General features: G+C 40.4%; 1 protein-coding gene across 2 annotated transcripts; it reads left to right on the top strand.

Annotated features, from left to right (window-relative positions):
• Positions 1-46,124: 46,124 nt before the first annotated feature.
• On the top strand, positions 46,125-156,175 carry lmx1b.1 (LIM homeobox transcription factor 1, beta, gene 1). 2 transcript variants are annotated; one of them, XM_002937873.5, is made up of 8 exons: positions 46,125-46,734; positions 49,427-49,613; positions 148,424-148,656; positions 149,413-149,591; positions 150,102-150,179; positions 150,770-150,836; positions 152,276-152,416; positions 155,268-156,175. In XM_002937873.5, exons 1-8 carry the CDS (start codon positions 46,596-46,598, stop codon positions 155,423-155,425), a joined length of 1,182 nt encoding a protein of 393 aa, XP_002937919.1. In that variant the 5' UTR covers positions 46,125-46,595; the 3' UTR covers positions 155,426-156,175. The 2 variants fall into 2 exon arrangements, with proteins under 2 accessions (XP_002937919.1, XP_002937918.1); XM_002937872.5 differs by having other exon boundaries at positions 46,127-46,734; positions 152,276-152,437.
• The last annotated feature ends 132,183 nt before the right edge of the window (positions 156,176-288,358 follow it).

Below are 288,358 nucleotides of genomic sequence, written 5' to 3'. Positions count from 1 at the left end.
ATTTAAATTCCATATAATGGCTTCAATTCTGCATTTTAAATCAAGAACACAGACGAGGTTGTAGGAAATGCAGCTGTAATCCAAACCATTTGTTTTGTGCCTTATATTGCTGAATTATTCTGAATTATTTGGAAATTCCCCCAACTACCATGTGAAAATTCTGCTGTTTGTTTGGAAACTAATACATTTTGTTCCGGTTCATTTTAAGCTATTAAATGTGTTCAGTAAAACTAATTAATATATATATATGTGTGTGTGTAAGTACAAAAACAGGCTTAATTGTAGGCATAGGGGAAACCTGTTACATAAAAAAAAATATATATAATATATAAATATAATAACAAACATAATAACAAATGTTTTTAACCCAAATACCCAAAAGTTGAGTATATTTGTATGTAGAAAAGTTTTTTTTTATTAAAAAAAAATATATATAATATATTTTCCAAGTATATACTGTATTAACCAGAATGTTAAGGACCCAGGGTTTTCTGGATAAAAGATGTTTCTGTATTTTTCTGGATCACCATGCCTTAAATCTGCTGAAAAACATTTAAACATGAAATATACTCAATAGGATTGTTTTTCCACCACTGTACTGTTTTATTATTACAGAGTAAAAGGAAATATATATATTTTTTAAAAATGATGATTATTAGTTTAAAATGTACTCTATGTGAGATAGTCTTCCTGTAACTTTCTGGATAATGGGTTTCTGGGTAAGAGATTTACATGTGTTTGTGTATGTATATAATTTATATATATATATATATTTTTTTTTTTTATATATATAAATATATATATATATATATATACATATAATATAAGCATACATGTAATATAAAATATAATAAAAAAATATAATATACATGTATTATATAAATAAAAAAGTTATTTATTTTAGAAAGTGTTTTTAAAAATATTTATAATCGGTTTGATAATAAGACTAAAAAAGTTTATATAAACATTTTTATAGTAATATTCTTCTTAGTAGTGTTAAATATAATAATTTAATTCAATAAATCTCACGTTAAAAAAAGAAAAAAGCCTAATTTGGTAGCAGTGACCCAACATTTTCAAAGCACAAAACTTACAATGTCCTGCGTGTGTCAGGCTGGGTCTCTCTGCTCAGTGGTTTGTGTGAGTGTTTACTGAACATAGCGCACAATTACCCATGTTTGGTAATGGGGAGCCCTATAAAATGTGAGCAATTAGATACTTAGCTCCATGGACCAGGAATGAACCCTTATTGGAGGCTCACATACTCAACATGTAGAAAAAATCCTACACTGTATTTATCTTTGCAATATTTAATTACATGTCTGTATAAATAAAGAAATATCTAAATGTGTGTTTATATAGGCATGGAGCCACATGCCCTCTCAGGCTTTAGCGTAGATAATAAAATTCCTATTTATTCCCAATCTAGTTTTTTCATTAAGATATATAAACATGCCACTGACTTATAAATATGTAATTAATGAGGGGGGTTTTGCAGAGGTAAACATGTTCTACGTTTTCCTTTTGTCTATCAAATTTATATTTGTAGTTGCCTTGGTTATACAGATCTTTTATCCAGAATGTTTGGGATTTTCCAGATAAGGGATTTTTTTTTATCATCTTTAGGACTGTGCCTTAAGGCTACTACCATTTCAACCACTGTGGATTTATGCAGCTGAGTTACCAGCAAGCACACAATACTGTCTAATTACTACAAACAAAAACAATTATTTGTTTAAATAGGACCTATGGGAAATGACATTCCTGTACATGAAAGCTTTTGGGATAAACTGCTTATTCGAGAGAATTATAGCAAAATATAGCCAATATTTTCTGCTCACTGTGTATAGTGTAGGTTAAAGAACAGAAATCAACAAACTATATACAGGTATGGGACCCCTTATCCGGAAACCCCTTATCCAGAAAGTTATGGTAATAGGCCATCTCCCATAGACTCCATTATAAGCAAATAATTCTAATTTTTAGAAATTATTTCCTTTTTCTCTGTAATAATAAAACTGTACCTGTACTTGATCCCAACTAAGATATAATTACCCCTTATTGGGGGCAGAACAGCCCTATTGGGTTTATTTCATGGTTAAATGATTCCCTTTTCTCTGTAATAATAAAACAGTACCTGTACTTGATCCCAACTAAGATATAATTACCCCTTATTGGGGGCAGAACAGCCCTATTGGGTTTATTTAATGGTTAAATGATTCCCTTTTCTCTGTAATAATAAAACAGTACCTGTACTTGATCCCAACTAAGATATAATTACCCCTTATTGGGGGCAGAACAGCCCTATTGGGTTTATTTAATGGTTAAATGATTCCCTTTTCTCTGTAATAATAAAACAGTACCTGTACTTGATCCCAACTAAGATATAATTAATCCTTATTGGGGGCAAAACAATCCTATTGGGTTTATTCAATATTTAAATGATTTTTAACAGACTTAAGTAACAGAGATCCAAATTACGGGAAGATCCCTTATCCGGAAAACCCCAGGTCCCGAGCATTCTGGATAAGAGGTCCCATTCCTGTATAATTATATATATATGTCCATAAAAGCCAAATCTTTCTATACACGTTCCCTAGTAGCTGCATCTTGGGACTCTTGTACACAAATTAAAAGTAAAAATCACAGTGAACGATAAAATAACAGAACATTGGGGTTTTAGATATTAACAAGGGAGACACACATTCTGAAGGTAAAATGAGAATATGTTATGGCTCTGATGCTATAACGGTACCAGGCTGGCAGAGTATTAGCAAGTGATCCTGTTTAAGTGTCTGGAAAAGGCTGTTGGGAAACACAGGCTTTAGGAGATCTGCACCTGGTAGTTGCGGGTTTTGTAAGAAATATGAGGGTCATGTGTCAGCCAGCAGGCTAGGCTGTGAGTAATGGGTCAGTCAAGCTTTTGTTAGCCACTCCCCTTTTAAAGGGACACCAAAGCTGAAACAAAAACTAATCCTTAGGGGCACATTTACTAATCCACGAACGTCCGAAAAGCGTCTAAATGCGTTTTTTTCGTAATGATAGGTACTTTTCGACTTTTTCGAGCCCTCAATACGAAAGTTGCGACAATTCGCGAAAGTCGTAATGGCAATGAAAAAGTCGCAACAATTCTCCAAAGGCATAATGGCAATGAAAAAGTCGCGACAATTCACGAAATTTGTTATGGCTATGAAAAAGTCGCGACAATTCGCGCAAGTCGTACTGGTTACGAAAAAGTCGCGACAATTTACGAAATTTGTTATGGCTATGAAAAAGTCGCGACAATTCGCGCAAGTCGTACTGGTTACGAAAAAGTCGCGACAATTTACGAAATTTGTTATGGCTATGAAAAAGTCGCGACAATTCGCGCAAGTCGTACTGGTTACGAAAAAGTCGCGACAATTTACGGGAAAGTCGTAACGGCGACGAAAAAATCGCAAAAAATACGAAAAAGTCGCAAAATGTTCATTTTCCAATCCGAATTTTTCTCATTCGGATTCGTGGATTAGTAAATCAGCCCCTTAGTGTTAGTCAGTTAATCACTGACAAGTATTGAATACACAAGCAAAATATATGGGACCTATTAACCAGAATACTAAGGACCTGGGAAGTTCCAGATAATGAATCCTTCTGTAATTTGGATCACCATACTTTAATTGTACTAAAAAAAAAAATAATTTAAACATTAAATAAACCCAATAAGATTGTTTTGCCACCAATAAGGGGTAATTATATCTTAGTTGGGATCAAATAAGGGTGTTTTATTATTTTGATTGGAAAAGGAAATGTGTTTTGAAATGTATGATTTGATTAAAATGGAGTCTATGGAAACCTTACCTGTATAGTTATTTAGAAATATTAGGTGGACTGTTTTAAATAATACTGATGCCAAAATAAGATTATTTTTAGAAAGTCGAGGGAACTGTTGTAGCTTTGGAGCTTTAGCACACCATGGCATTAGGATACCATAGGATACTTCCATCTATAGGAAAATGGGAACCCCTTCCAGTAGCACTGGGACATGTAGAAGTCATCAAACCCTTGTTTCCTATAGCTGTAATGACTGAGCCCTTTCAAATGTACACCCCAATAACACCATGATTGAGACTAACATGGGGGACACTACATTGCCTCCTGTGCAGGGAATGTCTGCCACTTCAGAGGTGGCAGCTGATTTCTGTATATATTTACATCACTGTGTACTTGTTTGTAGGTAAACTGGCCATAGGCATATACTGCAAAGTATGGACAATGCAAAAGGAGTCAGTTTGACCCTTTATTCAGCTCTTCCCCACTGTAATTTCAACTAGATGTACAGGTATAGGATCCATTATCCAGAAAGCTCCAAATTACGGAAAGCCCGTCTCTCTTTAAACAAATAATTCAGATTTTTAAAATTGATTTCCTTTTTCTCTGTAAAAATAAAACAGGACCTTATATTTGATCCCAACTAAGATATAATGAATCCTTATTGGATGCAAAGCAATCCTATTGGGTTTAATTAATGTTTTATTGATTTTTTAGTAGACTTAAGGTATGAGGATCCAAATTACGGAAAGACCCCTTACCCGGAAAACCCCAGTTCCCGAGCATTCTGGATAACAGGTCCTATACCTGTATAATATTGCAATCAGTGGCTTTCACTAGATTAGAAAAAAACGTTGGATGTTGACAGACAGACTGTATGGGCATTTCTGTGCCTAACTACAGTCAGTGAGGGCATAGGTTGGCCCAGGTTATTAATATGGATGACAATGCTGGTACAACCAAACCAGAATTTCATTCACATACAACAATCATCATACTGATCATTTGGAGACTATGAAAAAAAATGGCAACCAATCATGGCTTACGTTACCAAGCAAGATGGCATTACATCAGTCTTCTTGGATTCAGCGCCACTCTAGCGCAGATTATTTGCTCAGTAGCCCTGATAATTGCCACATATATTTGCTGTTACCTTGGCTTGCATTTGATTTATTAGATAGCCTTGTTGTTTGCATCAGTGAAAAATCAGATCTGTATGGCTGCCGGTGGGGTGCCATAGTTTGCCTTAGCAATTAACCTGCTGACTAGAAAGGGAGCAATAGAGTTAACAGGAAAAACTTGCCATTGGCCAAATGTTCAAAGTGCCATTAACTTCAACAAAACCTGGCAAGTGCTATAGACGGCGATGGTGACTGTTAGGAATTCCTTTTTCAACATTTTTCAAGTTAGAATTGTTATCTAATTATTTATTATTAGCATCAGAGCCGTACCTGTTTTATGTAATGCCCCTAGCCCAGACAGCTGAAGGCAACGCATTTCTTGCACCCAGAGGGCTCAATAGGGAGCATTAATAGGCTGCTGCCAGGTGATGTTTCTATAATGTACCAAAAAGTCTGCCTTTTTATCCATAATGCCGTGTAGATAGAGATAATTGTTTCAATGCTTCGTCTTGGTATTAAATCAAAGAATTAAGTGCAGCTGAAGATAACACCTGCCAGTGTCTGCATGAAAAATGGTCCCTTTTATTGAATAAATCAAGCAGTGCTTTCTCATTTCTGTTTAAGAGCCGGCAAAAAAAAGACCCTTTATAAACCAGAACAAAATGACCTTGATGAAATGTTACCAAGATCACAGATACATATTGCCCATTTAGGGGCACCTGCGTTCAGTTTTTGATGTGCAGGTTAGAATTCTATTATGCATTCCATCAAAGCTAAAGTGGAAAATGCTATGAGTCAAAGCAAAACTGATGGATTCACTGCATCCCTATAAATATGGTGGCGAAAAAAAGGGCTTTTAAAAATGCTTCTATTATCCAGAATGCTAGGGACCTGGGGGTTTTCCGGATAAGGGATCTTTCTGTCATTTGGATCTCCATAACTTAAGTCTGCTAAAAAATATTTAAATATTAAATAAACCCAATAGGATTGTTTTGCCTCCAATAAGGATTCATTATATCTTAGTTGGGATCAAGTACAGGTACTGTATTATTATTACAGAGAAAAGGGAATCATTTAACCATTAAATAAACCCAATAGGGCTGTTCTGCCCCCAATAAGGGGTAATTATATCTTAGTTGGGATCAAGTACAGGTACTGTTTTATTATTACAGAGAAAAGGGAATCATTTAACCATTAAATAAACCCAATAGGGCTGTTCTGCCCCCAATAAGGGGTAATTATATCTTAGTTGGGATCAAGTACAGGTACTGTTTTATTATTACAGAGAAAAGGGAATCATTTAACCATTAAATAAACCCAATAGGGCTGTTCTGCCTCCAATAAGGGGTAATTATATCTTAGTTGGGATCAATTACAGGTACTGTTTTATTATTACAGAAAAAAGGGAATCATTTAACCATTAAATAAACCCAATAGGGCTGTTCTGCCCCCAATAAGGGGTAATTATATCTTAGTTGGGATCAAGTACAGGCACTGTTTTATTATTACAGAGAAAAGGGAATCATTTTTAAAAATTAGAATTATTTGCTTATAATGGAGTCTATTGGAAATGGCCTTTCCGTAATTCAGAACTTTCTGGATAATGGGTTTCCAGATAATGGATCCCATACATGTACTACAGCTATGATATAGTGAATACATACTGGATTGCAAGGTGCAGGCTTGAAAGCAATTACATGTATGGGTAAATTGAAAAAAAAGTTCAAATTTCTATACAAAAATATTTTCACAGGAAAAAAATATACAATCAGCATTTACTATTACTGACCAATATTTTACAAATGAAAACATTTAAGAATAATGGTGTTAATGGTAAGAATGTGAGGTTATTTTATGTTTTTTTACATAAACTGAAAAGAAGCCCTGGAGATATATCAGGTATTTTTTGGTTTCAGTCTATTTTTGACGGTAAAAAAATAGATTCAAATGGGGCAAAAAGGTACAAATTATTGCTGGTTTCTTTATTCTTTGGGACAGATTTATCAAAGAAAGTGTAAAATCAGAGCTTGCCACAGAAAACTTTGCCCCCTTTCTATTCATTCCTAGAGGATTTTTAGATGCATTTATCAACTGGTGAAAGTCAGAGTTCACCATTTTATAACTACGATTATAAAAATCACACAGGAATAAATAGGAGGTGGGTGGAATTTTCTGTGGTGCGCTCTTATTTCACGCTTTGATAAATCTGCCCCCTTTGCGTTCATTTACCTGGTAAGGACCTGGTTTATTTAAGAATTTTTTTCTGACAAATTTTAACTCCCAACATACCAGTATAATTAATTTGAACAAAAATATATTGTAGCTAGTAAACTAAGGCAACCTATTGGGCATTTGCTTTCATTATTTTTTATTATCATTCATCAAGTAAAAGCTAACTGCTGATTGGTTAGTGGGCAAATCCAAACATTACTGTCACCGCCTAAGCCTGTATTATTCCTGGGGCTAAATGCACGAGTTTCTGTCTGTTGCAGAGTAATACTGGGGGGGGGGTTCCTATTCACTCATATTTGACAAATATTTAAAAAAAAAAATCTGTTTCAGCTAATGTGGTACTCAGAATACAGTATCCGTTAAAAATATATAAAATCTGCAAAAACACAATCACACCCAGTACACATTTGTAGACAAAATTTTTGTTTTTTAAAGATACAGGTATAGGACCCGTCATCCAGAATGCTTGGGACCAAGGGTATTCCGGATAAGGGGTCTTTCTGTAATTTGGATACCCATACCTTATTGATACTACAAAATCAATAAAACATTAATTAAACCCAGTAGGTTTTGCCTCCAATAAGGATTAATTGTATCTTAGTTGGGATCAAGTACAGGTACTGTTTTATTATTACAGAGAAAAGGGAATAATTTAACCATGAAATAAACCCAATAGGGCTGTTCTGCCCCCAATAAGGGGTAATTATAACTTAGTTGGGATCAAGTACAGGTACTGTTTTATTATTACAGAGAAAAGGGAATCATTTAACCATTAAATAAACCCAATAGGGCTGTTCTGCCCCCAATAAGGGGTAATTATATCTTAGTTGGGATCAAGTACAGGTACTGTTTTATTATTACAGAGAAAAGGGAATCATTTAACCATTAAATAAACCCAATAGGGCTGTTCTTCTCCCAATAAGGGGTAATTATATCTTAGTTGGGATCAAGTACAAGGTACTGTTTTATTATTACAGAGAAAAAAGAAAATCATTTTTAAAAATCTGAATTATTTGATTAAAATGGAGTCTATGGGACAAAGGCTTTCTGTAATTCGGAGCTTTCTTTAAAAAAAACAATGTGATTGTGCCTTAATGTTGCTTCCAACACTCCCCCAATTATCAGCTTCTTCTGTGAATGTTGTGAAATTGTGTGTGTATATATTCTGTATATATATATATATATATATATATATATACTGTATATATATATATACCAGCTTGCATATTAGCATATATCTTGATTTTCTATAGTCTATAAGGCTATGGAAATATTGGCATATGTAACCTGTTTTGCAGAAGCAAAACTTAGGTTTTTTTTCCGGCCCCTAAAGACAGACAAAAAAACACCCCCACCCCCATGTGATCAATTTGGAAGGGCCCAGCAACACATTGAACGTATAAATGAGTGGAGCGTGCTATGTTAAATGGCTTGTTTGCAGAGTAAGGTATTAGATATTCTAAACTCAGGCTGGTGTCAGACTTGGCAAAGGGTTTTTTCGGAATTGAAAGCTGCTCTTTTGGAGAGAAACGCTATTTATTTTATACAGAACATCCTAACCACATCTGTGCCTGTGTTTTATATTAAAGAAACATCTTCCAGCCGTTTATTGCCCATGGTACACTTTTCATTTCCATAATCAGGGTAAAGTAATTTGGTAATCATTTTTCTTTCAAACCTCTACCACCCTGGTATTATTGCTCAATGCCATATCACATTAAAATGATAAAAAGATTATTTTATAGTTTTTCTCTACTCTTTTTTTTTTTGTTTTAATTTCATTTTTTCCTAACAAGGCAGTGAAGCTTGTTTCCATCGGCATTATATACATATATATTTGTAGAAAGGCAATCTGTATTTTGAAAGCAAAGTATTTAAACTCTTGCAGATCACCCTTGGGGCTTGTTAAAATGAAAATTACATTCTGCATTATTTATCATGTTGGAATATTGTTGTGTTTAGATTATGGGTATCGACATTTTATAACCTAAAAATTCTGAGCCAAACAATATTATTCCTTTATAATTAGTACATTTAATAGATTGCTCTGGCCTTTGATGTCCACGTTTCTTGGGTTTATTCTTAGAGTGTAAAAAAAATATATTTGTTAGATCAAAGGCTTGTCTTTTTTATTTCCAATTCCCCTCTGCCCATCCCCCCGACTTTAGTGTTAAACGAACGGGTTTCCTTCTAGATATTTGATTTCTCTTTTATACGCTTTTGGTTGAAATACTAAATACAGGTATGGGATCCCTTATCTGGAAACCCGTTATCCAGAAAGTTCAGAATTACAGAAAGGCCATCTCCCATAGACTCCATTATAAGCAAATAATTCTAATTTTTAAAAATGATTTTCTTTTTCTCTGTAATAAAAAAACAGTGCATTGTACTTGATCCCAACTAAGATATAATTACCCCTTATTGGGGGAAGAACAGCCCTATTGGGTTTATTTAATGGTTAAATGATTCCCTTTTCTCTGTAATAATAAAACAGTACCTGTACTTGATCCCAACTAAGATATAATTACCCCTTATTGGGGGCAGAACAGTCCTATTGGGTTTATTTAATGGTTAAATGATTCCCTTTTCTCTGTAATAATAAAACAGTACCTGTACTTGATCCCAACTAAGATATAATTACCCCTTATTGGGGGCAGAACAGCCCTATTGGGTTTATTTAATAGTTAAATGATTCCCTTTTCTCTGTAATAATAAAACAGTACCTGTACATGATCCCAACTAAGATATAATTACCCCTTATTGGGGCAGAACAGCCCTATTGGGTTTATTTAATGGTTAAATGATTCCCTTTTCTCTGTAATAATAAAACAGTACTTGTACTTGATCCCAACTAAGATATAATTACCCCTTATTGGGGGCAGAACAATCCTATTGGGTTATTCAATATTTAAATGATTTTTAGCAGACTTAAGTTATGGAGATCCAAATTACGGAAAGATCCCTTATCCGGAAAACCCTAAGTCCTGAGCATTCTGGATAACAGGTCCTATACCTGTACTAATTTCCTTATCACCTTTGTAGGAATAATGCCATCCCTTCATCCCTTTTATTTAATTTGTTTTATACTAAATATGTCACAAAATGTCATATTAAACTGCTGAGTTGTTTCTTATCCCTTGCTTAGCATTCTTATGCTAGTTAATTCTATTATGGTTCAACATCTTGCTTTAAAACAGATGCAATGTAGAGTGTATATTGGCATATTTCATGAATGCACTTGCATCTAGGGATGCTCTATATCCTAGATCCAGCCTTAATTTGGGATTCAGTCAAATCCTTCATGAAAGATTCAGTATTGTGCTGAATATCAAAAAGAGTGGATCCAGTGCAGCACTACTAGCAACCCCAACAGCCATGGTTGCCAGTGCATCCATCCTGCCTCTTCTGATAAAACGTATGCACAGCGCCGGATTTCTCTTTAGGGTGCACAAACTCCACCCCCATTCCCCGCCCCCTCCTATCCCCGCCCAGGATCATGTGCCGGTGCATCCTTGTAGCTCAAATACGGAGCACTGGGGATGGGACGCACTGACGTTTTCTGTGCTCAGTGCTCCGTTTGTGAACAAATTTAGGCTGCCCTAAATCCGGGCCTTTGTGGCCTCGCCAAAAATTCAGGCCAGGCTATGCACATGCGCTTATCGCTACTGGCGGCAGCTACAGGTAGTATTTTTTTGGCAGGCAAGGATTCGCAGCAAATTTCCACATTTTGCCATTGGCGAATTGTTTTGTGAAACTTTAATGAAAATTCGCAACGGAAAAATGTGTCGCACATCAAAAAATTGTGTTGCGCGTCAAATTGGCACAGGCGAAAAAAAAAAGACGCAACATCACTAGCTACAGGTTCTCATAGCGGGTTACATCACCACCCGATTTAGAAGTGAGGCAAACCTTTACATTTACCCAAGCACAATCATATCTGTTTTGATAAATTGGACTCAACTGGGGCTTACTCAACTCAATTCCGCTGGAATTATAGGGACACAGCTGCATTGTGGGTAAAGTAAAGGGAAATTGCACTTTGCACATTGCAGGTTTGAAAATGACCCCTAATATTTACAAAATCGTCACAGGCAGTATGCTGCTGGTCTTAACCAATTGAAATCAGTCAGCAGGAAGATGTCCTTAGCAGTGAAAATGGCTGAGGGTAACAGACTTTGCAGGATCTCATTATTATAGATATAAAGTAGGACTGTCAGACCAGCCTAAGGCTAACCTCCATGCCACACCATGCTCAGGTTTAAGCAGCCCGAATGCCTATTCCCCAGTGCTCTGGAATAAATGCAGATGTGCCTGGGCAGCATGCTGAACCCTAACATTTTGATGCCATAGACCTTTGTGACCTTCAAATGAATCCCAGCCTGAAAAATTGTGATCCTGCTGCTCCCTGCATACTCCAACAGCCTTTGGCTCTTATTGGCTGATGTTAATTGTCCATTAATAGGAAGAGCCACATGTTATGCAGCACTTATGTAAAAGGTGTTATTCTGCCATCTTTGATTCATATACAAGTATGGGATCCATTTTCTGGAAACCCACTATCCAAAAAGCTCCAAATTACAGGAAGGTTATCTCCCACAGACTCCAGTTTAATTCCTTTTTCTCTGCAATAACAGTTGCTTTTACTTGATCCCAACTAAGGGGGTTGATTTATCAAAGTAAGAAATTCGGACTTCTAAAGTACGTTTGGAAATTTTTTTATAAATGCGATAATTTCTGATGTGCGCTAATAGCGCCAAGATTTTGTAACATGGTTGTATGAAAATATCGTGGTACGATCTGAAACTTCTTCTGAAATTTTCGTATCCGAACGATTGTAAACGGCACAAAAAACTTCCTGACTTTGATCCTTCAGTGCAGGATTTTGGAAGCCTCCCATAGGAATCAATGGCACTCTGCAGCTACAATTTTGCCCAAGGAAAGTCACGATAACGAAGCTTTAATGAATCCGAAACTTTCGTACTCGTTGGGACAAGTACGATTTTGTTGCACAAATCACAAAGTACGAAAATGTGCACAGTTCTAAAACTTAGAAAAAATACGAATTTTTAGCATTTGGACCAATTCGTACATTAATGAGGCCCCATAATATATCCATATTGTAGGCAAAACAATCCTATTGGGTTTAATTAAAATTTAATTAATAAAAAATTCTTTAGTAGCCTTAAGGTGTGGTGATCCTTTGAGAAAATTAAAGATCCAGTCCAAGTCTCCTTCTCCAGATCTATAGCATAACTAAGCATGAATATAAATCTATAAAATAAGGCCTTATTAGAAAAAAAGCATTTAAAAAAAAATATATTAATATTACATATAATTTAAATAAAGCTGTTTTAAGACCTTTTCACCAAACCTCATGAATTTGTATGCCTACACCAGGTGCCTGGCCTTTGGTGGCCTCAGCTCTCAAACTGTTAAACAAGCAGTGGGTTGCTGCTCCGGCTCCATTGTTATTGGGGGCAATCAGTTATCTGCTTTTATTGCCATGTCAGGGGGGTTAAACAGATATTTGGCTTGCCACAGTGGGTATCCTTTCAGCTGCATGTACTCTGGATGCTCCTTTGCCATCAAACAGCTCTTTATTTTGTCGTGAGTTTGCTGAGGGACAGCGCACTGCAGGCAGCAAGATCACAAAGGCAGGGGGGCGACACAAATGCAAAAATCTGCCGACAGAGGTTCCATGAACCCCCAAGAGACTATTATGTTGTCACAAACCAAAGTGTTCACAACCCTGCAAAAAAACTCTCTAAATAGGTCACTAAAATATGCCCCAACCTTCCCAACGTGTTGTGATAAATACACAAATAATTTAGTTTTGTTTCCTTTTCCCCCCCCCCCCTCCCATAAAAGGCAGCTGCCGGAGTGAAAGCGGCGCGTCTGGCAGCAAGTGAAACAGGAAAGCCTTTGGTTTATTTAGCGAGGTGAGAAGAGGGGAACATTTGAAAAATGAAAAGGTGGGGTGGGCTGGTCTTTTGATTGAGACAAAATTCATGGCACTTCCCTTACGCCGGGGTAACTTCTGGCCATGGGCTGTGTGGCTGAGCTTGCTGCTTGTACAAATATATTCTTTTCGGTTCCTTTTTTTTTTTTTTCTTTCTGTCTTTTGAACATAAAATTGATTGGTTGTTAAGGAACATTTCCATGTGCACCTCTTTATGTGTGTGTATATGTGTATACAGTATATATATATATATGAACATATCATTCTGTACATTTTAAAGGACATACAGAGCAGTATTTACTGTATTTCATACTCTAGGAAAACAAAGGGACATAGATAGAGTCGGAATGGGGGCAGGCACACCAGGGCTACCGCCCCAGGGGCCCCGCACCCCCAAGGTGCCCCTGCTGTGCCCATGCAAACCCCAACCCCCCCGCACTGGCCCCCGCCACACACCTTTTTGGATAGTGGGTTTCCACATAATGGATCCCATACTTGTATATGAATCAAAGATGGCAGAATAACATCTTTTACTTAAGTGCTGCATAACATGTGGCTCTTCCTATTAATGCACAATTAACATCAACCAATAAGAGCCAAAGGCTGTTGGAGTATGCAGGGAGCAGCAGGATCATATATTTGAAGGCCGGGATCCATTTAAAAGTCACAAAGATCCTCCACTGAGGTGCCCTGGCGGCCCAGTCCCATCCTGGACATAAACAATGCAGAAATAAAATATTGTTTTTATTCATGCTCGAAGTCCAGGGGTGCTGGAGCCATAAGGCAGGTTAAGAATCTTGCCTCAGACCCCACGGGTGACAAAAAGCCGATCCTAGTAAGTTTAAAGGGGACCTGTCACCATAGGAAATAATGGTATGTATGTATGTATGTATGTATGTATATCTTTATTTATAAAGCGCTACTTATGTACGCAGCGCTGTACAGTAGAATACATAAATACAAACAGGGGGTTAATAAGATAATAGATAAATACAAAGTATAATAATAAATACAGATAAATACAGTTGCAATAAGTTGAGTCAAAGACACAAGAGGAAGGAGGTCCCTGCCCCGTAGAGCTTACAATCTATATGGGAGGGTAAGTTACAGACACAAATAGGCAAATATAAGTGCTGTAGGTCAGTGGGAGACACTACAATATAAGTGCCGATTCCCAGATTAGGTGCTGGGCGAGTGCTCCAAAATGTAGTCTGTCTTACCAACTGCGGGGCGCAACTGGAAACATTTTCATGGGGCCCTCTTAGTACATTGCGAATTATGCTGCCATAGTTTTATAGTTTTTCAGGCTGTTCCTGCTGAATTGTGATTAATACAGGAATACCTCCCAACATTTAAAAAATGTAAAAAGGGACAAAAAACATGCCCACTTTTGTGGCCACACCCCCAAATACCACACCCATATACTAAAAATACTAATGTTTGTAACAAGCTAGGAGGGCAGTAACTGCTGGCTGCTGCTGCATTCCAAATCCTTTGCTATCATGTTAGTAGGACAAAATAAACTTTACTTACACTATATAAATTGTTTCATTTCATTTCCCTTCAGTCTTGGAATTTACAGTCACAGCCAGCAGGCAGCCGCCATTTTGTGAACACTGTTATTAAGGGAAGCTTAAAATCATATGCATTTGCCATCTAGGTGATATCTAGGAAGTGCTGAATGGAAAGTTAAGGTAAATGTAATTAAAAATCTGAGCTGTTAATCATTTATTGCCTGCCCCGCCTCTATGCCTGTGGCATAGAGGCGGGGCAGGCAATATATGATTGACAGCTCAGATTTTCAAATACATTTATAACACGTATGGATGATGTAATTAAAAAATAATTTGGGTGACAGGTCCCCTTTAAGACCTGAAATTCTGAATTAAATTGGACACACAATAGCCGCTGTTAAGGTCATTGTGAAATGTTTTGTAAATTAAGTTGTTTTAAGTGAAAAATACGTGCTGAAATGTTAAAAAAAATGTTTTTTTCTATGAGGCTGTTTAATGAAATAGCTAAGGGGCAGATTTGTCAAAGTGTGACAGAGCTCACCATAGAAAAACTCACCCACTTTCTATTCATTCCTATAGGATTTTTACAAAACTCTAACTTTCACCATATGATAAATACGCTTCTAAATATATATAAATAATACAGGTAATCCTATTGGGTTTAATTACTGTTTAAATATTTTTTTAAGCAGACTTAAGGTAGGAGATCCAAATTACAGAAAGACCCCTTATCCGGAAAACCCCAGGTCCCGAGCATTCTGGATAACAGGTCCCATACCTGTATTATGCTTTTTATGCACTGAGCTACATCCGGTACACACCTGGCACAGTTCTATGGGTGCCCAGTTGCTTCACATTGGATAGTACTAACTGCATCAAAGTGGTGCTATGCTGCGGCACACTTACGGGCAGATTCATCAAAGTACGAGTTTGTATCCCGAAGTGGGTAAAATTCGGATTAGATACAATCATTTCTGATGATTGGAAATGTCACGAAAACGCTTACGAAAAAAATCGTATTAGTCACGATTATATCGTATTGGCGATCCGAAAGTCATAAAATTTTCGTATCCGAACAATCGTAAACGGTGGGAAAACCTTTCTTATGTGCATGATTTTGGAAGCCTCCCATAGGGCTCAATGGCACTCTGCAGCTCCAACCTGGCCCAAGGAAAGTCTCCCATAGGGCTCAATGGCACTCTGCAGCTCCAACCCGGCCCAAGGAAAGTCTCCCATAGGGCTCAATGACACTCTGCAGCTCCAACCTGGCCCAAGGAAAGTCTCCCCTAGGGCTCAATGGCACTCTGCAGCTCCAACCCGGCCCAAGGAAAGTCTCCCATAGGGCTCAATGGCACTCTGCAGCTCCAACCTGGCCCAAGGAAAGTCTCCCATAGGGCTCAATGGCACTCTGCAGCTCCAACCTGGCCCAAGGAAAGTCTCCCCTAGGGCTCAATGGCACTCTGCAGCTCCAACCCGGCCCAAGGAAAGTCTCCCATAGGGCTCAATGGCACTCTGCAGCTCCAACCTGGCCCAAGGAAAGTCTCCCATAGGGCTCAATGGCACCCTGCAGCTCCAACCTGGCCCAAGGAAAGTCTCCCCTAGGGCTCAATGGCACTCTGCAGCTCCAACCCGGCCCAAGGAAAGTCTCCCATAGGGCTCAATGGCACTCTGCAGCTCCAACCTGGCCCAAGGAAAGTCTCCCATAGGGCTCAATGGCACCCTGCAGCTCCAACCTGGCCCAAGGAAAGTCTCCCATAGGGCTCAATGGCACTCTGCAGCTCCAACCTGGCCCAAGGAAAGTCTCCCATAGGGCTCAATGGCACCCTGCAGCTCCAACCTGGCCCAAGGAAAGTCTCCCATAGGGCTCAATGGCACTCTGCAGCTCCAACCTGGCCCAAGGAAAGTCTCCCATAGGGCTCAATGGCACTCTGCAGCTCCAACCTGGCCCAAGGAAAGTCTCCCATAGGGCTCAATGGCACTCTGCAGCTCCAACCCGGCCCAAGGAAAGTCTCCCATAGGGCTAAATGGCACTCTGCAGCTCCAACCTGGCCCAAGGAAAGTCTCCCATAGGGCTCAATGGCACTCTGCAGCTCCAACCTGGCCCAAGGAAAGTCTCCCATAGGGCTAAATGGCACTCTGCAGCTCCAACCTGGCCCAAGGAAAGTCTCCCATAGGGCTAAATGGCACTCTGCAGCTCCAACCTGGCCCAAGGAAAGTCTCCCATAGGGCTCAATGGCACTCTGCAGCTCCAAGCCGGCCCAAGGAAAGTCTCCCATAGGGCTCAATGGCACTCTGCAGCTCCAAGCCGGCCCAAGGAAAGTCTCCCATAGGGCTCAATGGCACTCTGCAGCTCCAACCCGGCCCAAGGAAAGTCTCCCATAGGGCTCAATGGCACTCTGCAGCTCCAACCCGGCCCAAGGAAAGTCTCCCATAGGGCTCAATGGCACTCTGCAGCTCCAACCCGGCCCAAGGAAAGTCTCCCATAGGGCTCAATGGCACTCTGCAGCTCCAACCCGGCCCAAGGAAAGTCTCCCATAGGGCTCAATGGCACTCTGCAGCTCCAACCCGGCCCAAGGAAAGTCTCCCATAGGGCTCAAAGGCACTCTGCAGCTCCAACCTGGCCCAAGGAAAGTCTCCCATAGGGCTCAATGGCACTCTGCAGCTCCAACCTGGCCCAAGGAAAGTCTCCCATAGGGCTCAATGGCACTCTGCAGCTCCAACCCGGCCCAAGGAAAGTCACCATAGGGCTCAATGGCACTCTGCAGCTCCAACCTGGCCCAAGGAAAGTCTCCCATAGGGCTCAATGGCACTCTGCAGCTCCAAGCCGGCCCAAGGAAAGTCTCCCATAGGGCTCAATGGCACTCTGCAGCTCCAACCCGGCCCAAGGAAAGTCTCCCATAGGGCTCAATGGCACTCTGCAGCTCCAACCCGGCCCAAGGAAAGTCTCCCATAGGGCTCAATGGCACTCTGCAGCTCCAAGCCGGCCCAAGGAAAGTCTCCCATAGGGCTCAATGGCACTCTGCAGCTCCAACCCGGCCCAAGGAAAGTCTCCCATAGGGCTCAATGGCACTCTGCAGCTCCAACCCGGCCCAAGGAAAGTCTCCCATAGGGCTCAATGGCACTCTGCAGCTCCAACCCGGCCCAAGGAAAGTCTCCCATAGGGCTCAATGGCACTCTGCAGCTCCAACCCGGCCCAAGGAAAGTCTCCCATAGGGCTCAATGGCACTCTGCAGCTCCAACCTGGCCCAAGGAAAGTCTCCCATAGGGCTCAATGGCACTCTGCAGCTCCAACCTGGCCCAAGGAAAGTCTCCCATAGGGCTCAATGGCACTCTGCAGCTCCACCCTGGCCCAAGGAAAGTCACGATAACGAAGCTTGAATGAATCCGAAACTTTTGTACTCAAATACGATTTTGTCGCACAAATTCGAAAAAGTCACAAAAAAATACGCACAGTATGAAAACTTAGAAAAAATATGTTTTTTTTGTATTCTGATTCAATCACACTTTAATGAATGTGCCCCTTAGGGTGCAATGTAATAACGTTCACATTTTTTTCCTGCAGTTTGTTTGCGCTTATAATCAGGCTTTAAATAATGGTTTAAAAAACAGGAATTTTTAGATATTTATTAAATGAACAATAAATAATGACATAGATAAACTGATGGTTATTACCAGCCAGGACCACTCCACCGAAGCCACAAGTTTTCCATTGTATGACTTAAGGCTAGACAGAGAGAGAGTCTCCTGTAGCTGCCATGTTGCTTACATAGCCACAGACATTATACTTAGTACTGAAATCTGTTTTTGACCAACAAATGTTTAAACATAACACGCTGGACAAGGAAAGAGTAAGGGATCTGGAAATAAGTGCACTACTGTCCCTTTGTAAATTGGTTTTGTCCTACTTTCCTTTAAATGATAGGATCAGAGACATAAATAGTCCTCTGCTGTGCAATAAATTCTACTATTTTTGTGGCACAGGCATATTTAAGGTTATGTAAATGCAATGCTACCATTGCTCATATCTGTCTAATGATTGTTTAGAGAACATGTTTGGTACAAGAGCTAAAAGTCAAGGCCAAGTAATGCCTCCCTGTACTCTTTCTAAAGGCAGTTTCCTGGCCCTTAGATATTGCTTCATTTTCAGCATACCGCATTTTTCTCTCTTTATTTCCCCTGTGCAAGTATACACACATTTCCAGCGACCTGATCTGACTCCAGGTTCTTGAGACAATCCAAACGGGTTTGTTAATTCCAAATCGTTTTATTCCATGCAAAGGAGAACCAGATCTTTAACCTGTTCAAGGATCCAGGGACTGGCGGCTGCCATGGAAACTATACAGGCAGGCTGGAATGTGCAGCTTTCAATGGAATATGGGCCAATGACTGTACCTTGAGTCACTGCTGTTAGTGGGCAGGTTCTATCAGATGTGGGATGTCATATTTCCCCAGATGTGTATTATATGGCATATAGAGCAGTGTTAAATAATAGTGTCATAATGCATATCTCTAAGGCTAATGGCACAAGCAACTTTTACTCCACTGCCAGGGGGAGAATATGCCAATGTCTTCTTAACCCAAGTTTTTGGGTCTTTTTGCACTTAATAAATATCAGACATTCAAACTTTTGGACCATAATTCAAATATTAGGAGTTTTAGCGCAAAAAAACCTTGAATCATGGAATAAAATTGAATTCGAATGTTGATAAATCACCATTCTCTGTGATCAGAGAGACATGGTAGTAGCACTAAGGTATATCGTACTTTTTATGTTTGACATATACCTTATTGTGGGTTTGGTGCAGAGAAAAAGCCCTTAGGGGAGCTTTAAGCCCCTTTCTGGTATGGCGCTCAGTCATTAATGATCAATGGCATTCCATTGTTGCCCCATAATAGTTTAGAGTTGTAACTTTAGGAAGTCAGTGGCTGACAAGTTCTGTCACAACAAGTGGAATGGTCAAAATTGTAGGATGAAGCCTTTACGTCCCCACCAGAGACCCCGACACTAAGGGGCACATTCACTAATCCACGAACGTCCGAAAATCGTCCGAATGCATTTTTTCTGTAATGATCGGTATTTTTGCGATTTTTTTTGTCGCCGTTGTGACTTTTTAGTCGCCAGCGCGATTTTTTAGCGAATTGTCGCGACTTTTTCGTCGCCGTCGCGAAAAAATCGGATTGGTTTTTCTGCCGTTTACAATTGCTCAATACAGAAAAATCGCGACGGTGACGAAAAACTCGAGCAAAATACGATAAAGTCGTGATGGCGACGAAAAAAATTCCGCAAAATACGAAAAAAACGCGTCGGCGATGAAATTTTCGTTTCCCATACGATTTTTTCCCATTCGGGATTCGGATTCGTGGATTAGTAAATGTGCCCCTTAGGGTCCATTCTGACAACTATTATAAGGGGGCTGTGGTGGGTATCATATAGTCAATGGTGCATTCAGACCTGTGGTGGAATGGCTGATGGAAATGGACCTTGGCTAGGGCCCACTGGGAGATCCTCTGGCACCATTGCAGGCCAGTCTGTTCCCATTGGTCAATCTTCTTGCAATATGTGTGGCCAGGAATTAGAGGTTTCCCTTTATTTGGGAGAGATACTTCACTGATTTATCCCAATGTAACAAACCTTCTTCCCCACGCGTTGTGCACACACATGCACTTGGTTCACTTTAATAGCAAATCCCACTTTGCAAAGCTGAGCGTTGTAAAAAGAAAATGATTTTTATGACTTCAATACAGAATTTACACACCCCAGCCAACAAGAAGTAAAACAAACCCCATAAATGTTCTATTCATAAATAAAAGCAGCCAAATAACTTTCCTTAGGACAATCCTACCGTGTATTTAAAGTTCATTTTTTTGGCAGGGCTGATTAATGATTAGATCAAAAAGACTATTTGCCAAAAATGGAAATGGTTTTTGTTTTAATTTTCCTGGAAATAGTCTTTCATGGACATTGCATAAAACGGATTATTCTGGCACTTATTGTGGGTTGTATAATTCTATTGGTGTGCAGGGCTTCTCCCTAATTAACCTGCAAGGTGGGTAAATGGAAGGCCCCCAGTCTTAGGGAATGGATTCCAACACAGAGTTGTGCCAAACTTCTTGCTTTTGGAAGGAACATATCATATGGTTTATGTTGCTTGTTAAACTGTCTGCACACAAGCACACACACTGAAGTCAGTAGTTAGGCTTGGGCCCCAACTATGCAAGTCTAACTTCCAGCTTGCTAGCTGTCATTGGACCACAGATCCCAGGAGCCCTTGAGGTGTTAGATTTGCTGGTAATATCAGCCAAGGCCAGATTATCCATTAAACCAGTGTTTTTTTGGCTTTAACCACGTAATATTTGACCCGGGTGCCCCTTAGCTAGTGACAAGGCTACAGATATATACAAATTTCAATGTACCTTAAGTCATAGTTACAAGAACGTCTAGGGCAGCAATTCTCACTCTAGTAGGCCTTCAAGAGTTATCCTTGTACAAGTTGTTCTGAATTTAAATAGCCAGTCAGATGACTGGTGAAATATCTTCAAGAAAAAAACAGCAAGGCCAGTTGATATGACGTATTGCTACTCATATACCATGACCTGGATGAATAAGAACCTTCACAGACATATAGGCATCTGTATGACATGTATGGGACTGCAAATATGGGAAGAATAAGATGTTTTCTGACCAACCTCTGGCAGAGTCCAGTGATGACTGGATTGGAAATGGGCGAATAAATGAGATGCAGTTAAATGAGCAAGTAGGGGATGGAACTGCAGGGTGTCTGGTCCACAGCTTAATCTAGATTATTGAGAGGACTTGGTCTTGGTATACATTGGTATAATGAAAAAGAGGAAGGGGGGCAGTCTTAGTAATAATTTTGGAAAAATAGGTGAAAATCCAAGGGGTGAGGGGGATAGAGTTTGATGGAGTTTTAGCTTTTAGTACAAAGCTGATACAGGAACTGGTCTGACTGCCATCTTGAAGGCAGGAATAAAACTCTCCCTCCTCTTAAGACAAATTGGAGAGACTTTAGAAGGGGTTTTTTGCTATCTTTTGGATCAACTGTTGCATCTTGTTACATTGAGAAACCTTCTTTAGTTTAGAATAGTGCCCAGTGGGTGGGTGCAGTTCAGGAGGGGTGGAAACTTGAAAATATAAAGGTTTCTGCCTGTGCGTCAGACTTGACCCTAACGAGTTGCCCTCCACCTACCATTGCTTGAGGGAGCTATAGTTGACAGCCAGCAGCTCTAGGGGATCCTGCTGTTGTTGTAGTTTGTATAATGTGTTATGTTTACTGGAAGAAATGGCCATGAACTTGGTATGCACCAAGTGTGTGAAGGCCACTATATGGTTATACATGGTTTCAGTTTAACAATAGCAATTACTTTCATAGTGTAGTAATTATCTTTCAGTGAGGCCGAGGGGCCACAAAAGAGGCTATATTTTCCCTTTTCTAAATGAGACTGAGGACCCACAGAAGAGGCCATCTCTTCTCTTCCCTCACCATAATGTAGAGAAGGATCCACAGAAGAGTATATGTGTATCTCCCCCGCCCTCAATGAGGCTGAAAGCCCACAGATGGGGGCCACAGAAGAGGCTATGATTTTTTTCCTTCCCCAAATGAGGAATGAGGCTTAGGAAACATAGAAGAGGCTATGACTCTTTCCCCTTCACTTAATGAGATTAAGGCTCATAGAACTGACTATGTATCCAGGGTGTACCTTGATATAGTTGGGCCCCCCCACAAAGAAATCATTGAGGGGCCCAGCTTGCACCCACAAGCAGGCACTCTCTCCTTCTTCTACCCCACGGCTGACTTGTTTGTGAAAGGCAGGCTATTACAATTGAGGGGATGGAGTGGGGGAAACATATTACACCACTATGTGTATCTTTTCCCATACTTATTGAGGTTGAGGACCTACAGAGGAAGAATACCCTGTGGTTGCAGGGGGCCCTTATTAACAAGCAATTTTAAGACACTGTGGTGAAAATGACAAATTACAATTATTTGGGGGCCCTACATTTAATTCAACTAACTAAAGTTAGTCAACCAATTTTAGTTTAAGGTAAAGCAAAATCCTGTTTAAAGTAAATTTCACCCAAAGATGTACAAAGAAAACATGAAATAAAACTGATAGAAAAGAGCATCTGATATTGGTAAACACCTGCCTCTCTGGGTTCTTTGTACTTTCCTTTATACGATGTGCTATTTATGAAGGCATAGTCCCTCTCTTATCTCTCCTTTTCTTTCCCTTTTGCTTTGAGACCCTTTCTGTGGGCTCTCGGTGATATCATCTGTTCCTCTGCCTGGTGTGTGCTATCTCATGCACTAAACTTCTAATAAAACTTGATGGTTTGAAAAGAAAGCGCACAAATGTGCCGGTATCCTTCCTCAGCTACAAAAAGGGCTCTGCCCGGCAAAAGACAACTGTGGGACACTCGCACAATAAAGCAAGAAGTGGTTGTGTATGGATAACATTAAGGAGACAGGAAATTAAACCTTTCGAGGGATCTAATCTGTCTCTAATGAACTTTTGAGGGCCATTCAAATAACGTATTCTGCTCACTCTTAATAGCTGTGTGGGGGGGGGGGAGGTCTGTTTAAGCAGGTTGATGTTACCACATCAGTAATGTAATTTTGCCCGAAATGATTTTGAGTAATGTGTTGGGAACTGGGTAATTACAGTGACTGCCATTTTTTAAGCTTTACTTTTATAGTGCAATCTGCTAAGTGTAAAGGTAATAGCATGCAAGCCGCTGTCTGGCATTCGCTCTCTGCCAGGGAAACGTTGCCAAGATAAATGTTACCAAGTATTGGTTGAGAATGGCGACGCTTATGGCACACACATAGAATTGCCACGTTGCTGCGTGGGATGAATCCACAGACAAAACACACCCAGTGCCATATGCATTTTCCCCATATGCAATAAAAGGCACTAAGTTTTCCCAGGTGTGATATTTTAAGGTGAGCAGTTAATGCTTCTGATTGGTTGCTATGAGTTACTGCACCAAACTTAGTGTCAGATTATCATTTACGTAGTGCAGTCCACAAAGTGCAATTTTCAGATGCAAACTGCCCAAAATAGGCTGGTTTTTCTCCATCATTTCAGCATAATTGTGGCTGAACTTTAAGTTGCATCTGCTGCAACTGAGTACCATGCATCAAAACAGGCACAAATGCATTATTCAGCATTTTCAGGGTTGCATCACTTTTGCATGCTTCTGCATTTATATACAAAGCACTAGGTGCAAGAATGGTGCCCCTATTGACACGACCCACTGTTGGATCCTGGAGCTAACCCAAATCCAGGGTGGTGATAGCTCCATAGTTCGTTGGCATCAATATGTGCAATTGCACACTATTCATCAAAAGAGGCTGGCAGCAGGTCTGGACTGAGATTCAAAACAGGGCCTGGCATTTCAAGCACACAGAGGCCCAAACAGCCCCCACAGGCCCAATAATTGTCTATGACATCTTACAGCAGCCCCTGACAGTCCAGGCCTGGGTGGTAACATACATTATATGGTGTAAGTACCTTAAATAATATGCTCTCTTCATTGCATCCATTTTAGAGAACCAATATTCGCAGGTGGCGTTCATAAATAATCCCTAATATATACAGGGTCGGACTGAGGGGTGCAGGGCCCACCGGGGCTCCCACCCCATGGGCCACCCGACGTCCTCCCCTGAACGTGCGTAAGTTTAATGGTCGGGCAGGGGGAGTGCTGGCAAGGGCCGGGTCTGGGCCACTGGGGCCCACCGGAATTTTTCCCGTTGGCCCAGTCCAACCCTGAATGTATAACACCATTTAGGCCAACTTCTTGTAGCGGCTACCGTTTGACCTCTTCCATTGAACATAAATTAGATGTCCTGCTGGGCAATCATTTAGATATTGTGAGACAGTTTGTACTTGGATTTCATTTTCTAAGAGTTGGACATTCTATAACATATCAAAGTTAAATTAAGGGTGAACTAACCCTTTTTAAACTGACCAGGAATCATATTATCCCCTTTATCAGAGTTGAATTAACTCGCTGGATAGTGTAAATCTGTGTCCAATATATTCTCTGTTTGTTTGCTTGATCGTTTACTTTTTTATAATAAAAAATGTTGTACTAGTGTAAATTATTAAAAGTCATTAACACATTATATAATACAGGTATGAGATCTGTTATCTGGAAACCTGTTGTCTGGAATGCTCCGAATTACGGAAAGTCCATCTCATACAGACTCCATTTTAATCAAATAATTCAAATTTATAACATTTAATTCCTTTTTCTCTGTAAAAATAAAACAGTGCCTTGTATTTGATGGGAATTCAGCTGCACAAATCCATGTTGGTGGCAAAACTATCTATTGGGTTTATTTAACATTTAAATTATTTTTTGGTAGACTTATCAGTATGGAGATCCAAATTATGGAAAGACCCCTTATCCGGAAAACACCAGGTCCTGAGCATTCTGGATAACAGGTCCCATGCCTCTACAGCTTTTTGTGCAGTCAACTGTTTCTTTTTTACCACAAGAGGCCACTGTTTCCCTGGACTCTGCACTGGACTGGCTGTTGTACTTGATAACTAAACACAGATTTGCAGTTAAATGAGGCTCTAATAGCAGTATATTTTGTATCAATATATTTTTATGAAAATAACAGCGCAGGCCATGAAAGCTCCAGTGCAGTCCAGCATTATATTGTCAAATGAAATATGTGATGGGCCTGGGAGCTACAATACGATACAGCAAATAGTTGGTAGCTCTGGACTGATCTTTTAAACACAAAATGAAAACAATGTGCAAATGTGTGGCACCAAATCCAAGCTGCTGCTCTATCTGGGCGGAGGGTAAGGTTACCACCTTTGCTGGGCTTTAAACCAACATCAGCACCGTGCGTTGCTGACATCGTCACGCAAACCACCGATGTCATCTCATGATGATGTTGCACGTCGTTTGATGACATCAGGGGTGGGCTTATTGCATCAGATGGATGCAATTCCAAGGGTTTCTGCCTGGTTTTCAGAGCTTTGAAGACTGGGCAGAAGGTTTTGACCTGGACAGTCCTTAAAAAACTGGGCTGTCTGGGTAAAAACTGGACAGGTGGCAACCCTAGTAAAGGGAAAGTGTTTGTACTGGGTTCTAGCTTCACAATGCCCTTTCTGGTTTTCCAAAGCAAGCCCCCCCCACCCACCACAGCTTTTGGAAGGGAGAAAGGTGGAAACCATATCTTCTACTAATGATGATAAAATGTTTTTATATCAAGTGATGGTTTTATATCAAGTATCAAGCTCTCAAAAGGAGCAGTAATTTATATAACTTTTAAAGTTGTGGTTCAACTACAGGCTAATTTTTGGTATGTTATAAAATGGCCAGTTCTTACCAACTTTTCACTTGGTCCTCATTTTTTTATTTTAATAGATGTTGAATTGTTTGTCTTCCTATTCTGACTCAACAGCAAAAACTGTTGCTCTGTGGGGCTAAAATTTTATTGTTACTTTTTATTACTTATTTTTCTGATTAGGTCTTTCTCTATTCATAATTCTGTCTGTATGTCAAACCATAGCCTGGATGCTAGGGTAAATTGTACCCTAGCAACCAGATAGCTGCTAAAATCCCAGACTGGAGAGCTGCTGCACAAAAAGCTAAATAATTCAAAAACTGCAAATAATTACAAAATAGTGCAAATTGTCTCAGAATAGCATTCTTTACATCATACTTAATATTACAAAGGTGAACAACCTCTTTAAAGAGATACCGACACCTGAAATGAAACTGTTTTTTGAAATATATCATTACTCTGTCTTTGCATGAGCTTTAAAATTTTGTCAAAAAAGTATTTGTCCAATGCTTTAACATAACCTAACTGATCCCCATTGTTCCTCTATGAGGGGGCGGCCATATTTGTGTAGCAGTAGTACGTTAGCATTAGAAGCTATAACTGACAGGCTGAGAGGGGACAGTCAGGTTGGCAAAACAGTCACGTTTAGGGACTTCAAGTAACAATTACTTACAGAAACATTGAAAACGATCAACATGACCTATGGGTAACTTTTAGGGGCACATTTACTAACCCACGAACGGGCTGAATGCGTCCGATTGCGGTTTTTTCGTAATGATCAGTAATTTTGCGATTTTTTCAGCGTCTTTACGATTTTTGCGTAAAAACGTGAGTTTTTCTGCGTCTTTACGATTTTTGCGTAAAAACGTGAGTTTTTCGTAGCCATTACGAAAGTTGCGCAAAGTCGCGATTTTTTCGTAGCGTTAAAACTTGCACGAAACGTCGCGCCTTTTAAGTTTTAACGCTACGAAAAAGGCGCGACTTTGCGCGCAAGTGTTAACGCTACGAAAAAATTGCGACTTTGCGCAACTTTCGTAACAAATCGCAAAATGTTCGTTTCCAATCGGAATTTTTCCAATTCGGATTCGAAATTGTGTCTTAGTAAATCAGCCCCTTAATGTACATGAATATTTTGAAAAGTAGTTCAGAATCAGAATCACTTTAAGCTTATCAGCAGTTGTGCAAGTGTGGCCAATAGAGAGTTCAGGAACATCTTTTGGCAGTCTCTCCAATAAAAGGTGGGATAACCCAAAGGAACCAAGCAGCTTCCTCATCTGACAGCCAGTTAATTGGGTTATTGTGTGCCCTCATCTGTCTGTTAATTTTGCATTTATTTGTGTTTGAAAGAGCTGCCATATGGTTATATGGAGCAACAGAAGTAGGTATGGGGAGCTATTTGGAACAATAGAAAGAATGACAAGGAGTGCTTATATAAAGCCGCGGGAGGCTTTATAGGTAGGGGTTATGTAGATCACCAGGAGATTGTAGGGTAGGAGCAATATTAGAGTTATAAATGAGGGGTTAACACGAGGAAGGACTGCAGAAGAATAGCAAGGTTTCACAAGGTTGCAGTTGGAGGATAAGCATTTGCTGGAGTTGTCCAGCTTCTCTTGAGTAAATTATGATACTTGTTTCCTGTGACCGATACAGACACCGCACAACATTTTTCCCATTACCTCCTACACAGCACATCTTTCTCGTTTCGAGTACATAGACCCGAGGAAGGGTTGCCAATAACCTGTCCGTCCCTGTCCCAAACATACGCAGCTACACTTTATAAATCTTCCAGGAGAATTTTTGTTGAAAATGAGTATGTGTAAGTGTGCATTGAGACGTCTCTTTAGTTATTAAAAGGCCACTGTGCACTTACATATTTTTTCCTTCAGAACTCAGCTTTAAAGTAAGGGAATGGCTCACTTGGCACGGTTTTGTGGTACCTCTCTGTGCAGGATATGGCAAAGTCTAGAGAGGTGTCCCTATGATGGAGAGTTCCATTTGCCTGTTTGGTTGACCACACCGAATGCTATCCTTCCATGTCCCTTGCATCGATGGACCACTACCCGAATATATCCCCATTTATAAAATAGTTAACATTTACATCTATAAAACACTTTGCCATAGGATATTCTGCACAAAGACCCTTACATATCCATTTATATTTGTTCATATGAGCAGAAGATGTAAAACGTCAGGTTAATAACTGGGGAGACACAGGTTGGAGTTTTTTTTCTAAAGTATGACCCTAGCCCCCTCCACTCCATCTGGCAGTGGCATTCCAGCCTTATTTCTGTTACCCACACAGACACATAGTACTGCTGCTTTGTGCTTCTTTATTTACCAGACTCTAAGAAGACCTGGACTGACAAGATAATATAATGAAGAACACTGACTTACGGTAGTTAACTTTACATTTTTGCTCATAACCAGAATATAGGGCTTTGATGAAACAATGCCAGCAGACTATTTGTCCCTCAGTTTGTCCCTCCTTCCTTGATTCTTCCTCGATGGTCTTCCTCCACTTTAGGGTGAGGTCACACAAGGCGTTTTTACGTTGTGTTTTTAAATACGCGGATTTGAGTGTAAATACACCAACAAAACCACACGTGGCTGATTATATGCGTTTCTTAGCCTGTAGTTTTCTTTTCAAATTTTTCTCGTTCACCATGATTCTGCTGTTGCACATTTATGTAACGACGCAATACATGTGTACCATAGATCTGTACGCCATCATTTACACAGTACCACGTCTCCTTCCCCTGTACAGTCACATGCTCTGTACATGTTCCATATAAAAAAAAGCCTTGGAGAAAGACATCACAGAAGAATTTTAGTAAACGTTTGCAAAAAAAAGGCAAGTGGGAAAGAAATGTAAAAGTTACCTAATGCCATCACTAGTATACACCGATGCAAATAGGTATATGCAGAATCCATATTGCAAACATGTGGCATATTTCAGTTAAGTGTATTTCCAAACCTGTGGATCCCAAAGAGTTCAATGGTATTGACGTACAGGTATGGGATCCCTTATTAAGCTCCGAATTACGGAAAGCCTGTCTCCCATAGACTCCATTTTCATCAAATAATTAAGAATTTTAAAACTGATTTTCTTTTTCTCTGTAATAATAAAACAGTACCTGTACTTGATCCCAACTAAGATATAATTACCCCTTATTGGAGTCAGAACAGCCCTATTGGGTTTATTAATGGTTAAATGATTCCCTTTTCTCTGTAATAATAAAACAGTACCTGTACTTGATCCCAACTAAGATATAATTACCCCTTATTGGGGGCAGAACAGCCCTATTGGGTTTATTTAATGGTTAAATGATTCCCTTTTCTCTGTAATAATAAAACAGTACCTGTACTTGATCCCAACTAAGATATAATTACCCCTTATTGGGGGCAGAACAGCCCTATTGGGTTTATTTCATGGTTAAATGATTCCCTTTTCTCTGTAATAATAAAACAGTACCTGTACTTGATCCCAACTAAGATATAATTACCCCTTATTGGGGGCAGAACAGTCCTATTGGGTTTATTTCATGGTTAAATGATTCCCTTTTCTCTGTAATAATAAAACAGTACCTGTACTTGATCCCAACTAAGATATAATTACCCCTTATTGGGGGCAGAACAGCCCTATTGGGTTTATTTCATGGTTAAATGATTCCCTTTTCTCTGTAATAATAAAACAGTACCTGTACTTGATCCCAACTAAGATATAATTACCCCTTATTGGGGGCAGAACAGCCCTATTGGGTTTATTTAATGGTTAAATGATTCCTTTTTCTCTGTAATAATAAAACAGTACCTGTACTTGATCCCAACTAACATATAATTACCCCTTTTTGGGGGCAGAACAGCCCTATTGGGTTTATTTAATGGTTAAATGATTCCCTTTTCTCTGTAATAATAAAACAGTACTTTGTACTTGATCCCAACTAAAATATAAATAATCCTTACCAATCCTGCATACCAATCCTGTTGGGTTTATTGATTTTATAGTAGACTTAAGGTATGAAGATCGAAATAACGGAAAGACCCCATATCCGGGATACCCTTGGTCTTGAGCATTCGAGGTCCTATACCTGTATTGGTGTTTCTGCTGAAAAAAGCAAACATTGGCATCAGGCGCCCCTTGGAATTTCTATGGTACATTTTTTTCAGTAGGGCTTCATTTTGGGCATATTTCCTCTCAAATCTACCCTATTTATCTCCTATATAAGTGCATATTTGTATGTACAGTATGTATTATTATTATTAACATTTATTTATAAAGCGCCAACATATTCCGCAGCATTGTACAATAAGTAATTGATACATTATGTTGGCACTTTACTGCATAATAACATTTTAATAATAACCTTAGTATAAGAACAGTGGAAAATGTCAGAGCTTGCATTTTTCCAAAAGGGTGGGTTGATTATGTCGATGGGCATAGCAATGACGATGGGTGGGCTGTGGGGGCAGATTCTGAGGGACCTTCCTCTGACCCAAAAAAAGGTCTGGACTAGGATTTAAAATAGGCCCTGGCATTTTAGGTACACAGAAACCCCCCACCAGCCCACTAAATAGTGACTGTCTATAGCAGGGATGGCCAGAATTTTTTTGTCCGAGATTGACCAATGACCGGGGAATGCGGAAGTGCGGCGTGACTGCGTATGTACGCATTCACGCAGCACTGCTGCATCCCCAGCTTCATTGCGGTCCACCAGAAATCCACAGGGAATTGACTGGTGGACCGTGATTGACGTATTGGCCACCCCTGGTCTATAGCAGGCGACTAATCTCCATGAAATGCCATCCCACCGGCTAGAATGTAAATCGCCGGTGGGATGGCATACGTGGAGCAGTGATTTGACAAAATCGGCGAAGTTGCCTTGAGAGGAAGCCTCTGCAATTTCGCCGCCGCGTATGCCATCCCACCAACGATTTGCATTCTAGCCAATGGGATGGCATTTCTGGGAGATTAGTCGCCCGCGAAAGGAATATTTGTCGCGCGGTGACTAATCTCCCCGTCTGTCACAGCCCTTACAGAAGAACTCATGGGTTGTAAGATGGTCTGGTTCTAGTGCTTTAGGGCTGAGCTTCTAACTATCTTCATAACAAAGCAGTGGCCACAGATAAAGTGGATTATACCAATCATTGTATTATACCTGCTGCAGGATTTGAAACCTTTATACAATATAAATATGTGAGTAAAGTAAGCAGCTTAGCAAGATAGATGAATCAAAAACACATCAATTGTATAATGAATCATTTTATAAAAATTGGAAGACAGAATACTAGCTAGACATGCATAAAAATAGAAAGGAGTCTGCCGTTTATCTGCCCATTTTGTTTGTGACGAGAGTTTAAATGGCACACTCAAGGAGGCCGGCCTTCACTTTGAAGCAGGACAACTGCTCGGTTCATTATAACAGGGCTGTAAAAAAGCAAAGAGAGCTGTAAGCACAATACAAACCCATAGTTCATAGTACATTGGAGATAATGCAGCTTCACATGGCCAACATTAGGATTCCTTTAAACAAATGCCTTTTATAAAAGATCATTTAGCTAACGTTTATCAATGTTCAGAATCCAGTCTCTTAGATTTAAAAAAAAAAAAAAAAATGACCGTGAAGCCTTTGAGGAATAGATTTCAGTGGACCTCTAGGATCATATTTTTGTAATAACCCACACAACCTTATCTTAACCCCCTATGTAATGTATCATGGGCTCTTTGGCAGCCAAAGGCTTAAGAACTGAAGTGTATGGGGGATAATAATTACAACAATATTCACGAGTGTGTATGTGTGCAGAAATTCATATAGCGAAGGCAATATACTCTTATCATAATATAGAACTTAAAAGTAGATCCAGGGTGCTCTGCCTCTGATTTGAGCACATGTGCTTTAGTTTCCTCTCTGGGTGGCTACTTGCCTTGCCCCAGGAGTGCCAGTTTAAGAGAATTGGGATTGAATTTATAAGTAAGGTTTAGATTAGTTGTAATACTTTTCCATATATGTTGATTGCTTATTCTGCCCAGGGAGCCCTATTTTATCTACTTATTTGCCCATAAATTTGTCAGAGAAGCCAGTTAAGCATCTTCCATAGATTCTAGTGAAACAATGGTCTCTGGTGGTCATATGATCAGGAAACATGGGCCTTGTTAATATAGTAAGTTACTGTATATTGTAAAATACATAATACGTACCTGCTTCTTAAACCTAACTAACTAAACCTAAGACTAACTAATAATCTGTTTCTTATATATACCCAAATATAATTATCTCATGTGTCCATGTACAGTAAAGCTAACCAAGAACTAACTTATAGTTTTGTTTGCAAAAAAACCCCATCTGAAGCCTCTCTAATTTGCCGCAGAGGGGGGAAAATTCCTTCCTGACTCCATGATGGCAATCGGACCAGTCCCTGGATCAACTTGTACTAAGAGCTATCTCCCATAACCCTGTATTCCCTCACTTGTACTGAGAGCTATCCCCCATACCCCTGTATTCCCTCACTTGTACTGAGAGCTATCTCCCATACCCCTGTATTCCCTCACTTGTACTGAGAGCTATCTCCCCTACCCCTGTATTCCCTCACTTGTACTGAGAGCTATCTCCCATACCCCTGTATTCCCTCACTTGTACTAAGAGCTATCTCCCCTACCCCTGTATTCCCTCACTTGTACTGAGAGCTATCTCCCCTACCCCTGTATTCCCTCACTTGTACTGAGAGCTATCTCCCCTACCCCTGTATTCCCTCACTTGTACTGAGAGCTATCTCCCTTAACCCTGTATTCCCTCACTTGTACTGAGAGCTATCTCCCCTACCCCTGTATTCCCTCACTTGTACAGAGAGCTATCTCCCATACCCCTGTATTCCCTCACTTGTACTGAGAGCTATCTCCCCTACCCCTGTATTCCCTCACTTGTACTGAGAGCTATCTCCCATACCCCTGTATTCCCTCACTTGTACTGAGAGCTATCTCCCCTACCCCTGTATTCCCTCACTTGTACTGAGAGCTATCTCCCCTACCCCTGTCTGTTGGAAGCACATGCTGGTAAATAAAGCACTGCATGTCCCCTTATGTATTTCTACATAGTTATCCCCACTTTTCCGCCTTTTCTCAAGCATAAACAACCCCAACTTGGCCAGTCTTTCTTTATAATTTTCCATACCCTTTACCAGCTTATTGGCTGTTCAAGACTCATGTATGTCATATACACAGACTCATATATATAGATATATATATATACACACACACACACAATATAGCTTTTAGAAGCAAAGTTTATATTCCCTTAAGGAGAACTAAATCATAAAAAATAAGAAAGCTAGAAATGGTACACGTCATGTTTTGTCCAAGATGAGCAACATGTCAAGATCTGTGCCTCCAAATATGCCTTCAGTTGTTCACAATATTCTTTTCTGCAGATTTTCAGTACATGATGTTTGCTCCATCTGTATATTTTAAAATGAAATTTATTCAAATGCCTCAATTTTGTAATATGTGAATCTAACAGATACTGGTAAGTATATCTCTAACAAGACCATTCTTGCATAACCCTCACAATGTCTATTCCCCTATTCCAGAACCGTGACCAAAATAGCCTTATGTATTCTGATATGGTCCTAAAATATCAAGGCAGAAAATGAATATACCAGGGCAGAGCGACTGGTGGGCAGCAGAGGCACCTACCTCAGGAAGGGGTGAAATTTCACAGGTACAGAAAATAATACAAACTTACCAACTATCATAATCACAATTTTTCAGATTAATAAAGCCAATTTACCTGCAATGTACTTGCCAATAGCTATGTAATTTACCTGTCCTTTGCTCTCTATCCCCACCACCTACAATTCCCCTAATCCAGCCATTTGTCAGTGTGACATCACAGCGCCTTTCCTGTAGGCCAATAAGGTATGACTGAGGCTGGCACCTTAGCAGCTGGTAACAAAGGCTATAGGCTACCAAAAAAAACCTATTCTTTCTGGAAATTGTTAGCTACAGGAATCCTGAACCTGGATGAAATATCCTCAAATCCTATTTTGGAATTAAAATTGCTAAATTAATTTTCTGTTAATGTTTCTCCCAGTTTCAAACATTTTTTTCTCTGCTAATGTGGCTAAACGGAAGAAAATCCATTTCAGCGCAACACGTTGGGGTCCTTTTTTGTGTTTTTTGTTTTTTTTTTTTGCTTGTGCGTCTTGACAAATTGCTTTTATTTATAGCTAACTCTGTTCCTCCTGGGACCCAGAAACGCAGGAGGCTGAAACAGAGGAAGGTTATAGGGACTAAACCAAAGAACAAACTAGCATGAAAGGATATGGAAAAATAAAATAAAAACTGCATAAAGGAGAGGCTTTTTTATGAGATTCAGATCTTATTAATCAGTTGTAGCCGTCTCATAAGGGGGATTCTGTTCTGTTTACATTGCTTGGGGCATATGAGTTCTGCAGGTCTTGTCTCAAATAAAGCAGGCTCAGACAATATTACCATCTGATGCTTGGTTTAACCCCTTAATGCCAGGCCGGCTTTGGAATCTGACGGAAATTGTTCAACAACAGCCACATAAATCTAAAGCACATATGAAACAAATATCCGTGTTCTACAAGCGCCGGTAATAATAGAAGCATAATGCGCTAAATCTGGGTTCTGCTTTGTTTTATATATATAAATATATATTTTTTGGAAACACTTATTTTTCCTTTAAAGGAAGGGGCTGGTTATTGCTGCGTTCTAGACCATTAAGCAGATCATGTGAATAGGAGCGCATTAGTGCCCGTATAACCAAGTACATACAGCGAACACTCCCACTTGAAATTTCCGCTTCGTTTTGAACCATTAAAAAAAAAAGTGCAATGCTTTTTAAAAGCACAGGTGGAAACCAGAGCAGGGTTTGCGCATAGGAGCTATAGAATAGGGGATGGGGAATGGCTTTTTTCTTAGATAAATTAGAAGGGGGGAGGGGTGGTTACCTTTTAATGGCAAAGAAAAAATATTTGGCAGTATCACATAATGAAATACAGTCTGTAATACCATGATATATTCACCTAGGTACAAACATTACATTTCAAGGCTTAGACCAGATTCGTGGCTAGATAAGACGTAGATATGTTGGTAGATAGTGAAGAGCGAATTTTTTCGGCAGGCAAGGATTCACAGCGAATTGCCGCATTTTGCCTGAAAATGCGCCACGGAAAAATTAGCCGCACGTCAAATTGGGCACGGTTGCGTCAAAAAGGGCACGGTCACGTCAAAAAAGGGTGTGGTCACGTCAAGTTGGGCGTGGGCAACAAAAAAGGCGTGGGCGACAAAAAAATCGCGCAACAAATGCGTTTGCAAATTTTTAGACGTTTCGCAAATTTTATTGCCGTTTTGCAAATTTTATGGCGAAGTGAAACGGGACAGATTCGCTCATCACTATTGGTAGACAGATGTGAGATTAGAAAATGACAGATAGACACATGCAGTGGTTCTCTAGTTTTCTATATTTTTATATGAACGTGACCAAAAACCTCATCTGATTTTCTAGTAAAATAAATGAAAAATTACAAAATTATTATATTTGGTAATGTATTTATTGAAAAATAAATGATCCAATAACATTTATGTGTGTGGCAAAAGTAAATAGGATTATCATATAATTTAAAGGTGAAATCAGAGTATGGTGGTTTCAGTCAATGGGATGACAATCAAGTGTGAGTGAGGGACCCTGTTTTATTTAAAGAATAGGGTTCCAGCAAAGCCTGATCACTCATACAACACATTTGTGAATTGGTACCATGGTTCAAACAAAGGAGGTGCCTAAGGACCTCAGAAAAATAGTTGCTACTGCCTATAAAGCTGAAAAAGACTATCTCTTAAGAGTTTGGACTCCACCAATCAGTAGCAAGTAAATAGCCACTGCTCCATCCCAAAAATATTTCTGACTGTCTACAGTTTGCTAAAGACCATGTGGCCAAACTAGAAGGATACTAGAAGAATGTTTTGTGGACAGATGAAGCCAAAATAGAACTTTTTGGCCTAAATGAGGATCGTTACATTTAAATAAAGAACAACAATGCATTGCAGCATAAGCACCTTTATCATCTGTAAAATGTGGTGGGAGTGTTCTGGTTTGGGCCTGTTTTGCTGCAGCTGGGCCTGGACGGATTGATGGACCAATGAATTCTGAACTATACCAGAGAATTCTAAAGGAAAATGTCAAAATGTCTGTCCCTGAACTGAATCTTAAGAGACAGTGGGTCATGCAGCAAGACAATGATCCTACCAATGATCGTTCTACCAAAGAATGGTTAAAGAAGAATATAGTGAATGTTCTGGAATGGCCAAGTCAAAGTCCTGATCTTAATCCAACTGAAATGTTGTGGAAAGACGTAAAGCAGTGTCATCCACTGTAACCTACAGCACTTATATTTGCCTGTTTGTGTCTGTAAGTTCCCCTCCCATATAGATTGTAAGCTCTACGGGGCAGGGACCTCCTTCCTCTTGTGTCTTTGACTATTAACTTATTGAAACTGTATCTTGTATCTATCTGTATTTATTGTTATACTTTGTATTTATCTATTATTATCTTAATAACCCCCTGTTTGTATTAATGTATTCTACTGTACAGCGCTGCGTACATAAGTAGGGCTTTATAAATAAATCTATACATACATACATACATACATATCCAAGAGTTAAAGCTGTTCTATATGGAGGAATGGGCTAAAATGCTGATGTCGATGTGCAGGACTGATTACCAGTTACTGCAGTTATTGTTGCACTAGGGGGTCACACCAAATACTGAGAGCTCCATTCACTTACTTTTACCACATGTAGATACAGTATGCTATTGGATCTTTTTTTTTCAATAAATACATGACTAGATATAATATTTTTTTGTTTCATTTGTTTAACTAGGTTTTCTTCATCTACTTTTATGACCTGTTTAAAAATTAGAATCTAATTATTAGATGATGTTTTAGGTCACATTCATATAAAAATACAGAACATTTTAAAGGGTTTACAAACTTTCAAGCACCACTGTACATAGATGAACTGACAGGCTGATAGGTAGGTAGGTAGGCAGACACATGGGCAGGCAAATAGACTAGTACATACAAGGGTCAATACCAGTAGTAAGAACAAGAAGACAATTGAGAGGGCAGTAGGCACAAATGCAAGGAAATTTTAAATCCAGGTAGAAAACTGAATATGATATTATAATCAAGAGTAGGGGTATAATGTGATGGTGCCTTATGAAGAATTAATTGGAAATCTAGGGTAGGCTGAGGTCCATAGAAAACCCTTGGAGAGCTCCCATTTGGACAACCCTGCCATATAGGGTATACTGGAGTAGATTTTCTGTAGGGCAGATTCTACATAGACACAAATAAAATGTGCAGTAGTTATTAGAGAATGCATCTCACAGGTTATGGGATCCAATATAAATAAGCCTGTTATCTTTTTAAATATTTCTTTTTCTCTGTAATAATAAAATGCTAGTTTGTAAATGATGGGAACTAAGCTGTGTGAATACATACTGGTGGCAATACAATCCTATTGGGTTTATTTCTTGTTTAAATGATGTGTATCAGAATTAAGGTATGGTGATCCAAATTATGGAATAATCCCTTATATCCCAAGCATTCCGGATAATAGATCCTAACTGTGAGTGAGCCATTATAATTAGAATGCAGATCAGAAGGATACTGGGTTGCACAGTCTTGGCGCAGACAGGGTTAATCTGTTTATTGGAGTTCCTCTGTTATTATTAAGAACAAATCCTTCATCAAGGCAGGGAATCAATTCCCCATACCCTTTCTGTTTCCAAGCCGGGATCAAGGCGTGCCAGCCTCTAGGGACCATATCAAATCTTAATATTGTTCTACCCTTTGGACGAGTAATTAAGGACAGCAGACGAGGATGATATTATTTTTCGAACCATGCAATCCCCATAGCAGTGCACAGCCCTCAAACCATTTTACCAACCCAATATTCTTCTGGTCTTTAGGGTGGAAAGAAGAACAAAATTAGAATACTTCTTCCATTAAGACAATTAAAGGGAGACGGTGCAGCGCAGATGACTATATTCCAATCACCCAATGAGTTTATATAGTAAGATACTAGATACTAAGCAAAATGCAATATAGTTAAAATTTTCTGGAGAAATGAATTTTATTCTGAAAAGGACCAGCAGGGGGCGCAGTTCCAACATAGTATCTCTGTCCAAAAAGCTTAAACATAAAAGCATAGAATTCACTTTAACCTACAATTTTGGGGTTGGCCTCTAATAAACCTTATACATGGTAAAAACCACTTATACAGGGAAAAACCCCAAATCTGTTTATGTTTTAATCCCTCTACATTATTAGCAAAATAATATTATAGTCTCATAATATTCATGTTGTAATCCAATTCCTTTAGACTCTGCAGCAAAAGTCAACAATATAAAACAAATGAATAAAAAAACACATGATAATTCTTCCGATTTGCGGAATATCTGGTTACTCCTGAAAAGAAAAACTTTTTCTTTATTAATAGGGATTGGGTTACGTTTTTTTTGTCGGGGGAAAAAACAGTGGGTGTTAATTTCCTAATTGCTCATCTGCAAAAAACAGTTGCACATTGATGCACAAGCGCAGGGAACAAAGTGCATTGAGATTGTGTTAGTAAATGGAGGAAATAATTGTCGATCTGCTTGGTGCAGGGAAATGGTTATTGTGCCAATGTTAAATGAGAAGCAGCTTTCCCTAACCCAGAGCAATGCAAAATCCTGAGTGTATGGGACTGGGGCTCAGCCTGGATTATATTGCCCACCTTGCTCCTAAACACCATTTATCTTGATATTGGTTGTATTTTTTTTTCAGCTTTTGGAAAAAAATCTGGGAATAGATCTGCATTAAATATACATCTAGTAAAACCTGATAACCCTAAAATTAATTTGTTTGTACTGGACTTCATATTGGATCAGCTGCATTTGTTTTGGAGTGTAAGATTTTATTTGAAACATTTGCCTGTCACACAGACACACAGACAGGCAGGCAGGGCTCAAGGTGCCACAGGGGGGAAGGGGAAAAAAAAACCTGGTGGAAAGATCCATTTGGTATGTACATATATAGTTCTTCTGTAGCCTACCAGTGAGTGACTGTATTGTGTGTATGACTCCTACAGAGCCTTACTATATAGGGCTTATATTCTCTACTAGATTTTTTATATTGCTTATGGACAGTACTCATTCATCAATGTAAAGGTCCCCATACACGGGTCGATTATAGCTGCCGATATCGGTCCCTTGGACCGATTGGACAGCTAATCGGCCCGTGTAGGGGCAGGAACGAGGGGCCTGCCCAACCGATATCTGGCCTGAAATTGGCCAGATATCGATCGGGCAGGTTAAAAGATTCAGTCGGATCGGGGACCGCATCGGCTAGTTGTTGTGGTTCCTGAACCAACTACCTCATTTCCGGCAATATAATTCATTCGTTTGGCCCCAGGGCCATCCCCCTGCAGAACAATTTTCAGGGCCCCCTCTGTTTGTTTTACCACATGCCTGTCCCCCTACAGTTCGCTGATGCAAAGTTACACCACTGTACTTGTTAAAGGGGTTGTTTACCCTTAAGTATGTTACAAAATGGACAGTTCTAAGCAACTTTTCTATTTGCCTTCATCTTTTCAGCTTTCAAAAGTGGGTCACTGACCCCAGCAGCTAAAAAAAACTATTTCTCTGTGAGGCTACAATTTAATTGTTACTGTTGCTACTAACCTCTCAAATTCATATCCCAGTCTCTCACTGAAATCAATGGTTGCTAGGGTAATTTGAACCCTATCAACCAGAGAGCTGCTACATAAAAAGATAAATCATTCAAAATCTACAAATAATAAAAAAGGAAACCAATTGCAAATTGTCTGAGAATATAACTCTCTAGCTCAGTGATAGCCAACCAATGGCTTATGAGCATCATGTTGCTCCCCAACCCCTTGAATGTTGCTCCCAGTAGTCTAATATGAAAAGCTTATTTTTAAATTCCTGGCTTGGAGGCAAGTTTTGGTTGCATAAAAACCTGGTGTACCACCAAATAGACTCTCATGTAGGCTGAAAGTTCCCATAGAGGCTATCATATAGCCAATTCTAAAACTTATATGGCATCCCAAAATGATTTTACATGCTTGTGTTGCTCCCCAACTCTTTTTACATTTGAATTTGGTTCATGGGTAAAAAAGGTTGGGGATCCTTGATCTAGATCATACTAAAAGTTAATTCAATAACAAGGCGATTAACCCCTTTTACTAAACAAGTGCAAAAAAAAAAATCATGACAATTTTTTTTTTACCCACAGGGCAATATTGTTTATTAGAATACAGCATAATGGCTCCACTGCAAAATGTGGCATCATAAACCATAAGTAGGGCAGCCACCTACATTCCTATATTTGTTATTAATATCATTGGCATCAAACATCATTCTTACCAGCCAGGCAGCCATCCTAACTATATGTGAAAAAATATGTGCCTGTTTTTAAATAGTTTGCAATTGGATGCAGCATGTGCCTGGGATGTAAGGAGAGTATTTACACACAATTATGTGCAATTTAACTGCAGCAATAGTCAGTGCCTATAGGTGCAACCATCAAAGTGGTGCAGTACTTTGTATACACCATTTTAACTGGCACAAATCTGCATTCATTTTTGCCCCTAGCAATAGCACTAATAGTAAAAAAAAAAAAACTCATAAAGCAATTGTAGAGTTTATAGAGCTTAAAAACCCCAGCTATAAACCTATAATTCTTGTTAAATATTCTGCATATTCTGTACAGTGCATTATAGGCTCTGTGCTTGAGTGCTATAGTACCTATAGATCCTTCCTGTTATATATATATGAAGCCTATGTATGTGAGTATGGATTGAGAATAACTGGATTCATAGTCCCAGATATACTGGTGATATGATTATCACCGTGCCCCTCCAGCATTCATATAAACTGCAATTGCTACTGCTGGAAAAGTAGATTCTTGTGGGAAATATCTTGATTCTTTTGTAATTTATTCCTATTGTCATCAAGCTGCTCTTGCCTGCTGTAATGATGTACAGGGATGGTTCACTTTATCTGTAAGAGACAAAGAGGTGATGAGTTTGGGGAGACAGGGTGAAATTAACATTTGTTGGGGAAAGAAATAGGCAAGGGAAAGATACAACAAAATAACTGGGAAAGGAGGAGAGAGCTGGGATGAGAGAATGAATCAGGAATAGATTAAAAATAAATATTGGAAAATAAAAAAAAGACTGAATGGGGAATGAGAGAAAGATTAAGAGGACAGAAAATAATGTAGGTTGAAAATTAGAAAGGTAATTGGGGAAGGGAATGAATAGTGTAAGAGACCAAATAAGGTAGGAAAAAATGAATGGAGGCAATGTATACTGAATGAATTTGGAGAGAGGAGCAGAAGAAATGAGAATGGGGGGGAAAAACAAAATGAAGAATAAAGAGAATAACAATGAGAAAATAAGTGAGTGGAGAGAATGAATGTAGGAGAATAAAAGAAAGGGTAACTGAATAATGGGAGGTTATGAAAAATGACTTGAGTATTGACAGACAGCTCTGTAACATTCTGTCCCTTCTGTCCTTTATTGGCTTAATCTGTGTCCCAAAGCATTGCTTATGGGTGCAAGGTACAGAGAGGGAATCTGGGATAGAGAGCAGAGTAGAGTAGAAATGAATAAGGTTAGAAAATGAGGGAAGAGCTGAGTCGAAAAGCAGAAAATGAGATTAAAGTGGGGAAAGAATGTCTCGAGAAGGTACAGTGAATGAATGAGGAAACTGGGATAAATGAAGGATAAAAGATGCAAACTTACAGGGTGGGATGAATGGGAAGAAAAATAACTACAAGAACGAGAAAATAAACCACAAAAAAAGAAGTAATAATAAAAATAATGAATCAATAGGGGACACATGAAAATGGAAATAAGGAAAGCAAAGCCAAGAGAGCAATGGCAGAATAATCGAAAAAAATGAGTGTATTATATATTATTGTAAATGATTATTAAATTAAGGAGATAATTAGGCAGGGTGTAAATACAACCTTATGAATGGAGAAATTGGATTAGGAGAGATAAATCATTGATGGGGGATAATAAGATATGAGGATAAATAATGAGAGATGACTGATGATGGGGAAGAGAGGTAAGTGGATAAAGTGAGGAGGAAAGTAAGTGTAGGAGAAAAGACAATACTATTTAATATTGCCCCAAATGCAAGTGTGCCACTTAGGAGCTAAAGATATGGCAGGCTGTGGTCAAAGAAACAATGCAGCCCTATACCTCATGGTCCCTGGCACTCCTGGAATGACGCACACACTAGGGGGATGTCTTGTGCCACTCACCTACTGCCCACTTTACATACTGAGCTACTAAATGCAGCAGCATTCATCAAGGCACAGCACCCTTTGGATAAAAAGAAAATATATGTGTGTGTATATATGTATATAAAATGTTTTTTGTCTATATATATATATATACTAAGATAAGGCTGCCCAAGATACATAGCATATTGAGTTTGCTAAGTGACCAGCTAGTCCCATCTGATTGCAGACTAAAGGAATTGGAAGTGTTCATCTCCAGTAATTAGCTCATTTACACTCTATTTATCCTGCCTCCCCTCTCCCTCTCTCTCTCTCCTCTCTGATTTTCTGCTTGGAGATCCAGAGCTTTTGCAAAACTCAAAGAAACAGGCAGGCTTTGAAGGGTCCCTTTTCAAAGGGATTCTCCTTCCAACATTACCCCCGTGGCAAAAATTCCTCTTCCTTAAATACCTGTTAACAGAGCCCAAATAAATGAAAGGAAAGAACTGGGAAGCACAGGGCTCAGATATGGGCTAGAAAAAAAGGTGACAGTTTTCCAAATGTGATTAAAATCATTATCTAAATTGTAAATAAATTAGAGATTATTTGAACACAGGAAATCCCTTTAGCCTGGCCAAAAAAACTTTTTTTTTATTTGTTTTCTGTTTTCCATAAATAATAAAAACATACAATTCTAAGCAACCTTCCATTATACATGACATTTCAGTGCTTTTATAGTTATTTGTAATTGTAGTTAAAACCAAGGTTTATTTTCCTCTTTCTGTTCTCCAGTTCTGAAGCTTGAAACAATGCAGCCGAAATTGGTTTCTCTCCAAGTCTATGTGTCGGCTGCCTCCTGCATTGTTTCTGGAATACGAATGTATGCTGCTCTTTGTATTGCAATTTTTGAATAACTTATTCATTATTTAATATTTGTAATGAATAGCTACTAGAAACTTGTTTAGAATAACATGCAAAAAGAATCCCTTTTCCTACAATAATTGTGACCGCAAAGAAATTCTTATTAAAATTGTAGATTTGCCAGTCCCTTTGCCCAGTCTGCAGTTTCCCTGTGTGCAGTCAGTACCCATCAGCTACCCATTGTTCACCCCCAAAAGTTCAGATATTTTCTCTCCCTTCCATCTGCAGGACCTTTAAATGGTTAGACCTTTGGGTGGGTGGGTGCCTGAGCAATAACTGATGATATAAAGGGGATTTTCTGCTGAGGGATTTTTCCCCCCTCCTCTCAGTGTGCAGAATATCCCTCTGTTGTGGGATGAGCTGCTCCTTTCCAACTCACCCCACTGAGCAAGAATTACAATTTCATGCTTCCCAATTTAAATGAAGAGCCCATTTAGAGCCTTGCCATCCCCTGCCCACTCTAAGCCAGCGGAACGGATTGGCTCACAGCACACAAGGATGTCCTGCCACTTTAACAAGCACACAAGGGAAAGTTCCCAGTAATAAATACAAACAGAGGATAATTGCGCCTGTATGTATCTGTATTACTGTATATATTGAGGCATGTCACTGTGTACAGGTAGATATATAAAGGTATAAGAATAGGGACACATATAGACATATTCATATAAATTATATATATGTGTTATGGTCATAGAGATGGTCGTTCTAAAATAGTTTTGTGTACTGTGTATTACACACATACCTTTTATTATACATTACATATGGATATATAGCCTGGCAGATAAAATATATATATTTTGTGCATAATATATGCTTATATGGTGTAGGCATTAAGTATATATAAGACACAATATATAATGTACATCCTGTAGGAAACTGTATGCACATTTGTGTGCTAAATTGTAAATTTATAATGAAAATATATACATGAAAGAATCAAAATGTAAGCAACACAATTTATTCCGTTTTCATGTAAATATTTGATACAAATAAATGCAAAATCTGAGGCATTATGTGTGTTATTTATATATGATATATATTTGTTTATGTTCTATAAATGTATTTACACACACTTAACTTTTATAAACCCCTTGAAGAATAAAGAACCATTAATTGCTTATTTTTCCTTTGTAACAGAATAAATCCTACCCACAAGATTATATCATTTCCACCCCAGAAATGATAGAGTTAAGTTAAACACACACATACATTTCAGCCACTTAACCCACACACATTTTACTGGTGGATGGAGGAAAAGTCATTCAAAATATACTTACAGCAAACAAACCTATATTAATAATAACCGTGAATTGAAATTGTAATTTAACATGAAAATATACTGGAAAGAAGGAGCAAAATTCAAGCAACCAATTTTTCTTGTTTTTGTATAAATATTGGATACCAAAGAATACAAAATTGGAGATGTTATGTTTGTATTATATATGTATTATAAAGACAGCACTCACTGTAATCGTTAAAAAAGAATTTGTACTTGTGTTCGTTAACAATCGGTATATTTCTTTCTGTTACCTAGTCCAGCAGGCAAGAAATAATTTGGCTCCATATCCACATAAAATTCTCCGAACGAAAAAAATTGGGATTGGACAGAAAATCTGGATATCTACTATTAATTGTTGTAGAAATTGAAATGTAGAAATAAGGGGAGAAGAGTAGAAAATTAGTATGTGTCTCTCCGGTGGGCTGGAAGAGATAAATGGTTTCATTTGGGATGCAGACATATCAGGCAGAGGGATCTAGCGGCAGCGTTGGAACACAGGATATTAACAGGACCGGGCTGGGATATTGGCACCCAAGCTCTGTACAATGGGTGAAGTATCTGCACCGGCCATCCTTGCACTATCATTGCACTGATCACCAGGTGCATAGGAAGAAGAGCCACTATTGAATCTGGAAGCCTTTGTGTTTGGACACAATAAGGACACACTTCTTTAACTATCATCATGCAGAAACCCATTCTGCCCCCTTCCCCCCCCCCCAAATAAATTAAGAACCACTAATTGCTGATTTTTCCTTTGTAACAGAATAAATCCTATGTATGGGATGATATCATTTCCCCCGAACATGATTGAGTTAAGTTAAACACATATGAATTTCCACTACTTAACCCCTAAAAAAATAGTATTTTATATGCAGATGGGGAGAAAGCTATGAAGTAATTTGAAATACTGTATAAAAATTGCCAAAACAAACAAACAAAAAATTCTTTACCCCCCCACCCCTGATTTTTTGTCACACATCAGTTTCACAATTACCCTGAAATTTGCCTTTTTATATATATATATATATATTTTATTAAAAGGCATATTTCACAATCATGCACTTAAATCCCTCATTGTAAGGGGTAATTTCACTCTATAAAATCTCCCACCATTAGCACAGCAGCATAAACCTCCCCCCCCCCCCCCCCCAGCCAGAGTTAATGGTTACAAAATGCACTATATTTGAACACTGAAATGGAAAGAAATCAGAAAGAGAAGGATTAAAAACAGTCATTTCTACCTACCCCACATTCGCAGGTGTCCTTAAGCACATTTATCAGCTACATAAAAATATCTCATTGCAGCCCTGATATGCCATAAAGAAGGCAACTGGCACCCTGGTCTTATTGACTCAGGTGTCAGTCCCATTAAAAGATCTGTATTTTTTTTTTTTAATTATAACCTGAGTATTTTGTTTTTTAATTCCTTGGGAGAAGAGGGGGGAATAAAAAGAGCCATCGGGAATGGAAGGGACAGAGAAATAAGGACTGGTTAAAGCCCCGCCCCATTTCCATAAGTTATTGGGAATAGATGGGATCTGGAATCTGGGCACTATTTCATTCGCAGAAGGAGCCGGAACACGGGCGGCGGAAGGAGACGCGCAATAGAGTTTAAATGTCAGCAAGTTTGTAAAAGAGCGAAGGAGGGGTGGCTGGGGTGGAGTATCCCTCCGCCTCCCAATCTCTGCTGGATCCCGGATCGCTGTATCTGGCACACAGACTTGGGAGCTGTGGCTCTGGACATCCTACAGGGAATCTTCCTTGGGATTTCTCACCTCCTGGCTTTTGGGAAGCACTTGTGTCCCCATTCACCCCTTCAGCTCCACTGGTTCTCCCCTCCCATTGCCCTTATTTCAGGCAGGTGATCATTAAACCCACTCCCCCCCCCCAGCTTTTGTTTTGGTGAATGTGCAGCAATAGGGGACCATCCTTCACCTCCAGTCATGGACAGAGACCTGTGAAGATCGTCCCCATGCCGGATTTGGGATAAAGCCCCTGCTTCTTCCTTTGCAAAGCAGCTGGAAAAGTCCTGAACTCTTTTTTTCTCCTTCAGTTGAATTCTTTCTTCTCCCTGCTGCTCTGGGGGGGACTGAACTGCATTTGGCACTGAGTGGCATGGATATTGCAACAGGTCCCGAGTCATTGGAGCGCTGCTTCACCAGGGGCCCCAGCGACTGTGCCAAGATGCTGGACAGTATTAAAATGGAAGATCACCCCCTACGCACTGGCACTGCCACCTTAGGAGTTCTGCTCGGTGAGTGTTGGGTTGCGCTGGGGCGCTTACAGGCGCAACTTCATACATACCCCTTCCCCTGTGCGGCTGCAAGGCATCTCCGACTCTGCAAGCGACTTCTCTGCTCGCAAAAGCGAACTTTCTCGTACTCCAGCCTAGGGAGAGCGATAGGGCTGCGGCTAACTCTGCCCAACTGCAACCAAATTATTCACTATATAGAATAGCATGCAGGTTAGAATGGATAATGTATAGCTACTTATGCCTAATATTGAGCTTTATTTACTGGTGATTAATAGAGGGGGAGATTATTATTTAGAAGGCAGTTTTAAGAAGTAAATGACAACTATGACAGCTATGTGTATGTGTGTATATATATAATGTGTATATATATACAGGTATGTGTGTGTAATATGTATATTATATAAAATAGTATATTCACAAAGTGTATACACTCAATTAATTATGTAGACAATGTGTGTATGGGCAAATTATTATATATTCAATCAATATATATATATTACTGTTTGTGTGTATGTATATATAAATATATTAGCATCATAATCATAATTTTTTAAATAGTGCCAGTAAATTACGCACACACCTCTTTACATTAATTTCTAGCAAACAGGGGTCTTACAATAATTTAGAAAACAAGGGTTTCAAAATAAAGATAGGATCAGAGGGCCCGTCTCATAAGAGCTTACAATCTAAGTATATGTGAATATACATAGACTAACATATTATTTCTAGATGTCTTGTGCTTTATGTCTGTGTCTATGTGTGTATAAATAAATATGTATATAATATGTGTGTATGTATATATGTATACATATTGAGTTAAGATTAAAAGTATTGCACACTGTGCGCAATGCTGTTTATTTTAACACTTTATTATACTGTATATATATATATGTGTGTGTATAAATATATATATTTATATATATTGAAGAAAAGACCAGCAACACCGGATCTATTGCAAACAATCAATTATATATTGAAATATTATATATATATATATATATATATATATATATATATATATATATATATATATATAAATATATATATATATATATATTTATATGTATTATATATATAAATTTCAACAATTGACACAGAGAAAGTGAGTGTAGATGTGTAGAAATGTGTATGCATTTGAATGCACAATTTAATTAGGAAGTTATGGGAAGAATTATAGCCAGGATGATACTGGTAAGGGCAGAGTAAGTGACAGTATGTGGGTCAGTATGTGAGAAGTTTCAGTGGTTGAACCCAGACAGGAAGAAGTTCTATTCATTTATATAAAATATTAGTAGTTGCTTGAGGTGTAACCTTTAATGCAATTTGTTTGGGCAACAGGAGAAGTGTTTCAAGTGAAATATAATTATTGTTTATGACAGTGTGATTGCAAATACACAATAGAAGTTTGGAGACTCTGTACACTCCAGACATAGCTTATATAAATGTACTGGGCATGGGTAGTTTTATAAACAGTCTCTGCTACACTGTGTCACTGTGTGACGAATACTAAATATTAGAATTGGGACAGTGTGTAACAATATTGGGAGAAACACTGATAATTCCAATGTACATTATTACATGATAGAGCAGATGTCCTTTATTAAATAAGTAGCACTATGCATATACAGGCTGGCTAATGAGAAGGGTGCAGATTTTATAGTATATTGAGCCAGCTGCTGTATTATATTTTGTGCAGTAAGATACATGATTGATATGTCGTACATAACTGTATATTAGATGGCCAGGGGATAGTGGGTTTCAGTGTGAAGATTGAGGCACTTATTTTACAGTTATATATAGAGACATTATTATCATAGAAAAGAAGATTATATTCTATATACACAGAGGGATACATGCACTTAATGGTATAACAAAAAATAATAAAAAAAAAAAAAAATATATATATATATATGGTAATAAGTGCAGGATGGGGGGGTGGTCTCAGTTAATGTACAGTAGTTTAATAAACAGTGTGAGTAGTAAGACAGAATCTATCAGATCTGCAGGGAATGTATTGTGTATTCTAATAACACCCTGTAAATATAAATTCCCATACCATAGGGGTTCAAACACTATAGTGTATATATCTGTCATAGTGTATCCCTATGCATTAATATTCACAGGGAGTGTTTTTTATTTAGCACTGAATAAATGGCAGACTCGGTCAATTAAAAAAATGTGTGCCTAAATATGTTAAAAAATAATATAGTAGATGTTTGAAAATACATACCCAATTCACTTGCATGCCCCCATGTTTATATAATTACCCAGCATTCTCCTTGGCTTAAAGTGCCAGGCAGTGTGTGTATTTCCTGTATATAAAATATATTCATAGCTGGAGTACCCCAAGACCAGAGGGCCAGGCAGTGTAGGCATAAATGTAGAACGCTTTGCTTGTATATTCTGACATACCCAGGCCGTATTTGTTCCCTAGGTAGGGTAACTGTACAGGTAGAGTTTACTGTGTATACTTCTAACAACCAGTGTGTAAGATCTGTATATATAACCCAAACGCAAGACAGTGTGGGGCTTAAGAGAAGGATTTACACACTGTGTATTTAATACAGTGTGTGGGTGCCAGAATCAGAGTATTATACTGTGTAGGCATGTATATGTATTTGTCTTCTAGGATTAGAATGCCGTGCAGTGTGGGCATATGTATGTAATATATAACTTGTGTGTGTGTGTGCAGGGTCGGAGTGCCAGCACCAGGCTGTATGTGAGGGCTGCCAGCGACCCATCTCAGACCGGTTCCTGATGAGAGTCAATGAGGCTTCCTGGCATGAGGAGTGCTTGCAGTGCACTGTGTGTCAGCAGCCCCTCACCACCAGCTGCTACTTCAGGGACAGAAAGCTCTTCTGCAAGCAAGACTACCAACAGTAAGAGCCCCTCTATGCTGGCATATAGGCTTGTGCTTGGGAAGGGTCATTCTCTGTATTCTTTATTGGGGAGGGGCACTGTCGTTTCCCTTCTCTTGGCCATCCATTGGGCATCTCATCAGATTTACCCTAGGATCACTTCATTTGCAAGCAATTTATCCCTGGATTATCTGTTTAATACCTACTCAGCCATTCAGCTGCCCTAATGGATTTCCCCCTAAAATACACATTACACACTCTTTCTTCCACATTTTGGGCTCCCTTGCAGCACCTCTGCTCAGTGTAGTCCCGTGGCCGTAGCTGTGCTGTGTAGATGCAGGCAGCCTACAGGCCAAGGTGTTATAGGGAACAAAATCCCTTTAATGGAAGAATCTATTCAACAGGGTTCATCTTTAAGGGATTTTTATCTGCCAATTTCCACTTGGCATTTCACTAATTACCCCTGTGAGTGATTGAAATTCAGCCCATGTAAATGAGAAGATGGGAGGCAGATCTGCCAGATAAACAAGAGGTAATTGTTCTACTGAGGTGAATCAGCAATGAGCTCTGTATTTACTCACCTGCTGCCTGCAGCTTGGAGCAGTCTACTGCCTGGGGGAGAGGGGGACACAACTAGACTCATATCTGTCTATCTATATACAGCAATATAATATATTTAGATATTGTGTGATTGCTATATAGTCTCAGGCTGATGCAGAATAAAAATCTAAAGACCCAGCCTGCTCTCAGTGGAGGGGTTGATCAGAATCAGATCAGTGTTTTGTTTCTGTATAACACCTGATATCCAATGACTTTCCCTTCTCATTGCAGACTCATTTAGGACTCAAAGTAAACAGAAAATCAATAAAGCATTCAGTAAAAAAAACCCAAAAACTTTTACTACAGTAATGCCCCTAGTATACATCTACATTATATATATATATATATATAGATACATATATATATATATATATATATATATATAGTGCTTAGTGCACACCACCAAACTATATGTGACCAGTTACTTTTTTGTGTCAATACCATGCATTACTGGGCAACTGGCAGGATCCCAGATAATATATATATTATAGTGTGTGTATATTTGTTTAATATATATTTGATATATTCTTTATATATTTGGAATGTATAGAGATGTTTTATATGTTATGATATATATATATATATATAGTAATACATATATAAGTATATATATATAGAGAGAAAAATATTTTAATATATATATATTTGATATATGTATATAGATATATGAACATAGATATTTAAATATGGCTTCTGCAAAGATGCAGAAAAATATCGTTTCTACAAATTCACTCCTTTGGACACAGAGTTGTTATTGATATTGTCATTAAACTAAATGCAACTTTTTAGCAAATCGAGGAAATCTATGGATTTAAATCGATTAACTTTTGTTGTAGGACTGCGATGATGTACATTATATGATTTCTTAATCCACGCTTTGGTTTAAGACCAAACACTATGCCATCATAATATGCGATTATATATATATATATTGTACTCGAATAATTATTTTTTTTATTCCAAATCTATACATACACACAAATGTATATATATATTAATTAAAAAAAATGATTTTTCTTTAATGCAAGAATAATAGAGTTGGAGTGAACGCTCCGTAGGTACACAAGGAGTCCATAGAATAGTAGCGGGTTGCGCCGCACAGATATTGCGCCTGGAAGGGCAGATTTTCACTGCAGGGTGGAAGTGGCTCCTGGATGAGTAGTTATTAGTAGCCCTTTGATGGCTGATCCCAGTACAAAGCAGGCATTTACAGCAAATACTTCCATCCACAGGAAATTGAAATCAGATTTTCAGTTGAAGTTATTTGCTCCAGAAAAATCTGCGCCCTTTCCTTTATCGTGCGACAAATCTGCCAGGGAAACGAATTGGGCGATTTTGTTGTTCAATAAATACCCCTGTTATGTATTGGGGGGGGGGGGGGATCAGTCCATCTCCAAACTAAATAGCTGACTTTCCTTTTCTTATAGATTTAGATGAAAATGTATAATAATATGAAGATGTATACTTAGCGTCGGACACGGGCTAATGGGTCTCTGGTGTATAACGCAGCCCCTAAATTATTCATCCCTTTCTGCTCGGGTTTTATTCTGTTGATCAACAAGAAAGAGTTGGGATTTCGGGTTGTAAAAAAAAAAGAAAACAAATATATACAAATTAACCCCTTCCACCAAACGCACGCAATTCGATTTTATAATTGCAAATTCTATGAGAATGCGCTAAGGGTTTCGTGTTAGAAGTTATTATTTAATAGAAATATTCGTTTCCTATGGGTTAACAACGATTTGAAAGCGCAATTGAACCCCCTCCGTTAGGCAGAAGCAGGTAAGCGCAGCGCTAGAGCCAAGGCGGGTAAGGAGAGCGACTGCTTGGGATGTCAATGCGGAGAGACAAGGGCTGCGATTTACTGCGTTCCCTTCCCCTGTACAGAAAGCGCTAGCGGGACGCTCGCTAAGTGCGGCTGTAAAGAGGCAGAGCCGTTTCCAGTGTAGGTGCCGGTATAGTTCTACCTACATGGCTGTATGCCGGCAGAGCTTGTTGGTAGTACTTTGCCACATATACAGACATTATATATTAAATATAGACGGGTGCCATTCACACCTGCGCTGTGTGGTATTGTTATTTCTGTAGTGTTCTGTATGTATAGCTATGGTGTGCAATACAGGCACACACCTACCTACTATCTACCTACAGTCTGTGATTATTATGTGTCTTAATACTGTGCATATATACCCTATAGAGACTGTCCTGTGTATGTAGTGTAGTTTTATGTGCTGGAAATACCCATATACACAAATATTTATATTATATGTGAGTGTAGGTGTGCATATGCATGTGGGCATGTTCACCCCATTCTATCACTATACATACATACTTACAGTGTTCCCAAGTAGAGTGCATGTATATATTTGTACTATTTATTACATTTATAATCCTACTGTTAGGGAAGCTGTAATGTACAGTTTGTGCTAAGGGAATCTGGGATCACGCCGAACAAAGCTAAGGAATACGGCCATGCTCTCCAAACAAAACACAAACATTGTATATATTGGGGGGGGGGGGGGGGTTATGTTGCTATATAGGATTGTGGCGTCGCTGTCCTGTTTTTTTTCCTCTATGATGTGTCCACAAAGTTTTTGGATTTTTTTTACTAACAGTAATATATCATGGGGGGGGGGGGGCAAAAAAAAGAGACTCTTAAATGTCCTCTCCATGCTTGTCAGTAAAATTTAGGATCTTTTGTGTAGTGGGGTGAGAGCAGCGACTTCAATCACTCAGACATAATATGTCTCTGCTAGAAGTCTGGCACAATACAAAGAGAAACATCTATTGCTTCGCCTTAGTCTTTGTCAGGCGCTCAGAAAGCCCCCGAACAGGCCTGTAGTCATTCCTAGCAACAATATTTATGTCGTACCTACAGCATAAAATCCTTCTCCTTGGAAACCCAGCACTAAATGCTAACATGACATGCTGACTGGGAAGATTTGGGGAGGTTACGGCAGCTTGGGGATAATGTTTTTTCTTTCTTTTCCTCTTCTGTTTCTGCCATCAGATACCCAGAATTTCACCAGAAACAATTAATAAGCACATTTTTATTAGGGCAAATACTCTTCAATAGCCTTCAATTATCTAGATTGTAAGCTCTACGGGACAGGGACCTCCATCCTGTTGTGTCTTTGACTCTTAACTTATTGCAACTGTATTTATTTTGTATTTATTGTTATACTTCGTATTTATCTATTATTATCTTAATAACCCCCTGTTTGTATTAATCTATTCTACTTGTACAGTGCTGCGTACATAAGTAGCGCTTTATAAATAAAGATATACATACATACATACATCTGTAAAATGGGACAAATCAGGGAGCTAACCGGCTCTTAAGGCCGAGCCCTCAACGTCCTAAGTTTTAAATATGAAATCACCTGCTATACAATGTGGATTCTGCCTGCCTAAACAGATACAATTCAGTAAGAATATTTCATATATTTCGTATCTGCTACATTTTATATAGGGAAACAATGGGTGGAAACACTAAGGGAACTGGCATCAGTGTGTATATGTATATCTTTGTAGGTATGTATATCTTTATTTATAAAGTGCTACTTATGTATGCAGCGCTGTACAGTAGAATAATTGCAACAATACTTGGGAGGTTTTCATACCTTTATGAGGCCCATTTAAGTTTAATATAGAATTAATTTCCATATAAGAATGTTGATTTTGTGCTGGTCTCTCCTCTATGCAGTAATAGATACATACATACATAGACATCTCTATATCAATCTGTAATTTCTCAAAATTAGGCTGTAAGGGGTTAAATATATGACCCCCCCCCGCCCCCTTCCTTTTCCTATTTAGGAGCAGTGAGACAGCATTGGCGTATTCCTACTTAGTGGCAATTAAGAAAGATATCTTCCCTGTAAAGCATTGTTAGGTCCCAGCACCTAGTGAGATCGGACATGGCGACCTGCTGGCTTGCTCTTTAGCCAGAACCGTTGCGGGCAGGCCTTATTGGAAAGATATATGGCAGCCAAAATTACTTGGCGTTTTTATAAAGCTTCCCCCCCCCCCCGTTCCTTTTTGTTTTGTTTTTTTGCCTGGGATTTTCCTTCCAGTTATAAAGACCTAATTTTAAAAAAAGTCACATTCCTTTGTATAGGTTGTTACACTGTAGGCTTTTGGTAGCATTTCATATGCTGTGTAATTCTAAAATATATATATACTGTTATGCCTCAGCTTACCAAAAATGTGACACATTTTAAAGGGCAAGTTCTTCTGTGCATGGAATGTACGGAGCACCAGCTGTACCAGTCTGGGTGAGCAGGAGGAGGTTCATTTGTAGTCACACACCCCTATTTGTACTTTAAAATGCTGTATAAATATATCTGGTCACTTTACCGAATTGCACTCTGCTAGTTAGCAAGACATACAGTTAAAGGTAATATAAGCCCTACAATAAAATTTTGCCTCATTTCATTAGAATGTAATTCGGATCAACTTTCCAATATACATTGATAGCATTTTTAGTGGTTTGACTTCTATTTGTAAATGGAATTGCTTCTGAAAGCAGAATTCGTCTGTTCCTTTGTGCATTGGTGGTTCTGTCTCTTTAAACAACACGTAGCTGGCTTTATGCTACATTGTTTCAAAGATCACCTTAGAAACACTGAAAAATTGTTATAGATTTATATTGCAAAGTTGCTCAGTATTAAACTTTGGGTTTATCACCTTTAATACATTATATATACATGTACAACATCTGATTGAGAGTACTTTAATGAGAGGCAATAGATAAGACCTATATTTTTTCAATATAACCGAGTGGCCATTATACAGTAAAATCATATTGGCAGCAATAATATGGGATCCCTCATCTATTCTGTCAGTGTCAGTGGTATCAGGCAGGGATCAGTACAGAAAACCCCCTTCTAGGCCCTGGATCTGCACGCAGCTTGATATATTGGATCCAGACTGCAGGGTACTATCAATCTAAGGGCATAATGGGATACCATTCCTCCGTCGCTTTGAGCTTTGGACCCTTTTTCTACCAAAAAGCAGTGTTTTTTATTCTTATTACCTTGGGTCTGATAGTGTGAAATCCACTTGGTCCAATAGAATTCATTCTGTGACATGGACAGGAATCATCGACTCCTGCTATAGATAGACACAGAATATATATATTTATATGTGTGTGTGAATGTATAAAACATAGCACAGCGTACATGCACGCATTTCTCTCCGTTGTACTTACGTTTTTCATTTCTGTTAATAAACAGAGCAGCGCAAGACAAGTAAGCCTACCTACCTACACCCCCAGTAGTGCTGCCCAAATACTAACCCTTTCACTTCTGTGGAGCCATCATGGGGTTAAATCTTTATTTGCTGAGAGTGAAACAAAAGGCCATTGTCAGAAGGTCGGCAGCCTCAACAATGCACAAACAGACTTTTTCTTTAAAAGGGAACGAGCGCTTAGCTGTTTGTATTTTGTTTGTTTTTGGGGTTCTTTTGTCCAGACATATGGGGAAGCAGCTTAGTGTCGGGATATTGGAGCTGTAATACAGGACTTAAGCTTTGATTCCATTGTCAGCAAATTTTGTCCTTTGCAAGTCCATTAGAGACTTGCAGTGTTATTGTTATTAGTATATATATATATATATATACATAAAAGTTTATTATGATTGTTTATTGCAAAAAATATGTTACATTCCTAATTTAAATCACATTGTGAAACTTGATTTTAAAAATTCACTGTCATTTTTTTGTCTTTTTATATTTGTTTTGTTTTTATTTTATGGGGGAAGTGATTTTCCTTTGCACACCTTACTTCCTTCTAATCATCAGTGCTGCAGAATGTCCCCTCCTCCTAAACATTGTAATATATCTCAGAATCTAACCTCACTACAGGATTGTTATATAACGTTTTTTGAAACATTTCTTTTTTTTTTTTTATCCCCTGCCAAAAAAGGTAACCTGTAACAGTACTGTGTTGATAAATAATAAGTTCAAAGAACTCATTCCAAATGACAATGTTTGTCATTTTGCAATGGATGACAGCATTTCGCGTAAGAAAATCAAAATTTATTGGCCGACTGATGACATGGCACTGGGTTAAGCTTGCCATAATAAAGACGTGTACTAGATCTATACAAGGCACGGCCATGATCCAGATCTGGCATTTTTTGTACTAAATTACTCATTTCTACAAAGCCAGCCATTAGATAGAAATAAAAGCTGTATTTTTCTAGGCGTTAAACTACTTGAAATCACTGGAATTAATTTTCCCTGTTATCCTCATGTAGCTCCAAGGAAAGAATTAGATGTTTAAACATTTAAAGAGTAAAAACTTATGTGAAATGTGCAGCCAATTTTGATCTGCAATTTGATAGTCATTAAAAGAAGTCACTGTAATGATAAAAATAATGGTATGCCCTATATATATATATATATATATATATATATACAGGTATGGGATCCCTTATCTGGAAACCCATTATCCAGAAAGTTCCGAATTACAGAAAGGCCATCTCCCTCAGACTCCATTTTAATCAAATATTTCACATTTTTAAAAATGATTTCCCTTTTCTCTGTAATAATTAAACAGTACCTTATACTTATTTTATACTTTATTTTCATATTATTGAAGGCAAAACAATCCTGTTGGGTTTAATTACTGTTTAAGTAATGTTTTTAGCAGACTGTAGGTAGGAGATCCGAATTATGGAAAGATCCCTTATCCAGAAAACCCCAGGTCCCTAGCATTCTGGATAATAGGTCCCATACCTGTATATATATATATATATATATCGTGCACATTGTACAACCCTAATTTTTGAATATAGGGATGATTTGCGGGTTGACGTGAAGCTGGCTAACAAAAATTGCCGCTGCCATAAAACTTTCCATGCAGTGCACCTGCGAATGAAACACAATAATAATGCGGGCGCCAGAAATCTGTCTCGAATTTGACTCACAAAGGCAACATGAGAAAATGCAGGCATGTATGCTGTGAAACTTAGGCGCACTTATTTTTAGTTGGTTAGCTGCTACTTTGGTAATCAAACATGCCAACTTACCCTTTAAAAGGTAAGTTGGGGTGTGCAGGGTTGTAACTTACTGTTTATAAAAAAAAAACATGTTAATTAAGCAGATATCCACATTAAGAAAAATGTTAAATTACATATTGGGATAAAATATTTTGGTTTAATTGTTCAAATGTGGTGCTAGTTGTATAGAACCATGGTTTAAAGGGAAAATATACCTGATTCCTGTATGGTTTAACTTCAGTTCATAAATAAACAATATAAACAGTACATTACATGGACCTAACTATCATTATATATAATGACCATTGTTTTTCTATGAGAGCAATGGCAAAGACACCCATGGGGCTGTAACTTTGTATGTATACATTTTTTCCAATGTAGTACCCTATAGCAGTCAGCCACACATTTGTTTTATATATTATATATTATAGAGAGCAGTGGGTCAGTTAACCACATGGGGTGCTATTGGTATTGCATTACATAGTTGATATATGTGTGAATGTACATTCTTGCAAATGTCAACCTGCGTAGAAAAATTAATTATTAAGGTTACAGAGGACACTTCGAGCTTTTTAAGTTGTTTATTACAGCAATGGTACTTCAAAGAAAGCTTTCTGTCATTTTTTTGTAAATACCCTTGTGGCCACGGGTAAATAGTATTGTGGCAACGGGGCAGAGTAACTATACACTTTTAAAGTATATGGTTAAGGTTTGAGATTCTAGAAAGGGAATTCCATTTAACTAAATGACTGCATGGTGTATAGGAGGTTCTCTGTTGGTATCAAATGTGTCCCAGGTGCCCTATGCCTAAGGTTCTCATACCAGGAGATAGGTATCTTACTTAAAGGAGTTTTCATTGGTTCCTGTGTTTTAGTAGGGTCCTATAGGAAACAAGCCCATTTCTGGCTAGGTACAAGTAGCAGATACCAGCCCCCCATGTGATATAGGCCTACATGTGGCCATAATAAATGTGATCCCAGATAGTCAGAACTTCAGAAAGTAAAAAGTAGCTGTTGCTGTATAACAGATTGGGGCATAGGATGCCGTGTTAAAACCCTTGACCTGGCAGATGTTTGGGCACTATAGCTAAAATCAGCCAAACCGCTGACCAGATCTGGGTATGACTTTTTCATGTTAAAACCACCCTCTCATTCCAGTCTATTTCTAGGTTAAGACAGCTAATAAACAGGACCCGCAGAACATAAACAAACAAGTGCAAGTCTGCTTCTCCGGAGAGGCTGACGGTTTTCCATGCGTTGGGAAAGAGTATACATAGGTGTCTGTGTGGCAGCCAACCAGCAACTGTAATCTGTGGCTGTCAAAATGTAGCAGTGGCACAGCTTTTACAAGGCTCAGTCTGGTCCGGACTGGAAGTGCCTATAAAACATTACACCCTTGGCAAAGAATACTATATACATGTATACACAGTTTATGATTTACTTAGTATAAGAACTATGCATTCTTACCAACATCAGTAAATAGATGGAGCCTCTAACACTTTAATCCACATTTAACAGTATCGTTTGATTTATCTTTTTTTAAATAGTGATGTAATAATACATACAGTAGTTTATTGTGTGCACAGAATACTTTTTCCCAGATTATTTTAATTTTTAAATGTGCATACAGCATCCTGCCTGTGCTGTGCCAGAGCTCAGTAAATGTTACATCCCTGTTGAATATAATATTCCTTTCCCACAAATAACCCAAATATCTTGAGAAAGCCACATATGTGTTATAAACCCAGAGATGCCAACCGAGATCCGGAGTGATCCAGGGCATCTTGGCCACGCCTGTCACACCCATGGCCACGCCCCCTGCATCCTTCCTGGTCTGCTGCTTTGGATGATATCCAAGAACTTCAGATGACAGTTCTATGCGTTTCAATCAAGTGGGCAATTTAGGCTTTGGATGCAAATTACTGCCCCCTGCCCCTGGTAACTAGCTCCTTTTTGTTATTAGCAGTATTACAAAGGGACATATTAAAGCACTTGCACCCATGTACACCTACCTTCAGCCAGCATCAGTGACAACCCTTATTTTGTACAGTATCTACAAAAAATTAAATAAAAAAATAAAATATCTTCAAAAAAATAAAAAGGATATATTCATTTCCTGACACAGTGTCTTGCTCACCCTAATGGCTAAAGTTGTAGCTACAAGGCTTATTTATTCCCATTAAAGAAGCCCATACAACTGTAATGTTTGTAATTGGAGCTACAAAGTCTAAAGAGTTAACGAGCCATTGATGGCTTTGGTGAGAGTCATTATTCATAAAGCATGCAAGGGATCAGAGATTAGAATATTTTCCTTTTATATGGTCACAGAAACAGTTATCCCTCTATGAGAGTTCACACCTTGGCTGGGGGATGATCTGCCCCTGAGGGTAATGGACTTCAGGGTACTAGTACAGCCTTTTTCTCTCAATAGTAGTCCAACCTGAATGGAAATCCTTGGGGCAAACTTTGGCCCTCTAATTAACAAACTTTCCCAATCTTAGGTTGACACATCCACCTACTCGCTAGTAAGTCAGGGTTAGAGAAGCTTGGTGTCCATGGGCCTCCTAACAAAGAGGCCAGCTGGGAAAGTATAAATAATACTTTTGCTCATTGATATTGGCCTATTATTTATGAACATAAACGAGCTGCTGCTTCCATCTGTGTCGTAAAGATCAACTAAACCATCTCCTTGTGTTTTCAATTTGCAGGCTTCTTGCAGATTCAGCTTAAGATCTCCGTAAGATCTCCACTGTGTTTTCCAACAGCCTTCTTCCCTTCCCTATTTTTTTTTTTTTATTTTAAAATGGGAGCCATCCAGTTAGGCAAGATTCACTTTAGAATTAATCACTTATCACTTTTTAATTAATTATTTTCCAGAACATTCTGTACCAATATTGAATATTATATTTATACAGCTACAAAAGCATGTTCCTATAAAAGCAACTTCAGTGTTAACTTCTTCTCTAATGTACCGTATATACTCGAGTATAAGCCGATCCGAATATAAGCCGAGGTACCTAATTTTACCTAAGAAAGCTGGAAAAACTTATTGACTCGAGTATAAGCCTAGGGGGGGAAACTATATGGTATCAACAATGATACCTTAAGAGTACTACCCCCTTAGCACAATCAGCAACCAAGCTAAAACACAAAGAGTTAAAATCCTTAATATAGAATATTAAGTGCAATGTCTAGTGCAGAATGGGACAGGTGAGGATGGTAGATGAAGATGAATTTGGGAGTGGGCCAGGGCACTGGAGGGTCTGGTTGGGGTGTGATTTGCACACAAAGGATAGAGGCTGCTAGTCTGGAGGGACCCATGGCACCCAACTCGAGTATAAGCCGAGGGCGACTTTTTCAGCACATTTTGGGTGCTGAAAAACTAGGCTTATACTCGAGTATATACAGTACATATGCATTGTATCATTTGTAGTATTTGAGAACACTGATTATATTTAAGGCTTCTGTGGCTAAGGCAAGGAAGCCTTATTGCCCTCAGGAGATGTGTCCCATAATGCACAGCTGCAGGTATGTTAAAGGCATTTTAGCTATAGTTTGGTGAAGATTTGAATACAGTAAGGGAAGGCGTTATACCTTGTTATACCAGTAACACATGTTGGGAGATAGCACAGATATATGTGTCAGACAGAGCCTAGGGCTCTTGCACAGATTTAAATACCATAGCCAGTACGTGGAGAAGATTACCGTGACCTGATGTGCCACTTGCACTAATCAGCTATAGAACTCTGCAGTGGACAGCGATGAAGGAGAATATCCACATTTCCCATTACACAACAGAAGACCAAGAGGTTGCAACATTTTTTCTAAATATATGTGTGTAGAACAGATCCTTTTCCCAAAATGATTATGAAACCTATAGAACCTGTGCCACTTATGTGCCCAACCTGTCTGGTTTTCAATAGGGAGGAGAAGACGTGTAACCTTTGTAGTTCAGACTCCTTGAAATTGCTTTTAAAATCCCCCACCCCTCCTTGTTCTTTATATACCATTGAGTTACAAATAGGATGACGCACTGCTAATCCGATAATTATATTTACTAATGGTAATGATTTTAATCTAGTTACTCCTATATATACGTTACTTATTACTTTGTAGCAAATCAGGTTACACAAAACTTTCTTCTTTATTGGTGGTCCGAGGGGCATCACAAGAGCACAACAATAAGTGAATTGTTTGTTTCGGAACAAAGGGAAGCAAATTATATACAGTTTGGATTGAGAATGTTTATAGGTAATGATTGATTTGTTCAATTAAAAATACGTCTTAAAGGAGAAGGAATGGTAAAAACTAAGTAAGACTCCTCTATCAAAAGAAACACAGGATTTCTTGTCTCTTTTTTTGTAAACATGATGTTCCAATGTCTGACTCCCTCTCTCAGAAACATCTGCGCAGAGTCTGAGCAGTTCTCTCCTCCCTCCCCTCTGCTGCTCCCCCTCCCACCAAACTGCTAAGAATCTTAAGCAAACAGAGAAAGCTTCTAAAGCTGTTTACTCAGGTATAGTAAAGATTTCAGCAGAATATATATATTGTTCTAGGTGGGACTAATGTGGCAAATCTTTTGGCAGTAAAATGCCAAAATGACTTTCCTTCTCCTTTAATGTTGCTGTTTAGTTGATCACGGCTGGTAGTATGGTAGTATATGTTCTTACTTGGTGGAACCTTATTCCTGGATATAAAGGGACTTTCTTGCTTAAGCTGGCTACTTTTCGGCCAGCTGGATATCAATCATATTGCTAGGCATTAAGTCACATTTTGGTTCATCAGACCATCCTTATTTACTATTTTGGAGAATTAACACTGCTGTAGTCACACTAGATCACCACTGTTCTAAACACTGAATGCTGATTGAGCCCAATATGACCTAGGGGGTGTTCTGTGTAGGAATCTGTATTCAAACCAGCCTCTCTTTCCATTCTATTGCTCAGCTAGGCTGTAATCACTTGATAACCTAAAGCTCTTAGACTAGCCTGAAACCATTCTTATAACTGCTTACATAAGCCCCACAGTAACTACTGGCTAAACATTTCTCATAACAGCCCACATAATGACTCTTAATTGCCATTCCACTCATTGCCCTTTAGGAACCAATCAGGAGAAGCCTGCCTTCCCAGTAGCTACTGACTAAATAGTTCTCATAATAACCCACATAATGAAACTTATTAACAGCTCCCCTCTTTGTCCTCAAGAAACCTAGAAGGAAAAGGGATGGGATGCTGCAGACTGAAGGTTACTGTTGGCACCAATATAGAGTAGAATTGTAATAACCATGTGCATATTAGCCACTGTCCCTTTTGAGGACATTCATAAAATATATACTTCGGCTATCTGTTTGCTACCCTTGGAGTGCCACTTATAGTGTGCTTCTTACCTTGACTCATGGTTTATTCACCTCTGGCAATGACAAGAGTTTTGGCCACACTGACTACTTCTTTTAGCATAAACATCAACCATGTGCTGCTACTACGCAATAAATTACTCAGCCACCAGAATTCAATTTCATTGTCTTTCAGGGAAATGACCATGATGGCCGTAAATGCCATATATTTTATCATCAACATATTCACTCCTAATATATCCTTTCCTGCCAAACCGTTGAATTGCTCAGATAAATACTCTCATAATTCCCCCAACCCCCTTTATTAATGTTAAATAACCCATTCCAAATCATCTACACGTTCTAACATGGTTAAGATTCTTTTGTCCTTTCATTCTAGTGAGTGGCTAGAATAACACAATATCCAGTCTGCCTCAATAGACAGCAATCAGATCAGTGCAAAAGTGTGGCCTCCTTTCTATGCTTTATGTGATGGGCACTACCACTTTGGGGAAAAAATGACCAAATTAGTGACCTGCTTGGTCCTGGTTTGGTCACAGAATCACAGAACTACAGTTCTTGCAATGGCCACATAGGGGAGCATATTCCTCGGAACCCTTTTATATGAAAAAGACACAAAAAGGAAGTTACAATTTGTCAGGTTCTTCTTAAGAAAAGCTTTGACTAAGCTTTGTTGGAAGAAGTTCAAAGACATTTTGTGGAGTGTCTATAATTTGTGTTTATAAGGCCATTAATTAGGCTAATATTTTATAGATGCTCTTGCTCCTGCACATAGCATTATCTCATATAAATCTGAGTCATATTGAGCTGTCTGTGGCAGATTTTTAGGCAGTGCACTGAACCTTATGGGCAACATTTAATGTTAAACCATTGCTTTGACTGCTAAGGAACCAGGATTTCTCCTACTTTATGTTTTCATTTTTCTTGTTTTCTGTATTTTCTGTCATCTGTTATCAAGTATTCTGATTTAAGGGTAATGGCACATGGGGCTGCCAATTACCCTTAGGAGACATGGGAAATATCAAGTAGTATATAACAGTTATGGGTTGTGTTATGGTTCTAGTAAGCAAGGAATGATATAAATCTGCATGTGTTGTTACTTTAAAGGAGACAGTTTGTTATTAAACATTACTTTTGGCATCATTTTATGGTATTGCTTTACATGCAACATACACATTTGCAGTGATGAATCCTGAGTTTGATTCTTACTTGGTACTATGTGTAAGGATTCTGTATGTTCTTACTGTTTCTCTGTGGGTTTCCTTGTGGCAGCCTAGTTTCTACCACAAAAGCATAAAAAAGGATGCATTGCCCCCAAGGAAACAAACCTTAGTACATGTATGTTGTGTGAATCTGAGTGGGACCTTTTTTGCAGTGAAGTGAATGATGAGCTCTTTAAAATGATGTGTAACATGCTGCTATATTTATAAGGTTAATAAAAGAGGGTATTTGCTGGTACTCCTGGGGAATTCCTTATACAGTATGTCCTGTTACTAACCATTTCTGGCTGGCCACATCTTCATTGACAGCTAGGGGGCTAACTAAGGCGACTGTGACCCCATCGTAGAGGGACCATAGGAGGTGATAAGGCAGATGTGGAGACGCAGCTATTAACATGCCTGAGGCTGCAAACTGAAGCTGCAGAGATGCCAAGCTCCCCTCCACCTGCCCACTTGCACCCACAAATCGCATCCCTAGCGCTAGATTTCCCCAGCTTGTCATTTGTTCACTTTCCATTATAGTTAGTTGGTCTTTGATTTCACTGCCGGTCTCTAATTTTGCTTGGAACTGCCCCTTAGTCATGTTCCTGCCCTGCCGACCCCTATGTCTGGCCTTGCAAAACAGAACCCTTTTGTGCAGACTGTTTGCTCCACATAAACCTTGTAAGCTGGGAGACAATAAGGGAGCCACCTGTAATTTTGTTTAGTAAAGTGACCTAAATACTAATTCAGGACTGGGGCCTGTGTGCTTTTCCCCATATGTACACAAGTCATTTTATGTTTAAGTTATTCTTCTCCCCAAAAATCTCTTGGCAGTTGGTGTGTTATTTTCTATTGGGCATTCAGTGTGAAGCGCTGTAGATGAGTTCACACTTCGGAATCCCTGCTCTTCATATTTAAAGAGAAATTTTAGGGCCAGTTTTCAGCTTGATAGCAGAACCACAAAGCAAAGGCTCAGCTCTTTTATAGCCATGTTTCAGAGGAAGAAAATGCATTCTGAACAGCTAATGCAGGAAGCCTGAGGAAGTGGACGAGCGATGGCTTGCCATTTCATCGGCCCCACGCTAATCTGAATTTCATGTCAGAAACGTTTTGTGTCATCTGACGCCAGAAATAACACACTTTCCTCCCTGCAGAGGCAATGAGATTTTTTGCACCCCCCCCCACTATAAATGTTTATTTGTGTATAATATACTTTCAAAAAGCGAAAAGCTGACCTCAAGCCCGGTGAAAAGAGTCTATCTCTCTTTCACGAGAAAGTTTGTGTTTAAAATGTTTTTTAGGAAGGTGTCATTTGATGGATAAGTGATGGCTTGTGTGGCTTGTGTGTTTGCATTAAGTAGCCCTACTCCCGGAACTGGCTGTTTATAAGGGCTGCACTGTACCATCAATAGCCAGATTTTAACACTGCATTTCAACCCTGACAGCATTTCCTTAAGTTTCTCACACATAAGCCAAGGGAGGCAAATATTATTTTTCAATAGATCTCATTTCTCCTAAAATGTTTTTTCCCTTTTCTCTCTGGGTTTAAAAATTAGCATCTGTAAATGTGATTAAGTGCTTAAGAGTTCTCCAGAAAAGCTTCATTATTTAATTATAGCAGGGAGATGAAATTGAAACAAGAATTTCTGAATGTTTATTTTGTTTTGCTTTTACCATTTTTTATTATTATTATAATTATTATATTATTATTTTATTCCACGTCTGCCCAATGCTTTGGCCCCAGAATGTTTCCTACACCTTTACACTAACGTCACAGAAATTCATGTCAGTTTTCCAAAATGACATACTGTAATCTGAAAACTTTACTGAAAATGTAATCATATTGTTTAGTTTAAGAACAGTTTCAGAATACTGAAAAGACGACTCAGCTTTTATAGATTTAGGATAAAAAACTATAATTTATTTGGGTCTTGAAAAATGGAAGCTTTTCGAGAAATGTACTGAGTTTACTTTCTACATGGATTGTAATACAAATGATTGCAACAGATAGCTAAAATTGAAAAAAAAAAGTAAACTATGTATTTTAGCTGGGAATAAGAGATACCTATTATTACAAATTAAAAAAATATTTACTCAATGCCATATTTAATAATGAAATTCAGAATTGCAATGCAATTGCAGGGAAGCAATGTTTTGACTTCAAGAGGTATCATTTTCCTTTTCCTGGTATAATAGCAACACAACACTATTATTATTTCACAGTTGCATTGGTTTGTTTTCATCTACAGGTATGGGATCCTTTATCCAGAAACCCATTTTCCAGAAAGCTCCAAATTACAGGAATGCCATCTCCTACAGACTACATTTTAAACAATAATTCTAAATTTTAAAAATAATTTTCTTTTCTCTAATTAATAAAAGATTAGCTTGTACTTGATCCCAACTGATATCAAATTAATCTTTGCTGGAGGCAAAGCAATCCTTTTGGGTTTATTTAATATTTGAATGATTGTTTTTAGCAGACTTAAGCTGTCCATACATGTTCAGATTTTGTCTTCTTCCAGCGAACGTTCAGAAATTGATTGTACGTTTAAATGCAATCTAAAACTAACATTCTCATTGAAATTGTAGGCTAAAGTACTAAAAATAACAAATTGGAGGATGTTCTATGTAAATTTTTGCATTTGGACAATGCTGTCCTTTTAAGGGAGGGCTTGATTATTGCTCGTAATGAAAAGAAGGGTGATGTCCAAGTTTTTGTGACATCATACAGCAGGCAGTTTTATCAAGTGAGGAACATTATTAGTGGCTTATTACCTATGCTGTTTAATGACCCTAGGCTATCAATTATTTTAGGGTTGTGAATTTGTTGCCCATAAGGCTCCAACTGTGGGCAACATTTTATCCCCTGCCTCTTCTAAGCTTTCTAGTGCTGCCTGGTTGGATACTACAGGTTTAGGGTTCTATACACCCAGACAACCACTCAGCAACGGTGAGACTGAACTATTTACATTGTTACATAACCGAGTCTGAGTGACAGGCCCGGGGGGTGCACACCCGTGTTATTTATTTATTCCGGTGGGTCCTTCTGTTTATTTGTTTTTTAGGAGGCTTAGTTTTATTAATTGGAGTTTCTCTTTTTGGACCTTTATATGGTTGATTTGTTACATTTTTCATTATAGTTTAAAAAAATTGGCAGACAACAAACATACGAAAGTATGAAATGCATTGTAGGTCCCCCAAGGATAACGTCAGATGCGTAATACATGCATAGATTTTATCATTATCCAACTAAAATGTTTTAACTTGTCTGAACAACTAAACGGCCATGGCTTGAAAATTATTGGGATGATAATTTGGAGTCCGTTAGTTGTTTAGTACAATTATATTGGTGCATGTATGGGCAGCTTTATAGAATGGAGATACAAATAAAATCTAGAAAACCCCAGGTCCTGAGCTTTCTGGATAACAGGAACTTTCAGTTCTGCACTTTCTCCTGATGACTTGAAATACACTGTAGTCACAATTTCTGAAATTGCCCATTTAGACACGTAAAGAAAAAAAAATCCCTACTGTATTCAGATGCCCTAAATGATAAAAATCTAAATTCACACAAGGGTCAGCACTGAGTCCCACAAACTTGAATTTTAATGGAAATGGTGATGTTATAGAGGTAATTCATTCAGAATCTAAATAAAGGAATAACGGGAATATCTCTATTTATATAAGTACAGACTATCTATTAGTGTCTATCAGCCGGTAAATCTCTTAATCCTTCCCACTCAACAAACTGTTATATGTAGCGGGAATGGAATATTATCAGTTTAATTGCATAATAGACTACTTGTGATACCACAGCTAGTGGAAAAAATATCTAACTTAGATAACAATGTGTTGAGGTCCTTATTTTCCAAAAATGTGTGAATGCTAACATAATCTTACCTTACAGATAAATGAATGGGGCCCTAAAAGTGTCCGAGTTGCAGTGCAACCACACATGCTTTACCGTCTCCCTGCTAAATGTAACTGGGCCCCCCAAAACATATAAATAATCCCTTTAATAAACGTACCCCTAATGTATATCATTGAGTATGTTTTTTAAATCTCGTTTACTATGTGACAATGACAATAAAGATATATTCTATTCTATTCTATGTTAGAAATTACTAAGGAGTTCTACGACCCTATAAATGGTAAAGTGACTATCCCCACATACATGTGCCTGAGAAGAAGAGCAGAAATGTGTAGTGACGTTTCTGAAAATGATATAAATCAGCTTTTTGTGGACAAGCATCACTAGCATGTGTAGGTGTGGACTAATAATTTTTCACCTATAGGTTAGGACCCAAAATTGGGTCACCATGCAATTTCTGTCCCTTTTAAATGTTTTGTCACGATAGTATTTTGTGTTTCAGAAAAAGTCCTAAACTTAATTTGGGTGCCCTGGGAAGAAGGTTAAGAAAACCGTGGCTTACACAGTCAACAAGTACAACAAGTAGCTGTTTCACTGCAACTTGATCTTGTCACCAGGGAATCAGCGTGGCACATTTGCCATATTCAGGATAGTCTTTCTGAGAGTCTGTTATCCAGGCAGCCTGTCATGTTAAGCCTTGTAGGGAATTTACAAGTGGCTGGACCAGCTAAGGGACTCCTCTGCAGTGTGCTCCCTACTGGAGATAATGTTCCTTTTTATTAAAGGGGAAGGAAAACCCAAACAACCCATATCCAGAATAAACAACATATAAAACCCACATAACCCATAATAATATACCCAAGGAGTGAGAAGAAAATTACCATCCAAATGAATGGAGCACAGCCCTCTCCCTGGGTGCCGTGTTCGCTGCCACCAATTGTGAGCTCTGGTACATTTTAGTATGCACAGCAGCCTAGTAGTTCTGGCATAGTCTACTCATCAAACAATTTGATTTATTAATGAAAATATTTAACAATATAATAGTATATTTTTCCTTTATACTGTAATTATCAGGGATCGACCAGTTGTTTTACCTCTGTTCAGGATAGATATTTTATTTTCAAGCACCAATTTTGCACACTGGAGGCAGGTGAGGATAGCTCTATCATGTAAACATAATCATAGAATAAAACAAAACTTTATTAGTTCAGTATAGATTTCCTTGCAGCCAGAAGTGGTAGTAGTACAGAAGTACTGGTAGCGGGTGAGTGAACTTTTCCTTTTTCCCTCCTGCATTCTGCTCCCTGTGCTTACCATTTTATGAAAATATTTTATTCTCCCTTAAAAGTAGCAGAATTTTACAAAGGGGTGTTTTTATGAAGGGGTGAAGTTAACATTTGTAGCAAGGCAAACTATTTCCTGGCCTCCATTCTGCTGTTGAGTTTTAGCTTTACACAGCAGTATATTGTTATAAGACCAATGGACCATTAAATGCAGTGAACAATAAAGTTGGTTAAAGATTTTGGTCAGGTTAAGGATTGTGTTTGCTGCATTCCCATGTCATTTACAACCACAAACCTGCACCCCCCCCCATTTCTTTTTTTTATAACTAAATGGGGAATTCCTCTGGAGGATCTGCATGGCCTGATGACCAGGGGGATTAAAGGAATCGTGTGAGCTATTAAATGTAACGTTCTATTCTCGGAAGGATTTGCCTGTTTTTATCTGCTAATAAGATTATGGCAGTGACACAAGTGTCTTGATGAAATCTGATTGACAGCCTGCTGTACTTGTATCATAGAGTGTGACACTAAACCTTCCAGCCTATTGTCCCAAAGAGAGAGCTGGCGGAAACATACCATCCTAATCCCTTTATTCATGTCAAGCATGGAAAAGAAAGACTCCTGGGATGGCACCTTCTAGGGCAGATTCCCCGCGTACCTCCGCTTCTGATCTGCAGTGGACGGACTCACTCAGCATGTTCCTCTGTATAATGATGGGGATTTGGGCACAGTCATGCTAATGCGAAACTGCTCCCTCCTGCTTCTCTTAAAGAGTTTCTAAATGTTGGATAGAAATGGGAACACCTAAACACGTACTGGAATATATTTGTAAATGTTTTGTTGTCTTTATGTTTTGCTTAGCTGCTTGCAAACACTTGTATTCTTATTATGTATATACTAGATACATCATATATATGCATATATAGAGAGATAGATAGATCTATTTATACTATGTATATTTTATTCGAGCCACAGCTAGATTTGCCTGTTGGGGCAATCTGGCATCCAATCAAAGAGTACTGTCAGTTCACAATCCATTAAATGTTTTCCTTAATCATCTAACATGTTCCTCAACTCAAAATGGCTTTGCCAAATTGCATTAGAACTGCTCTGTTGGCCCTTAAGGCAATGGTACACAGTGCCATAGCAAACGTTTAAAATTTCCACCTTGGTAGGCATGTGGCAATTGGGGTAGGTCCCTTTGCTCTTCAACTTAACAACAATCCAAAATAAAAAAACACAGGTTTGTGTTTGTTTCTGAAAAGTATATGTAATGTTCACTTATCTAGAGTAGTATTAAAAAAAATATTTAAAATCTGAAAAATATAGACTTTTTAGCAGTATTAATTAGCAGTGGTTAAAAAGCTTAGCATTGCTAGAAGCTGAAGATGTGGCCTTAAAACATATTTAGGTTTTTGCATGCATTTATTTGGCTATGTTGGTCCCAAGATGCATTGGGGTGCAGTATAACCTCTAACTTGCATCCATTGCAGCCAGTAGTATTTCCTATTTCCTTTTGTGCATGTTCGCATTAGGGCTGTGCCGGCACAATCGTATAAATATTCTGTTCTTTTTTATCGCACTGGTAATCTATTTTCTTTTCTTCTGTCAGAGGTTTTTTATTTACTAGAGGAACAATTTGGAAGTATGTTAGCTTTCCAGATCAGCTACACACCAAGGCGAATCTCATTACGTATACAAGGCGGAATAATCTCCCTTTATTGTTTCTCATTGAGTAGGCAAGCAAACACCATGGAGTAAGCAGTTAACCCATTTGCCGTCGGCGGCTAACTACAAGGAGGGAATGGTTAGTGCTTTCCCACGGCCCTTAGAAAATAGCACGTTTTCCTGCAGAAATGGAAGGTTATGGCGAATATTATTTTCATCTGCTTCAAAAAGTGGAAAAAAAATGAAAGACAGACAGTGTTTAAATAAAATCAGGAGCCAGAGGAAGAGCGAGCTCAAGCGGATTAGACAGGGGTCTAGAATCCAGCAGGAGTTCCAATATCCAGGATGTTACTCTGAAAGGATAAAATGAGTATACCATAGGGTGGTTGGGTCACACTTGTTGTGTTAGATGTGTAACATATACAAATATATATTTAAATAAACTTAATATTAGCAGCTCCAGAGGTTTATCTACAACTCCCAGCATCCTTCCAAGGTATTAAGTGTTGGCAACTTGGTGACATATAGATGCTGGCAGACTGCCCATCTCTGTTTTAATTGTAAAAAAATAAAATGTGAATTTTTTTTTTTAAACATAAACATATTTATATGTTAGTTGTTGGGCTAAACTAAGTTGTCATCTGTGTAAGGGGCAAATCCACCTTTACATTAACTTGTTGTCACAGATGATTATCACTGTTCTAATCAAGCCGAAAACGGCATTGTTGAAAATGGCTGTTTTGCCATATGTTTCTGAGTAGAGGGTCATTCACCACTAATTGTGCTGTAAGCAGCACCTTATCCCATAGGTTGTTTGGGGTGGTTTAACCATTGTTGTTTTGTCCTGATCCCAGTGGAAGCCAGAGCACCCCATGTGCCACTAGCCTTGTGTGTATTGTAATAAGAGCCACATAGTTTGCTTTAGGTCTGGTAAAATCTGAAGACTGGAAAATCCTGCCCTTTTTATTGGTTGCTTTGAGTAGTTAGAACTGGAGTATGCTGACTGTTTACTGGGGTTGATGACTGATTACTCTGCTAGATTTATTGTGGATATTATTAGTTGGAATAGTTGAAAAATGGCCCATGGTCATGTCAAAATTGGTGGCATCATTGGTGGCATCACTGGACTGAGCAATCCCAGCTCAGGACATCATTGCTCAGCCTATGCAGCCAAATTGTTTTGAAGAAACGTATGTATTGTCTTTTTTGGTCTCTTGTACAATCTTAAACCTAAAATTATTTGCTGTTAATAATTCTAACTGTAGAAAAATATGGTTGTATTACATGGAGTCAGATTCTTCCCACATATTCACAGAGGATCCTCCTGTGTAATGTCTGACCTCTCTTTGATTGCTACAATGTATGGGCTCTATAGTGCACCTGTAGTATATAGTAAAAGCCCTTGGGATGAGTAGTTATCCTAGAAAAGTTAATCTGCATGTCATTACCCAGATTCCCCTGTGACAGTAATCAAAACACATATCAGCCCATCAGTTCTGGTTTAGTGTAGAGAAAAAAATACGAGGAAAGTTGAGGAAGCTTGCTCCCGTGTCTTGGTAGAAGGCATGGAGGTCTCTTAGAAAAATGAGCCCTTGTTTGTAGACATAGTTTTTTTGGGATTGGGTTTCAGTAACCCCCTACCACTAAGCCTAAAATGATTTGTGTTCGGTCTGTGACCCCATGGAGCATCAAACAGGATGGAATGAAAACATTGTGGAAGTTCCCAGTGCTGGGCAAGGGTGACCCAAAGAAAGACAATGCAGATGTTTTAGATCAGGACAAGCGGGCAATATTAACCCTTTATGTCAGACTGGGCCTACTGATATACTGAACCTCATGGGCAGAATCATTATTATAGTTATTATACACAGAACAACTGGTGTATCTGTATTAAACACTGATCATGGTGTGTATTTGCATTATACAAAGAGAGAGAGAAGTGTATATGTAGTATCTGTATTACACACTGAGCAGCGTCTGTATTTGTAATATACACAGAAATAGGAGTGAATATGTAGTATCTGTATTACACACTGAGCAGGGTCTGTATTTGTAATATACACAGAAAAAGGAGTGTATCTGTAGTATCTGTATTACACTCTGAGCAGGGTCTGTATTTTAATATACACAGAAATAGGAGTGTATATGTAGTATCAGTATCACACATTGAGCAGTAAATCTCTATTATAATACACAAAGTCAATTAATGGCCTTTAAAATGTATCCTTATAAACGGTCATTAGTGATGTCATGGCAATCCGAAACAAATGTTTTTAGTAGATTTACGGTATGATGATCCAAATTATAGAAAAACCCCTGATCTACAAACCCCAGGTCCCAAGCATACCGGATAAAAGAATCCCATACCTGTACCAGAAGTCGCCTCTGAACAGCCTCAGAACGACCCACTGGGACACTGGGAGATATCCAAATGGGTATTTCGATTTAAGTTTGTGCTCCAGTTAGATAGAGCATAGTGGTAGTCAGTCACGGAGAAGGAGGGTTGGTCACCGGTGGCAAGGGGTGGCAGCAGGGCAGGAGGTTACATCCTCTGGTGGGCCCTTAGGTATCCAGTCTGGCATTGCCTCTAAGATGTAGCTCTTGTGCTTTTATATGGTAATGGGACACCCTGATATATAAGTGCCTAAATGCTCAGACCGTATCTGAACGCTTATGTTTCATTGCGGGCAATGGTTGTGAGGTAATATGAACAGTAATAAACAGATGATTAATACCCTAAACTGCCTTCTTATTACTTTGTAACATAATTCTCACTAAATATGCAGAAAAGATTAAAGAGACTCTGTATTCTCACCCGCAGAGTTACACGTTCTGTACACATGAAACATGTCTTCCTGCTGCAGCGCTTTCTGGCCCTTGATTTAGCAGCGTTTCTGTTTTGGATTGAAGGAAACTTGGCTGTGGTGACAGCGTTCATCAGAAACATGCACATATTGAGATAATATATTTCAGGGTATTTTGGATAAAGAGGGGAGGTTAACACATTGGCTTGTAATGTGGGATTCGGACATTTTATCACTCTAGGAAAATTAGATTGTAAGCTTGTTTTATGGTGCAGCCGTTAGTACAAGAAGCCGACTTACCTGAATGGAAGTGGTATTTCTGCTGGAGAAATTTGTTCCCTTAGTAGAAAAAAATGTCAATAAATGCCTATTAAATCAAATTACATTTGCTGTGCCTCACATTTGCCTCACCTTTACCTCAGAAACATCAGAAACATCTTATCAGCTAGCGATCCTTACTCAAGTTAGTGACATCATTGATATAAAATGGTTGACTTTTACCTCAGAATGTGCAGACTGAAGGGCTGGGGAGATAAATTGTCCCCTAGTAAGTGTTACTGTGCTCTTATGCCCAAGCACAAGGGAACCCTGGACCCTTGCATCAGCCAGAGCTCTTGTTTTTGGGTGTCACACAAACTACAGGTCTGCAAAGGGACCCCCATGTACTGCCTATATAGGCTGCCCCTTCAACAGGGTAACCATCGACAGGTCCAAGGAGTGGAGAGACCAGAAGGTCAGACTACCTTATCACAGGGGTCACCTAAGACCTTCAGAAAACACATATTTCTGATGGTCTTAGGAATAATTTTATGGTTGGGGTCACCACAACATGAGGAACTGTATTAAAGGGTTGCGGTGTTAGGATGGTTGAGAACCACTGCTTTAGAAGGATCATGGGCATCTTATGGGTTTAATAAGGAATGGCTGACAGATTGGGGACAGGAATTAAGCAGTCCATTTTTTGAGGGGGAAACTGCATTATACTTAGTTGGACTATGGCGCCCAGATGAGCAGTTGCCTAATAACTGGGGCTACCTGGGAACCGGGGGGAGGGACCTGCTAACTAATTAGTATGGGGCCCCAAGATTTCTGCACTGCTTAGGACCGTGACAAACGGGGAGATTATTTGCACCGCAACAAAGTTTCCTCTCAAGGCGGGTCGCGTATGTCATCCCACTGGCAATTAACATTCTTGCCGGTGGGATTGTATTGCGGGGAGATTAGTCGCCTGCGACAACACAGATTTGTTGCGGCGCGCCTAATTTCCCCGTGTGTCACGGCCCATAACACAGACAGTGCCACATCTTGTCTTACAATTCCTAAACTACAGATTCAAAATGTCCTGCTTGTAACCTCCAATATCCCAGCAACCAGTAACAACTATCAAGTTAGATCACGATTCAAAAATGTGTAAATGTTACCTCAGAAATCAGAGCAAACCATTTTAGTGTGGGGAGTCGACAAGCCAGAATGGATGCTGTCAAAAACAAAAGGTCAACCATAGTATCACACTCTCCTGATTTCTTTTCATTAATATATATATTTTTTTAAATTAATAACATATTTAATGGATTCCCTTTTTTTACGAGGATAGAATTTAATAATGGTGCCTTCTGCTCTCAGACAAAAGGCTGTGATATTTCAGAGCGCTGCTTCGCTCTCTCTCATGGCAGCTATAACAATGCACAAAATGAAGTGGCATCTTTTGTAACCCAGATTTTTTTATTTATTGTTTGAAATAAACCGCAGAGCTTTGATGTCATCGAGCTAAGCTTGCGCCGCTAATAAGTTGAATCTGGCAGTGTCCCTTTCGTACCATCGCTGCAGAAATCAGCTGATTTTTCTCCTAGGCCAAAACACAAATCCAAAATAACATCTGCCTCCCATATGACAATATGAGTCCCAGACACACTTCTTTTTTGGAAGCGTTATCTTAATCAGTTTTATTGGCTAATGCTTAAATTGTACCCAAATCATTCAACTTTGATGTCTCATACAACAGGCAAAAATCAAAAATAAAGAGGGAGCTTACACACACACACACACACACACACACACGTCCCTGGCTTATGTGGCCATAAAAATGGAATATTCATTGTGGTGTTTAAAGCCCTCATTGGACTCTCTGGATATTTCATTTTAACTGTAGTCAGGTACATATATAAATAATGGCATTCTTCTCCAGCGAGTTTAGGGGGGCAGAGATCTGAAGAAAAGACATTCTAATTGGCTGTTTCTCAATGATTTGTTGATCTATGGAGTATGTTTTTAATCCTTATTAACATTCCCGGAGTCATGCATGAAATATGGCATTGGTACCACACTATGTGGCATGTGTTTCTGCTTTTCAAGATATTTTTCAGGCAATTCTGGATCCTGTTGTTTATTATCTTTAAACCTCAAATCATTTAGCTGTATTTGTGTCCTGTTTGTGTTATATATATACTGTATATGTGTCTCTGTATGTATATATTTGTACTGGATTGGTGTGCAGACCTTTATCATACATACAGAACAGTTCAGAGTAACCTGATATTCAGAAAGTTTTGAATGACGAGAATGCCATCTCCCACAGTGCAACGTTATTCCCTGAATGCAAGCCTCATTGTGGCTGCAAGTGGGTGTTGTGTCTGACACAGTGGAGCTGTGTCTGGCATAGCTGCGTCCACTTTTGCAAAATTTATGCAATTGTGCAAGCATTTTGGCACAAATCAGACCCAAATGTGCATCAATTGGCATCATTTTTGGTGTTCCTTGTGCGACTGTGTCTTCTTCTTTATCGCGCTGTGGATTTTGATGGAGGGATCAATGGGAACCCTGGAGCTACCACCTGGTCAGTAGGTGGCGGTAGCTCAAAGGTTCTATGGCACCCTGCATCAATAGGTGTAGCAGTGCCCAATTTGGAACAGAAGGCAGAAAGGACTGATCACCACTATACAGAAGTGCAAGGAGCACATTTTAACACAAGTACCTTTAATGTAAATGATTTTAAGTGCAACTGATTACAGGGAAAAGCACAAGTTGCCCATCGTGCTTGCCTGTAGTCCACATTTTGCTATTTGAAAGACATCAACCAAAGTTAAAGGGGAACTGTCAGTATAAATAAAGATCTCTACCATTTTTCTATTGGTTTTTTTATTTTTGTTTTCCTCAACCTTAATACATATCTCCTGCTGCAAACAGCTCACTCATGCTGTGAGTCACTGGTCAAACTGATTCCTGGAATGTCCAGCATGAGGCGGAAAAAAAGGTTGGGTTCTAGCAAAACACGAGTAACCCATTTATATCAAACGGTAAGAAAACTTCTGTTTTATATATTCTTGAATAAGATTTATGGAATGTAAAGTGTGGGATCTACTCTCTGGAAACCAATTATCAAGAAAGCACCACTACACGGCAAGGCCCATTATTTGTAAAATTTGTTATCCCAAGCATTCTAAATACAGATATGGGATCCTTTAACTGGAAACCCGTTATCCAGAAAGTTCCGAATTACGGAAAGGCCATCTGCCATAGACTCCATTATAAGCTAATCATTCAAAATTTTCTCTGTAATAATAAAACAGTACCTTGTTCTTCATGCTAACTAAGATATAATTAATCCTTATTAGGGGCAAAACAAGCCTATTAGGTTTATTTAATATTGAAATTAATTTTAGCAGACTTAAGTTATGGATATCCAAATTACAGAAAGATCCCTTATACGGAAAACCCAGGTTCCGAGCATTCTGGGTCCCATACCTGTAATAGGTCCATTAAATGCTTCACAATGTATGTTTGTGTGTCTGGCACAACTACCCACAGCCAGGTGACCCCACTGGTGAGTACTCCTGGAATGGAGAGCAGCTTCACTAGTCCCAACTCCATTGTATACCCACCGATATAAAGATACATTTACAGATGCAAGGGGCAATGGCTGAAATGTCGCTGAAATGATGAATTGCATATCAGGTATGATTAATTCAGGAATAAAAGTAAATCTTTCACAAAAAGAAACGTGTCGGACAGAGGGTGTAATTAATCTGTCTTTTTCATACATGCCGCGCATCTACATTTCCCAAATTCCACAAGTAGTTCTAAATGGGGCCTAATTGTTAGCAGGGAGTATCTTTCTCTGTGCTCAGTATCTCAGCAGTAGTCTGTCTGTTTGTCTGTCTCCCTCAGACCACTCGGAAGCTGTTCTCTCTTTGAAGATAAAAAGGTGAGGGGAGCTAAAATGTGTCCCTTTGATCTCTGGCTAGGGGTCCTGCGGAGAGAGCGAGAAAGGAGAGGGACCCCACAGCCACCTCCTCCCATCTTGTTCCTCTGCTGGAAGCTGTGGTATCAGTGGGACAGTCTGGTCAGGTCACCCCACTGAGAGGTGCCAGACTGGGTCACTGGGGCACAAACCCTTTTTAACCCTATCTAGGCAGCATTATTATATTAAATGTTTGGCTGCCAGGGAGTGTACATGCCAGAAAGCAAAATGCATTTTGGCCTTGTCTGTCCTGATACCTAAATGCAAAAGACAAACATAATATTTTTAGTGAGAAGTAGTTCAACCTGAATTTATTTTGTATGTTACACAGGTCATGCTGGTAAAAAACAAAATGGCTGTCCAAGGCAGGAGAGTTTTGCCAACTGCCATCAAGCAAAGGTCCACTCCTAATAGCGCCCAGGCTGATACAAAGTGGAACAATAATGCTACAAATTACAGAAAGGCCCATTAGTGTAAAACCCTATGGAATTCCAGAACATAAATCCCAAATATAGTGTCACTTGTAATGGTCACTGCAATAGCTAATCCCTCATTTCCATCAGTTGGACAGTGTTTACAACCTATGTACCTTTATAAGTGATACTTCCAAACATATCATACTTCCCCTTTAAACTAAATAAACCCAAATATCCATAAGGGTAACAACGAAGTTTCTTTTAATGCATGTATTATTGAAACTATGGATGCTGGTAATCTAATACATAAAAAAAAAACATTCTGAAATGTTCTGCTCTCTTCCTGGAAATGAAATCCACTTGACGTTTTTGTCCCAGAGACATTTATAAACCGACGGCTTTTGCTTTGCTTCTATCTCTCTCTCTAATTTGTCAATCTGCTTCATTCTGAGGTGAAAAAAAATAGCTATTTGTTTTTTTTTTCTTTTTATGGGACATGTACAGACATAGCAGGCAGCGCTAGAATGTGGTTAACTGTGATATTAACTTTTGATTTAAAGACTGGAAAGCTCGCTCTGCAGATCGGATTCAGCGCATCTTTCTCTTGTACCAACGGGTAGATACAACTGTGAAATGGGATGAACCCTATGATTTATAACACTGCTTGTGCTGTTTTCTTGCATGTTAGGGCCATCTATACTTCCTGTCTCATATGTATTTGAGTTTATGGTGCTTTGTATTGGTAACAGTATATAACGTTTGCTACATCTTATTATTCCATTGCCTTCCTCTAAGCAAAAAGCTGATAGATAGATTTGTGTCTTTTTTCACCTCCACTGCAGTTTTACTTTATAATGTGATAATGTGACCATACACACAGAAGAGAACAAGCTACTCTAAATATAAAAGTATATCATTACCAACTATTAGTGATGAGCGAATCTGTCCCGTTTCGCTTCGCCGAAAAATTCACCCGCAGCTATTCTTTTGTCGCCCGCGGCTATTCTTTTGTCGCCCACGGCTATTATTTTAATTTTTGGACACGTGACAAATTTTTACGCGGCAAATTTTTTCATCCGTTTCGCGAAACAATCCGCCAATGACGAAAACACATATTTCCGATGGTCTTAGGAATAATTTTATGGTTGGGGGTCACAAAACATGAGGAACTGTATTAAAGGATCGCGGGATTAGGAAGGTTGAGAACCACTGTATTAGGGGATTGTCTGGTGCATGCAGCACTATGTGTACCCCAGTAATTTGCACATGTTTGGATTCCATTAAACTCCATAACAATAGATGATACCGTTATATATCTGAATCTTCAAATTATGTCAGAATACTCTTCCCATAGCTACTGGGTCAATAACGTGCATAGATACAGAGACCCTTTCAGTTACCAATGGGCTTTCATTCGTGGTGCCTAACAGCCTCAATAAATCTGTGATATCCTTCAAGTGAACATAAATATAATAAAGGTGACAACAAAAAATTGTTCTTTTTTTTTAAAGTCAACTTGAGGTCCATGTGTGCCACCTTGAATATAGGGACAGAAAAACCACAAGACAAAAATGCTTCTTTACATATTTTTATTAGAAAGAATTATGAAGAACACAAGTTCCAGCAGAAAGTTGACTTAAGTGGAAGTCTACCATTTTGGGGAAAGTCTACCATTTTGGGAGTCAAAAGTTATATCAGATAAAGGGCTAGTGGTATCCTGATGGTGTATGAACTGGCATTATTGGAAAATTGTGGAAAAAAAGGCCTCCATTGCACTTATCTTGCAGCTTTTGTCTGGTTCCATTGATTTCAGTGGTACAGATTGGTATAAAATAATGGCGTCACACATGGGATATTTTGGCATACACATTTTAATACGTAGGTTATTATATATAGGTAACATGTGTTTAGTCCCAGCAATGAACAAGCTTTAATAAACAAAGCCTTATACAGTCTAACCCCAATTTTATGTTTTCCAACGTAAATGTAAAAATGTAAAATCCAGGAAAATGTAAAATGGGGGTATGAAAAATCAGAGTTTTCCTGTACAAATGGTGTGAACTGTAAACAGAGACTTAAAATGCAGGAAATATAACATTCACAGGTGATAAACAGGAGTTTAAAATGATGAAAAAAAGGACTTGAAATGCAGAAAATGCTCCCATTGAAACATAGAACATGATGGGACTGAAAAAAAAGAAAAAGAGATCTGAAAAAACGTAAAATGAGGGAATGTAAAATGTGGGTTTGACGGTAGTTGTGTCTGGGATTTGTGCATTGCGCTTGCTGTTCTTTACCTTGCATAGCAGTGTAACCACTCCCCCAGAATATTCTGTGCAATCACCGTAGTTAGAATGGATATGTTACTAACAGGAGTAATTTGTGTTCTACAAGTCATATGGCCAGCTGGAATAATAGAAATCTAGTAGTAATGCACTTAGAGAAGAAAGGGAATTCTTACGGTAACAGGATATCTTAGTAATAAGATTCTTGCAGAAACAAAATCCTTGCAGTAACAAGATTCTTGTAGCAATAAGATACAGTACTTGTAGTAATAGGATTTTCACAGTAATGAGATACTTGGAGTAATAAGACGGCCTTGGAAATAAGATTTGGTTTAATGATATTCTTGGAAGAAATCGATTATTGGAGCATAAAGGAATCCTCGCTGCCATTTTATCTGTAACTGGACTCATAAAGGAAAAATATACCCTAAAGCAGACTCTACCTTGCGTGTTTCTTCCCTAAAGTGTCCAGTTTATTTTATGCCATAGGCTTGTCTGTTCTTACAACCATTCCGTCTCTGCATGTTATTGTCTTAACTTTTGAATAGAAGCTTCCATACTACCCAGCTCAAGTGTTCTCTATAAACAAGAACAGAACAGTTCTAATATTTCCAGCAGAGTCTTTATGTTGTCATTAGATAAAGCAATATGGCAGCTATATCTACTTATGTATCAGTACAAATGGGAGTAAGGATTTCTGGTGAACCGCGTTGAAGCTGGGAAATGCGGAAGTGCAGCGGTTCCGCGCCTTTATTGGGTATGCATACGTGCGCTGCATCGCGTACTCGGGGAGGAGTCAAAGTCAATTGCTGTGGGAAAAAGTCAGGGCACTCCTGTTCTAAAGGATAATAATTAATGGGAAATAAACCCTGCTTATAAAAAAGAAGGGGGGGGGGGTTAAGGCAAAGTATTACAAAAAAAGCACATGGTTCATTTAAAAAATGTCAATATACTTGGTCTTCATTGAGTAACGTGAATGTAATGTAATGCAACAAAGAATCCATATGCTGGCCAGTACTTGACTAACATCCTACTTGCAAGCTGATGGAAGGATACAGCATGAGTGGCTGCCAGATAAATTGCTCCATTTTGGGCCATTTGTGCAAATAATTAAAGCTAGGGTGGCCACTTGTCTGGTTTTCACTCAGACAGCCCGGTTTTCAGAAGAGCTGTTCAGGTGAAAAGTACCTGTCTGGATTTCTAAATTAGGGAATCTGGTCAGGACTCTAAAGTAAATGATGCATGGTTGAGCTAGTGTCATAATGACCCGCCCTCAAAACTTCACTGCTCCGCCCCCACCCAGACTTCAACAAAGCCAATGTAGAACAGCAGGAAGTAAACAGGAGCTGAGGCTGACATCCTCATCTGCTTATACACCATTCACTCGCCAATATGGTGCAACAGAGCATAGATGTCAGTCCGAATTGTCCACCCACATGTACTTTTGAACATTTGGCAGTTTGAGCCTTGATGCTCAGTTTGCACTATATATGTAAATGTAGCCATTATTGCTTGAAACCCAGTAGTAAGCACATTACCCAAGACAGCATATTAAATTCATGTGTGCTGCCTAGCACAGTCTCTAGCAGTATGATCCCAGCAGTTAACGTGTTGCTGGCAGAGTGCTTCCAGAAGCTCTCAAAGAGACAAGGTTACTGCTCCTTAGTGGTTCTGCTACATAGAGTTAAAATCCACAAACCGGAGCTCTCAGTGGGTACTGTGTCTTGAGCACACAAGGAGCTTAGGAATCGCTGTTTTCAATTACCAAGGAGGAGACAAATGATAAACAATTCCTGTGGTCACATATCCAAAGCTTGTATGTGCACAGCAGTGACAAAGATATATCTATCAACCGAACCTCCCTGTTCTACTCTTTCTTTCTCTCTCCATCCATCTGTCTGTCTGTCATTTGCAAACCATTCTATTCATGCATTTAAAGTCTGTGAAATCCAGTTTCATTCAACAGTTAAAAAGAAAAAATTAATAAACACGTAGCATATGTTTTCAAAGATGGCGTTCCTAAAGGAAGCTAAGGATTCTGGGCTCTCTACTTTGCTTATATGGCTCAGACATGCATATAGTAATAAGCAATCGGATTCAGACAAACTAGGGGAAACTAAGAGATGGATTAAGACACTAGTAATATACTGTCCCATTTTGTCACTATTGGACGGTAACATCCCCCATGATGACCCCCATGGCCCAGTAAGAGTGGCATTGGCCTTCAGTATTTTATCAAGTTTCATCTGTAGTGCAATAACTAAAAATTAGAAGCATTCAGATAAATTGTTCTTTAAGACCAGGGGTACATAGGCAGGCATAATCTTATTTCACCATGCTAATGGTTAGCCATATAGACCAGGGTGGCGAAATCTAAAACACAAGTCACCGGCCAAATTTTTTACTGTATACTGTATGGTCAGGCACAGTCACAGTGCAGTCAGGCGATTGGTGCTTCACGGTCAGGCACAGTCACCATGGGCCACATATAACAGTCAGACGGGCTGTATTCAGCCTGCGGGCCTTGTGCTTGACACGTGATCTAGACTAAGCCAAGTGAGCCAAGAGAGTTTATGTTCTTGGGGTATGCAGATCGGTTGTGCTAGTAGTTGTCTAATAGTAATACCACTTTGACATCATGGAAAGAGTCCCAGCAATAGGCCGCACTGTCAAGTGTCACAGTTCAATCACTGCTCATCTGATAAGCCAGTTATGGACGATGGCTCCAAGGAATTTCTTTTGCAAGTGTCTCAGGTGACACTCGTTCATCAGGCTGCAACCACTGAGGGGTACTTGTCAAGGAATGCTCAAGGTGTTTAACCTCCATGAAAGGGTTCCCTCTTGGGCCTCCTATTTTATAGTCTGAAACTGATGAAGGTATTTTGGTCTACATTGCTGCACAAAGCTGTTCATTTCACCTTTCATGGAGCAGTGTGACTTTAAGAAACAATTATCCGAGGCACAAGGTGTAATTATAGTGCAGGGCTGCTATAGGAGGAGTTCGGAGGAAAAGTTGAATGGGGCGCTAGTAATCAGTTGGACCCCCTGAGGCCCAAAAATGGTTATTGTGGGTTTCCCACACTGCAGATTGTTTGCTTCTAACGTTAAACTGCTCTGGGCATAAATCAGCTTTTAACAGCTACATAACATCTCAATTTCTCCTCTTCAGAGCATCACATTCCTTCCTTATCTGATTTATGGATTTATAGGGGTCTGCGAGGAAAGTTTGCGGATATCCTATAACCAGCAGCAGTTCTAGATGTATTTTCTGATGCCATCAATAAATTCTGTCTTAACACACCTCCTTAGAGGAAGCCCACACACAGAATAACCCTAAACCTTCTATATGTACCAAAATCAATTGTATGAATAGGATGGATGGCACATGATACTGCAGGTGTAGATTTACAGCTATACTGTGTTTAAAGGGCAGTAGAACATGCTCGCTGTCATTGATTAAACTACAGTGGGCAGACATTTTGGATGAAGGCAAGATTAAATACCTAGGGATACCACCTGGATGGTATTTTACTGGCCTGGTTGGTATTTATGATGCTTGATGCCAATGTTATTAATAGGAATAAAACATAAAATTATAGGAAGGCCAGAAATTTTTTCTAGAGAGGGTGGCAACCTTATCAACACCTCGTCCCCACACCTTGGGTAGGATTATCTCTCTTATATTGAAATTGCACATCAGTCAGGTCCCTATACGTGGGCCCTCTATTCTTCTGTACCATCCAGCAGGTGCTGGGTTTCCTTCCTGTTGCAACCCTACTGGTCATACGCAATCCCTTCAGCATCCTTCAGCTGACACAGGTTTCACATCCTTGCTATAACCTACTGAAAAAATTCTTCAGCTTCCATTTTTTTATTATTTTGTTCCCTCCAAGTATGTTTAAGAGAAGAAACGGCTTGAGTTAAATAGATATCAGACCATTGCTGAGGAACAGACCCTACTGCAGCCTACTAATTACTAGGAATGCAGATTAGGGTAGAGCGTGAAACCACCGCCCAGATTATAATTAAACCAAGATGGGGAATTGACGCCCTCGTACTTCTGAGCTTAACTCTTTGTCTAGGATAAACAAAACCACAAACCCCTCGGTCTTCAGCTAATAAATCCCGTATTTGCTAGTAACAGAACAGCTGAATGGTATGAAATACGGAATATTCTGAATGGTACAAAAATGGTTTATTATCATCATTATTAGAATACTAGGTTCCCGAATAAGTAGTTACGGTATCTTCAGGTTTAGTAATGAAGATACACTCGCAAGTCTCCAAAGATCTCTCTACTGACACTTGAGCATTTCAGTGAGCTCAGATAGAAGATGAATAGAAATAATATAAAAGGAGGTTTGATCCTAATTGGGTACATCGCTTTTACACTGTTTTTACACCAAATAAAAATCTTTAAAAAAAAAAACAACAACTTTTTTGTTTACATATTTTTGAATAATTTGGAATTCTTGCCATGGTGATCAGGTGCCCATTTACTTTTTTACGTTTAGTGTTACTACATAGTCTGTAACAGTGCTTATGTCCTCATCTTAGTTTTAAGCCCACTGCTTTTATTTGCTAATTAAGTTGAATTATTTGGCTGGCAGCTGGGGGGAAACCACTGTGGTTATAAACTCCATTGGCGTTAACACAACACTAATTAATGTGAAGTACGTCAATACTTCTTCTCACCCCAAGCATTCTATCTTTAAAAAACTATCAGTCACTTACACACTGTGCAACTTGTTGGGTCTGCCAATTGTGTTTTCCTTAAAAAAAAACCCTCTTCCTTCAGATCTCTTTGTTCAAAGAGTCTTTGCCATCATTGCTATTAAGTACATTTATAGCAGTATAATAAACAAATGCTATGTGTAGTCTATAAAATATATTCCTATGCATTATGTTTGTATGTATGTATTGATGTCATCATTTAGAAATAGTTTTTAGCTGTATATCTTGTATCCCCACAATGCATTGTTAAATAATAAATGTCCTATTTAAAAATCAAAATGCATTTCAACTGGAACATGGATTGCATAAAAGAACATTGGCCTTGCACCATGGCTCACCTTATACTTTTCAAAAAGTCATCTAGCTTGCTCAGAAGTTTGTGGATTTTTTCATTTTGAGAGTGATTCTGTGCCCTTTGAGGTGGCCACCTGATGCCATCCCTGGCCACCCAATGTGCAAAGATGGAGCCATGTGCTTTTTGTGCTTGAAGTACTTTCTTGAAGTTCTCTGCTTACCTCATTGGAGGAGCGGCACTGGTTGGTTTGAGGTTAGCCACCTTAACTCAAAGCTGTCATCAGAGTAATCAGTAGTCAGTAGTCAGTATTGCCCCAATGTCCAACACACAAGTCACATCTCTACATGGAGGTATGGGCCAATGCTGTTCTGAATAACATTCACCCTTTCTATTCACCTGGCCATCAATTCCAGGCTAACCAACATCACACTTATATTTCATACCAATTACTATAGGGGCAAACACACACATGATGCCTGGAGTGGGATTCAAAACAGGCCCTGACTGTTCATGTACACAGAGGCCCAAACAGCTCTCACCAGCCCAATAAATAGTGACTGTCTATGGCATCTTACAGCAGCACCTATGGCTTTTGCCAGAACCCACAGACTGCGAGTCCGGGCCTGTGTCGAATCATAACATTTGGTTCATTTGTATGAAAGATAAGTGGAGTGTAAATAGGCTGACCTGCTTTTGTATTTTTCTTAGTACATATCCATGTTTCTCATTCTGCCTAATGAACCTGAAATGTCTTTTCCATGCTCCAGTAATGTAAGGAATACACAGGACTCCCCTGAGCTTTATAGTCAATGCAAAAGCCTGCCATAAAGCAGGACCTGACTTATGTCATATAACAGCAGATACACATCAATCAGGTTTCGTAGCCAAACAGAAATAGCAATTAGAAACTCATATTTTAGAACACCACTCACCCTTGATTAGCATCTGTATTCATATATATCTTTAGGTTTTGTTTTTACTCCAGATGAATGTTTCTGTGTCACGTTAAGCAATAAACCTTTCTCTTTTTGCATTTACATTTTTGTTTCACAATTCTTTAATTTCTAGGAGTGCTGTCCTTGTTGCAGAGTATTTTTTTTTTTTTGACTGCCACCCAGGCTTTGTTGCTGAAAAAGGTGTGCACCCTTTGGACTATATTATATACAGTATATCATTATTTAGTGCTGTTTGTAATGCTGTATTGAAAAAAGCAACAGGTTAATTAATAGGAGATACATAGGCACATGAATCCTGCAGAGTGCAAAAAAACCATTATGTAACAAACATATGCGCAAAATTGTGCCGTGTTCATTCACACAACACTTGCATCAATGGGAATGACTGCAATTCCCCTGCAAGGTAGGGGGCATAACAAGGGACACCTACATCCCACCTACCACCTGCATAGCTGGAAAACACTGTATACAGGAAAGCATTGCAGCTTTTAATTTTGATAAAAGAGTTGGGTGCAATGTGCAAGGATGTTCCAGATGTGCCATTCTTTTCCTTTAAGTTTTTGGAAACTCATATTTGCAGAAGCACTCTTATTTTTCCATATTTCTTCTTGCATTGCTTTCTACTAAAACAGGGGCTTAATGTTAGCAGGTCTTGCAATGTCAAAAGCTGGCCTCCCCACAAGCCTGAACCACAGCCAAGCTGCATTGCCGGTAAATTTGTAATACCGGCACTGGTGTTTTAATGGCTAGGCTGGTAAAATACCGGCCAGGTGGAAACCTTACCCACCCCCCTTCTTTTCCTGTACGGACAGAATCTATTTTTCTAAATGGTGGCAACTCTAGTTACATTGCCCTGTGGGTGTACAAAACAGATAAGCATTATCAGCACGTGGTTCAAAAACTATCCCAGGGTGGTTCCAATCAATCAATAGCAATGAGACCAGTGATCTTTCACGGTCACTGTACTGTAGTAGTTATCAATGATGTAGCCCGTAGGATTTCATACATTTTTGAAACCAACTAATATACATAGACAACAGAATATTTTCACATACTGATGTGTTTTGTGTATTCAACCTGTGACATTTTGTGTTAATAATTAAAAAGTAATATTTCTACCAACTTAGGAGCTTCAGCTTAAGGTATTTGGGTCTTCTCCACCAGTTGCTCCTTCTGTGCGATGTTCCTCTATTTCCAACAAGATTTGGCACTGATAAAAACCCCCTTTGCCACTTCTGTTATCTTTATTGGTTTGGAGATAAGCAGAATGGCCTCTTGGGTTAAAAAAACACCTCAGGGACAAGAGCTATTCATTGAGTTGTCCTTTTTTTTCAAAGCATCTCAAGTTTGTAGAACAAACAAGCAGGTGGTTTGTTTTTCTGATCATCTCGAGTCTAATTTCACTTTTTTTTTTTTTTTTTTTGGTTTACCACTGTAAAGAAAAAGTTGGTAGGAGGTATAGGCAAAGTGCACCATATTTCTTGTAAAATCTTATTGTAAATGTCAAATTCCTTATTTACCATAATACATTGAATACTATTGATATTTTCCACACTTTGAACATGTATGTTATAGTGTAGAGTGGCCCCATATAGGGTTTGCCACCTTTTCTGGAAAAATACTGGTCTTCCTATATTTATCTTTTTGTCCTTTTAGGAGAAAATCCTTGGGCATGTGATTTCCAACTGAGAATGTATGTATGCTTGCAATTTCAAGATTAACGAACAAGAAAAACCTTACTCACACACCCTTAACTCCACCAAATTTTCACGCTTAGTGCACACCGCTAGGGGGATCGGCACCAAAAATCCATATAGCAAAAAAGCACTGGCACTCAGAGCTACAAACGGGACTAGCCCTTTAAAGGGGAAGGAAAGGCTAAGTCACTTGGGGGTGCCAAAAAGTGACTTAGATCGCTTACCTTGTACCCTGGGCTGGTGCCCCTGTTAGGAGAAAAAAGCACCTGCCTAGGGTACCTGTAGGAAGCGCTTCCTCCTTCCTTTCTCTTCTGCCGGCGAAATCCGTCGGCCGGCGCATGCGAAAAGAAAGGAGGAAGCGATCACTTCTACCCCGGGCTGGTGCTGTTCTCTCCGTACAAGGGCACCAGCCCGGGGTAAAAGGTAAGTGATCTAAGTCACTTGGGGGTGCCTAACATTTTGGCACCCCCAAGTGACTTAGCCTTTCCTTCTCCTTTAAAAGTCCCCTTTATTGCAATTTCAAGATTCCCATAGGCAGCAATATGGGCCATTGCCATTATTAGTGGCAAATGACAGAAATCTCTTTGTGTGCCATAAACCCTAGTCCTCCCCAAATTAAGACAAAACCTTGTTTTTTTGGTCAGCCTCTTGTGATGGTACACATTTCATGAATATTATTATTTTTCTTTGGACTTGCTATCATCCTCTCCTTGTCCAAAGAAACCTAAGGTAGAATTTATTTCTCCCAAATCAATGGATAACCCAATTCTAGGGCAGCTCAACTTCTGCAATTTTTTTTCTTTTTAATCTTTTTTTTCACCCTGCTTTGCTCTGTTTATCTCCGGGGATGGAACCATGTTTAGCAGTCTGCCTGTAAAAAAAAAAAAAAAATAACATACAAAATAAAATAAAGACCTCGGGGTTAGGTATATCTGCCTCAGCTCAAAGATTTCATTATTAGTTCTCTTTTCCAGGAGCCAACTCTTATCCCTCCCCTGAGAGCGTGTGAAAAATTAACCCAGCTTCATGGCAGCAGTGCAAACCTTAAACTTTAATTACAGCATTGATATTCCTCGCACAATAACGCTGTCATTGGATATTTACATAAAGTTTCCGAGTGCAGAGAGAAGAGGACTCGCTGTAATTGTGCTGGGTACAAGCAGCGCATGCATAATGTATACACCTCGTACCCCCCCACACCACCCGCCACACACATTCTGAGAGGGGGAACATTTGACTGCACCTTGTTATTCTTGTTTTATATGTGATGATGCATAAATGTAAGTAAGCATATATTGATTTCATGCGTGCACTATGTCACAGCAGAAGCTCATTGCAAGGATAATTTTATCTGTACGCCGGGTTAAATCATACCTTGTAGGTACTTCCAGCACTGAGCAGTACTAGGGCATTTACAAGAACGGGGATTCACATGGGTATGGGTGCCAGTGACACATACATCTGCATGTTTTTAATGAGGATAGTTATAAAAACTGGTGGCAATGGGTGTTATGGCTGTTTAAGCCAGGAAAGGAGGGCACCCATGAGCAGATATTGCACATACAGTTGTGTTTATATATGTATACAAATCATCTTGTCCCTATTACAAGTATGGGATCCATTATCCAGGAAACCCTGTATTACGGGATAGCCATCCCCCATATACTCCATTTTAATCATATAATTCAATTTTTTTAAATTTGTTTTTCAGTTTCTCTGTAATAATTAAACAGTAACTTGTTCTTGATCCCAACTAAGATATAATTACCCCTTATTGGGGGCAGAACAGTCCTATTGGGTTTATTTAATGGTTCAATGATTCCCTTTTCTCTGTAATAATAAAACAGTACCTGTACTTGATCCCAACTAAGATATAATTACCCCTTATTGGGGGCAGAACAGCCCTATTGGGTTTATTTAATGGTTAAATGATTCCCTTTTCTCTGTAATAATAAAACAGTACCTGTACTTGATCCCAACTAAGATATAATTACCCCTTATTGGGGGCAGAACAGCCCTATTGGGTTTATTTAATGGTTAAATGATTCCCTTTTCTCTGTAATAATAAAACAGTACCTTGTTCTTGATCCCAACTAAGATATCATTAATCCTCATTGGAGGCAAAACAATCCTATTAAGTTTTATGAATGTTTAAATGATTTTTAATAGACATAAAGTATGGAGATCAAAATTTGCGAACAATCCCTCATCTGGAAAACCCCAGGTCCAGAGCATTCTGGATAACAGGTCCCACACATCTACTTGATATCACCCAACTATTAAATGCCAATTGCATATTGTTCCATATAACCATTCCTTATAACTCATCCCACTGTTACATAAAGCTCCTCTTTATTATAACCCACATTGGTCCTATAGCTTTTCCTGCCATTTCATATACCTCCTTCTGCTGCTCCATATTATTCAGCAATTCTGTAGGTCATCTGCCATTTTCCTTATGGAGTTACTACAGCTCAATGTTTGACTTAAAATAAGGAGACTTGGCTAACTGTGTACAAGGAGCATTAACATGGTACATGCTATACTTGTTTTCCAGTAGACTGCAATAAAGCATCCCATTACCCATTTAAAGTAACTTACACAACTATCCTATTGTCTTGGGCTTTATAGAAGATACCTTGTTTTCTGTAGTGCTGTAAAATTAGTTGGCTACAGTTTGGGGGAAGTAGTAAACCGTGGTTGTGCTAAATGGGGTGGTATGGACAAGAGGGGGCAAATGCAAGTTGCATACATTATTAACAAAGGTATTTGCACATATACAATCTCTCATACATCTTATAGTGAGTGTCTGTTGGCCTGATGAAGAACCAAAGTACAAGTTGCACAAATAAAAGGGAACCGTGGAAGAGTTGCTTCTAGTGTACCCTAAGCACATTGCACCTCCATGTTTGTCTGACTAATTCCATTATTGTTGCTGTGCGCTGGAAGTGACTGATTCCCACCTAAATTCCATAAGGATATTTGCCACCACTTTTGTTTCCATTTTGTACTAACTACAATCCCCTCACATGTAAAGGGTACTATGGGCACAGAGGGACCCGCCATTGTACACTTTCCATCTATACCACTCTGTATAGCTGTCAAGGCTAACGGAGTAGATGGCACCATTTTAACTCCCTCATTCAGCCATAGAAGATCAGAACGGCTGAGAGAATTCTGTATTTGGCACTGTCACAGGCCTGGGGCACAACATTATTTCCCTTGATGGTGAGTTTCCTACCTCAGCGTTTTGTCTCTTTCTAGTCCTTTTAGGCTCCCATTTATTCTTCAATATCTTGTCCCCTTAGGTAGCTGATCTCTCAATCTCCCCAAGCCTTTCTTTGTACCCTCTCCCCTCTCTCCTTTTCTCTCCTCCCCCCCCCCCCACCCCTCGCACTCGTCTCTTGCTGTCATTCCCAGCTCAAAAAAAGCCTCAGGGAGACATGTCAGTTCTATCTATCAGCGAATATTCTGCGCTCTGCAGCAGGAAGGAGTGTGGAGGAGGCCGAGCGGCAGCTCCATAGTCAAATTTCACGGGCTGAATATTTAATGAGGGCAGTGCTGTTTATTTGGTTACCCTGTTGATTTCACCCGCTCTGTCAATAACTTCTCATATCTGCTTGTGTGATGATCTTTACAATTGTGTCTCCTAGGAGCAGAGACATTAAAAGCAATTATGGATTTTATACAGGAACCGCTCTGATATTTCCAGCTAATCTAATTTGCAGTCTGCTAGTTTATTGTCTGCTATTTCAGGGGCGTTTGAGCGTTATGGAAAATCCGATTTGCCTTTATAATTTTACATAACGTCATTAACACTGCCAGCGTCTTTTGCCGGGGATATTGTTCGGTTGTCTGAGTGCTCCGAGAAAATTGTAACGTTGTCAACATAAACTTCATTAATGTCCTGCGTCTAAATATCCAGCAGAATCTGTCACATTTCATTAAACATTAAAACGCATTTGGGACGCATTGAAGTCAGAAATTGAGGGACGGCAGAGGCGGACTCACATAAAATAATTTTAAGTATGTAGATAAGGCTTTTTACTCTGGATAAAATTGAGGTGTGGGAGCCCAGGCGCAATAAACGTCCTGTAATGTTTCGACAATATAAGGGCTGTTGTTATTTCGACACAAACCATTTGCAAGGTTATATTTACGCTGCCATATTGCAGAAAAGGAAATCCGTTTAAACATGAGTAACACCTTGATGCACATTACACTGTAAACTGCCATTATATGCTTTCTGTAAATATCTACTTGTAGGAATAAGACCCAATGAAAGAATATTGCTTGAACCCCTCCCTCAACAATAATGGAAACCAATGACCATAGACAGGACTAGAGGATACCAAGCTCATCTTGGGCTCAAGACCTAATGCAACTGCCCTTTCTGTAGTTCACCTTCTAATGCAACATACCCACTCATCCTGTTGTTCCATATATTCCCTCCCTATAAACCCTTCTCTCATTCCATATAACCCCCTTTCTATAACTTCTCTTGTTCCTCTGTATAAACCTTCACCATAACGCCCTACTATTGCTTCATATGACCCCTCTCTATAATTACTACCTTTTCAAGAACACATAGCATCAATTCTATAAGGACTAACCTCTCCTGTTGATCCATGGAACTACTATTAAACATCATATTGGTCCACATAACCCCTCCTTTTAAAGGGTGTTTAATAACTTAACTTTTAGTATGTTATAGAATGGCCAATTCTAAGCAACTTTTCAATTAGTCTTCATTATGTATTATTTATAGTTTTTTAATTATTTGCCTTTTCCTTATGACTCTTTCTTGCTTTGAAATGGGGGCCACTGACCCCAGCAGCCAAAACCAATTGCTCTGCAAGACTACAATTTTATTGTTTTTGTCACTTTTTAAACCTTATTTTTCAACGAAAGGTGGCCATACACATAGAAATAACGATCTTTTGTGCGACCATTGGTTGCAGGAAAGATCGTTCCCTCCCTCCATTGACGTTCAGGGCTGAATCGTCAGATATGGAGTTAGAAACAATAGAAAGTCTACCTCCACCTGCCGATTCAGCCCTAAACGTTCCCGATCAGCGAGATGACCAATATGACCTTTGCGATATCGGTTGTCTTGTCGAGCTGCTATACACTCACCGAATATTGTACGAAACAAGGTTTTGTACGATAATATCTGTGCATGTATGGCCGACTCCTATTCATATATATATATCAGTTTCTCATTCAAACCACTCCCTGGTTGCAAAGGTAATTTGGTTTCTAGCAACCAGATAGCTGCTGAAACACCAAACTAGAGAGATGCTAAACAAAAAGTGAAATAACACCTTTAATGCTTCCTATTACTACATATAATACCGCTCTAATTTCATTAACTGGTTCAAAGAACCTTTCCTATAGTTCCTCCCATAAACCAATCAGTGCATATCCTACAGTCTTTGGTGGGGCATCCCTAGCCCCCCCAATCACCAACCTGCTATCACCGTTCCCACAGATTTTGACAGCTGTTTGAATCTCCCATCCAGTCCCAGTGCAGAAGATACCTGGCTAGCATATCACCTCTACAATCCCTGCCCTATGCAGGGGCCTTGATGGACTTTTAGAAATACATGCCTGATTATATGATTCTTAACTCTCCTTTTTTCTTCTGTACCTGCATCAGTCAGTATTTGTATGTAATTTGTTTTTTTATGAATACACCCTTCTATTGGACAGTGCTGCACAATATGTTGGTGGTTTATAAAGATATTTTTTTCCCATAGTTGCACAATTCTTAGAATAATTTGAATATATCTGTCTAGTTATTTTAGTACTGCCTATATTTAGTTCTATAAAGCAAAGACAGAAAAACTTGTTGAGCAATTGCCCCAACTTCCCTCTGTACAATGCAGTATCAGTTGCAGAGCCTTTGGGGGGGGGGGGGGGGGTTACAGCTCATGCATAGCTTTTGCTTAGAGGCAGAATCCAGCAGGTTGTAAAATGAGCCTGACTACCAAGCTCCCCCAGGGATTGATTGATGAGGGTTTCTGTCACCCTACAAGGCTCTTTTCCTAAATATCTGTCAAGGCGGTCAGTGGGGGCATAATCACCATTTGTAATCTGACCTGTAAGATCTCATGTTCCACTTAGAAAAGGAAACAAAACAGATCACTAAAAGCACAAGTGTTTGCAGTGCAAAAGTGGGTCATTTAGCGCTGCCGTGCTACGGTAATGAAACGCAAGTTACTCATGTAAACTATGGAGAAGGCGAGAGCAGCTACAGCTTACAGAAGAGCATTTTCTGCAAGAAGCTAACATTGTCCATATATTGCAATATATTGAAGCTGCCCAACTGCGTCAAACTCATCCCTGGTCCGGTCAGTCTTACATTCATCTGTAAGGTTAACAATTTGTCATATACACGTTTTTTATGTGTTCACCAAAGAAGGACCAGTTGACTCTACTCAGAAAGTTGTGCTTTCCTTATCTGGCACTTATAATAATAATATAATCCATAATGCTTATGGGGTTATGTAAAAAATGTTTTAGAGGATTTTGCTTGAGCAACCAATCAGCAGGTATTATTACCTGGTCACAAGCAGCCTATTGGTTGCTATGGATTAGTAGACCTGGTGCAACTTTAATAACAGTATCCCCTTATTTTCCAAACACCTATAACACTGTGTTCTTGTTGTTTTGGGGTCTTTTTCCTGCCATATTCTCATAGTGACTTTAGATTATTAGCTGTTGTCTTTACATGAAATGATTCAGAAGGATTAACTTCATTGCTATGTTTCAATTTTTAATTGAAAACAAAATGTATAAATAACATATAAAACCGATTAAACGTCAGACAGGGAAATACCTGAAATATCTGAATACCTATCAAATAATCATATAAAGGGGTAGTTCAATTTTAACTTAACTTTCAGTATGACGTAGACTGTGAGATTCTGAGACAATTTGTAGTTGGTCTTTTTTAGTTTAGCAGCTCTTCCATTTGAAATATCAGTAGCTATCTAGTTGCTAGCATCCAGCTTATCCTAGCAACCATGCAGTGGCATAATTAGAGACTGGAATATAAATAGTAGGGGGACTAAATAGAATGTTAAATAATAGAATGTTAAGGCACATAATTCAGAAACTATAAAAAAAACTGAAGATCAGTTGAAAAGTGGCAGAACAGGACATTCTAAGTATGTATGTATGTATTTATTTATATCTTTATTTATAAACGCTACTTATGTACGCAGCACTGTACAGTAGAATACATTAATACAAACAGGGGGTTATAAAGATAATAATAGATAAATACAAAGTACAACAATAAATACAGATAGATATAAGATAAATACAGCTGCAATAAGTTAATAGTCGAGGACACAAGAGGAAGGAGGTCCCTGCCCCGTAGAGCTTACAATCTATATGGGAGGGTAAAGTTAACTTGATTGTGAACGACCGCTTTAAAGAATTACTTATAGTAATCTCTGTAGGCTTGGTTTTTCTTTTAGAGCTGGTGGGACCATTGAGTGATGAGAAAAGGCCTAAGGACATACAAAAAAAAATGCACAATAATATTTGATTTAAATAGTGTTTTTCTCCTAGGGGACTCAAAATGCTTTACTGTATTTAAATGGAGCCATCAGTTCAGTGTGCTGAAATACTAGAAGATAAGATGGCTTTTTTTGAAGGTCAAGCTAAGCTTATTTTGGGATTCACTCTAGGGTTCCCATCCTTGAGAACTTGTCTTGAAAAGCCAAATCTTTATGCTTTCCAGGGAAACCTCTCAAGAGCTGGTGTTGAGGACTTCAATCAAGAAGGAGTAGGTTTAGGAGGGGCAAAAGTTAGCAAGTTTGTTAGGACCAGAGGAAATTGGCCTATCATTGAGTGGTGTACATATGGTCTGTGCAAAGAGGCTTTGAGATAGATAGACACTTGTCTGAAGATCATAATAAAATTCTCAGGCTTTTTCAGCTGTTGCAGGTATAGAAAAAAGCTTATATCAATGACCACATAATCCAAAACATATGCGACACTTGATATACAACAGCTGCTATGGATCGCTACCTTTGGTGGATAGAGCCATTAAGCTTTAAGAAGGTCAATGCGAATGACTGCTCTCCTCTGTATCTTGGCTATCTTCTTTATCTGAGGCTTATTTGTTAGTAGTATGACCAGGAGACTTTGTCCTGGAGGTTCTGGAGCAAAGTACCAGCTGGGGACTGTGACAACAGAACCATGGCATCAGTCAGACCTGAAAAAGAATCTTTTTTTAACCCAGTTTAAGACATAAACACCCTCAGAGTTGATAATGCTTTTGGTAAACGCCAAGTCAGTAACAGACACAATAAAAAAAAGTCACATGGTATATGTTGTCTTTAATAAGTTATTTGCCGAGTTAGAAAACCTCAGCAAGCCATGCTCTGTTGTCCTTCTCTCCCACATTGTTCTGATGAGCAGCGCAAAGAGAATCAATATTTATCTAGTCCCCAAAGATGCCAAGTAGTTATCCTCCCCAAAGAGGTTCATTAAAGAGAAGGCAAAGCTTAAGATAACAATGTACGAAATGATCCCATGTCAAAACATACGTAAGAAGAAGAAGGCACCTGCATATTATATGTTTACACACACAGGTTTTTTAGGATGTTACCGATTAAGATTATAATTTTAAAAAAATATATATTTATGGGTTTTTTGTGTCTTTACTGCCTCTTTCTAGCTTGTCATTAAAAATGCTTATTGATTGCCTGGGTTAAATACTTCTGGTAACTAGGGTAAGTGACCCGTGCAACCAGACAGCTCTTAACACGGCACACTGAAGAGCTGCAGAACAAAAAGTTAACAGGCCATTTAAATTTACTGCCTACATAACAATAACACTATTTTTAAGGTAAACTCCTACTTTGATTTACAGAAAAAACAGCTGAGAGATTCTGGGGCCCATAATCCTTAGTCCTTAAGGGTGATGGTCTGTTTTGCACATATATAATGAAACAGAGCATTAAACAGGGTCGTCTATATCTGGGCCCCCAGTAGCTGCTAGGTCTGCTGTCTCTATTGTTACTCCTGTGCTAGCCCGACCAGGATTGAAACTATCCCTGGCATTTCATAAAAGCCCATACAGCCTCCCCCCCCCCCCCCAGCCCACTGACTGACTGTGGCATCTTACAGCAGCCCCTCTGGCATTTGAAAGAATTTACAGATTGCCAGTCCAGGCCTGTTCCTGTGATACTTTATAAATTCAGTCTTTAAAGGACAGCTTTATAGTTACTCAAGATATCTCCTTTGCTCAAGCTTGATGAAAAAAAAATGTTCCCTCTATTAGCTATTAATTACATTTTGGCAAAATGATGGGAGCCATGCAATGGCCACGTTAGTAAAGGGTTTGAAATAAAACATTTCTGTTACTCTATGTATATATGAATTCTCAAGGGTTCTTGAGAGCTCTAGAACTGCAGTACTATAGATGTTCCTGGGAACCATGTGTAGCTCATGAAAAGTCTTCTTGGACATCTTCAATTAGCATGAGACCTTAGTCCTTGAAAACAATCTGAGAATCTAACTTCACATACCTTCACATAAGTCTTAAATTTCCTAGCTTTGTTTTTATGGTCTTGGATGGACCTTTCCTACCTTTTGCCAAATTTAACCAACTGTATGTTCAGGGTTTTACTGGTCTCCCAGAGCACCAGAGTATTTCCCAGTGGTCCCCAGCCTAACACGTCTCATCAGCCCTTTCTTAGTTCCACAATAGGCCTATATGATATTTATTACATTTAGAACTGTCTACATCTAATTATTGAGTGTAGGCCCTGAGTGTCAGGTTTTCTAGTTGACCCTTGGAGGCCCAGTCTGACACTACGTATATTTTTTGACCCTTTTGGCAAGTTTGTACCTTACTGTATGTCTGAAAACTCTAACAAGGATTTTGCAGGGAGAAAATACTTTCTCTTAATGCAAAATAAATATTTCAGATATCATCCCAGATGTGAAGCTGAGCTGTTAAAGTCTTAATTACATATACCGCCTCCCGCACCCCAAAACAACCCACGGCTCGGATGTTCCCAAAGGGAGTTTGCTGAATAAGCTGAGGAGGGAAGACATCACATACGCCATGTATAAGAATCCGGTGTTTAGATTTAATAAGCTAAGGGAAAAGTTCAGGCCTTGTGTGAAAGGGTCCTGATCGGGAGGAGGAAAATGTCAAGAGAGCAAAGTTAAACATTATTCAGAAAAACTGAAATTGAGAGGGAGATCTAGAGCTTTGTTAAAAGGGAAATTAATTAGCGAGGGAGATGGCTATTTGGCAACACTGTTGATACAGCATTAGTTTCACTACTCAAAACACCAAACTCAGCCCTAATGTGAATGTCTGGCTGATGAAGCCACCTCCAATACACAGCTGCCCCTGCACTTGATAGAGGAAAAGTATGCTGACATTTAGGAGATGTTTGCGAAGGTTCTAAACACATACATTGATGAATTAAAGCTAAGGCACATGCAAAGGTTTTCCATTATTGTATATGCTAAAAACAGTGGATCAGATTGATTCAAATTGCCTCCACTAGTTCCTGCATGGAGTGAAGCACTCTTCTTATTTAGGCTTGCACAGATGCACCAATATGGGTGTAAATTATCACAATCTTTTTGTTTACGTGCAAGTTAATAATAGCATTTGATTGCCTTTCTGCAAGTCAGTTATGGCCAATAGGCCTGGACTGGAATCCAAAATGGGCCCTAACTTTTCAAGTACACAGAGGCCCAAAAAAAACCTAATAAATAGTGACTGTCTATGGCATGTCATAGCAGCACCTCTGTCATTTGCTGGAATCCAATATGGATCCTCACCCTTTGCACTAGCACTTGCATTAGCAATTAAGCTCTAATCACTATGACACTATTGTCATGCAGTTTTTTCAGATACTAAAGTAGATACATAAAACTGTGCAGGTTGGATCTTGCATACACTCATGCAATCACGGCAGGAAGATTTTTCCTGAACAAAAGTTTGAGTGCTCACTGACCTTTGATGACAGTTTGGGGCTGCTTTACTGCAATAATTTAATGCTGTGGGAAAGTTGCCCATCTGACCAAAACCCTAGGAGGAAATCCAAAACAAATCAGTCTTTTTGTTTATGACATTGCAAGCTCCACTAGGGCAGAAACTGATACAAATGATGTGCAGTGTCTGTAAAGCTGTGCATAATATGTTGGCGCTGTATAAAGAATAAAAATAATGTTCCCATCAGACTCATCATTTCATTGGCTGCAGACCCAGTTCCAACCCCGCCCATTTTTTAAAATGACACACAAAGTCTAAATAATGAATTGTGGTAGCTTGTATTTACATATTTCTATGATACAGGGTAGGTGCAGGACTTTGTTAGTCTTTGTTTTTCTGCTCCATTCTATTGCGATAAATAGATGATAGGTAGATATAAATTGTTAGTGCATCAGAGGAATAACCAAGGTTTGGTGCCAATGCAGAGCCTTTGTCAGTATGATTTACATATATATATATATATATATATATATATATATATATATATATATATGCACTATATAAAGGATAATAATAAAACAGGTTTTGCTCTCACCCCATATGTATTTCAGTGGAATTTTCCTTCAGCAGTTCTCCATACCATCCAGTTAACTAAAAGACTTTCATCTATTCTAGTACTGTTACAGTAGAGAAGTATTTCTTCCATATGGTATGTCCATGGATGGGTTAATTGTAACTTTAGTGTCCCAGGCAGATATAAGCAGAGCCCTTTCATCACTCGAGCAAAGGCACTTTAACAAGATTATCTCCAGATAAGATAACAATCCTTCAGTCTCAAGTAGAGAATCCTGTCCCCCATATTAGTGTGGGACAAGATCCACTTAAGGCTGAGGGCTGGTATCTATCATGTGGCCAGGAATGGGCCTAATTAGCCTGTAATTGCAGCCTGCAGCTCTCTGCCATCCTCGATTCACACAAGATTAGGTTCTTTCAAAATAAGAAGCTTGAAAGCCAAAAGGTGTCAGGATAATAAATTAATGATGGAAAATGCAAGCTTCTGGGCCCTTATCTCCTTTTTAAAGGAGCAGAACCCTGAATTTGTTTATGGTGAATTTGGTAACTACCGGGGGACACAATATCCCTACACAATTAGACAATTAAGCTGGCCATACACGCACCGATAATATCGTACGAAACCCTGTTTCGTACGATATTCGGTGCGTGTATGGCAAGTCGGTGAGTCGACCAATATCGCAGGAGGCTGCTGATATCGGTCGTCTCGCCGATCGGCCAGTTAAAAGATTTTGATCGGGTGCCTGAGCAAAATCTGTCTTCGGGGCTGAATCTGCAAAAGGAGGTAGAAATCTATTGTTTCTACCTCCTTATCTGCCGTTTCAGCCCTGAACAGTTAGTGGCGCATTGTACGATCTTTCGTGCGACCGATGGTCGCACAAAAGATCTAAAATCGCCACGTGTGTGGCCACCTTTAGACTCGTAACTGTAACTGTATGCTGGTGTGTATTGCAAGGCATGATGGTACGAGGGCAAGGGGCTGTAATTATAATACAGTGTAAGGGCATGTTACTATGATATAGTTGATAGAGTAAGACATTAACGCATCAGTAATAGCTTTTATCAGACTAGCCCTACCTGCAGCATTCAGCTGTTATTTAAATGCAACTCCCAGTATCCCCTGATAACTCCTGCAGGTTGTCAGAGGTTTCTGGGGGTTGCTGTTCAATTACAGCTGGAGAGCTTCAGACTGACTTAAAAATGGATCCCCCCCAGGTAGGTTCATTTGCCCTGAGCTCTTCCAGCACTAATGATAGCCCTTTGTAAAAGGAAACAATACCACTGATTTCCTTAGAAGTTTTTCTTTCATACCTATGGACCAATGGGCAGCCAGAGAACTCTTAACTCCACCGATATACACCTCGCCCAGAGTATGAGTTTGTGTTTGTAGTTTACATACAGCTGAGTGAGCTGTAACAAGCAGTGCCCTCAGGGTGTCATGTATCAGTTTCACACCATTTATGCTCAATGGCCACATTCTTTTTTCTCCCATTGTGATTCATTGCGTGAATATGCTCCATTGTCACTTTGTATACTTTCCCTTTGTATTGTGCTGCATGAAATGGCTTCAGTTTATCAAAACATTTAGTTAAATTGTGTTGAAATAGAAAGGTGAAGTGCTTTGTTTTTATTTATTATTTATTTATCTGCCCTGTATAAGCTGTGGGCTGCTTTTCTTCTATTACCTTAGGAGAGACCTGCTTAGAGTTGGGCTAGGAAAGCTACTTTCTTGCAAATTACAGACCCCATGGGGGAGCAGTGATGTCCAACTGGTGGTCCACCCTTGAAACAAAAAGGACACAAAACATCTTCTCTGGAAGGTATCAGACTATGTCTTCTAGTCTGTCTTAAGGTGGCCATACACTGTAAGATCCACTCATTTGGCGAGGTCACCAAGCAAGCGGATCTTCTCCCGATATGCCCAATGGTGGGCGATATTGGGCTAATTCGATCATTTGAAACCATATTAACAAGCTGATGCGTTCCCTAACGGATAAATGAAACCTGCCTGATTGAGATCTGACTAATTTCAAGCCAGATGTCGGTCAGGGAGGGCCGTCAGTGGTGCCCATAAACGGACAGATAAGCTGTCGAATCGGTCTAAAGGTTCGATATCGACAGCTGAAGTCGGCCCGTGTATGGCCACCTTTAGACTTGAAGGCTGCAAAATGGACTTATTTGGGTTCTTCCTAGAGGAACGATCTCAACCAACAATTAAGGGTTGAGGGATCATAGGTAGACAGAGGGAACAAGATGAAAAGTCTGAAAAAGATTGGGGTAATTGGAGTTTAAAGAAGACATATAGAGGGCCAAACTTTACTACTTCATTGGCATGCATTGGCTTCTACCTTTGAGTGTGTCAATGTTACATGTAAATTGCTTGATACGTCAACCATTTGGATGCTTCCAGATTTGGATCTGCTAATTTTACAGAGTGTAGAGATTTTTCTTTTTTTTTTTCAGTGGCCTCATTTCAGCCCAGGTAGGACCATCTGCATAAACACAATCTGAAAGCAGCAGATGATGAACTGCAAAGTCAAGTCATGAAAGTGTCTGAAATCTTTCCAACGACAATAACATTTGCACTGGGGAAGCTCCGCTCTCCGGAGAGATTTAGTGCTCCTCTCCCCTGGCTTGCAATCAAACAAGTGTGTTAATATGATATTGCTATCTGTGAGCTGGCTTACTAAACAGGAGCACATTGTAGGTGGCGGTAGCCAATCAAGAGATTTGTAGACATGTGGTGTTGACATACTAAAATGCACTCCATAAACTGCAGTCAGTTTACCTGGGTGGTGTTCTAGTGAAATAAGAAATATAGGATTGGCATTCGCTTTCTGTTTCTTTTTTAAATGTTCTGTACATAGAACTGTATTTGCATTAGAGATGGGCCAAATAAAGGTTTTGGCAATTTGATTACAATTTAAATAGAGTTTTTGCTGAGATTTTTCCGAGATTTATCAATAAAAAAAAAACTGAGAAAGTTTGAATGAAAAAAAAATGGCAACTATAACCTGTTGAGCATCTGTAGAAGACAGTAGATATATTTTCTATATTTTTTTGACTTGGTGTAATTGTGACCATGCTTCAAGCTGTGTCCGCCAGAATTGTGCCTGATGTGGAGGTTTTGTCACTTCCTGATTATACATTCAAAATGGCTTTTGCAAATGCTTATTGACAGTGTCGGACTGGGAACTCAGGGGCCCGCCAGAAAATCTTGGACCCTAGGCCCACTTTCCAAATTATTTTTCCTCCTTTCCTCACCCAACCTCTTTATTCTCCTAGTCTCTTTTATTTACATGCTAGCATCTATTCTTCCATCTATTTCTCCTCTTTCTTCCCATTCAGAAATAGGGAATGACCATGAAACAGGCCAATGGTCAGGAGCAGGAGGGCCCACTGACACCTGGGCCCACCGGGAGTTTTCCTGGTATCCTGGTGGGCCAGTCCAACACTGCTTATTGATGCAACCTGCTATGGGAAACCTGGAGCCACTGCAGGGCCACAGTGGAGGTAGCTCAAGGGTTTCCCAGCACTTATAGGTGTAGTTATGCACCATTCATCAGAAGAGACGGGAAAAGTAGAGAAGCATTTTTTGGACTCAAGTAACAAAGAATTGTGTCCAATCATAACTTGGGAAGAAGGCTCCTTTCAGTTTTCATTTGCTGAGGTGTAATGTGCTCCACAGAAAATTCATTTTAGGACCCCCTCAGATTTACTTATGTTGACCTTTTTTACTAATATATTTTGAAATGACTGCCCCACTAGGCCTTCTACACACCTGTACCCCCTGCAAAAAATGTGCATTAAGTTCTAAATCAATATAATATCCTAGCCAGTCTCTTATCACATATGGATAATTTAAAACCTTGAATAGATTTTTTTTATCTTTTTCATGTTTAATAAAGGTCAGACATATTTGTTCTTCTACTTATTCTCTCCTTGCACATTTTTTTACATGTAGATTTTTTTTTTTTGGTTGTATATTTGTTTTCTGTGTTGTATTTCCAGCAGTTAAATAAATGTAAATGATATATTTATTGACATTGCTGTTGTAGAGAAGTGCCTGGCTTTTCTGGCTCCCGGCCTGCCCTTCCGTTTATTACATTTTGCCTTGGCTGCGGTTGTGGAATTTCCTTAGCAGGATGAGAATATTAAGGAAGATATTGTGTGAGTGTGCCTTTTGAGGCAAAAGATCTGGATATTTGAACTGCTACACACTGTACTCCTCCCTGGCACTAAACTGGCTCCAAAATATCAATGGTTCGTATCTTAGGCGAGTAATAAACTGTGAATGTCACGAGGATTTATGCTTGAAGAGTGAAACATGAGCATTGCTATGTTCCTAGCATTTGGCCTATCCAAAACCTCATGATGTTCATGTATGCTTTCCTGTGAATCCAATAGAAGGGAAACCTGCTGCTTACTGACATGGATCTATTATACACACTTAGGGATATATTTATAAAAAAACGAGTACATTTAACGCTAAAAATAATAGTGAAATACTTACCTTTTTGGTGTAAATTCCTTTTATAAAAGTGAGTACAATTATAAAGTTCAGTTGAGTAACTAGACTACCCCGGGTGCAGGGTATGCAGCCAGGCCTCCGACTCCCCCCGACACTGAGGAGGTGCAGGCCCTAGTGCTTTCGCATCCTCCGCCCCCCCGGTAGTTGTGCCACTAATAAAGTTAGCTAAGTATATTTATCTAATGAGCAGAGAGATATGTAAGGTTTCATAAATATGGATCCTAATTACAAAAAAGGACAGTGTTTTTAATGGCTCTGTGTCTGTTTCTTAACTACGTGCTGTATTAGGAAAATAGCAGAAACCCTGAGATGTGACTCTATTATGACTCATAATGTGTTGAGAAGATAATTCAAATCTCAGTTATAATAACAGGAATGCTGTTTATAAGGAATGATTACCCTCCATACTAAGATAATTTAACTTGAATCTGTATATATAACTTTCAGGTACTCCTCACCCCTTTTTTTGTTTGGATGAGTGTCCTGTTTAAATTATGTCATGCTGCCTATTTACATCCATTTTACATTCAAAGTCATTAGTAGAAGTCTAAATGACAAATGCAGAACCCTAGGTGTGAAGTTATATTTGCACACACAAAAGCATTGTATCCATACCTGTGTCATGTCATTCCAGGCAAACAGCTTGAAAATGATCTGGTATTTTAAAGACCTCATTCCACTTATCAGAAGACAAGAAAACCATTTACTTAGACCATTACTAGGTGTCAAAACTTGCCCAGGGCTTTGCTTAATTGTTACTTGTGACTTTAAAGGCAACTACAGCCCTTAGACCTTTATGCTTATATGCCTAGGGCAATGGAAGACACAGGTGTTTGTCAATGGGGGGGTGGAGGGTGGAGCTTAGAAACCAGAATGGAAGTGAGAGTAGAGATCAGGGGTCCCTTTGATATCAGCCGCAGACGTTGGAAAATCACATTGGGCCAGGATTTCGTTTTACTGAATGCTAATATAGAATTATCAAAGTACTGTACCACATAAATATGATATTGCCTATTATTATTATTATTATTAACATTTATTTATAAAGTGCCAACATATTCCGCAGCGCTGTACAATAAGTGGGTTACATACATTGGACATACAGAGTAACATATAAAGCAATCAGTAACCGATACAAGAGGTGAAGAGAGCGATGCCCAAAAGAGCTTACACTCTACATTCCTTTACTAGTGTAAATACATATTTCAAAAATCCATCACATTTCTCAACCCAATTACTTTTTTTCTTATATATTTGACATACATTGTTATTTTTTAGAATTTTACTATGATTGGTAGCAAATGTATAAATAAGTTATACAGTAGAACCCCCCTTTTGCACTTTTCAGGGGATCAAAAAAAAAAAGTCAAATCTGAAAAAATATAAAATCAGGGAAAGGCATTATATATAGGTGGGGCCACAAAAAATGGCGTAAAATGAGGGAAAACTTAAAAACGGTATGTAAAAAGGTTTCATTGTACAGGTATGGGATTCCTTTTCCGGAAACCCATTATCCAGAAAGTTCCAAATTACGGAATGGCCATGTCCCATAGTCCCAAATTATATTACATGTCCCATATTATAAGCAAATAAATCAAAATTTTAAAAACAATTTCTTTTTCCTCTGTAATAATAAAACAGTACCTTGTACTTGATCCCAACCAGGATATAAATAATCCTTATTGGAAGCAAAACAAGCCTATTGGGGTTATTCCATATTTAAATTATTTTTAGTAGACTTAAAGTATGGAGATTTAAATTACGGAAGATCCCTTATCCGCAAAACCCAAGGTCCCGAGCATTCTGGATAACAGGTCCCATATCTGTACTGCCTTTTTTCATCTCAGTCATGGCAAATGGTAGAGAAAAACCATGGTAAAATAAGGCAAACACATTCTTGATTGATTGAATGATACTTTATATATAAATATAAATCACCACCTATAAGATAAACACTCTTTGTAGAAATAAATGCCCTGCAATAAAAGTTAATTTTGGTTAAAATATTATATATATACTTTTCAATATAATAGATTGCTCACTACTAGTGTTTGGTGGGATGCTCCAAACACCATGGACCTGTCGGTTAGGTGGGTTGGTGGCAGGCACCTGACTCTGCCCACAGCCCTCCCTATCTACATTATCAGAGAGCTCCCAGTTGTCCGGCTGTCTGCCATATTTCATTGATATACTTGCACAGGTATATAAGTAATAATGGCAGGTCGGGTTCAGTCTGGGTTGGGAGAGGTTGGGTTCAATCTGGGTTGGGCGTGGGTCAACAAACATAGCACCACTATCACCCTCCGGAGCAGGCAACTTGCTGATTGTTCCTGTAGAGCAGGAAATATAATATATAATAGCACAATCATTTCATTTTCAATTGAATCTGTAAGCCATTTCAGGATACCGTGTTGCCAGTTCAGCTTAAGCCTGAACATATTTAAAAATTGTAATGATTTTCAGAGAATTGTTTTTCTGTTCTGTTTGCAATTAGTGTATAATCTCATTCTGAAATACCTGGCATATTATGTTGTAGTGAAAGTAATCTTTTTGTACGGTGCTACTATAATGGGAATTCTGCTGGGATTTATGAGATCTGTATCAGTCTAATAATCACCGGGGATACTGCAATAAAAATAAAAGGTTTCTCTTTATGCTTGAAATTAAATTATAAAAAAAAGTGTTTACAAATATTTGTGTTTTTTGGGGAATGGTCACCCTTTGCGCTTGCAGGTGGGAGAGTATTTCCTGGTATTCCTGCAGCTGTCTCTGCTTCCTGGAAAAACAGCAGCCCTGTCTTGCTTTATGGCTGGCATTCTAGAAGGAGATCTAGAACCGGAACAATAGCGTCCCACACAATAATCTTCTAATTCAGATAAAGTTGCCACATATCAGCTGCTGATTTCGCTTTTATTGGCCCAGCTGGCACACTTGTACATGATCGAAAGGATCATTTTCCATATATATATATCTGTAGATATTTGATTTGCTATGTACTGAAAAACAACATTCTTCCATTTGTTCTTTAGCCACCTATTTATTACCATTGCCCTCAGCCACAATTATTATGAATTATTTTTAGGGTGGGGCTAAACATGCATTATACCTGGGCCCTAAACACTGCTTTGTGGGTAATACAGTAAGTAAAAATAGCAAATGTCATTGCATTTTAGAATATCAGGAATATCTAACTGGTAGCCATCAAACTTCAATTCCCACCATCCCGCCAACAGCCATTGGTTGTCATAGGGATTGTAGTTGCAGGTTACACACCCCTAGTTTATGTACTTTGCCTTTATTGAGACTGGGGGAGTCTTCCTGAACCCAGCAGTGGTGAAACAAGAAATGTAGTGGTAGTTTCCCTTTAATCAGTGAATCCTCCTTTCTCTGTTCCAGCAGAGAACTAGTTAAAATGAGACCACATTCCTGAATTCACTCTCTTAGGGAGCGGAAAACCTCATTATTTATCTTAGAGGTTGGCAAGGACAATAGTGAGAATCGCATAAATAAAGCCCCGCTATGGTCAAACTGTCAGCCTCTCAATCCGATCAGGGATCCCCCTAATTAAATCTAATTCATTAGCAGTCAAAAATTAGATCTCCTGCCCACAGCCGCCTCTTCAAACGAGGTTACTCTCCCTCTCATCCATCATGGCTTTAAGTAACCCATTTACAGTCAGCCATATGCGCCGCGCAGTGAAATTAGCTTGTCATAACGAGTTAGGTGGTAAGTGCCTGCGAGATATGGCTCTCTGAAATGGCTCTTAGCATATTACAGGAGCACATATTGGCAGACCATTTGCTTAAGACAAATGCAGCCCCCTTTTTAATGGGATTAACAAGGGAAGATATAGAGCTATATTTGCAATTAAACAATATTTGCTGATTGAGAATAGTATATTATGCATAAAGTGTAAAATCGTGGAAATAACTGTATGAGCTATTTCTGCAAGGTGTGTACAGTTTGGGGCTGCCTGCCTTTTGATAATCTCAGAAGAGATTTAGGGTACTACAAGACATGACTTCTATGGGTTTAACAATCTGTAGGACCCCACGGAGCAACAGTTGCATGCACAGGGAGAGTAAAGTAAGTAGTAGTAGTTAGTAGCAGTATTTTAAAAATCGAAGATGGCTCCTTGTTTTAATGGCCTGTATCCCAGTCATTGGGATCTGTGTGACTTGATATTGTCAACCTCAAGGTGGGCATATTGGTGGAAGAACTTGCCAAACAAACGGATCTTGCAACACATATATGTACTGAACTTTTCTATAAATGTTTAAAAGAAAAAAAGAAAGCACTAAGTGCAACATTTTGCCCTTGGGGCAATTTTAGGTTTCTAGCCAATGATAATGATATGTTCATGCATCGAAACAAATATACACATGCTCTTAATGACTGTTGAAGGGGATCATTTCGACTTTTGCTGATGGCAACAGTAGTGATGCACTATTTGAAGTGTTGGAGCCAGATAAACATCTGATATGGCGGTACACATAGGATACAGAAGACAGGAAATATTGGGGCGAATAACTCAGAACTCCTAGTAAAGATGGAAACAGAAAAGGCATAAATCACAGGGATACTGACACCATTTCAAAATTGACCTGTTTGTCATGGCCAGAACCAATATCCTGGGAATAGCAAATGCTCTGGTTATAGCAGTCGCTGCCATCGGCTGGCACTTGTTGCTACAGGCTTGTATTGGGCACTGTAGGCAGCATAACCAGCTTCCATCGTGTGGGCCCAAAATAATGGTTTGAAACAAAGATTTCCTTTTTAAACTGTGTGATTGTTGCTTAATTAAAATGTGCATCATTAAAGCCATAACCTCCAAATATTTCATAGAAAAAATTTAATTTTGTTTTGGTCCCTGATTGATTGAATCTGAATGTTGGGGATCCCCCAATATTGTTCAGTGGAGCCAAGCAAGAAACCAGAAATTTTTTATGATTGAACCATTGTTTCCTTAACATCTTTATGAATTAATATGTACAGATAGTAACATAGTAACATAGTAAGTTGGGTTGAAAAAACACATACGTCCATCACGTTCAACCATAATGCCTATATATAACCTGCCTTACTACTAGTTGATCCAGATAAGTTCTGTTTTCCCTTTAAGAATGGCCTGGGTCCCACCTAGGATTTCCAACTTTCCTGGAGAATATCAGCCCCTATATTTATATTTCTTCTCTATTAATAACATTGGCATCAAGCATCATTTTTACCAGCCAGGCTGGTAAAATACTGGCCAGTTGGCAACCCTAGTTCCATCTGAAATTACAGTAGACTTCCCATGTTGGTTAGTTGGGTCCTGTGTATTAGATTTACCTTGTGCATCTGTGTATATGGATAGCCATAAACCTATGTATGTATAGTTATATATATGTAGTGTAGTGCTGTTTATTAGAACAATACATTAATAGAACAGATAGGGGTCAATACAATGACATAAATAAACCTACAAAGAATATTCATGTTAGGATAAACACATGTAAATACAAAGACCCTTCTGTGCAGACTCCTTAGCTATTATTATCCTATTTAATATTGTTGTGAGATTTACAGAGGTCCAATTGTCTTAGGGAAACGGCTTGTCATTTCCTGTGTTTTATTTTCAAACAATAATACCCCTTAAAGCAAAACTACAGCCAAAATAAAAGCTATGAATAAGGAGATATTGTATGTTAAGCAAAAAAGTTTTCATTCATTTTGGGTTCCTGGAACCTTAAAAAATGTCATACAGGTACGGGACCTGTTAGACTAAGAACCCACGGAGCAGTTCAGTCGCCCACGATAGTCTTCTATCGCAGGCGACTAACAGCTCCGAAATGACTTTCCACCGGTAACAATAGGAGCCGGTATTCCGAAGTTGGCAAAGTTTCCTCCTGCAGGCAATATTGCAAGACTTTGGAAGCGATGCGAAGGGCTTTCCAACAGCGAATCCTATTGTTGCCAGTGGAACATGTGGAGAGGTTAGTCGCAATAGCAGAAATCTATCGCGGGCGACTGCGCCGCTCTGTGGGTTCTTAGCCTTATCCAGAATACATGGGACCTGGGGTTCTCCGGAAAAGGGGTCTTTCTGTCATTTGGATCTCCATATCTTAAGTCTACTAAAAAAGCATGTAGACATTAATTATACGCAAAATGATTGTTTTGCTACCTCCAAAAAGATTCATTATAACTTAGTTACTATCAATTATATGGGACTGTTTTTATTACAGGTATGGGAACCCTTATCCGGAAACCCGTTATCCAGAAAGCTCCGAATTACGGAAAGCCCATCTCCCATAGACTCCATTTTAATCAAATAATTCAGAATTTTAAAACTGATTTCCTTTTTCTGTGTAGTAATTAAACAGTACCTTGTAATTGATCCCAACTAAGATATAATTACCCCTTATTGGGGGCAGAACAGCCCTATTGGGTTTATTTAATGGTTAAATGATTCCCTTTTCTCTGTAATAATAAAACAGTACCTTGTACTTGATCCCAACTAAGATATAATTACCCCTTATTGGGGGCAGAACAGCCCTATTGGGTTTATTTAATGGTTAAATGATTCCCTTTTCTCTGTAATAATAAAACAGTACCTGTACTTGATCCCAACTAAGATATAATTACCCCTTATTGGGGGCAGAACAGCCCTATTGGGTTTATTTAATGGTTAAATGATTCCCTTTTCTCTGTAATAATAAAACAGTACCTGTACTTGATCCCAACTAAGATATAATTACCCCTTATTGGGGGCAGAACAGCCCTATTGGGTTTATTTAATGGTTAAATGATTCCCTTTTCTCTGTAATAATAAAACAGTACCTGTACTTGATCCCAACTAAGATATAATTACCCCTTATTTGATGCAAAACAACCCTAGTAGGTTTAAGTAATGTTTTATTGATTTTTTAGTAGACTTAAGGTATGGAGATCCAAATTACAGAAAGACCCCTTATCCGGAATGCACTTGGTCCCGAGCATTCTGGATAACGGGTCTTATACCTGTACAGAAAAAAAGGAAATAATTTCTAAATATTTGAATTGGTTTAAAAAGGTGAAATGCATCAGGTAGAACATGGATCAAAGCCTCAGAGTGCCACTTTTATAGTGATCGTGGCCATCTACATAAGCTACTAAACTGCACAAGATTAGAACTGATCATTTAGTGGCCAGCTTAAGTCAATAGCACTTGTCTTTTAGATATTGAAATGAGCATTTCTTGCCTTGGGGTGCTCCCTGTGAGCAGTCTCTTGCATTTCAATGCTGCATTACAAATACAATTTCACTGTGATTCTTTCCTTTGGAACTCACACAGTAATACATTTTATATAGCAACATAAGCCCTTTCCAAATATGTGTTGGTGCAGAGATTAAATGCAACTTAAATCCACCGGCCAGCCAAGCACATGGTGAAATATTCTAAAAGCAGTTTTGAAATTAAAACTGTAGACTTGAAATGTAATTAAAAATTTTTTTAAATAGGATTTGTTCTTAACAATTTCCATTTCCACCATTGCTTGTAATAATTATTGGTAAAATAGACTTTTTCCCAAAAAATATATTTTATGTTTTTTGCTCAAGGATATCATGAAATCTAAAAGCTTTGAATATTAATATTTTCTGGCTAAAATGTGTTTGTTAAATATATAATTTGTTTGTATAATTCTTTCTTTGTTAAAAGTCAACGTTTTGGTCTTTACCTGGGACCTTTATCAGGATATAAACATACAATTTGTGTGTGTGTATATTTTTTTTTTATATATATATATTATTTCTGTTTTATATTTTATATATTTTTCTTTTTTCATTCTACATTTTATTGTAAAGCATTGTTTATCTTAACTGTTCCTTAAAAATCAAATAATTGTATGTTTCTATAATAATATGTGCATTCAATATTTAATCTAACATAAATAAAGCATAATAGATAAATTGGTTGCTGATAGGTTCGTTTACTTTACATGCAATAAAACACATAAAACATGGCATGGGTGGTATTGATTTTAAAAAAATATTTAAAAAACATTCTATTTCTTTTTTTTTCTTTGTACTTGCTCTGGTTTTATAAACATTAAATTGTATTTTTCTATACTGTAAATCCAAGGGCTGAATTTTGAGCCGTGCAGAATTTGATAATTGTAGGACTTTTAGCCTCTGGGGGCTACATTGCTGCACAAACAAGGTTAACAAAGTCTCCCCGAAAAGACCCGGAATACAGACTGAGGCTGTGTAATCATTCACACTCATAAAGCAGACCTTACGGTAACATATTGACTTTGTCCCCTTTTGCAAACTGCTCTGACAATTTAATATCCCAGTTTGCAGATGCAATTCTCCAAGGACCCATCAGGGCTTCTAGGGGAGGACAAGAATAAGAGAATCCGTTCCGCTAGATTATGCTTAATAATTGTTGCTTAGATCCCAGTGTGTAGCTGCTGGTTGTGTCTGTTAAATAGGAAGAGAGCTGCCCAGAGGCAATGCAGTTGGGGCCCATACTGGGTTGGGCAGTTGCCTGAGTAAGGCACCTGGTGGTGGGAGGACACTAGTCATGGTGGGGAGAACACTTCTACCTCCAGGGCACGTCAGTGAATGAAGGTGTCACTGGTGCCTGAGGCTTTTCCAATTCATTTGATGATACAGAGCATTATCTACAGCTCTAGGACTTACGAAACGGGTGGGAAAGATGATGTTCCGGGCAAGGAGTTGACACTGGTGTCCCTGGTGTCCTCCAACAGCAAACCTTAAGTGCTGTCGCCATCATTCATCCATCGGGCGCTTTGAACAGCTGGTGTGGAGGTAAAAATGAGGCAATAAATCAGCCTCATCTCTTCACAGGCGTGAAAATGCCTGATAAATTGTCGTGTTTTGGAGAGTGGCGGCAGCTTGTTTCACATGCAAACGGCGGGTCCCTTTGCGTGCAATGCTGTTTCGCTGCATGCCTGTCAGCTGCAGGGCATGATGAAATTTATGGCCGTGTTTTTTGCATATAAGGGGGTACAGCAGGGCCAGAGTAAGAGGTATGAGATATTAAAACTGGGGCCCCAACAAAGGGGGGGGGGGGGAATTATTACAACTACTAGCATCTCTTCTATACCTTGCCAACTCTGCCTATTACCCCTCCTATTGCTTAATGTAACCCCACTCTAGAGTTCCTTCTATTTCTTCGATTACCTCTCCCCTGTAACAACTACTGCTAAATATATCCCTCTTACATACATTGCTTATACAGGTATGGGATCCATTATCTGGAAACCCGTTATGCAGAAAGCTCCAAATTACAGAAAGGCCATTTCCCATAGACTATTTTAAGCAAATAATTAAACATTTTAACAATGATTTCCATTTCACTGCAATAAAAGCAGCTTGTACTTGATCCCAACTAAGATGTAATTCATTATTGGAGGCAAAACAATCCTATTGGTTTTATTTAATGTTTAAATGATTTTTTAGTTGACTTAGGGGCACATTTACTAATCCACGAATCCGAATCACGAATGGGAAAAAATCGTATTGGAAACGAAAATTTCGGAAGATCGCAAATATCACGAAAATGCTTACGAAAAAATCGTATTAGCCACGATAATATCGTATTGGCGATCCGAAAGTCACGAAATTTTCATACCAAACAATTGTAAACAGTGGTAAAACCTTTCCGATTTTTTCGTGCAAACGTCCGAAAAAGTCGTGCGGTGTACGAAAAAGTCGTGCGGCGTACGAAAAAGTCGTGTGGACGCCCGAAAAAAACGGCAAAAATACGATCGGATCGTTCGCATGAACGCTTGAGCGTTCGTGCTTTTTTAAATGTGCCCCTTAATGTATAGAGAATCAGATCATGGAAAGACCCCTCATCTAGAAAACCAGAGGTCCCAAGCATTCTGGATAATAGGTCCTATGCCTTTAAATACCTGTGCGTTACTATTACCTATCCCCATTATATTTCTCTTTTGCTGCTTTTATCTCTTTATTTGCAAAAAATGTCAACTATTTACCCTAAATAAATGTTTGCTTTTGGGGGACAGTGGTGGTGGTGGTTGTAGGGGGGATATAAGAGGATTTCTCCCTCTCCTACCAAGTTAGGATCTGTTGCAATGTAATTAAACAAGAAGCTAGTCCCTGTTTCTATGGAGATTAGTGGCCCCCAGGTTTCCAGAAAGAGTCCCTTGGCCCTTCCCTTCCTATGCAACATTGTGACACACATTCTCTTCTCCTGTCTGCCTTTGTGCTCTTCTTCTTTTCTTTCCTCTGTCACAAAATCTAGTTAATCCTCTTGGAAATCCCTGTCCGCAAATTCAAATGGTATTTTCCCCCTTGCATCCCAGTCACCCTGGCTAATCCCTCTCGTGTGTGTCTGTCCGGCTGAGGAGAACTTAAACACATTGCATTGTTGTATTTGTGTTTAGCTGGAGGCTCAGAAAGACAAACAGGCCAATACAAAGTCCTTCGCCCCCGAGTCCTTCCTACGGAGCTCCGTATGGGGTGTTCTTGTCCGCATCGGGGGCAGCACACATAGCTTTAGCAGCCCCGTAGCTTGAAAATGCCTTTACTATGTACTTAGCATCTCCTGCTATAAGTCCTACACTAACAATTGTAGGAGTATGGTGTCTTCTTTTATATATATATATATATAATGTGAAAGGGAAACCCAAATCTTATTTTTTTTTTGCATTATAAAAGAGAATGTCATTCTAAGCACTTTTCCAGCAGAATCATCAAAGCAGGGTGCAAGGCCGGTTTGCCTCTGCTACATTGGTTCTAGAGTCAGAACCAGCAGTGCAGAAAGGAACAAATACTGTCTTATAAAGTCATAGGTTCTATTGTTGTGTCACATAGCCTCTCCCTACTGCTCTATAAAACCCCTCCTGCACTCTGCCTGTTGCTCCATATAACCGCTCTCTACCTGTGCAACTCCTGTTTTATTATCTTATCACACATAAATTTAGAAAACAGAAAAACATATTAAAAACACACTAGTAAATGAATTTGCTGTAGATAAACCCCTGGTGCGTTTGTGTAGGACAATGGAATATAAGCTCTGTTGGTGACTAATAGGACTAATGATCTAAGCTCTGCATTGGTTGGCTCTGCACTTTATAAAGGCTAATAGCAATAATGTTTGATATTGGCTATGCAGAATGCTAACATTTCTTTTCATTGCTCTCCCTAGCAGTGTTAATGGGGGAGCTGCATCAATGATGCTAGAACTGTATATCAGAAGCAGAGCTTTTCACTTAACACGCAGGTCCTGCTTGGCCGCAGTGTCCCTTGGAATAGGTTTCTGTGTGTACATAACAACCACTGTCCAGGCATCACCATGGAATCTGCTCCACCGCTCAGCCCCGGCTGCACTTACAGAATACTGGGAGCATTGTTACAGGACAAGCTGCAGTAACCCTTTGTGCTGGGCTCCTCCGTCACATCATAGTCTTCATGTAATTAGCCTTTAATCTTTTCTTCCCAGGGTTGGCAAGAGGGATCTGGGTTGCCAAGCTGAAGACTTAGGAGCTGGAAATGCCCCCCCCCCAGTGGGTTTTTATAGACCCCCAAGCACTCCCTAGGGTACCCTAGCCTTCTATGTTAGCCACAAGTTATACAGTGCTTCTTTAGGTACTATTTAGGGAATAATGTAATTGTAAAATATAAGGATATTAGCAGCCAGCAAGCAAATGATAGAAGGGAGTTTATAAAAAAGGTATTTGCACTTTACAGGTCATGGAACTTAATGATTATTTCTAATATCCTCAAATTTATTGTAGGGCTTCCTTATCTCCTATTATACACAGGTCTAAAAGCATTAGGAACAGTTGATATCATATTTGGCATCAATAAGCACTGGTTATAAGGATATAGTAAATTGTACATATTACAATTATTAGAATGTGCACTACTTTTAATATGTATGCGTTTTATTAAATATACAGCTCTGTAACATATCCATAGATCCAACAGTTAAACCATCTTGGTTATTATTATTTTTATTAAAATGTATTTCTAAAGTGCCAACATATTCTGCAGTGCTATACAATCAATGGATGTATACAGTAACAGATACAAGAGGTAAAGAGGCTCAAGGCACCGATATCACCGATATGCCCACCTAGAGGTGGATACATTGATGGTTGCAGGTTGTCGGTACAAGGACCGCATCAAAGAGCAAATTCATCAACGAATCAATGTGCTCCTCACCCCAATGGGATTTTTAAACTCGGCAGCTTTTATCGGTTGTATATGGCCATATTTAAGCAAGGGAACCTTCACTGCATTTGTAAAATTTGTAGTTTATGACAACTGCAAGGTATTATCTAGAAGCAGGGGCGGGCCAAGCCGACCGGGCGCCCTAGGCAACCTGGCCGGCCACTACGCCCCAGCACCTTTTACCCCCCCGTCGCATGTGCTTTGGCGCGCATACTCAGTTCTGACAATTCTCCGTAATGACAAGCGGTGGGGGCAATGACAAGGGAGCGCAGACTAGGGGTAGGCAGGAGTAGCTCCTGCCTGTTGCCCCCCAATTGTTGTGCCCTAGGCAGGTGCCTCTTCTGCCTACCCCTAGTTCCGGCCCTGTCTAGAAGTTACACAGTTGGGGATGATATTTTGGGGATGATATCAATCTGACTCTGTCCAAACCACGTTCTTGTTGGACAGAATGCCCCTAGTCCCCAGAATGTAGTATCCCCCAACTGCCCTCTCCATCTTTTGCCTCCTTAGGGATGCTGAGAGGTGGCTATTGAGGAACAAAGGAGGAACAAAGGGCATGGAGTAGAGGAATTTTTCAGTAATGAACAGATGGACAGCTGGGTCCAACAGAAGCTTGTGAATATTATGTTCTGTTATAAAGAAACTCTATCCTTATCACATCTCTACTTCTAAAATATTGCTGTTGCTTCAGGTCTGACTTTTAGCTGGTTCCTCTGGGACCTGTTGGTTATCACACACTGTAATCTTTTGGTTAGGAGCTCGGTACATCTGGAAGCGCCTAGACATCTCTGTTAGTAAGGTCATTGGTAAAGCTATTTGTTACCTCTTAAATTCATCTCTGTGAAAGCTCATGTACTAATATATTTAAAGATACATTCTCTGCATCTATACATTGTTTGCAGGAATATCTACGGAGAGAATTTTATCATCTCTACATTTTCAGTTTTCTTCAAATATTTACACTCTTTTTCTTTGTTTTCTTATTAAATAAGTGCTGTGGTGTTTTATATTACTTGGCACTGACATACAAGGCATTTTGGATCTTGCAGTGATCTCAGGCACTCTTCATAGTGTACTGTTGAGTAGGAAGCACATTGCCTATGGCACACTGTGGTAGATATTGGTAGAGAATACAAGTGGGGCTCATTTATCAACACTAGGCAAATTTGCCTGTGGGCAGTAACCCATAGCAACCAGACAGTGATTGGCTTTTTTCAGCCAGCTGTAGATAGAACAGTGAATGCAATCATTTGCCCACTGTTAATAAATGACCACCATTAACTTCCAAGTGCCATAGGAAGTATGCTGCCCCTTCCCTAGAATGTGTTGCGGGTGCTGAACTTGAAAAATGTTCTATTTTGTCCGAGGCTACTTATATATCACCTTGTCTCTCACTATACATGCAACAAATATCTTCATACGACAATATCTGTGCATGTATGGCCACCTTAACAGTCCTCTTATTGGTCAGGAAAGTTTACGTGAGACCAATTATCAAGGTAAAAGTATAGAAGAAAATTTCCCTCTAAAGTCTTATAGAGGACTTACTAACTGCAAAATATGTACTTGTGAGCATTAACCTCATGCTGTTTAATTTAAGAGCAATCTGAATGTTGCCGTCAGTGACCCCTTAACTCCTACAACCTCAAGATATCTTAAAAAACCTATTGTGGTGCACACGTCATAAGGCCTTTTCCCTAGCTGCCACCCTGACATGCTTCTGCACACAGGCAAACCCCTCCGATACAGCATGCGTGCATTCCACCGAGGCTCTGTGCACTAATAATAACTAACCAGTTTGGCGCATTGAAGCTGTCCTTTCCAAGTCAATTTAAATGAAGTTTAACAGGTATGGAATATAAAGTGTTTTATACATGCTTTTTAAAGTAGGGGTTTCTTTGGGCTAGAAAAAAAATCAAATAACTCGCTTAATCACTATCAGATGTTATTAAGCATTATACGCAGAACTTTATCTGCCTGACAATACCATCGGCGAATGATGACGAGGGTTCAGACAAGTGTATTAACTCCAGTTTAGTTTTGCTTTATGTTTATGAAACCCATTTGTGTATTGTATTCACATATGTATTGTATTGGTCAGACAGTATTGCTACATGTGGAAGTTCATATGGATTTCCCTAAGAATCGATATGAATATGGCCAAATCATGCAATACCTGACCTTTTCCGCTCGATCAGCCAAAATCTGAAAAACCAGCTTTGGTTGCCTTTAGCCAAGACTATACTCAAGAGTAGTATGCTATAACAGGGAGTTTACAGAGTCCCTATCACATTCACATTCTCCTGGTCATTTATATCAGAAGCCAATTATCCTGGTATTTTTTTAATGCATGGGAGGAAACTAGTATAACCAGAGAGTGCTCTACCTGGAATCGAACCAATGACCCCAGCAATGACCCAATGGCACTGGCCCGTTCCTGATGTCACCTACATACCCCCTGATGTCACAGACCCACCCCTTTGTCTGGATTTTGATTTGGACAAAGGTGGCAACCCTAATGTCTTACTATATCTTCAATTAAATGCAGTAATGTCAAGCAGAAAGGAAAAAAGTAATTTGCCCCCCCCATCTGGGCCACAGGTAGACACTTGCTTGTGACGTCCTTAGTTCAGTAACCAGTAGCAAAGAGTGTTATATTTTATTGGTCCAGGGCACTAGGAATGATTAAATTAATTATTTGTTATTGCTATGGGTTGCTTTACTTGGCAGGTAAATATGTAGGAAATTATGCTATGACATATTCCGTATTTAAAGGTCAAGTAATGTGCAAATTACTGAGGGGATGTCATTCTGTTACGTAACCCTTAGGGGCACATTTACTAATCCACGAACGTCCGAATGCGTTTTTTTCATAATGATCGGTATTTTGCGTTTTTTTCGTAAATTGTCGCAACTTTTTCGTAAATTGTCGCAACCTTTTTGTAGTGTTACGACTTGCGCAAATTGTCGCGACTTTTTCGTAGCCGTCGCGCCGAGTACGAAAGTTTCGGATTCATTCAAGCTTCAGTATCGTGACTTTCCTTGGGCCGGGTTGGAGCTGCAGAGTGCCATTGAGCCCTATGGGAGACTTTCCTTGGGCCGGGTTGGAGCTGCAGAGTGCCATTGAGCCCTATGGGAGACTTTCCTTGGGCCGGGTTGGAGCTGCAGAGTGCCATTGAGCCCTATGGGAGACTTTCCTTGGGCCAGGTTGGAGCTGCAGGGTGCCATTGAGCCCTATGGGAGACTTTCCTTGGGCCGGGTTGGAGCTGCAGAGTGCCATTGAGCCCTATGGGAGACTTTCCTTGGGCCAGGTTGGAGCTGCAGAGTGCCATTGAGCCCTATGGGAGACTTTCCTTGGGCCGGGTTGGAGCTGCAGAGTGCCATTGAGCCCTATGGGAGACTTTCCTTGGGCCGGGTTGGAGTTGCAGAGTGCCATTGAGCCCTATGGAGACTTTCCTTGGGCCGGGTTGGAGCTGCAGAGTGCCATTGAGCCCTATGGGAGACTTTCCTTGGGCCAGGTTGGAGCTGCAGAGTGCCATTGAGCCCTATGGGAGACTTTCCTTGGGCCGGGTTGGAGCTGCAGAGTGCCATTGAGCCCTATGGGAGACTTTCCTTGGGCCGGGTTGGAGCTGCAGAGTGCCATTGAGCCCTATGGGAGACTTTCCTTGGGCCAGGTTGGATCTGCAGAGTGCCATTGAGCCCTATGGGAGACTTTCCTTGGGCCAGGTTGGAGCTGCAGAGTGCCATTGAGCCCTATGGGAGACTTTCCTTGGGCCGGGTTGGAGCTGCAGAGTGCCATTGAGTCCTATGGGAGACTTTCCTTGGGCCGGGTTGGAGCTGCAGAGTGCCATTGAGCCCTATGGGAGACTTTCCCTGGGCCAGGTTGGAGCTGCAGAGTGCCATTGAGCCCTATGGGAGACTTTCCTTGGGCCAGGTTGGAGCTGCAGAGTGCCATTGAGCCCTATGGGAGACTTTCCTTGGGCCGGGTTGGAGCTGCAGAGTGCCATTGAGCCCTATGGGAGGCTTTCCTTGGGTCGGGTTGGAGTTGCAGAGTGCCATTGAGCCCTATGGGAGACTTTCCTTGGGCCAGGTTGGAGCTGCAGAGTGCCATTGAGCCCTATGGGAGACTTCCCTTGGGCCAGGTTGGAGCTGCAGAGTGCCATTGAGCCCTATGGGAGACTTTCCTTGGGCCAGGTTGGAGCTGCAGAGTGCCATTGAGCCCTATGGGAGGCTTTCCTTGGGTCGGGTTGGAGTTGCAGAGTGCCATTGAGCCCTATGGGAGACTTTCCTTGGGCCAGGTTGGAGCTGCAGAGTGCCATTGAGCCCTATGGGAGACTTCCCTTGGGCCGGGTTGGAGCTGCAGAGTGCCATTGAGCCCTATGGGAGACTTTCCTTGGGCCAGGTTGGAGCTGCAGAGTGCCATTGAGCCCTATGGGAGACTTTCCTTGGGCCAGGTTGGAGCTGCAGAGTGCCATTGAGCCCTATGGGAGACTTTCCTTGGGCCAGGTTGGAACTGCAGAGTGCCATTGAGCCCTATGGGAGACTTTCCTTGGGCCGGGTTGGAGCTGCAGAGTGCCATTGAGTCCTATGGGAGACTTTCCTTGGGCCGGGTTGGAGCTGCAGAGTGCCATTGAGCCCTATGGGAGACTTTCCTTGGGTCGGGTTGGAGCTGCAGAGTGCCATTGAGCCCTATGGGAGACTTTCCTTGGGCCGGGTTGGAGCTGCAGAGTGCCATTGAGTCCTATGGGAGGCTTCCAAAATCATGCAAAGTCCGAAAGTTTTGCCCGCCGTTTACGAGCGCTCAATACAAAAAAGTTGCGACAATATACAAGCAAATCGTAATGGCTACGAAAAAGTTGCGACAATTCGTGCAAGTCGTAACGGCTACGAAAAAGTCGCGACAATTTACAAAAAAGTCGTAACGGCGACAAAAAAAATCACAAAAAATACGAAAAAGTTGCAAAATGTTCGTTTCCAATCCGAATTTTTCTCATTCGGATTCGTGGATTAGTAAATGTGCCCCTTAGTGTATATAATTGGATATATAGGTATATATATATATAGTGCTGGAGAGGGACAGAGGCAAGTCCGTCCAACTTTTGGTTCTGCACTTGGTGCTCTGAACCTGAGGAATGGCATTTACTATATGACCAGACATTACTTCCTTCCACAACTTGGTGTTTTATTTGTTACCCCATGTGGCATCTGTGCTTATACGGACTCGTCCCTATGGACCTCTGAAACACCAAGCCCTTCTGTAACCTATGGACTGCTTGATAATTGAGCTGAAAATAAAATATCTTGGCGCAGGAAGAAGAGATTGTGAAAAAAAGCGAAAGAAAGAAAGCAAGGAAACTGTAAAAGCAGTTAAAAGGTTTTTGAAAAATGTGTTTTAAATTATATATGTCATACTTGTAATAGCAGTGGTTAGGAAGATGATTTGAGAACCTAGATTTAAACTCACAGTAGCTCCAAACTTTGTATGTGCTCGAAGTCATTCTCCTGTTGCATAAATCAGAGAGGTATTTTTTATTTTTTTAGTGCGCCAGTTCAGCTCTTGCGGGTGTTAAAGGTTTATACATACACATGTCCTTTAAATCACATGGTGGTGGAAACTGGTAAATCACTTACCAGCGGCAGTTCTGACTTCTGAGAGGGGGGAATCCTTGTTTAACAAAAGGGATCACGGTTCCATAAAAGCCAGTCGCGGGGAAGAAACTGGTATGTGTATTAAGGGTGTGTGAGGCTGCTGGTGTTTGGGTTTGGCCAAACTCTCTGTGCTTATTTTGGAGCTTCTAGAAGTGTTCTTTTTTTCCAATGAAAAAGTTTCCAATTTTTTTTTGTTATATTTTGTAAAAAGAACAAAGTTGATTTTGTAGATTCCACATTTTTACATTTTATTATTGAAATACAGCCTTTACTTACTTTAACATGCAGTTTTTACTGTTTATGTTTTTTTAGTTTTATTTTCTCACTCTCAGGTTTATGCCATTCGATAATAAAGGGTGCTGACTGCTGAGATTCTGCTGTGACCATCGTGACAATTTATTTCATTAATATGTTACACAAAAGATTGCCCCCCCCCCGTCTTTTTTTTGGCTTTGGGTTGGTGATGAGCAGCGATGTCATTCGTGAGCGGGGTGATGACATAACAGGGTGGGGGAATGGATGGATAGGGTGGGGAAATGGGCAGGGCAAAGGTGGGCTTCTTCTTAAGGCTAATTGAACCAGGGTGAATAAGCACATAAAGCTGAACAGCCCACCTCAACAACGATTGCCTGATAATAATTCATACTACTATCGCAGAGTATGCACTGTATTTCACTGTGTAGAGTGTGCTTGGGCCTGACCCTGATTGGCCTTGGAGAGGGTCAAGGAAGGGAGGGATTTATAGGTAAGGTTGCCACCATTACATATTTATTGGCAAATATATTGGCGGTAAATTTGTAATACTGGTACCGGCCTTAGCTGGTGATTTTCCAGCTAGGCCGGTCTAATACCAGCTGAGTGGCTACTGAATTTGGACCCCTGGCTGTCACTCCTCTTGCTGAAAAATTTACCATCCTGGGGTAATCTGCTAAGTGCTCCCTGGGGCCCCTTGCCATTCCACATATGCAGTATAGGTTCTTTGCTGTACTAGACATATGCCTGAAGCCAAAGTGGGTGGTTTGGTGCAATCCCGTGCCTAGGGCGACGCTGGACTAAAATACAGCCTTGGTTATAAGTTAATGTGCATGCAAACAGTCTGATAAGCTACAAGGGATCCTGGGAGCACAATGAACATGGCAGCACAGCTCTCACAGCAGAATTCCTCAGGGCTGGGGCATTTCTCAACAACAGTGCCCAAAGCTTAGCAATTATATTCACTATAAACAGATTGACACCCCCCTGTGATTTGCTTTTTCCTTGCCTTTTAAATATGGTGCTACAGCAGCAAAATTATGTTTCTTACTCACATAGTAAGACTCATAGGTATGCACAGAAACTGCCACATCAAATACCACAAGAGCTCTTCCCCCATACTTAAAGGGACAGTATACTGACCAATTTTGAATTTAGAAAATGATTTATTTTAAAGGTCTTTTCTTGTTGAGTAAAACAAATGTCGTAAGGTCCCCATACACGGTAAGATCCGCTCACTTGGCGAGATCGCCAAGCGAGCGGATCTTCCCCCGATATCCGCACCTACGGGTGGGCGATATCGGGGAGCTTGAAGTTAAAAAAAAAATAATCCGATCATTTGGCCCTGGGGCCAAACGACCAGATTATGTAGGCAGCAATGGGGCAGTCGGTTCGGGGACCGCATCAACGAGCCGATGCGGCCCCCGATCCGACTGAATCTTTTAACCTGGCCAATCGATATCTGGCCAACTTCAGGCCAGATATCGGTCGGCCAGCCCGCTCGTTTCTGCCCCTACACGGGCAGATAAGCTGCCGACTCGGTCCAAGGGACCGATATCGGCAGCTTCTATCGGCCCGTGTATGGGGGCCTTTAGAGTCAGAGATTGTTCATCATATTTTCTCCCTGCTAATAAATAGGGCTTCCTTCCCCTTTAAGACACAGTGGGAGAGATGCACTCACAGCAGGTTATGTGTATCAAGTGACATAAAGTCTCTGTTGCAATGCGAGACTGTTTTCACATTAGAGTCTCTTTCACAGCCCTCTTCATTTTCAATGGTGCTTGAATTGTAGGGGACGGATCCTGTGGGAGTCTGTATGGCTTACTGATCCAGTGTGTAAGAGGCTGCCAAGTGTAAAATCTCCAAGCCTCTGCAATGCACAAGTGTATAACTCTGTAATACATATCCATATATATTACAGCATGACAAGCATACAAAGTAGGTGAGGTTAAAAAATGACACACATCCATCAAGTTCAACCAATACCAAACCATATCCAGTTAGGGGGCAACAGTGGAAGCAGACCCTGTGTTTACAGGGGAGCTCAGGAATATAGAGGGCCCAGGCAGGCCCTAATTAATTAATTTATTAGGCAATTTCATTTTGGTGAACTCTTGGTGAAATTACTTAACTTAGCAATATTTTGGGACTCTAAATTGAATTTGCTGTGTGGCCCACTAACATCTAGTTATGCCACTGAGTGGCAGAAAAATATCCTTCCTGCAATCGAACCACTCTATAGAACATATCTTTGGTGCCTTTCCAATGATATTTCAATTAAAGTCACAAAAATCGTTAATTTTTATAAAAGACGGGCCAAGTCAGCCAGGCCGGCCACCTTCCCCCTCCCTCCAAAGTGTGCACGAATGCGTGCATGCACGGGGATGACGTGGATTATGGTGGGGGGGAATGCCATCGATTGAGTGGCAGAGGTAAGAGATCCCGAGGTAGCAGGGGTAAAAGATGCCCCATCACTGTTACGGCCTAGGCAGGTACCTCTTCTGCCTTCCCCTTAGTTCTGGCCCTAATTTGTATGAATATATCAGTGTTGGACTGGGGTGTGCAGGGCCTGCTGGGCTCCCACCTCAGGGACACCCCCAGTCCTAAGCTCCTGTTCACAGCAAACCCAGTGCACCCCTCTCCCCCCCACCTGCATGGGCTTGTGCCCCATGCCTTGTCTTCCCCTTATGCGATCGGCTGGGGCAGCACCCATAGTTCCCAGTGAGGAGCAGGCCTGAGTCAGTGGGGCCCACAATGTCTGGGACCAACAGGTATTTTGTTCTGCTGGCCCAGTCTGACCCTGAAATATATAGAGGAGATTGCACCAATGCAGAAAAGAAGTAGAAAACTATACCAAAACAAATAAACCCACAATGTTCACATTATTCTTTCAATACTTTCGACATATTCCACAGCATTTTATAGTGCATAATTAATCTTCAACATCAATCTCTGCCTCTCTGGAAGTTTTAGTCCTTCATTTTCTTCCTGACAGTTCGGTAACCCTTTTTTTGGGACTTCATTGCTCTGCAAATATTAATACTCTATGCTACAGCATATGGGATATTTGCCAAAGCTGCTGCTCCGCAAACAGGGGTGCGCCCCACCCCGGAACATGTAATTGAGAGTCTCCGGCGCCGGGACACATTGGAACCTTTCCTTCCCCCACATTCCCAGGTAAGGAAGGGTGCCAGATGATGTACGTCTAGTATACCTGGAGACCTTGACATGAAACCAAGACACTGTGTTCTGAATAAACCCCGGGGCATTTAAGAAGAAAGAGGCTCTTGTAGAATCAGGACAGTGTTTCTTCCTACACAAGATGTTGTTTTGAGATCAAAGACACGTCTGGAGTTATGTCTTCTGCGTATAATTTATATAGTGTGTGCGGTGCATCTATCCACCATCATAATAATGAGGTTTGTCTCTGCAAGCATTGTGCTTTGTTGAGAAAATGAGTTTACTTGAAGGGCAGTTGATGTTCTGCTTGTATGGAGAAGGACATTTCGTGGTTGTCATGTGAAGGCTTGTCATGTGAAGATCTCCTACCTTCCCTTCAGTACAATAATATTGCCATGTTGTATGCCCTAAAACAGGTTGTCAAGTAGCAAATGATCAGGCCGCTCGAAGAAGCTATGGACAGTCATTATTTATCGGGCCTGTGGGGAGGATATTTGGGTCTTTTGAAATACCAGAGCCTTTCAGTCTGGACCTGACGAAGGGGTACGCCCCCGAAACGTTGCTTCTATACTTTGAATAAACAAATAAGCCCCACTTGCATCACACTCGTTGTGCCGGTCAATTTTCTCCTGCACATAGTTCACCATTGACACAGTAGACACCAACCTAAAGCCAAATGAGAACCTCCGCTAACTGGATATTCAACTAAATGAGTTAAAACAGACATTGAAGAGGAAACATGAACATTGTTCATGACCAGTGTATCTGCCAGACTGGTCAAGAAAGGTGTAACTTGTATCCAATATTAATACATTTTGATAATCTTTAGAGTCAAACTATCTTTAAAACAGTGTATGAATTACAATATAGACCTAAAGCTTTAATCTGGTTTCATATTTTACTACCTGCCTTTGCAATATTAGGTAGTGGGGTGGGATAGTTAAAGAAACATGGCGGTTCAACTGAAGGGTCTACATGTAGCCCTCCAACCCATTTCTGTGGCCTCCAGCCTGACCAAATCATCTATTGACATCTTTCTTAAAAGAACAGTTCAGTGTAAAAATGAAACTGGGTAAAATAGATAGACTGCACAAAATAAAAAATGTTTTCAATATAGTTAGTTAGGAAAAAATTTAATTTATAAAGGCTGGATGTGTAACATAATGGCCATAACACTACTTCCTGCTTTCAGACATAACTGTTAGTTTGCTTTTGGATCTGACTTGCTTTCTCACAATGTGACCTCCCCCCCTCAAGTTGCCATCTAACTTAGTTTGGAGAGCTGTGGCTATTATGTTAGACATCTGCCCACTCCAGCATTTATAGATTACATTTTTGCCTAACTATATTAGAAATGTATATTTATAATTTTTTTGTGCAGTCTGTCTATTTTATCCAGTTTCATTTTTACATTAAACTGTTCTTTTAAGCTGGCCATGCACTTTAAGATCCTCTTGTGATCTTTCACCAGTATGGCCATCTTGGGGCATTCCCTGTGGCCAAACGATCGAATTCCGATGACGAAGCTGTCAGAGCGAAGACAGCAGTATTTTAAGGAGAAACAAACAATGAACAAATATTTGGCCCAGAAAAAAAATGATCTTGCCAAAATATTGCACTTCCCATCACCCTAGATATTTTGTGGCAGCAACCCACGTACATTAAAAACATTACGCTGAATATATTTGGGAATGCTATTGCTTGCTATATGCATGGCAATATCTTTATAAAGGATACAGTCAGTGATGATTCAAAGTAATTAAACTAAAACTGCCTTTTTTTTAAACTTTTTCCATTAACGTATATGGATGCAAAGTGCCTTCAACTCACTGACTGGGCGTTTACTTAACAGATGCCCTGCCCCTCTTTTTTATTACACAGTAGCCCCATATAAATGCCATTGGGCATGATTGCCCTTTCCTTTGTTTGGCCAATCAACACTCATAAAGATTTGATTCTATTGCAGAGAACTTGTGTCTCAACCCTTTCTCCATGTAGATTGTAAGCTCTTTTGGGCAGGGCTCTCTTCACCTCTTGTATCGTTTATTGATTGCTTTATATGTTACTCTGTATGTCCAGTGTATGAAACCCACTTATTGTACAGCGCTGCAGAATATGTTGGCGCTTTATAAATAAATGTTAATAATAACTGGTGCATACTTCTGTTTGTACAGCAGCTCTATTGGTAACCTGGTGTTTGATCAGAATTGTATACCAGCTCTATGCAATATTTGCATTGAATTTGTTGTCTGTGCCCAGAATTTGGTTGTCTTTAAATGAACAAAATCTGAGGTCTATCACCAATGTCCACTTACTTCTATACCGATATAATAAAAACATTCATCTCTCTTTGCTTGAATTCTCTGCCCTTCGCTGTGTGGGTTAAATTGGCCAGCACTGAGAAAATTACTGGCGAGTGATTATTCCCTCGTGGTTCCGTATGCTTGCATCCCATACTGTTTGAGTCTTTTCCAAGACTTCATTCCTACAGTTAGGTCACAAATTTTATGATGTGCAGTTTCAAATGTCAAACAGATTGTGAGCAGCGGTTAATGACTATCAGGATTTTAAAAACACTGTTAATCGTTTTAAAGGGGAAGTTGGCATTTTAGCGGAACAGGCTGACCCGGAATATTTCAATGACAAACCTGGTAATAATGTGCCCCCTCCTTATTTTATTTAGATTTTTATATAAAGACCTTGGATTCCTCTGTACAATGGTGACCTGAAAGACTTCAGAGTCTATTTTTCTATGCTTAAATGGGTTGTTTAACTTTAAATTAACTTTTAATATGATGTAGAGGGTGCTTTTCTGAGAGGATCAGCAACTGGTTCTGGTTTTTTATTATGTGTGCTGTTTTTTTTAATATTTTCTTATTCTGGTCTTTCCAATTTTGAAATGGGGGTCACGGACCCCGGCAGCCAAATAAACTTGCTCCTACAATTTTATTGTTATTATTATTTCTTTATTACTTATCTTTCTGTTCAGTTCTTCTCATGATCATCTTTCGGGGTCTCGTTCATTCCACTGCCTGTTTGCTAAGGTAATTTGGATCCTAGCAACCAGATAGCTGCTGAACAAAAAAGCTAAATGACTGATAAACCTCAAATAATACAAAATTAAGACTAATTATTATTATTAACATTTATTTATAAAGCGCCAACATATTCCGCAGCGCTGTACAATAAGTGGGTTTCATACATTGGACATACAGAGTAACATAGAAAGCAATCAGTAACCGATACAAGGGGTGAAGAGAGCCCTGCCCAAAAGAGCTTACAATCTACTAATTGCAAAGTTTCTCTACAATACCACTCTCCACATCATACTAAAAGCTATCTTTAAGGTGAACGTACTGTTTAATTGTTGTTTTTATCTAAGGAATATACTTTTGGGCTAGTTAAGAAATGAGAGAATAGCTTTATTATGTATATTGTGTTATAATACAGTTTTACAGCTCCTAATGGGAAACAGCATCTCCCCTATGGAGTAGGTAGAGTGAGGAAAGAAGAGAGCTGTGTCCCAGCATAGCCAAGAGGAGGGCTGTGGAATGGGACCGTGTCACCAACAGGGCAGTAATGAATGTTTGTCTGCATGCTAAGTAAAAACATGGTTAGTATCAGGGGCAGCAGCGGCTGTCAGCACCTCTGTATTTTATAGTCATACATGCAGAGCCGGTTATGGGGGGGACAGAGACGTCACAATGGAAAGCATCGCTGGTAACTGTATTCCTGCTGCTGCTCTTGTTCTTTAAACTCTTTTACAGAAAGAGGCAAATGGAAAGTTTTTTTTCCTTTTCAGGCAGCCACTTAATATAAAATAATATTGTGAGTAGGGCAGCACCTTTAAAGATTAAAGTACAGGACGAGCCCAGCGTTTTTAGAGCAGCTGTGAACAACAGTATGAACAAATTACAAAAAAAAAAAAAGACTGTGCCAGGGAGCTTGCAGTCTAGAAATAATGAGAGGTGGCTACAGAGGCAATGTTTGTCGAGTCTGCTGCCTCGGTGCTTCACAAAGGAGAAAACCTGTTTGTAAATGACCTCCTCCTATAAGCCATTTATAGCTTATTAATACATTGCAGCATTTGCAGCTGTCTCGGTTTTTTTGTCAGGACCTTTCCTTTTTACCCTATCCTTTACATATTCTAGCCTGTTATTAAAGCAGCTTTTGAGTTGCTAGGCTTAGTGGCCTTAGCAACCTGAGACTGGACCAAATTTTGTTTATTTGTACCCCCCTCACTTGCACCAACTTGCACCACACCCACCCTCATTTGTCCCATTTTAATCCCCCTCTGCCTTACCAGCACCCCCCCCTTACCCTTGTGCATCATTCTGCTAGGGTGCTATTTAGGTCTGGCAGCAGATTTTTGAATTTCCCAACCACTCTTTTTGTTGTGAGCAGTATGCCAACTGAGGTCCGGGCCATTATGGCCTTCCCACAAAACTGGTCTCGGCCAAAGAGCAGTTTCAGTGTTAGATGAAGAGTTGCAAACCAAAATAGGCAATAAGAACACTTTACATCATATTTAAAATTAAAGGTTAAGCTAAGCTCTAATTACTTTAGAATCTGTTTAATAGACTATACAAAAGACACTGAGCCTATGCTCCAGTGATAAAACCCCCAACTACAGTTATCAAAGTGGAAGTCCCATGCTTGGTAAGCATGCAGTCAGGTTATAATTGGTAGAAATGCACACAGTGCCTTAAGAGTAAGATTTACTGCCTATAACTAAGTCCCAGTGGAGGCAAAACGCGTCAGGCTCAAGTGGAACAGCAGCATCTACAGACAAACGAAGAAAGAGACATGAATTTGTTTTCATAATTGCTGGAAAGGCAGCTCATCCCAAGCACCTATTTATAGATCTACCACTGGTATGAACATATAAGGGTCATGTGTTAATAAAGGGGTTTTTTTTAAAGGTCCACTAAACCTGCAGTTTTATATTCCTTTTGTACTTGACAAATGAAGGTATTAACGAAAATAATAATAATATTCTGTTCATTTTTTTCAACTTGCTTCTAGGTGCCTAGTGGTCTAGGGGTTGTGTTCCATTGTCTTTAGGGGCATAGCCAGCCAAATGGTGCTCCCTATTGCAGGGACAATTTCTTTAGGGTGTCACTTATAAAACACTGTCACTGGGTGTTTTTTCTTGTGGTGCCCTTTTTATAGGTGGGATGTGAAATTCTCAGTTCCAGCACTGAGTGTAAGTTGTGTGGTCTGCACTATTCCCTTACTGTAGGAACTAGAGAACAATGTGTTTATGAGAATGGCAGGCCTCATCCCTCATGAAAATGTGTGTGCATTTCCACTAACATCTCTGTGCAGTCTATCCTTGCAAGTGCACAGTTGCCCCATATACTATAAATAATATTCCCTGGTTAAGCAGTGCCCTTTGTCATATTCCCATTTAGCACTTGGCAGCCAAAGGCCAGGCAGAGTCAGTAGTATTGGTACCCAAGGCAACAATACTTGGCCCGGTACCCCCACCCCCCCCCCAGCTGCCACTGCAAACCTCCCACAGTCAAATGTAAAAAGACTTGGAGAGCAACACGAGCATCATGAAAGTTCATGGAGGAGCCAAATAAGGGCTAAGATTGGCTATTAGGGAGCCTCTATGCACCTTATCAGCTTACAGGAGGCTTTATTTAGTAGTAAATCTTGTTTGTATTCAACCAAAACTTGCCCCCAAGTCAGGAATTCGATAATAACTACCTGGTTTGGGGGCACTGAGAGCAACATCCAAGGGGTTGGTGAGCAACATGTTGCCCCTGAGCCACTTGTTGGGGATTACTGTTTTATAGGCTGCCACTCACTCGCTCCCTGCAATGCACCCTAAGGAGGTGCCTACCCTACCCTTAGCACATTCTTACCCACTAATAAGTAACTTTGTTCAGAAGTTCTGGTGCTTTATGATCTGTGTTAGAGCCATAGAATTGTCATTAGTGCAGATAAACTCATACACCATTTTCTTTGCTAGCATAACCATCAGTAGAGTTCTTAGGATCAGCAGTAGGAGTCAACAACCAAAGGTATCACAAAGCTATATACTGCAGTAGGGTTTTAAGTGCAGCCTGTGTAACCATTAGGAAACATAAAAGAGCAATGGGTTAACAGGTAGAAAGTACACTACAGTTCTAGTAACCTATAGCAACCAATCATCAGGCAGCATTTATTAATCAGGTGCTTTAAAGGAAAGTTCTACTCGATTGCTATGGGTAACTAGACCTGGAGCAAACTGTGCTTGTTATTACATTACTCCCCTCTGCCAGGGTGACTACAGGCCTAGAGAACTTACTTGCCAATGGTAGTTTAAACCTAGTACATAGCTTGTCTTTGGCATCTACACACTCAGATACTCTGAGCCAACAGACACATGGATAAATCAGGCCTGCTCCAGCCAGTGGCACGCTGAGCTCCGCATACACACATGGGTACACACAGCTGCGCACTGCTTCTATTTGGGCTGTCGATAATACACCACTGCGCATAAATTGTTCCTAAGCATCACTACGCCCACACAATCGCCTTATTTACTGTCCACCCGCAGACAGTTTAAGGTGGCTCAGTACCTGTCCCGCTGCACTTTAATAAACTCTGTGTGTGTTAGTGCAGGCGATGAAATAAACGCTAACACTGTTTAGTGGGGAGCTTGCTTTGTTCGACTCCCTTGTTTTCATGGAAGATTTAACAAACACATTAGATGCTCTAACCCTCCCTGTGTTTAAACAGCTGGAGCAGGAAGTTAATAGCTGATGGGTTAGTGACGAAAGCTCTTTCACAGGCACATAAATAAAACTGTTACTCGGCCAGGTAGGTTTTATAGGGTTAATTGTGTGTAAACTAGTTTGCATATTACTGTAAAGCAGACACTTTGTGTAAAATCGACTCATCTTCAGATTCTGCTGGTAGTCTATGAAAAAGGCTAATAGGGTTAATTAGGGACACTTGAGGGGTAATGTAATAAAAGGGGCAAGGTTTGCTACAGGTCAAATAACCCATAGCAACCAGTGAGCAAATGGAATAGGATTGATGTGATTGGTTGATACAGACAGACAGCGCAAACTGTATGGTCTTCTAGGTAGGCAGGGGGCCGTAAAAATACCTTAAAGGGCCGCAGCCAAGGCACTACAGTTGGACTGCAGTCCTCTAGATAATTAAGGTTGCGGTTTTCTTATGAGGTCATGCTTACATTTGTATTATTACCCTTTATTTGCACTGTTTTTGACATGTTACATAGCTGTTTACAGAGATTGTTCATCATTATTATTATTATTAACATTTATTTATAAAGGGCCAACATATTCGGCAGCGCTGTACAATAAGTGGGTTTCATACAGTGGACATACAGAGTAACATATAAAGCAATCAATAACCGGGGAGCCCTGCCCAAAAGAGCTTACAATCTACAAAAGAGCTTACAATCTACATTTACATCATTCCTGCTTCTATTGCATTTACACACACTAGAGTTAGTTGTTCTGGAGGCAGTTAATATGCCTGTATGGAAGGAAATCAAAGTGCTTGTTGGAAACTTACACAGATACCAGGGTAGCATACAAACAGACATGTCAGCTCCCTCGTATTTGTTGGTGGTATCCCTGATTGAAGCCCTCTCTTCTGCTCTCTTGCAGTAACAGGTTTGTCTCTCCCTTTCAGTAATTTGAACCCGAAACCCAACTTACCCTCTCTATTAAAATGGATAGAATCGTTACCCAAAATCCTCTGATATTGCCCAAAGCAGTGGAGCAGGGAGCATGGCAGGGAGTGGGGCAGAGTGGGGACAGGGGGCGTGATAAGCACGGCCAAGATGCACCCAGGTCACTCTGGATCAAGGTTAGCATCTCTGTACAAACTTATTGCAGATAGCGACCTAGTACACAGGGCTTTAGTGGTGTAAGGCAGCAGGGCCACCTTGTTGCCCATGAAACCATAATGGTCATGGTGTGATTCTGTTGATAGTAAAATGATGTAACCAGAAGGAAAACACATTGGACCCAAAGGGTAGGAAAACATGGCTGGTGAACCATTTCTTGTGTTATGGTAGCAGAGAAGAAGTACTTTTGGCCAAGAACTTCACCTTTCTACTTAGTAGCCAGGGGTCCCCAACCTTTCTTACTCGTGAGCCACAGTGAAATGTAAAAAGACTTGGAAAGCAACATAAGCACCATAAAAGTTTTTGGAGGTGCCAAATAAGGGCTAAGATTGGCTATTAGGGGCCTCTATGCATCAGCTTACAGGGGGTTGGTGAGCAACATGTTGCCCCCGAGCCACTGGTTGGGGATCACTGAGCTATGTGTGACTGATGGGCAACCGAAAGCCCTCCAGATGGCCATAGATCTCTGATTTTTACTGATCCAAATCCATTACTTATGATGATTAATAAACAATACTACACAGTATGCTGAACCATGGATGTCTATATCTCAGCGAAGGAGAATATATCTATCCATATCCATATTATCTCATGTCCTGTCTGCACAACTTCCCACCACACACTGCAATCTGCACTGGCTCGGCATCTTGCTGTAGAACATAGCGGAACCTAACTTTGTGCATTTTTTTTTTAAGTTGTAGAGACGATGGGATTTGTTCTCCGTTGCGCATAATAACAGGTTAAAGGGGACTTAATTCAGAACTAATTATGACTGCCAAAGAATAAGCCAAAAGCAGGCTGGGTGGTCACAAATATTTATTCATCTTTCCAGAATGGAAGCGGTTAACACATAAGTGTTGGCGATGAGAAAAAGCAGACAAACCCATTTTCCCCCCGAAACCATGCACCCCCCTTTTCTCTTTCCCCTCCTTCCATGTTTAAAGGGGAATTTTTATATCCTGGGTCGTTAAATCATTTGTCCTACAATCACAAGTCATTTTTTGAAAGGAGACACGTGTGTTTGTAAAATCCATACCCAGAATAATAGAGAAGCACCCAACTCTTGTTTGTTTCTTTATTTAGAGCTTTCTAGATGTGTGTGTGCGAGACAGAAATGGCCCCATCTGTTCATATTTAACGGAGAAGCTTATTCAGCATAAAGGAAACAGACAAAAGTCCTTTTTCTTTTTAATAAAAAAGGTCCTTTCTGTACTTATATTATTTATATGTGAATTTGCTTCTGGATTTTATTTAATGGAATGAAAGGAACTCCCCCATTCTTTTCATTTGATATATAAAGTATGGGCAGCTCTTTAAAAATGCTGCAGTAGCATACACTGGAATGCTTGCATACTGGCACTCCTCTGCAGGCCGGGACCAGTAATCTGTGGGTTTTGGCAAGAGGGGCTTCTGTAAGATGCCATAGACAGTCACTATTTAGTATGCTGTGGGGGGGGGGGGTACTGTTTGGGCTTCTGTGTACTTGAAATCCCATGGCCTATTTAGAATCTCCATTTTTAATTTCATAGGTACATATGTGTGCCCGATAAACTAGTGAAAATTATGCTTTTATCCAATGGCCCAATCAGATGGTTTATCTTATTAGTATAACTGTGCAAGACTAAAGATAGCTCATTTCTGATTGGTCAGTAGGAGTTACGTACTGGGTCAAACTTTGCCCATGTTAGTGTAAACAACTCTGTAACTCATGACCAATTTATGTAGTAATGGTGACAAGTAAAGTAAATAAGTAAAGCTGGCTAATATAGTCTAAAATCAACTTGTCTGGCAAGGTCAAACAATTGGATCATAATGGCAACATATTGTTGCCAGGGGCTACTAGACCAATGAAAGCATTGATCCTGTTAGTTTATAACTCCTTAGACCAGGGATCCCCAACCTTTCTTACTCGTGAGCCACAGTCAAATGTAAAAAGACTTGGAGAGCAACACAAGCACCATAAAAGTTCATGGAGGAGCCAAATAAGGGCTGTGATTGGCTAATAGGGAGCCTATATGCACACTATCAGCTTACAGGGGCTTTATTTGGTAGGAAATCTTGTTTTTATTCAACCAAAACTTGCCCCAAAGTCAGGAATTCAAAAATAACTACCTGGTTTGGGGGCACTGAGAGCAACATCTAAGGGGTCGGTGAGCAACATGTTGCCCCTGAGCCACTGGTTGGGGATCACTGCCTTAGACTATACAACAAGGACAGGGGCTCTCCCAGGTTACCCATGGTTCCAGTTAGATGCATGCTTTCATTATTCTGACTATAGTTGCATTGAAGTAGAATCTACCAGCTGGTTGGTATGAGTTAATGGACTGGAGCCAGTTTTGCTCATGTTACGGCATAAAGTGCCTGGCAATTCTGTATACAGCAGTGCATAAAACGAATAAGAAATAATAGACGTGCGCTACCATCCAGGTGCTGATGGACATTAGCCCACATAAAGCAGGTTGCTGTAGATTTAGAAAACATATCCTGCTCTTATGATATCCATGCCTCCTGTAATAGCTTCTGAAAAGGAGGACCATCGTTCGGGTGAGTCAACAATGTGCTTCAGAAAGTCAGCATAACCAGGCTGACACGTAATCAGGATGTAGGGTAAACCTTCAAGGGGAGAGGGCTTTCTCTGTTTTGTAGAATTTCACTGGGAACATCTGAATAACACATTCCTAAGGCTAAAGGGCTTGTCTTTATCCGAGAATGATTTGGAATCTCCTGCGCGTTGCTTGGAGAGAGAAGTATTAGCAGCTAATGATCGAGGCCGATATGCTTTTGCCCATTTTTTTGCCAAATTCTCAGCCTTGCAATCTGCTTTTATTTTATGTTTACTATGCTTCTGGATGGTGAAGTTCCTGCAGAGCTGGCTTTTTAACCCACTGTATTCATCTCGCCCCCTTAAGGGGACTTTGGCTTTACACTGATACTGGGCTGGGCTGATACTTGCATACGCTAGGCCCAAGCGCCCGCAAGACTTTAGAGGTTGGCCTCCAGTGATGCATTATATGCACTTTGAATGTGATCAAGAAAGGGTACAAAAAGCCTCCAGATGCTCCAGACCAAAAGCCTTGCTTTAGCATTTGTGCACAGGGGGCTGTGAAAGGTTCCATGTTGACTGCTGGTTCTTTTGGCCTAAATACAGCGTTGGTCTCAACCTTATAGGGACAGTATACATATAAACACACCTTTGCTAACAATCAGCACATTAAATAGGACCTAATAAAACTACATTCTGCCTAATGTAGCAATTTAAACAAAATCCACATTTTCCTATTTTTTCTCATTATAAATCACTACTTTGAAATTTGGGCTGTGTTCACCTCTCCCTTATCTAAGCAGCAGCCTTTGGGCAGCTCACTATCGGTGGCTTATCCATGAACTGGTAATTAGTTTTATCAGCTCCTTTGAGGTTCTTTGGGATCAGGAAGTACTGAAGTGGAACTGGCCTCATATTCTTGTTTAGTGCCAGAAATAACAGAAACCATAGATATTTTTTATTTGAAAGAATAGGCAAAAAAATATGTTCAGCACATGCCCTGTTCATTAAGCAAAACTTTACTGGATATAAGCCTAATCCAATATTATTTTGGAGATTTTGTAGCTGCTACTTGTGGGTACTTGACTCCAACAAAGATTCTCCCAACCAGAGCTACCCTAAGATGACATGGGGTGAATGTCTCGTGTGGCCCTAACCTAAGAGCAAGCCTTTTATTACAGCCCAGACCCACAGTACAGTAGTAGAAGAACCCACTAAGTATCTCTCTCCCCTTGGGTCATTCTGATGAATGTACATATTTTATATTAGTATCTTCATTCTGTGTGTATATTTGATGTCAGTGGAAAAGGCTTATCTTTTCAGCGTGGCTCAATTACTGCATTCCATACTTCAATAATCTTTTTATTTTTTTTTTTATATGTCTATATTTATTTTGTAACCTGCTGGGAGCTTAATTAAAAATCAAGGAGGCTCCATTTAAAGCTCATTACTATGGTAATTTTATAACGGGGCGGTGATTAAGGAGCATTTAAAAGAAGACTTTTACATGGCTCTGGGGAAAGGGGAACGGGCGTTTTTTATGAGGCTGCTCCAATTATTTATACTCTAAATTGGAAATAGTGATATTAAAGAGTGAATTAAAAACAAAAAAAAAAAACAAGCATGCTGAACTGCGGGCAGAGCTGTGAATCTGTCTATATGGATTTTAATTTAAAATTGATATGTGCCAGCTAACTGCCAGCTAATGATTATTATACCAGGGCTTGCTGGAAGAGAAAATTGCCTTCAGAACTATACACTACTCTCCTTTTCTTTTATCTCATATAAATGCTATTTAACCTCAGCAAAGGGAGCTAATATGGCAGCTCCTATGCACATATGATGGTACATAAAGGGGACCTCCAACTGAAAAAAAAAAGATTTTTGCCTAATGAAAGAAAATGTACTTTTGATCAACTTTTCAGTGTAGGTAAATTAAACATTTGCAATGGTTTCAAACTTTTTTGGAAAAGGAAGCAATTGTAAATAAATGCAGTTTTTTTATCAGTTTTATTTCAGACAACAACGTCAGTTTCCCTCCAGGTCTGTTAATCATCTGGCTTCTGCTGCAATGTTAATCAGAAGGGCAGAGAATAGAAACAGGCAGATACTGTGTACACTTGCAGCAATTACTTTAAAACCATTGAAAATGTTCAATTAATGTATACAGGTATAGGGTCTAGTATCTGGAAACCTATTATCTGGAAGGCTCTGAATTATTAAATAGAATTCATTTTCAGGAAATAATTCAGTGCATTGTACTTGGTGGGAGCTAAGCTGCATGAATCCATGTTGGTGGCAAAACAATCATATTGAGTTTAATATTTAAATTATTTTTACCAGACTTATGGGAAAATGTCTAATCACCTTTAGCAACCAATCAGCAGGGAGCATACAGTATATAGGTCACTTGTTTAAAAGGAAACATCTTATTGGTTACTGTAGGTTACTGCACCCAGGCAAATGTATTACCTTTTATTACATATGGGGTTTTAAGTATAGTTATCCAAATTACAGAAAAAAATAGGGAAAACCCCAGGTCCCAAGTATTTCATATATAATAGATCTTATAACTGTATTGTAAAGTTTCTGTTACTATGAAAAAACAGTTTTTGTGTGGAGTTCCCAAGGCCTATAGTACATGTAGTATTTTGGATGTCACAATTCGTGTGCCTGTGTGCCATATACCTTAGGTTTACAAAATAACCAAGCTGTTAATATAGTGGTATGCTCTAATATTATATATATATATATATATATAATATTAGAGCATTATATTCCCTTATCCGGAATACCCCAGGTCCCGAGCATTCTGGATAACACATCCCATGTGTGCGTATGTATATATATATATATATATATTGGGGTGATTTGTCAACTCTCAGTCAAGTTGTAACTAGGTACTGCCAGGGTGTTTATGTTTATTTATATAATATATATCCAGCACTGGAACTGTATTCCTAACTCCCTGCATGTGATTTACATTGGGGAGACGTGTTAGTGGCTGCTACCATCACTTTATAGAGCAGATTGTTTTTTGATTTCTTAAATCTTGAAATATATCAAACTGCTGGGAATCCTTCTGGGTTTCTTAGTTTAATCTACTGTGCCCCCCCCCCATTTTATGTATGAGCACAGGAATGTTCGTATTCTTCAGAAAAAGTAGAGACATGTTTTATATGACATTTTTTTATATTTTCTTTTTTTCTCGGAAACAAAAAGGCTCGTTTAGAAAGATCAACTTTTATATCTTTGAAAAAGGAGGCTCTTTGCTGTAGTTCTGAGAATGCTCTCACAGCACACACAGCCCAATGAAAGCTGAAAGTGAAGTTGAAGTGTACGTTTTGTGTCACAGCTCTTGTAGGAGCTCTCACAATGCCGTCCTTTGAGCGGAGCCCTGTTTTCTTTGCAGCGCCGGCCTGCTTCCTCTGTCTATTTTGTCTCATTCCCTTTTTCTGTGTCCTTAGGATAACCTCCTCATACATTAAACAGCAATCAATGAGATCTCCCATCACCCTCTCTGCTTCTGTAAGGGAACTTCAATAGCATGAAGGAGCTTGGAGGACCAAATAAAAGTGCTGGTCTATGGATGAGCATCTTCTACTGCCCACATGGATTAATCAGCAGCAGGCAGGGTTGCCCATTGGAGTTTTATCCATGTAGTACGACATTTATGCAACACACCACATGTACCCTGTTTCCCCCTCGGAAAATAAGGCACCCCCCGAAAATAAGACACCCACCCAAACGATGGAATAAATGTGTACTGTATTCTTCTTCATGAAAAAATAAGACATCCCCTGAAAATAAGACCTAGTGCATATTTTGGAGCTTAAAAAATATAAGACAGTGTCTTATTTTCGGGGAAACACGGTAGGATATAGGGTAGAATGATGATATCATCTGTTGATTACTAGTTTAGAGGTTGCCTCAAGAAGTATTAATGCATAAATGGAACATGTTGTCGTATTCTGCTATGCTACATACCAGACATGGCAGTAACAATTAGGTATAAGAGCAAAATATATATCCATGATTAAGTCGGCAAAACTCACAATTATTATATACTCAAGGAAATGCGGCATAGATCTGTTCTGATCTAATAATCTAAGAAAGTAAACTTGGTGGTACTACTTCTGGTAACATTGGTTCAAATCTATATGTTGACTTATTGTGTGACCCCCTATATCAATGCCATGATTGCTGTGGATACCAAAGAGGGGAAAAGAGTAAGCAGTGGCTGAAGGGCCCAGAGTGAAGGCTCTTTGGGGAGAATGTCTAGATATTACTGAGCCTGCTACTGGTCTAGTCTGAAGATTAGTTTGGGTGAAATTCTGGGTTGACTACCTAGTCTCAGTCCCAGGCCCGGACTGGCAATCTGTGGATTCTGGCAAATACCAGAGGGGCTGCTGTAAGATGCCATAGACAGTCACTATTGGGCTGCTGAGGGTTGTTTGGGCTTCTGTGTACTTTAAATGTGAGGGCCTATTTTAAATCCCAGTACAGACCTGTTCAGTCCTATATATTACAGGTATCAGACCCCTTATCTGGACACCCATTATCCAGAAAGTTCCAAATTACGGAAAGGCCATCTCCCATAGACTCCATTTTAATCAAATAATTCACATTTTTAAAAATGGTTTCCTTTTTCTCTGTAATAATAAAACAGTACTTTGTTCTTGATCCCAACTAAGATATAATTAATCCTTATTGAATTACTGTTTAAATATTTTTTTTTTAGTAGACTTAAGGTAGAAGATCTGAATTAGAGAAAGACCCCGTATCTGGAATACCCCAGGTCCCGAGCATTCTGGATTACGGGTCCAGTACCTGTATTGACATGGTGGTTTTCCTTGTTAATCGCTTAGTTTTTTACTGATTCTTTTGCACTTTACCAAAGCGATGGTTCCATGAGATCTGAGGTCTTGTGCACGGGAACCTTTTGTTTAATGAAAATAGAGATAAACGCATACAAAATATGACAAAAAGAATCATTAGCAATTAAAATAAAAACTAAGTAAAACTAAATGCTGCTTTATTTTGGACATACAATTAGAATTAATTTATGTTGTGCTACAGAACAAGTGTATGTACAGTATATATATATATATTTTTTTTTTTTCTTTTTTCTGGATCTCAACAATAGTCTGGAAGTCATTTCCACTGAGGAATGAGGACTGGCAAATTAGCCATTGATTGGCAAGAAGAGACGCGTAAATACTTTGCGTTAATGTGCTCCCTACAGGGGGGCGATTGCTTTTCCCCACAAACCCATCATCGCTGTAAATTATTAATACTCTCTAGGAAGAGGGGAACTGGGTTAGAGCGGTATCCAGCCCCCCCTTCTGTTATTGTTACATGTTTATGACCAAAAATGACATTCAACAGAAGGCCCAGGACAGATTTAATATATATATCCTGTTGGGGACAATAGCAGAGCCTTTCACCCCCACTGTGGTATAGAGAACTAATGAGTAATGCGGCTGTATGTATTAATAATGCAAGTTAGGATTGATGTTGATGAGACTTCCAGTTAAATGTCTGCATAAGCAAAGTGTTCTGATGACAGTGACATACAGCAATCTATTAGAGGGTTAGTCCCTTAGGGAAGCAAATGGGACCTGGTGCTAAGGGCTTATTAAGCAGCATGCCCCACTACATTTAGAGATTGTGTGCCTGGAACACGTTTCTATGAGTCAGGGAAGAGGCGAATCTGGACCCAAAGAATTCTGGGAGTTGCAGTTTAAGAACAGCTTGAGATCCACCTCGTGGACAGCAGCAAATATAAACCAAGAATGTATTCTGGCCAATAACCATCCCACCATGCAAAGGGCCTAATTAAGTTTTAATGGTTACCCAAAGGCTTATGGCACATACAAGGCCATATTCTCCACCAGTGTCTTTTTTCTACCAGGTGGAAAACTGCTAGCTTGTACCTTGCATTATTAGAATTTATTTGAGCATTTCAGGCCCGGGTTCAGGGAGTATTCCATGGGCCAAAAAACACCAATAGAGAATACACTCTTGCACCATGACCGTAATACAGTTGCAAGTTTTTTTTTATATATCACTTTATGCCCTTCTGCCTGAAAATTTGGTGGTAAAGGTGCCTAAAATTAACTTGTAGTTACTGAACTAGTTTAATATGAAAATGCAACCGATTACTCCAAGTGGTGTCCAGGTAAACCCTTTAAAATAGTGCTGGTGAATTTTGTTTCTGCATAGTAGGACAACCATCAATTACAGCAAATGTTTTGAGGATGGTTTACAAACATAGGTACTAGAGATCAATAAAATCAGCAATTCCTTTTGAACAAGTTGGAAAATAAAAGCAAAGCCCTGATTGGTCATAGGGAGCACCTATGTAAATAAGGCCTATGATGTCAATAGAGTTGCCACCAGGCTGGTATTTTACCATAGTTGCCTTTTTTTATACCCTTAGATGAGCACTTGATCCACCCAAATATGCCCCAATCTCACTTTTTTCTTCAGGGATCTGCCCAATAACCTGCCCTCCTGCTGTACATGCATCATAGCTCTACCCTTTTGCATCACTACCCCGCCCCATTTTGTACCCACCCCCCATCAGCTGGTAAAATATATTTAGAAAGGTGACAACCCTCAAAAATATCTAAGGTTAGTTAAGGGTCCATAAAATCCCTTAGAAGGACCATCCTGCATCCAGATCTGTAGTTGAACGGAACTGGCCCCTAGGAACCATCATAATAAAAGAGAAATAGGGGGCTCACAAAACCACTAAATATCAGTCCTTGAATCTGTTACCCTAGTCAGTGTGAGAGAACTGGCATCCATGCAGTTAACCCTTTCTCTCCACCTCTTCCCCCCTACTAGCCTTTAATCCCCTGCTTATTTTTTCCGGCTAAGGCTCAGCAGGGTTTTTTTTAAGTGCATACCGCAGCTTGACTTTAGCGCTATAGCAACCTTAAAAAATATTTCAAGGGTGGGGGTGTAAGGATTAGAGATGTGGGGGTCCTTTAGCCTCCGTGTTGAGCATTCACATGGCTGTTTACTATCAAACAAGAGCAAAGAATTCAAATAGTCCTTAAAGACACGGGAGCTGGGGGGATTAAACTCATGTAAAAAAGTTTAAGTCTTGCTTAGCAACCTTGCGCACACAGTGAGTGTGTGAAGAAATGTCCAGGATTACAAGGGCAGCCGTATATGCCAACGCGCGGGGGCTTTGTGCTTGTAAAGACTATGTTTATATTCATCTTTTGTATCCGTGTAGATATTTCGGCTTTTCTGGGACCCGTCCAACATTTCCATTTGTGTTTCCAGTACGCAAGTAATTTAAGGAAAAAAAAGTATTGGATTTCTGTGAATTTGTGGATGCAGGGAAAAGCAGATAAAAATGTATTTTAGTGTAGATCGGGTTCCCCAATCTTTTTTTACCCATGAGCCACTATCAAATCAAAGACTTGAGGGTCAACACCAGCATAAAAAAAAAAAGTTCCTGGGCTGTGCTAAATATTTGATTGGCAATTGGTAGCCTCTATATGGCCTGTCAGCCCACAGGAGGCTGTGTTTGGCACTACATCTCGTTTATATGCAACCAACACTTGACTCCAAGCCAGGAAATCAAAACTAAGCACTTGCTTTGAGACCACTGGGAGCGAGCCACTGGCTGGGGATGTCGATGGTGTTTCATCGCTTCATTTCAGTTACACAATTAGGTTTTCTTCTTGGTCCACAGATGCATGGAAATGTCCTGTTGGCTGTAAAGTTTTTACCAAAACTCTCTTTTTCAATCTAAAAATGATTTTGTGTTCACTTTATGATGATGGTGAATGAGGATAAGGCAATGGTAAGATTTTCGAGATGATACATGATATAGCATAAAGAGGTGGAGGATGCAGGAGATGCCAATATAAACTGTAGCTGATCCAATGTACACACCAAAAAGAAGCACTGAGCCCAGAATGGCACCAGTCAAAGTTACTGCAGGTAATTATAGAGGGAACCAGGCACATATTGGTGTAAAAAGAATGCTAGGGAAAGTATAGAACCATATAAGGTCTTCTGAGCAGGGCCCTGTAATCTTAGTGTTTCATTCTGTATCCCTTATTTTTGAGGTTCTATATAAATACAATCATGATCATAAAAGGGCTTTGCTGAACACTAGTCCAGAGCACCTTTTAGTAGTTACTGTATTGCGTGTGACTATGCAAGAGTTTTGGCCGTAACCCTATCTTTAGCCGCATATGATCACATGTGGGTGTATAAAGTCATCAGCAATAAGTTTTTACATTAAGAGTCATTTATTGACACAGTCACAAGGTGCTCTAAAATGGACACGACACTGAGCTAATTTTGGTGCGATTCATTACAGTAATTACCTCCATACACGCTTTTGCACTTCCACAGGGTTGCCAGTGTGTCAGTCCTGTCTCTTCTGATGAATGGTGCACAACTTGTATATTGGACCAGGGGATAAAAAAAAAATAGTTCTTTTGAACAGGTCCAAAGGAGATTCCCCTGTGGGACACTTTAACCCTGTCTGACTTTTATTAGCGGATTTCTGATTGGGAAAGATAAGAGCCGGGAGAGACAGAGTGGGAGTGAAAGGCAGAAGTGCTCTGCAAACAGAAACATGTGATAAGGTGCTTTATCAGCATCTGTGTTTGGGATAAGGATCAGGAACACCTGTATACACATAGTCAGTGTGAGGTGGGATCCTGGCCTCCACACTACTCAGCACACTAGTCACGTTATTTTTCTCTGTGTTTTAAATTTAGAACCTATATAACCCAACCCTGTATCCAAAAGCACTCGTATATTGATGCCCTCAGAAGGACCAGGCTTTGGTATACAGTATAGTCACATCCAACCTGACCTCAAATTGTGAATGGGATTTTAGAAAGGGGCCTTGGGTTCAGGTGAGCCATGACCCTTGCTTACTGTAATATTGGGTGGCCTGAGGTGATTGGGGCATAGCCAGAAATTCTGAGAGGTATGTTTCTGTACTAGTCATGGCTGGACATGAATGTTAAGCCTTCGAGCCAAGCAGATGCTACTGTATATTGACATTGTTGTGCCTGGATAAAGAAGAACGATTATGTAGCACCATGGGTAAAGTTTGCCCTGGTCCAGTACTAGTTCAACAGATTAGCAGTTAGCTTTTACCCGTATAGTGTAATGAAAATTATAAAACCAAAAATGTAATTGGGTAACTAGGTAATTAGGTAACTTTACACCTTTACACCTTATTGCATTGTACAAGGATCCTGGTGAGGAGAAAGTGAAAGTCTGCCTTGGAACTTTCTGATATTTATCAGTTTGGATCCCGATTCCTGTCTAACATCCTTTTTGAGACACAATTCCTCCTGTGGCCTATGGAGTTCTAGGGAATGGCCTAATGATTACAGAATGTCCCATACTTTGCTTGCAGGGATGCACTGAATACAGGACTCCCAGTTTGGCAGAATCCTTAGTGATCAGCTGAATCCAGTCAAAACCTTTAAAGTCACGTGGCTTAATTTTATAATCATTTTTTTATCTTCATCACAATTAAACATTTAGGTTTCAACCAGGTTGGTACAGGTATGGAATCCATTATCCAGAAATCTTTTATTCAGAAAGGTCCAAATTACAGAGAAAAAAATGTCTCCCATAGACTCCATTTTAATTAAATAATTAAAATCTTCAAAAATATTTCCTTTTTCTCTGTAATAATAAAACACTGCACTTTGTACTTGATGGGAACTAACTTGCATTAATCCCTACTGGTGGCAAAACAATCCTATTGAGGTTGTTTCATGTTTTAATGATTTTTAGCAGATTTAAGGTGTACTGATCAAAATTACAGAAAGATCTCTTATTCGGGAAAACCCCATGTCCCAAGCATTCTGCATAACAGGTCCCACCTGTACTGTATTTGCAAGATCATTTGTTGAGAATTTGGCGAAATCAAGGAATCCCCCATAATAAACTTCAAACTAATATTTATTCCACCTAAAGTCGTCATCAGGGCATAATGCTGCATCTGCCACCTTTTAATATATGTAATTTGCCTCTGCAAGTGTATTTTCCATAGACACCAAAGTAACAGCACACCTAGTGGCCATAAACACAAAGTGCAGCTATGAAACAAAAAGTGTCAGCAATCAGCACCCATGTATACAAATAAATACTCTGCTTTATATTTATACTTTGATTAAATATAAAGCTTTGCACCATATTTCATTCAGCTGCCAGATCTGGATCCATTTCTCACTTGCATCTTATACTTAATGGTTAGGTTAAATGAAGAGAAGTGCACCACAGAGCATTTTAGGTGCCTCATTGCCATTCTAACGACTCTTCTATCCCTTGGTTTAAAGTAAGAGTTTATCAAAGTTTTGTAATTGCTAAACAGTGGCGTAATTGCCCTCAAAGCTGGTCCCTTCTATAACAGCTGGTGCATGCCTATTCTGAGAATATTACACGTGAAGTCTTTAGGGTGTCATTGTGCCGCAGCGAGAAGCAAAGGGTGGGGAGGAGCGGGCTGTTAGGAACAACGGCACACAAGACTTTTGAAAATGAAAAATCGTTTTAATTCGAAGGCTCGGTGCAATAACGAGAGGGGGATCTCATAAATTTCCGAGCCGTCGTGATAGATATCGGTCATAAAGGAGGATCCACAGGATGTGTTTTATTAGGGAGAAGACTTGCATTCTTTATGGCTTCAGAAGTGTTTATTAGACAGGGAAAACACACAACTTTAACTAGTTCTTTTTATTATAAGTGTTAACAAGGGCTTCTGACCGCTCACATTTATTAACGTACACCCGTTATGTACAAATTGCAGTGTAGAGTTAAACAGGGATTTTAGTGTACATGAGGTGGATCAATATTATGCGCAATTCTATAAACAGAATGGAATTCTTTAGTGCTGAACAAATGGCTTATATGAGTAATTTGGGGTGGGTATATGAATACATTATTATAAAGGCTTATAGATGTGGTTTTTATTGTGTTTACTGTGCAGTTCTATGTACTATGAGCACCGTATACATATGCCCTTACTTCCAGTACTTTACTAGCATAGTCCAAAGGTGCTCTGGACTGGCAACCCGCAGCCACTGTTAAGCAATTAACTGATTTATTGCAGCAAGCATAATATAGTGGGCCGCAGTCATGAAGTGTAACGCTTGCACCTATGTTAGCAAGTAATCCTGCACCAAAAAATAGTACAACACTGTAGGGGATCATTATAACAAATTATAGGGAGGGATAGTAAAATATAGAAAAAAGGGTGGAATTATGTAGAGCAAAAGAACATTATAGAGAGGGGCTATACAGTGACATGGGCAATATAGGAAGGGGATTATTACGAGGTAGAAGCAGCAGGAGTTATGGGGCTATTTAAGGCAATAGGAGGAGTTGTAGGAGGGTTTATGGAGCAATGGGGGGTAATATTCACACAAAGAGCAATAGAAATAATTATAGAAGGAAAGGATAGCATTAGGAGAAACTGTAGGGAGAACGTTATATGGAGCAATAGAAGGAATTATAAGCAGAAGGCTGTAGGAGGCATTTTAGGGATAGGTTGTATAGAGTACTGTGAGGTGTCTGTTTAGATTATTGTATTGGTCACTCTGCTATATTGGGGTGTCATGAAGAGCAAACTGTGTGCTTTTTAAATCTTACCCTCACACTAAGGCCCGTCACCAGTGTTTTTTTTTTCTCAAGGGGGAGCAGCTCCACAGTTTGGGACCCTCCAAATTACAGAGACAGGTTTTATAGAACAATAGGAATTTTATGAATTTGCCAAGGGATGTGTGGAAGAGGTTAATAAATCATAAAGAGGCAAATGAAAAAGGGTAAGATTTGGTACAGAGGTAGAAGCCATGCAAGGAGTTACTGTGTACTGGTGTATGGAAGAGTGCAATAGGAAATGGTATGAGAGGCAATAGAGAACAATACGGGAAATTGTCAGATACATCTGCAATGCAATATGGAGTCAGACACAGATATAAATAGTGTGTGGTTAAGCGTCTCATCTGCGCAACTGGTGAGCCTGTGATGCTAAGCTGCACCCTATACGTCTGTGTGTGTAGGTTTCCTTCCTCTCCACCAAACAAACTGGTTCAATATATGGGGATTTAATCTATTTAGAAAGCCTCTTGAAGCACACTTAATTCGCTCAGCAGCCTTGGCACCGCGCAGCCACTATCTCTCCGCTCATAATAAATGTTGTACTAAAACAATTAAACGTGTTTGCAGATAAACAGAAGGAAATTAAGAGCAGGAGACACAGAGTGGAGATATATTGAAAGGGTAAACAGAGGAGCGAGAGTGCTAAGGAAAGGAGAAGGGCCACATTTAACGCTACATGGAATCTGTATGGATAAAGAATGAGTTGTCTACTAAACAGATGGTCAAGTGCGGGGCAGTATCCTATAAAGGTGTAGCCTCATATGGCACCTCTGAGGCACCTAAGCAAATAATCCTGTGTATGTAGCATGCTGGGACTTGCTTAAAGGGACACTCACTAGGGAAAAAAACCCTATCCCATATAGTACAAGAAAATTGTGTCTTATAATCCATTTACAGTCCTTCTGAAGTGCATTATTAAATTAACTCTATTATTTCATGATGCTTGTTTAATGAATGCACCCTTTAACCACAACTCCCCTTTCTGTCTTGCAGACTTTTTGCTGCGAAATGCAGTGGGTGCATGGAGAAGATCGCTCCTACGGAGTTTGTGATGCGTGCCCTGGAATGTGTATACCATCTAAGCTGCTTCTGCTGCTGTGTATGCGAGCGACAGCTCAGGAAGGGGGACGAGTTTGTACTCAAGGAAGGACAATTGCTGTGCAAAAGTGACTACGAGAAGGAGAAAGATCTGCTGAGCTCTGGAAGTCCGGATGACTCCGATTCTGGTACCTAGTTTGGTTCCTTACTTTATGCATCAGTATAGGGAATAGATGTTAGAATGCAGCGTAACAAGATAGGGTGTCTTATTTAGTCACCAATACACTACTACCAGAAACCAAACAGAGAATTTTAAATCTGTTTAATGGGCTTGTTCATTCACCTTTGAGTAACATTCAGTTTGATGTAGAGAGTGAAATTCTGAGACAATTTGCAATTGGTCTTCATTTTTTATTATTGGTGGTTTTTTATTTATCTCACTTTTTGTTCAGCAGCTCTCCAGTTTGGAATTTTAGAAGTTATCTGGTTGCTAAGGTCCAAATTACTATAGTAACCAGGGAGTGGTTTAAATGAGAAATTGGAATATGAATAGGAGAGGGGCTGAATAGAAAGCTAAGTATTAACAAGTAACAATAACATTGTAATCTCACAAAGGAATAGGTTTTGGCGTCTGGAGTCCCCATTCAAAAGCTGGAAAGAGGCAGAAGAAGAAAAATAATTTATAAACTTATAAATTATCTAAAAATAAAGACCAATTGCAAAGATACATAGAACTGGCAATTCTATAACATCAAAAGTTAACAACCCTATAAAAGAGGAATGTCTGATTGATTTCTAGAAATTACATTGCTAGGGCACATTTTTATCATGATATAGCTTCCATTTGATATAGCATATATAAAAGTTTAAATATTAGAGTCTAAGCACAATAGGCAAGCATGTGTACATTATGTTTAAATAATGAGTATTTTAATGTGTTCCAGTAAAAAGTGATGATGAAGAGGGTGATGTGAAGCCAGGGAAATGCCATGTTAATCAGGGAAAGGGCAGCGATGATGGAAAAGACCCAAGGAGACCAAAGCGGCCTAGGACAATCCTCACAACCCAACAAAGAAGGGCGTTTAAAGCATCTTTTGAGGTGTCGTCTAAACCATGTAGGAAGGTATGTGGGTCCAGCTTCCAGTGTTATTTTTATATGTAAGTGGGAGTCCAGTTTTAAACATTTTAGTATGTTTACTAAACTGTCCTAAGTTGCAGACCCAAAAGGGACAGGGTTAACTGGGTGGAGCCATGAAAAGAACAGGATGTGGCTTTGCATATATGGGCCATTGCCATTGCCATTGCGACTTTATCGTATTTTGCGCGGCTTTTTCGCCGCTGTCGCAATTTGTTCGTATTGAGCGATAGTAAACAGCGGAAAAACCAATCCGATTTTTCCGCGGCGGCGACGAAAAAGCCACAGAAAATATACGAAAAAGTTGCAAAGGCAACGGAAAAATTTCGGGACATACGAAAAAGTTGCAAAATACTGATCATTATGAAAAAACGCGTTCGGACGCTTTCGGTCCGTTCGTGGATTAGTAAATCTGCCCCAAAGTGTCATTCTGTTTGAAATATTAGTCTCTTCTCTACTGAATAAATCTGACATGTATTTGCAATTTAATATTTGCAGGTCAGAGAGACATTAGCTGCTGAAACAGGACTTAGTGTCAGAGTGGTCCAGGTGTGGTTCCAGAACCAAAGAGCCAAGGTATGTATATGTGTTAGTATAGAAATGTACAACTGTTCCTAATACTTGTTGCTATTGGCCTGCTTATACTGTTAGCTACCCTAGTGAAATTCTGCCCCTTTTTTCTCTTAGCCTCACATGTATCATTCTGCTCATTCTGGAACTTTTAGTTTCCCATGTGTCCTTCCACCCTTTTTTAGTAATTTAGTTTCCCTTGTATTATTCTGGTGATTATAGTACTGCAGTTCCCAATTCTACTAATCCTTATTCCCACAATGTCCGCTTCTGGGTATAATTATTGTATCTATTCTACACTTCCCTCTTCGGATACTGCTTCTTCATATGTATTATTTTGTATCATTACTGTTACCTTGTGTATTATTACTGATTGTTTCAAGTGTATCATTCTGCCTGCTAGCTCCCAAGTGTTGTTATTCATTGGATACTGGTAGTTTCTAGTGTATTTTTTACTAAGCTATAAAATTCCCCCATGTATCGTTGTGATTCTTCCTAATAGTCTGCCTGTTATTATACTCCAAACCAATGCTAGATAATGAGTGGATGTTCTTATGTAGATGTTTTCTTTTGACTTTTTGATGTTATTTTTACAGATGAAGAAATTAGCACGAAGGCATCAACAGCAGCAGGAACAGCAGAATTCCCAAAGGCTTGGCCAAGGTAACTAATGCTTAACTATAGCCAAACATAATTCTGCCTACTTCTCCCTCTTGCTTCTATAACCAGATTCTTAGCATGCACTAAATCTCTTTTTCAAATCCTTCTATTGCTCCATTTATAACATCTGATAAAAACACACCTTTTGCTCGATACAAGAGTTTAGTACTATGCTAAAGGTAGTGTCACAAAGCACAACAAATTATACAGCCGTGCAAGCCACATTGCTTCACCCCATTGCAGGTTTTATGTAATTAATGAGCAGTCAGATTTAGATTCGCTGAACTTCAGTTATAACATCATGGGAGCTTGTCTGACACTCTAGTCTTTAAAAATGGCAGAGATAGTGTCGCTTTAATACTGTGCAATTGCAACAAAGTACAGGCTCAGCCAGACACTCATTTTGTGCCAGCTATAAACTGCACATTAGAAGGGCATTTCCAATATGATCCTATAGGCTCAGTAGCAGCACATCTGCCCTGCCACTGTGTGTTATAATTGTGGCGATTCCAATTGTTTACAAACTCTTTGTGTTTTTGTCACCATCATAAGAATTAGAGCAAGTACAGGGAAAGGCTGATGCCAACATAGGGGCTAATTCTTAGCCTGTGTTTATCCACAGGGCAAGAATCAGCCCCATCTGACATTAGGCTTCCACAGGCAATGTTTGCCTCAGTGTGATAGTCCATAGCAAATAATCAGATGTTTGCTTTTATAATATTATCTAAACCTTTATATATATAATAGAAAGAGTGCCGCACTCACAGGGACTTGATACAAAAGAAAAAAGTGTTTTTTATTGAAAAAAATCCTATATATATAATATAACTGAAAATATACCTGTAATTTGCTGTTTGACTTTTTTCCTTTCCTTTACTCTGTTCTGCAATTAACAAATGAAAGGGATGCTATCATAAAAAAAAGTTAATATGATTTAGAAAGGGAAATGTTGAAACATTTCAATTTATAGACACTTTTCTGCTTGTATATTTCCGTGTTCACACAGTCCTATCTACTTTCTCTTGCCATGTAAATATGATTAAAGAGTCAGTGGTCTGAAATTCTTTTTTTATATGACAAGACTGATGCCTAATATTTTCATTTATACAAGCCCCCCACTAGCTCACTAAATAGTGGCTGTCTATGGAATCTTACAGCAGCCCCTCTGGCATTTGCCAGGACCTACAGACTGCTAGTCTGGGCCTGTGGGGCATAAGAAAACAAAAATTATATGGTTATAGTTTCCCTTTGGGTGAAAATATTTTCCTTAAGTTGAGTGTTAACAATGATAGTCACTCTAACATAAAGAAGCTTAGAGCCTATGAAGTAGCCAAGAAGAGAGATGTCATAAAATATAGATATAAAAGATGGCAAACAACTGATATGTAGATGACTAATGTCGCAGGGTGAGTGAATTAATGTGGCTCCTTGTCACCCGTCAGAGGTCATGTCCAGCCGCATGGAGGGGATGATGACCTCATATGCCCCACTGGCACCTCCTCAGCAACAGATCGTCACGATGGATCAGAACAGCTACAGCACAGACCCCTTCCAGCAAGGACTCACACCTCCACAAATGCCAGGTGACCACATGAATCCTTATGGTAAGCTGCGTGCGCTCTGTACAGTGATTACCGCCAAGCATATGGCACAGTGCCAATTAAAGCGACACTATCGTATCCCACTCAAAACTAAACATTTTTGCTACATTATATTTACATCCCTACTTGCTGGAATGGGCAGCCTGGAGCTAATTCTTAAGAACACCAATAAGGCACATTTGTTTCATAGATATTTAGGGCGTGAGGGTCAAATTTATTATGCTATAGCTTTAACTTTGGAACCTGCAGAATCACAAAGGCTAATGCCACACAGGGCTGATTCTTGGCCTGCGTTTATTTGCCTTTACACTGGCATCTTCCTTTCCCTGTGCCTGCACTCAGAGCCATTGTGCATAGTTGCACATTTTGGTGCTGAAATCCACTCCTTCTGCCTGCACCCAGGCCAATGCAATGGCTCTGGACAAAGGTGCGGGCACAGGGAAATGCTGATGTCAGCATAGGTGCTCATTCTGAATCAGCCCTATCTGTCATTAGCTTAAGAAAGAAGCCAATAGAATTTAGTCCAACTCACCCTCACTGTGCAAAAGGGATGATGGACAATTAAGAATGAGCTTCTTTTGTTCATTCTTTCAGGTATAATATATATTACATTCTGAAGTAACAAGGACAGTGCGTAGTCCTCTGAGGTTTAAAAACCCATAGCATCCAATCAGCAGTTAGCATTTACCAACGAAGCACAATTTAATTAATAAAAGCAAACATCTGATAGGTTGCTATGAGTGGCTAGCCTTGGATACAGTTTGACCTTATTACTACCAATACGAAAAATGTTGGGACACCGTGCAATGTGTAAATATTTGAAGGGAATGGGATGGTTTTCAAATGATTTAAACCCTATTTGAAATTGCAAATAGTACAAAGACAACATATCATATGCTGAAATTGATAAATGTTATTGTTTTCTGAAAAATATCTGCTCATTTAGAATTAGATGGCAGTAACAGGTTTCAAAATATATGTATTTTTTGGCCATTAATGTAAAAGGCAACATAAACATGGTGGTTGAAGCGTCTGGGTGGATAGAAACCAAGAGCAATTTAAGTGATACCACTGATGAAGTCCTACGTTGGGAGTTTACAGCCTAATTCAGAAGCAAAAGCTGATGCATAAGAAAAAATGTCCTCTGGTTAAATAGAAAGACATTTCCCTGGAAGACATTGGACTGTCTCAGACTGTCTCACTGTAAACTGCTCATTAATTGATCCTAGGTATTCTCCCTACGGAATGCATAAATTACTTACATAACTTATAAGTTACCCACTTGAGAAGCAGTACAAATGTATGGGGTTTGTTGCATGTTCTTGTTTAAGCCTGTCATATGATACGGTATTATTATGTAACCTGAAACACGCTGACATGGTATCTTCCAATGTATTACTCACCAAATCATTGGCAGCTACATTAATACATATACCAATATGCATGTTGTTACATTTACTGATACATTTGTAAGATTCCAGGCTGTAATCCTTACCACCTGACTCGGAGGTGCTGAGATAAAATAGCTGCCGAAAATGAATGAGAGATATTCTAGCAATTTTCTCAGACCACCTTTTCAAAATCCCCAGTCTTTGGATATATTTTCAAGCCAACTGGCCCTCAGATCTGTAAAAATCAGTGATTGGCTATCCTGGCTGCATGTTGTTCTTCATGATCCATTTGCTTCAATATGCCTTAATGGTCCTATATGTGGTCATTCAGAATTCTGGCATCCAAGCACTGAGTGTGCAGAATCGGCATCAGAATGAATTGTATACCTAGTGCCACCTATGCCTGCTATTAGCCTGGCTATTTGTGCAAATATAAGTGCCATATGTGGGCTACTAATGATATATACTATAACAGGACTGGTAGAACAGCGTGTTTAATCACAGTTGTGGTAGGGCCTTAAGCTTTTGTACAGTCTGTCAAAGACAACTGCCATATCGCTTATCTATATCAAAGAACTTCCATTGAAAACAATACCAGAAACTAGTGTCCATTAAGGGCTCTGGCACACGGGGAGATTAGTCGCCCGCGGGAAAACTCCCTGTTCGCGGGCGACTAATCTCTCCGAGTTGCCTTCCCCCTGCCATCCCACCGGCGAACATGTAAGTCGCCGGCGGGATGGCAGACGCGGCGGCGCGATTTCGCGCAAATCGCCCCGCCGCGTCTGCCATCCCACCAGCAACTTACATGTTCGCTGGTGGCATGGCAGGGGAAGGCAACTCGGGGAGATTAGTCGCCCGCGAACAGGGAGTTTTGCCGCGGGCGACTAATCTCCCTGTGTGCCAGAGCCCTAAAACTCTATGGGGCAGATTTAGTAATCCACGAACGGTCCGAAGGCGTTCTTTTCATAATGATTGGTATTTTTGCAACTTTTTTGTCGTTGCCACAACTTTTTCGTATGTTCCGTGACTTTTTCGTTGCCGTTGCAACTTTTTCATATATTTTCTGCAACTTTTTCGTCGCCGTCGCGGAAAAATCGTATTGGTTTTTCCGCCATTTACAATCGCTCAATACGAAAAAATTGCGGCGACGAAATAGTCGCACAAAATACGATAAAGTCGCGGCAGCGTCAAAAAAGTTGCGACAAATACAAAAAAATCCGATTTTTTCCCTTTCGGGATTCGGATTTGTGGATTAGTAAATCTCCCCCTATGTGTTATGCGTTTGGCCTCGATTTAGAGCCAGGTGGTACATCCTGGGCACAAAGATTATGTGCCATCTGTCTCTAAACAGGTTTTATGCATTAAATGTTCTTATTTTAGAAGGCTGTCAATAATGAATTGGTTAGTTGGCAATTAATAATAATGCTATGTTTCCATTACAGGCAACGACACCATATTCCACGACATTGACAGTGATACCTCGTTAACAAGCCTCAGTGATTGCTTTTTGGCATCTTCAGAGGTCACCTCAATGCAAGCCAGGGTGGGGAATCCCATTGACCGACTGTACTCAATGCAGAGTTCCTACTTTGCCTCATGAGAATTCCCTTTATTTTCCCCACCCCAACCGTCAACAACAACAATACAAAAAAAAACCCCAAAATGGACCCTCAGAGGCTATTAACAGCCATATCAGCACATTTGTCCTTCCCAGAATTCACGCCGGTGAGCAAATGTACGCAAGCAACAGAAGCAGCCACGCCGATACTTGCTGGAGCCACCAAGAGTATAAAGGAAAAAGCATGAGGAAGAGATATGAACTTTAGTTTCTTTTCAAAAGCAAAACCCACTATTGTATTAAAACTGTAAAAAAAGAAACCTACAGTATTTGTATAGAATTGTGTAAAAACTAGATCCCCCCCCTCACTAGAATAATCCAGATCCCAAGCCACTTCCTTGTCTCCTCTGCATGAATGTCACCGTGATGTGGAATTAACAAAATTTGAACTGTGAGAAGTTATTGTAAATTTTGATGTTTAATCTATTTTATTTTTTTCTTCCTATATTTTTTTTTTTTGTTTATTTGATTTTCTCCATAGACCAGAAGGTTAGTTTTTAGCCACTATATCCTACAAGAAGCCAATGATTGGTGAAAATCATTGCAACACAGGAAGGACTGCATGTTTTCTGGAGAGAGAGATCCATTTCTTTATTTTATTTTATTTTTTTTTTTTTTTTTAAATTAATGGTCTTCTGTTCCATAAGGTGCTTTACAGATGAAAAAAGGAAAAAAAAAACAGAAACAAAACAAACAAAAATCTTAATTTAATAAAACGTACAATGTTAACAAGTTTTGGTTTGTCATAGTGCTGAATATGGGCATGAATATTTGGTTTAAGAAATTAATTTTTTGCATTGCTGCTCCCTTTTACGTGTTTTGTGTCCTCTGGGGCATGTATATGTAAAGGTGGCCATACAAAGGCAAGTTATAGCAGCTCCTTCAGTCTGAGTAGGAGCAGCTTATCTGCCTGTGTATGGGGCTACCAACCAAAATCTCATTGGGGCAATGACCATCTTGGATCATTGGTGTGGTCCTCACCCCTATGGCCTTTATCTCTGTCACTGTGAATCCAATAGTTGAATGATTGGATCAACTCAATATCACCCACTTCAAGGTGAGCATATTAAGGAAACATCTACTCATTTAGTGATCTCACCAAATGAGTGGATCTTTCAATGTATGGGCAGCTTAAAGGGATGTTTCACCTTTAGGTTAACTTTTAGTATGTTTTAGAATAACCTATTTGTAGCAACAGAGTCGAATTAGGGGTGCAGGGCCCCGCACCCCCCAAGGTGCCTCCTTCGGCAGCATCCACCGCAGGAGCCCCCTCCGCTGCACACCCCTAACCCTGTCCAACAACCTTTCCCTGAACACGCGTATGTGAATCGCGTCAGGTGAAGACATTGGAGGCCAGAGGAAGCGGCAATAGGGTCGGGTCTGGGCTGCTGGGGCCCACGTAGGCCGGGGCCCACCGGGCATTGTCCCGGCGTCCCAGTCTAGAAACTTTGCAACTGGTGTTCACTTTTTCAAGTTTTTACATTTGTCTTCTGACTCTTTCCAGCTTTAAAATGAGGATCACTGCAGCCAAAAACTGTTGCTCTGTGAGGCTACAATTTTGTTGGTTGGTTTTATTACTTATCTTCCTATGCATGAAGGTGGCCACACACATGGCGATTTGCGATGGTCGCACGAAAGATCGTACAATCAGCCACAAACCATTTCAGGGCTGAAACGGCAGATAAGGAGGTAGATTTTTGTCAGACGCTTTCTATGGCGCCCGATCAAAATCTTTTAACTGGCCCGATCGGCGAGTCGGCCGATATCAGCAGCTTCCTGCGATATCGGTCGACTCGCCGACTTGCCATACACGCACCGAATATCATACGAAACGAGGTTTTGTACGATATTATCGGTGCGTGTATGGCCAGCTTGAGGCCCTCTTCTAATCATATTGCCATCTGTCATTCAAACCACTACCTGGTTGCTAGGGTAAAAATTACACTAGCAACAAGATAGCTGCTACAATACCAATCTGGAGAGCTGCTAAACAAAAAGCTAAATAACTGAAAAAACATAGCAACAAATTTAACAAACTATCTCAAAATAGCAATGTCTACATCATACTACTTCATTTAAAAGTGAACAACCCCTTTAAAAGGGTACCTGTCACCCTAAGAAATACTTCCAAATTTTTTTCTATCATGTTATTCAAGTAAAATAAACTTCACTTACACTACATACATTATTTAAATCTTGTTGTCGTGGAATGACATAACTACAGCAAGCAGGCAGGAGCTATTGCAACAAAATAAGACAGTGAGGGGGGAGGGGTGAAGTGAGGAGGGCAGTGACAGCTAGATAGTGCTGAATAGAAAGTGAAAGTAATTGTTGCCCCGTCTCTATACCTAAAGCATAGAGGCGGGGCAGGCAATATATGATTGACAGCTGGGATTTCTAAATGCCTTTATAATAGGTATGGATGTGTTAATAAAAAAAGGAATTTGGATTTTATGTTTAATTTGAACAGGACAGTTTTTTATGTCCAGGTGACAGGTTCACTCTAAGTAAGAGACAGTTTTCTGATTGTAGGAGATGCTAATGTATTCTGTTAGTACCAGCTACACAGAAAGGCTCCATTTGTAAGGCTAATCACATGGGGTGTTTTATCCAATAGTGTTAATTTGCCCTGGGGCAAATTTTGCCTGTTTTTAGGGTGAAATCTGCCATCTCTGAGCATTGACAGGTGGATGCAGTTTCTGTCACTGCTCACAGAACATGAAGGGGCAGACTGGAAATTTCTCCACCAGAGGAAAAAAATATCTTTACTATAAATCTCCCATAGGGTCCATTTTAAGCAGATAATTATTTTGTAATTATTTTCTTTTTTCAATCTTATTCTATAAGCTGTATCAGTCACACATGATCTTTTCTTTCTTCCAACTTACCCCTCCCTATCTACACTATATCTTTTTGTTCATGTTCACCTGTTGTATTGATTTCTGATTTATTATCCTGTTGCTTTTCTACCTTCTGCTGTTTATATATTGTTCCAGCAACCTGGGGTCTCTTATCCTATGTTTTCCCCTCCTCCAGATTTGTGAGCCCTTCTCCACCTTCTCAATCCATATCCACCTTTACCACCTCTCTCATTTCCTTCCTTCAATGCCCCCTTCACTTTCCCATGCATTTTCTCATATTTAGCTTCCCCACCTCCCTATAGAGCTCCCACAGGAGCAAAGCAGCTAAACTTAAGGCACACAGGGGTTATTATAATACAGGGACCACTTTAACTCAATTTTTGTTCCAGCATAATGAACTTTAAATAGTCGTGGGATGTACTGGCAGATATCTGAGATTCTACAACAACCATCTAAATTCATCGTTTACAACCTAAATGACTACTAATATACAAAAATGCCTTCTTCACAATATTAGGCTTTTGTTAATTTGACAGCTCTGCCATCTTACCTTATTCAGAGGCTTAAGCATGTGCAGCGGAGTACAGGCATGGGACCTGTTATCCAGAATGCTCAGGACCTGGGGTTTTCCAGATAAGGGACCTTTCCATAATTTCCCTAAGTGGCTGCTGTGCATGCTGCCCCCTCCAGAGGGTCCAGCACATTGTTTTTATGACACTGTCCTTATTCCAATATCAATGTATGTATGTACAGTATATCTTTATTTATATAGTGCTACTTATGTACGCAGCGCTGTACTAAGATAAATAGATAAATACAAAGTATAACAATAAATACAAGGTACAGTTGCAATAAGTTCAGAGTCAAGAGGATGGAGGTCCCTGCCCCGTAGAGCTTACAATCTAGATATACATCAATTTATGACATACACTCCATGCTCAGGGTAATACTCCCGCTCAGGGTACAATACATATGCGATCTCTAAACAAGTGCTATGTAATATAAAAACTAGTTAATAGACAGGGTACTGCCACTTGTTCTGCATATCATTCAAAGAACAAGCGCTCAGTGTAAAATATACACAATACAATTATTGTCTGCATTTATCTGCTGTGTAATCCCCCTTAGGGTATCAAATCAATATGACAAGCTGATGATCAGTGTGAGTTTTACCCTAAGATAGACTCTTGAGATTAACGTCTGACCTCTGGCCTGGTGGATTTTATTTCTCAAGTGTCCAACAAGGGTCAGCAGGGAATAGAAAGGGTTTAAACAAAGAAAGAATGAAGGCTGGCTCAATAACACGGACCTTCTGTGGCAAATAAAGAGGGTTTCAGCACCTGCCGAATTATAGATGCCAATTACACATCAGGGAGAAGAGATGTCAGAGGTCAGCAAGCAGTTTATTGCTTTATGCCCCTAATGATTGTGCTCACATTTAACCCTTGCAGTGTCAGAGGGGGGGAAACATTCTGATAAATTCAGCAGGAACCTTTCCATCACGCTTAATTAGCTGGGTGAATTACAGAAGGAGAGTCATTAGGCAGAAAATATGATAAATTGCTTTGTAGAAGAGGCAGAGCACTTTGTGAGATCCTTGTTATGGAGAGTGGAGCGGTAGAGCTGCGCTCAGGGGCTGTTCAAATAGAATTGATCTAAATGATGGCTTTAAATGATGACACTCTGATGATGCATGGCTGGGATCAGGATTTAGATGTGGAATAATTTGCAGTCTGGTGGGGGGGAGAAATTTCAATATATTAAAAAAGCAGAGCAGCCAAACTTATGGCGACTAGCTGTTGAGAACTACTATCCCTAGAATTCTCCACCAGATTCTGGCAGTCTTAATGCAAAGGAATTTAAGCTACAGGACATGTTTGTAAAGTTGCTGCTTTGCTGAACACTGAATGGCTATTTAGCAGCAAATGTAGATGCATGCTGTATGGCTGCACAGAAACCAGTGGAGTCTGCACCATGTATCTAAATCAACTGCTCATTAGCCATGCAGGGTGTAAAGTTAAAATGTGCCCAGCTAATTTTTTGTGAATTTAGGCTGATGCTACACTTAGGGGCAGATTCATGAAATCACGAGTTCGAATCCCGAATGGGATAAATTCGGATTGGATACGAAAATTTCTGAAGATCGCAAATATCACAAAAATGCTTAAGAAAAAATCATATTAGTCACGATAATATGGTATTGGCGATCCGAAAGTCACAAAATTTTCGTAACGAACGATCGTAAACAGATCGGAAACCTTTCTGGGTTTTTTTGTGCAAGCGTACGAAAAAGTTGTGCGGGTGAAAATACGCTCGAAGCGTTCGAATGAACGCGCCGAGCGTTTGTGTCTTAGTAAATCTGTCCCTTAGCGTATGGCGTATATGTTTTCGGCAAGCCGAAAATTGCTTGCCGAAAATAGCACCATATGCTCCTACCTGTGCCTGCACCCCAATGAATAGAATACACTCAGGTGCAGGCACATGTAGCCAATATCCGCCGAAGATATGAAATCTCGCGTTTTTTGGTGGATATCGGTTACATGTGCCTGCACCCGAGCGTATTTCATTCATTCGGGTGAAGGCACAAGGTAGGGTAAATCTAAAGTAGCAGGGCGTATTCTCGGCAAGCGTTTTTCAGCTTGCCTGCGTGGCATCAGATTTAAGTGCACTCAAATACAAGAGCTGACTGATTTGGCGCATGAAACATATAAAAAGAATGTTGTGATCAAGGCATTCTTTTAAATGCACCATGCAGCATTTTTTTGATGCATGTTCAGAACATACTAAAATTAGGGTTGCCACTTTACCCCTTTATTAGCCAAATATTGAAGCCACATCCTGCATGGCTAGCTTGCAATTAATTTAGATGCAAATAAATAAAGCCACACAGGATATGGATTCAATATGTGGCCAGTATTAAAGGGGTGAGGTAGCAACTCTAACGGAAATAGAAAAATGCATAGTAAACACACTCACTCATGTTAAAAATAAATATAAACTTTTTCATAATGCAATTCCACAGAGCCTATGCGTTAGAGCCCTTAAAGGGATGAGGGTTAAGTCTACATGCATTGGAACAAGGTAAAATCCTCTAAACACGGGTGGAAGTTACTGTGGGCACCAATGGCTGAATTCACAAAACTTAAGTTATCTGCAGTTAGCCTTGGTTGGTCAACTGCAGTGACACTACTGAAAGCAAACCTCTGATTGGTTTCTATTTCAGTTTAGTGAATTCCAACTCAAATGACTTAGCATACCCTACCTCAGTGATCCCCAACCAGTGACTCAGGGCAACATGTTGCTCCCCAACCCCTTGGATGTTGCTCTCAGTGCCCCCAAACCAGGTAGTTATTTTTGAATTCCTGACTTGGGGGCAAGTTTTGGGTTGAATAAAAACAAGATTTCCTACCAAATAAAGCCCCCTGTAAGCTGATAGTGTGCATAGAGTCTGCCTAATAGCCAATCTTAGCCCTTATTTGGCACCTCCATGAACTTTTATGGTGCTTGTGTTGCTCCCCAAGTCTTTTTACATTTGACTGTGGCTCACGAGTAAGAAAGGCTGGGAACTCCTGCCCTACCTTATAAAAAACAACATGGAGCAGGGTGCAGGCTTCCAAACTTTCCCCTGAAACCCCTATGGTAAGATGGGCAGGTGGATCATCAAGTGGATGGGCATTTGTAAATAGGCTTTGAGTGTTAGGGCTTGTACTGACAAGCGTCCCATGGTTCCCCTGTGTTGTGTTGTCCTGCGTTTCACTGCAAGGGGAGCATAGAAACAAGCACATCCTATTTTTCTGAATACGCCGACACTCACACAGGTGCATGTAAGCGCCAAACACAGGTGGGATGCAGCATGTTGTGCCTACCTGCATTCACCAGTAACATGCGCCTGTGTGAGTATAGGCGTATTAGGAAGAATAGGATGCATTTGTTCCTGCGCTCCCCTGCTGTGGAATGCAGAAGAATACAATGCAGGGAAGGGCAGAAACAAATGCTCGTCTGTACGAGCCCTTGTGTGCTCATACTGATGGGTGTTTCCAACCTGTGTTTCCCTGAGGTGGAGATCTCCTGAGTTCCACTGCAGGGGAGCTGAGGATGAAATGCATCCCATTCTTTCTTACTAGCCCCTACTGACACAGGCACAACACAGTTGAATGCAACATGATACGTTCCACCTGCATTCAGTGCTTACGTGCACCTGTGTCAGTCTGGGCCGGTAAGAAAGAAAGGGATACGTTTTGTCCTGCGCTTCCCTGCGGTGGAACCCAGGAGAACTTCACTGCAGGGGAACACAGGGTGAAACGCTCAATCTGTACAAGCCCTAACTACATTCAGCCTGTAAGCTATAAGCACAAGTCAGTTCAGGTGACATTTGATAAACAACTATTTTACTTATAAATATATTCCTTCTCCAGTAAGTCATTTGGAACTGGACGTTTGTGAATTTGGTGTTATTTTATTTAACTTCCACCCAACCTTTTGATGTGGGGCTATAGCAATTTTAGTTGTCTTGTTCCTTTTAATTCATCTATTTGATATATTATCCAGTATAGGTACAGGTATGGGACCTGTTATCCAGAATGCTTGGGACCTGGGGTTTTCCGGATAAGGGATCTTTCCGTAATTTGGATCTCCATAACTTAAGTCTGCTAAAAATCATTTAAATATTGAATAAACCCAATAGGATTAATTATATCTTAGTTGGGATCAAGGACAAGGTACTGTTTTATTATTCCAAAGAAAAAGATAATATGGTTTAACATTTTAAATTATTTGATTAAAATGGACTTGGAGATTGCCTTCCTGTAATTCAGAGGTTTTCATGATAAAGGGTTTATGAATAAAGGATCCTATAGCTGTAATATTTTTTGATTCTTTTGAATGGACTGCTGGAACCAAGAATCTATATTGTTTTCTGTTTGTAATAATATTGCCAACAATGTAGATTCTAGGGGCAGAACTACATGGGAGACTTTGTTCAGATAGACTTAAATGCCCCACAACATCTTGCAATTTGTTGGATACTTCAAAATATGACCAGACAAGTTGTGAACTACATGAAGGACCCTAAAGCATTTCCCATTGTTTCCTACTGGACAGTTTGCAGATATAGTTACATAGGGTTGAAAAAACACCAGAGTCCATCAAGTTCAACCCTTCCAATGAAACCCAGCACCCACAAACCTATACTTACCAATCTATACACTCTCATATATAAACTATATATAATATGGTAATATGATAATATGGTATGTCCCATAGAAAGCAATTTACCCCATTTTAGCCCAGCACAAATAGGTGGCCATATATTTTATGTAGTGAGATAACATACCCATGGGTATGTATGACAATATGCACTGCTTCAGTTATTTGCTACAGCTACAGTCCTTGCCCTGCACTGTTTCTTGTACCAGGGGGTTTCCAGAAAGGGCTTTGGGTGAGCAGCCACAGCAATAAGGCTTGGCTTCCAATTAAACTCTTCCATAGGCATGGGTAGCAATGGGACAGGTATGTACCTAAATTGGAAAAAAAAGGAACAATCTGCTCAATTAATTTGTTTAGAGAAAATCACCAGTTCTTTACGAAGCAATGTAATGCTGAATTGCAATGTTTTGGGGTGGCACTTGCATTCTTTTTTCCTATTAAAGAGGATTATTTCATTCTAATTTCAGCTTTCCAACATAAGCAGTATCTGTCTGTCCTTTGTGTTTCTCTGTCGGTGTATTGGAGGAACTGGAGCCTGACACAATATTATAAATTTCTAACAAGTTTGTTTGTCAAATATTTGACAACAAATGTATAAAAATCTATACCTAAAATGATGCATTTAAATAGTTATGTTTTTTTACATTTGTTTCATGACATTATGGAATCTAACTGGTCCTAATCTTGCATGGGTGTACCTGACCATTCATCACACAGTACTTCCCTGGGGCATGCATTTTGTACATAGGACCTGTACTATAGGTGAGGCAAGGTCACACTCCTTGGATCTCAGACGTTTGAATTCATTTAGTGCTAGAATGCCTTGAAACCTTAGGGGTAATCACCTGCTAGTCAGGCAACAAACTTTGATTGTAGGCTTTGCTGGATAGTAAGTAGCCATGCCTGAAAAACTGCACTCACCAATGTATAACTGGCTATAGAAGTTACTAATAGGGAATATGGGTGGCATGTTAAGAATTTGACCTATGCAATTGTACCTGCCCTGTGCAGGTAAAACACTGGGCACAGATACTTTTTTTGTGTAGGCTGACAAATCACACAGCTTGGGAAAACTGTGTTTCCCTTTTGGAATTATTATGTGTTGCTGGAGCATATAAAACTTGGGGGTCATTAACAGGTGCAATCCGCCTTTGCGTTCTCCTGATTGAACTTGTGCTTGTGCTCAGGATGGTATTAATGAGGGGCAGGTCTTGCAGGGTGCAATAGAGCCCTACAATTACCTTTAGCCCTATGGAAGGCATCTTGCAACTTCCTTTGCTGCACTGCCAGATTATTAATCCTGCACAAATTACAGAATGCAGCCAGACCCACTTTCACTTGCACCTAGGGTAACCACCATTTATGAAACAAAATAGTGGCCTTTCTATACTTCTTTTTTTCCCTATAAATAACATTCTTGTCCGGCAACATATTTACTGACCAGGTGGCAACCCTAGTTGCACCCAGGCTTCATGTAAATAAGCCCACTTGTTCAGCTACTGGTATTTTTGTTTGGTCATAACCTATACAAAAATGCTACAAGATGGGTTAATTCCCCAGTTAACAACTTTAATGCAACTATTAAGCTCTGGAACTAGTAAAAGCTGGCAATGTGATACCTAGCAAATCCCAAATTGTTGGCTCTCTAATTCTTGTACAATTTAATTCACTTTTCCTACAAGTTATTGCTCCTACACTTTTATCACTGCCTCCAGCTTAACCCCATTCCAGTTAAGAACATTATGCATTTTGTTGCCAAATGAAAAAAATCAACAGTTTGTATAAGCAAATGTAAACATATTACTTACTGGCTGGGGTATGAGAGAACTTCCGCACACATGTACTGTCATTTCTGATTGGCAGGAGGACCTGGGCAACTGGCATCTGGGTAAGGCTGAACTTCGTGCAATACAGAAGTTCTCTGCGCTGGGCTGGAACCATTATTTGAATTCCCTTTGGGTAGTGCAAGGGCAGAGCTTCCACAACTCTGGATCGTAGGTATATAGAATAAAGGTTTAGCACAGGTGATTTACTTTTCAATTTTTTCATATAGCATAAATGTCTCAAACACAGAGCAGCATTTCACCCCCACCCCAACAAAAATGAAGTCTGTTGGGTAACCCAGGGTCAAATGTGATATAATTTACAGGATATCCATGCCCAATGGGTGGGTCAAACAGTGCCATTGTGTTTTGGTATGTCCCACCTGTGGTAATGATACAGCTGACTGGATGATCCTAAGGAATTTAGTTGCATTAGGGGCAAAGATGATATCCTATAATATATGTCACAAAGGAACGTGAAGAATTCAGTGCCTTACATAATGAATTGGACCCTTAATCAATTTTTTTTTAATGTGACTGATGCACAAGAAATATTTGGTGTCCATAAGTATTTAATCACTTTGCTTGAGGATTTAAAGAACAAGAATGCCCTGATTCACTGGGATGTGCTAATATCTTCAATTCTAGTGCTCATTTTATAAAACAATATGCACTGGCCCAGAGAAAATATTTATGCAGCTCTGTCATCTTATATACCTTTCCTAGGTGTCCCTCTTCAGACACAGACGTGCAGATGCGCATTAGTAGTTCAAATTGAACTGCTGTAAATGTCTAAGTCACCACCATGGGCACCTGGAAATGGTAAGTAAAATGGCCCAGTGCTGCACTATGTTTTTTTCATTCATGCATTTTTCTCATAAGAATAGGGAAAACATTTAGATATTCAATTCACTGCAGGGTGGCTAATGTATTGGCACCAACCCCCTATTGAATCAGGATGCTTAGAACTGGTCAGGGGTCTGAAAACTTTTGCAAGACACCTCAGAGGCATCTCAGGGTTCAGGTAGAGCAGACATTTCGTGTCTATTTTCTGTTAGGCAAAGCAGACATAGATATGTGCCAAGGTGACAAATGTTTGACTTGGCCCCAACAACTAAAACAACCTGTTTAACCCCTTGGTATGGAGAACAATGGAAGGTCAGAGCAGGGTGTTTCTTTAATGTGCAAAGGAGTTTGCCTATCTGTACTACTGTGTAACTACAGGGGGTGCAGCGTTTGTCACCCTTCCCCTCATGGGGATCCATGGTTTTAACAAGATATTGAAATGTTGAGAGAAACTATAATCCTACATGCAGTAGATGAACAATATGGTTAAATAGGGTGAAAATTTGTGTTTAAGTTTGACAAGTTGTAGCTCAGAACCAGTTGCCCCATAATTATAAAACTACAGGTATTGGACCCATTATCCAAAACGCTCGGGACCAAGGGTATTCCGGATAAGGGGCTTTCCATAATTTGGATCTCCATACATTAAGTCTACTAAAGAATCAATAAAACATTAATTAAACCCTATGGGATTGTTTTTCATCCAATAAGGATTATTTATATCTAAATTGGGATCAATTACAAGGTACTGTTTTATTATTAAAAAAAGGAAATCAGCTTTAAAATTCTGAATTATTTAATTAAAATGGAGTCTATGGGAGATGGGCATTCTGTAATTCAGAGCTTTCTGGATAACGGGTTTCCGGATAAGGGATCCCATACCTGTACCTGTAATTCAACATTAGACGTGGTACAGTTAAACCAGTTTCTGCAAACATAATGCAGAATAATGATTGGAACAGTTCTACAAGTGGTGCTTGAAAGTTTATATTCCCTTTTCCCTGTTTTTCACTTGAGGCTAATGGTGGCCATACACGTAGCTATTTTCAATAGTGATGAGCGAATTTTTTTCACCAGGCATGGATTCGCAGAGAATTTCCGCATTTCGCCATTGGCTGTTTCACAAATTTTATGACAAAGCGAAACGGGACAGATTCGCTCATCACAAATTTTCAATCTTTCGTGCGACCAATGGTCACAGGAAAGATCGTTCCCACCCTCCACAGACGTTCAGGGCTGAATCATCAGATACGGAGGTAGAAACAATAGGAATTCTACCGCCTTCTGCCGATTCAGCCCTGAACGTAGATTCAATGGCGCCCGATCAAAATCTTTTAACCTAGCAGATCGACCTTAAAGATCATGCACAGTTGACGTTGATCTGGCACTGATTACAGATGTACATTGGTTGAGTATATTTGGCTTTTATTTGTACATTGTTAATTCCAGAAACAATAAAAAGCAGTTTTAGCTTTATATATAGCCATATCGGGCTGCTGAAAAAGCCTTTTCTATTCCGTCAGGATGGAGAATTATAAGCCTGCACATAGATCCTCCTACATACTGAGGATGATGATAGCCGCATGATATGTTGTATAAGATTTAGTCTACCTAGTATTAAGTAAATTGTACAGTCGGTTGTGTTACTTGAACTGGAAGATATTTGTGGAAAATGGTAGGCTGAGTGCATATTGATTCTATGTTAATTGTGTATTCAGGTTTCAATAGAGATGTGATTGCTGGATGTGTTGGTTAACCTGAAGGGTTTCTCTTTCCTTTGAAGTTGATGTTTGACATACAATTAATGAACACTCAGATAGCTGATAACAAAAGGAAGCATTTCAGTTTCGTCCAATCCCTACAAAATTACTAGTAATTTAAAGAAACACAAAAATATATTTTACATGTAAAAACAAGGTGTAATGTTTAATTAATTACACTTGTGTTAAAAACTATTTTTATTAAGATATAATCATGCTTTTAGTTAAACTAAGGGCGAGGAGACACAGTGCCTATAATCTCTTCTCTTGGCCCTGAGTTTTTGGCCAGACAGAGAGGACGTTTTCCAGGCCGATCTCTGATTCGCTCTGCTCTGTGTCCCCACACTCGGGCGGTTGCCGCAGTTTTTAATGCAGGGACATGGAGGAGCATAGGCAAGCGGATACATACACAGGCCTCTAAAAGCTGCAGACGAGTCAGCAGCTTATAGTTTGTGTATGAGGCTGTCTGATGTTCCTTAACACACAATATCTGGGCAAAAATCTGGTAGATGTCGTTTTTACAGGTTTGAAAATGCCATTGGAGCAAGGACCGCATCGGCTTGTTGATGCATTCTTTTACCCATTGGTTGTATGCCCTTTATTGTGATCTGAACGTTTCTGAGGGCCAAATGATTGGATCACCCCAAAATCACCCAAATCAAGGTGGGCATATTGGGGAAAGATTCAATCATTTGGCAACCTCGCTGAATGAGCAAATCTTTCAATGTATGGCCACCTTAAGGGTCTACAATTCAGCCTGCCTCCTCCAAATCATAGGTCCTAAAGGTGCTCATCTTTACAAGGAAAAGTGTGACGTTTAAGTAAAGCAGTTTTTGGAAGAAAAAACATGATAAATTCATTTTGAAAATGTTAGTCAGAGCAGCTCAGTGGTTAGAACTGCTGCTTTGTGGAGACGATGCTTTAGCGTGCAGGCAAGGTAGCAGGCTGGTGACAGTGATTCTTGGCCTGCATTTTCAACAGCCCGACAGTCAGCCCCACGTGGCATTAGCCTAACACTCAGTGACCCAGTACACTCCAGGAACTAGCCTATGTGTTGCCCCAGTTTTACTAGGTTTATTTTGGTGTGGTTATACTGTAGCTGAACTTAATTGGCCAAATGAATAAGGGTGCAAGAACAGGTGATCATACAGTATGTGCGGAACTAATTGAAGTAATTTACTTATGATCATTTGGGTGGCATAGATACCACCATTTCAAACTGTAGATCAATAGATATTATAATGAATTGGTTCCTGTAAAATTAGTACTGCTTTCCCCTTACGTATAATACTGGTAGAACAAACCAAGCTAACAAGTAGGATGGCCCTAGGCCAAATGACACTTACTAGAGACCGCTTATTACTAAGTGGTACTGCTAGAAAAACCCATTCTTTAAAATGCATAGAAGATTATAGGCTTTTGTTCACTAATGTGTGAATTTGGAGATAACAGTATCACTGAGCAGTGCATAACAAATGCGAAGCCTAGAGGCTGTAGTACAGGAGAAATTTAACTAGCACTGGTAAATAGTGGCAATAAAAATGCCTTGTGTCCCATTGCTCTAAGGCCAGAGACCCTGGTTAGGTTGCACAGTATTATGGCTGCTCGTGGGAAAATATGGGGAATACTTTACCTTTACTGTAAATATAAGGATATTATAAGTCACTGAGGGGTTCCATGACCATATTAAGGCACAGTGCCACAAGTTATATATATATAATATGTCACCAAGTTATGGTTACATTATTAAGCACCAGAGCGAATTTCAGGCAGATAATACACAAACAAGCATTTTATGACCAAGAACTGCCATGGGTGTATAGTGTTAGGCAGGTTCCAGTCAGTGCACACAATTATGGGGAGGTTGGGGAACTAATTTGTGTTTTCTCTGCAGAGAAAATTCATTGTGCAGTAAAATTTTGGATTTAGTTTGGTTGTACGCTTATGAATTATCCGAATCCTGCAAATATAATTTGGCTGAATCCCAAATGGAAGCCGTATTTTGGAGCATCCCTTCAGTTTTATTTTTGTTGATTTACATTGTATTTAAGCGTATTGTTTCCTTCTCAGATGCTGAGAATTACTTTGTTTTGCCCCAAATAGTTTTAGAAGGGATTGCCCAGCTTTCTCTTACTTACCTCAAGGGCACTTGAGTTTCAAGTGACATCAAAAGATTTTTTCCTTGTGTGTTGTGTCGGCTTATCTCACTGCTAGAAGGCAAATCACAGCTGGTGGGTCTCCCAGAGATTCCACACTTTTGGTTTCCTCTTCTGCATGGAGATGTGAAAAACAGTGTATGTAGATAGTTCTGTAAATAGGTGCTATTGTGTTTGATAAAAAGGGATATTTTAAAGGGACGTTGCTGTTACATAATTGATCTCTTCGATATGCAGCTATAGCTATAACTGTATTGTTATTAATAATGTATTGTTTATATTACAGGTATGAAACCTGTTTTCTGGAATGATAGGGATCTGGGGTTTCCAGATAGAGGGTCTTCCCATAGTTTGGATTTTCATACCGTAAAGGGGTTATAAAATGTCCTATTCGAAGCAACTTTGCAATTGGTCTTCATTGATTATTTTTTATTGAATTATTTGTCTTCCTCTTGTACATCTTTCCAACTTTCAAAAGGGGGTCACTGATCCCAGCAGTCAAAAAACTATTGCTCCTTAGCTCACAATTTTAATATTATTGTTATTTTTTATTTCTTATCATTATATTCATATCCTGTCCTATTCATATTCCAGTCTCTCATTCGAACCACTGCCTGGTTGCTAAGCTAAACAAGACCCTAGCAACCAGATGTCTATGCCATACTAAAAGTTAATTTGAAGGTGAACAACCCTCTTAAGTCTACAAAAATATCATATAAACATTAAACCCAATAGGATTGTTTTTCACCAATAAGGATTAATTATATCTTAGTTGGGATCAAGTACAAGGCATTGTTTTATTATTACAGAGAAAAAGGAAATTATTTTTATATTCTTGAATAAATTGTAGTCTATGGGAGATGGCCTTCAGCTAATTTGGAGCTTTCTGGTTAATGGGTTTCTGGATAACAGATCCAATACCTGTACAAACAGGGGGACAAGCATAACATTCAGTGTTTAGGGGTGAATGAACAGCTCAATTCTTGGCACGTTTGGCCAACCACCTTTTTCTAAAGGTAAAAACACCAGCATGGACCATTTTTCCAGGTTCTAGCAATAAATTGTTACTATACATATCAAAACCTCAGAAAATGCTACCAGTTGCCTTCATTGATGCTACTAAGTAAACACTTACACAGCCGATTTACACACAATTCCCACAGGCAGCATAAAGGTGATTTTGGTCGTCTTTATTCCATATTTTTAGGAATTTCCATATAATTGATAGGAAAATTCTCTCAGTTTGATCAAAATTCTATATTTAATATTGTCCAGGCTTTCCAAGGATTTGGTGTTTCTGTATTACCTATCCCTACAGTGATAAAATAGTTGGAGAAGTTGGACCCCTATAGTAAAGGTGGTGGGCTACAAGTAGATCCCTTTCTTCATGTGATTCTGATTTTCTGCAGGAGCATGCTGACATTTCCCAAGGTTTTCCTGTACAGCAGAGTTTAATTCACTCTGTACAAGTCCCGCAGCAGATTTGTGCAGAATCACATCAAATGTGGGAAAACCTTCATTCCCAAGAGAAAAATATGATCTTAGATGAATAGATTAAAAAAAGTGTGGTTTGATTTTGATCCCAAAAATGTGTTTTGTAGATGTAAGATGTATTTAATTGTCAACGTATTTCATGTCAGAGGAATTTACCTTTCCTGTGATCTGGTTCCAGGCCTGAAACCCACACAATAGGTATGTGTTTAAAACTCAACATCCTTCTATCTCCGAGCTCAGCACAAGATCCTGACTACATGAACTTGGATTGTTCACTGTTGGACTTGGAAACAGCTTGGAGAACATATAAGACCACCCAGATTCTGTGTAATGGTGACAAAAATAGATTGCTTTCCAGTGTATTGCTGAGAATTTCTGCACTCAGAACACTGCAAGGGTCTCAAGAGCCACCATTAGAAATCTTTGGATCTTATATTATTAAATAGTCAGTCATTGCCTTGCCTGTAGTAGAGTGGATGGGATTGATGGGCCCTTCCTGACTTATGGAATGCCCCTAACCAGATTATCGGAAAATAAAGGTAAAATGTGTTACTTTTTAGGATCTGCTGGGTCTAACTTTGCCAGGCCCCTTCATGAGTTTTTGTTGTCCCCCTCAGGTTACCATTTCTTCACTAATTTCCCTTTCTTATTTTATCTGTTAATATTCCTTAGAAGGTGAGAACCTTACTCCAAGTAGAGAATGTGCCATTAACAACCCTCTGTACCCGATCCTGTAGCCAGTTTTCTATCCATGTGCAAACGACTTCACTAAGACCAATAGACCTTAGCTTAGAAAGCAGTCGTTTGTGGGGAACGGTATCAAATGCTTTGGCAAAATCCAAATAGATTATATCTACTGCATCCCCACTGTCCAGCTTCTTACTTACCTCATCATGTCTTTGCTTTATCATTTTGCCATAAAAGTATTTACCTGATGTTTTTTCATTACCTATCTGATCCCCCATAAGAGAGCATCCATATTTGTGCAGCAGGAGTCCATTAGCATTAGCAAGTTATGCATTACTTTACAATGATACTACTACTACTACTACTACTACTACTACTAAAAGTCTTAGAATAAATTAACAAGCAAGCACTACAGAATAAAACAGTAGGATTACAGGTTCCTGATTGCAAGAGCTTACAATCTAATGGACTTCAATAGACCTAATAGGGGTTATTTGTCACTCTGCCTCTAAAGCTTGTCTCCCCCCTGATTCTGCCATCTTACAACATAAGTATACCTTACTTTCTAAGTTAGAAAGGGGGGGCTTGAAGAGGTACATGAGAGTGGTATGGTGTTTCTTAAGAACAGTGATCCCCAACCAGTGGCTTGTGTGCAACATGTTGCTCCCAGTGGCCTCAAAGTAGGTGCTTATTTTTGAATTTCTGGTTAGGAAAACAGGTCAAACAGGGCCTTCTATAGGCTGCCAGTCAACATAGGGGCTATCAAATAGCCAATTATAACTCTCATTGGCACCTCCAGGAACTTTTTTGGCGCTTGTATTGCTCTCCAAAACTTTTTGCATTTGTGCTTCCACTCAACCTCCCCGCCCACAACCTTACACTGCCGGCTTCCTCTTCTGGCTCTCTAATTTATAGGCGCCCCGTGCCCCTTTTGTGATGTCATTGTGGGGCGGGGCGGTTGCGGGTCTACATTACATTACATTAACATTTATTTATAAAGCGCCAACATATTCTGCAGCGCTGTACAATAAGTGGGTTACATACATTGGACATACAGAGTAACATATAAAGCAATCAATAACCGATACAAGAGGTGAAGAGGGCCCTGCCCAAAAGAGCTTACAATCTACAAGGAGAAAGGGTTGAGACACAAGGTGTGGGAATGGGCATGACCAGAGTTGTGAGAGGTGGGGCACAGGGTATTGCTAAACTAGATTAGGGTAAGCCTCTCTAAATAAATGTGTTTTTAGAGATTTCTTGAAGGCAGAGAGATTGGGAGAAAGTCTGACAGTTTGTGGGAGCAAATTCCAGAGAAGGGGGGCAGCCCTTGCAAAGTCTTGAATGCGAGCGTGTGAGGAGGGAATGAGAGAGGAGTTGAGGAGCAGGTCAGTAGAGGAGCGTAACAAGCGGGTTGGATGGTACCTAGAGATGTGTTCAGAGATGTAGGGTGGGGCAGAGTTATGGACTGCTTTAAATGTGAGGGTCAATAGCTTGAATTTTATCCTGGATGGTAGGGGAAGCCAGTGCAGGGATTGACAGAGTGGCACGGCAGAGGAGGAGCGGTTGGAGAGGTGTATGAGCCTGGCAGCAGTATTCATTATGGACTGGAGAGGGGACAGTCTTTGGAGGGGAAGGCCAATTAATAGGGAGTTACAGTAGTCTAGGCCAGCGTTTTTCAACCGCTGTTCAAAAGATGTTGCCTGGTGTGCCGTAGGCAGGGCCGCAATTTTTACTTTCAAGGGGGGCCCGGCGATGCTACAGTTTTTCTTAGTAGCTCAGGCCCCCTTTAATAAAATCCGGGCCCTGTCATTGGTTGCGCCCCGTGTGTACGGGTGACGTCAGTACGCACGGGGCGCAACGTTATAAAAGGGCCTGTGTGCGGTCGCGTGTAGGCAGAAGTGCAGAGGCGGCGCGCGTGAGGGGAAGATGCTGCTGAAGCCGCCGAAGAGCAGAAGTAAAATGCTGCTGGGCACCAATGTATTAGGGGGGGGCCACGGGACACACTGACTTATGGGGGCACTGCTGCTGGGCACCAATGTACTAGGGGGGCTGGCTCTTGGCACCAATGTACTGGGGGGCACTGCTGCTGGGCACCAATGTACTAGGGGGGCACTGCTCTTGGCACCAATGTACTAGGGGGGCACTGCTGCTGGGCACCAATGTACTAGGGGGGCACTGCTGCTGGGCACCAATGTACTAGGGGGGCACTGCTCTTGGCACCAATGTACTAGGGGGGCACTGCTCTTGGCACCAATGTACTAGGGGGGCACTGCTGCTGGGCACCAATGTACTAGGGGGGCACTGCTCTTGGCACCAATGTACTAGGGGGGCACTGCTCTTGGCACCAATGTACTAGGAGGGCACTGCTGCTGGGCACCAGTGTACTAGGGGGGCACTGCTCTTGGCACCAATGTACTAGGGGGGCACTGCTGCTGGGCACAGAGTTAAATTTTTTAACATTTTCTAATGGTGGTGTGCCTCGTGATTTTTTTCATGAAACAAGTGTGCCTTTGCCCAAAAAAGGTTGAAAAACACTGGTCTAGGCGAGATATTATAAGAGAGTGAATAAGAATTTTGGCAGCATCTTGGGTGATAAATGATCGGATTTTGGAGATATTTCTTAGGTGAAAGTGACATGATTTGATAAGTGATTGAATATGAGGAGTGAAGGACAGGGCAGAATCAAGGATAACCCCAAGGCCTGGGAAGATGGGGTGATGGTAGAATTGTTAACCGTTATAGATACCTCGGGAACAATGTGGGCATTGGATGGGGGAAAGAGAACCAGTTCAGTTTTAGAGAGGTTTAATTTGAGGTAACGTTGGGACATCCAAGTGGAGATAGCGGACAGGCAGGAAGAGACGCGAGTTAGAAGCTCTGGGTTGAGATCAGGAGAGGAAAGATAGATCTGAGTATCGTCAGCATAGAGGTGGTACTGAAAGCCAAAAGAACTGATTAGTTTGCCAAGTGAGGAGGTATAGAGAGAAAATAGTAAGGGGCCCAGGACAGAGCCTTGAGGAACCCCAACAGAAAGAGGCAAGGGAGAAGATGATTCCCCATTGTAAGAGACACTGAAGGATCGATCTGAGAGATAAGATGAAAACCAGGATAAGGCAGTGTCACGAAGGCCAAGAGAGCGGGGGGGGTCTATAAATAGAGGGAGGAAGCCAGGTCGGACAGGGTTCAGGTTGGGAGCGGGCGGGTGTGGGTCGATTATTTCTCAACCCACCCATCACTACCAGCCAGGGGAAAAAAATATAGAAATTTTATTCCCAGGTGGGGGAAGCTAATATTTTGATACCCTGGAGTAAATTAGGCTTTCTTTATTCTTTCCTTCTTGGTCTGTTAATCAACTGACTTTAGCCACATTGTAACAACAGCTGTGACAGTGACAGTTGCTATCAATAGCAGCTATATTTACCGATAACGTTAAAACCATTCAAAAGTGGTTATTCATGTATATTTCATAAGAAAAAATATAATTTTTGTGTTCGCCTACCCGTTAAAGTCTCAGCTGGTTAAAGGAAGCAAAGGTTCCATTGCTGTTTGTTTCTGTTATTACACCCTTGTTATAATTACACATAGCTCAAAGCTATCTAATGCGTCTCTTTCCCTGTCTGGAGGAATTGACTGAGGCCCAAAACCATTTTCCTTGTGAATTGCGTAATTTTTCTTCCATTGTTTAAAGTTAGCTGTAAGTAACCTGTTGGCATCAGACGTGCATGGTTTCTCAGTTTACTTAAGCCACCCCCTGCCCAACTGAGGTAGCTTTAACCTGGTTAAGGGGAAAGGGCAAATACCACTGGGGGCAATTTAGGGGCACTTGTGTTCAAAAGAATAATACAATGCTGCATAAACTATAAGGTCCGTGGCACACAGGATGGTTGCCAGAAGGTTAGCAGCCAAATTCTTGGAATTATTTCTCCATGGACCTGAATGGCAAGTGCCTGGAACATGCTGGTGAATTTGCAGGTCAGATGAGTATCACTGAGGAATGCTCACTGCTGTATCCAAGTGATGGGATCTGAGCTTCTTCACCAGATGAGTTTCTGGCATAACTATTATATTTTACCCCCCTAACTATTTGTTCCACCTCTGTTTAGTTAAATATTTTTGATTAAGGGTTGTTATTGGCTTTTAGCTGCAGTTTACCAGAACCATCTGGAAGCAAGTTTCCCATAATAATGTTAAAAATCTAGGTTTTATTCACTGTACATTATCCCCCATAAAATATCTTATGTTCTGGTCTCCCCATCGATTGGCAATTATGTTCTTGTTTGCCAGTCATCTATCTATATATGTATATGGGATTCATTAAATTATCTGGAAACCTGTGGAAAGCCCATCTCCCATAGACTCCATTTTAATCAAATTATTCAAAATTTTAAAACATATTTCCCTTTTCTCTGTAATTATAAACCAGTACATTGTACGTGATGGTAACTAAGCTGTATAAAAATCCATATTGGTGACAAAACAATCCTATTGGGTTTGTTTCATGTTTCAATTATTTTTTTAGTACAGGTATCCCGGGATCCCTTATCTGGAAACCCGTTATCCAGAAAGCTCAGAATTACGGAAAGCCCGTCTCCCATAGACTCCATTTTAATCAAATAATTCAGAATTTTAAAACCGATTTCCTTTTTCTCTGTAATAATAAAACAGTACCTAATTGATGGTTTATTGATTTTTTAGTAGACTTAAGGTATGGAGATCTAAATTACGGAAAGACCCTTTATCCGAAATACCCTTGGTCCCGAGCATTGGATAACAGGTGCTATACCTGTAGATGTAAAGTATGGAGATCCAAATTAAGTAAAGCCCCCTTATCCAGAAACCCCCAGGTCCCAAGCATTCTGGATAACCTGTACCTGTATTTATAAAATATTGGCTGGCCAGTATAGGTAACATTTTGCTACAGAATAGTAAGTTACATTGAGTTGTTGCACAGTATAGCTCCTGAACATTCCGCAGTTCCATTTGTCTTGTTTTTCTTGTTTCTCTCACAAACCGTGTCCTTCCCACCTACCAGCCAGGACGCTCGTTGAAGCAGACGCCACTCTGTTGTTACTGGCACTTTTTAAATATTTGGATGCAAACTATCATTTAAGTGCCAGGGTAAACCGTGTCCTCTGCCAAGTAAACACCCCAATCTATTGACTGCTTTATACTGTACTGGCACAGCCAGGCTGTCTGCTCCCACAGAGAGCCCACCTCTCTTCCTATAGGGCTTCTTTTATTGCTTTTATTCTAAAAAAGTCTCTAGCCACTGGTAAAGTATGCCCACCTTTACTGAAGCTACTTAAAAAACAGAACCTACTTTTATATAAGAATAGACCAAATAAAATAATATTAATTCTTTAAAACCTTAACCATACTTTAATTAGCAAAAGCTCTCTTTCTGATCCAGAATGCTCGGGATCTGAGGTTTTCTGGATAAGGGATCATTCTGTAGTTTAGATCTCCAACCCTTAAATCTACTAAAAATTCATTTTAACAATAATTAAACCCAATAGAATTTCTTTGTCTCCAATAAGGAGTAATTATATCTTAGTTGGGATCAAGTACAGGTACTGTTTTATTATTACAGAGAAAAGGGAATCATTTAACCATTAAATAAACCCAATAGGGCTGTTCTGCCCCCAATAAGGGGTAATTATATCTTAGTTGGGATCAAGTACAGGTACTGTTTTATTATTACAGAGAAAAGGGAATCATTTAACCATTAAATAAACCCAATAGGGCTGTTCTGCCCCCAATAAGGGGTAATTATATCTTAGTTGGGATCAAGTACAGGTACTGTTTTATTATTACAGAGAAAAGGGAATCATTTAACCATTAAATAAACCCAATAGGGCTGTTCTGCCCCAATAAGGAGTAATTATATCTTAGTTGGGATCAAGTACAGGTACTGTTTTATTATTACAGAGAAAAGGGAATCATTTAACCATTAAATAAACCCAATAGGGCTGTTCTGCCCCCAATAAGGGGTAATTATATCTTAGTTGGGATCAAGTACAGGTACTGTTTTATTATTACAGAGAAAAGGGAATCATTTAACCATTAAATAAACCCAATAGGGCTGTTCTGCCCCCAATAAGGGGTAATTATATCTTAGTTGGGATCAAGTACAGGTACTGTTTTATCATTACAGAGAAAAAGGAAATCATTTTAAAAATTATAATTACAGGTATAGGACCCATTATCCAGAATGCACGAGACCAAGGGTATTCCGGATAAGGGGTCTTTCCATAATTTGGATCTCTATACCTTAAGTCTACTAAAAAATCAATAAAACATGAATTAAACCCAATAGGATTGTTTGCATCCAATAAGGATTATTTATATCTTAGTTTGGATCAATTACAATGCACTGTTTTATTATTACTGAGAAAAAGGAAATCAAGTTTATTGAAATTATTTTATCAAAATGGAGTCTATGGGAGATTAACTTTCTGGATAATGGGTTTCCGGATCAGGGGTCCCATACCTGTACTAGATTTATGTAGTGCACTGCTTTCTGAAAATGCCAGTTACAGAATTTCTGAGAGAGTGAGAGAGATAGGATTGCTAAATACTGGCGATCAGTCTGCAGTGTGTGTGTGTAAGAAGCATTTCTTCATATAATTGTAAGATCTAAACATCTAATAATGCTAAAATAAGGTTTTAACAAAAAAAATATCATGGGATTATGAAGAAGGGGTATTGTATGTGATGACTGTATCCCTGTAATTAACTATTTTATTAAACAGAGGTGACCAGTTTAATCTTCTGTTTGCATCCTGTCCCTGTGCAAATGACATTTAGAGTGCTTTCACTTGCTAATTAGGTAATCACAATTGAGACTAAAATGTCATATCTTGGCCAAATGCAATTTTCTCCAAAATCCAACCTTCTCTGCTACTAATACCATACTGGATATAGATATTTTTTGGAAGAGATGAGATCTGGAGGTCTAGACTTGGCTTAGGGTGTCTATGATGTAGAACTAATTAAATGATCTAATGAGGTATCTTGGTTCTGTTGCGGTGGCTTTTGTTTCCAAATGCACAGAACTGCAGCCCTAGTACAGTTATTCAGTGCAAAAAAAAGGTTAAACATTTAAAGGTGTTCTTCAATATCTTGTTTTTATTTATTGGTAGTACCATACTGCCCTGCCACTTTTTTGTATATATGTTTTTTAGATAAGATTACATATACCGGTACGGGATGCAATATCCGACAACCTGTTATTCAGAAAGCTCCAAATTATGGAAAGGCATCTCCCATAGACTCCATTTTAAGCAAATAATTATTTTGTAATAATAAAATAGTACCTATACTTGATCCTAACTAAGATATAATTAATCCTTATTGGGGGCAAAACAATCTTATTGGGTTTATTTAATACTTAAATTATTTGGTATGGTTCCTATGGCTTAGCCTTAGAGCAATGATCCAAAGTTTTTCCCCAAGATCTTACAAATGGAACAATAGTTGGTCAGCTCTGTCTATGTAGGTCAGGTTAAGCTGATTTGTGGTGGCCATTCATGGGCAATTTTAAACTGCTGATTTGGCGCCTTGACAAATCAGCTTATCTGCTTATGTATAGGGCCCTCCAACAGACCTGCCTGATATCGATTGGTCAGGTTTAACAATCCCTCCAGGATGAGGACCGACTCATTGATGTGGTCTTTGACAGCCCAAGGGCCAATTGATTGGATCAGACTGATATCGCCCACCTGAAGAGGGAAGGATTGGGGGGATGATCTGCTCATTTGGTGGTCTTGTATATGGCCAGTTTGAATATCTTAAGACCAACACATGTTGTTTTCCAGGTTGTACTTAGGGTTCTTGCAATGCTAGATTATCTCCTTCATGCACCATTTGTTGGAACCAGTTTTATGTTTTGGTTTCTTAACACTAATCAGAGTTTGATTGGTGGAATCCATTGGTTGAAAAAGGACAAGAAGGCCAATAATTATACAGTTCAGCTTGAAGTTACTTAATTTTGTTAATTGTCCATGTGTGTGTGGCCATGATACAAAATATCTAAGGGGAAGGTAAGTGTAAGGTAAACTACTCCCAAAAACTGTTTTTAAATGGTATCTCCTTCTCATTGTGACTTTGTATTTCTGAAAATAAAATCTTTCATATCTTTATTTGCAATTCACAGTACGACGCCAAATTCTTTAAATGTAATCAATAAATAAGTTAGCTATACATAACATAAGTTAAAACTCACTGTATATAATGCCCCTGTGTCAATACATTATAGCCTATTCATATATATATCTTATCCCTCCATGTGTTTTTAGTTAGTGAGGCACTGGGGTAAGGCTTGACCCATTTACACACATTAGAAATAGTTTGTGAAAGGATGCTTTTCAATTACACTTAACCCAGAATAGAAAGTAATGCTCCTTAAATCCATGAGAAAGTCCAACACGTGTGTGGCATTGATAATTCAGTGTGCTTGTGAGGACAGAAGGTGTGTGGTTATAGCACAGTTCATGTTTCATGTACTCACAGTGTTAGTTGAGACTTTCTTTCTGTTTCTGCTTTTCATGTACTTGTCTCAAACTTACCATAATAATTATTCAGCACAATTAATTCTAGTTCTAGGCTGCCTGAATGAAAACATATGAAGAGACTTTTAAAGCCTGGTTATTACTGCACCAATCAATTCTAAGGTGACATGTAGCATTTTGATACAGAGTCATAACTATATGTGGACTGCCCCTCGACCCGCAAAAAATAATCTTTGGTGTGCACATCCACCCCTACCCGGCCCCACCCACATGCATGCCTGCCTGCCGACCCCTCGCGTCCACCGCTCCCCACCAGCTCTCAGGTAGGAGAGCAGCTGAGGAGGGGGGTTTCTATAGAGCAGGGGTGGCCAAAACATCGATCACGATCAACCAGTCGAAAAAGTTGCGGCGGCGATGAAAAAGTTGCAAAAATACCAATCATTACGAAAAAAATGCATTTGAACGCCTTTGGACCGTTCGTGGATTAGTAAATCTGCCCCAAAGATTCAACCAATTGGCAAGGTCACTAAACAAGTAGTGCACAATTTGGCATGCTGGGGCAAATTGGGCCAATGATGGGATCAACAGAGACTTGTGTATCAGAAGAGAACTGCCTCAATGTGATGAATAGGTCCTCACCTGACCGGATTTTTTGGCCAGATATTTCTCGGGGAGCTAGTAGGAGAGGGCCCATACACAGGCAGACTGGGTTTGAAGGGGCCGAATCAGCCACTTAAATCTGTGTATCGCCAGCTTTATTAGTTTTACCCAGAACAATCAAGTCAACCAATCAACTGCTAATTATATCATGATCAATAAGATTATATTGTTCTATATATTCACATATATAGAAACCAGCTTGGTTGCTTTTGCATCAAACAAGTTAGTTGTCAGGACGGAGTGTTACGGCGAGTTTCACTTTGCCTGTGTTATGAGTTCTAATAATTGTACCACTCAGCGTGTGTGGCAGAGGTGTGAATAATTCAAGTTGTATAGGCTGTCTGCATGGTCTAGTGGGAGCCATCCAGACCTGGGAGGCAGAAACGTCTCTAGAGTGTGAAATGAACTGGCGCCAGAGAATGAGTGGGTGAGAAAATCCCTTATAGGCAATATCATGATTTGTTCTCTGCCAAAAACACAAGAATAGTATTAACCAACCTACAGCTAACTAACATTGTCCATTGCTACATCACTAACATTGCCCATCAAGTTTAGCCAGCAGCTGCCCACACAACTACACCATCTTTTCAATAATCCCCTTGCAAATACGGTTGCTCCCCCTTGGCAGGGTTGCTTTACGGTACCAGCAGGCCCTGGGCAAAATTTCATTGGTGGGCTCCCACTTTCCCAAGAAATTTGTGATAGAATAACATGAAGTTCAATATAGTAAGGCAGGTAGTGTAAACATGTTCTGTGCTTACTCAAGTAAACTCAAGTTGTTCAGTTTTGGTCTCCAGTGCTCAAACGGGACATTACTGAGTTAGAGAGGGTCCAGAGAAGGGCAACTAAGCTGGTAAAGGGTATGGAAAGTCTCAGTTATGAAGAAAGACTGGCCAAGTTGGGTCTGTTTACACTGGAGAAGAGGCGCTTAAGAGGTGACATGATAACTATGTATAAATATATAAAGGGATCATATAATAACCTTTCTAATGTTTTATTTGCCAGTAGGCCCTTCCAACAGACACGAGGGCACCCACTCCGTTTAGAAGAAGGGAGGTTCCATTTAAACATTCGGAAAGGATTTTTTACAGTGAGAGCTGTGAGGTTGTGGAATTCCCTCCCCGAATCAGTCGTGCTGGCTGATACATTATATAACTTTAAGAAGGGGCTGGATGGATTCTTAGCAAGTGAGGGAATACAGGGTTATGGGAGATAGCTCTTAGTACTAGTTGATCCAGGGACTGGTCCGATTGCCATCTTGGAGTCAGGAAGGAATTTTTTCCCCTCTGTGGCAAATTAGAGAGGCTTCAGATGGGGTTTTTTGCCTTCCTCTGGATCAACTAGTAGTTAGGCAGGTTATATATAGGCATTATGGTTGAACTTGATGGACGTATGTCTTTTTTCAACCCAACTTACTATGTTACTATGTAAACATGATCCCCAGCTGTGCTGCCCTGGACCAACAGCCCTGGGGCAGAAAAATCACAAAGAAAAAGGAAAGATATTAAAATGACCATATACTAGCTGATTGAAATGAGGGCTTGCCATCTCTGCAGAATGCTTCTGCCAATAGATACTCCAGATGAAAAGTGTGCTTGTGGGACCCCTATCCTGGTGGGGCATTTATTAAAATGGCCCTGCCCCTTGGGTGGGCACAGCGTCGCCCGTGGCTCTTTTAGTTTGAACTATTCTTTACTCTTGTCAACTAACAAAACCCAGAATTTGGACCCCTTATCCGGAAACCCATTATCCAGAAAGTTTTGAATTACGGAAAGGCCATCTCCCATAGACTCCATTTTAATCAAATAATTCACGTTTTTAAAAATGATTCCCTTTTCTCTGTAATAATAAAACAGTACCTGTACTTGATCTAGGGGTTTTTGTAGATCACAAGTTGTCCAATTCCAGGCAGTGTCATTCTGTGGCTACTGCAGCAAATAAAGTGCTGTCTTGTATAAAAAAGGGCATTGACTCAAGGGATGAGAACATAATTTTGCCCCTTTATAGGTCCCTGGTAAGGCCTCACCTTGAGTATGCAGTGCAGTTTTGGGCTCCAGTCCTTAAGAAGGATATTAATGAGCTGGAGAGAGTGCAGAGACGTGCAACTAAACTGGTAAAGGGGATGGAAGATTTAAACTATGAGGTGAGACTGTCGAGGTTGGGGTTGTTTTCTCTGGAAAAGAGGCGCTTGCGAGGGGACATGATTACTCTGTACAAGTACATTAGAGGGGATTATAGGCAGTTGGGGGGGTTCTTTTTTCCCATAAAAACAATCAGCGCACCAGAGGCCCCCCCTATAGATTAGAGGAATGGAGCTTCCATTTGAAGCAGCGTAGGTGGTTTTTCACAGTGAGGGCAGTGAGGTTGGGGAATGCCCTTCCTAGTGATGTGGTAATGGCAGACTCTGTTAATGCCTTTAAGAGGGGCCTGGATGAGTTCTTGATCAATCAGAATATCCAAGGCTATTGTGATACTAATATCTACAGTTAGTATTACTGGTTGTATATATATAGTTTATGTATGTGAGTGTATAGATTGGTTAGTATAGGTTGTGTGCTGGGTTTACTCGGATGGGTTGAACTTGATGGACAATGGTCTTTTTTCAACCCTATGTAACTATGTAACTATGTAACTATGATCCCAACTAAGATATAATTACCCCTTATTGGGGCAGAACAGCCCTATTGGGTTTATTTCATGGTTAAATGATTCCCTTTTTCTCTGTAATAATAAAACAGTACCTGTACTTGATCCCAACTAAGATATAATTACCCCTTATTGGGGGCAGAACAGCCCTATTGGGTTTATTTAATGGTTAAATGATTCCCTTTTCTCTGTAATAATAAAACAGTACCTGTACTTGATCCCAACTAAGATATAATTACCCCTTATTGGGGGCAGAACAGCCCTATTGGGTTTATTTAATGGTTAAATGATTCCCTTTTCTCTGTAATAATAAAACAGTACCTGTACTTGATCCCAACTAAGATATAATTACCCCTTATTGGAGGCAAAACAATCCTATTGGGTTTAATTACTGTTTAAATAATTTTATTAGCAGACTTAAGGTAGGAGATCCAAATTACGTAAAGACCCCTTATCCGGAAAACCCCAGGTCCCAAGCATTCTGGATAACGGGTCCCATACTTGTATTCTTCATATCTAGCAAATAAATATAAAGTAATATAAATGTAAATTTAATACAAATATGGTTACATAGAGTTTAAGATCTTTATTTTAAACAAAAACTGCTCTTTCTCAGAATTGCTACCATTTTTATTAGTGGAACATCAGTTCGATTGCTTTGCCTCCTATTCATATTCACAAGCTATTGGCACCGGTTTGAATACTTGGTGCAGTGGTTTCAAATGCTGTTACAACTTCTAATGATACTGAAAAGTCTCTTAAAGGAAAACTATACCCCAAACAATGTATGCTTCCATAAAAAATATATTGCATGAACACACTGCTTCATCTAAATAAAACATTTTCATATAAATATACTTTTTTTAGTAGTATGTGCTATTGGGTAATCCTAAATAGAAATTTTAAGAATTAAGGGCCGCCTCCTGGGATCATACGATTCATGTTGCACACAAACAAGCCAAGGCACATATACATGCTAGGCCCCATCAGCCAATTAATGGACTCAGTTCTGTCTTTTGCTCCCACCCTACTTCCTGTTACAGTTAGAGCTGCATTATTTCTGGTCATGTGATCTCTGAGGGAGCACCCAGCCCATCGCTAAATGGTGGATCAAGAGAAAAGATGCAAAAGGGCAGTATTTACTGACATTTTTCTCTTGGTACAGTGGTGTAACTAGATGTTACTGGGCCTCACAGCAATTTCAGTTTTGGGCCCATAAAGTTGACCTATTCAATCAAGATATACTGAAATTGCTCTATAATTAGGGCCTTTTTGGGCCCCCTTCACTCCTGCCCCCCCCTGCAAGCTCAGGGTCTGCTTCCTCTGTAGTTTCTGTCTTGGCGTTCTGGAATGCTTAGCAATCTCCTGGTGTTCTGGAACACTTAGCAACCTCCTTGTATTCTGACATACTTAGCAATCTCCTGGTGTTCTGGAACACTTAGCAACCTCCTTGTATTCTGACATACTTAGCAATCTCCTGGTGTTCTGGAACACTTAGCAACCTCCTTGTATTCTGACATACTTAGCAATCTTCTGGTGTTCTGGAACACTTAGCAACCTCCTTGTATTCTGACATACTTAGCAATCTTCTGGTGTTCTGGAACACTTAGCAACCTCCTTGTATTCTGACATACTTAGCAATCTCCTGGTGTTCTGGAACACTTAGCAACCTCCTTGTATTCTGACATACTTAGCAATCTCCTGGTGTTCTGGAACACTTAGCAACCTCCTTGTATTCTGACATACTTAGCAATCTTCTGGTGTTCTGGAACCCTTAGCAACCTCCTTGTATTCTGACATACTTAGCAATCTCCTGGTGTTCTGGAACACTTAGCAACCTCCTTGTATTCTGACATACTTAGCAATCTTCTGGTGTTCTGGAACACTTAGCAACCTCCTTGTATTCTGACATACTTAGCAATCTCCTGGTGTTCTGGAACACTTAGCAACCTCCTTGTATTCTGACATACTTAGCAATCTTCTGGTGTTCTGGAACCCTTAGCAACCTCCTTGTATTCTGACATACTTAGCAATCTCCTGGTGTTCTGGAACACTTAGCAACCTCCTTGTATTCTGACATACTTAGCAATCTTCTGGTGTTCTGGAACACTTAGCAACCTCCTTGTATTCTGACATACTTAGCAATCTCCTGGTGTTCTGGAACACTTAGCAACCTCCTTGTATTCTGACATACTTAGCAATCTTCTGGTGTTCTGGAACACTTAGCAACCTCCTTGTATTCTGACATACTTAGCAATCTCCTGGTGTTCTGGAACACTTAGCAACCTCCTTGTATTCTGACATACTTAGCAATCTTCTGGTGTTCTGGAACACTTAGCAACCTCCTTGTATTCTGACATACTTAGCAATCTCCTGGTGTTCTGGAACACTTAGCAACCTCCTTGTATTCTGACATACTTAGCAATCTTCTGGTGTTCTGGAACACTTAGCAACCTCCTTGTATTCTGACATACTTAGCAATCTCCTGGTGTTCTGGAACACTTAGCAACCTCCTTGTATTCTGACATACTTAGCAATCTTCTGGTGTTCTGGAACACTTAGCAACCTCCTTGTATTCTGACATACTTAGCAATCTTCTGGTGTTCTGTGCTTATTGATTCCTGTTTGATTCTCTATATCAGTGTAATAACAGGACATTTGGCTCTTATAATTACCAGAAGCGGCTTTTTGTTGCCTCTGGTAACCTGAGGGGTGCTGCCGTCTGAGGCAGGATTCTAACCTTGTCTCATATAAGGAGTGCCCCATGCAGTTATTTCTTTTACAGTAGGGCTGATCCACTAAGGTGCGTTAAAGTGGACCTGTCACCCAGACATAAACAGCTGTATAATAAAAGTCCTTTTCAAATTAAACATAAAACCAAAATTCATTTTTGTATTAACACATTCAAACCCATTATAAATGCATTTAAAAATCCCAGCTGTCAATCATATACTGGCGGGGCAGACAATTACTTAAACTTTCCATTCAGCACCCATATTTCCCCTACCTTCTCACCATCTAATTGTGTAGCCTGTGCATGGGCCTGGGCATCAGGTCCCCCATTCTGGCACATACACAAGATTTTGGGGTGATACAAAGCTTGTCTTAATAACAGTGCCCATAAAATGGCAGCTGCCTGCTGGCTGTGATTGTATATTCCCAAGACTGAAGGAAACAAGATTTAAATCATTTATATAGTATGTAAAGTCAATTTTGCTTAACAAACACAATAGAAAAGAAATTGGAATGATTTCTTAGGGTGACAGGTCCCCTTTAAAACGAGTGCTATTTATAGCATGTGTTAAAAATTTTATCGCGTCTAATTTTTCGTGTCTTAATGCACGATTCACTAAAAGGATACTTCCGTTAATCTAGACGCGATGCTGTTTGCGTTATTTAAGTCGCGAAGACTATTATTGTGCGGTATTTGACGCAACGCGCGCTAATTAACACAGCTCGCTACTTGTTGCGTGCACTAATTAACGCATGTGCGCCACTTATACGCCATATTAGCCATACACACCATTATGCTCATAAAACTACTTTTTTTGAAAATGCCCATTTCCCTGCAAACTGGCGGCTGCATCACTCTGGGGCCAACACAGACTTGAATAAATCCCACTGCAAAGTCCATATTGTGTTGCCAAAAGCTCATGAACTGTACTTTTCTATAATTACCGCCTGCCCCAAGTAGGTGTTAATTTTCACACAGACTAATGCGATATTTAGCGCGTCTAAGTGTTTGTGAATCATGCGTTAGTATTATTTCTGCGCGCTAATTAACGCAATGCGGTCAAATTAACGAATTTGGTTGCAAGCTATTTAACCCACGCGATATGCGACAACGCATGCGATAATACTTTAGCGAATCACGCGTTTTTTTGCGCGTCAATTTTAACGCAAAAAAGCATGCGATCAGCGTTATCAACCCTAGTATGTTTGAGCTCAGGCTAAATTGAAATAACTTCTTACAGTGAAGTCTATGAAACCTTTGAACAGGCTGGGGCTATAAAAGCCCTTTGGAGGGCCACATACACACGCTCCAGTTGGGCAGCCCTGCTCTGTATTCTAGTTTCCTTATTGTGTTATATCTTCTATGTTTATATTTGTGAATTAGCTGGGACACTTTGTGCCAGTTTTGCATAATAAACCAGACTTCTTTGAGTTTTCAGATAGTATTTTAATAAAAAAAAGAGTTTATGGTACATTTTATGCTGAAAAGAAGAGCCCCTAAAGTTCCTTTGTTGTCATGTTAGGTACTTTTACTGTAAGGCTGTTAGGGTTATGGGACAAAGACAAAGACAGGTGGTTATGAGTAGGTCATTGGCAATGTATTCCTCCTTTGCTTGAAAGGCCATATTATTTATGGCTAGTAATGAGTATGAGTTTTTGATTATAAAAGCTATCTAAATACTATTTTGAATTTAAAAGGATTTTAATCCTTCCCATAATCCTTCATGAGAATGACTTGGGAACTTTTCATGTGGTTGAACGTTACGAACGGATCGAAAGCGTTCGAATGCGTTTTTTTCGTAATGATCGGTATTTTGCGATTTTTTCGTCGCCATCGCGACTTTTTCGTAAATTGTCGAGATTTTTTCGTAGCCGTTACGACTTGCGCGAATTGTTGCAACTTTTTCATACCCGTCGCAGAAAAATCAGAAAGGTTTGCCCGCCGTTTACTAGCACTCAATACGAAAAAGTTGTGGCAATTTGCGCAAGTCGTAACGGCTACGAAAAGTCACGCCAATTCGCGCAAGTCGTAACGGCTACGAAAAGTCACGCCAATTCGCGCAAGTCGTAACGGCTACGAAAAGTCACGCCAATTCGCGCAAGTTGTAACGGCTACGAAAAAGTTGCGCCAATTCACGAAAAAGTCGCAACGGCGACGAAAAAATCGAAAAAAATATGAAAAATGTTCGATTTTTTCCCATTCGGGATTCGGATTTGTGGATTAGTAAATCAGCCCCATAGTAAATGTTCGATTTTTTCCCATTCGGGATTCGGATTTGTGGATTAGTAAATTAGCCCCTTAGTATGTTATACTATGGCCAATGCTAAGCAACTTTTCAATTGGTCTTCATTACTTTTTTTTATAGTTTTTAAATTATTTGACTTCTTCTTCTAACTCTTCCCAACTTTCGAATGGCCCCAGCAGCTAAAAACTATTGGTCTATGAGACTATAATTTTATTGTTATTGTTACTCTGTATCTTATTTTTCTATTCAGGTCCTCTCCTATCCATAACCTAATTCAAACCAAAATCATGGTTACTAAGGTAACTTGGACCCTAGCAACCAGGTAGCTGCTGAAACTTGAAAATGGAGAGCTGCTGAACAAAAAGTGAAATCATTAATAAACTAAAAATAATAAAAAAATGAAGACCAACTGCAAATTGTCTCAGAATATTACTCTCTACGTTATACTAAAAGTTAACTCAAAGTTGAACAACCTCTTTAAATAAGCAATATCATTAGAGCGGGTCATTACTCGTGAATGGGGTCACTCTTATTTGATTGGAAATAAAGGCTGTATGAAATCCATACTTTGATCATGCGTTGTGTCTGGTGGTTTTGCATGTTTGTCCCATGATATTCATCAGAATGCCTTGAAACCATCATAAAATATACAAGTCATCATGTATCCCTTCCTGTAAAAATACGTAATATAAAGCATTGAAATCTAATAATATAGTAAGAGGTACAGAATGTCTATGTAGTTATCCCCACATATAAATATGTCGGAAAACACCACAGCATATTTGGGCTTAATATAAACCAATCTCTCTAACTCTGCTCTTTGTGAAGAGCCAGAATGTTTTAAATTCTTGGCCCCTTGGCAGGTTTTTCACACATTTCTATCCTGCCCACTATATAGGAGTGCTTTATCTGGAGTTTTAGGACAATATTTTCATGTTTAGATTGTTATCTTCTAATAACACTCTTGGGTTTCAGAATCCAAACTGCCCTGTGCTTAACAATTAATACCAGATTTGCAGCCAGTCCGCCAGTCATTCATAATTAATCCGGGAGTTTAGAAAGCGAGCAGTGAGTTTTAAACGTCATCCATTAACAAACGAGATAGGAAATCTTTCTTAAATAGCTAGTTTCTTTTATCAGTTTCAGACTTTGGCCTGACTACTCTCATATAAATGTGGGTGTCACTTGACTGGGGAAAAGTACATTGATATTTTATTTCTTTGCAGAGTGTTCCACAATAACATTTTTTGTCCAAAATAAATTTTGAAATTAAAAAAAAAAAAAACATGGATCAGTGATAACAGTAAAGCTGGCCATACACTGGCAGATCCGCTCGCTTGGCGATGTTGCCAAGCGAGAGGATCTTCACCCGATATCCCCACCTACGGGTGGCGATATCGGGGAGGCACGTAGGCGAACTCGATCGTTTGGCCCTGGGGCCAAACAATCGAATTCTGCACGCGGCAATGGGGCAGTTGGTTCGGGGACCGCATCAACGAGCCAATGCGGTCCCCGATCCGACTGGATTTTCTAACCTGGCCGATCGATATCTGGCCAATTTCAGGCCAGATATCGGTCGGCCAGGCCTCTCGGTTCTGCCCCTACACGGACCGATAAGCTGCTGAATCGGTCCAAGGGAGCGATATCGGCAGCTATAATCGGCCCGTTTATGGGGACCTTAAGGCTCCTTTGAAACCAGCCAGCAATATGTGGGCTAAATGGCTGCCTTTACATTCAATTTTAGTATGTTGTAGAGAGTGCTACTCTGGAACAGTTTGCAATTAGTCTTCATTTTTATTATTTGTGTTTTTTATGTAATTATTTAGCTTTTTATTCAGCAACTTTCAAGTCCAAATTATCCTAGCAACCAGGTAGTGGTTTGAATGAGAAACTGGTATATGAATAGAAGTGGGTCTGAATTGAAAGATAAGTAATAAAACTATAACAATCAAATTGAAGCCTTAAAGATCAATAGTTTTTGGCTGCTGGTGGTCAGTGGTCCATATTTGAAAGCTGAAATTGAAGACCAATTAAAAAGCTGGGAAACCATGCCTTTAATAATTGAATTGGTATTTGATGCAGCTTGCTCTGGTTTTGGCATTTAAGAGTCACAGTTGGGCAAAGTGTGATTTCACCCTCATCATCATCATCAGCATCCCAGAAAAGCTTAGCTGGGGAGCCATACTTTGCCTAATTTAATTCTCAGTAGAAAGGATGGTACCCAGTGTGGGTCAAGGGGAAATTCTCTTTGCTTCATTAATGAGCAGTTGTATCCTAGCTCTCTCTCTGCTTTGAACCTAGAGACCCATCCCAACATATTAAATGGCTTAAAATGAAACCTATAGTAGAATTTTGGCAATGCTCATATGTATCCCTGATTTTTGTCATTTGAGAATCCAGTTTCTGTCTTCAGTTTGTGTCCTGCAACCTCTTAGGTCCTAAGAAGAACAGAGAATGGCTTTGTCTTGTTGAATGGACTTCTTCTCAGCTCTATTTTGTGGGGTTCTTTTCTTCCCTTCTCTTTTGTGTAGGGTAGCTTTCTTTCCTTTTCTATTCTTTGGAGTGGATTTCTTCTTTACTTAGTTTTGTGTGGTAGATTTCTTCCCTGCTCTATATTGTAGGGTAGATTTCTTCCCTGCTCTATATTGTAGGGTAGATTTCTTCCCTCCTCTATATTGTAGGGTAGATTTCTTCCCTCCTCTATATTGTAGGGTAGATTTCTTCCCTTCTCTATATTGTAGGGTAGATTTCTTCCCTCCTCTATATTGTAGGGTAGATTTCTTCCCTTCTCTATATTGTAGGGTAGATTTCTTCCCTTCTCTATATTGTAGGGTAGATTTCTCCTGCTTTATATTGTAGGGTAGATTTCTTCTCTACTTATTTTTGTAGGGTAGATTTCTTCCCTGCTCTATATTGTAGGGTAGAGTTCTTCTCTACTTATTTTTGTAGGGTAGATTTCTTCCCTGCTCTATATTGTAGGGTAGATTTCTTCCCTCCTCTATATTGTAGGGTAGATTTCTTCCCTGCTCTATATTGTAGGGTAGATTTCTTCCCTCCTCTATATTGTAGGGTAGATTTCTTCCCTCCTCTATATTGTAGGGTAGATTTCTTCCCTTCTCTATATTGTAGGGTAGATTTCTTCCCTTCTCTATATTGTAGGGTAGATTTCTCCTGCTTTATATTGTAGGGTAGATTTCTTCTCTACTTATTTTTGTAGAGTAGATTTCTTCCCTGCTCTATTTTGTAGGGTAGAGTTCTTCTCTACTTATTTTTGTAGGGTAGATTTCTTCCCTGCTCTATATTGTAGGGTAGATTTCTTCCCTCCTCTATATTGTAGGGTAGATTTCTTCCCTGCTCTATATTGTAGGGTAGATTTCTTCCCTCCTCTATATTGTAGGGTAGATTTCTTCCCTGCTCTATATTGTAGGGTAGATTTCTTCCCTCCTCTATATTGTAGGGTAGATTTCTTCCCTGCTCTATATTGTAGGGTAGATTTCTTCCCTTGTCTATATTGTAGGGTAGTTTTCTTCCCTTCTCTATATTGTAGGGTAGATTTCTCCTGCTTTATATTGTAGGGTAGATTTCTTCTCTACTTATTTTTGTAGAGTAGATTTCTTCCCTGCTCTATTTTGTAGGGTAGAGTTCTTCTCTACTTATTTTTGTAGGGTAGATTTCTTCCCTGCTCTATATTGTAGGGTAGATTTCTTCCCTTCTCTATATTGTAGGGTAGATTTCTTCCCTCCTCTATATTGTAGGGTAGATGTATTCCTTTCTCTATATTGTAGGGTAGATTTCTTCCCTTCTCTATATTGTACAGTAGATTTCTTCACTTCTCTATATTGTAGGGTAGATTTCTTCCCTTCTCTATATTGTACAGTAGATTTCTTCCCTGCTCTATATTGTAGGGTAGATTTCTTCCCTTCTCTATATTGTACAGTAGATTTCTTCCCTGCTCTATATTGTAGGGTAGATTTCTTCCCTTCTCTATATTGTACGGTAGATTTCTTCCCTTCTCTATATTGTAGGGTAGATTTCTTCCCTTCTCTATATTGTACAGTAGATTTCTTCACTTCTCTATATTGTAGGGTAGATTTCTTCCCTCCTCTATATTGTAGGGTAGATTTCTTCCCTTCTCTATATTGTACAGTAGATTTCTTCACTTCTCTATATTGTAGGGTAGATTTCTTCACTTCTCTATATTGTAGGGTAGATTTCTTCACTTCTCTATATTGTAGGGTAGATTTCTCCTGCTTTATATTGAAGGTAGATTTCTTCTCTACTTATTTTTGTAGGGTATATTTCTTCCCTGCTCTATATTGTAGGGTAGATTTCTTACCTGCTCTATATTGTAGGGTAGATTTCTTCCCTTCTCTATATTGTAGGGTAGATTTCTTACCTCCTCTATATTGTAGGGTAGATTTCTTACCTCCTCTATATTGTAGGGTAGATTTCTTACCTCCTCTATATTGTAGGGTAGATTTCTTCTTCCCTTCTCTATATTGTAGACTAGATTTCTTCTCAACTTTGTCTTGCAGGGTAGCTTTTTTTTGCTTGTGTCATTTTCTTCCCTTATTTTTAGGAAAATATGAATTCTAGTAGCCGTTCTTTCTTGTTTTCTCATCATTAAAAGGTTATTCATATAGGAGTGGTTTATATTTCATGGGTATAATTTTATTTCATAATTTCTTTTTTTCAGGAAAAAATATGCCGAGTTGCAAATTCCTCAACTTGAAGAGGAGCAGCAGATGAAAAAAAAGTGCATTTTTACGACGTGAAAAGAGAGCGCATGTTTTAGATTCTATAAAAGTCTAATCCGCCTTTTTCTAAGACACTTCATTGCCTTTAAAGCAGAAGACAAAGTGTAATCATAAAAAAGAAAGCTAGAATACAGAGAGAGAAAGAGAACTAGGTCACAGATATATTGGGTGTATGCCTTCAATGCAAGCATTTCAATTTAACCCTGTCAGTGCTGCTAAAAGTCACTGCATAAAAGTGCCATAAATGTTGATTTAAATGAAGATTTATAGTTATTATGTATGGAGCTGTGTGTAGCTAATTTGTTTTCTAGTTCAAATTATATTTGACTGTGTATTTGTAATTAATTCCTCCCAATTGATTCTTATTTGCTCTTTCAAACTTCTATGTTAAAGGGCAACTTTTCTCCATTTTTTTTAAAAAAGGGGCAGCTTTACTAATGCAGGAATGGACTGAAAGCGTCCGAACGCTTTTTTTTTCGTAATGATTGGTATTTTTGCAACTTTTCCGTTGCCGTTGCGACTTTTTCGTATGTCCCACGATTTTTTCGCCGCCGGTACGACTTTATCCTATGTTTTCCGCAACTTTTTCGTTGGCGTCGCGAAAAAATTGGATTGTTTTTTCCGCCGTTTACAATTGCTCAATACGAAAAAATTGCGACGGCGACTAAAAAGCTGCGCAAAATACGATAAAGTTGTGACGGCGACGAAAAAAAAACGCAAAATACGAAAAAAAACGCAACGGCGACGAAAAAGTCGCAAAATTTTCATTTCCAATCCGATTTTTTCCCATTCGGGATTCGGATTCGTGGATTAGTAAATGTGCCCCATAGTCTTTTTAGATTTGATTTGAAGGATTTAAGGGTGAACGGCAAATGTTACAGTTTCTCCTTGGTACAAATGACTTGTATGAATTTATTTTTGAACTATTAGTAACTGCAGTATGTTTTCCTTTTCCCTATGAGCTGTAAATGGTTGGGTGCTATATAAATAACGTATAATACTAAGAATGTTTCAAATCTCCCAATATTTGTAGTAGTCAAAATGTAGTTATGTACATGGTAGATGAGTGAACTGTAATACTGCCAAGACTGCCAAGTTCACCAGTTCTTACCAACATTGCAGTTGGTCTTTTTATAGTTTTTAAATTATTTGCTTTCCCCTTCTGACTCTTTCCAGCTGGGGTGGCACTGACCCCAGCCAAAAAAAAACTATTGCTATTTGTTATTGTTACTTTCTATTACTTATCTTTCCATTCAAACCCTCTCCAATTCCATTTTATTACTTATCTTTCAATTCAAACCCTCTCCAATTACTTTTTTTTACTTATCTTTCCATTCAGACCACTGCCTGGGTGCTAGATTCTAGGGTAATTTGGACCCTAGCAATTAGAAAGCTGCTAAACTTCAAACCTGGACAGCTGCTGAACCAAAGGTTAAATCATTTAAAGCTCACAAATCATAATAATAAATGAAGGCCAGTTGCAAATTGTCTCAGAATAGCATTCGCTACATTATACTAAAAGTTATTTTAAAGGTGAACAACCCCTTTAAATGACTGGAGGGCCAATCATTTGTGTTTTGGATGCATCTTTAATCAACTCAAGTCAAATTAAACTAAGGAAATAATTCTGTATCTGTTTGTCTGTCTGTCTTCTGTCCAATTCTAATATTTTGTAAGCTAGCTCAGTTATAATGTTTAAAGTAAATGTTTGGATACTGTAGGGTAACTACATTGCTGCAGTTTTAGACCGTTCAACCCCCCTATTTTTTGGGAGTTACCCGATTTTGACCTCCTCCGTTCTCCAGTCATCCTAATGCATTTGGGCACATTTTTACAGGTTCTCTTTAAACTCCAAGCATGCATTCAGTGGCTTCAGGAAAGCAGTTGTGTCCGGGGATTCCTGAGAGTGTGTGACGTCACTTCCAGTGATGCCTGAGAGTGTGTGACGTCACTTCCAGGGATGCCTGAGAGTGTGTGACGTCACTTCCAGGGATGCCTGAGAGTGTGTGACATGCTTTCCGGGGGCCTGAGAGTGTGTGATGTCACTTTCAGGGATGTCTGAGAGTGTGTGACATAATTTCCGGGGGCCTGAGAGTGTGTGACGTCACTTCTGGGGGCCTGAGAGTGTGTGATGTCACTTCCAGGGGCCTGAGAGTGTGTGACGTCACTTCCTGGGATGCCTGAGAGTGTGTGACGTCACTTCCGGGGATGTCTGAGAGTGTGTGACGTCACTTCTGGGGGCCTGAGAGTATGTGATGTCACTTCCAGGGGCCTGTGAGTACGTGACGTCACTTCCGGGGGTCTGAGAGTGTGTGATGTCACTTCTGGGGATGCCTGAGAGTGTGTGACATGATTTCCGGGGGCCTGAGAGTGTGTGACGTCACTTCCGGGGGCCTGAAAGTCTGTGACGTCACTTCTGGTTTTCTGCCCTTCAGGGGGCTCCCGAATTTCTAGTTTTGCTGACTGACAGCTCTATATTTTTGCATCTGATTTGTTATATAAACAAACACAAAAAATGTTATATAACCTAAAACATTAAGAGATTCTACTCCTAAAAATATCTTAAATATATTATGTTAGGTAGTTATTACTGCTTTCTTGCATAGATGGAATTTAATGAAAGCCTGAGGAGTCTTAGCTTCCCCAAATCAACACCAATAATTTCCTACAAACAGGGCTGAGGAACTAGCACTTTATTTACATTGCCATATGTTCTGGGTTATTCTAGGGCAGGGGTCCCCAACCTTTCTTACTCGTGAGCCACAGACAAATGTAAAAAGACTTGGAGAGCAACACAAGCACCATAAAAGTTCATGGAGGTGCCAAATAAGGGCTGTGATTGGCTATTAGGCAGCCTCTATGCACACTATCAGCTTACAGGGGGCTTTATTTGGTAGGAAATCTTGTTTTTATTCAACCAAAACTTGCCACTAAGTCAGGAATTCAACAACATGTTCCTCACCAGCCACTGGTTATGGCTCACTGTTCTAGGGTATTATACATGGAATTAGCACTGCATTTATCCCACTATAGGTTCTGAAATCATTATCCTGCCATTAGTTCAGGGTACCTATAGAACTACTGTATGTACCGCATAGATCTTGTTCTGTGTTTTAGGGTGTTATACATGAAATCGAGGCTGCATTTATCCTGCATTGTTTTCTTTGTCACCACATTTATCCTGCCATTTGTTCTGGCATATTGTATGTGCATTCGGCACATTCTGTGAAGAAATCAGTGTAAAAAAAATGTCTTTATTAGACTCTCGCATATGCACCATATTCACCCTTTACCTATTCTTCATTGTCTGCATAAGCTCCATGTTGCCTCAAGATATTTGTATACAAGCCAGATAGAAATTCTCCGGCAAGATCTGTTGTATTTCAGTGTGTGCATACCGTCATATCCTACCCGGGATTTTTAGAAGGGGTTTTTAAAGAGCAAGTTGATGCTTTACTGGGCTTTAAAACCACTCTTCTTGGCAGTGCGTTGGTTAATAATTTCTGTATGTGCAGGATACCCTCCTATGACTCAGTCATTTTATTTTTATGACACCCCCTCCTCTGCTTCCCTGCTACTACCCCTGGCTCTCTTTTTACTGTCATTGCTCTGCTACATAATTGTTCTGTACAGAAGCGAGATGTTCCAGCCAACATTGGTTTGACCTTGAAAGTTCTGCAGGACGTGTTCCAGCCGTAATGCACAAGGCCTGCGTGCCTCTTAGTAGCACTACATTAAACCCAGCGGCACACAATACTGACAATCCAGTGGATTCACTAAACAAAAAGACACATTTCACATAGTGTTAAAGTGTTTATCTGAACATATATAGAGTTATGCTAAAGGGCAAGTTAACTTTCAGTGTGTTATAGAATAACCGATTCTTAGCAACTTTGCAATTGGTCTTATTTTTTTTATTTTATTCTTTGTAGTTTTTGAATTATTTGCTTTCCTCTTCTGACTCTTTCCAGCTTTCAAATGGGGGTCAGTGACCCCGGCAGCCAAAAAAACTACTGCTCTTTGAGGGTTTTTATTTTATTATTATTGTTACTTTTTATGAACACCCCACTGCTCCTTTGATTTGTGTTAATATAACATAAAAACCCTGTACTTGGGCAACAGGTTGTCTGTCTGCCTATTAATATTATTTTCAGAAAAACAAACAGACTTGAAAGTCATGAGTAACTAAAACCTAGGTACTCGAGTATCAATGTTTGCTGGGTTTACTTGGATGGGTTGAACTTGATGGACACTGGTCTTCTTTCAACCCTATGTAACTATGTAACTATGTAATGTTCTGACATAAAGTATCCAGAACATTGAGCATTAGAATGGTGCTGTTAGTTTAACCCTTTTAGTGCCACTTCTCTTCTTCTTTTCATGAACCAGGTTGCCAGTTAAAAGACTGAACAACGTGAATCAAAGCAAAACCTGGAACAGTACAATATATGGTGAGTAGCTTTGAGAGGGGGGTTAAACAATATATATATATACATACATACAGTACTATTTTTTGGTTATATATATATACACATACATATATGTACCAATATTGTATTTTAAGTCACAGAGGAGTTCCATGAAGGGATGAGGCCAAAGACAAAGTACTTTTATACAGGTTGTGGAACTCTAATATCCTCATATTAACAGGTGGTACATTATTTATTATAATACACAAGTTTCAGTGAGTCAGTTACATCACTAAGTACCATTTATAAGAATATAATTTGAGGATATTCATGGCTTTTGTGAATTTATATATATATATATAAAGCACTTACAGCTCGATATAGTTCAAAGCATCAGCAAAAATTTTATTGTTCCACACTCACATTGAAGCGTTTCGTCAGGATGATAAACAGAAGTGTTCACAGTGTTTAAATAGTCAGCACAACCAATCATTTCACAAAACCAATCTAGATTGCTAATATGTCTCAATTCATATCCTCCCATTTAAAGGGTAACAAAGACAGTTGTTTTATCCCAAATTCATATATATCTTTTCATTAAATAGTGGTTAAAAAGTGATTAAAAAATTTCACCATTCCCTAAACTTCTGTGAAAATTCACTGCGGAAAAATTTGTTGCACAGAATATTTTTTTTTTCGTGCGTCAAATTGGGCGCGTCAAAAAAGCAGCGGCGACAAAAAATAGATGCGGGCGACAAAAAAGACGTGGGCAACAAAAAAATGCGCAACAAATGTGTTTCGCGAATTTTTCGGCGTTTCGCGAATTTTCTTTCCGTTTCGAGAATTTTATGTCGAAGTGAGACGGGACAGATTCGCTCATCACTAACTGTGAGTAATTTATTCTAAAATTCATTGTATGTATGTATGTATGTATATCTTTATTTATAAAGCGCTACTTATGTACGCAGCGCTGTACAGTAGAATTCATTAATACAAACAGGGGGTTAAAGATAATGGATAAATACAAAGTACAACAATAAATACAAGGTGCAGTTGCAATAAGAGTCAGAAACACAAGATGAAGGAGGTCCCTGCCCCGTAGAGCTTACAATCTATATCTAAATTCATTCTTTATCTATTTATATATTCTTTATTTATATATATATATATATATAGAGAGAGAGAGAGAGAGAAAGAGAGATTGAAAGGCAGAACACACCCAAAAAAAAGGAAAGAAAGGTGCTGCTGCCGAAAATAATATCAGCATGTAGAACACAGAGCAGTCATGGGACTTACATTATGTGCGATCCTCTGTGTAGGACCGAAACGTTGACTTACACCATTACACTTTTGCACATAACTTAAGTCCCGTGAGTGCTCTGTGCAGGGGCGGGCCGAGCCGACAGGGCGCCCTAGGCAACACGGTCGGCCACCTCTCCCCTACACCTGCGCTAATGCACCCCAAGCCCCCGCACCCCCTCCCCGTTTTTGCTGCGCATGCACAGCTCGCAGGGGGGGGGGGGGTTGCAAAGCGATAGTTCATTGCCCCCGCCGAGTAATCACAAGCAGCGAGGGCAATGAAAACGGAGCGCACAGACTAGGGGTAGGCAACAGAGGCTCCTGCCTGGCGCCCCCCAATTGTTGCGCCCTAGGCAGCTGCCTCTTCTGCCTACCCCTAGTTCCGGCCCTGGCTCTGTGTTCTCTCTCTATATATATTTATTTATGTATTTTATGTAAGGATATCTATTCACTTTGTTTGTAAAACATATTGACAAGGGAATGCTTGAAAATATGCCATGATAAATGTGAAGAATAATAACTTATGAGCTGTTGATCAAAATTGACAGTCTCAACACACGCTAAATATCATTAATTAAAACATTAATTTACTAAGGCCAATTGCCAATTGCCTACTGTTTCCTCCAACTGGACTGAGGGCAATTTTCATGTGATAGGTGCCCTTTCCACAAGACTTGCTCTGACCAACTGAAAGCAATATTTTTTGGTTAACAGATCAAATTTAAAATTTCTTCCAAAATGTAATGCACAAGTTACGGTTCAAATTTGGCAGGCCCGTCGGGAGTGCCTATACACGGGCCGATTAGCGTCCGAATCGGCAGCTACTATCGGCCCGAGTATGGCCCGATCCAACTTACGAAAAGACCGCTTATCGGGTATACCCTTGGTCCCGAGCATTCTGGATAACGGGTCCTATACCTGTACTCTGGAATTCCTACTCTGTATACTGTTCATACTGCATGTGATTTAGTGAATGAAATGAATACAATTATGACTTACAGCTTATTATAACTGTAGATATGAGCTGTCACCATCACTAACTTATTCAGATTGTATTCTTGCCCATCTGATCTGTTCAGGGATCTGACTTCCTAAATCTTTCAGTGTAAAATAGTTCAGCTCAGAAATCATTTCCTGCAAGTTTCAAGCGTAACTGATTTTTTTTTCTTTTAATTTTAATTAAACAGAATCAAGTCTTCTTTAGAAATTATTTAAAAGGCACAGGGGGATTATGATGACACAGGGTGACTGTGAGTGGCTTACAAGGAAAAAAATATCGTCAAAAATAACAAAACTGGCAAATATTTTAAGACTCTATAATTTCACTTTTTAATTAAGTGGATTACTAAAAGATTAGTATTATATTGCATTTCACACCATGGGCCAATAACATCTCAGCTGCTGCACAAATATTTTCAAAATTATCTTCGGACTTCCATACGTTAACCCATTTAGCATGATATAGGTTCCTTTGGATACAATGGCTATGGCTGAGGCCTTAAGTGTTTTGTACAAAAATAAATAAACAATTCTAATTTCTCATCTTTGGTTATCATCTCTCATCTTTAGTTATAGAGAGCGCTACAGCTTGTTTTCCACTCATCCAGTGTTGCTGTAAGTTGTAGTTCTGCGGGATCCTGTGTCTTTTGGTTTAAAAGCATATTTTAAAATGGCCATCATGCAGGTTTTTGTAACAAAGAAAAAAGCTTTAATGATAGGCATGTAATATAATCAGTAATAGTTAATCTCCTCATTTTATACTAGTTTATTTAGTGGGGATAAATAGGAAAGCAATTGATGAAGCTCTAACATTAGTATATCAAAGATAACGAAAGCCAGGGTCGGACTGGGGGGTGCAGGGCCCACTGGAGCTCCCGCCCCAGGGGCCCTGCAGGTGCCCCCGCTGGCTGCATCCCCTAATCCCCCCCAGGGGCCCCCCTAGCCCCCCGCAGGGCCCCCACCCATAATTTAACGTGTCAGGGGAGGAATGGTCAGGCAGAATAATATAAGAATAATAATATATAAGAATAATAATAACATGATCTGACTAGTAATTCCTATGTGATTTGCTACAAAACCATTGAGGTCATAGGTAGGAATAGGAATACAACTTTCATTTTATTTATTTTCAACCTTAACTGTTCAAATCAGTCAAGGGATATAGGCCTTTTAAAGGGGCATGTCTGAGATTATTATTATTCACCCTCCACCCCAAGGGTTGATAGGGAGGATGTTGCGGTCAGGCTTCTCTATTATTTTTGTGTCCTACTTACAATGGTAAGGAAAGGGTTAGTCAAGGGCATGCATCGCTTTTGGATATTTGCTATTGAAAAAAATATCAACCAAAATATTACCATGCCGTGGGGCGTGTAGATGTTGTTATTATGAATACCAACCTTCTTTCAGAGGAGGTAGGTGGTTATTTATAGCCCCCCCCATGCACAAACTCACAATAATGAACAGATAATATCATTCAACAAACATTCATTCATTACAACAAAGTCTTGATGTGAATATATAATGCCGTAGTGCCCCTGGTGGCCACCCCAGCCAGACAGGAGAGAGTAAGACATGTCCAGGGGATAGATATTAAATAAAGGAGAGAGATCCGGTGCCACAGGAGACTGATTTGATGGACAAGACACCTCCAGCTGTCAGTGACTCCATAATGCTTCTCTCTGCACTGTCACTAACAAATCACTGAGATGTCCTGCAGTCACAGCTGGTGACAGATTCCCGTCCAAGCACAAAGCTCAATTCACTATTTCACAGCTGATGAGCAATCTTAACCCTTCCAGCACTCAAACTATTTTAAAAGGAATGTGGCGGATTGCAACGGTAGGGCGCAATCCAGACCAACGTCCACTTCCCAGATTTCCGGTGACTGTAGCCATGTTCAGTGCCCTTCATTTCACATAATGCACTTTCCATGTAATAATGGAAACAGGGATAGCTCACCCCTTTGCCTCTAGCTGTTGATGGATTACAACTAATGTTCCCGTGCACACATAGCCGAGAAGGAATTAGAGGGAACATTGACTGCAACCCATATCATCCTCAGATATGTATTTGTACCAATGACAATAATGTTTATTGAAATTCCAAACTCCCAGCTGTCCAATATAAATATATATGTCAAAGAGAAGTTCAGGGAGCAAATAAAGGGACAATAACAAAGTCTGATCTTTTAAAATCTAGGGGTAGTGACAGGGCTGTATTTGTAAAACGTGCCCCCCCCCCGCACACATGCCGAACGGCGCGTGCGCACCCCCTCTCCCCCCCACGCGCGCACCTCTCACGATCGCGCCGATCTTTACAATCGCATACAGAGCAGTGGGGGAGAAGTCCCCATTGCTCCGTTTGCGAAAAAAACTTTAATATTTTGGTGCGGTGGGTTGGCATGCCGCCCCCCAATTTGTGCCGCCCTAGGCCCGGGCCTTTGTGGCCTTTCCGCAAATCCGGGCCTGGGTAGTGATGGGTGAAATGTTTTGCCAGGCATGGATTTGCGTCGAATTTCCGCATGTCGCCATTGGTGGATTGTTTCGCGAAACGGATGAAAAAATTTGCCACGGAAAAATTCACCGCGGGTCCAAAAATAGTTGCGGGCGTCAAAAGAATAGCTGCGCGGCCAGAATTGCCACAAGGATAGTCGCAGGCGTCAAAAGAATAGCTGCACGTCCAAAAATTGTTGCACGAATAGTCGGGGGCGTCGCAAATTTTTCCAAGTTTCGCAAATCTTTTGAAAGATTCGCAAATTTATTAACGAAGCAAAACGGGACAGATTCACTCATAACTATCTAGGTGGAGAAAAGTTTATTCATACAATAAACAAGTTTCACTGAGCCATTTGACAAGAACTTTATTGTGGATATAAGTTTTGTAATTTTAAATCAATATATTTAGGGGTAGGTTTACCAAAACTCTAATATTTCTTATTTTATTTATTTATTGTAAAAATTTGAATAAACTCATTCCCACAAATGTCTGGCAGGTCTGCCATTTACTAAAAAAATCTGAAATGAAAAGGTCAGTGTGGGAAAAGATACAGAAAAGTTCCAAACCTTCCAACTTGTTGCATGAAAACTGTGACTTTTTCAAGTTTTCACACAAAAATACAAAACCTCTAAAGTTCCTAAGCAAAAGAAATGATCCTCCAGTGAAGGAAAGGAACCATCGACTTCTACGTGAATTGTTGGATTTGGATTTTTAGCGGTTTGGACCCATAGTAAATCACTGCTCACACAGGGGGTGTTTCTCTGGCCCTTAGGTCTCACCGGACAAGACTTAAGGTGGACATACATGTACCAATTACGATATTTTCTGTGACCAGGAAAGAAAGTTTTCCTGCGTAGGAAAGATTGTTCGTTTTCCCCATTAACGTTCAGGGCTGAATCGTCAGATATGGAGGTAGAAACAATAGGGATTCTACTTCCACCTGACGATTCAGCCCTAAATGCAGATTTTGCTTGGGCACCCGAGCAAAAGCTTTTGCCCCGACCGATATCCAAAGCTTTTGTGTTATCGTTCTGAATATCACACAAAACTAACAAAAAAAAATGACAGACGTCGACAATTTTTTTTGCCACGCATCATATTGAGATTTTTTTTGCCCTTTTGTTAATCTTTTCAAAGATTTACAAATTTTTGCGTGAAGCCAAATGGGGCAGATTTGCTCATCACTATTCCTAAGCTTTGGCTTAGATATTTCTATATCCCACTTCTGCAGTAATTGCATTTGAATAGATTTCAGATCAGTACATATACAGAAAGCTACAGTCCCCATACTGTTTGGCACAATACCATCTGACAATAATCCTAATGACATATAAAGGTGATTATTTTATCTGGACAGTGTTATGTAGGCACTTTCCTATGCTAAAGATACAGCTATTACTGCTATTGGAACAATGCCCAACACTTGGAACTCTGAGTTGACTAGCATCTTTATATTTCTAAATAGAGGATAATTTATTTGTTAAAACATATATTTGTTTTCAGGAATCCTGCAGTACTATACTCATATCAATTACAGATATGGAACCTGTTATCCAGAATGCTCGGTACCTGGGGTTGCTTTAAAATCTTTAAATAGTTTCCACTCCTGTTGTTCCAAGGTAAAGAGTAAGGCTGCAGCATCCCCATAACCAATTGGGATTCCTTCTCCTCCTCTAACCCATTTGGCCCCCTCCCTCAGGAATTGACTTTGGCTCTTGGCTAACTGAGCATGCTCAGTTCTTCTCAACTTAGGTTACCCTCCAGTCTAGCAGCCAATGAAGAGATGGCACTGCTGGGATATATGTATTTATGGCTTTTGGTAGGCATTCTCCTGGATAGCTTTTAATCATATACTTAAAGATAGAACTATCCACAGTTGGGGTTTGGGGAGCAGTGGACAAAAAGTCACATTTCATGATTCTTCCTGCAGTTGGCTGAACAGAGTTACTGCTAAGCTGCAGTTTTGCACAATGTTAGTAAATGAACCCAAGTGAACTCTTGTGAGCAGGGCCCTCTGATCTCATTGTTATTACGTGTTTAAAATTATTGTAAGACCTCTATAGGCGCTGAGGGTTATATTTCTTGCCTTGGATCCTTTTTTTTTTTTTTTAGTAAACATGTTCATGTCATTCTCTATGCAGGTATAATGTATATCCTGTACAATGAGACTTACACTACAATGTAATTTATTACTACATACCCTGTTAGAAAACTGACATTCCCAGTCCACCCCACTATGCCCAGTTATTTCCCAATCAGCCCCCAAACCTGCCCACTTTTGGCACATGGGGCTGTCCTTCCTAAATAGGGACAGTGGTGATGTATGTGTTAGTTATACAACATAAACTTACACTATAACAAATAATTCTACTATTTCAATGGGTGCTGCAGAGTTTTAGCTGCTCAGTTCTATGAGTTTGGAGGGCCAATAATTAAAAGTTTTCATACAGTAAATTTGGATCTGTATCACTTAAAGGCAAAGTTCCCCCATAAAAGGTGGTGTTGACGTTAAGATCCCCTAGCTTGGCGAGATGAGGTCACCAAACGAGCGGATCTCCTCCCTACAGGTGGGCGATATCGGGCAAATTTAGGCTAATTCAGTCATTTGATCCTGGAGCCAAACAATCAAATTAGAATGGTGGTAATAGGCGCTGTCGCTCAGGGACCACATCAACGAACCGATGCGGTCCCCGATCCGACTACATTTTTTAACCTGCCCAAACGATATCTGCCCGATTTCAGGCCAGATATCGGTCGGGCAGGCCCGTTGTTTGTGCCCCTACATGGGCCGATAAGCTGCTGAGTCGGTCTAAGGGACCACATTAAGTTAACTTCCAACATGTTGCAGATGGAAATATGCTAAGCAGTTTTTTAACATTTATTTGTTATGTAGTATTTGCATCTCTTTTATGCTTTTATCCACAATTAAACATAAAATGCTTCTTGTTGTCTATTGTTGCAGATACTGGGAATCAGAAGTTAGACTGTTGGGAGGTAAGATTTGTAATTGTTTGTATTCATTGCTCATCTTTCTGTGTAGGCCTAATTCATCCTTCATTCTGACAGATTTCTAGAAGCCAACTCACTGAGCCCTAGGCTAATGACATACATAGGGTTCACCACTGGCATATTTAACAGAAAACGCCCGATACCCCTCCCGTACCGCCTGTCATTGGCATGAACAACTTTTGCATAGGTACTGTATATATTTACTAGGAATGTACCAAATCCTGGGCTCAGTTTGGGGTTTGACCTAATTCTGGCACTTTAGCCAAACCTAATCTGAACCCCCTGATGTCATGTGGCTATACATTTGCATTGGTGCAACCCTAATATTTACATTTGCATATATCAATTGAAATTGCCATATCACTCGACCCAGGCTGGGACATTCTATATGCAAGTGATGCTGTCAGCAAATAATCCATCGCTATTAACTTCTAGAATATGCTGTTCAGTTTTGGTCTCTGGTGCTCAAACGGGACATTATTGAGTTAGAGAAGGTCCAGAGAAGGGCAACTAAGCTGGTAAAGGGTATGGAAAGTCTCAGTTATGAAGAAAGACTGGCCAAGTTGGGTCTGTTTACACTGGAGAAGTGGCGATATGGTGAGGTGATATGATAACTATGTATAAATATATAAGGGGATCATATAATAACCTCTCTAATGCTTTATTTACCAGTAGGTCCTTCCAACGTACATGAGGGCACCCACTGTGTTTAGAAGAAGGGAGGTTCCATTTAAATATTCGGAAAGGATTTTTTACTGTGAGAGCTGTGAAGTTGTGGAATTCCCTCCCCGAATCAGTCGTACTGGCTGATACACTGGATGGATTCTTAGCAAGTGAGGGAATACAGGGTTATGGGAGATAGCTCTCAGTACAAGTGAGGGAATACAGGGTTATGGGAGATAGCTCTCAGTACAAGTGAGGGAATACAGGGGTATGGGAGATAGCTCTCAGTACAAGTGAGGGAATACAGGGGTATGGGAGATAGCTCTCAGTACAAGTGAGGGAATACAGGGGTAGGGGAGATAGCTCTCAGTACAAGTGAGGGAATACAGGGGTATGGGAGATAGCTCTCAGTACAAGTGAGGGAATACAGGGGTATGGGAGATAGCTCTCAGTACAAGTGAGGGAATACAGGGGTAGGGGAGATAGCTCTCAGTACAAGTGAGGGAATACAGGGTTATGGGAGATAGCTCTCAGTACAAGTGAGGGAATACAGGGTTATGGGAGATAGCTCTCAGTACAAGTGAGGGGATACAGGGGTAGGGGAGATAGCTCTCAGTACAAGTGAGGGATTACAGGGGTATGGGAGATAGCTCTCAGTACAAGTGAGGGGATACAGGGGTAGGGGAGATAGCTCTCAGTACAAGTGAGGGAATACAGGGGTAGGGGAGATAGCTCTCAGTACAAGTGAGGGGATACAGGGGTAGGGGAGATAGCTCTCAGTACAAGTGAGGGAATACAGGGGTATGGGAGATAGCTCTCAGTACAAGTGAGGGAATACAGGGGTATGGGAGATAGCTCTCAGTACAAGTGAGGGAATACAGGGGTATGGGAGATAGCTCTCAGTACAAGTGAGGGAATACAGGGTTATGGGAGATAGCTCTCAGTACAAGTGAGGGAATACAGGGTTATGGGAGATAGCTCTCAGTACAAGTGAGGGATTACAGGGGTATGGGAGATAGCTCTCAGTACAAGTGAGGGGATACAGGGGTAGGGGAGATAGCTCTCAGTACAAGTGAGGGAATACAGGGGTAGGGGAGATAGCTCTCAGTACAAGTGAGGGGATACAGGGGTAGGGGAGATAGCTCTCAGTACAAGTGAGGGAATACAGGGGTATGGGAGATAGCTCTCAGTACAAGTGAGGGAATACAGGGGTATGGGAGATAGCTCTCAGTACAAGTGAGGGAATACAGGGGTATGGGAGATAGCTCTCAGTACAAGTGAGGGAATACAGGGGTATGGGAGATAGCTCTCAGTACAAGTGAGGGAATACAGGGTATGGGAGATAGCTCTCAGTACAAGTGAGGGAATACAGGGGTAGGGGAGATAGCTCTCAGTACAAGTGAGGGAATACAGGGGTATGGGGGATAGCTCTTAGTACAAGTGAGGGAATACAGGGGTAGGGGAGATAGCTCTCAGTACAAGTGAGGGAATACAGGGGTATGGGGGATAGCTCTTAGTACAAGTGAGGGAATACAGGGTTATGGGAGATAGCTCTCAGTACAAGTTAGGGAATACAGGGGTATGGGAGATAGCTCTCAGTACAAGTGAGGGAATACAGGGGTAGGGGAGATAGCTCTTAGTACAAGTGAGGGAATACAGGGGTATGGGAGATAGCTCTCAGTACAAGTGAGGGAATACAGGGGTATGGGAGATAGCTCTCAGTACAAGTGAGGGAATACAGGGGTAGGGGAGATAGCTCTCAGTACAAGTGAGGGAATACAGGTTATATATATAGGCAGGTTATATATAGGCATTATGGTTGAACGTGATGGACGTACGTCTTTTTTCAGCCTAACTTACTATGTAACTATGTAACTATGTATGTAAGTAATCAGCCCAGTGTACCTGCGAGCAAGAAATCCTGTGATTACAATCACTGAGGGGTGCCTAACATTTTGCACCCCCAAGTGATTGTACCTTTACTTCTCCTTTAAGGCACAGCAATCCTTGCCTTATACAGCTTAGGTCAGTGGCACACACATTAAGGCAATAGGATTATTTTGCCTCCAATAAGGATTAATTATATCTTAGTTGGGATCAATTACAGGTACTGTTTTATTATTACAGAGAAAAGGGAATCATTTAACCATTAAATAAACCCAATAGGGCTGTTCTGCCCCCAATAAGGGGTAATTATATCTTAGTTGGGATCAAGTACAGGTACTGTTTTATTATTACAGAGAAAAGGGAATCATTTTTAAAAATTAGAATTATTTGCTTATAATGGAGTCTATGGGAAAACTTTCTGGATAATGGGTTTCCGGATAAGGGATCCCATACCTGTATTTGCCTTCAACTTTTCAAGATTTCAGATGGGGGTCACCGACTTTGGCAGCCCATAAACTATTGCTTTGTGAGGCTAAAGTTTTATTGTTGTTGTTATTTCATATTAGTTATCTTTCTATTCAGGCCTCTCCTATTCATATTCAGTCTCTCATTTAAACCAGCGTTTTTCAACCACTGTTCCGCACTAGTGTGCCGCGAGATGTTGCCTGGTGTGCCGTAGGCAGGGCACCAATGTACTAGGGGGGCACTGCTCTTGGCACCAATGTACTAGGGGGGCACTGCTGCTGGGCACCAGTGTACTAGGGGGGCACTGCTCTTGGCACCAATGTACTAGGGGGGCACTGCTGCTGGGCACCAATGTACTAGGGGGGCACTGCTCTTGGCACCAATGTACTAGGGGGGCACTGCTGCTGGGCACCAATGTACTAGGGGGGCACTGCTCTTGGCACCAATGTACTAGGGGGGCACTGCTGCTGGGCACCAATGTACTAGGGGGGCACTGCTCTTGGCACCAATGTACTAGGGGGGCACTGCTGCTGGGCACCAGTGTACTAGGGGGGCACTGCTCTTGGCACCAATGTACTAGGGGGGCACTGCTGCTGGGCACCAATGTACTAGGGGGGCACTGCTGCTGGGCACCAATGTACTAGAGGGGCACTGCTCTTGGCACCAATGTACTAGGGGGGCACTGCTCTTGGCACCAATGTACTAGGGGGGCACTGCTCTTGGCACCAATGTACTAGGGGGGCACTGCTGCTGGGCACCAATGTACTAGGGGGGCACTGCTGCTGGGCACAGAGTTAAATTTTTTAACATTTTCTAATGGTGGTGTGCCTTGTGATTTTTTTCATGAAACAAGTGTGCCTTTGCCCAAAAAAGGTTGAAAAACACTGATTTAAACCACTACCTGGTTGCTAGGGTTATTGGAACCTGGAGAGCTGCTAAACAATAAATAATTTTTTAAAAACTACATATAATAAAAAATGAAGACCAATTGCAAAGTGTCTCAGAAAAATAGGAAAAATAAAAAGCACGTTTTTGAAAATTTAAACAGTATCAAAGAGTTACATAGTTGCTGTGTCAGCAGCCTCTGTTATTAACCTGCCCCATCACTTTTTGTACTGGGTCAGAACTATGTGTAGAAAATATATCTTTGTAACCATAAATAAATATACCTTTGAACATCCTATTCATATTTCCCCAGGAATAAATCAAAACATTTCTTAAATGACAAAAAATACGGCTTATATTAGGATAAAAGAACGGGCCTCACTTTTGAAGTTACAAAATGTGCTTATTCTGTGATATCTAATATTTCCCCCCAGGAATGTTTCTGTGTGCTAAGATCTGGCAGGGCTGCACAAATGACAGGTTATCAGGGGAAGTGCATGTTTGGGAATTGTATTATTCTAGGTTTTGTGAAAATATACACAGTATTCAAGAGCCTGGATTACCAAACTGTTGGGCTTCCCCCAATGCCTTGGATGTGGAGTTAAGACGTGGAGTACACATGCAGTTACCTTTCCTAGATATTCTACATTATCGTGATTTTTAGCAAAATGTTTTCAAGTCCCCTTTTTAACACCCTTCTCCCTTTAATAGTGCCACCCTGCTTTCAACAAAGTAATTTATTTGGACAGGCGTGTACCCACTTAACTAAATACTCTTACTAAATAACTCTCTAAATAACTCTTTATATTGCCAGGCCCGGATTTGCGGAGAGGCCGCAAAGGCCCGGGCCTAGGGCGGCACAAATTTAGGGGCGGCATGCCGCCCCGCCGCAACGGAATTTTTAAATTTTGCTCCGATACGGAGCAGCGGGGAGTTAAATGCCTGCGCATGAGCGCTTGCGTCGACGCGGTGCTGCATGGGGGGGGGGCTTGTTCGCGCATGCGCAGGGGGCGCGAATGGGGGACGGCCTAGGGGCGGCTGCTTTTGAAATCCGGCGCTGTATATTGCCAGCTTTGGGCTTTGGCAATAGCCAGCGGGGGCACTACTTATATTTCTGTATAGTGAAGAGTGAATCTGTCCCATTTCGCTTCCCCGGAAAATTCTCGAAACAACAGCAAAATTCACAAAACGGCGAAAAATCCACGAAACATGTTTGTTGCTCGATTTTTTTTTTTTGTCTCTCGTGTCTTTTTTTGTTGCCCTTTTTTGACTCGACTGTGACTTTTTTTGATGCACCACCGCCATATTTCCTTGGAAGTTTTGCAAAACTATTCACCAATGGTAAAATGCGGAAATTCGCTGCAAATCTACTCCTGCCGAAAGCATTCACTCATTACTATTTCTGTAAGCTTTTTATGTCATTAGTGGGTCATGACAGTTATTCCCCTAAATCTCTGTTCCTGAACAACCTACAGTGTATGTTTTGACCTCCTCAGAATCTATTTAAAGTGCCATTGTGTGCCAACTTCCTTGCAGGTATTTCTTATAACTGTTCGCACCCATGGCTGGTGACTGGCAGTAACCCAGTCAGTTCTGAAGAGCCCGTGACCCCAAACCCTTTTTACCCCCCCCCCCAGCTCCATCACAGGATCTCCTAAGGAAACCAGCGGTGGAGGCTGTGGGCATTTTTTTTCAGTAAAAAATGATATATATAGACACCAGAGCCCCCCCCCCCAAAAAAAACGTGCCGCCCTAGACACAGGCCCTTGGTTGCCTTATTATAAATATGCCTCTGAGCTCAGTGTCATATCCATTACTGTGATACAGTAATACTGATTAGAGATGTAGCGAACTGTTCGCCGGCGAACTAATTCGCGCGAACATCGGGTGTTCGCGAACGTGGAAATTCGCAAACTTTTGGCGATGTTCGCCATTTTGGGTTCGCCGCGGTTTTTTTTTTCGCCTCGGTTTTTTCCGCCGCGTTTTTTCGCTTTGGTTTTTTTTTTGGCGTTATTTTTTTGCGTTTTTTTTTTTTGCGTTTTTTTTACAAAGTATTTTTCAGATAAATTTTTGCTTGATCCCCCTCCTGCATGCCACTGTCCAGGTTGTGGCACCATTTAAACAACTTTAAAATCAGTTTTCTGGCCAGAAATGGCTTTTCTAGGTTTTAAAGTTCGCCTTCTCATTGAAGTCTATGGGGTTCGCAAAGTTCGCGAATATTCGCGAGTTTTGCCGAAAGTCCGCGAACGGGACTACCTGGTGACTTAGGGTCCAATTTAGAAACAAAGTCTGCCCCAGTCAGACAACCCCTAGCAACAGCCTTTATCAGAAATTATACGTGTGATTCGTTGCTGTGGGTTTCAGATCATTCCCCCCCACCCCAAAAAAAGCATTAATAGCCCCAAACTGGGCCACATTTCATACTGGGAAATTATACATCTGATTCTTTGCTGTGGGTTTCTGTTCATGCAAAGATGAACGAACAGATTATTCCCCCCCCCAAAAAAAAGCATTAATAGCCCCAAACTGGGCCACATTTCATACTACCCTACAGAAATAAATAGCTGCCAGTAAGACTGTAACATCCAGCAAGTTCTACACTTTACACCAGGGATCCCCTGCTCGCCAAGTCTTTTTACAGTCAAATGTAAAAAGACTTGGCGAGCAACACAAGCACCATAAAAGTTCATGGAGGTGCCAAATAAGGGCTGTGATTGGCTATTAGGCAGCCTCTATGCACCCTATCAGCTTACAGGGGCTTTATTTGGTAGGAAATCTTGTATTTATTCAACCAAAACTTGCCCCCAAGTCAGGAATTCAAAAATAACTACCTGGTTTGGGGGCACTGAGAGCAACATCCAAGGGGTTGGTGAGCAACATGTTGCCCTCGAGCCACTTATACAAAAAACATTTAATCTGTAGTGGATAAGTGGTTTCACAAGTAGCCTGTTTTTATTTATTGTTGTTTTCATTTGATTAAATTTTTACAGCTTTCCTGAATCGATCATTTTTTCCCCTCAGGTTGCACCCAACACACACATGCTGTGAGTCAGGGGCAGGTTTCTCCTGCTCTAATTGGTTGATTAGCCATTTGAAATGCACTAATGATATATAGGAGAGTAGGGTTGTTTGCAGTGGGGAAATAATGTTAGGTTGAAGAAACAAAATCCTAAACAAAAACTAGAACTAATAAAACCCATTTCCAAACAATAACTATTATAAATCTACTACGGTTCCCTTTTAAAATGCACTGATCTGTCTTTGTTTAAACAAAATAAACTTCCAAGTTGAACTACAAACATGATCTACTAGTCTACTTATCCCAAGGAAAAGCTAGATGGTCTCCCATCCAGGTCCATTCCATACCCAGAACGGAGTTTTACAGCCCCAGCAGTAGGAAGGTTAAATTGGTACTTAACTCAAGCCTGCTGGGAATCCAGGCTCCTCTAAATAATTGAGTGATAGGAGATTACATGTGTGGGTTTTACTGGGGGTATTGATTGGAGAGCAGTTAATCAGCTGTCTCCGTGGGGTGATAATGTTGTACCAAGCAGATTATTGGAAATCACCCTGTGTAATATTACTAATAAATCCTCCAAGTACAGGTCCCGCACATGGGCAAAGAGACGGAGGCTCTTTTTATTTCTGTCTTTGTATCTATCTATCATCTATCTATCATATCTCTCTCTATACATCTTTTTATCTGTCTCACTGTTGCGCTCTCTATCTATCTATCTATCTATATCAATATCAATCTCTCTATCTAGCTATCATCTAGCTATCATCTATCTATCTATCATATCTCTCTCTTATATCTTTTTATCTGTCTCTCTGTTGCGCTCTCTGTATCTATCTATCTATCTATCTATCTATCTATCATCTATCTATCTATCTATCATCTATCTATCTATCTATCTATCTATCTATCTATCTATCTATATCTAGCTGTCTATCTGTCTATCATCTATCTATCTATCTATCTATCTATCTATCAATCATCTATCTATCTATCTATCTATCTATCTATCTATCTATCTATCATCTATCTATCTATCTATCTATCTATCTATCTATCTATCTATTTATCTATCTATCTATCTATCATCTATCTATATCTAGCTGTCTATCTGTCTATCATCTATCTATCTATCTATCTATCTATCATCTATCTATCTCTCTATCTATCTATATCAATATCAATCTCTCTATCTAGCTATCATCTAGCTATCATCTATCTATCTATCTAACTATCATAACTCTCTCTCTATATATCTTTTTATCTATCTCTCTCTGTTGCGCTCTCTGTATCTATCTATCTATCTATCTATCTATCTATCTATCTATCATCTATCATCTATCTATCTATCTATCTCTAGCTGTCTAGCTGTCTATCTATCGATCTATCTGTCTATCATATCTCTCTCTGACTTTCTGTATGTCGCTCTATTACTCACTCTTTGCTCTCTCTTTCTCTAATCTCTCATTATCTGTCGCTCTCTCTATCTTTATTTATCTATCTATTAATCTATCTTTCACAGTGTGAAAGCCTACAAATTGCATATTATATATATATATATATATATATATATATATATATATATATATATATATATATATATATATATATATATATATATATATATATATATATATATATATATATATATATATATATATATATATATATATATATATATATATATATATTAGTGGAATTAGTGGATTTGTGGAAATTATTAAAATGGATTTGTTTTGCTGAGTTGTGTAAACTGCTACATAAATAGTATAATGGCTAGCACTGATACCTTGAGGACCCGAAGTCTTGAAAATCCATATGACAGCTGCCCTGCCCATGTATGTGCCTGAATACAGCTGCTGTAAACGTTTGCATGTACAAGAACCCAAAGCAGATGAAGCCCTGCTCCCCAAGACCTCGTACTTCTCTAGACTAATCCTGGGCTGCTGCTAGACAGTAAGGGTCCCTCTTGCAGATTTTTGAGTGCTCTTCATGAAAGCTCATACAGCAGCTCTGTGCAGTAATATTAATATATTAATATATATATTTTTCTTTGTATCTGTTATCTAATGATTGACAACATGGCCTCAGGGGCATTGTCATGCTAAAAACAGAAAAGGGCCCTCACCAAACTGCTTTGTTGGAAGGATGGCTTCCTATGACACATGGGCAGTAACCCATAACAAGCAATTAGTGATTGTTGTTTTTTAGCCATATGTAGGTAATCTCTGCTACCTTAAATATATCTCTACTACCTTAAATAAATCTCTGCTACCTGTGTAGGCCTCTCCACCTGCGATTGCCTTTATTGGCAGTGGAACGGCCTTTCGGGGAGATTAGTCGCCTGTAGCAGCACAGATTTATTGCGGGCGTCTAATCACCCCATGGGACATTAGCCATAGGGAGTTGCTTTAGTTCAGCTTTTAAAGGCCAATGGCCCAGCAACCACAGAAAATGCTAAATGTGCCATGTTTATTTGCAAGAAAATAACAACCTCAACTTTTTGCCTCAATCAGTCTTTCATTAATGTAAAATCCCTCCTTTATGATACGTAGATTCTTAGTTTAAAATACCGAATAATTTCCCATTCAACCATCTATAAATTGGCTCTAATTAAAATTGAAATAATTTGTTCCTTAATTCAAGGACCATTTCTTTTGCTGTTTAAACTACCATTTTACAAATCAGGGGGTAAACCGTTGTAAAACCAAATATACAGTTCAACGGTAGTCATTAGACTTGTTTAAAGCCATATAATTGCAGGGCTTAAGAGGGATTAATCAGAAAAATACTGTATTAAATTGGTAGTGGATACACAAACACTTTGTAAAAAAGGTAGAAATTATTATTATTAAGGAAAAACAAACATAAGTGGCGCATTGTGTTTTTATAGGTGCGGAATGTCCAGAGAATCCACTGTAATTAAATTTGGCTTTGCAAACAAACAAAGATTATATTCTATGGAGGTCCCTTTTTGAGGAATGTAGGAGCTTAACCCCTTCTGAGCTGGTGGAATAAATGCCTTGTTTGATGTATTAACCAATCAATCCCTGCTACATATAATAGAGTATGCTAGAATAAATCATTAACCTTTAAATCTGTTACTAAATAATAACTGGCATTGAGCACCATTGTGACAAGTGATGTTTATGCGGATTAACAGATTTGCTAGAGACTTCCGGAGATACTTTGCAGCATTGATCAAGATATAGTAAACCTTTCTCACAATGCTGAAATGGTGTAAACCAGGGCTGTCCAACTGGCGGCCCGCGGGCCGCATGCGGCCCTCGACCCCCCTCTATGTGACCCCCCACCTGTCTGGCTGCTTTGATGCCTTACCTTTGTGTAAGCTTTAAATGGTATCAGTACTGAGATTAACTGCCCCCCTGCATTGTTCTCACCTCAGTTTCAGCCTGTAATCCCCCTGTATTGTTTAAACATGTAATCCCCTGTGTTTTTCACACCTTTTAGTTTCTCCATTGTTCACCCCCTGCAGTGTTCACACCTCAGACTCAGGCTGTAATCACCCACATTGTTCACCTCTTCACACCTCAGACATTGTATGCATTGCCTGGCCTATTCTGTCTGTGTATAGGCAGTATAGGGTAGGCAGAGTATGGCACATAGGCAGCATAGGGCAGGGAGGGTATGGCACCCACAGACGGGGTAGGGCAGGCAGAGTATGGCACACACAGGCAGCATAGGGCAGGCAGAGTGCTGCCTGTGTGTGCCATTCTCTGCCTACCCTATGCTGCCTGTGGGAGGTGAACCTGGCAGGGGTTTGTTCTGGGAGTTTGTTAGCAGTTGGAAATAGCCATTAAATGGTCCCTAAAGTGTGTAATTATATACTGGGGTTTGCTGTGCTATCCACAGGGGAGGAGGAGGCATATGGATTTAAGGGTGTGTCTTAATATGACATAATATAATTCTTTAACATATTAATGATGGTTGATATCCCTGCAGCGACCATTAAATGGGTGTGGTTTAAAATGGGGGAGTGGCCAAAACTGGCTTCTATTAGCGGCCCTCCACCATGTGTGCGAGAGAAATTCCGGCCCTCGGCACCGCGGAAGTTGGACAGCACTGGTGTAAACTGTTCCCTTATGTAAGTACTTTTAAAAAAAAATACATTTCATGTGCCCCTTTTAGTGCCCAAAAGTGAAAAGCCCCTGGTGGTGGAGCGGATTGGTGCATGTTTATAGACTGTTCCACATGCTACTGTAGGGTGGGGATAGGGACAAGGGGGTGGGGGGGGGGTACTATGCCTATGGCCGTGAAATAGGTGGTGCTTTGGACAGATATGGGCATGTTTGGGTGTAAATGGGCATGGCGTAGGCAGACTGGGGGTTCAGGCATAGTAAAGGAATGGTTAAGATGACCAGTTTTTTAAACTGGGTGCCTTAAGCTCCCCATACACGGGCCGATTCTACCTGCCAATATCAGTCCCTTAAACCGATTTGGTAGCTAATCAGCCCGACGGGACTGCCCAACCGATATCTGGCCTGAAATCAGCCAGGTTTAAAAATCTAGTCATATCGGGGACCGCATTGGCTTGTTGATGCGGTCCCCGAACCGACTTTGCCTATACCCATCGTTATAATTAGCCTGGATTCTCCCGATATTGCCCACCCGTAGGTGGGGGATATTGGGAGAAGATCTTAAGGTGTATGGGGACCTTTATTCTACTTAGTTGGCCGGGCTTAAGGTGCAGCTTATCGGTCCGTGTATGGGCACTAACGACAGGCCTGCCCAACCGATATCTGGCCTGAAATTGGCCAGATATTGATCGGGGAGGTTTAAAAATTTAGTCGGATCGGGGACCGCATCGGCGGTGGGGATATCGAGAGAAGATCTGCTCGCCTGGCGACCTTGCCAAGCGTTGCCACCTTTACCCCTCCAGGACTAATATCCCAATCCCACTATGGGTGGACCTATGATTTCTATTAATGCTTTGTAGACACCTGCTGCTTTTTACAGTAAGCATGCAATGAATTATCTGCCATTTTTTCTCTGGTAAAATTAGCATTGGATTTCTTAAAGATAATAGAGCAGTAACGGGAATTTATTCTGACTTCCAAGCAATTGCCTGCTTGCAAGGCTACGTAAGGACTAGCAATGAGATAAGAATTGAAATTCCAAGGTTGAGATTTGCAGAACCTAAAAATGTTAAATGCAGGTAAAGAACCTGTTATCCAAAATAATGGGGACCTGGGGTTTTCCAGATAAGGTCTTTCCATAATTTGGATCACCATATATTGTCTACTAAAAAAGTATTTAAATCCTTGCCCAATAAGGATTAATTATATCTTAGTTGGGATCAAGTACAGGTACTGTTTTATTATTACAGAGAAAAGGGAATCATTTAACCATTAAATAAACCCAATAGGGCTGTTCTGCCCCCAATAAGGGGTAATTATATCTTAGTTGGGATCAAGTACAGGTACTGTTTTATTATTACAGAGAAAAGGGAATCATTTAACCATTAAATAAACCCAATAGGGCTGTTCTGCCCCCAATAAGGGGTAATTATATCTTAGTTGGGATCAAGTACAGGTACTGTTTTATTATTACAGAGAAAAGGGAATCATTTAACCATTAAATAAACCCAATAGGGCTGTTCTGCCCCCAATAAGGGGTAATTATATCTTAGTTGGGATCAAGTACAGGTACTGTTTTATTATTACAGAGAAAAGGGAATCATTTAACCATTAAATAAACCCAATAGGGCTGTTCTGCCCCCAATAAGGGGTAATTATATCTTAGTTGGGATCAAGTACAGGTACTGTTTTATTATTACAGAGAAAAGGGAATCATTTAACCATTAAATAAACCCAATAGGGCTGTTCTGCCCCCAATAAGGGGTAATTATATCTTAGTTGGGATCAAGTACAGGTACTGTTTTATTATTACAGAGAAAAGGGAATCATTTAACCATTAAATAAACCCAATAGGGCTGTTCTGCCCCAATAAGGGGTAATTATATCTTAGTTGGGATCAAGTACAAGGTACTGTTTTATTATTACAGAGAAAAAGGAAATCTTTTGTAAATTTGAATTAAATGTAATTCTGAGATTTCTAGATAACAGGTTTTTAGATAACGAATCTCATGCCTGTATTTATTTAGAATACTAAATCCTGATTTCTACACTATACTAAAAGTTAATTTTGATGAGAAAATGTATGCAATTAGGGTTACCACCTGTCCTGTTTTGACCCGGACATCACAATTTTCGGAAGGGCTGTCCGGGTTACAACCTCCTGTTATAGCCCTGCCCCTGTGATGTCACACCCCTGCCCTGCGACATCATGGCTGGCCTCTTCCACGCCCTCTGTGATGTCACCCCCCGCCACCTCGCCCCTGCACCTTCCTCATCCCGCCACCCCCCCCCCTCCCACCGCTTTGATGCGCATGCGCAGTCGCAGGGGGGGGGGGATCGGGCTTCGCATAAGGACAAACGGCGGGGGCAATGACTAAAGACAGCAGACTAGGGGTTGGCAGGAGAGGCTGCCTGGCGCCCCCCAATCGTTGCGCCCTAGGCAGCTGCCTCTTCTGCCTACCCCTAGTTCCAGCCCTGGTGCAATACCCCTTAAAAGCAGTGAACTGATCACTAGTTGTCATGCAATTTTTTTCTTTTTTTCTTCCTTCCAATAAAAACGTGTCTGGTGTTCTACCATCTATACGTTACTCATTTAGAACAGTACTGCAAATGCATAATCAATAATTTCCTAGCTGGAAGCTTCCGGGGTTTTTATTTAGGCTAATCTCAGACTGAGTGACTTCTCAGTGGCAGCTAAGTACATCTATGGGGTCCATTATCCAGAATGCTCTGAACCTGGAATTTTCCGGATAAGGGGTCTTTCCGTAATTTGGATCTCCTACCTTAAGTCTTCTAATAAAAATTATTTAAACAGTAATTAAACCCAATAGTATTGTTCTGGCTCCAATAAGGATTCATTATATCATAGTTGAGATAAAGTACAAGGTACTGTTTATAAAAAAAATAAAATAAATAGTTTTTAAAAATGTGATTTATTTGATTAAAATTGAGTCCATGGGAGCTGGCCTTTCTGTAATTCGGAACTGGGTTCCGGATAAGGGGTCTGATACCTGTACTCATTTTCTGCTGGTAGTGGGAGAGAGAAAGTTATAGACTTTGCACAGCCTCTTTGCTCTGCAAAGACATTGCTTAGACAGTAAGTCATTGGCATTATACAATTTGCCTATGTCTTCAGTTAGAACCGGACCTAAATACAGCCCTGCATCTGGGGCCATAATCTAGAGATAATGACCTCCATTGGTAAATGATGGGGTTCACTTGCCATTCAGTAGAAACACTCTCCATAACATAGTAACATAGTAGGCAAAGTTGAGGAACAGACTCACACCCATCAATTTCAACCTTTTCAGTCTGTTGATAATAAAATTGGGGCATGTTGCACAGTAATGTGTAGAGGTTCACAGTGGTTTACTGCTGCCCATAATGTTTTTCCGCAAAGTATTGTCAGTGGGTTTAAATGTGTGTACGTCACAGTGCTGCCTGTCATTCACCTGTGTCAGGGGATTTGGGAAATTTCCCTTCTTGTGAATGGCAGACCAACACAGAAAGGTATTGCGCCATTACCCCAGTTCTTGCTTCTTGATTTAATGATGTGTAAAATGCACTGAAAGTGAGTCCTGATAGATTGCTCTAGACATGTAGTTCATGGATATTAGCTTCCTTACTCACCCGGTGCCACCTCTCACTTGCAAGCCTGCCTGACCACTGAAAATTGTGAAATCCCAGAAATGTTGCTCCAATGACATTAACACAAATTCCTTCTCCATGAGGCAGTAATTACAGCAGCCTAGATGTGCCCTAGGTGGTATTTGTGCCCTGTGCCTCTCCTCTTAGTGTCTCATTGTTTAATCTGAAGGGTTTGGTTGTGTTAACCTCAAAGTCACTTCAAAGGTTGACCCACATAGTGAGGCCATTCCCAGCTCAGCTGAGTGACCCCTTAGATCTTGTGCAAGATATCTGTCTGTTTAGCACAGGAGCATTAACCTCATCTCAGAAGGCAAAGTTTCAAAAACAAGTATTTTACTGGGTCAGCCGGTAGATCAGAGGGAGCAAAGGGCTGTATTTTTGTACATAACAAGAGTAAATGTGATGTCTTTAATGGTTAAACTTTACATTCATTACATTCATAGATAGATTATTTCAGTTGGAATACTAGGGAGCACTTAATATGGGAAAATAATAAGATCTAGGGTTCAGAGAGCAGATACATCTAAGGGTGCCACAAAGTAAATGTCCTGTTGAAAGAACAAAGGTCCTAGGGTGAGGAGTTTATATAGAACATATAGGGGAGATTGTTGGGAACAGGCATAAAGTGGATGAGTTAAGGAATTGAATACCAAAATCCCTGGAAAAGCAGTGATATTGCAATAAGGTGTATTAATTTAGTTCCTTACTGTTAAAAAATTATAGCATCTGATGCCATCTGCTCACATCTCCCAGCTCCGATGCAGCAGAAAGTGGTGGATCAGTTAAATTGGCGCAATTAGTCACCAAGTCACAGCGACTAATCGCCCCGTGCGTCTTTGCACTTAAATATATATGGAAGATGTGACAGAAAACAACAATTTACCATGTATGTTATGGAAAACCCAATAAAGACATTAAAAACGCAATTATGTATAGTGATGAGCAAATGGTTTTGGCAGGCATGGCTTTGCGGCAAATTTCCACATCTCGCCATTGGTGAATAGTATTCCAAAACTCCAGTGAAGATCTGCCGCGGAGAAATTTGCAGTGCATCAAAAAAGTTGTGGTTGCGTCAAATTGGGCTCGGGTGCGTAAAAAATGGGCGCGGGCATGTAAAAATTGGCGCAGTTGCACCAGAAAAGACACAGGAGACAAAAAGAGTATGCAGACGACAAAAAAAGAAGCAGGCGACAAAAAAATTGCACAACAAACGCATTTCGAGGAATTTTCTCCGTTTCCAAATTTTATTGTCGTTTCGCGAATTTTATGGTGAAGTGAAACGGGACAGATTCGCTCATCACTAATTATGTATGGTGTGGAAGTGTGAATCCTGTGCATGAGCAAATAGGGGTGTGCTATTTGGGGTAACTAAGGCAGAAGTCCACAGAAGCTTTATAGGAGGTTGAGGTGGAGTTTTTGGAGCAGTTTAATGGGTGACATTTGAGGAAGAAGGGGCTTGTGTTTTCATACTTTAGGCATTTGGGACAACTTGACTAACTCTGCTGTCTGGTCTAAAATGCCCCTCTGTCATTTCTGCTAATGCTACTGAATGAGAAGCGCTATGTGTGTGCGAAGCTAGGACTAACATTCAAAATAATGGGATCACATTCTACTTTTTTTTATCAGGGCCTTCCCACAAGGGGCTCCAGGCTATTAGGCCACTGCCAGCCCAGACACCTGGGTGGTGGGCACTACCAAATAATTATATTGGGATGCAAGCAATAAATGAAAGCTTACTGGCCTGGACTGGGATTCAAAACAGACCCTGGCATTTCAAGTGCAGAGAAGCCCAAATAGCCCACCACCAGCCAAATAAATAGTAGCTGTCTATGGCATCTTACAGCAGTCCCTTTGGCATTTGCCAGAACCCACATATTGTCAGTCTAGGCCTATGTTGTTTATGACACCTATCCATCTGGCCATGCCTCATTTCACCCAAGCCTTGCCCATTGATTTGTAGTAGTAGTAGTCACAGACAGACAGGTATGTTTTGACCACTGCTGGCTGCTGTTCTCTGCTGGTGGCCAAAAAGTCCTTGTGCGATTACCCTAAAGTTAATATAAAATAATATTAAATAAATAGTGAAAAAACTCAGCAGGGCAGTAAAAAGAACCCTATGCATAGCTTGCTATATTAACTAAGTAGGGGCTGATTATCTGGGGGATGTAAAGCCAACATTAAAGTGGAATGGTTCCTGGTGTGCAGTTCAGCATGTGGCAGAATATGAGAGCACATAGCAGTGTAAAGCAAAGGAACAGGTCATGCACACAGAGCAGGCCCAGACAAGGCCGGTATAGATGAGACTGCAGGGTGCGTCTGTTCTGCATACACTTAGGAAGTATATTGCTACTTCTCAACCAGCAGGAGGTTGTAGCTTGGAGCGAGTTTTCTTGCAGAGAAGACAGTTGATAATTTCTTTCTGTTTATTTGCTGGCGTCATTCAGAGGATCAATTTAAATCCTTTTGAACATGATCAGTATTTATTTGCTTATTGGCAGCGGGAGATGGGGAATCCTTCTTGGTTCCAGGGCTGAGTCATAGTCAAGTAGGTCTTCTGCTCTGCCGCTGCTGCATTTGCTTTGGGTGTCAGTTACTGTATGCATACAACTTTATTTTCACACAAATTTAGATTATAGTTCAGGTATAGGAACATTTATCTAGACATTATCCGGAAAGGTCAGAATTATCATAAAGGAAGCCCTGGAGCTATAAACGCAGGGGCTGCATGACAAGGAGTCCAAATGACCAGCAGCCAGATTACACTGGCTAAAGATTGGCAGAATCAGATGCAGCTGTGATTGGGTGAGAAGCAATAAGTTAAGGAGGGGGAAAGCTGGGCTGGGGGTGGAGAAGGATAGGAATGTGATGTCATGAGAGAAGCCGTTCACTTCCTATCTTCTGAGCAGGTAGAAGTACCCCACCCACCCTTCCTTCTCTTTTGCATATTTTGTAAAATGCCAGGAGATTCTCTTCTTTATGTTCTCATATTATCTATTAATAACAGAATGTGGATGTTTTCCTATATGCACTGTTATATTGTGGTTTCGGTAACATTATACAGTATAAATGTGAGAGTCTGCATGGTATCATTTATGTCAAATGAAAGTCAAATCCTTGATCCAGCGAATGTTTCCGATCGCCAGGGGGTCAGGAAGGAATTTTGTCCCTCTTGAGGCATAATTGGCACAGGCGTCAGGCTGGGTTTTTTGACTTCCTCTGGATCAAAACAGTGAATATATGATATATTTATTATTATTATTTATTATTATATTTATATGAAGTATTTTAAGTTTTATCTGTCACAGCAGCAGTAGGACCTTGCACAGGAAATTTTAGAAGATGGAGAAAGGAGGTTCTCTCCTTTGACTCCATGGTGGGTTGATAGATACAGATGCTACTACTTCTTGTGCTAGGTGACAGCCTGCTTGGATTTCCTATCATCGAGAGACTGCAGATTCAGGACCGGCAGCAGGGCTGCTGAGCTTCTCTCATGGTGGGAGAGGCAGCTCCTGCTGGTAGCAGAGTTTGGGGCCATCCTCTCTGTAGGTAGAGGTAGCCTAATACTCAGTGGTGGATATAATGACATAGTGCTGATCTCAAGTTTTCAGTAAGGAACGGCAGAGCATAGTAGCGATCTCTTATGGAATTCTGGCTTTAGAATATTGCCTTGGGGAGAGGCTAGCAAGGTCCTATTTATTTGACAAAATGTGAATAAATGCTGTGGCCTCTTTTTACCCATTTCTGGCTCCTGGTGTTTCATTAGGGTATTTAACATGAGGGTTCAGAGGGATGGTTGAAAGCGAAGGGCAATTGATAAGTCCCCTTTTCAGGCCATCTCCCATAGACTTTATTTACATTTTGTTGTTTCCTTTTTCTCTGTAATAATAAAACAGTACCCTTTATTTGATCCCAACTAAGATATAATTACCCCTTATTGGGGGCAGAACAGCCCTATTGGGTTTATTTAATGGTTAAATGATTCCCTTTTCTCTGTAATAATAAAGATGTACCTGTACTTGATCCCAACTAAGATATAATTACCCCTTATTGGAGGCAGAACAGCCCTATTGGGTTTATTTAATGGTTAAATGATTCCCCTTTCTCTGTAATAATAAAACAGTACCTGTACTTGATCCCAACTAAGATATAATTAATCCTTATTGGGGGCAGAACAGCCCTATTGGGTTTATTTAATGGTTAAATGATTCCCCTTTCTCTGTAATAATAAAACAGTACCTGTACTTGATCCCAACTAAGATATAATTAATCCTTATTGGGGGCAGAACAGCCCTATTGGGTTTATTTAATGGTTAAATGATTCCCTTTTCTCTGTAATAATAAAACAGTACCTGTACTTGATCCCAACTAAGATATAATTACCCCTTATTGGGGGCAGAACAATCCTATGGGGTTTATTTAATGTTTACATTTTCTTAGGAGAATTAGGTATGAAGATCCAAATTAAGGAAATATCCCTTATCTGTAAGACTCCAAGGGGCTGATTTACTAACCCACGAATCCGACCCGAATTGGAAAAGTTCCGACTTGAAAACGAACATTTTGCGACTTTTTCGTATGTTTTGCGATTTTTTCGGTTTCTGTACGAATTTTTCGTTACCAATACGATTTTTGCGTAAAAACGCGAGTTTTTCGTATCCATTACGAAAGTTGCGTAAAAAGTTGCGCATTTTGCGAAGCGTTAAAACTTACGCGAAAAGTTGCGCATTTTTCGTAGCGTTAAAACTTAACGCTACGAAAAATGCGCAACTTTTCGCGTAAGTTTTAACGCTACGCAAAATGCGCAACTTTTTACGCAACTTTCGTAATGGATAGGAAAACTCGCGTTTTTACGCAAAAATCGTATTGGATCCGAAAAATTCGTAAAGAATCCGAAAAAATCGCAAAACATACGAAAAAATCGCAAAGTACCGATCATTACGAAAAAAACGCAATCGGACTCCATTCGACCCGTTCGTGGGTAAGTAAATCAGCCCCTAAGTGTTAGCTTCAACTAGTAAACCACAACTTCGACTAGTGAACCACAGCAACCAGTTGTTGACATTGAAAAAACTGACAATGAAGGTCACCTTCTGAGTGTTTGCTATGAATTACTAGTCTTGGTCTAAACTCTGTTTGATTAAACTCCTCCAGTGCTGAATAACCTGTGCCTGTTTATTTTACTAAATATTCTTTTTTAATAAAACTCAATCTTAAATAAGATATATTTTCCCTTTAACAGTCAGACCTTGTGAAGGCAATATTTAGTACCGGCACTGACTGTGTGAGATATGGATTAAGCTGCATTTTTGGAGTATCCCTGTTCATCCCCTGACCTAATAAAATTCCCAGTAGAAGAGAAGGCTATTTATGTGGGGGAAAGTGTCAAATGAAAAACAAATAGGGGGAAGCCTGAAGCCAATAAATGTGTGAAGAGCCCCTTTCCATATCCTTACAACTAAAAAAAGGATACTTTTGGCAGCTTCTGACGTGCCCATTATGGCAGAGCTACATGCCCGCACTGTCATTCACCAACTAAATCAACATTTGGTATTTATCTAAGCTCTTCTTAATTGCTGAGGATTTTCTTAAGCAGTTTTATGACTGTAGTTCATTGAAAAGCCTCAGCAGCTCTATATAAAAGAGCAGCCCACAACTTGTAACGCTCTATAGCGAGCAGGTTATTAAAACAGTGGCAAAACAGAGGCAAAAATGCATTGTGCATTGATACAGGAGCTGATACTAGGCACCTTCCTTATACTCACATGAGCAGTGGGGAAAGGTCTGATGTGTACAAATGCCATTAGGCCTAACATTCACTATACAATACTGTACAATATATGGTTATCAGATCCAGGCCCGGACTGGAATTCAAAATGGCCCTGGCATTTCAAATACACAGGGACCGAAACAGACCCACCCAGCAGTCCAATAAATAGCGACTGTCTATGACATCTTACAGCAAACCTGGCATTTGCCAAAATCCACAGATTGCCAGTCCAGTCCTTGTGAGATCATTTGACAAAGAAGAATACTTTTATCTAGTAACATTATCATGGTTAACCTAATTGCAATCATTTTTCATTGTCTCCACCAAGAGGTGTTACAGTAGGGGCAACAGACCACGGATGGAGGGGGAGGGGGAATGGAATAAAAATAATAAATGTAATTTCTAGAAGATTCAGGGATCTTATTAGATCTTGTAACCCAGCAGCCTAGGAAACAGTATTATTCTGGAATAATACACAATCTTGCCCTAAACTAATGTTTCCGACTGATATTTCCAAAGATAGTACCCCAATAAATTCTTAGCATACTCAGTTCAGTAATTAGTAATTTGGTATTGCCAATGATGGGCATTTCTGCCATGATGGAAGGCAAGGTGCAAATCTCAGGCAGTGCTCCTGTAAGGGATTTCTCTATGCCAGTGATCCCCCAACCATTTGCTCGTGAGCAACATGTTGTTCCCCAACCCCTTGGATGTTGCTCCCAGTGGCCTCAAAGCAGGTGCTTATTTTTGAATTTCTAGTAAGGAGGCAAGTTTTGGTTGAACAAAAACCAAAGTATAATGCCAAACAGAGCCTTCTGTAGGCTGCCAGTCCACATAGGGGCTATTAAGTAGCCAATTATAGCTCGTATTGGCACCCCCAGGAACCTTTTTCATGCTTGTGTTGGTTCCCAACACTTGTTCCATTTAGTTGGGGATCCCTGCTCTACGCCAACCAAGCCTGCAGTTACATTAAAGGGCAGAACTTCCCTTCTTCAGAATATTTGTCCCTTTTGGATTAGTGACAAGTAAGGGTGCTTTGTTTCCAAGGGACAAACCCTTAAACCATCCCTGAGTATCTTCCAGCTCCTTGAGCAATGGTTCTCCTCCCTCCCCACTCTTAACTGCCCCTAAACCCAGCTTGGTGTAACCATCCTCCACGACTTTCCACTAACTGCTTCCATAAATCTCTCTGACACAGACCGTCTGTAGCTGATTGCCAGCCCTTCGGTGCAGTGACACTTGGGGCCAGGCATAGAGTGTTCCTCCCTTGCCTTATCTCCATTCATCGCTCCGGTTGCTGCAGGGCACATTCTGAGTGAATTCCCTCTTGTGGGATGACTGTTTGCGCTGCTCGCTGACACTGGTGCTACATTGTCACCCAGCACCTGCCACAAGCCAGGGCACTTGTGCAGCTGCTTCTCTGGGGAGCGAGTGTGACAATATGTGACTGATTGACAGGAGGACAAAGGGAAGAACCAGAGAGTAACTATGTATTTACTGGCGTATTGGGAGAAAGTGCTTCACCTGTCCCCGGCACATTTATCTCTATGCTTGTGCATCCTTTCTCTGCTCACAAAGCTGTCTTCCTGCCTATTTGTATCCATTTGTCAATTGACGGATCTGTGGCTTTGTGTTTTATCAGCTTCAGTGTGTGTCTAATTAGCATTTCTCCATCTGCATATCTGGGTTTTGCTTTCTCTCTGTGCCTCTCCCACAGCGTTGGAACTGAAAATAAACATCTAATGCCACAGACTGGCCTTGTCATTTCCTATTTGCACTAGTTAATATTGACAAATTGCGCAGCCCCTAATGTTGGAGTGCATCCTCCTTTAATTATTATGAGCCTTTATTTATATAGCTCTGAAAAGTTTTACTCAGCACTTTACAGAGATTGTTCATCATCCCCTGGCCCAGTGGAGTTAATAATCTGAGGTCCCTATCACGTTTAGATAATAGCAGCATATTCTGGTCGGGTGCTGCTCTAGGTACCAGATTAGTGAGCGCCCATCAGCTCATACGCAATAGTGTCACTGGAAATGACATCATGACGCGATGCATCTGGGCATAGTGTCTGCCTGTATTCTATTAGCAGTGATCCCCAACCAATAGCTCAGGAGCAACATGTTGCTCTCCAACCCCTTGGATGTTGATCCCAGTGGCCTCAAAGCAGGTGCTTATTTTTAAATTCCTGGGTTTTGAGCAAGTTTTGGTTCCATAAAAATCAAGTATAATGTCAAACAGAGCCTTCTGTAGGCTGTCATTCCACATAGGGGCTGCCTAATAGCCAATTGTAGCTCTTATTGGCATGGGGGGGGCATACAAACTACAACTACTACAGGTAGTGCCCAGGTCAGGATTAATTCCAGGACCCCACACTGTAAGGTGTCAGTGCAGACCACTGAGATACTGTATTGCCCTGCTAAGGCTAAAATGTGTCAGACTCTTGGGGAGTCTGGGGAGGCTTTCATTCTGGTGTTCAGTGTGAGTATGACACCTGTGCCTGATTCTGTAGGAGCAAATGTGCTGTACCTATTGACACTGTGCGCAAAGGGAACCTTGGAATTGCCGCCTGGTGGGAGATGGCAGTAGCTCCAGGGTTCCCTTGTGTCAATAGGCACGGCAACACTCTATTCAGAATGGAAGGAAGGACTAAACGGTGCCAAATGCAACTATATGGAAGTATTTTGAACATAGTACCTTTCACTTGCATTTGGAAATGTTCCCTTATGTGTTCAAGGCATTGTCAGAAGTCTTTGCTACAGACTTACAGTTAGGATCTGTCATGTGATACTGTCATGATTTTTATGCTATACTTGTTATTTCTATATTACACTGTTCACATAGCAAGTAGTTCACTCTAGTATTTAAAATGTTATTCTTAAACCAACAAATGTATTTTTTAGGTGTAATATGAGAGTCTCAGCTTTCAGAAGAAGCCAGCGCTACACATTAGAACTGCTTTCAGGTAACCTATTGTTTCTCCTACTCCCATGTAACTGGAGCAGTCCCAAGCCGGACTTGGATTTCTTACTATTGAGTGCTATTCTGATACCTACTGGGAGCTGCTATCTTGCTCCCTTCTCATTGTTCTGCTGGTCGGCTGCTGGGAGGGGGACAATATCTCTCCACCTTGCAGCTCTGGCTGTGGCAGCCTGGGAAATAAAGAATATGGCTAGCCCCATGTGAAATATCAAAATTAAATATAAAAAAATCTGTTTGTTTTGAAAGAACATATTTCAATGCAGGATTCTGCTGGAGAAGCACGGTTAATTGATGTGAGAAAAAGGGAAATAATTTGAAAAAAAATAGAATTATTTGCCGAAAATGAAGAGGGCCTTCCCATTACTTAGAGCTTTCTGCATAGCAGATTTCGGGATAAGGGATCCCATTCTAGTACAACATTTTTCCCTAGTATGTGTGCTCAGGACCAGCAATGTAGCAAATACAAAGTACAGACAAATAATTATTTTTTGATAAATTTACGCATAAAGTTGAAATCTAATATTGGAAGAATATTGGAATATTAAAATTAAATGAATTTCTTTTTTACAAAATATGTTATGTTTAGGTCTGTGCCTCCTTAAAGTGCCTGAGGAATGTCCTCTTCCCAAGAAGCATAAAAGCAAAACAAAAACCTGTTATCCAACATCCTAAAGCAATATAGCTGCATGGAAAAAATATATGGGAGCCATTCGTTTTTGTCTCTTGGCTAGTGATGAGAGAATCTGTCCCGTTTCGCTTTGCCATAAAATTTACGAAACGGAGAAAAATTTGCGAAACGCAGTTGTCACACAATTTTTTTGTCGCCCGCGTCTTTTTTTTTTGTTGCCCACACCATTTTTTGATGTACACCCACGCCCAATTTGACATGCAACAAAAAAAATCCATGTGGCGAATTTTCACGGAAGTTTCGCAAAACAATTCGCCAATGGGGAAATGCGGAAATTCGCTGCACATCCATGCCTGGCGAAAAAATTCGCTCATCACTAATCTTGGCATTATCTTTCCCAAGAATAAAACAGTTTGTGAATAGTGATCAGAGAATCTGTCCCATTTTACTTTGCCGAAACTGTGCAAAACACTAGGAAAATTCTTTGTTTTTTTTATTTTTTGTTGCACGTGTCTTTTTTTTGCCGCGACCGCACCTTTTTTTTGTTGCGCAACAAATGCAATGCAAACAATATAAAAACACAGGTACTGCTTTCAGGAGCAATTACATTAAAGGGGATGTTCACCTTTGAATTAACATTTGTATGATACTGAGTAATAGTCGGAGATAATTTGCAATTGGTCATCATTTTTTTTATTATTTCTGGTTTTTTTTCATTATTTTGCTTCTAGTTCAGCAGCTCTGCAGTATGGAATTTTAGCAGTTATCTGGTTGCTAGGGTTTAAATTTTCTTAGCAGCCAGGGAGTGGTTTGAATGAGATATATTTATCAAATGATTTAGAAATAATGAAAAGTTGCAGTAAAAATAAAATTGTAGCCTCACAGAGCAACAGTCTTTTGGCTGCCGGGGTCAGTGACCTCCATTTGAAAGCTGGAAAGAGGCAGAAGAAGAAGGCAAATAATTAAAAAACTCTAAAAAAAATAAAAATAATGAAGGGCAATTGAAATGTTGCTTAGAATTAGATCTACTTGTTGGGTGACCTCACCAAAGTGCGGATGTTTAGGCCTATTGCCTTCTCTTTTCTGTAGAGACACAGAAGGTTAGATCAGTCCCCAGAGGCTTGAGCAGCAGCACACTGAGCATGTGCAGTGCCACAGACACTAAACGATGGCCTAATAAGATCCAAAATCACAAGCTTCTGTAAACAACTCTGAAGGTATGGGCCATTTAGTTTCATAAGGCTAAAGAACCCTTCAGCTGGTAAAGTAAGTAATTTCTCGCCATTATGTTATATATGCCTTAGGTGTTCCTTAACATTAAAAAAAATAGACATTTTAGCCTTGCAGTGAGTTTGTATAGATAAAATGTGATGTTAGAAATGATTCCCTTGATTGTGATCATTTGACTAAACATATGCAGGGGCATAACTATAGGAAAGCAGACGCTCTTGCAGCAGTCAGCCCCCTGCTGCCAGAATCCCACTTCCCATAATGCCTTACATGTTCTGTGATTAACAGACCTGAAGAGAAGAAATTGGAGAGGCTGCAGATGGGGGGTTTACACCTTCCACTGAATCCACTAATAGTTGGGCAGATTTCACTTAGGTAAATAGGATGAACTTGATGGACATGTGTCTTTTTTCAACCTCAGCTACTGTGTGGCTATGTGTGCAAAGCATTGTGGGAATTGAAGGTAGCTTAGCGTTATCGGTAATTGTGCAAAATGTTATATACATTTTAGTTAACTTTTATGTTACTTATTTGCCTTTATCTTCTAACTCTTTACAGCTTTCCAATGGGGATCACGGACCCTGGCAGCCAACAAACTATTGCTCTGTGAGGCTGTAGTTTTATTGTTATTGTTACTTTTTATAATCTATCTTTTATTCAGGGCCTCTCCTATTTATATTCCAGGCTCTCATTCAAACCACTGCCTGGTTGCTAAGGTAATTTGGACACTAGCAACCAGATAGCTGATAACTACTGTACAAAAAAGTGAAATAACTAAAAAACTACAAATAAAAAAATGAAGACCAACTGCAAATTGTCTCAGAATATTACTCTCTACATCATACTAAACGTTAACAGGTGAACATCCCCTTTAAGCACCATATCTTAGTGGCCCTGCTAGCACCATGCAACACGTGTGCCATATAGACAGCCCTGGAAACGTTCTATTTACACACTTGGTATTTTCGTTTTTTGTATTATGTCTGCGAAATCTATTTGTTTTCTGCAATTTAATGCTGATAAATATATTTATATAATAGAAAGAGTGCCGCACACACAGGGGCTTGATGCGAAAGAAAAAAAGGTTGTTATTGAAAAAATTCCAAATATATAAATATATATATATTTTTTTTCTTACACATCTGACGAGTAAATTGATCTGAGCAAACATCATAGCGGCCCTTCAGCCATAAAGCAGCTAGGCAAACAGAGGAGATGAAAAAGGCTACTCGTTTGCACTGGACTTGGAGCGCACTTTCCTTTGTTTATGAGAGCTAATCAAGTCTAATCTTTTGTCCAGAGGAAATCACATTTGTTGCTGATCTTCTTCGCGCTACGGATGCAGAAATGATATTAAAAAATCCATGCAAGTTAAATTAGCTGTGGGTAACAGGTCTCCTCGCGGCTCAGCACTAATCTGGCTCAGAGGGAACTTCCACACCAGAATTATAAACTCATGGAAAAAGTTGTGGCACACACAGTTTATAATGGTGTTTGTTTCAAGGGGAACTATGCCTTGTGTTTCCCTACAGATCCTCCTTATACTTCCATACCCAGATATGAATGATATTGTCCAGCAGGTTTAGTTACTATGTATAGTAGTGCTATGTATCTATTTAGATCTCTCCCTTCAGCAACTACTTTGTTTTCCTTTACATTCACTCCCAATGATATAGTTCTCTATAACCACTTATACTACACTCTGTCAGTTACTTTGTGTAGCCTTTTACTTTTCCTGTTGCTCTGTATACCCTTTTAGTCTAATTCCTCCTGTCTTTGCCATCTCACTTTTTCCTATGACTCCTACAATGCCTTAGCCGTTACTTTAGTTCTTATTATTACTGCATATAATTTCACGCTACTACTCCTCCTGTTAGTCCATAAAACCCCCTCCCTTATATGCCCTCTTATAAGTCTTCCTACTGCTGTATATAACCTTTCCCTAACTCCTCCCTCTGATCCATATAACCCTCTCTTTAATTCCTGTTGCTCTATTGTACCCCTCGCTATACCATAGCCCTCCCATACTCCATACTCCAACTACTATTTATTTATTTATTTATATTTGTTGCTGATATATGAACTTGATACATTAGCTTCTATGCATTAACCTAATCCACTATTAAGTTTGGTTATGCCCAAAATGTTTAAATTAACCTAGCCCATGGTTCCCATTGATTTGACTGTGATTAAGGGCGAAGCTCACCTTTACATTAGCAACATAGTAATTTTGGTTAAAAAAAGTTTAAACCTTTCGAATGAAACTGCTAGTTACATTGTAACTTAGGTTAAAAAAGACACATATCATCAAGTTCAACCTTCTATGTCAAGAGGAACTTGAAAAACCCCCATCTGAAGCCTCTCCAATTTGCCTCAGAGGGAGGACAATTCCTTCCTGACCCCAAGATGGCAATGGGTACTATTATTAACATTATCATTAACATTTATTTATAAAGCGCCAACATATTCCGCAGCGCTGTACAATAAGTGGGTTCCATACACAGGACATACAGAGTAACATATAAAGGAACCAACAACTGATACAAGAGGTACTAGTAAGCTAACCCCGTGTTTCCTCACTTGCTAAAAAGCAAACCAACCTCCTTTTTGAAGCTATCTAATTTATCTGTCAGTACGACTGATTCGGGAAGAGCTTTCACCTTTTATTATTTTAATTGTATGGTCGCTTTTTACATAAAGTAGTTATCCACCCTTAAAGGAACAGTAACTCCAACAAATGAAAGAGTTTTAAAGTAATTAAAGTACTGTTGCCCTGCACTGGTAAAACTGGTGTGTTTGCTACAGGAACACTACTTTATATAAATAAGCTGCTGTGTAACCATGGGGACAGCCATTCAAGCTGGAAAAAATAAGCAAAGGCACAAGTTACTAGCAGATAACAGAGACACTCTGTAGAATACAATGGTGTTTTATCTGTTTTGTAACCTATGCCTTTTCTCCTTTTGATTTGCTGCCCCCATGGCTACACAGCCGGGTATTTATATAAACTATAATAGTCTTTCTGAAGCAAACACACAACTGACACCAGCAGCCAAAAAGCAGATCGACTGCAACCCCTTCAGTTTTTGTTACTATTTTTTTGTTTGCTTTCCTTTTTTAGCCATTCTGCTATTCATTTATTCACAGGGTCCATATTGAAAGAGTATGTATCTCCTAGCAACCAGATAACTGTTTCAGATCCAGGCATTAGAGCCACAGACCGAAAAAAAATATAATAATTTAAAAAGCACCCAGAAATGAAGACCAATTGCAGGTTGTCTGCTCCATACACCCTACTAGAAGTTAATTTCAAGATGCACAACCCCTTTTGTTACTCTCGTAAATTGATATTAATATGTTTTAGGAAAGTTGCATTCAAGTTTAGGATTCATTTTGGTATTCTGGCCAACCTGAAAATGATGGATTTGGTGCATCTCGGGTCGATCCAGTCCGTAAACAAACATTTTTACCTTGTTTTTACTTTTCTGATTTATTAAAATGTTAGGTTGCCTTAATCATCATAAAGTAGGTGTAATAACCAACGGCGGGGTGCAGCCTGCCTTCTTGTTAATAATTTATTGTAAAGTCTTCCACTGAGAAGTGGAGATTAATTAAAACAGTTTGAGGTGTATATTCATCAATTATACCTTTATATGCTGCCCACTGTAATCCTAATTACTCTAATGCACATAATCTGCAAGTATACCAGCCGAACAGAGCAGGTTACTATAAATAATTGGGCTGCAGGCCTTTTCTATAGGGGATAGTTAATGGAACAAGCCAACTACCTCCTTGTGAAGCCTTTCAGCTAGCTATTTGTGCCCGTGTCAGAGTCTTCTAGGGGAAGCTGAAACCCTGGGCCCTCTCCTGCTGTAATTAGATACAGATAGTGCCAAATAGTACAGGTTGCTATAAGGGCCCATGGTGGCAACAAGGACGGGCTGATATCTCCTAGGACCTGGGCCCACCCGGCGATCCTTTGGTACTCTGATAGAAATGAAACAATATCATTCAGGCCTATCAAGTACCCTTTTAGTATACTAAAATATTTATCTATATATCTACATAATATATATATATATATATATAAACTCTATATATCATATACAGGTACAGGATCTATTATGCAGTATGCGCAGAACCCTGGGGTTTTGTATCAACTAAAGTCTGCTAAAATGTATTAAATACATCTCAACATTAAATAAGATAATAAGATTGTTTTGCCACCAATATGGATAGAATCCCATTATATATATATATATATTTTATTATACACATGTTTGTGGGACATGTGACACAAATCCAAGTCCAAATGTCCTGTGTGCAGGTTTAATGTAAAAATATAAAATTCCAACGAGTACAACCCGTGCTCTTGGTTTGTCTCTGAGGAAGAGCGTAGGTTATGCTCGTAACGTTGGAATTTTTTCAATAAACACTTTTTTCTTTTGCATCAAGCCCCTGTGTGTGTGGTACCGTTCTTTATATTTTTATATATAGATATATATAACAAATCTGGCGCTGTCTGCCAGGCACTTGGATTCGCCCAATGCTACTGAAAAAGGTCGAATCCTGGCTAAATCCTGAACTAAATCCTTGATTTAATGCATCCATATTTATTATTGATATACAGGATGTCCTGAAACCCACAGGTTAGGCAGGTTTGGGCTGGCTCAGCAACTCTTTTGCCCATGGCAGGACAAACTCTGCCCCATCTGTGACCCAAAGTGACCAGGTGGCTGCCTAGTGCCAGCCTATTTATATACATGCCCGACCTGCCCCTTGACAGGCTATTTGAATGGCCAATTACTTGTATAATAAACCCAAAAAACATGGTATGATAAATGCAATTCCAGTTTTATGATAAAGTTTCAACATATAATACCCCAGAAAATATAACAAGTTAAATGCAATGGCGATTTTATGAATAAAAACTCCAGAAAACATGGCATTTCCTCTGCCCTATGTGTAGTAGGAAATACTGGTGTTGGTTTAGGGTGGCTTAGCACCCCAAGCCTCCATTAAAATCCCCCTCTGGAGTTCTCATTTCATTCACTATTTCAGGGGGCTCAATGCTTCTTCAGCATGAGGACAGCTTTCCTTATTTCCAGTTCAATCTTTGATGTTATGTGAAATGAAAAAATCCTGCCATACTTGGGTTGTAGTATATGCACAGATCGCTAGGCTCCCTAGATATTCTAGGGTTACAGTGCCCCCTGCCTGCCATCCATAGGCAGCATTGGGCTGTGAGAAATCTACATAAATGAAATGTATGTGTATGTGCTTATATATATATGTATGTATAAATGGTTGCACACATATATATTTTATTTACATATTCCAGCAAGGAAGTGGTTTCTGCATGGTGTTTGCCTTCATTACATTGCCCTATGTAATACAGAATATTCAAGCTAGCAAAAAAAAAAACGGTGCTCGCAATGACCTTAAAAATAGCACGCGTGTTATTGCAATAAAATAGAAATTTAATAATACATGTTATTGCCTCACAATTACCACTCACTCCCCTGAAATATGCACTTTGGGGAGGTGATATCAAACATAAATGGATATTAGAAGTCACCCAGGAGTTCTGTGGCTGTATAAAAGCCCAAGGCTCCAGGCATGAGATCAAAACCCAACTTTCCGGAATCTAAATTGGATGTGTAACTTTGTTAACCTTCTCGATGTTTTATCCACTTTGCAGAAATATCATCGTTCCCTGGTGCCGTATAGGTCCTGCAACACAACTTGCTGTGGTATGCTGGGCTGCTGAAGCCAAGAAAAAATTCTTAGAAATATTACTGCTGGCATACAGTAAAAAATTTTATTGCTTAAAATCATCCACAAGTGCCTATATTAATTAACTGTTAGATCCTGTTGTAATGTATATTATGTTTACATTTTTCCTTCCCATAGGACTCTCTTCCCTCAGAGGTCCCTATCAGCCACAGTTTCCCCTATTGTTACACCCTTTTCTTTGATCAGAAGAGACACAGTTATACTCTTGCTGATTGGCTGAAAGCCTAGGGGGGCACTTTTACTAACATAACCAAGTGTTCCACATAGGATTTCCCTAAGCCCAAATGTATTATTTAGGGCATTTCCCTTGAATGCATGGCCTACTATACATTTGACAATTTTCCTTTCCATAGGAGCCTCAACCTTCACAGGTCCCTATGAGCCATAGGGGTTTAGTCCCCTATTGTTATACCCCTTTCTGTGACCATTGGCCCATATCACTTACCCTGTTTCAAGTGATACAATTATACTCTTGCTGATTGGCTGAAAGAGTACCAGCTAAGAGGGACCATCCACTAACATAACCAAATTTCACATTGGATGTTCCAAAGCCAACTTAACCAACATGTATTAGTTATAACTGTTTCCCATAAATTCATACTGTACCCGTTAAGTTACAACAGGTATAGCATCTGTTTTACCCTAATCCGGAAAACCCTAAGGCCCGAGCATTCTGGATAACAGGTCCCATACCTAGACTTGGTTGTTGAATTTCGGCAGCACAAATTTATTTAAAGATCAACACAGCACGAGGGAATGAGAATAATTCTGCAAAGTGGATAAAGCAATGAGAAGGTTAACAAGGTTACATTTCCAAGTTAGATTCCGAGTCGGCAACCTGGGTTTTGATCTCACGCCAGCAACTCTGACGGAAGACTCTTGGCCGAGCCAAGAAATGTAATATTTCTTGATTTAAAAGAGGAGTGACAGAGAACACCTCAGTCAAGGGATGCTAGGGTGGAAAGGGAAAGACAGACAGGAGTTGGGCCTTTGAAGTCAAAAGGATAACGCGCATCTGAAATCTCATGTACTGACTTGATTGTCAGGTCTCACTTAAAAAAAAAGTGTGTGTGTGTCTTGTCTGCCTCAGAGATAGCCCGGGCCATTTAAGAAAAGCTGTAGGATTCTCATTACACGTCAGCACTTTCATACTTTCTCCTGATTTACAAAATGATACATTCCTTGGATGTTTGTGTTTACTCTGTGTGGGTTGGGCTCAGTCGCTTGCTTGGGGCCAATCAATATTTCATTTTCTATTATATACAGTGTCACTGTGTGTTGAGTTTAACACATTCTATCCTATTACCATTAGGTTATATCCTTTACTATTGCTTTATCTAGAGACTGTATTATTTTGTATTTGGTCAGAAACAGGATCTTGTCATTAAAGTCATTGTTATAAACTGTGCTGAATCTTTATTGGATCTATCGCTAGTGTTATCAGGGATTTCAGGTCAGGGAGCTGGGTACCCGCCTTTTTTTAGTTAACATTTTTGATAACCATAATTTTATAGAACCACATTTCACCTCCATTATCATCTGGCTATAGTCTGGCTGCAGCTGAAAACAGGTCTGTATCATTTACCCCATTATTATTATCCAAATACATATTCAGACTATACTCACAGAATTGTCATTGTAGTCTTAGAGTGAAGACACACTGAGCTACTAGTAGCAGCGACTTGTCGTGTCTACTAAAAAAGACAATGCTGATCATTTACTGATAATTGTCTCTCTGTATGTTTTAGTAGAGGCAATTCTCAGCATTGTCTATGGCAGGGTATTTTCTGGAGCTTAGTAGCCTTGAAAAAGTAGCTGCTACTAGTAGCCCAGTGTGTCTTCATCCTTAAGGTAGCCGTATATTATAAGATCTGCTTGTTTGGAGAGGTTGTGCTAATATGATTATTTGGTCCTAGGGCAACTGGCTCATTTTCACCCAGATATTGGTTGAGTAGGCCTGTTGGAGGCCCCCATACATGGGCAGATGAGGAGCCAAATCAGCAGTTTAAAGCTGCCCATGTATGACCACCTTTAGACATGTAGGTATTTGGTCAGACCAAGTCTCCTTGCTCACCAAGGCCCTCTCCCCATAAGAGTTTTTAAAGGCTGGCATGCTTTCTGCTTCTGTGTATTTTGAAGAGGATGTAAAACAAAAAAATATAATTCCAATATTCATTCATTAAAATGTTAAATCCATTCTTTAACCCTTTGTAGAATAAAAAAATAAAGCAATTTTTTGGGAAAGTGTCTTTAAACCCTCTGTGTCTAGTAATTTAATATGGTCTTCTCCATTTTCTCTTTTATGTGGTTTTTTTTTTGTTCTCATTTTTCACTATTCTGTTTACATATTTACTGTTTATTAGGGATGTACGCAATCCCAAATTCAGCCGAACCTGAGAATTTTTTAGCAGGATTCGGCCTGATTCAAGTGCCTGGTCAACCCCTTAAAGGAGAAGTAAAGCTTTACTAGGCAGAAATGTTGCACATTATGTTTTGTGGTTCTGTACCAGCCCAAGGCAACCATCCCTTTAGCAGGAAAGATATTTGCCACCAAAGATGCTCCCCCAGTAGCTCCCCATCTTCTTTTCTGCTGATTCCCGGCACATACTCTGTGCTGCTGTCAGTTACTTAGCTAAGGGGCCGTTGCACAATATACTGTATATATAGAATATAAATGTAACAGTATAAGGCTAATTACTAGATTTAGATTCACATTCTATGGCATTTCTGAAACCAGTGTAATTAGCATCAGAACCAGGTTATATCATTTTCTGCTTGATTTTGCAACAACCCCTAAGCGTAGCTTCTCAACAGCCACTCAGAGCACAGAGTATGTGCACTGTCCTGGACAGTCCTAACAGAATCCATGATGGGGAGCTCCTGTGACAATGGTAAAGAGAGTATATCATTACTACTATAGAGATGCTGAAACCTTAGGTTAGGAAAACTGCTGATCCCCCCCCCCCCCCCCTGAGAAATTGGTAATTTGTTTATGTAAATAAGTGCACAGATTCAGTTCAGTATTCAGTATAAAAGAAGATTCTATATTTGGCAAATCCATGGATTTCAGGTATCCTATTATTTATTTTCCCTGCTTCTCTCTTAATGCTTGCCAGCATATCTCTGCTTTATTCCAGTAAACCCAACCTACCACAGGTCTTCACTTGTTCAGCACCCCCATGTATATAACTGTATATAGTTTTATTTTAACATTGCCCCATAATGCTTACTCTATTCTTTTTCTTTTGGCCCCCCTCTTTCCATATGCCATTAGCTGTTCATTCCCTTCCTATCCTGGGTACCATTTATTTGTCTTTTTCTCTGTGTGTTACTGCTGAAACTCTTTCTCTTCCCCGTATGCCATTTATTCCCTTTCCCTATAAGACGTGTCCCTTTCCTTTATTTGCGTGGGATGGTGACAAAAGCCAGTAACCAGCAAAAGTGCACATATCAGAATATTATCAGAAACTGAATTTATATTCATTGGAACTCAATGGCTACACCATTACTTTTCCAACCCCAAATATCTATATATATGTATATATTTCTAGTGATCAGGGCCATGTTTATTAATCCCTGAACCTGCCCATCACTACTGTATGGCACTTTCACATTCGGCCACATATTGTATGTACAGTACTATTATTCCCCTTCGTCTTCTTATGGTCCCACCACTTTTTATTTCCACCCTCTGTGTTGCAAAGCCAAAGCACATTGTACTATAACATATTGTACTAAGTGGAGGGTGAGGCACCTGCTGGCACCTCTGGCGGCCCTCATTTCTATGCTGATTATGCTCATGCTTACTACTTCTTTAGCTGCTTTATTTGCCCTGAAGCAAACAAATTGACATGCTCATTGTTTATCTTCTGTTTGGGAATAGCAGCCGTGCTACAACAATGCAAGATGCTGCCGTAATGTAACATTTCAGGTTATTAAAGGAAAGAGTGTCCTAAGGAAGCCTTCAGTCTGGGCAAGTATCCAAGTCAAATATGTGATTGCACCTTCTCTGTGACAGTCTAAAATATGGTTGCCACAATAATGTTGAAAATAAATGTTTTCTTTATAGCACTTAACCCGGAAACCATTTAAATCTATGTCACAGGGCAGCCACATCCCTCACTACATGCGTACATGCGTAGTGGATTTTATGATCCGTGGCAGTAAAAGCATTAAAAGAGTTTGAGAAACATTCCAATATACATACATTAAATTTGCCTCTGCACTGCTGGTCCTGACTTCCTGTACTGTAGTAACAGTGTTGCAGTAGTCTGATGTCTTCTTACCCACAATACCTTTTATGTCATGTAATTAACAGACCTGTAAAGAAGGAGAATAATTCTCTCCGATGTAGAAAAACTCATTTACCAAACAAGATAGCTTCATTAAGTACATATGGATTCCCTAACCCAAATAAGATAATAGGTAACCTTGGTTAAAGCTCAGAGCCAGGCTTGGTGTGACAGGCATGGGAACTCTTTCTATTTAAATACAATTCACTGTGTCCCAGAGTAAAATCAGTTTACACTTTTGCTGTATGACATTTTGCATAAATATTGAACTACTCATCACTTAACTACCCAATGGGGCCTGTGTATCTAAGCGCCAGTGGGCCCTAATACAACATCTCCCCGCACTGTTAGCCTCAAACACAAATGTGCTTTACAGTAATTCCACTACCTCTATCTTGTGTACCCCTAAACTACTGCTTGTTGAATCGTGTGTTGGCCAGGTCATACCACAGTTTTTGGGTGTAAGGATTTCTTTTTATATACATAGGGTTCCCTCAGACCCAGAGTCCTCGGTGCAGTTACAAATTGTTAGCATCCATCTGTGTTTGTTTTATGCATGTTTATTACATATAGGCTGTATTCAGTGCCAGACTGGGGGGCCCACTGGAGCTGCCTTTTAGGGGAGCAGGAAGCGCATAATGGCCAGGACCTACAGTGTTTTTTCCCAGTTTGCACTGGGCCAGTCTGAATGTGTGTCTGTGGTACTGTGATGGATATCATACGATATGGGTGAAATTCTGCACAGGAATGCTCAGCATTGTGTATGTGTTTTGAGGGACCTGAGCAGTTAGAAAGCCAGGCAGGCTGGTCTAGTCAGCTCAGACTTATTGGCGGTTGCCTTCAAGCAAGTCTGACTCTCAGACTTGAGTGAGTTGTCCTGCTGAAGGCAAGCCTCTGTCAGTGAGGGTTAAGGCTGATTTCACACGGGGAGATTCTCGGCCTGCCTTGATATCTGCCTTGTGTGGCATCAGCCTTTATCTCACAGCTTTGGAACAGTTTGGGTCCCCTCCGGTGTCATGGAGCCTCTCTCAATATGTATTTCACTTCCAAAAGATAACTCTGTGTCATTTAGAGTGAGAACGAGGAGCTCACAAAGACTAATGTCACTCTAGACATTCTCTGCTGTCTGCCAAATATTGGACTGAAAATGCACCTGATTTGTGTAGTGACAGTTGGATGCCATAAAAGGCACAGGGTGGAATTGGTTGGTATTGGCATTTTCTGTAGTGTAATATTAGCCTAAGAGACCCTCATACTGACCACAAAAGTATTGATACACTTTAGTCATAGCCCCTTAAGTCATAGAGTAACTGAACCCAATGTCACAAACTTTCCTTTATAACCTATTTATGTGATCACTTTCAGTTTTCTTTATATCAGTCTACATACAAGTCTAACCTGTTATAAAAGTTGCAAAATAATATGCTTATTTTATTAGATTTGGTTCACTGACTTACACAAAATCTAATTTGTGTTTTATTTTTCTCTTTACTATCATCTACCTATCTATCTATATATCTATCTATTTGTCTCTCTCCTTATCTCTATCTATCTATCATCTATCTATCAACATCTATCATCTCTCTTTCTCTCTTTCCTTTTCTTTCTTTCTTTCTTTCTTTCTTTCTTTCTTTCTTTCTTTCTTTCTTTCTTTCTTTCTTTCTTTCTTTCTTTCTTTCTTTCTCTCTCTCTCTCTCTCTCTCTATCCAAACATAAAATAAAGATGGTTAACCAAGCAAGATAAACTGGTTTTTGGGTTTGAAAACCAATTCCTCAACCTAATTGAGGTCTCCTGGGGGGAAAAAAGGTAAAAAGATACTGCTTTCACTCCTCTATAGGCAGCACAATGTGCTTAATGTTTTATGAACATAACAGTCTTGAAGTAAAGATATAGTTGTCACTCTGGAAACAAAACATAGAATAGTTGTGGACTGGTTCCATAGTTGGACAATGAGAATTGCTGTAAGGTAAGGTGGCCATACATGTAGCAACTGGTTGCACAAAACATCATTCCCACCCTTCACTGACGTTCTGGGCTGAATTGTAAGATATGGAAGTAGAAACAATATAAATTCTAAACCTGCCGACTGAGCCCTAAACGTAGATTTTGCTTGGACACCTTAAGGGCCGTGACAAACGGGGAATCTCCCCGCAATGCCATTCCACCAGCTAGAATGTAAATCACCAGTGGGATGGCATACGTGGTGCCGCAGCAAAGATTTGTCATGCGGCGACTAATCTCCCCGTGTGTCACTGCCCTTAATGGTGCCCAATCAAAATCTTTTAACCTGCCCGATTGATGAGAAGACCAATATCCGCTGCCCAGATAATTTCAATATTAGTTTTCTGGAGTAAAGTCTCAATGATATTTAGCATCCAAAGAAGTGACTATGAGCAGGGGCATATGCTTGTTGATCAGGGAACACTGAAGTGCCAATATTTATTGGGACTTGTGGGTAATGCTGGTCATAATACAGTGGAGAGATGGCTGCGGAGCATCACACAGCCACATAGCCATAGTTCCAAGTAATATCATATAACCACAGAAGGTCGTGAGTAGCAAATTTGATTTAATAATCATTGACCAAGCACTTACTTGATGTACTTTTATTGGAGAACTGAGGCTTTCTTGATAGCTGATACTTAATAGTGGGCCTCAAACCACCTCAGGGGCCACCTGAAGCCTTATATGCATTTAGGTGGCACATGAGATTGTAGGATTGGTCCCAACATCATAAAAATACCCATCAATGAATTTTGATGCTTCTGCAAATGGTCTCATACAATCCGATTGCAAGTTAATAGGGTTACTGCTGGTGACAGCTGGTTGCCATTCAAGTCAGTGTGGGCTGTACAGTTGTTAAGAGGCATTTTTGCATCTTCTAGAAAGAGCTACAGTTACGTGTGCCAGAAACCTTATAGGTGTAAATTGTATGGAACTGATTCAGTTATAGCAATTGACTTGGTCCATCTAAATGTATTCTCAAATGGATCAAAGTCTGTAAATCATTTAGGGTCTTGAGAATAATACAAAAAAATGATGCCAACTATCTCAGGCGTGGTAAACTAGACACAGACCCTTCCTAGTGAGAATGTGCTGGAATTTCTCATATGTAGCCCCAAGGCTAGAAAACTAATCACACTGCTGGAGTTTTAGATCTTGCCCATAGGTGGCATTTGCTCACCTCCCCCCTTTATTCTTCTGAGTGACTGCTCTACAGGGGACCATGTATCAGGAATTTCACCAAGTCTAGACATGCCTGACCCTAACCCTCTAGCCCTGATTACATTATAAAGGGCAAATACTTACAAGTGTTAACTTCGGAAATGCCAGAGAAGCTGGCTGAATACAGCACACCACCACTCCTTGTATACATCTGTACAGTTATACTATGAAAATGTCCCAGTTGCCTTATACATGAACACAAATTGCTGTTATTTAAAGCCTTGTTTTTAGGTTTTCTTATAATGCGTTTATTTGGTAGTGCTGTGAAACTAGGGGGTGGGCCTATAAGTGACATGTCTAAATGTGGCCATACACTAGCCAATAAAGGCTACCATTTCTGCCTTTCCAGACTGAGCCAACAGTTTCTTCGCATGTGTATGAGCCTCTCTGCCCAATGGTCTGCCCAACTGATATTTGGCCAGATACTGATCTTCAACTGGGATTCAAAATAGGCCCCGGCATTTCAAGTAAACACTAACAGAGATCCGAACAGCCCCCCCATGAGTCCAATAAATAGTGACTGTCTATAGCACATTCTATAACATAGTAAACAATAACCACCTCTTTATATAGAATCCCTGTAAATATTTTCTAAGACAAAGTCAGCCCTTACTGAACATGATAAGAATCATATTAGAACAGGAGCACTCACTTTTTAATATACAAATTAAAATTTGGACCCCCAGGGGGCTTTGATTTATTAAAGCCATAAAAAAACTGTGCTTCTTGACTTACATTTAAACATTTAGAGAGGTCAGCCCAACTAAAAACTCATAGACTGTATTCCCCATTATAGTTATATTACCCCCCCCCCCCCCCCAGTCTTCCTAAGGTCTCCATAGACTTACTTGTATGACATCATTAATTTTCTATATTTTGGCCTGCGTTCCTGCATGGTATCAAATAATCAATACGCTACTACATGGAAAATGCTGGATAACCCATTTTAATGGAATAATGTCCAGGCCAGGAATGATCTCATAATAATATCACACTGTATTGTAAGGCAGAAATACAGTTACTGATCTACTGTCCTCTGGATAATAATGTTACAGCTTTTCAGTTGGAGAGTGGCAACGCTATGATAAAAACACTGTTATGCAGTTGCGAGATCTAGTTTAGAGTCCAAGAAATATTGTACACCTAACCAAAATGTGTTAAGATATAAAGCAGCCATTTCCAGCCATCAACACCACACATTTTGCTGAACTGCAATACTCACTTTCAAGGACAGCCAAAGGCGAGTATGTTGAAAAAAGGAGTCCAGTTTGGCTTTATAGGAGGCATTCTAAATATATGTCAGGATCAGAGCAGGCACCGGGGATGCACAACATTGGTGTAAAATTTACTCCGGAGTAGTAACCCATAGCAACCAATTAGAAATTTGCTTCCATTAATTCCATTGAGGTGGCCATACATGGGCAGATAAAAGCTGACAGCCTGTGTATAAGGCCCTCTGATGGGCTTACCCGACTCATTCCTGGCCAAAAATTTGCCAGATGCCAATCAGGCTGGTTAATTAATCCCATTAGGGTGAGGAGTACATGATGCGGTTTGTTGCCCCAACAGTCTGCATCCTGTCAATGTGATCCAATAGTTTGGCTCTTGGGCAAATCCAATATCCCCCAATTCAAGGGAATGCATAACAATGGCAGTGCCCACCGGGTACCCCAAGTCAAGGGCCTATCACCCAGCCACCACCACATTGCACACCCCTGCCTGCACCTCACACCCCACCGCTCTGCACCTAACAGCAACTTAGAATCCCACTGTCATTTACACTGCACCTCGGGGAAAGTTTGTGAATTTCTCTCTTTGGGGTTATTATTGCTTGTATGGTACTAGTGGTAAGTCCTTGCTAGGTACACCAATACCTAAAATGTGCACTGCTCATGTTCTGAGTTCTAGAATTAGCTGAAGGCTGCACCTCAGGAACCCAGACTGAAGGTTGCATGGTGGCTGTTAGAGAGATCACTGACCCCTCAGTATGCATTTATGCAACTTTTTGTCTTGATCATTAAACCTATAGTTACACAATTGGTCCTATATTTTGGCATTGGATGGGTTAGTTTTTTAGGATAACTACAGTATTAGCTCACAGACATAATACAGACAAATGTGAGCCCTATTAGGATTAGGGGAGAGGTTGGAAACATTATAGGGTCATTGCTTGGGGAGTTCACCAGAGATGGTCTCTAATTCAGATCAGATGCAGGACTGGAATATGAAAGATAGCTTGCTGGGATCTGACGTTCATGGAACAATGTGTGTATCTGTATTATATGCAGAGCAGGCAGTCTGTCTGTAGTATACACAGAGCTGGGAATGTATCTCTACTGTACCCAGAGCAGGGAATGTATCCATAGTATACAAAGAGCAGCGAATATATCAGTGTTATACAAAGAGCAGCGAATATATCTATATTATACACAGAGCAGGGAATGTATCTCTTTAATACACAGAGCAGGGAATGTATCTCTTTAATACACAGAGCAGGGAATGTATCCATATTATACAAAGAGCAGGGAATATATCTCTTTAATACACAGAGCAGGGAATGTATGTGCATGCACTGAATTTATCTGGATTATTATAAAGAGAGCCGGGTGTGTATCTCTACTAAGTACAGAGTAAGGGAAGTACCTGCATTATATGCAGAGTAGGGAATATATGTGCATGATATGCATTCATTGCAGGCAGTGTAATGAAAGTAGGCATATTAAGGATTGTATTAGTATTATACACAGTGCAGACAGTGTATCTGTGGCAATTTGTGGATTCTGGCAAATGCCAGAGGGGCTGCTGTAAAATGCCATAGTCAGTCACTATTTATTGGGTTGACTGGGGGCTGTTTGTGCCTAGGTATACTTGTAATGCCAGGGCCTATTTTGAATCTTATTCTAGATCTGATCTCCAAGAGAATGCAGTGTATCTGTATTATACACAGAGCATAGGGAATATCTGTATTGTACACAGAGCAGGATAGCGTATCTCTATTATACACAGAACAGGGAGTGAATTTGTATTATACGTAGAGTGCCACTAAGGCCCAATAAGAAGTGACTGTCTATGGCACATCATAGCAGCCCCTCTGGTGTTTGCCAGAACCCACAGATTGCCTGCCTGGGATGAAGTATATAGATTATATGCAGAGCAGTTAAAAACTAAGCTTTCTTCCTGGGTTTACGGATAGCAGATCCCATAGCTGTATTATGTTGACCAGAGATCTGCTCCATTTTTTCATAGTCTCATGATTGGACTAGCGGGTAGCTGGGAAAAGGAAAGTACATGTATGGGATCCGTTATCCGGAAGCCCGTTATCCAGAAAGTTCTGAATTACTGGAAGGCCATCTCTCATAGACTCCATTATAAGCAAATAATTCTAATTTTTAAAAATGATTTCCTTTTTTTCTGTAATAATAAAATAATACCTTCTACTTGATCCCAACTAAGATACAATTAATCGTTATTGGATGCAGAACACTCCTATTGGGTATATTTATTTAATTTTTAAATTATTTTTTTGTAGACTTAAGGTAAGGAGATCTAAATTACAGAAAGTTCCCTTATACGGAAAACCCCAGGTCCCGAGCATTCCAGATAATGGGTCCCATACCTGTTCTTGACATGACCAAAGTCAAGTTTGCGCAGTGCAACCCACACCAAAAGGTGCAAGTGTCTGTGCTTGGTTGGGACATACTGTATGATCATGCTCCAGTAACATGACCTTCTAGGGGGCCAAACTACGGGTGGGGTGGGCAACCTACAGCCCTCAGGCCATGTCCGGCCCATTGGTCTTTTTAATCCGGCCCACAAGACTTGGTGTCTGGGGACTGAGGAGCGGAAAAGGCGAAAACGCCACAAAAACGGCGCGGAAACAGCATAACGCTGGGCTGGCCTGTCTGTAAGTCAATGTGGCCCCTGAGCCAAAAAGTTTGCCCACCCCTGTTCTAGCAGTTTCTCTTTGCCAATACCTGCAGTATATAGGCTTGCAAATATATGCCCTGCTCCATTAACTTCGTATCCTATCTCATTTCTGCTTTCAGTGTAAGTAAACCAGTTTACTAGCAAAGAATAACTTCACATTTGTTTTAAAGTTGCAGGAGTATGCAGCAATTGCATTCATACTGTCCCTTCCTAATAGGAGCGATAATAGAGCAATAAATTAGCAACAGCTCAACCATGGAACATAACCTCCCTGGTCATCCTTCTGACTGGGGGCCTACATGTACCCATGCAGGTGAACATCTTCTCCAGTTTCCTCAATTGACCCATCGGTCTCTATGTCCAAACACAACCCACAAATCCTCATTGTTTTTGCACTCACTTGGCTACAAAACAGGGTAATTCTGGGACTTAGCACAGCTAGGAGACTATTTCAATATGCGGTTATCATTGCAATGTGCGCCATCAAAGAGCAAGCTGTCTTCTGTAAAACAGGAGTCAGATGCCAGACATTTTTGAAAGGACCCTTATTTGATGTTGTGCTGTAACACTAATTTGTTATTACATTCTTTGCAGTCTACAGAGACACCCATCTAGTAGTCTCAATGCAGAGCAGGAAAGAAGTCTCTCACACATTCTGCTGATACACAACATATATAAGGACATTTCTACCCCCTAGTAGTACTATGGGCTCATAGTACAGGTATGGGACCTGTTATTCAGAATGCTCAGGACCTGGGGTTTTCTGGATAAGGGACCTTTCTGTAATTTGGATCTCCATACCTTATGTCTACTAAAAAATAATTTATATATTGAATAAACCCAATAGGATTGTATTGCATCCACTAAGGATTAATTATATCTTAGTTGGGATCAAGTACAAGGTTCTGTTTCATTAATATAGAGAAAAAGCAAACCATTCTTAAAAATCTGAATTATTTGATTACATTTATTATTTGATTAAAATGGAGTCTATGCGACATGACCTTCCCATAATCTGGAACTTTCTGGATAACGGGTTTCCGGATAAGGGATCCCATACCTGTATGTGAATCTTATGGTTCTTTTTTTCCCCTTTTAGTAACTTCATTTTTCAAGGGGCAATACACACTTATGTCCAATATAGGCCAACTAAGCTTTTTCTTAATTTGTAGTTAAAAGTTTATCTTTTATTTATTTTTCTCTTAGTAAAAGGTTAAAGGGGTTGTTCAACTTTAAATAGTATGTTGTAGAGAATTTTAGAATTATTTAACTTTTGGTTCAGCAGCTCTTCAGTTTGGAATTTCAGTAGCTATCTTGTTGACAGGGTACAAATTACCTAGCAACCAGGCAGTGGTTTGAATGACAAACTGCAATATAAGAGGGCCTGAATATAAAGATACGTTATAAAAAGTAATAATGACTATAAAGTTCAAGCCTCAAAGAGCAATAGTTTTTTGTCTGTTGGGGTCAGTGACCCCTATTTGAAAGCTGGAAAGAGTCAGAAAAGGGACGCAAATAGCAATGAGCGAATTTTTTCACTTGGAATAGATTCGCAGCGAATTTCCTCATTGGCAAAATTGTTTCTCTAACTTGCTGCCAAGTCTCTCAGGCTTAAGCTGGCCATAAACGCATCTATAGAAGGTGTGGGTTCAGAATTATCATCCTGATCATTTTCGTACCATGGCAATCTGTTGTTTAGTCGATTGGACAGGTGTGTATCTGTGTGTATCTGACTATATCCTTGGAGGACCTACTGTACAATGGAAGTCACTTTCATTCATCCTTAAGGTGGCCACACACGTGGCGATTTTCGATCTTTCGTGCAACCATCGTTCCCACCCCCCACTGATGTTCCGGGCTGAATCGTCAGATATGGAGGTAGAAACAATAGGATTTCTACCTCCTTCTGCCAATTCAGCCCTGAACGTAGATTTTGCTCAGGTGCCTTCATTGGCGCCTGATCAAAATCTTTAACCTGCCTGGTTGGGGAGTCGACCAATATCCGCAGCCTTTTGCAATATCGGGCGCCTCGCCGAGTCGCAATACATGCACCGAATATCATACTGAACTAGGTTTTGTACGATATCATCAGTGCGTGTATAACCAGCTTTATATTTGTAATTGTTAGGGCTTTATAGTACAATTTCAGTCTGAATGTTAGTTTTCAATCATATAAGGATATTATTGATATCCGAACATTTGTTGGAAAAAGACTAAAATCTGAATGCGTATGGGCAGCTTTACATAAAAAGAGGAGTTCATTACAGAGGTGGTTAAACTGAGATCTAACGTAATCATTTTTTTCCTCCCACAGTAGCTTTAAAGGTGGCCACACACGTGGCGATTTCCGATCTTTAGTGCGACCATCGGTCACACGAAAGATCGTACAATCGGCCACTAACCTTTAGGGCTGAATCGGCAGATAAGGAGGTAGGAACAATAGGATTTCTACCTCCTTCTGCGGATTCAGCCCTGATGGCAGATTTTGCTCAGGCGCCTTCTATGGCGCCCGATCAAAATCTTTTAACCTGGCCGATCGGCGAGTCGACCGATATCAGCAGCCTCCTGCGATATCGAGGTTTCGGACGATATTATCGGTGCGTGTATGGCCAGCTTAAGATGAAGGGTGGGTTCCATTGTCACTGATTTGTACTATTTAGTGCACATTTTTGTTTAAATGCTAGCAACAGGCAGAATCCATGGCAAGCCCTACTTCATGAGCCTGTGCTCATTAGAGGGGCATTTTACCCTGATAAGCCCTGTTTTCTCATTTTTAAGTGTTCCTTAATCCATAGTACCAGGACTTGTTTCTATTATCTGAATCTTATTACAATTAACACCAGTTCAGACATATACATCAGCCAAGAAGGGGCTGCAGTACCTCTCTGTCTAGCTTCCCAACTCTTGTGCTATCTGTCTGGGCTGCAGTGAATATTTATTGGAGCCTCTCTGACTGCTTCTGATCTCTCTTCTCGTATATCCATTTATTATCCTCCCTGATAATGCCAGGCCTTGTGCTGCACTGTTGTCAGTTATAATTCTGTCAGTAACTCAATTCCTGGTGTCTCAAACAACTCATCAGGTCCCCAGAAGAGATGTTTTGCCAGTGGAATTTTAGCCCTCAGGAAAGCCGTGGATTTTTTCTTATCTGAAAATGAGGAGAAGAAGAAAAAAAGTGCAGATTGCTAAAATCTGATGTTTCAACTTCATTCAGCTTCCACTGTGATCGGCAAATCTATCCAGTTTCACTTCACCAAAAATGTCGTAAAAATGTGCAAAATGCATTTTTTTAACTGCACAACATTTCTTTTTACAGCCATGCCCATTTTTTCATGGTGAACCCGGCAAAAATTTTGCTCATCACTATTCATCAATGATTTTTCCATTTTAGTCTGTAAAAATGTAGCATTTAGAGGAATTGGAAAGGCATAATCACTTCTTCCCCTAGTAACAAAGTAACTTAGGTTGAAAAAAGACTGAAGCCTCTCTAATTTGCCGCAGAGGGGAAAAAATTCCTTCCTGACTCCAAGATGGCAATCGGACCAGTCCCTGGATCAACTTGTACTGAGAGCTATCTCCCATAACCCTGTATTCCCTCACTTGTACTGAGAGCTATCTCCCATACCCCTGTATTCCCTCACTTGTACTGAGAGCTATCTCCCCTACCCCTGTATTCCCTCACTTGTACTAAGAGCTATTCCCCCTACCCCTGTATTCCCTCACTTGTACTGAGAGCTATCTCCCATAACCCTGTATTCCCTCACTTGTACTGAGAGCTATCTCCCCTACCCCTGTATTCCCTCACTTGTACTAAGAGCTATTCCCCCTACCCCTGTATTCCCTCACTTGTACTGAGAGCTATCTCCCATAACCCTGTATTCCCTCACTTGTACTGAGAGCTATCTCCCATAACCCTGTATTCCCTCACTTGTACTGAGAGCTATCTCCCATAACCCTGTATTCCCTCACTTGTACTGAGAGCTATCTCCCATAACCCTGTATTCCCTCACTTGTACTGAGAGCTATCTCCCCTACCCCTGTATTCCCTCACTTGTACTGAGAGCTATCTCCCATACCCCTGTATTCCCTCACTTGTACTGAGAGCTATCTCCCCTACCCCTGTATTCCCTCACTTGTACTGAGAGCTATCTCCCATACCCCTGTATTCCCTCACTTGTACTGAGAGCTATCTCCCCTACCCCTGTATTCCCTCACTTGTACTGAGAGCTATCTCCCATACCCCTGTATTCCCTCACTTGTACTGAGAGCTATCTCCCATAACCCTGTATTCCCTCACTTGTACTGAGAGCTATCTCCCATAACCCTGTATTCCCTCACTTGTACTGAGAGCTATCTCCCATACCCCTGTATTCCCTCACTTGTACTGAGAGCTATCTCCCCTACCCCTGTATTCCCTCACTTGTACTGAGAGCTATCTCCCATAACCCTGTATTCCCTCACTTGTACTGAGAGCTATCTCCCATACCCCTGTATTCCCTCACTTGTACTGAGAGCTATCTCCCCTACCCCTGTATTCCCTCACTTGTACTGAGAGCTATCTCCCCTACCCCTGTATTCCCTCACTTGTACTGAGAGCTATCTCCCATACCCCTGTATTCCCTCACTTGTACTGAGAGCTATCTCCCATACCCCTGTATTCCCTCACTTGTACTGAGAGCTATCTCCCATACCCCTGTATTCCCTCACTTGTACTGAGAGTTATCTCCCATAACCCTGTATTCCCTCACTTGTACTGAGAGCTATCTCCCATAACCCTGTATTCCCTCACTTGTACTGAGAGCTATCTCCCATACCCCTGTATTCCCTCACTTGTACTGAGAGCTATCTCCCATAACCCTGTATTCCCTCACTTGTACTGAGAGCTATCTCCCATAACCCTGTATTCCCTCACTTGTACTGAGAGCTATCTCCCATAACCCTGTATTCCCTCACTTGTACTGAGAGCTATCTCCCATAACCCTGTATTCCCTCACTTGTACTGAGAGCTATCTCCCATACCCCTGTATTCCCTTACTTGTACTGAGAGCTATCTCCCATACCCCTGTATTCCCTCACTTGTACTGAGAGCTATCTCCCCTACCCCTGTATTCCCTCACTTGTACTGAGAGCTATCTCCCATACCCCTGTATTCCCTCACTTGTACTGAGAGCTATCTCCCCTACCCCTGTATTCCCTCACTTGTACTGAGAGCTATCTCCCATAACCCTGTATTCCCTCACTTGTACTGAGAGCTATCTCCCATACCCCTGTATTCCCTCACTTGTACTGAGAGCTATCTCCCATAACCATGGGCGTCCACAGAATGGGGCAAGAGGGGGCACTTGCCCCCCCCTGGAAAAGTAGCAAAAAAAACAAAAACCTTACTCCGTTTCTGCAGTCCCCTCAAGCCCGTTTTTGCTGTGCTCCGATTGGATCTTTCTTCTTGTGGATTCTCCAATCAGAGCACAGCTTCCTTGACAGACAGTAAAATTGACCAATCAGAGCACACATGCACACAGGGATCGGGAGATTTTGCAAACTGGAAACAGAAATAAAGACTGAAAAGAAGAATCTGCCCCTGTAACTTTACCTAAGAACCAACTCTCAACTTTTGCTGCAGTTTTCATCCCACAGGTACTATACACAGGCACTATACCCAGGCACTATACCCAGGTACTATACCCAGGCACTATACCCAGGCACTATACCCAGGCACTATACACAGGCACTATACCCAGGCACTATACCCAGGCACTATACACAGGCACTATACCCAGGCACTATACCCAGGCACTATACACAGGCACTATACCCAGGCACTATACCCAGGCACTATACCCAGGCACTATACCCAGGCACTATACCCAGGTACTATACCCAGGCACTATACACAGGCACTATACCCAGGTACTATACCCAGGCACTATACCCAGGCACTATACCCAGGCACTATACCCAGGCACTATACACAGGCACTATACACAGGCACTATACCCAGGCACTATACCCAGGCACTATACCCAGGCACTATACCCAGGCACTATACCCAGGCACTATACCCAGGCACTATACCCAGGTACTATACCCAGGCACTATACACAGGCACTATACCCAGGTACTATACCCAGGCACTATACCCAGGCACTATACCCAGGCACTATACCCAGGCACTATACACAGGCACTATACACAGGCACTATACCCAGGTACTATACCCAGGTACTATACACAGGCACTATACACAGGTACTATACACAGGCACTATACCCAGGCACTATACCCAGGTACTATACACAGGCACTATACACAGGCACTATACACAGGCACTATACCCAGGTACTATACCCAGGTACTATACCCAGGCACTATACCCAGGCACTATACCCAGGCACTATACACAGGCACTATACCCAGGCACTATACCCAGGCACTATACCCAGGCACTATACCCAGGCACTATACCCAGGCACTATACCCAGGCACTATACCCAGGTACTATACCCAGGTACTATACCCAGGCACTATACACAGGCACTATACACAGGCACTATACCCAGGCACTATACACAGGCACTATACACAGGCACTATACACAGGCACTATACACAGGCACTATACACAGGCACTATACCCAGGTACTATACACAGGCACTATACACAGGCACTATACCCAGGCACTATACCCAGGTACTATACCCAGGCACTATACCCAGGTACTATACCCAGGCACTATACCCAGGTACTATACCCAGGCACTATACCCAGGTACTATACAGTTCTAAAGAATCACTAGCTGACATTAAATTGTTTTTTGCCTGACCTGACATCTATAATAATTTATAATCTATCCCCTACCCTAACACATGGAGGGTAAGTTAACTCTTTCCCTCTGAAAAAGCTCATTGTGTGTTTATATATGTGTTGTTGTTTTTTGCACTTACTATTTTTTTTTTTTTTTGTCATTGTTTTGTTCATTTATACTATCTCCCATAACCCTGTATTCCCTCACTTGTACTGAGAGCTATCTCCCATAACCCTGTATTCCCTCACTTGTACTGAGAGCTATCTCCCATACCCCTGTATTCCCTCACTTGTACTGAGAGCTATCTCCCATACCCCTGTATTCCCTCACTTGTACTGAGAGCTATCTCCCATACCCCTGTATTCCCTCACTTGTACTGAGAGCTATCTCCCATACCCCTGTATTCCCTCACTTGTACTGAGAGCTATCTCCCCTACCCCTGTATTCCCTCACTTGTACTGAGAGCTATCTCCCATAACCCTGTATTCCCTCACTTGTACTGAGAGCTATCTCCCATAACCCTGTATTCCCTCACTTGTACTGAGAGCTATCTCCCATAACCCTGTATTCCCTCACTTGTACTGAGAGCTATCTCCCATAACCCTGTATTCCCTCACTTGTACTGAGAGCTATCTCCCATACCCCTGTATTCCCTCACTTGTACTGAGAGCTATCTCCCCTACCCCTGTATTCCCTCACTTGTACTGAGAGCTATCTCCCATACCCCTGTATTCCCTCACTTGTACTGAGAGCTATCTCCCATAACCCTGTATTCCCTCACTTGTACTGAGAGCTATCTCCCATAACCCTGTATTCCCTCACTTGTACTGAGAGCTATCTCCCCTACCCCTGTATTCCCTCACTTGTACTGAGAGCTATCTCCCCTACCCCTGTATTCCCTCACTTGTACTGAGAGCTATCTCCCCTACCCCTGTATTCCCTCACTTGTACTGAGAGCTATCTCCCCTACCCCTGTATTCCCTCACTTGTACTGAGAGCTATCTCCCCTACCCCTGTATTCCCTCACTTGTACTGAGAGCTATCTCCCCTACCCCTGTATTCCCTCACTTGTACTGAGAGCTATCTCCCATACCCCTGTATTCCCTCACTTGTACTGAGAGCTATCTCCCATAACCATGGGCGTCCACAGAAGGGGGCAAGAGGGGGCACTTGCCCCCCCCTGGAAAAGTAGCAAAAAAAACAAAAACCTTACTCCGTTTCTGCAGTCCCCTCAAGCCCGTTTTTGCTGTGCTCCGATTGGATCTTTCTTCTTGTGGATTCTCCAATCAGAGCACAGCTTCCTTGACAGACAGTAGATTTGACCAATCAGAGCACACATGCACACAGGGATCGGGAGATTTTGCAAACTGGAAACAGAAATAAAGACTGAAAAGAAGAATCTGCCCCTGTAACTTTACCTAAGAACCAACTCTCAACTTTTGCTGCAGTTTTCATCCCACAGGTACTATACACAGGCACTATACCCAGGCACTATACCCAGGTACTATACCCAGGCACTATACCCAGGTACTATACACAGGCACTATACCCAGGCACTATACCCAGGCACTATACACAGGCACTATACCCAGGCACTATACCCAGGCACTATACCCAGGCACTATACCCAGGCACTATACCCAGGTACTATACCCAGGCACTATACACAGGCACTATACCCAGGTACTATACACAGGCACTATACCCAGGCACTATACCCAGGCACTATACCCAGGCACTATACACAGGCACTATACACAGGCACTATACCCAGGCACTATACCCAGGCACTATACCCAGGTACTATACCCAGGCACTATACCCAGGCACTATACCCAGGCACTATACCCAGGCACTATACACAGGTACTATACCCAGGTACTATACCCAGGCACTATACACAGGTACTATACCCAGGTACTATACCCAGGTACTATACCCAGGCACTATACACAGGCACTATACACAGGCACTATACCCAGGCACTATACACAGGCACTATACACAGGCACTATACCCAGGTACTATACACAGGCACTATACACAGGCACTATACCCAGGCACTATACCCAGGTACTATACCCAGGCACTATACCCAGGTACTATACCCAGGCACTATACCCAGGTACTATACCCAGGCACTATACCCAGGTACTATACCCAGGCACTATACCCAGGTACTATACAGTTCTAAAGAATCACTAGCTGACATTAAATTGTTTTTTGCCTGACCTGACATCTATAATAATTTATAATCTATCCCCTACCCTAACACATGGAGGGTAAGTTAACTCTTTCCCTCTGAAAAGCTCATTGTGTGTTTATATATGTGTTGTTGTTTTTTGCACTTACTATTTTTTTTTTTTTTTTGTCATTGTTTTGTTCATTTATAGTAAGTTACAGTGGGGCCAATGTTGTGTATCAGTGCCAGTGTTATAGTGCCTGAATATCTGCCATCTGTACCCACTGCTCCTCACTGTATATAATGTGCTGGGTTTGTAAATACGGACTGCGTCTCACTGTATATAATGTGCTGGGTTTGTAAATACGGACTGCGTCTCACTGTATATAATGGGGAGTCAGTACCCACTGCCTTTCTTGCTATAAAACTAACATAAACACATCTAAAGGGGTGGTTCACTTTTAAGTTAACCTTTAGTATGTTATAAAATGGCCTATTCCTAGCAACTTTGCAATTGGTCTTCCTAATTAATTTTTTTGAATAATTTGCCTTTCTCTTCTGCCTCTATACAGATTTCAAATGGGGGCCAAAAAATATTGCTCTGTGAGGCTACAATTTTATTATTATTATAATTTTGTATTACTTATTTTTCCAAGTAGGCCCCTTAACTATTCATATTCCCATCTCTTGTTTAAATCACTACCTGGTTGCTAGGGTAAATAAGACCCTAGCAACCAGATAGCTGCTGAAATACCAAATGGAGAGCTGCTGAACAAAAAGCTAAATAACTGAAAAACCATTAAAAATAAAAGTGAATTCGAATGCGAACTACCCCTTTCAGCTAACTGATCACAAACACAAATGTTTGCAGATCCCCTAACAGAAGTGCGCGTATGAATACTTTTACTACTAATACTAAACATTTTAGGGTAAAAAAAAAAAGCACCCCCACCCGCACTTTTGTACAGTATCCCTGGAAGTCAGTGGGAACGGCAAGAGGTAGTTGGGAGGTTAACTTTTTACGTCAGCAGCGAATCCACTAAGTGTCACATTAGCTGTAGGTCAGTCTGTGTATGGGCCATATTTAGCCTCCCCTAGTATCATCCTGCAAAAAAAAAAATATATATATATATATTTATATATATTTATATATATATATATATATATTTATCTGTTGCAGGATGATGCTAGCTTACTTGCCCCCCCTTGGAAAATTTTCTGCGGACGCCCATGCCCATAACCCTGTATTCCCTCACTTGTACTGAGAGCTATCTCCCATAACCCTGTATTCCCTCACTTGTACTGAGAGCTATCTCCCCTACCCCTGTATTCCCTCACTTGTACTGAGAGCTATCTCCCATAACCCTGTATTCCCTCACTTGTACTGAGAGCTATCTCCCATAACCCTGTATTCCCTCACTTGTACTGAGAGCTATCTCCCATAACCCTGTATTCCCTCACTTGTACTGAGAGCTATCTCCCCTACCCCTGTATTCCCTCACTTGTACTGAGAGCTATCTCCCCTACCCCTGTATTCCCTCACTTGTACTGAGAGCTATCTCCCATACCCCTGTATTCCCTCACTTGTACTGAGAGCTATCTCCCATACCCCTGTATTCCCTCACTTGTACTGAGAGCTATCTCCCCTACCCCTGTATTCCCTCACTTGTACTGAGAGCTATCTCCCATACCCCTGTATTCCCTCACTTGTACTGAGAGCTATCTCCCATACCCCTGTATTCCCTCACTTGTACTGAGAGCTATCTCCCATACCCCTGTATTCCCTCACTTGTACTGAGAGCTATCTCCCATACCCCTGTATTCCCTCACTTGTACTGAGAGCTATCTCCCATACCCCTGTATTCCCTCACTTGTACTGAGAGCTATCTCCCATAACCCTGTATTCCCTCACTTGTACTGAGAGCTATCTCCCATAACCCTGTATTCCCTCACTTGTACTGAGAGCTATCTCCCCTACCCCTGTATTCCCTCACTTGTACTGAGAGCTATCCCCCCTACCCCTGTATTCCCTCACTTGTACTGAGAGCTATCTCCCCTACCCCTGTATTCCCTCACTTGTACTGAGAGCTATCTCCCCTACCCCTGTATTCCCTCACTTGTACTGAGAGCTATCTCCCATAACCCTGTATTCCCTCACTTGTACTGAGAGCTATCCCCCTACCCCTGTATTCCCTCACTTGTACTGAGAGCTATCTCCCCTACCCCTGTATTCCCTCACTTGTACTGAGAGCTATCTCCCCTACCCCTGTATTCCCTCACTTGTACTGAGAGCTATCTCCCATAACCCTGTATTCCCTCACTTGTACTGAGAGCTATCTCCCCTACCCCTGTATTCCCTCACTTGTACTAAGAGATATCTCCCCTACCCCTGTATTCCCTCACTTGTACTAAGAGCTATCTCCCCTACCCCTGTATTCCCTCACTTGTACTAAGAGCTATCTCCCCTACCCCTGTATTCCCTCACTTGTACTGAGAGCTATCTCCCATAACCCTGTATTCCCTCACTTGTACTGAGAGCTATCTCCCCTACCCCTGTATTCCCTCACTTGTACTAAGAGCTATCTCCCCTACCCCTGTATTCACTCACTTGTACTGAGAGCTATCTCCCCTACCCCTGTATTCCCTCACTTGTACTGAGAGCTATCTCCCCTACCCCTGTATTCCCTCACTTGTACTGAGAGCTATCTCCCATAACCCTGTATTCCCTCACTTGTACTGAGAGCTATCCCCCCTACCCCTGTATTCCCTCACTTGTACTGAGAGCTATCTCCCATAACCCTGTATTCCCTCACTTGTACTGAGAGCTATCTCCCATACCCCTGTATTCCCTCACTTGTACTAAGAGCTATCTCCCCTACCCCTGTATTCCCTCACTTGTACTGAGAGCTATCTCCCATAACCCTGTATTCCCTCACTTGTACTGAGAGCTATCTCCCATACCCCTGTATTCCCTCACTTGTACTAAGAGCTATCTCCCCTACCCCTGTATTCCCTCACTTGTACTGAGAGCTATCTCCCCTACCCCTGTATTCCCTCACTTGTACTGAGAGCTATCTCCATACCCCTGTATTCCCTCACTTGTACTAAGAGCTATCTCCCCTACCCCTGTATTCCCTCACTTGTACTAAGAGCTATCTCCCCTACCCCTGTATTCCCTCACTTGTACTGAGAGCTATCTCCCATACCCCTGTATTCCCTCACTTGTACTGAGAGCTATCTCCCATAACCCTGTATTCCCTCACTTGTACTGAGAGCTATCTCCCATAACCCTGTATTCCCTCACTTGTACTGAGAGCTATCTCCCATACCCCTGTATTCCCTCACTTGTACTGAGAGCTATCTCCCATAACCCTGTATTCCCTCACTTGTACTGAGAGCTATCTCCCATACCCCTGTATTCCCTCACTTGTACTGAGAGCTATCTCCCATACCCCTGTATTCCCTCACTTGTACTGAGAGCTATCTCCCATACCCCTGTATTCCCTCACTTGTACTGAGAGCTATCTCCCATAACCCTGTATTCCCTCACTTGTACTGAGAGCTATCTCCCCTACCCCTGTATTCCCTCACTTGTACTGAGAGCTATCTCCCATACCCCTGTATTCCTTCACTTGTACTAAGAGCTATCTCCCCTACCCCTGTATTCCCTCACTTGCTAAAAACCCATCCAGCCCCTTCTTAAAGTTATATAATGTATCAGCCAGTATGACTGATTCAGGGAAGGAATAATGTGATTATAATCACTTGTATAAAACCCCAGGCCAGTGCTCCTCTCAGCTGAAAACTTCACTTGCCCAGGGTCTGTAGGAAAGCGATGCTGCCATTGGCATCTTTATGGAGCTCTAGAATGGTCGGGTCTGGGTGTGCATAGGCACTAGAGTAAAAGCCAAACAGATGCAGAAATACAACTTTTCACTCCACTGCGTGGGCGCACCTGGCCCAGGGCCACAGAGAAGAACGGCAAAAAACCTCAGCGCTAGAGAATTTTCAAGATGTTGCGCCAGGCAAACAAACAAAACTTTGGTAATTTATCAAATGACAAAATTTTCTATTCCCCTTTTTGGCAAAGTCTATTTCGCCTGGTTCTGACGTGCAAAATGATAAAGCGCAAAGTGACTGTGTAAGTGATATTCCAACAAAAATGTCATATCTGGCGCCAAAACACATGCGTTTTTTCATATTTAAAGTGGTATTCTTTATATCATCTTAACCTGGTAATTGTCTGTGGTTCATTAAAGTCATTAAGATATCTATACTGTTTGTCCAGGTATTAATGCACTCAAACCCCTGTGTTGCAATTTGTTAGAATTTGTTACAGTTCAACAACAACATTAATGTTTTTTTCTGCGTTTTACTTTGTTCTTATTGCAGCTGACAAGAGAGTGTTTTGAATTATTTTTTAGTTTCTAAAATATATTTACCATTAAATATTTCATCGTACAGGTATCAGACTCCTTATCCGGAAACCCATTATCCAGAAAGTTCCGAATTACGGAAAGCCCATCTCCCATAGACTCCATTTTAATCAAATAATTCACATTTTTAAAAATGATTCCCTTTATCTCTGTAATAATAAAACAGTACCTGTACTTGATCCCAACTAAGATATAATTACCCCTTATTGGGGGCAGAACAGCCCTATTGGGTTTATTTAATGGTTAAATGATTCCCTTTTCTCTGTAATAATAAAACAGTACCTGTACTTGATCCCAACTAAGATATAATTAATCCTTATTGGAGGCAAAACAATCCTATTGGGTTTAATTACTGTTTAATTTTTTTTAGCAGACTTAAGGTAGGAGATCTAAATTATGGAAAGACCCCTTATCCGGAAAACCCCAGGTCCCAAGCATTCTGGATAACGGGTCCTATACCTGTAATAAAAAATAATAATAAAAATATTTGAACAAACACATGTTTTATTTAATTATATAATTTTCTAAATTGGTTTTTTTTTTTAAGTAATATTTTTTTTTAATTAAAGAGGTGCTGCTGAACTGGGTCCCTTAGAGGTGGTATTTACATGTGAAGAAGAAAGAGTGTTTGGGGTTACATTAGCATCAAGGAAGAAGCTCTTGTGTGGTATGGAGCAGGATCCCCATAGGTGGGGATCAGTGCGTTTGGCAGCCTCATTTAACCATTCCTATTCACAGTGTACAACGTACACCTTGCAATTTATATGAGTTAATAATTAAAAAATGGATAAACTGCTATAGCAAATGTAGGTGTAAACTGCTATTTGTGTGGCTGACACATTTCAAATTGCATGGATCCATTTGTACATCAAGCAATTTCACTCTATTCTATAATTGTAGCTAATGTAAACCTGATAATCCTTGGTATAGTCTCATGTTGAAATGTACACGCCACTGTGACCACAGAAATTGGATGGAAGAGGTTAATATAAAATTCTGATATTTTCGGTGCTTTCATTGTAACAAAGTGATGTGTTACCATGGAAACGCCTTGCAATATCCTATAAGCCCATACAGAGGCTGATGATGTGGAGAATAGGGTGAGATAAGAGGAAACCCAGTGCTAGCCTGAGGGGCCTGCCAGCTTGCCAGATGATTATATCTGTCTCCATTACTGTGCATGGTATAGTATTCTGCAGTGGATTATTATTAAGTCTGACTTTTATTGTTGGCATGTATGAAAATATACCGCTGTGTGCGTCAGTGCTTGTGTTTGTATCAGCTTGTCGGGGTCTCTCTGTAAGATAATGTGTGCTTGCATGATGGTCTTATGTACAGGAATGCTTTACTGCTTACAATATGTCTGCCAGCCCCTATGCTATGTTAGTTTTGTGCTTGAATGTTAGCCCAGTGGCACACTGTAAATGAGAATCATGGTGTCAGATTCAGTTTAATACATCTGATGGCACATGGTACGTTTTGTTGCCCATAATTAAACTTTGCTACCACGGGCGCCAAAATGACCCTTGTTTCCTTCCCACCGGCAAAAGTTTTCTTGCAAGGAATCTTAGGGCTACTACGGAAATCCGAATTGCGCATATGTTTCCCCACCGGTGATTTGATGTTAGCTGGTGGGAAGGAATCAAGGGACACTTTGTTGTTGTTCCAAGCAACAAGACGTTCCATGCGCCATAAGCCTATGAAAGACTGTATTTTATGACATTTGCTGCTCATCCCCTAGGTTATTATTCCTTTTCTGTATTGACTTGTGGGTCTAAATTCCCAAACAGTGGGATTGCCCTCCCTGATGGAGGAGCAGTGGTTGGCAGGGCTGAGACTGAAGGCAGATTATGGTGAGGGTTGAGGAGACCTATTTGTTTTTCTACATGGTCCTAGAAGCTTGGCATAAAATAAAGTATAATTTTTACTTTTTGTTTCCCCCAAATGTCTGCCTATAATTCACCCACCAGCATCTAAAGTCCTGAGTCCTGACCACTTTGGGGGTATTCTGCTGGTACACAACCGGCTGCAAGACTCTAGCTCCTACCAAATAGGTTCCATCTGTCTTCTCTTTCTGTCAACTCATACAATATTTGTCCATTTGATCCATGGGACTGATCAGTTGGGTACCATATGGATCGGCCCATTTTCTGTGCTCTAGTGCCTGTGAATACCATTCTACGTTTGTATGTTTATTACTGTCCAATAAAACGGTGTGAGTGAATCAGGCTCTGTGTATCTTATGGATCAGTACTTTGTGACCATTGAGCATTAAGGTTTCTAAAACATACTGTAAGACCAGAAAGTTTGTTTCCAAGTTTAAAAAATTGTTTAGGAAGCAAAGCACCTGGAGCGGAACCACTGAGCTGCAATTTTTGAAAGACCTATGATCTATGAGTTCAGCGCTTCTCGCTAGTAACCCATGAACCCACTAACCACTGTCTGTTCACGTCTCACCGATCTCTTTCAAGTCATAATTTTATCTGCCTTTTTTTATTTTCGTTTCAGAGCAGAAAGAATCTGTCCTTTCATGGAGGGCATGCAGTGTGACTCTTTAATTGGCTGCTTGGGTAATAGTCATTTCTGGGGTAATCTTTAATAATTTGCAGTTTCTGAGGCATCCAGAAGAGACAAAGTCTTTTGTCTAGTAAGCAGCCAGACCGAATACCAAGACTATCATTTTACAGTCTCTTAAAGCTGCTTAGGATCTTGAAAGTTGGTGCTTTGCATCAGTATATAGGTTTATTTGTGAGCTGTTCATTATAAGGGCTGTTATATCACACGACATGTAAGCCTTTCTATGTCATTGCCCCATGAATCTTATTTGACTTTTATCTATCTGTCCTGATTGTACATGGTCTTTATTGTACATAAACAGTTGTAGCAATTAAGCAAGGAATAAAGTTAAAACATAATATAGGGAATTATGTGCCCCCTCTTGTAAAATATCCTTATAAATAAAGAAAATATTATTCTTCCTTGTATTAATTTACCAGAGAATTCCATGATCATATAAAGGCTAAAGTGCTTTTATACAGGGCATGGAACTCCATGGTGACTTCTAATATCCTCATAAGCAGCAATTATAACTGATGACATCATTAAGCACTATTATAAGAATGCACGTTTTTGCCTATTTTATCCATTTAGTCAAAGCCAGCAGCTGTATTTTCACTTATCTGTAACAATCTTACTGCTGTTGGCCATAAATGTGCAGGAGTTGTCATACTGTATAGACAAAGGGGTACAAAATGCATTACAGTCAATGAACATTTTTTTGGTGGCCTCTTTTTTTCAGCAAAATACAGAAGCCTATGGGTGTTTTTTGTGCCGACTTTTCCCATGCAAAGTGTATGTGTGTGCAGAGATTGTGGGGAGATAGTCATGTGTATAAGTGCCCTAAGCATCATAACAGAAACTAAAAAGATCAAATAAAAACACTAAGGGGCACATTTACTTATCCACGAACGCTCCAACTGTTCGAACAGTCCAATCATATTTTCTGCCACTTTTTCGTACCCTGCGCGACTTTGTCGCCGCTTGCGCAACTTTTTTGGCGCTTTCGCAACTTTTTTGTATTTTTAGCACAAAAAAATTGGATCGGTTTTGTTGCTGTTTACAATCGTTCGATATGAAAATTTCATGACTTTCGGATCACCAATACGATATTATCGTGACTAATACAATTTTTTCGTAAGCATTTTTGTGATACTTGCGATCTTCAGAAATTTTCGTTTCCAATCCGAATTTTTCCCATTCGGGATTCAAACTCGTGTTTTGATAAATCTGCCCCTCAGACTCACTTTCCTTTAAGTGGGTGGAGGTCGGCCACAGCTTTATTGAATGATGTTAACCAGGTAAACTTTGTTGCCCCGTTATAACCAAAAGTAGGATACGCCCAGATGCCAACCACCACAACCACAGTGGGCATGTAAAGTACAATCTAATAAACATAGCCCAAAGGGCAAGGACCAAATTAAAAAGTACCCGCCCGTAGCTGTGATAATGTACCCAACATATTAATAATAAAATAGCATAATAGAACAGGATTAACTTTACCGTTGTATGAAACGATACAAGTATCGTCCAACTAGAAAGACAAAAAGAAAATAGGGGTGGGTGGGATGATCAGCCGCCATTTTGGGTGCCAGACAACCTACCCGGTTCCTGCACAGCGCTCCAGGTGCCCATGATAGTGAAGGAAAAGACGGGTAAGGTATTCCTCTTTTATTTACCATCCCTCCCATAAACATACAACCAATCCTGTACCCCCATGTAGCAGCTCTCAGGGTTCTCTCCGCTCCCAGCACCTCCTCACCCACTTTGGTGCCTGAAAATCCCGATATCCAAAAAACTCTGAATTAATAAATCATGGTTTCAACTCGGCCAGTTAATACTATATCTGGGGAGCCTTTATACAGTATTAGATAGGATTTTTTGTTAGGGATGGCTTAACACACAAATGCTCTCCAAATTTGTATTCATTTACTGTAAAGTAAGTATACACCATATTTTTTTCAAGTCACTACAAGCTTTGGGTGAACAATGAATCCAAACCCTAACAATAAAAATGTGTGCCATAAAGGAGAAAGAAAGGTAAAACTTAAGCTTTATCAGAAAGGTCTTTGTATGGCCAAAAGCACTTACAGAACTGCTGCTCTGAGTCTTCAGTGAAAAGAAACACCTCATTTCTTTTCTTCTATTTTGTAAACATGATCTTCTGTGTCAGACTTCCTTCTCAGAAAAATGCTTCAGGGCACAGCATGAGCCTGCTGCAATCTTAAACAAACAGAGGGAGCTTCTAGAGCTGTTTGCTCAGGTATGGTAAATCATTCTGCAGAATAAGTCACATATTTTTATTATAATTAACAAGTAAAGCACCAACATAATCCGCAGTGCTGTACAATAAAAGTGTGTATACATTAAACATACAGAGGACCTCTGTTGTTGTTTATATGAATTTTGAGGTCACAGCCGCATTGCACCCCGCCTAATGGTTTACAATTTAGGGGTGAACACGACTCCTTTTTTTACTATAGTTTATACAGGAGCAGTGGCCAGCTGTTCCCAGCTACAGTCAGGTGATCCCAACGTGCCAATAAAAGGGCAACCATTTGGGGGTTTCAACCTTGAAAGCAAGTGAGGTGCAGGTAAATCTCAGTCTCTTTGTTAAATGTATAATGAAGCAGTAATGTTCTTAATGAATCAGATAAAAGTGAGTGTAGGACTGGCCAGACGGGATGATTTTGACGTAGTTGGCCAGCTTGAAGTATATTGCAATATATGGACAAACAGTCCCTGTTTTGTTTAAAGGGGAGGGCATTGCATGGCAGCTTAATGCACAGAATGTCTTAATGTCCTATATATATTGATAATGGGTGAGTGCAGAGGGTCTGTTTATATGAATTTTGTGGTCACAGCCTCATTGCACTTTCCCAACTTCCCCCTATATATATTATATTTTTGATATGTAGGTTTTACATTCATTTTTTAAATATCTATACAATAGTGGGTGTTTTCACATAGTGCCTTACTTTCTGGTAATGGTTATGGTTATTTATGGGAGCTTGACAGACCCCAGGGGAATAAAATAAGAGACTCCCTGTGACATTTGGTCTGTCCACAGTGTAGAGGATCTAATAGGAACATTTAATCTTTCAGAGTTTTAGGTAGGTCACTACCTTGCTTTACTCAGCAAGAATAAAACCTAAATGTGTCTGTAGGCGATGCAGAAGAAGTTGGGACAACCAGGTCAGAAGAGGTGGGGATGTGAGGCAAATGAAAAGGCATATTTACTCTGCAGAGGGACTGAATATACTACAGACCAAGTTTTATCACACACAGAGGGGAGCTCATATAACGAGAACCAAGAAAGGCTGCAGTGATGAACCTGTTTCATAATCCACAAAATGCACAATTCCCCCCATGAGATCATCTCGAGACAAGAGGCCGAATCTGTGAAAGCTCTCACCAGTCTGGGAGAGATGCCAGATCTTCTTTGTGTAACACGGCATGGCTTTCTTAAAGGCCAGGGGTGGGGGAGGGAGATAGGGGCCTGCTAGATTCCAAAAAAATAATCTGGGGCCCAGACCTTTCCTCAGCTGAACCTGATGCAATAACACGTCCGTACAGTGTCCCAATGATCTACAAAGTGTTAATTGTACCTGTCACTGATATGTCTTCATCACACCTTGCAACAGTGTTTTGCAATAGGATGCCATTCCCAAAATTAAGGGTAATAATACTTAAAAACCAGTTCCATGTAAAACTGTGTCTTGAACTAATTGTTGGCACTGGGCGCTTATGCTGGCACATGTTATTGGCCTGTTGCCTATAAACTGAACTGTCATGGGCGGGACCATCACCCAGCCAATGGGTGCCAGTTTGTTTAATGCATAGCAGCATAGCTTGTTTTATCTTAAAGAGTGATATATGCATATGGTGTCACTATAAATTCTCATCATCATAGTCTAGCCTCAGCACAAATACTTAATCCATTAAAGCCTTCCCACACATAAGTAGAAACTCTAATGGAATGGGGATGGGATGAAATGCCCACATGATTGCTGCACCATTTCTATGCCTAAAGGTCCCCATACACGAGCGGATCTTCACCCGATATCCCCACCTACGGGTGGGCGATATCGGGGAGCGTTTAGGTAAAAAAAAAATAATTTGATCGTTTGGCCCTGGGGCCAAATGATTGGATTATGTGTGCAGCAATGGGGCAGTCGGTTCGGGGTCCGCATTAACGAGCCAATGTGGTCCCATCCGACTGAATATTCTAAACTGGCCAATCGATATCTGGCCAGGCAAGGCCCCTCGGTTCTACCCCTACACGGGCCCAATCGGTCTAAGGGACCGATATCGGCAGCTACTATGGGCCCGTGTATAAGTATGTACTTAAGTATGTGGAATGCCCAATAGAAATATCTATTGTTTAAAGGCTGAGTAAGTCTGCTGCACATTTCCCCAGCTACAGCATTCCAGTGCTGTCTGATTCTATCCCTCTTTTCCATCACTACCCTCTAGGGGCTGCTAGTTTTATCACCTGTCCATATTCACTGCAGATAAATAAAATATATATATTAGGAACAGTGTTCTGGTTTCTTCCTCATAGACCATAAACCTCCTTACCACATTCACATATAACCTTTTTCTTTTTTTTTCACAGAACTATTGCTTTTAGCAAATTGTATTATTATTATTATTATTATTATTATCCACATTCAGTCCTTAATGTTTATCTAAATCTGAATCTGAGTCACATGAATGGAATACATTGTTTTTGCAGATTATGACATTTCTTTTTTTAATTTTGAATTTTCAGGGTTCCAGTTTGGTAATCAGCAGGATCCAAATATTATAGATCCACCCCTGGATTTGATGACAGCTCTATATGATACATATTCTAGCATACAGTTCTATATGACACATATTCTAGCATACAGTTCTATATGATACATATTCTAGCATACAGTTCTATATGTTACATATTCTAGCATACAATGCAATAGTGAATTTAATCACTAGCTGTGGACCAGTGAGAGCACTGTACAACCAATTGTTTATACCAATTGTTTGTTATTATGGAGAACCACAAGGAATTTTGAGGAATCGTCAAACATGGCAGCTTGGCGCTCAGAGCAACAGTACCCTATGCCATCCATAAAACATATGATGGAAGAGCATAAAAAATTAAAACAAAAATATCAAAATATAGTGACCATGGTATATCTAGTATAAATAAATCTAAAGCAACTGGACTTGTTAAGTACCGTATATACTCGAGTATAAGCTGATCCGAATATAAGCCGAGGTACCTCATTTACCTAAGAAAACTGGAAAAACTTATTGACTCAAGTATAAGCCTAGGGTGGGAAATGCAGGGAAATGCAGAAAGTTTTAATAATCAAAATAAATACCAATAAAATAACATTAATTGAGGCATCAGTGGGGTATAAGTTTTTCAATATTTATTTTAAAAAAAGTACTACCCCACGCTCATTGCACATTGGCAAACTGGCAGCAGACCCAGTCCCGGAGGAGATGTAAGGGGGAATAAGTATTGCTAGTGGGAGCCTAGGCCAGGGCACTGGAGGGTATGATTGCGGGGGGGCCTAATTTGCACACAAAGGAGAGAGGGTGCTAGTCTAGAGGGACCCATGGCACCCGACTCGAGTACAAGCCAAGGGTGACTTTTTCAGCACATTTTGGGTGCTGAAAAACTAGGCTTATACTCGAGTATATACAGTAATCATTGAAGACGTTTCACTACTCATCCGAGCAGCTTCTTCACTTCAATGATTATACTAGATATCAAAATATAGTGCAGTACTTTTTTAAAACAATATAATAACAATATAGTACCCCATGTCAGTTTGGGGGACTCAAGGAAAGTGAATATATACAAATTATCGATCAGGGGGTTATTACTCCCCCCCCTCCCCGTGAATTTAACTTCCCTTGTCCTTAAAAGCTGTGTGTGATTTTCAGTTTTGAGAAAATTCAGTTCTCTGGCTTCACCTTTAAAGGGGTCAGATAAAGAAAGCATAGCCAAAGGGATTACCCAGTGTCCTAATAAGACAAGGCAACACATACTGGGAACAGTGCCGGGTAGGTGAGTTTCTTTCAGTCGAGACAAGATCACAGGGTTACTTTTATGTTCTCTAAACACCACAAATCTAAATAAACCATTCCAAAAATAAACCTCAGATCTACCCAAAGAAGATGGGCAATGTTTGGGTTAGAAAATATTTTCTTTATTTTATGCCTCAGAAGAGCCTAAACATTTGACATCTGCATAACCCCAAGTCTCCTAATCCCGTCTAGCCAAGGCCTCTGCAGTGATTAGTTCAGTAGAGAGCTTTGTGAAATTTGGGGTTTAGCTGTATTTTCATACAAGGATATACACAAGACTCCTCTCTGATCTTTAGTCAGCGTAGGGGGGGGCAAGCATGTCATTAATAAGCAAATAAACTTATTTTGACCTTAGCTGGAATTCTCTGTGTTATCAGTTGCAGGCAAATTCTGTGATAGTTTCAGATTAATTTGGGTTTGAATTTGGTAACGGATGGAAACATTGAGTCAAATTATTTAAACCCTGTTTGATATAAAGATATTTTTTTTCTCTTGTATTTTTCCGACTGTAAAATGATTTTGATTGGCGCTTTTAATTAGATGGACATATTTATGCTCATGGTAACATGGAGAAATGATACGTAAAGAGTTAAACACATGGCTTTGTGCATGCAGCTACTTAAATGTGTGTATGTCGGAATAAGTAATGTTGTGTTTTCACCCAAATCTCTTTCATAGTTTGTTGTGCCCGCTGGTACGTGCAAGAGCATACTGTTTAACAAGGACAACGTTGGCATGCTTACGACTTCAGTGTTATGCCAGAACCACAAACTGGCACAGGCCCTCGATCAGGATGAAAGTACAAATGTCATTGGTCCAGCTTCTGGCTCTTCACTCTAACGGGGGAATGTAATATAGGCTGCTAACCGAAACAAATGGTTGCAATGTGGTATAATTTTGTGTGTTTGAATATCAAATACCATTTGACAGGAGGACAGCGATTGGAAATTCTTTCGTTTGTGCAAGTGCCCCATGTATGTAAAAAAACAATCTTCAAAACAATGTTAAACCATTTACACCATCTTCAAGCATGTCTTAAACCAGGGGTCCTTAAATGTTTTAAACAGGGGGCCAAATCATGGTCACTCAGACCGACTGTTGGGGGGGCCGGACTATAGTCCTCAAACTACAGCCCCAGCTCCCTGCTGTGTCCTCAAACTATGGCCCAACCTCGCTGCCTGCCTTCTGCTCCCTGCTGCAGGGTCAAACTACAGCCCACTTCTGCATCCTCCCTCTCCCAGCTCCCCTGCTCCCTGCTCCATCCTCCCTCTCCCAGCTCCCTTGCTCCCTGCTCCATCCTCCCTCTCCCAGCTCCCCTGCTCCCTGCTCCATCCTCCCTCTCCCAGCTCCCCTGCTCCCTGCTCCATCCTCCCTCTCCCAGCTCCCCAGCTCCCTGCTCCATCCTCTCTCTCCCAGCTCCCCTGCTCCATCCTCCCTCTCCCAGCTCCCCCACTCCCTGCTCCATCCTCTCTCTCCCAGCTCCCCTGCTCCCTCTACCAGCTCCCCCGCTCCCTGCTCCATCCTCTCTCTCCCAGCTCCCCTGCTCCCTGCTCCATCCTCCCTCTCCCAGCTCCCCTGCTCCCTGCTCCATCCTCTCTCTCCCAGCTCCCCTGCTCCCTGCTCCCTCTACCAGCTCCCCCGCTCCCTGCTCCATCCTCTCTCTCCCAGCTCCCCTGCTCCCTGCTCCATCCTCCCTCTCCCAGCTCCCCTGCTCCCTGCTCCATCCTCCCTCTCCCAGCTCCCCTGCTCCCTGCTCCATCCTCCCTCTCCCAGCTCCCCTGCTCCCTGCTCCATTCTCTCTCTCCCAGCTCCCCCGCTCCCTGCTCCATCCTCTCTCTCCCAGCTCCCCCGCTCCCTGCTCCATCCTCTCTCTCCCAGCTCCCCCGCTCCCTGCTCCATCCTCTCTCTCCCAGCTCCCCTGCTCCCTGCTCCATCCTCCCTCTCCCAGCTCCCCCGCTCCCTGCTCCATCCTCTCTCTCCCAGCTCCCCTCCTCCATCCTCCTCTCCCTTTCTGCGTCCTCCTGTTCCCCTCTCCCAGCTCCCCCCTCCCGCTCCCCACTGCCAGGGGTGAGGACACAGTGGGGGGCTGGGTAAATTACCTTGGGGGGCTGGATCTGGCCCGCGGGCCAAAGTTTGAGGATCCCTGTCTTAAACATTCGCAATGCGCAATTAAAATTCACAATGTAATATTTTTATGTGATTATTATTTCATGTGAGTGCAATTTTTTTCCGTTTACAAATTTTATTACATTTTTATTAGTATTATATATAGTATAGTAGTATATATATATATATATATATATATATATGCACGTGTGCAGTAAAGTGAAAAGCAGTTTTCCGCTAACAGAAGCACCCCTCCGGGGTATCATGTAAGTAGATAAAATAACTGGGGGGTACTTAACTTTTTACAGTAAAGGTACTTTAGTGAAGCCAAACACACTCCATACGGTTGTGCTACACATCCTGTATTCTGCTTAATACAATCACTGGGGGATGGCTAACCCTTGGCACCCCTCCAGTGGTTTCACCTTTCATTCTCCTTTAAAATATTGGTCTTCTTCTCCTTTAAAGTGTGCTACTTGCTGTCAACATCAGACTGAGGGCCATGAGGCTTCAAACTTCAAGGGCCCCAGTTGCAACATCAAAGGCTCCTCCTTCTTCTCCGCTGCTGTAGCCCTCGCGCCATATATGTTTGATCTCTCTTGCAGCTGTGATTGGGCAAGGGTGATGAGTGTCGGCAGTGCCACAGTGGAGCCATAGCCATAGGTGGAGCCATAGAGGTCGGGCTAGCCAGGTTTTTTCCCGGTTTCCCGTCGGCCCAGTCCGACCCTGCTTGCTGTGTTATTGGTAAAACTACATTAGGTTCTATAAAGCAACTGATAACATATTTCAGTAAATACTGTGGGTAACTACTGAGATACAAACCAGGGATTTTTGTGAATAGTGACATAAACATTAAATAAAAGCAGAAAATACAGGCAGAGTACCAATCTAAACTAATATTTTTCCCAGACTTAAGTCCATCATTTGCAATTCTGACTTGTTTCCCCACACAGGGACTGTGTTTTCAAAGGCCAATGACAGGTTTCATGAATTAAAGGGTCAGTCCACCCAGGGCAAAGTGATCTAATAACAATAATGTCGCTGATGGGTTAAAATAGCAAGCACACATAGAACCAAAACGATCTCATTACAGTGAGATGTTTTGCGGGTGAAAGGGTCACTCCTACAAAGCATCGCCTAATGACAGTAAAATATTTAATTGGTGAGGAAATATACATATTGGTGGCCCCCTGCGCCGAGGCTTGGCCGTCTGTGTGACCGCTGGTCCCTCTCGCAGCAAATCAGTTAACAGGATTTTCCATCAGTTTCAGTCCCCCCCCCCCCCCCCCCCCCCCCGGCTCAATGCAAGGTCAAGTGAGGTCAGCGCATAATCTGAAAAGCCATTGAATAATTAAAAAGCTAATTTAGAGGTCACTCACATCACAGTGTTGTAATTGTACATTGCTTTCTTTAATGACGTTTTAATTGCCTCCTTCAATAGGATCATCTAGTCACATTGATCTGTTTTATTAACCGCGCATCAGTATATTGATTAAACATTGTTTTGTAGCAATAACAGGGGCCGCGTCCGTCACGGGGACTCGCACTTAAGTGTCGGTCCCTCTGGGAAGTCACGTGGCCAATTGGAGGCGACATGTTTGATGGTTTAAATGCAATTGACATGTTTCATTCTGAGCCATCTGTTTTTGGCTTCTTTCTATATCTTTAATGGTAGTTTTCTTAAATGGTAATGTTTAATTGGATCTGGAGCTCCGGATCATGCCATATATCAGGGCTAATTTACTAAGTCTGGAGTCTGGACTTGCTTGCATCCAGACTAGTGCCATAAAAGAGTGGTTGGTACTCTGTTTACTTTGCAACTATGTTGGCTTATGTGGCACTGAACACACTGCTTTCATGTGCAATGAAGTCCTGTACTTAAAGGAGAAGTAAAGGCACTAATCCATTATAGCCCCCCTGTCCCAACTGCTGCAATCAGATTCCCCAGAATGGCCCTGCTCCCCCATGCCTCAACCTAGCAGACAGAACTGTGCAATAGGGTTTTGTTTGGCTACGCTGCTTCTGGTCCCTGGCTCTCTTTCAGTGGTCACCAACTAGGAGCATAGGCACTGGGATCCAGAACCACATCCATCCCCATGTGCAGCTTGGAGTCTGGTTGTTACTGTTGGGGAGAGGGACTTTGTAGAGGCCCTGTGCTGTATTATTGCCTTTACTTCTCCATTAACACCTGCCATGCCATTTATTACTAGGCTCCCAATTTTGTATCTGTAGAATGGGCCTCTCCTAAGGACCTGGTAGTTCAGCAGTTGAACACCTTAAGGTCCCCATACACTATAAGATCCGCTCGCTTGGCAATGTCGCCAAGCGAGCGGATCTTCACCCGATATCCCCACCTACGGGTGGGCGATATCGGGTAGCAAGTAGCTTGGCACTGGGGCCAAACGATCAGATTACATTTGCGGCCATGGGGCAGTCGGTTCGGGGACCGCATCAATGAGCCGATGCGGTCCCCAATCCAACTGGATTTTCTAACCTGGCCGATCGAGATCTGGCCAATTTCAGGCCAGATATTGGTCGGCCAGGCCGCTCGGTTGCCCATACACAGGCCGATTAGCTGCCGAATCGGTCCAAGGGACTGATATCGGCAGCTATAATCGGCCTGTGTATGGGGACCTTAAGAGTATCCACAGTTGGGTGCCTCCAGAATCCTGAGGTTTATTCAAATGCATTGAGTGAGGTACACTGTGTATAAATAAACATGGCAGTTTGTGTCTTTTTTTCTGTACCTTTGATTAGTTAATTCTTCTTAAACACAATGGGAACAAAGAGCACCAAGGACACCATAGACTCAAAGACATTATTTATTCCTGTAAAAAAAAATCTATTAATAAAGAAAACTGTAGGGTGAAGAGAAACAGTCATTATCCTGTACACAGGGGTAAGAGGAGGTGGAATGACAGAGGGGCAATTAATGATTTTTTACGATATGTGGCATTTGAAGTATCAGTAGATCCTTATGAGTGACTTACTGTGCTCAGGGATGGCATCAGTAATCATGGGGCCCCAAGCAAGTTATTTATATAGGCTCCTCCCTTAAACACAAGCGTGCAATACCGTTTCTTGAAAAGGTGTTGGTCCTAGCTGGTGGGCCCAGGAACTTGGGGGCCCCATGGCCCTGATATGCAGCTGCATTATATGTTCCCAGGGTTAGGGGGCCCAATAATGTTGCCGTGGGACCCAATAACCAGTTATTCCACTGCTGAAAAGATACAAGTGGTCACATAATTCATTAAACAGATTCCAATATAAACAGGTGATGTTACTCTATAATAAGTAGTTTATATAAATACTTACAGTGATTAATGAATCTGCTAATTAACAGTCAATGTATAAGTGTTCTAAATAGTATCTGCATGCATAAAACACTCGGAAGATAAATGTAAGGTTTGTAGTTCTCCCCATTTAGTAACCAATTTGTAACTGCACTAGACCAGCAGTAACACTAAATGCTGATTGGATGCTTTGGTTTCTGATACCTAGGTAAGCTTTGCCAATGTCACTTCTAACCCCCAAAAGTATTGCATTGTAAAACATTCCTATTGGTATCTTGATCAGCCAATAGTTTTTCTTCTCTACCTCCTATGTATATTGGTTGTTTAATGTTGGTGACTTTTTTATTAATGGCTTAATTAAGCCAAATGTAAAGCAGAAGATGGTAGAATTGATTGCTAGCCCATTGTGAGCCTGATGCAGAAGAGGCTAATTGCCTACATGCCATAAATATATTGTTTAACTGATAGTTACTGCCTCCCTATCTCTGTCAGTAAGTGGCAGCTGAGCAGTCCCAATGGGAGCTATAAACCTGCTGCACGTTAATAGATTTTTATGGTTTATTAAACAAATACAGGCAATTAGTTGGCTGTGTGTCTGGGATGAGAACAGACGATTGAGTTTACAAGTTCTTCAGGGTTTAGAAATCTTCCAGTGCATCAGGGATATATAAAGAACTCAGAACCTTTTTTTTCCCTGAAACTAAGATCAATATAAAATATAGATTTTTTTTCAGCTATGTGACCTATTCTTATCAAGAATAAAACCAGGTCAAAAAAGCTTGCTGAGTAATGACACTTGAATCACTTCTAAATAGAACAAAGGCAATGCAATGATATGTTTGCATACATTCATTTGAATTGACATTACTTTCTTCAGTTGAACCACTCTCTATTGGCAGATATGGAACAACTTTATATAAACTTGGCTTTAAAGGAACAGTAACATCAAAAAATGAAAGTGTATAAAAGTAACTAAAATATAATGTGCTGCTGCCCTGCACTGGTAAAAGTTGTGTGTTTACTTCAGAAAGTCTACTATAATTTATATAAATAAGCTGCTGTGTAGCCATGGAGGCAGCCATTCAAAGGAGAAAAGGCACAGGCACATAGCAGATAACAGATAAAACACTATTGTATTCTACAGAACTTATCTGTTATCTGCTATGTAACCTGTGCCTTTTCTCCTTTTTTCCAGCTTGAATGGCTGCCCCCGTGGCTACACAGCAGCTTATTATATAAATTATAGTAGTGTTACTGTAGCAAACACACCAGTTTTACCAGTGCAGGGCAACAGTGCATTATATTTTTATTACTTTAAAGCTCTTTCATTTTTTGGTGTAAAGTACCCCCTATTTTGTCATTGAGAAGTACCAAGGCCATATAAAGGTATGAGGCAGAAGGCCGAGTGCTTTTATACAGGTCATGGATCTCCACTAGTGATGAGCAAAATAATTCGCCAGGCAAGGATTTGCGGCGCATATCCACATCTCGCCATTGGTGGATTTTTTTTTTTTTGAATGGAAAAGTTCGCCTTGGGAACACCAGATTTTATGCCGGTAAAACTTGTAAAAAATAACTTCCAATTTTTTGCAATGTGTGGTGAATTTTGCTTTACATAGCATAATAAATATGCCCCTAAGTAAAAATTGGGGAGCAGAAACCCCATGAATGAGGTAAGGCAAGAGACAGATTAGCTCTTGGTATAGTGTACCCTAGGAGTGCCAGTCAGATAAAAATAGCCAGGAAGACCACATGGGGTTAATTGTAAACTTTTCTCCATTACTTTAGTAAGAGCTGAGAAGGATGGTCATTAGCTTTACATGAGCAGGGTTGTGGCACACCAGGATATTTCCAGTTTGGCCAAAGTCCTGGTGGGACAGATCCCACAATGATCATGCAGAGATCTTACTGGCATGTCTGTGTTTAATACAATCATTATCCATTTTCTGCAGTGGTTTTACTGGACTGCCTGGGGTTAAAGGGCACTTATCATAACAAAATTGTTTCCTCCTCTATAGGTGCAAGCTAATAGAGCCCCCCTCTGGCTGGGGAAAACAATCTCAGCTCTTCACCCTGCTTGTTATCAACTTGTGCAATGAATTTCACCTGCCGCTGATGCAAGTTACAGAATTGGAAAAAATACAGAAGGGGTAGGCAGGCAGGCAGAAGAAGTACATGCCTAGCGCCCCTCCATTGTTGTGCCCTAGGCACGTAAATCTTCTGCCCCTAGTTCCTACTCTGGCTACCAACCTCCAGATCTGGGTGGGCAAGTTTGGTCAGACATCGGCGGTTTCCCCCCACGATCCTACATCACATGTATGCACATAATGACCGAGCGCTAGGACACTATTTTATTATTTGCATGCTATGAATCCCAACATGGCTGCCCAAACCAAGATTTCCGTCCCGGTGTGGATGGCATAGCACTTGTTAGGAGTGTTTTTTTGTATAAATAGCTAATAGAACCTGCACTGGTGGGGGTAAACATTTATAATATGACAGGTGCCCTTAAATGGTGTGCTCATTGTCTGTTGTTGCATTGATTGTACTGCTCTAATTATGGCTAAAGGGACTGCAGCAACGGGTGTGCTTATCTGTTTGGTGGGCCCCTAGATTGAACTTCTCTTGTGGGCTCCATGTACCATGTACCCCAGACTGACACTGTACATAATTAAGCTCCGCAACTCCCCGAAAATCATTTCAAAGATTTGGCGTTAATTTTAAAGGGAACAGATTTTGCTGCTCTGTCCTGATGGGCAGGAGACCCTACCCATGGGGGCTGTTCAGGCAGGAGTTCCTACCCATGGGGGCTGTTCAGGCAGGAGTTCCTACCCATGGGGGCTGTTCAGGCAGGAGTTCCTACCCATGGGGGCTGTTCAGGCAGGAGACCCTACCCATGGGGGCTGTTCAGGCAGGAGTTCCTACCCATGGGGGCTGTTCAGGCAGGAGTTCCTACCCATGGGGGCTGTTCAGGCAGGAGACCCTACCCATGGGGGCTGTTCAGGCAGGAGTTCCTACCCATGGGGGCTGTTCAGGCAGGAGTCCCTACCCATGGGGGCTGTTCAGGCAGGAGACCCTACCCATGGGGTCTGTTCAGGCAGGAGACCCTACCCATGGGGTCTGTTCAGGCAGGAGTCCCTACCCATGGGGTCTGTTCAGGCAGGAGTCCCTACCCATGGGGTCTGTTCAGGCAGGAGTCCCTACCCATGGGGTCTGTTCAGGCAGGAGTTCCTACCCATGGGGGCTGTTCAGGCAGGAGTTCCTACCCATGGGGGCTGTTCAGGCAGGAGTCCCTACCCATGGGGGCTGTTCAGGCAGGAGTCCCTACCCATGGAGGCTGTGCAGGAAGGAGTCCCCATCCCTTGAGCTTTTACATGCAGGAAGGAGCCACAGAGAACAGGGGTCCTCTGTGCAGGAGGTATGAAGCAGGTAGGCCTGTAGTAGTAACCCCTCTGGTAGCCAGACTTGTTTTTTTATGGGTGTAGAAGGAAAGGGGCCCCTTTTTTCTCCTAGGCCCCAGGTTAGTTATGTCCCTGCACAAAGGTTCAGGACACACTATGTTATACCACCCATCCCTGGGCTCTTCTGAAAGTTCTGATTGTAGTAGGTCAGAGGAAAAGTTACATTTTATTGGCAGGGAAAACATTTAAAACTTTTTCTCTGAACTACAATCAGAACCTATGCTATACCTCCCAGGGATGGCCGGTATAGTACAGGTATGGGCTCCAATATCCAGAAACCCATTATCCAGAAAGTTCTGAATTACGAGAAGGTCATTTACCATAGACTCCATTTTAATCAAATAATTCAAAATTTTAGAAAACATATTTCCCTTTTTGCTTGATTCATGTCTTGTTGCCCTGAGCCTCTAAAAATACATCCTGCCCGAGGTGGAAGTGGGGCTCAGTTAGGTTGTGGGCCGGGAGGCCGGCAGGAAGATCTTGGCCCACATCCGACCTTGACCCACTTGTGTAGTGTGAATGTCGGCCCAAACCCGCCCAACCCAAGGTAAAACCCACCTGACCCAAAGTAAAGCCCATGGGTCCTGTGGGTTTACAGTCTCTATCACATTACACACTAAGGTCAATTTAATCAGGAGTCAGTTAACCTGCCTCTGTGTTTTTAGGAGTTTGGGCACCCATATTATACATACATACTAAATCCATATAAACTTACACCACAATGAAGCACCCCAAATATCCTTTTGAAACAACATGTATTTAGGTGCCAAAATACATTGCCTTGTCAAGTTATGCTTGACTAGTGAATGAGCAAGGGCAGGTCATTTGGTCTCATTTAGAATTACGCGCCTGCCCATTTCTAGATGGATACCAACACAAATGGCTTCTGTGCTGAATTAAAGACTTGTCCCGTAACTGCTAATAGCCACAACAAGAAGGGCAGATCAAAGAGACACAAAAGGATATATCATTAAACCGTCAACGCGATAAATTAACGGCACAGTTATTAAGGATAATGGCAGGCATAATTTAAGAGTGGGAGTAAGTTAAACACCATGGAAAACAAATCTACTAAGAAGCTTTTACCATGATTATCATTAGATTACGTAGCCCGTGAAAAATGCCAGCGTACGGTACCTGCTGAATCCATGGAGTGGCTGGGAATTCCGACGTTTGTGAAACTGTACTGCAGTTTAGTGCAACTCTTCCTGAGTATTGGTCTATAGAGGCTGGTATTTGGATTGGCCATTGTGCTAGGCTGGGGGCTAGTATTTGATAAATAGTTACCCAAGAGACTGAAAAAAATGTCATGTGGCTCTGCTTTGTCCTTCACTAACCCATAAGTGCCACCTAATTTACCTAATAATGTATTGTGTCACTTCAAAGGACATTATGTGGTATATTTAAGTAGGGTTTGTATGTCATTTATTTTCTGTAAATAATGTGTGAACTATAAGCGCACAGCTTTGTTGTGGGCACAGAACATTCCCAGCATTTTATATGTATACTGATGGGTGGGAGTGGCTCTCCATTATTTTTTCTCTGTAATAATAAAACTGTGCCTTGTACATGATGGTAACTATGCTGCATGAATCCATATTGGTGGCAAAACTATCCTATTGGGTTTATAAATGACCTGTTAGTATGTAAAAGTGTTCGATTCTGAAACAATTTGCACTTGGTCTTTATGCTTTATTATTTGTGTTTTTTATATTATTTCCATTTTTGTGGATTTTATATTATTTACAGCTGGGGTCAAATGACCCTAATTAACAAGGCAGTAGTTTGAATGGGAAACTGGAATATGAGGAGGGACTGAATGCAAAGATAAGTAATAAAAAGAAACAATAATAATAAAAATGTTATCCTCAAGGAGCAATAGTTGTTTGGCTGCCGGGATCAGTGACTCCCTTTTGGAAATTGGAAAGCAAATAATTCAAATATGATAAGAAATAAAAGCATGAAGACAAATTGAAAGTTGCTAAGAACTGGCCATACTAACAAGAAGTACTAAAAGTAAACCTGAAGGTGAACCACCACTTTAAGGTGTGATGAAAGGTATTTTGAAAGGACCTTTTATATGGAAACCCCCAGGACTCCAAGAATTCCCAATAATAGATCCCATACCTGGAATAGGTTAATGTGGCAGCTTCCATTTACAGTATATGAATAAAGCCAAGGAGTGAAACACTAGTTATATACAGGGTATATCGTTTGTATAGTGCCCTCTTGCTTTACAGAGAGTTTTTACCCTTAATCAGCCCCTGACCTAGTGGAGTTTAGGATTTTAGTTCCTTTTCAGATTCACACAACACACACACTACTAATAACCATTCAGTCAGGAGGTAGGTAACCTCTGTATCCAAAGAGGAAGATCAATTGCCCTCACTTGAGTTTTAGCCTTGAGCATGGCAAGAACAAGTACCCCAAATCACTAAATTGGAGTTTAAATCACACACACTGCATTGTTGTTATATAAATGTTTATTTCTCATTATTATCTATGTATTATGTATAATCAACATTGTTAAAGGAGAAGGAAAGGCTAAGTCACTTGGGGGTGCCAAAATGTTAAGCAACCCCCAAGTGACTTAAATCGCTTACCTTGTACCCCGGGCTGGTGCCCCTGTTAGGAGAAAACAGACCAGCCCGGGGTACCTGGAGCGATGCGCTTCCTCCTTCCGGCTTCGTTTAGCCGCGACTAACACAATAGGCGCATGCGCAGTTGAGTGAAAAGCCGACAAGCGGAAAAACGCTTGCCGAATATATAGGCATATGCCTCCTACCTGTGCCTGCATTGATGATTCTCCTTATGATTCACAGAAAGTAGCCCGGAAAAGCGAGCCTGGGACAGGTAGAGCGGCACGAGGCCATGACAGTGGGGGTGAATAGGAACCCAGGAAGTTAGTGGATTGGATGATGGGAGTTGTAGTGCAGAAAGAGCAAGTGGGAGGAGAGAGAGGCAGCATAAATAAAAGAGACAGGAAGAAAGGGGGATCACTACCTCGTGGCAGCTGAAGAGTGAGGACAGCGTTCCCGCCCGCCCGCCCTAGATTAAGGGACTTTGGGGGGTAGGCGATAATGGGGTAACGGTTAGTAGTCGCAGCTGTAGGCGTGGTGGGGCTGCCCTAGGGGGAGCCAAAAAGGGGATAAATAGATGAAGGTACAGGTGTTTTTCTGGAGGGGCAGGCCTGGGGGCTAGGCTTTGGGGGGAAAACAGGCATAGTAGGCACAGGAGGTAGGAAAGTTTAGATGCGGAGGCCTAGTCACAGGCTTAAAAGGGTCCTGCAAATGTTTAAGGTTAATGTAAGGTTACTTAATGGTAACAATTGTAATGCAGCCTTCAGCGGCTAAATGTTATGTTTATGTAATTGGTGAAAAGTGTATTGTAAGTAAACATTGATTACAGTTCTGTGATGTTATTTAATAAAATAAGCTGCGGCCTTTCCACCCAAAGAAATGTAAGTCTGTGTTTGGTGTTGCGGGCTAAGTGGAAAAGGGGGGTTAAAGGGAAGGGGACCGCTATTGCAACCTCCCCATGTCATGAATGAGATACGCTCGGGTGCAGGCACATGTAGCTGATATCCCCATAAAAATGCAAGACTTTGCATTATCTCATGTTTTTATGCATATTTTGGCAACATGTGCCTGCACCCGAGCTACAAACATTTAGTAAATCAGCCCTTTTTCTGTTTTTTTTTGGTGCAAGTCATTAACAGAGCCCAGAGTTAGGTGAAACAATATTAGAGAACTCTCCTTGCGAGCATTATGCCTCCTGGTGTATACACCTTGTGTATTGTCTCTGGGCCTTACAGGGAGCTAGTACCAGGAAAGAGACATTGGGATCTCTGTGTAATATACATGGATACTATAAGACAGGGATCCCCAACCTTTTATACTCGTGAGCCACATTCAAATGGAAAAGGTGTTGGGGAGCAACACAAGCATGGAGAAGGTTCATGGGGGTGCAAATAAGAGCTATAATTGGCTATTTGGTAGCCCCTACGTGGACTGGGAGCCTATGGAAGGCTCTGTTTGGCTTTACACTGGGTTTTATACAACCAAAACTTGCCTCAAAGTCAGATATTCAAAAATGAGCACCTACTTTGAGGCCACTGGGAGCAACATCCAAGGGGTTGGGGAGCAACATGTTGCTCACGAACCACTGGTTGGGGATCACTGCTATAAGAACCCCACTTGGCCCTCTGGAAATGATAATGGCATGCAGCCTTCTGCAACGGGCATCTTAGAATATTTGTATATTTTTTAACAAGTGGAATCAGCCATAATTGCTCAGGTAAGCACCAAGCATTGCATACAAAACAGTGACCTCTGCTGGGGAGATTTTCCAATAATTTTGCATTGTAGGCACAGAGGTATTTATTTAAACAGTGGCATAACTATGGAGGAAGCAGACAGGAGGACGGGGGGGAGGGACCGTGGGGTCTGCCTCAGCAGGAAGGCCGCCAACCATGGGGGAAGGGGGGGGGGGGTGGCATGTTCCTGTTGCTGTATTGATCTGGTGCGGGTGAACATGTTTGGGTACATACATGCGCACAGACTCATGATGCACATGTGTGTGATGTAGGGGCATTCCATTTCTTCACTGATTGCATATCACACGCATCTGGATAATGAGCAGGTTGGGGGGCTTGCATGTTAGGCACACACGTATAACCGAACTTGGCTGCTCGCTACTGATGCGAGTGGCACAATGTTGTTCAGGGGCAAATTCTGCCAAATATAGAATTATTTTTTGCTATGATAGGCTATGGAGTGTAGGTAAAGTTTGTTTCCTTGTTTTCCCTAGGTTTTATGATGGTGTTACTGTATCAACTTGACAGACAAAATACAGGTGCATATGTATGTTTATATTTATAAAACAAAGTGATTACAGCCTTACTTTACAAACAAATCCTTACTCTGTACTGCGATAATACTTAGCCATCCCCTCATACCACATTAACCTGCAGGGATTTGGAAAGTTCAGTAGATTTTGGGCCTCTGTACCAACATGCTTTTTGGTAATAACATGTGGTTTATATTTATTCTCCCCATTCTCCAGGACAGCTCTGACCATAGCACCCATATCAACTTTTTCCCACTCTGGTTCACTTTTTTCTATTAATGCTGAGGAACATGGACGCTAACTTTACAAGGACGTATGTAGGACATGTAATGACAAATACATTTTTTTATGTTTGGTGACCATTATTTTAAACCTGTTTGTGCTGCCACTCTTTTAGCAACATCCATGTTAGATCTTAAAACTGGAATTCCCTCACTAGATTAGTATGGCCTTTTAGTTCAGGGGGTCATTTACAGGCATGGGGAAAAAGGTGCCTATATCTAAATCTACTCCTTGCACTTGCATGTTGTGATGCTGAGCCTGTTTGGATGAATTAGTATAGTGTACCTACTGACACTCGGAAACCTTGGAACTAGCTTCATGGTTCCCACATTGGCCTACATCAGTGTTTTACTGTGGTGTCCAGGACCCACTGGGGCTGCCACCTCAGGGCCCCCCACCCCAGTCTCAAGCTTCTCCATAGGGTTAAGGTGGCCATACACGGGCCGATTCTAGCTGCCGATATCGTTCCTTTAGACCGACTTGGCAGCTTATCAGCCCGTGTATGGACACTAACGACAGGCCTGCCCGACCGACATCTGGCCTGAAATCGCCCAGATATTGATCGGGCAGGTTTAAAAATTTAGTCGGATCGGGGACCATATCGGCTCGTTGATGCAGTCCCCGAAGCGACTGCACCTATACCCATCGTTGTAATTTGGCCCTAGGGCCAAACGACCGAATCAGCCTGAAATAGCCTGATATCGCCCGCCCGTAGGTGGGGATATCGGGAGAAGATCCGCTTGCTTGGCGACCTCCCCAAGGGAGTGGATCTTTACATGTATGGCCACCTTAACCCAATGCCAGCGATCTGGGGTAGATGGGGAGAGCTCACAGTTTCTGGCAGTAAGCGGGCCTAGGTCGGTTGGACTACTGGGATTTTCCTGGCCCAGTCTGACCCTGTACTTGAGGCTAAAGAATCGGGCACAGACATCATTGTAAGGTAATGCCATCCAAGCAACCAACTGCACAAGTTTTAGCATATCACCACTTTGTGGGTGTAAGGGAAACATGGTGTCTTATTCCAAAATTGCACTTTGTACAGTGCACTTACGCTCATAAATGAGTCCTATTGTTTGAGAGTAATAAAGATACTCAGCTCACTGTGACTGTATGATATACATTCAGCTACTGCTGTGTGTATAGAGCATGGACGGGTATTAGTCTGACTTGACATATCCAAACTCTTGGGGGTTAAAGCATCTCAGGAAACCACATCCCTTATCCCTCCTTCTGGGGCTGAGGTTAGCTGGTCCTAATAGAAATGTTAGCAGTACCTAAATGGTTTAGGGTCTGTAGCTGTAAATCACCAGTCAGTCCATAAATTACAGGATCAAATCTCTCTGGGCCCAGGGAATACAGGGAGGATTAGGAGCCATGTGTGGGGAAGAAGATCTGAAAGATAGATGTGGTTATAGGAACACGGACTAATAGGGTTTCAGGAAAACCTTATAATTTATAGGGTGTCTTTACGGGGTTACGCAGCCAAATATTGCAGATCTACACATTTTCCTCCTGTAAGAGTGGCAGTGATGTGTTTATGGCATTAACCGCTTCATTGCCTAAGTGGCAAAATTCCAATAACAAAGCTGAATTTAAATATGTGCCTGCCGACAGAACTGTACTGTTTGAGGGATAAGGTAAAAGAACTCTATGGAGCACCCCCCTAAGATCTCCTGCGATTTTCCATCTTTCCCACCGCATGTTTTCTAGTTTGTTCTTACAAATAGTATTATCTGAATGATCTGTCTGCCAAGACATTCTTCTGCAATGACATGAGAACTAACAACGTCATTTTTTCCAACAGTAATTTCTCCTTATGCATCAAAGATACTGCTGCCAATCTGCGTTCTGCATTCTCTAACACACACTGGCATTAGCTAAAGGGCATTCACGTAGAGGCCACAGGTGATCTGTGCACCCTGACATGCCTACTAGTTATGTGCGGGTTGGGCGGGTTTGGGATGACTTTTACACAAGATTTTCAGGCTGGTTCCTTTCTACCCTCCCCGCCCGCGACTTTAGTATGCCTTACTTCTGCCTCCAGCAGCCTCCCGTTATACGTGCCTGCCCTGCTCCCTTTGAGACCTCAGAGATAAGGTGGGGAGGGACTGGTGCGGGTCTATAAATAGAGGTGGAGTGCCAGATCAGGTTGGGTGTGGGCTGACTTTTTGTTGACCCACACATCTCTAATGTCTATAGCGGCTGGTATTTGTTTACCAGCAATGTACCGATAAATTAGTAACACCCTATAAATCCCTCTATGCATTCAGTTCCTTCTCCCCACCTCCAGTGTCGGACTGAGCAGCCAAGGGCCCACCAGAAAACCTTAGACCTTAGGCCCACTCTCCCCTTCTCTGCTCACTCACTTTCTTTAGTCCCTTAATTACTTATTTTTACATACTATTATCTATCCTTTCCTCCATTTCTTCTATTTCTTCTCATATAGAATTGAGTAAAGGCATTGATATAGGCATACGAGGCAAATGGCTGGGTGAGCAGAAGGGCCCACTGACAGCTGGGTATCCTGGCGGGCCAGTCCGACACTGCCAGCTTTCTGCCTTGGCCACCCTGCCTTACCTATTTTCCCACCCTCTGATATCATTGCCCGGCCCCAGTAACATCACTATCAGAAGGCCAGCATTAGACCATTAAAAAGGTGGCAACCCTGATTGGAAATTTTCGGGGTCCAAGGCCCATTTGTCAAGCATTGGATGGTATACATTTTCATTCATAAAAAGGTTCTTGGAATATAAAAAAAAGCTATTTTACCAGTGAATAATTCAGGAGTTTCAAGAGCAGCAAATTGTCTGTCAACCCCAAATCTGACTCTCCAAAGCTGGGTTGCAGCAGTTGGTCTTTGCTATATTATATATATATTATATATATATAGGTTCTGAATTATTCCACATTTTTACTCTGCAGAAATGCAGTTTGGCATTTAACTGCTGGTTGCTAGTCCTCACTCACTAACAAGGGGTTTGTTTGAACATGGCACATGGGTGATTTTTGATCCCCAAACATATGTCAGTTTGGTGGGTGCGAGACAAAATAGGTTATTCTATTGCAGGGATCCCCAACCTTTTATACCCATGAGCCACATTCAAATGGAAAAAGTGTTTGGGAGCAACACAAGCATGGAAAAAGTTCTTGGGGTGCAAATAAGAGCTATAATTGGCTATTTGGTAACCCCTATGTGGACTGGCAGCCTATAGAAGGCTGTGTTGGGCTTTGCAGTGGGTTTTATACAATAAACATTTGCCTTCAAGCCAGAAATTCAAAAATAAGCACCTACTTTGAGGTCACTGGGAATGACACCCAAGGGATTGGGGAGCAACATGTTGCTTGCGAACCATTTGTTGGTGATCACTGTTCTATTGGATAGAGCACTGTCTGTGGTTAGTAGCTAAAACTCTATTCAAGAAGAGCAGGCTGGGGGTGGCACATAGGTGCTTCCCCCCCAGCCCTATACCAGCCCCTTCAAGGGCACCTATAACCATTAAAATTGTTCCCCCACAGGACTAATAGACCCTGCACTCTGATTGGGGGAAACAATAGGTTTTTTTTTGTAAAATACCCCCCTACAGTGCAGGGCTGCCTGTACCGAGAGCTCCCTCCTGGTGTGGGTGGGCTAGTGGCTTCGCCCGATTGTTGTAATTGTGGGTTTTTAGACAAGTGTTTCTGAGCGATAAATGCCTGACCTGCCAGTGCATCCACCAGTGCCGGGGATTCCTGTAAGTATTTATTGCTTAAGCCTCAAAAT

This window comes from Xenopus tropicalis, chromosome 8 (assembly GCF_000004195.4).
Source record: "Xenopus tropicalis strain Nigerian chromosome 8, UCB_Xtro_10.0, whole genome shotgun sequence".
Lineage (NCBI taxonomy): Eukaryota > Metazoa > Chordata > Amphibia > Anura > Pipidae > Xenopus > Xenopus tropicalis.
This window is presented reverse-complemented; position numbering and strand designations above follow the sequence as displayed.

What these genes read in the sequence shown, in the direction of transcription:
- lmx1b.1 (XM_002937872.5), top strand. Translation starts at nt 46,596, where the DNA reads ATGGATATTGCAACAGGTCCCGAGTCATTGGAGCGCTGCTTCACCAGG. An exon ending in CACCTTAGGAGTTCTGCTCG is followed by an intron (nt 46,735 to 49,426) that starts GTGAGTGTTGGG and finishes GTGTGTGTGCAG; the next exon opens with GGTCGGAGTGCCAGCACCAG. An exon ending in TCCGGATGACTCCGATTCTG is followed by an intron (nt 148,657 to 149,412) that starts GTACCTAGTTTG and finishes AATGTGTTCCAG; the next exon opens with TAAAAAGTGATGATGAAGAG.